This window comes from Bacillus rossius, chromosome 11 (genome assembly GCF_032445375.1).
Source record: "Bacillus rossius redtenbacheri isolate Brsri chromosome 11, Brsri_v3, whole genome shotgun sequence".
Classification (NCBI taxonomy): domain Eukaryota; kingdom Metazoa; phylum Arthropoda; class Insecta; order Phasmatodea; family Bacillidae; genus Bacillus; species Bacillus rossius.
Genome location: NC_086338.1, coordinates 3,735,343 through 3,978,665, shown reverse-complemented (window position 1 = coordinate 3,978,665; position 243,323 = coordinate 3,735,343). Strand labels below are relative to the sequence as shown.

At 40.7% G+C, this 243,323-nt stretch overlaps 5 protein-coding genes and 1 long non-coding RNA gene across 6 annotated transcripts; 2 read left to right on the top strand and 4 right to left on the bottom strand.

Annotated features, from left to right (window-relative positions):
• Positions 1-37,959: 37,959 nt before the first annotated feature.
• LOC134536578 (protein kibra) lies at positions 37,960-148,946 on the bottom strand. The gene is made up of 18 exons (XM_063376333.1): positions 145,903-148,946; positions 99,719-99,828; positions 84,906-85,000; positions 67,240-67,348; positions 66,412-66,571; positions 65,558-65,813; positions 65,021-65,169; positions 64,048-64,212; positions 63,094-63,663; positions 61,930-62,016; positions 61,174-61,357; positions 60,430-60,637; positions 59,909-60,078; positions 58,831-59,034; positions 54,883-55,037; positions 54,547-54,745; positions 50,844-50,977; positions 37,960-39,491 (listed from the first exon to the last, which is right to left on the bottom strand). Exons 1-18 carry the CDS (start codon positions 146,028-146,030, stop codon positions 39,329-39,331), a joined length of 3,246 nt encoding a protein of 1,081 aa, XP_063232403.1. The 5' UTR covers positions 146,031-148,946; the 3' UTR covers positions 37,960-39,328.
• A 3,935-nt stretch (positions 148,947-152,881) lies between these two features.
• LOC134536494 (uncharacterized) lies at positions 152,882-156,771 on the bottom strand. Its single transcript, XR_010075793.1, has 2 exons — positions 156,642-156,771; positions 152,882-153,641 (listed from the first exon to the last, which is right to left on the bottom strand). It is a non-coding gene; the product is annotated as an uncharacterized LOC134536494 (long non-coding RNA).
• Positions 156,772-199,433: 42,662 nt separating this feature from the next.
• On the top strand, positions 199,434-205,885 carry LOC134536577 (small ribosomal subunit protein bS18m). Its single transcript, XM_063376332.1, has 4 exons — positions 199,434-199,554; positions 200,534-200,670; positions 202,438-202,648; positions 205,587-205,885. Exons 1-4 carry the CDS (start codon positions 199,524-199,526, stop codon positions 205,676-205,678), a joined length of 471 nt encoding a protein of 156 aa, XP_063232402.1. The 5' UTR covers positions 199,434-199,523; the 3' UTR covers positions 205,679-205,885.
• Positions 205,886-208,321: 2,436 nt separating this feature from the next.
• LOC134536576 (uncharacterized) lies at positions 208,322-213,350 on the bottom strand. Its single transcript, XM_063376331.1, has 2 exons — positions 212,296-213,350; positions 208,322-210,805 (listed from the first exon to the last, which is right to left on the bottom strand). The coding sequence occupies exons 1-2, from the start codon at positions 212,438-212,440 to the stop codon at positions 209,967-209,969; spliced, it is 984 nt and encodes a 327-aa protein (XP_063232401.1). The 5' UTR covers positions 212,441-213,350; the 3' UTR covers positions 208,322-209,966.
• A 6,397-nt stretch (positions 213,351-219,747) lies between these two features.
• LOC134536574 (uncharacterized) lies at positions 219,748-230,163 on the bottom strand. Its single transcript, XM_063376330.1, has 2 exons — positions 229,349-230,163; positions 219,748-223,080 (listed from the first exon to the last, which is right to left on the bottom strand). Exons 1-2 carry the CDS (start codon positions 230,015-230,017, stop codon positions 222,895-222,897), a joined length of 855 nt encoding a protein of 284 aa, XP_063232400.1. The 5' UTR covers positions 230,018-230,163; the 3' UTR covers positions 219,748-222,894.
• A 430-nt stretch (positions 230,164-230,593) lies between these two features.
• Positions 230,594-233,463, top strand: LOC134536573 (uncharacterized). The gene is made up of 2 exons (XM_063376329.1): positions 230,594-230,834; positions 231,150-233,463. The coding sequence occupies exon 2, from the start codon at positions 231,165-231,167 to the stop codon at positions 233,025-233,027; it is 1,863 nt and encodes a 620-aa protein (XP_063232399.1). The 5' UTR covers positions 230,594-230,834; positions 231,150-231,164; the 3' UTR covers positions 233,028-233,463.
• Positions 233,464-243,323: the final 9,860 nt, after the last annotated feature.

Genomic DNA, 243,323 nt, shown 5'->3' with positions numbered 1-243,323 from the left:
AGAATGCGTGGAGACGTGGCGGACGTCGCTCGGCCGTTTTCTAGTGTTGCCCGGCGCCAGCTCTCTCGCGTAGAGCAGCCTCCTGCGGGGAGGCAGGGGTGGACCGTCCGGCCCGTGTAGCTGCCGAGGGACGTCTCGCGCGCTGGAGAAATGTGCGGTGCAGGCTAGTTGTGTTAGTCCACGTGTTTTGGCCCGCGGACACGCCAGATACAAAACAACACTCACGCACACGGTAAAGAAAACGATAAAAAAGAGATTATACACACTATAGAACAGAATCCAAAAGCGATAATAGCGGCGAGTTTATGGAGCGTCTCGCGGCCGCGTCTAGCCTCGAAGGTGGCTCGCACGGGACTGGAGACCAGGACGCCGGCGCACTGCTCTCGCGCGCACGGAGCGGAAGTGACGTCATTCCCAAAGCCGCGGCGCGCTGCGGAGAGGGCTGTGATCCGGGCTTTAACCCAGAGGCACGGAGGTACGACGTCAGATCCCCCCCTGGATAAGCCCGGGTCAATGCCGTCCGTGCTTCCACCCGAAGCAGCAGGATCGGGACGCCCTCTCCCACGGCGGTCGTTGGAGTTAGGGCCGCCTTTCTCGCCCCGTACTCGCCGGGTTGTCGTACACAAACGCGTCCAGCTCCGAGCTTGTGACATAGTCTGCCAAGTAACGTGGGGCTCGCCGACGTCGCTGGTTGCGTCTCGGGGTCGTCTCAGCCGGCTCCTCGACTGTGACTCTGAACTCTGCATCGGCGAGGGAGGCACCATGTCCCCATCCACCTCGGGTGGGGGAGAGTGGCTCAGCTGCCTCCTCCTCGTTCGGTTCGGTCAGCAGAGGTTGTTCGCCCGCCGCATCGGCGCCCGCCTCGGGCATCCCGGTGACGTCATCGATCTGTGTCCGCGTCGTGCGTCTCCGACGGCGTCGCCTCGGACTTGTGGCCGAGCTTCCTGCTGTTTCCAGGGTCGCTGTTTCGGGGCTGGGGGTGGCATGGAACAGGCCCCGCATGCCTCGGGGTGTGATCGAGTCGTCGGAAGTAGGCGTTTCGTCCACTTCTACCAGGGTGACATCTTCAGAGACCAAATTTTCTCCTGGGACTGATGTTCTCCGTATGGTGTCTCGGTGCACTTTTCGCGCCCGCCGTCCATCAAGGCGGACTAGGTAGGTGCTCCTACTTAGCCGTTTAAGGATCGGGTATGGTCCCGACCATCTGGGGCTCAACCCGGCACTGTAGTTCTTCGGCGCGCTGGACAGAGGCTGCGTGCGCACGTATACCAGTTCTCCAGGTTGGAGTTCCGGTGGCATTCGGGTCGTCTGCGGTGTTATCTGGCGAGTATAGGCCCTCTGGTGTTCGAGCGCTGTTGTCATTTCTGCCTCTCGCCGTTGACGGCGCTCCTCTGGATCTTCTTCTTCATCGGCTACCCCGTGGGCTGTCCATTCTCCTGGCAAGGGCAAATTGTGGCCTTGGACCATTTCCGCCGGGGTCATTCCTGTGGCTGCATTGGTTCTGCGACGGATACAAAACAGAGCCTCTGCAAGATGGTTGTCCCACTTAGTATGGTCGCTACCCAGCCTTATGCGCATCTGGACTTTCAACTCTTGGTTTCGCCTTTCCGTCGGGTTGGCTCGGGGGTGGTAGGCAGGTGTGGTCCGGTGTTCGACGTGCCACGAGTTGCACATCTCCCGCCACTGCCTCCCGACGAATTGGCTGGCATTGTCCGTCAGCAGGTCTCTCGGGTAGCCCTAACGTGGGAAGAATTCCGTTTGCAATATTGTCCCAATGGTGTTGGCCCGTACATTGCTGGTGGGGTAAGCTTCTACCCAACGGGTAAAGAGATCGGTCACTACCACCAGGAATCTCTTGCCCCGGGCTGTGCGGGGATATGGCCCCATGACATCCAGCGCGACGGACTGGAAAGGGGTAGTGGGAATGCGAGGCTGTTGTTGCTCCATCCCGTCGCTCCGCCGCGCTTTCCGCTCTTGACACATCTCACAAGTCCTCACGTACTCCCGCACGTCCTGGGCCATGCCGGGCCAGTGGTAGTGCTGACCGACCGCCCGCCGTGTTTGGTCTGCCCCAGGGTGTCCGGCCAGGTCGTGATCATGCATAAAGCGCAGCACCGCTTCACGTGCCTCCGGTGGGACATAGGTGCGCCACTCCTGATCGGGTCCCAGTCCTCGTATGTAGAGCACACCGTCCCTCGTAGTCCAGGTCTCACATGGTTCCGCTATTTGCTTCGCGCGTCTGCGCTCAGCATCCTGAGAGGTGCGTTGGGCATCGTGCACCCGACGTTTCAGCTCGACCATGTCCGCAGGAGGCGGGTCGTCGTCTACACCTAGAGCAAGCAGGCGGCAGGTTGGGTCCCTTGGGTGGTGGTGATCCGTCTCACGGCCAGGTGGCAGTATCTCGTCCCAAGATACCTCGTCCTTCAGGCACGATCCCTCCTCAGGGTCCCGTGACAGGGCATCCGGCAGCTCGTTTTCTACTCCTGGAACGTGCTACATAACGAAGTCGAACGACTGTAGAAACAGCGCCCACCTCACGAGTTTGCTTTTCCGCCCCTGGAGGGTCCGCAACCATGTGAGGCATTGGTTGTCCGTGCGCAATACAAATTGCCTACCCTCGAGGTGGGGACGGTATTTCTTCAGTGCCCATACCACAGCCAGGCACTCCTGTTCATTGCTGTGGTAATTCCGTTCCGCGCGGCCGAACTTGGCACTGGCGTAGTCGATTATGCACCTGTCCCCATTTTCGTCTCGTTGATATAGCACCGCGCCCACCCCCTCGGCGCTCGCATCCGTTTGCACGTACAGCGTCCTCTCGGGGTTTATCCGTGACAGAGTGTGGCATCGGAGAAAAGCCGCCTTCAAGCTGTCCAGCGCCTGCTGTGCAGCCGGTGTCCAGTGGTATCGCTGTCGTGGTGACAAAAGATCTGTCAGAGGGGCAGTGAGCGTGGAGAACTGCGGGATATAGTTCCGCAGCCAGTTGGCGAGGCCCAAGAGCTTCTGCAACTGCTTGCGGGTTCTAGGGGGTTCAGCTTCTGCAATTTTCGCCAGGTGCATTGGGTGCGGACGATTTCCCTCAGCATCCACCACATGCCCCAAAAACTCCACCTCTCTCCGTCCAATGTGACACTTCTGTGTGGCACAGGTCAAGTGGTGCATCTGGAGCCGCTCCAGGACCAGGGACAGGTGCTGCACATGGTCCTCCCAGGTCTTGGAGTACACAATCACGTCGTCGAGGTAGGCTGTCACGAACTGGCCAATGTACCCTTCCAGTACGCGGGCCATCATAGCTTGAAATGTGGCCGGCGCGCACTTGAGCCCGAAGGGCATGGCACAGAACTGAAATCGTCTACCATCGGGCACCGTGAACGCAGTCTTTTCTCTGTCACCTGGGTGTATTGGCACCTGCCAATACCCCGAACGTAAGTCAAGGGTCTTGAACACTCGTGCATTGCCCAGGCCTGCCAAGGCCTCGTCCACACTGATCTGCGGTGGTGGAGAACTAATGGTGACACTATTCAGGGGACGGAAGTCCACACAGAAGCGCATGGTCCCATCCTTCTTGGCAGCAAGGACGATGCGTGAGTTGTATGCGCTGTTGGAGGGTTCAATGACACCATCTCGCAACATTTCGTGCACTTGCTCACGTATCACCCGTTGCTTGCGGAAACCATATCCCCTGGGAGCCTCATACACTGGTTGGTCGTGCATAGTGGGGATTCGGTGTTCTGTCACCGTTGTGCGCCTGAGTGGGTCGGCAGTGGCGAAGATGCTCTGCCTTTCCCTTATGAGCCGCCTGAATGCATCCTGATACTCTGGGGGTACATCATTGTCCACATCTTCTAACTTCGTGGGCTCTCTCGGGGGAGGTGGTGCTCTACCTAGTGCATACACTGCCAGGCGCTCATGTTTGCCAACATTCACTAGCCCAGAGGCCGGCGCTATCACTGTGTCATGCTCTACCAACCAAGGCTGTCCCAGCACTAGGTCCTCCCTGAGTCCCTCTACTACAACTGCTGCCGTCTGGGTAACCAGCTCCCTCACACTCACCGTTATGATGGTGTCCCCGATGGCTGTCCCGACTCCGGTGCTCGTGGCCAGACGCAGTGCACAGCGTCTCGGTGTGACGTCCGCTGGCGGCACCAAGTGTTGGGCCACGAACACGTGGCTCGCACCTGTATCTACGAGAGCAGCCGTCGGTCTCCCGTTCAGAGTGACGGGTACCCGAATCAGCCGGTCGTCAGGGGTGGTGAGCTGTCCCAGTGTTATGTGTGTCTCGGCCTTGGCTTCGGGAAGGAGGTTAGGTGGTGTGGGGGGCAGAACTGTTGGTCCTACACCCCCTGCTGCCCGTTTCCCGCCAGTTGTTGTTGTTGTTGTTGTTGTTGTTGTCTTGGGCAGTCCTGGTGCCAATGGAACGTGTCCTGCGGGCATCCAAGGCGACACTGGGGTGGTCGGCCTCCGTCCCGCCGATTCCCCGCGTTCCGCCACTCTGGTGCGGTGGTCTGTCGTCTGCCACTCGGTGGGCCTTCGATTGCCTGTGCTACCATCTGCCGTGGACGTTCGAGCTGCATGTCTCCCTCTGGGAGAGCGGGCGCTCTGTACTCGTGTCTGGGCTCTCGTCCGGGAGTGGTCATAGTTGTCCGTCGCCCCAGAAGGCGCTGCAGGTTGCCCTCCGTGGCTACGGCCTGTCGCACATATTCTTCAACAGACCCGTTGCAATACGGCCTGAGGAAGGGTTGTAATTCTTCCCGCACTAACGCGGTCACGTCCGGCAACGCTTGCTCCGGCGCTTCCCCTGGGGCTATGCGACGATATAGCTGCAACTTGCCCGCCAGGAATCTCTCCACCGATTCCGTGTCCCTCTGCGCCTCACCGTAGAAACGGGCCTTGCAGCTCAAGACTGCCTGGCGGTCATCAAATCGCTGCATGAGACGCGTGGAGAACTCCCGCCACTGCATATCGTATCGCCCCCATAGAGTCCACCACTCACGAGCTCGACCACGCAACTGTTCGCTTGTGCGCTGAGTCCACTCCTCTACCGGCACACTGCACTGTAACATGCGCCTCTCACACCACCGCACAAACTCCCGTGGGTCTTCGTGCACGAGCCCGCTAAACTCTGGCAGCACTATACGCCCAGCCCCTGTGGCAACCCGCACAGCGTACGCGACTGGCGGCGCTGCCGAGTTCGTAGGTGTGTCCCAGTCAATAAGGTTCGGCGACGGTGGATTCTGGTTCGGTAACATCGACCCGACGCGGTTGCCCGAGCAGCCTCTTCACTCGTCACATCCCCCTTTTTCCCGGTACACGGCACTCGCTGTGTTCGGGGCTACCCTATGCATCTGCTCTGATGATGTATCCCTGTCCCATAACAACACACCCTCAGCAGTTTCTGTCTTCACCTCACTGCGCCTCAGTGGCGCGCACGTACACGTGTTCCGACACTGCCACTCTCCTGTCACAAGGTCCATTCCTTTCGGTAGCTGACACGTCGCGCACGTAACTGTCAACCCGCGCGGCAGCATTGTTTACAAACACGGGGCCCACGTGGCCGCTCCGTCTGCGCAGCCTGCCCGCGCAGGCTATCACCGCGCCCGCCCGAACACCGCCGGCGTGCCCCGAAGATCACCGATGGCAGAACGGCGAAAGGGTGAAAAAGGAGGGGGTACCACGGTGCGTTATCCCGTTGGAGGGGGGTGGTGGTGAATCGACGGGAAATATAATCCGGTTGCGGGACGGGAGACGGCGATGCGTTATCAGCTGAACCGTGAAACTGATAGGTGTTGAAAACGTGGGAAAGGAATGGTTGCGTCCTCGCGTTGATGAGATCAGAAGTACTGTCTAGGTGAATAAGTGAATCCATCCATTGTCCCAGGTGGATTTTCACGCTGTCTGATCACTCACTGTACACTCTTTTCCCGCACTGCACGCGCTCTCCTGTGGACTTGCAGTTCGCCACACATACGGGCGCCAAATGTCGCGTACCCGCCTCCGTAGAATGCATGGAGACGTGGCGGACGTCGCTCGGCCGTTTTCTAGTGTTGCCCGGCGCCAGCTCTCTCGCGTAGAGCAGCCTCCTGCGGGGAGGCAGGGGTGGACCGTCCGGCCCGTGTAGCTGCCGAGGGACGTCTCGCGCGCTGGAGAAATGTGCGGTGCAGGCTAGTTGTGTTAGTCCACGTGTTTTGGCCCGCGGACACGCCAGATACAAAACAACACTCACGCACACGGTAAAGAAAACGATAAAAAAGAGATTATACACACTATAGAACAGAATCCAAAAGCGATAATAGCGGCGAGTTTATGGAGCGTCTCGCGGCCGCGTCTAGCCTCGAAGGTGGCTCGCACGGGACTGGAGACCAGGATGCCGGCGCACTGCTCTCGCGCGCACGGAGCGGAAGTGACGTCATTCCCAAAGCCGCGGCGCGCTGCGGACAGGGCTGTGATCCGGGCTTTAACCCAGAGGCACGGAGGTACGACGTCAGAACGTAAATCAGGGACCCCATTCTTGACGCTGTTGGCATAATTCTGTTTGTGGAATCGTTTAATTCCGACAGAGATTTGCTAAACCCTATTTTTGAACACTCGCTAGCTGAATTAGATATCGGAATAATGTCACAAACTGTCGGAATTCTTCCCCACCTCCTTTGCTAGCGGAATCACAATATTTATACAGAATTGAGAGTTTGTTGTTCTTTGGGAATTCGATTTGTTCAAAATTGAGTCTGTTGTGGAACTAAAATAATTTTAGATTGCGTGTATGATTGGTTAAGTTATGTTAGTTATGCTTAAATATTGTAAAATAGTGCGGATGGCTAGTTTTATTAGGTTAGCTACATTAAAACCAGCAATAACTTATTCAGCTTGTTATAGTATGTGATGTTTGTTCATGATAAAGTAGGTAGGCTTATAGCTCAATTTTAAATAAGATCTCAGGAAAAAACAATTTAATGAAGCACAGTAGGTAACACAGTTGCTATTAAAAGATGTCTATAAACTCCAGACCACTAGTCTTAGTAGGTATTAATGATGAAAACAATATAGTACCTATTAAAATATGTAGAACTCTACTAGCACACACTTATTATTTGAATAGGTTTAACCAGTATGAAATTTCCTATATGCTTTTTTTAACATTTATTAAATTGTAGCTTCAATGTGAATAAATAAATAATGTTCAATGACTATCAAAGCAGTAATAATCTCACTTTGGACATGTATTGTATATAACAAATTATCGATATTATATGTAATAAAATCTATTACTCTTGAATCAGATCACACACCTATATTTTTTTTTTAATATCTCTGGATTCAACAACATATCTTCATAACTTCCTCATTCCAAAGACAAAGCTCTGCTTTTATTTTTTAACAGGCTATAAAACTAACTAAAAGCAATGATCGCTAAAACCAGTTCATAGATATCTGGAATTATACTACCAATTTCACATGCAAAAGCTCAAATTCTCTGTTTCCTTACACTTATTTAGTCACTTATGTGGTTATTAATCCTCCTATGACTTGTATAAGTAGACTTATAATCATGTAGGTAGACCAGAAACATAACATGTATTGCATGAATTCAGGACCGGACTGGTCAGGTCAGCTAGTCGGCGATCGCCAAGGGCCCCCGGGCCAGGGGGGCCCCCAAATAAATTTTTTTTCTACGAAATATTTAATAGATTTACAAAATTGCCTCTGTGTATTTTTCATTTTGGGTCACATATGTTACGTTTTACATTGGTGATACTTTACGTTGTATACACCTAAAACCTCCCCAGCACATATTCAACTAGCGACAGGCGAGGGGCGTCTTAGGCCCGAATTCAGAGTTGACCTTCGAAAGCGCATCCAACTCTCATTCATCTGGCAGACTCTCCACCTCTCATACTTCAAAAACGCCTTTCGAATGACTGCCAGCTGAAAGCTTGTTCCCATCCACTTTCAGTGAAGATCTGGCAACATGGCACAAAAATTTTCTTAGATCAAGTACTTGGAGTGTGTGTGAAAAAGCGCCCTATTTCATTTCGATTGTCTTTTGTTTGCTCTCCCGCTGAAAGTAATATTTTGTTTGGATTGGACACGAGGTTAGGGTTACCAGACACTGATAATAAAAAAGGACGACATTCATCTCGCAAAAGGAGGACATTTCACTAAAAAGGAGGACAATATATATATATATTTTAAAAAAGCCATGAATTAATTACAATGGAGTACGATATTTTACAATGTTTTGGCATTTAATACAGTTTCAAAAAAAAAAACGCTTCTGCATGTGCTGCTACCTGTCAAGCTGTCATAGAACTACTTACTAGTGGGATGACTCTGCGGACAGCGCGTGCTTTGCCCAGAGTGTAACTGCAGGAATTATCTCACTTTATAAAAAAGCCGGAAATTTTGGAGCATTAAGGAAAATCCGGCCGGACGCAAAAAAAATACATAAAAAGGAGGACATGTCCTCCTTTTGCCGGACGTCTGGTAACCCTACACGAGGTTGAGAAATTTTCTTAAGATGGATACGTTGCCTAAAATTATAGTGTTTTCTCCAGATGAAAAAGCGATTATTTTTGATCTCGTGAGAAAGCACAAAACCGTAATCGAAAACAAAACAAAAAAACAGATGCAGTTTCTTACAGAGAAAAAAAATTGTGTTTCGATCTCTTGATCCCGACAAAAATCAAAAACTGGATTTTCATTTTTAAGATCATCAAAAAATTCAAAAACCTCGTCAATGTGATTTGGAAATTCATCCAAATCTTCTGCCATCGCTACAAAACACGTGTCTGATGCACACTTTGCGGGCGAAACGATTTCTTTGAAAACGCATATTTAATTCCAAAACATATTTTACATATCTGCCATTTGACAAAAATGTTTTAAACAATTACAATCATACATGAACACGTTTTTATGTGGGAATTATATATTAAAACCATCAACTGCTCCGCCGATTTTCAACTGAACAGGCATTCGAATGAGCTTCAGACCACATTCACTTTCAAGTGGTTGGCTCTCCTTATCCAGCAGTCAACCAACCACTGAAAAACGTCTCTGCCGAGCAGCTTCAATGGAAAAGCCTTTCGGTCTGTGGATGACCGTCGAAAGAGCTCTCTGAATTACTCTTATCAGTATGACTCATGTCGCTCTTCCCCCTCGCTGCGCGTGCATTTCGTTCCTGGTTGGGGGGGGGGGGGGTATCTGGGGTTAGGGGGAATGACAAGCTGAGTCAATGCTGTATCAGCTCAGTAACTGCGTTGCATTGCATGTCGCAATTGCAGCACGTTTATTCTGTGTGTAATCGGCTAAATTGTGTTAAGTTTTGTGTTTACAATTAACAGCAGCTAATGTGTGCGTGAAAAGTGGTTCGGATTCGAGCAAAACCGCATCATTAAGCTCAGAAAATATGAAACGTGTGTATCCAAGTGGCGCTAGTAAAAGAAAAGGAAAGAAAAATAAAATTTCAGAAAATGTTTAAAGCTCGCAAAGTTTGAACACTTGGTTAGCTAGTTCTACTTCCAGTTCTCAGGTACTTAGTCATCATTTAGGACACAATGAAAATTCAAATACAGGTAAGTTGAATTAATTATCAATCGTAGGGACCTGAAAAAATCACGATCGCGAAAAACTCGAAAAATAATGCGAATTGTGTGTGATGTTTGGATGTTAAAACGTGATTTTCTAATTGTTTAAGTCTTTTTCACGAATTTATACATAAATAAAACTACTTTTAACGTTTTCACGTTTTTTCAGACACGAACGCCTTATCTTCACGTGCCTGGCGGAGGGATGGGATAGCTTAGTTGAAAAACATGCTCTGCCTCGTAACTGCGTTACTTATGCCTGTTTTAACACCATTTGTTTACTGCCTCTCGAATGACATCTAGAATTGACAGAAGACACGTTGATAACACTACGGGAATTTCCGTGGGAAGCGATAATGCAGCTGTCTCGTTCTCCATTCGTCATCTCTGTTTTAGCTGTGAACCCAGCCCACCCCCCGCCCTTCACTATTCGATCGCGGCACTTTTAATACCCCTTTCCGAAAGTATTTTATGCTACAGCGACAAACTATTTATTTTTGTAACTGCCTGCTTGTGGTTTTAATATAAGTCGTGTCAATAACACTGTTATCAATATTTCCATTTCTTAAATATTAATTGCTTCACATAGGAAATACTAAAAATTGTAGTTACTGCAAGGCACCAAGCTGACATATTGAAGTGTACACTATGATGTCTTTTGATGACTAAATTCAACACTTACAGCAGAAGATTTAATTAATTTCTAAAAAAAAAACTAAACTGTTAACGTCATATTTTAGCTATAATGCGACTAGGTACCTATGTATTTGTTTTCAGAGACTGAAGATCCAGTGTCACCTCCTTCATTTCAGCCTGCGTCTACTAGTACTTCGTCTTGTAGTGTTGAGAAGGAAAAAACTATGCCTGCTTGCGATAATCCTGTTTTAGACAGTCCATCATTAACATCTTTTCATCTCGGCAGCGGTTCATCAAGAAATAGTTCGAGCTCCGACTCAGAAAACACCGATGAAGGAGATGACCAGGAGACACTTGATGCTGATGTGGAACAACTTGGTTGTTTCATCTGCCCAAACGAAAATGACCCGATCGGAGTCAATAAAGCTTTTATGGAGAAGCACCCAATTCAAGTGAAAGAAGGAAAAGGAACTAAATTGCCATTTGAGCCTTCAAAGCTGTATTATCTACTTCTGCCAAATGGTGATAAAGTTCACAGAAAATGGTTATCATACTCAGTTAAGCTTAACAAATACTGCTCTTGTTGTATGGCGTTTGGAGGTAAAGATCATAGAGATTCTACCTTTATTATTGGTCACGACGTTTCTCCCAAACATGTTTACAAAGCTATTGAGATTCATGAAGACTCTCATTACCACGAACTCGCGGTGACAGCAGCTTTTCAAAGCCAAAAAGGTTTTGACATCTCAACTCTTTTAGCTACCAACCAAACAATAAAGCGATAAAAAGAAGTTCAAACCAGGAGATAGGTTGTGCAACGTTTGATTGACATTGTTTTATTTATTGGAAGGCAAGGAATCGCCTATAGAGGTGATAAAGCAGAAGGAGCATATACGCTTGGCTCTGTTTAAAACCATGGAAATTTTCTGGAACTTGTGATGCTTGTCGCAAATTATGATGTTATTTTGCAAAATCACATCACAATGTGTATTGAAGAAAGCAAAAAGCATCGAAAGAAAATAATAAAGAAGAGAATAGCCACAGGAAAGAACACTCAAAGGCCTATGTCTATTGGACGAGGTTCTTTACTGACATTTTTATCGAAAACCTTTATCAACAAGTTGATCAAAGTAATAAGCTCAATAGGTCGTAAAATTATTTTGAACGACCTTCAAAATAGCATAAATTACAGCATCTTGGTAGATAGTACACATGATGTTGCTGTAATAGATCAGTTGGCTATATGTGTTCGCTATGTAATGCAAGGAAAAATATATGAAAAACTTTTAGATATGACAGTAGTTGATGATTCAAGTGGACTTGCTTTGTATGAACTTGTGAAATCTACTCTAGCAAAATGTGGCATAGCTACATCAAATATTATTGCTTGTTCTTTTGACGGAGCTAGTAACATGAAAGGATGCTACAACGGCCTGCAAGCCAATCTCAAGAAGGACAACGGAGATCTTATGTATACCCATTGTATGGCACATGTGCTAAACTTAGTAGTTGCTGATACGACTGTTAAAATACTGCAAGCAGAAAACTTATTTGGTTTGGTTGAAGAGACACCGGTTTTTCTAAATTTGTCGCACAAAAGAATGGCAGTGTGGGAAAAAGAAACAAGGAAAAAACACACACTGCACATGACAAGTTATATACATAGGTTACAAAAAATAGGAGCGACGCGATGGTGGAGCAAACACAAAGTTCTTTCATAAATTGTTAATGAAGAGTTTTTGAATTGTGAAGAAAATTCAAATACTGCAAAATTATTTAATCTTATGTCGGTTTTACAAAAAATATCAGTTGGAAGTTTTGACTGTAAATCAAAATTCACAGCAAGGAATTTGATAAGTCATTGGTCTAAATTTGAGAACCTATTCATGTCTTTTGTATTGCTTGATTTATTTTTAGTTACTTCCCCCGTTTCCAAGTACTTGCAAAGTAAAAATATTGACTACTCTATCACTTGGGACCTGGTTCAAACACTACTCCAGCAAGTGAAAAATAAAAGAAATGATGTACACTTTGAGGCTTTGTACTCAAAAACAAAAACATATGCCAGTGCTCTCAATGAAAAGTTAGAACATAACGAAGTTGACATTGAAATTGAGTTAGACTTTAACAATAAAAGAACGTCAAAGAAGAAGATGATGCCTGGGGAAAAATCTAAAGACGAAGCTTCTGAACTGTCAACTACTCAAAGCTACAGACCAATTTTTTTCACTGTTTTAGACTGTGCAAGGATAAGTATCGAAGAGAGGTTTTGCCCGAACAAAAAAATTTTACAAGATTGTTCCTGGTTGGGTCCAAAGAATTTTAATACTATTTTGAAGCTGGATGAATTTCCTGCAGAAGCCCTTTCAAGCATCTCTAAACTGTGTAAAGTTGACAGAAGCAGGGTACTGATACAGTTGAAACAGTTTGCAGCTCAGTACAGCAATTTCATACAGGAAGATAAAATTGAAGAAAAACAACTTGTGGGTGAAGAAAACACAGACAGTGAAGATCAAGATGACGATTTTGAGTCAGCATCAGAAAAAGAAAAAGCACCAGAAAAACCTATAGGTGTCAACTGCTCCGAAAAGAAACGATGTTGTCGATGTTTGTCATGTGCTTTTTCTGTTCTTTTTGATCTCACACAATCTGGGATCTATATAAATCTGTATGTAGTTTATTAATTTGTGCTAACTATTCCTTGCAGAAAAGTTACATGTGAAAGAGTTTTTTCTAAACTTAAAATTGTTAAGAACCGACTAAGGTCAGCTTTAAGCCAAGAGCTCTTGTCAAGCCTACTTTTTATTAAGAGTCAGTAATACCCCTGGAGAAGAAGTTATGCGAGAGGTGATGTAACTTCCATAATAACAGAAAAACGAAGCTACCTGAAATTGTATACTTTTTTGTGTGTGTGCATGCATGTCCAATAAACGCTTCCATTTTGAAAAAAATATATATTTTTTTAAATTGTGCTTTAAAAAAATTAATAAAGTTCCCTTAAATCGACAATTTTGAGTACAATAATTTTGCACTTCTGCAACTGGTAGATAAATTTAGCTAAACAAAGAGCAAAGTCAGTGAATTTTAAATAATGAATTACTTAACGGGAACTCTTAATTTTTTTTGTTAAGTCGTAATGATGGAAGGAGTAAAGTACAACACCACCACTAGTGTCATGCTTATGTGCGTGGGCTTCTCCCGTCCGCATTCCTGAGCGTTGGTCCGACAGGGTGGTTGGGAGGGTGGGGACCGGGGAAAGAGGAAGAGGGCACAGAGACAGGACAATAATAGCTGTCAGCTTTGAAGCGGAGGGAGGATAGAGGCCTTTCCAGGTAGCAGTAAAGGGCGAAATCATTGGTGTTAGATGTGCCAGTGCCTTGGTACACTTACAAGTTTTCAAGGTGTCGAACTAGCGTAAAGATACTTTCATCATAGTACGCAAAAATACCACTTGTAATAAAAAGCATCACCCCTTTAGTTTCAGATCAGCGTGCTGACCACTTGACTCCGTGATGCGAAAGATTTTGTAAATTCTAATTACTAGGCGGAGTTATAAAGCAAATTTGGGAAAGGGGTGAATTTGGGGAGAGGAGATTTATTAGATCATTGACAAATAATAATTAGCGGAGAAATGTACCACTTTTTATAATACAGTATCTGTACGCTTCATAATAAAAAATAATAATAATAAACAATAAAAAACTAATTCCAATTTCATTTGCAATATTCTCCTCTTAAATCACTATCAGTACTTTTTTTTACATGACTGTAAGTATTCTGAATTATTTATAAAATCATTAACAAATAATAATTAGCGGAGATATGTACCACTTTTTATAATAATAAAAAATAAAAACTAATTCAAATTTCATTTGCAATATTTTCCTCTTAAATGACTATTAGTACTTTGGTTGGGAAAAGACTGCGCATCACGAGATGGCACAAGCTGCCAAGCTAGAAATACAAGAAGCCATCAAAAGAGGACATGTTGATGAAAATGGAATTCCACTGTTGACGGTGGTTGTTGACGGTAGTTGGCCCAAACGTTCATATCGCACTAACTACAACTCTCTTTCAGGAATGGTAAGATATATCAAATTACGTCTTTACATTCTCATTTCAGTATTTTAGTCTCGACTTCAGTGTATTTAAGACGACGCCGCTGATTGGCGTGTTTTCTTGGAGATTTTCGCATACATTTTCCCCCCTTCATTTTGGAGCTGCTTTATTAACACCTCAATTCACCTGACGTCGTACCGACCCCGCAGTACTGGCTCCTGCTGGCGGAACGTACCCCTCGCCAAGTCTTCACCCAAATGAGACGAGCGGCGTAACCTTGGTGCATGGAGGGAGTGTCCCCCCCCCCCTCCGCACGCCAACCCCTGAGGCAGTTCTGATCAGCTCGCGGCCCGGAGCAGACGTGCGCGTACCGTGGGGAGCCTTCAAGTTTTGTCTCTGATCCCTCACGACTGGTAACTATAGTCATCACCGAATACCTTTTTCAACACAACTCCCCACGCGACTCCGGGTCGGTTTTTTTTCTACGGTGCAGGGATTAACCCGGCCGTCGCTACTTTCCAAGTCAAGCCACCGAGTCTAGGGGACACGCTGGGGCCGATCGACCCACTCATGGTTAGACGACAGAGCTAGCCTGGCGCCCTCCCGGAAAACACCCCAATTTTCACGTACAGCTCCTTAGACTCGCCGCAGGAATCGCACCCGAAACCCCGGCTGATGGCAAATGGCGCCCCTGCGTGTGGCAAATAGTGCAAAATAAATTAGCAAGAGAAACACCCGTCAAGCAAAACCGGACAGAAAACAATCCAGGAGAAATTTAAAAACAGAATTCTTCAAGCCATTCCCAACTCAGGCGACAAAGCGGGCACGAAACGGCCATTTTGCGGGCGAGAACGTATCAGGTTCAGACAGACGGCGCGTCGAGGCGAGAGGACATACGAGCTTCTCCCCACCCACCCGCATCATCAAGCTTCGCGTCCTTCGCGACGCGGTAGCGCGACGCCATAGCCCGACATCCCCTCTCCTCAACGACCGTTTTTCACCTCCGCTTTGTGCGGCTGTCCGGGCGCTCTCGGCCGCCGCTGCGCATTGCTATCCGCACTCCCCCTCCTCCACCCCGTCTGTTCGGTCCTCTGCTTTGTGCGGCAGTCCGGGCGCTCTCGGCCCCTACCATCACACGGGTGTCCGCACCACCCCCTTCTCCCGGCCACTGGAGCGGCGCGCGCAACCAACCCGCCCTCCCAATCGCGATCTCCGCTTTGTGCGGCTGTCCGGGCACCTAGCCCGCGGACCCACTAAGGCGCGCGCGGCACGTCAACAATAACAGCTGTCCAAAGCACCACGAGTCGCAACACAACTATGTTTCACCAAACATACAACGGGACATGCGCACACTGCAAGCAACCGAGAACCGCCGACTTGCTGACAGGCTCATTGCCTTGGCAAAGCACGTGCCAATGCGCAGCGCAAACCAATACCATGTCACCAACCAACCAAGCGAACCACGAACAGTGGAACATAGACTGGGAGAAGATTTGGAAGGAAAAATTAGAGACAGGCTATACAATACCACCACAACCCACGCTGACAGTGCCAGTCACCGGGAACAAGCCAAACACATATTACGGCATGCCCCCACACCAAACCACAGCACAACCGATTGGGCACGACATAGCAACGCGACCCACCAACACGCGCATGGAGTCAGTGCGAACCGCCCCATACTCATCGAGGTTACCCGAATTCAGTGGTGCGCCTCACGAGGACCCTCGCGCATACCTCCACCAGTGCGAAATCCGACTCACGCGAAGCGGAACCCCAATCGACGAGTGGCCCGAGCGGACCAGCGAACAGCTGCGGGGAAGCACCCTGACATGGTGGCGCCTATGGGGCCGCTTCGATATGGAGTGGCAGGAGTTCACGGAGGCCTTCAGCCAACGGTTCGATGCAGGCGCGACGATGGTGCAATGCACCGCACAATTCTACGGGAACACACAGCGAGACGGCGAACACGTTGAGAACTTCGTGGCACACAAGCTACAGCTCTTCAAGCGCATAGCACCACTCGCAGAGCCCACCAGAGCACTCCCCACCATCACCCTACTGTTGAGGGACGAGCTCCAGCCATTAATGCGCATCACCCACATAAACACCGTCATGGAATACGTGCAACTCGCGGTGGCGACGGAGCAAAATGTTCAGAGGATGTGGGGAAGGAGCGCACGTGGCCCCGAGCGAGAACGGAGCAGCCCACCCAACCGCCGACACCTGCTAGCAATCCAGGCACCACCACCCCAACCACAACAGAGGGGCCCCAACCTCAGGGAGCCAAGAACGCTACGCACCGACGGCCTGGCGCGGCCAGAAGCCAACGCGAGTTATCAACCGCCGCAGTGCAGGTTAGGATGCTCCCAGGGCACATACCACTGGCACAGCGACTGTCCTAGGGGGGCAAACGCCCGGCGCACGACACAACCCGCCTACCGGCCACTCACCACCTCGCACGACCAAGAGCCGACGGGAAACGAGTAAGGGGGGGACACAGATGGAGCCCCCCACTAGCAATACCGACACGCGAACCAGGTGATGCCACGACCACTGCAAACCCACCCGCGACAAGGGCAGCACGACGTGAACCACCCACCACGACACTCACGACAGGACGCGACGACCCCAGTGCCGCACCATGCTCAACCGCCGAGTGCATCCACCGTGCCGACATAATGCCACATGAGCACCGGTGACAACCACGACGAGCCACAACAAGCGCCGCCCACCACAACACCTCGCTACCGAAGACCACCAGGTATACCAACCATGTCAGAACCCACCACGACACTCCTGACAGGACCAGGCGACCCCAGAACCACACCACGCTCAACCGTAGAGCGCACTCACCCCGCCGACATACACCACGCCCAACAGCCCGGCCACAGCGGACCAATCCAGTTGCAACCACCCAGGATGGGACAACTCGCACAGCCCAGCGACCACCTGCTCCGCGTGCCCGTCGAGGTGAATGGGCGCCCGACCCTCGCCCTCATCGACACGGGGGCGAGCCAGGTGTTCATCCACCCCTCGCTGGTACCTCCCGGCACCTTCCGCCCACACCAGGGCGAGCTCCGGCTGGCAACCACCACCCACAATGGTCGGATGATGGGACATGCGGATGTGAAGGTAAGCCTTCGGGAGCTAACTACACCAGTGACCGCTGTTGTTGTGGGGGACTTGGGGGAAGAGCTTGTGTTAGGGCAACCCTGGCTGGCAGAACACGATGCCGTGTTGGAGATGGGGCCAGCTAAAATCAATGTGGGGCGAACTGAGAGATTCGTTGTGTATGCAGTGGGTCGAACACCTAGTCCATCAGGCCCTACCATAACACTAGACGACCTCCACCACGATGTACCACCGGAGTTCCGTAGCGCCATCAACAAAGTCCTGCACGAACGACGAGGCGTGTTCGCGACCGCCGAGCCCCTACGGCGCACCACTGTAGCCGAGCACTCCATCCCGACCACCACCGACCAACCCATCTATGAATCACCCCGGGGTTATGGGTACAAGGAGCAGAGGATCATACGGGAGCAGGTCACTGAAATGCTGCACAGTGGGGTGATCGAACCCTCCAACAGCCCCTACAATGCGTGTATCGTTCTGGCCCCCAAAAGTGACGGTACCCTGCATTTTTGTACTGATTTTCGCCCCCTCAACGCTGTAACCATCATCGCACCACCCCCGCAGATCAGCGTCGAGACGGCGGTATCCGGCCTCGGGAGGGCCCGAGTGTTCAGCACGCTAGATCTGAAGTCAGGGTACTGGCAAGTACCAATCAAACACCAAGACCGGGAGAAAACCGCCTTCACCGTCCCTGATGGCAGGCGATTCCAGTACAGGGCCATGCCTTTCGGGCTCAAGTGTGCACCAGCGACATTCCAAGCAATGATGACGCGGGTGCTAGAAGGGTACCTCGGCCAGTTCGCCCTCGCGTATCTAGACGACGTTATCGTCTTCTCGGAGACATGGGAGGACCACTGCCGCCACCTAGAACTCGTGCTCGAGAGACTCGCTACCCACCACCTGACTGCGAACCCCGCTAAATGCCACCTGGGTACCGAGGAGGTGGAATTCCTGGGGCACCGCGTCAACGCGGAGGGGAGCCAGCCACAGACTGGCCATCTCCAGAAGATCGCGACCGCGGAGGCTAGGCTCCACGTACGAGGAAGCAGCTCCAAAGGTTTATCGGTCTGATCAATTGGCTGAGGGTATACATACCCGATTTCTCCCGCGTAATCGCACCCCTCACCGACCTGCTGTCACCGCAAAGGCGCTACCACTGGGGCAGCGATGCGCAACGTGCGTTCGAGGAGGTGAAGAGCGCGTTCACTCGCTGCCACACCCTTGCGCGTATTGACCCAGAACTCCCACTCATCCTGCAGACAGATGCCAGCGCCTTAGGGGTAGGCGCTGTCCTGTATCAAGTTGACCCCCTAGGAGACAAGCACGTAGTGGAGTACGCCAGCGCGAAGTTTGGGCCTGCTGAGCGTAGATACCACAGCAATGAGCAGGAGTGTTTGGCGGTGATCTGGGCAGTTAAAAGGTACCGGCCGCACCTCGAGGGCCGGACCTTTACTCTCCGGACCGACAACCGCTGCCTCACCTGGCTCCAGACAATGCAGGGCAGAAAAGGGAAACTCATACGGTGGGTGTTACTCCTCCAGTCCTTCGACTTCGTGGTGGAGCACGTGCCAGGGCGAGAAAACCAGCTGCCAGACGCCCTGTCGCAGCAACTGAGCGACCAACACGAGGTCATCGACGTGGAGGAGTGGGAGGACATGCTGCCGCCCGGTCCCAACACCGAACACCTCTCGCCACTAAACACCTGTTTACGGATCACGACCGACGCCAACCAAACCGACCCATCACCTGACACCGCAACTGACGTCGACCAACGGGTAATGACCGCTCAACGTCAATCAACCGAAATGACCCGACGACGACAACAAGCCGAAGACGAACTACACCTGACGTGGAGAGACCAGGACGGCCGGATCATGCACCGAGCGCTTGGAGTAGCTGGGTCGTGGAAGACCTACGTCCCTCCCGAGGCGCGCGAGGCCGTCTTGAGGTTCTACCATGACCACGACCTGGCAGGACACCCCGGTACGGACCAGACACGACACGCGGTCTCCCAACACTACCATTGGCCTGGCGTGGCGCGGGATGTGAGGGAGTACGTCCGGGAGTGCGAGGTCTGCCAGGTCCGCAAGGCGCGCCGACGCGATGGGGAGCAGCAACAGCACCCACGACAACCGACCCACGCCTTCCAGACCATCGCACTCGACCTGATGGGGCCCTACCCCAGGTCGCCCAGAGGGAAGAGGTTCATACTCGTCGTGACAGATATGTTCACAAGTTGGACAGAGGCATATCCGTGCAGCAATGCCAGGGCGTCCACCATCATCCACCTCATGACGCAGGAATTCCTGCCTCGGTGGGGCTACCCACAGTCAGTCTTGACCGACAATGGCAGCCAGTTCATCGGCAAGCAATGGCAGGACTGGTGCGCGCGGGTGCATATCCAGCACCACACCACCCCAGCTTACCATCCCAGAGCCAACCCCACCGAGCGCAGGAACCAGGACTTGAAGATCCAACTCCGACTCCGAATGACTGACGACCACTCGAAGTGGGACCAACACCTCGCCGACGCCCTGTTCTGCATCCGCCGTCGTGTGAACGCAGCCACAGGCCACACACCCGCCGAGATGGTGCAAGGGAGTAACCTGCACCTCTCAGGCGAATGGGCCACCCATGGGACGCTGCACGATGGAGAAGGGACGGAGGAACGTGACCAGCGCAGGACAGACATGTATGAAGACGCACGGCGACGACAAACGACCTACTCGCAGAATATCACCCCCAAGACCACGCGGGAGCCACCCCTAGTCCAAGCGGGAGACCAAGTCTACGCCCGGGTCCACCCGCTGTCTGCAGTCCCCCGCAACTACTGCGCCGGATTGTCACCGCGCTGGAGCGGGCCTTACAAAATCCAGAGACGCGTGGGCAGGACCGCATATCTGGTCAGACTCGGGGGGCGGCGCATCCGGAAGATCCACCGCGACGATCTACGACTGGCCACGACACCGGGTGAGCTGATGCCGGAAGTACCCGACCACGACGAGACACACAACGACATGCACGACGATGAACAACCGGTAGCAGACGAGCCCGAACCGGCTACTGGAGAGCAAGACCACGACATCCGAACCAGGACACCAGAAAAGACCCTCGATGACCTGGAAACATTAAGTGATGCACAAGATCTCACGCACGAGATGACAACGTCACGCCAACCAGGACAGATGACCCGCCACGGACAGGTGACCATCACCGACGTCTCACTGAGCGATCCGGAGGGCCTATTGGGAGACACCACCACCGTCATCAACGAGCCCGACGACATGGTACTCGGCGCCACCAGACAACTACAACTCTGTGCGGCTGGGCCAGTGATCGCCCACGCATCAGAGGAGGAGGCGGCAACCCTACCTGAGGGCACTACACCTGTCGTGGAGGAACCCGACGACGAGGCAGGAGAAACCCCGGGTATACCCGAACGAAGGAGGCAACCTTACTCTAGCGGGCCATCCAACAACCACGACGCGAGCAACCGCCGTACAACACCGATGGAAGACCACAACAACACCACCACAACCACCACTCGGACGCCTCACGACCCACCAGAAGCGCCCGACGAACCGCCCACACGCCAAGTGATGAGACCCGCCAGGGACAGGCGGCCCCCGGGGTACCTGGCCGAGTACGATCTCGGGAGGGCCGAGAGAGGCCACCGCGGCCCCCGCAATCCTGAGGGCACGACGGAGAAAACTTGACCACCGGTGGACACGCACTACTACCTGCGACTGCCCAGAGCCCCAACCTCCTGGACATGATGTGAAAACTAGGCCACCACACCACACCGCCACACGACCACAACACTGCACACCACCACCTACCTCATCACGCCTCCAAGTGGCCCCACCAGCCGCAACCACCAGGTCCAGAGCGCCGGCCCCACCAGCCGCAGCCACCCCAGGCGCCAGGATGGGGAGTCAACGACATGCTAGGGGTGCAAACCGCCGCAGAGCCTGATCGCGTGCAAGGCCAGGCTTTTTCGGTGGGGGGCGTTTGACGTCGTACCGACCGAAGGCCATTAGCCCGGCCTCAGCCCGCAGTACTGGCTCCTGCTGGCGGAACGTACCCCTCGCCAAGTCTTCACCCAAATGAGACGAGCGGCGTAACCTTGGTGCATGGAGGGAGTGTCCCACCCCCCCTCCGCACGCCAACCCCTGAGGCAGTTCTGATCAGCTCGCGGCCCGGAGCAGACGTGCGCGTACCGTGGGGAGCCTTCAAGTTTTGTCTCTGATCCCTCACGACTGGTAACTATAGTCATCACCGAATACCTTTTTCAACACAACTCCCCACGCGACTCCGGGTCGGTTTTTTTTTTCTACGGTGCAGGGATTAACCCGGCCGTCGCTACTTTCCAAGTCAAGCCACCGAGTCTAGGGGACACGCTGGGGCCGATCGACCCACTCATGGTTAGACGACAGAGATAGCCTGGCGCCCTCCCGGAAAACACCCCAATTTTCACGTACAGCTCCTTAGACTCGCCGCGGGAATCGCACCCGAAACCCCGGCTGATGGCACACCTATATGGGTTTTCAAGACCTTAGATATCAAAACACACCCAAACATCTTCACTTTAGAGTATTATAACAAAACTACGAAGTTCTTATTGTACCTATGTATTAAAGTTATGTAGTATGATTGTTGCGGTACCATCTGTAGACATATTTTTCTGCAAAGTTCATTGTTGAAACTTTACATCGAATAAAAACATAATGTAAGTATTTGGATACCGGTGTGAAATGCACACTGAGAGAAAGGTTTCATTAAGCGTACTAAATATGCGTTTGTATATGATGAAACGAATACATACATTGTTGCTCTAATAAAATATTTAATTGAGCACTACAGTTACCAACTCAATGCTCAGCACTCATATGCTCTTGCCTCAGACTACATGTTAAAATGTTTATGGTCTCGTATCAATGAAATATAATATGCAAATAATATGTTTTGTTTCATTATTCTCATGCATTTGATATTTTTTATTTTAAAAATATATTCGTATTAAAGTTTCCGGCAATTCTTTCACATATATCTATAAATATTCCCATAAGAGTTATATCATGCGTTTTATGATTTTCTTATGTACTTAACAGTCTACAAGTATACATATGGTTTCATTTTTTAAGATACTTTGATTACCATTCGAGATAACATTATGTTTCATAAATCCTAATTATTATCAAGTACACGGCATTCTGCTAAAAATAAACCTAACTATTTTTCTTAGTTTGATTTTTCAGGCAGCTTTCGTGGGTTTTTACACCAAAAAAGTAATACTTATAGATGTCAAAAATAATTATTGCTCATTCTGTCACCGTGCAGAGGTGCGCAGTGAAACACCAAAGGAACATACCTGTTTCAAAAATTGGAATTCTGACCACAGTTCTAGTAGCATGGAGGCAGCAATTATCGCCGAGGGGTTCCTTTCTAGTATGGACATGTACGGATGCATATATGCTAAAGTAATTGCAGATGGAGACTGTAGTATCTACAAGTTGTCAGACAAGTTGTGAGCGTCTAGTGAAACAAATGTTGTATGGCTATTCGCCCAATACACCTCCTATACAGCATGGGAAGGTTAACGAAGAACGTGCACTCAGGGAGGTAGAAAATGAAACCGGGCTGCAAATAAGTCAGAGTGGACTTTTTGTACATGCTGAAATTCCGTTCCTAGGAGCCACACCCGACGGATTTCTGGACAACAGTTCAGGAATAGTAGAAGTGAAGTGTCCGTATGGTATAATGTCTGCGCACCCTACCGATGCCATAATGGCGGGAAAATTTAAACCTGTGAAATTTTTCGAAGGGAATTACAGTATGAACCAATAACATAACTATTATACTATCAAGTTCAAGGACAACTTCAGATCACAAAAAAAAAAAAAGATTATTGTATTTTTTCCATTTGGACTCCTCTCGGGCTGCACACCATTCGCGTAGAACGTGATGACAATTTCTGGGAGAACTAAATGAAAGAAAAACTTTGTACATTTTACATGAAATGCCTTCTCCCCGAGATTGTTGATCCCCGCTTTCCGCGCTCAATGCTAATTAGGAATCCCAAGAGTATCGAGGAAGCACAGAGAAATCGTATGGCCAAAACTGCAAGAAAAAAATAATGAAAATCAAATGTATTTGTAGAAGCAACGTGATTTTGTTTCATTGCATTTTAAATATGAAATTAGCTTACTTTTATTAAAAATAATAATAAATAAAATGTGCTCATCAAACAATACTGTGTTCTGCATATCTTTTTAATGCATTATATGAACGACTTGTGTGTATAGCCACACAAACGCATTTCAGTTTTTTTATGTCAGTTATTGTTAATATGCACTAGGAATAAATAATTATTATTCGTAGTTGTAGTATTGTTGCGGTTAACTGATGTTGAATAGCATTTGTTTTCTCATTGTGTGTTATATTGTACCCCTTTTTTTCGGGGTACCATTTTACAAGGAAATTAAAAGGAAGTTTATATTATAGTTTTCCTTTAGTATAGTTTATTTGAGTATTGGTGTTATCCGTACGGCGGTATTTTTGAAATATTGTTAACGTTTTTCAGCGCTAGTGTCGCCCGAGAGCACCTGGTAACAGTTAGTGAGAATATCATTAAATAATTGTGTTTATTAGTTATATTTATAATGTAGTTATATATTTGCATTTGTATAAAACTATTTTAATTATTAATGCGACATAGCAAAGTTGGACAAGTGGTGATCGGGGTAAAATGAAACAAATCACGAGCACAGCGCGCATGCGCGCGAGGGAGACAGACTTTTTCCCCTCCCTTTTTTTGAAGGAGGGGAGGGGAGGCAGGCGATCGGCTGTTCTGGACGACGGGCCGGTGTGTGAGGTGGTCCGCGCAAGCGGTCTCGCAAAAAAATGACTTTTGCGAGTGTGGGGCCGGCTTGGGCAGCAAAATAACTCGTTGGTATCTGTGTGCGAGAGTAACTGTAAAGCTCGTCAAGAAGATAATCGCGGTACTATCGCGGCGGAACGAGGCTCCTTCCGGCTAGTATAGCCGTCAGCACCGACTGGCCTGAGGACCAGTGGGGTTTAGCGAGGATTCGCTAATCCAACGGAGACGACGAGCCGATACGTGAGTGACTTCCCTTGTGATTCCCCTTGTGCAACGGGGTTTATGCTGCAAGAGATTGGTGGCAGAAATAATTACGTCAAGCCTGAGAGTGTTATTTTACGTCGGAGGTCTGATTTTCCCCAGCTACATTTAACAACTTTATGATATGGACACGTGAAGTAAATAATTGAAACTTATGATGAAATTCAAATGGTAGAACGTTTTAAGGGTACCCGTCCCCCGAACACTTGAGCACGTCGCGTAACAAGGAAGGTGTTAACTAGCTTGAACTTGGTTTATCAGAGATTTTAAATCACTATAAGGTGTCTATTGTAACTGATGTTAAGTTTAGGGTATTTTTATCTTTCCTTATCATGTGCTGGGTATGATTATATATATATATATAGTTTATAGCATCGGGCCCGATTTAGTTAATATGTACCGGCGAATGCTTATATTCTTTTAATGCTTGTAATAGTTTGATTTCAGATATTCAGATTAATAAATAATGTTTTGTCGTACTTGCCGCAAAAGTTGTGCTTTCTCAAGCAAATTCCTTTCTTTCGCTGTTTAATTTAAGCCCTGATTTTTTATACCCGTGTTGAATGCCGAGAGGTTTGGTGAACTGTGTGCCGTAACCTATTTTTCTGATATGTCGGATGGCGATACACTATACCAGGTAATTCCCGGCAGTTGTTTGCGGTTTGCGGCGCCCCCTTGGGGCTTACGGGGGCGTCAAATGCGCCACTCTGCTTCTGGGATTTGCTTGTGGCTAAGCATAGCGGTTGTGGTTGGTATTGGCGTAATTTCAATGATGCCTGTTAGCTGGATCTATAAGCTGACTAAGCCCGATTTACTAAGTAACGTTCAAGCTGCGGGTTTAGCCGTAAACGCCGAGGTGGGTATTGACGAGTTACGAAAAACGTTTTCCGAATTCTTGAAGGAAAGAGAGGTAGGAGTCATTTCCGCGGAAGGGATATCGAGGACTACAGCTGGGATTCACGGGAAAAAAGACCTGTTAGGTCAAATAGAAAAAAAGGTGATTTTGGACAGCATTAAAGGTTTGCCAGTGTTACATGAGGGGGACCCCAGTAAGTTAATACCCTTTTGTAGTGAGGTTGATAAAATGGTTGACGTCGAACTTTTTGAAGACCAAAGCTATTTGATAAAATGCCTAGCAGGGAGGTGTTCGGGAGTGGCCCGAAATGTTTTGAGTCAGTGTGCAGTGGAAAATAGCAGTTGGGAAAGAACGAAGGAATTATTGTGGGAAAATATGTGCCCCCGACGAGTTAAACTGCGTCTTGAAAAACAGCATGTGTACCGGTTCCAAAAAGCTCACGAGAGCATGGTAGAATTTGTGCAGAATGTGAGTAGCATGAGTAAAGTTTTTGGTCTCGGGTTGAGCGAGGGAGATATGGTGCAAACAGTAGTAGAAAACATGCGCCCCGAGGTGAGAAGGGAGTGTGGTTTTGTAGGGAAACCAAAGGGCACTGGGAAATTATTTACGTGGGCAGTTGAAATTGATAATTTATGGTGTGCTAAGACAGACTTTGAACGCATGGGTGGTAGTAGGCTTCCAAACCAATATGTTAAGGGCTTGGAGGAAGGGGGGCAGAAAGGGCCTAGGAGCTGTTTTAGGTGTGGAAAACCAGGTCACTTTAAAGCAGAATGCCCGGAAAAGGGAAGGGGGTTAGTATGCGATTACTGTGGGAGGAGAGGTCATGGAAAAAGGTCTTGTTTCAAAGCCCGTGATGAAGAAGAAAAAAAGGGGCAGGAATGTAAGGCGTAAGGTACATACCATACGTTTTTGTCATTAACAAGTAGTTTTCTAAGTTATTAGGGTTTAGTCTTGTTGGTAATTACGTTTTAGAGATTGTAAAGAGTGCTCATATAGTGGTATGGTTGCATGGTATACGCCGTACGTTTTTGTTATTTATAAGTTTTTGGTAATTTTTTTAGTGCATTAATTTTGGGGTAGGTTTAGTTTAGCTTTCGGAGTGAGGTACCACTCTATTCAGTGTGTGTTCTATCATGTCTCTTGACTCGTGTTTTTGAGAAATTTTCCGCAATCTGTTTCTAAGGCTGTGATTTATTCCCTTCTATATGTGTTTAAATGTTTTATTCTATGTTTTTATTGGTACCTGCCCAAAGAAATTGTTATTACCTTAGTTTTATTTTTAAAAAAAATTTTTTTGGGGGGGGATATTGTACCCCTTTTTTTCGGGGTACCATTTTACAAGGAAATTAAAAGGAAGTTTATATTATAGTTTTCCTTTAGTATAGTTTATTTGAGTATTGGTGTTATCCGTACGGCGGTATTTTTGAAATATTGTTAACGTTTTTCAGCGCTAGTGTCGCCCGAGAGCACCTGGTAACAGTTAGTGAGAATATCATTAAATAATTGTGTTTATTAGTTATATTTATAATGTAGTTATATATTTGCATTTGTATAAAACTATTTTAATTATTAATGCGACATAGCAAAGTTGGACAAGTGGTGATCGGGGTAAAATGAAACAAATCACGAGCACAGCGCGCATGCGCGCGAGGGAGACAGACTTTTTCCCCTCCCTTTTTTTGAAGGAGGGGAGGAGAGGCAGGCGATCGGCTGTTCTGGACGACGGGCCGGTGTGTGAGGTGGTCCGCGCAAGCGGTCTCGCAAAAAAATGACTTTTGCGAGTGTGGGGCCGGCTTGGGCAGCAAAATAACTCGTTGGTATCTGTGTGCGAGAGTAACTGTAAAGCTCGTCAAGAAGATAGTCGCGGTACTATCGCGGCGGAACGAGGCTCCTTCCGGCTAGTATAGCCGTCAGCACCGACTGGCCTGAGGACCAGTGGGGTTTAGCGAGGATTCGCTAATCCAACGGAGACGACGAGCCGATACGTGAGTGACTTCCCTTGTGATTCCCCTTGTGCAACGGGGTTTATGCTGCAAGAGATTGGTGGCAGAAATAATTACGTCAAGCCTGAGAGTGTTATTTTACGTCGGAGGTCTGATTTTCCCCAGCTACATTTAACAACTTTATGATATGGACACGTGAAGTAAATAATTGAAACTTATGATGAAATTCAAATGGTAGAACGTTTTAAGGGTACCCGTCCCCCGAACACTTGAGCACGTCGCGTAACAAGGAAGGTGTTAACTAGCTTGAACTTGGTTTATCAGAGATTTTAAATCACTATAAGGTGTCTATTGTAACTGATGTTAAGTTTAGGGTATTTTTATCTTTCCTTATCATGTGCTGGGTATGATTATATATATATATAGTTTATAGCATCAGGCCCGATTTAGTTAATATGTACCGGCGAATGCTTATATTCTTTTAATGCTTGTAATAGTTTGATTTCAGATATTCAGATTAATAAATAATGTTTTGTCGTACTTACCGCAAAAGTTGTGCTTTCTCAAGCAAATTCCTTTCTTTCGCTGTTTAATTTAAGCCCTGATTTTTTTATACCCGTGTTGAATGCCGAGAGGTTTGTTGAACTGTGTGCCGTAACCTATTTTTCTGATATGTCGGATGGCGATACACTATACCAGGTAATTCCCGGCAGTTGTTGGCGGTTTGCGGCGCCCCCTTGGGGCTTACGGGGGCGTCAAATGCGCCACTCTGCTTCTGGGATTTGCTTGTGGCTAAGCATAGCGGTTGTGGTTGGTATTGGCGTAATTTCAATGATTCCTGTTAGCTGGATCTATAAGCTGACTAAGCCCGAGTTACTAAGTAACGTTCAAGCTGCGGGTTTAGCCGTAAACACCGAGGTGGGTATTGACGAGTTACGAAAAACGTTTTCCGAATTCTTGAAGGAAAGAGAGGTAGGAGTCATTTCCGCGGAAGGGATATCGAGGACTACAGCTGGGATTCACGGGAAAAAAGACCTGTTAGGTCAAATAGAAAAAAAGGTGATTTTGGACAGCATTAAAGGTTTGCCAGTGTTACATGAGGGGGACCCCAGTAAGTTAATACCCTTTTGTAGTGAGGTTGATAAAATGGTTGACGTCGAACTTTTTGAAGACCAAAGCTATTTGATAAAATGCCTAGCAGGGAGGTGTTCGGGAGTGGCCCGAAATGTTTTGAGTCAGTGTGCAGTGGAAAATAGCAGTTGGGAAAGAACGAAGGAATTATTGTGGGAAAATATGTGCCCCCGACGAGTTAAACTGCGTCTTGAAAAACAGCATGTGTACCGGTTCCAAAAAGCTCACGAGAGCATGGTAGAATTTGTGCAGAATGTGAGTAGCATGAGTAAAGTTTTTGGTCTCGGGTTGAGCGAGGGAGATATGGTGCAAACAGTAGTAGAAAACATGCGCCCCGAGGTGAGAAGGGAGTGTGGTTTTGTAGGAAAACCAAAGGGCACTGGGAAATTATTTACGTGGGCAGTTGAAATTGATAATTTATGGTGTGCTAAGACAGACTTTGAACGCATGGGTGGTAGTAGGCTTCCAAACCAATATGTTAAGGGCTTGGAGGAAGGGGGGCAGAAAGGGCCTAGGAGCTGTTTTAGGTGTGGAAAACCAGGTCACTTTAAAGCAGAATGCCCGGAAAAGGGAAGGGGGTTAGTATGCGATTACTGTGGGAGGAGAGGTCATGGAAAAAGGTCTTGTTTCAAAGCCCGTGATGAAGAAGAAAAAAAGGGGCAGGAATGTAAGGCGTAAGGTACATACCATACGTTTTTGTCATTAACAAGTAGTTTTCTAAGTTATTAGGGTTTAGTCTTGTTGATAATTACGTTTTAGAGATTGTAAAGAGTGCTCATATAGTGGTATGGTTGCATGGTATACGCCGTACGTTTTTGTTATTTATAAGTTTTTGGTAATTTTTTTAGTGCATTAATTTTGGGGTAGGTTTAGTTTAGCTTTCGGAGTGAGGTACCACTCTATTCAGTGTGTGTTCTATCATGTCTCTTGACTCGTGTTTTTGAGAAATTTTCCGCAATCTGTTTCTAAGGCTGTGATTTATTCCCTTCTATATGTGTTTAAATGTTTTATTCTATGTTTTTATTGGTACCTGCCCAAAGAAATTGTTATTACCTTAGTTTTATTTTTTAAAAAAATTTTTTTTGGGGGGGGATATTGTACCCCTTTTTTTCGGGGTACCGTTTTACAAGGAAATTAAAAGGAAGTTTATATTATAGTTTTCCTTTAGTATAGTTTATTTGAGTATTGGTGTTATCCGTACGGCGGTATTTTTGAAATATTGGTAACGTTTTTCAGCGCTAGTGTCGCCCGAGAGCACCTGGTAACAGTTAGTGAGAATATCATTAAATAATTGTGTTTATTAGTTATATTTATAATGTAGTTATATATTTGCATTTGTATAAAACTATTTTAATTATTAATGCGACATAGCAAAGTTGGACAAGTGGTGATCGGGGTAAAATGAAACAAATCACGAGCACAGCGCGCATGCGCGCGAGGGAGACAGACTTTTTCCCCTCCCTTTTTTTGAAGGAGGGGAGGGGAGGCAGGCGATCGGCTGTTCTGGACGACGGGCCGGTGTGTGAGGTGGTCCGCGCAAGCGGTCTCGCAAAAAAATGACTTTTGCGAGTGTGGGGCCGGCTTGGGCAGCAAAATAACTCGTTGGTATCTGTGTGCGAGAGTAACTGTAAAGCTCGTCAAGAAGATAGTCGCGGTACTATCGCGGCGGAACGAGGCTCCTTCCGGCTAGTATAGCCGTCAGCACCGACTGGCCTGAGGACCAGTGGGGTTTAGCGAGGATTCGCTAATCCAACGGAGACGACGAGCCGATACGTGAGTGACTTCCCTTGTGATTCCCCTTGTGCAACGGGGTTTATGCTGCAAGAGATTGGTGGCAGAAATAATTACGTCAAGCCTGAGAGTGTTATTTTACGTCGGAGGTCTGATTTTCCCCAGCTACATTTAACAACTTTATGATATGGACACGTGAAGTAAATAATTGAAACTTATGATGAAATTCAAATGGTAGAACGTTTTAAGGGTACCCGTCCCCCGAACACTTGAGCACGTCGCGTAACAAGGAAGGTGTTAACTAGCTTGAACTTGGTTTATCAGAGATTTTAAATCACTATAAGGTGTCTATTGTAACTGATGTTAAGTTTAGGGTATTTTTATCTTTCCTTATCATGTGCTGGGTATGATTATATATATATAGTTTATAGCATCGGGCCCGATTTAGTTAATATGTACCGGCGAATGCTTATATTCTTTTAATGCTTGTAATAGTTTGATTTCAGATATTCAGATTAATAAATAATGTTTTGTCGTACTTGCCGCAAAAGTTGTGCTTTCTCAAGCAAATTCCTTTCTTTCGCTGTTTAATTTAAGCCCTGATTTTTTTATACCCGTGTTGAATGCCGAGAGGTTTGGTGAACTGTGTGCTGTAACCTATTTTTCTGATATGTCGGATGGCGATACACTATACCAGGTAATTCCCGGCAGTTGTTCGCGGTTTGCGACGCTCCCTTGGGGCTTACGGGGGCGTCAATATGCTTGTAAAATTGGCATAGCTTAATACTTTTAATTTATTTAAACTTTTGCCAAGTGCTGGAAGCAAAGCGACCAATTTATTTGTCTATTAAGATATTAATTTCTAGCTGCAGTACCCGGCGTTGCCCGGGCTGAACACAGAGTGAAGGGGACCTTTTTCGAAATCAGATGTAGTTAGTAATTGTCTTCTTAATTTGAATGTCAAGAGTGCAAAATAATTTATATTACTTTCAGATCCCGACAGACGTTGTTCTGCCAGTGTATAATTATTTACCTGTATATAATCTGTATGTAATCTAGACTCTATAAAGCACTATAGAAAAAAGCTGAAAAATAAGAGATTACTAATAGGTATTGAAAAGATTCCATTATCTAGCTAATGCTCGGCATGCAAAGCAATGCCTCAATCAGTTTTGTTTTGTAATATGTTTGAAGTAGTTACACATATACAAATCATCTATCAATCTCTCTAAATATATATTTATCTATATCTCCATCTTTATATATCTATGTATCTCTCTATCGCTATTTATCTCTTTATATATCTACATATATACATATATACCTCACACTATCTCTATCTCTTCTATATATAAATCTCTATATAGCTCTATACATCTATATATCTCTTTATCTAACCCATTTCATTCTCTATAGCTCGCTCTATCTCAACTTATCTCCGTCTCTCTCTATCTAACTATATATATATATATAAATATGTATCACTCTATCTCTGTCTATCTTTTATATTTAAATAAATTGTGTCATGCGTGCGCACTTATACAACAAAAACAGACGAAGTGTTGAACAGGAATTAGCCTATATATGAAGTGGTAATTGAAAAATTATAAAAAATTCAAAATATTTTCAAGGAAAAATATACGAAATGGCACACAACCACTGCGTAGTACTGCGAGTACTCGCGCGGCACTTTATTTAGTGACATTGACTCCCCTCCCGCACCTCAGTGTCGCTTAGGTCAAATGCTCCTGCCTAGCTAGCCGAGTGGGGTGTGGGCGGGGCGCGGGAGCAGGGGCAGGCGGTGGTGGGAACGCGAGCGTCAAGAGAGACACGACGACGACGGACAGTTGCTAGTTACTGAATTACAAAGATATAAAAACTAAAATATGTTGCTTAAATAATGTGGTTAATAAATAACGCGGTAAAAAGTAGCCCATGTTCATCAGGGATAATGTCGGCTTCTAATGGAAAAATAATTTTTCAAATCGGTCCAGTAGTTTCGGAGCCTATTCAATACAATCAAACAAACAAATCTTTTCTCTTTATAATATTAGTATAGATGTGGTTATGGTACTCAAAATTACCTGTTTTATATAACATAAAATTTGCTATTTTCGTCTACGAGAACGTTCATTATGCTGAAAACTAACAGTACTCGTATTGGACATATTTTATTTGTGTTTTGTTTGTGACATTGCTTTTTATAACTCTTACATTTTTAAGATTTTTTCCCGTTTATTTTGGTTGTGCCATACATATTTCTTACTCCTAGTATCTAACTATGTATTACAAAGGATTTAAAGTCCATTGAAAAGTTACATTTGGGGTTGCGTTTTTTAGAGGACGCAATTTTATTTTTTTGATGTGTAGGGGGGGTCAGTGTAAAGCTAAAACCAAGTTTGTGGGGTCGCCACCCTTGTCCCACGGCCGCCATCTTGAAAATAGTGGTTGAAATTGTTTTTACGATATATCTCTTAAAATATTTATTTGATAAAAACAATTTGTTAACATTTTTTTGTTGCAAATTAAATTCTCTACAACTTTGGTCCAGTAACGTTTTGTAGTAGAACTATAAATAAAAAAGTTATAAGCGAAAATCTTCAGAAATTCGAGAAAAACATTTATATTTTTCGATATAACTTTTTTTTTATCATTTTACGAAAAAATGATATCTGACCATTTTTGTAGATCGTTTTTTGAGGAACAACTTTTATTCGCATCATTTTTTCATTAAGTCAATAGCTAAGGTTTTACAGTGCTCCGAAGTGAGTACTATTTTTCAGTACTCTTAAATATACCTATATTATACGTGTGTACTAATAATATGTCATCAGTTATTGTATTATTTTTTATTTTGTTATTATAACTTTTTTAATTACAAATTTTGCAATATTATTAATCATTAATTATTAATTATTGACTCTTTTCCCCACCACCCACGAGGTAGAGTCTAGAGGCGCGTTTTTTTTTTACGTGGTATCCCCAATAGGCATAATCCACGATGATTTTCTAAATTAGAACTACTCCGTCCTCAGTCGTTTCGATGGACCAGGCTGCGGCTCAGCATCTGATCGGCTTTCTGAATGAAATACCAGTGGGAGAGCTGGAGAAGGAAGGGGTGTTAATGTCGGCGGTTCATCATCAAAGTCATTTTCATTTATTAATTCTGAGAGTTCCATTAAGTTGCTGCAAGTCTCTCCAGAACAATGGAAGCACACTGCAGAACATTTCAGCCCTGCTTTTCGACATCCACACATCGCTCCACAGTTTCCTTTGCATTTGCAAAAGATCAATTTTAGAAGCTCAGGGGGTGCTGGAGGTTTAGAGTTCTGCACTGGCATCAATAATTTTCCACATTTTTTTCAGCCCCAGTCTTCAGGATCATTATAATTACCAAGCCACGACTGGACCTGATGGTAGACTCGGAAAGTATGAAAGCGAGCTGTGTCTTGTGTTGGAGGAAGTGAAGATAAGTTAAATGTACTTTTTGTCACTGCCTTGGCGAATTGTTTGTATCTTAGCCTGTCAAGAGAATTATCATCTTTATTACCACCGTATAAAGAGATAAAAAAAGTTCACCAATTAAGTGAGCAAAGCAGGGTCAACTCTCTTGTTGAGAAACAAAGCCGTTCCACTTGCAAACTCTAAATGTTTTTCCAGGTTTTTCACAAATTTCATTTTACCGATATTGTAAGGAGCTGAAGTTGTGTCACATCCGGAAAAAGCATGAAGAAACAGCAAGTTATCCGCAATGACATTTCCGTACATAAAACCTGACGCACAATATAATTGTTCTGCTGTTCATCTTTTTGATGGTTTAAAAAAAAATACATTTGCTTGTTCTCTGCCAAGTGATGTGAGCAATATCAGTATGTCAATATCTTCAGCTACAATAACAATGATATGTCTTTGTTTTACTGTGTACAGTTTAAATATTTGATCTATGAATTAACTATATTATGACTTCAAGATTTGTTTACTGTCAAAATAGGGTACCTATGTAATGTTTGGCAGATTTTTTGGGAATTTATATGAAAATGGATATGCTGACTTGTTTTTTTATTGTTAGGCTAAATTAATTTAAAGTGGTTATTACATTATTTAAAGTACTTTATATCAATACACAAAAGAAAATTTTTGCAAATGTGTTAACATGTTTTTATGTATAGGCTACTTAGATAGTCAATTCGTACCAGTCTTTTTTTAATATGGTATTCTTATTCTGTACTCTTTATCCAAATAATTCATTATAAAATAATTAATGATACAATTAAATGACGATTGTGAACGTAAAAAAAGGCAGTCAATGAAGTAAAGTTTTATGGCGTAAAGCTGGAAATAAACAAAATTAAAAAAATGTTTTCAAGTAAGCTAATGAGGGCTAGAAGTTTTAGAATTCTCCCAGAGATCCTTTTGGTTAGGTAAGGTGCATAAGCTCATGGCGTGAACTGGGTTAAAAGCTGGTTTTCAAAACTATAATAAAGCATTGCTTCTCTAAAAATCAATATAGTCTTACAATCTATCAATGTTTTCTTTTGTACACACTGCTTTATTATTGAAAAACACATACCTCAACGACGAAGTTATTCAGACGTTTATTAATAGCAACACATACCAAACTAAACTCAAAGAACGCTGATTTACATAGCGCCATGTAAGCTACAATGAAAATTATTAAAAATAAAATCAATATCATAAGAAAATAGCATTGCTTATAGAAAAAAATTGTGTACATCACTAATTTTTAGTCTCACATATTATGGAATTTTTTAATAAATAAGAATAACATTCCTTCATAAAATAAAAAAAGGACTAGCAATTTATGAAAATTTTAAGTTCTGTCAGTTTAGATTTAACGTTTAGCAAATCATAAAATAAGAGCAATTTTTATGAGTAGGATTTACGTCGTCTCGTTGACGGTGAGGTGATTATAGATTGTTTAGCACAAATCTAATCAAAAACAGGGTTTGGAGAAATAATCGGCCACGGCTTGTGCTAAGGAATCAACCCAACATTTGTCTAGAGTAATTTCTGGAAACCATGGAAAACCTAAAGCAGGATGGCTAGACTGAGAATCGAACCCGAGTCTCCCTAAATGCGAGTCAAATGTGTTACCGTTGCGACATCTCTCTCGGTATATAAATCCCTTCATCAATGTCTCGCGCTGTGTCCAGCCCCTGCCCCGAGCTCCCGGCAGGACGACAACTGTCATTCATAATGGCCACTCAAGTTTGTAGGGGCAGACAACCGGTTTGAGGATGGCTGGTCAAGGAAGAAGTGGAGAGAAAGAAACAGAAGAAGCAAGTCTGCAAACTAGGTCCCCACCACCCCCTACCCCCCTGTCACATTCCAGTCCGCCACCCAGCCAGCCATACAGCCACGCTTCGGAGTTTACCTGGGTAGTGTTACTGACTCTTAATGTTGAGAGAGACTTATTTTACGGATTAGATAAAGACGAAATTATAGATGGAGTAGCTGCAACCAGTAAAGAACTTACGAAAAAGCTGTTGGGTTAGTTATAATAGTTAGGTACTTTTAAAGATTATTTTATTATTTTATTTGTGTTTATCTTAAAATAATTATTTAGATTTCTCTTTAAAGATTGCTTTCTTATTACAATTCAACAGGGTATCATAGACAAAAAGAGGAACTAAGTAATAATTTTATTTTAATTTGAAAAATATTTTTTTTTGTTTGTTGAATTTTAAAAAAATGCTCATTCTTAAAAATTGTTATTCAAAGTGTAACAAACATAGCCTATTTATATTATTCTATTAATTTAGCTTGCATATAATACAGTATAAAGTAGTAAAATTCGGCTTGGTTTCCTTGTTGATAATTTTCTTATCCTACTATATTTTTATTTTAATAACTTAATGTAAGTTTCACGAATTTATGTTTTATAAAGGCATACTTAAAAAAAATATGAAGTTTTGTTTTAATTAATCAGTGGAATAAATACAATTACTCACTTAAAATATATTTTCTTCAAAAATTTTGATCAAAATTCATTTACTTTTAAAGCCTTAAAATAGAGTAAAATGTTTTTTCTGGGCGCATAATTTCTAAACATTTTCCGAAGGGAACGCCCCTAATTCTTTCCCCCCCCCCCCACCCCTTTTCAGGGTGGTATTCCATAACCCACAAACTTCTCGGTAGGGGCCCCAGGAGCCAGTCCGGGCCTGCATGAATTCTAATCACGTGCATATAACATGTGTTCTGTGGTTTGTTAAAAGAAAGAGTATGAGTATAGTATATAAATATACCTGTTAACTGTTCCAAATAGCATTATTTCACAAACCAAGTTTGTTTATAAAAATTATAGCAATGTCACAGAAAGAGATGGGAGGTTAGTAATATTATCTTTTGGATTTTTTGAGGTAAACCAAGTACATTATTTTTTTCTCAATATATATGTTAACTATTTCCATGCAGTTGTTGAAATAAATTATGTATAATCATACGATCATACGTGCTTTATGCTCATTTTTTTTACCAATCAAAAACATCAAAGGATAAAATATAAATACTGTCCCCTGATTGGTTGCTATGAAAATTAATGCCATGGCCATTAAAAGAAGTGAATGCATAAAATGTATTTGTAATATTGCTACGCTAAAATTCAGTTTACCTGGTCACCGTACACAGGTCAATATTTAAAATTTAAATACGAGCTCATTTTGAGACATTTAACCGATATTGTAGGTAACCTAACTAACATGCCACTTCTGTTATTATTTGAACGCATAATTTCCCTGAAACCACTACTCTACAAATGTACTATTTGCTATTTTTATGTATTTATGTAATGTGATAATTTTTTTATGGGATTTCAATGATTATTTTTAAATTCAATATTTGTATTAGGTATAGAATGTGATATTCCCCTTCATATCCTATTCAAACTAAGCTGATACTTGCACAGGCTTAGAGCTTGTGTGAATGAAACTATTGTATCTGGCAAGATAAGCAAGTGTCTGGTTTGCAGAATTCCAATGCTGTACTTTTGTGGATAAATGTTTTCCACCAGATGTTACAAGTTCCATTTTCTTAGCCACATTTGAAATGAGACTATTCACCCTGCATGCACTACTTACACGAGTCAGCACCGTGTTTCTACTTTCCCAACCATCTCGACTGAGGTGGCCTGAAATCTGTTAACTTTCACTTCCGCAGTGTGTGCTTTTTTAAAGACACATACTAACCCTTATCAGTGTGCTGACAGTTTTAACCTATTTTTAATAACTTGACTAGGCCTGTTCTTAATAACAACCAATTGTGCAGGTGTTAGTTATGTTCTTCAACAACTGGGTTAATTTGAGCTTTCTCTATTCAGCTGTTAATAGAAATCTTAATTTTTTTTTATTATCTTCTCTAAGTCAGTCGAAGAAAACTGATTTTTGGTTTTCCAAAGCTTTGCACTCTCCTGTAAATTTTGAGATTTTTATCTGGCTTTGTTGGTTCATTCTTTTCAGTTCAGAGCTATAAATCTGAACTTCATACTGCAAATGCTTGTAACATCCAAGTCTTATATAAGAATGTTTTACAGTAATTAAGTTTAAAAAAAAGTTAATAATTTTTGTTTAATTTTAATATATGTTCAAAGAAAAATGATGCTATTTCAAGTTTATTTTTCCAACCTTTAAAATCATTATATTTAGCTATATAATGTGTAAATATAAATGTAAACACATAGTTCAAGGAGAGGTGTGGAATGCGATAAGGGTTTAAAACAAAGTCACCAAATATCATAAATAATGTTCTAGTTTACTATGGCAATTGAATATATACAAGACAGTTTCAACAATAAAGGCTTTGTTACATAGAACATAACATAGTATGTTAAAAAGATTTGTTTTAAAAAATACACAAAAAATACTGTACATATTTTACATTTACAACAGACAAATACCGCAATGTCTTCTATGAAAAAAGTTATGATTAAAGTCATACCCATCGCTGTCACCTGTAAAAAATGGCATCAAAATATGCCCAAGATTCACCCAGTGACCAGCAAGCTTATCACATATATATTAAACCTCTCAACATTAAAAAAAAAAGTTAAGGCCGCTCCCAAACCGAAAGAGGTATAATTTAAATAGATGAGCAACATACATTTAAAAAAGATTTAATATAATATTTAAATATTTTACAGTGATGTGAAAGCCAATAAAATGAGCCAAAATAATTACCACAAACAAACAGTATGAGCAAGAATGTAAAAGTTGCAAGTTAATGCAAAAGTTTCAGCAAAATATTATTCACACGAGATTATCACTATGCTCAACTGAGGCATCACTTGACTCTTCAATATGGCTAGTTATTTACTCATTTCCGATAAAAACATATCTGGGCAATTCTTGTAAACTTACAGCAACAAAACTAAATATACAAAAATTTGGCAAACAGAGCAATCAGACAACAACAATTCTGAAACTTACATAGTCGACTAATCAGATCTAGCATTAGAGAATTTACTTATTACTTACTTGACAGAGTCAAAACACATCATTATAAAGAATAATGGTTTCAGGCGTAGAACTTGAAAAATACACATTTCAAAAGTGTTGAATAAATTACAAGTGCTGATTCAACGAGTGAATGTCAATGTGGATGGATTCTGAAAGGCACTAAGAATATGCCAATGATACGTGTGTTTGTAAAGGCACCTTAACTCGAACAAGTTGCACAAGTTATGAATTTGTTACACATATAATTTTCACTTTAAAATAATTCAAAATATAATTTAAGAATTAGTGGCTGCATCAAATTATGTAGAAGTACTTGCAACATTAATTTCTGCAAAAAATAAATTCATCACTGAAACAAAAACAAGTCCTTAATCCTTCGTTATTACGGCTCTAATATCCTGAACATTATTCCAGTTGTAAAAATTTACAAGGAATGTACAGTTTTTGCACACGAATGCCAACACGTAATTTAGACTACTTGTTTATAATTACGATTCTGAATTAGCCGTGCATCCAACACACATCACACACTGAGTATTCGGAGCTCGACCGGAGACTACGGGCGGGAAGCCCAAACGCAGTCCAGCTGCAGGTTTCCAGGCCATCGGTGGGCAAAAACAAACGCAACGCACGGCGACGACGGATCACACCTCGACGCCCAGCGCCCGGTCCACCACGTAGTGGTACCTCCCCGCCGCACACCCCCTCCCCTCCACCTGCCGGCTGTCCTCGCTGTCCTCGGCCACCTCCTCCGGGGGCAGCACCGGCACCGTCACGTTCACCCGCGTGAAGAACGCCATCTTCTCCCTGCAGCAAGCGCGGGGCGTGACCGCCTGCTTTCAATACACTTCATGACTAGGGACCCCAAAAAATGGCAAACAGTAAAATATGTGTAACACATTGAAATTCTGCTGTTTTTAATGTTTATTGCAAAAATTTTCTAACATTTTTGTATTAAAACAATTTGATGCAAAACATTATTATGTATTTCCATGAGTTAACTGGCTCCATTTCAGAAAACATCGCACGATACGTCAGATTTGTGACACAGGAAACAAATTTCAATAGCAAAAGTGTTCTGATATCTAGAACGTAGTATTCTTTTTTCTACAGTGCCAATCTGTAGTATTTATTTATGGTATTTATATTGTGTATACAACACAAAGAGTTATGTCCATATATTTGGTTATTTATTGAGAAAGAATGGTGGGAAAATTCTTTGTTCCAAAAAAAAATTTCTGAAGAAATGTGAAAAACAATATGAAATTAACTAGAGATGGGAAAATACAGGTTTTTTTTTTCTGGGGGAAAAAAAAATAGGGAATGTCTCTTTCCCAAAACATTGGGCGCGAAATTACTTTTTTCCATTTCTCTATTTTATTCCAGTTGTATACATGTCCATATTCCAAACTTGTTAACAAATATTTTCGAAGAAAGGAGTGCACTCTAACCTGATTCAATACATACACCAGATAGAAAACACACCCTTTTTAGCAGTTCAAACTCAAAACTATTAATGGTGATGTAAAAAATATTCACAGCCATGATCTAAAGAAGCAATTTATGCCAAATAGTTAAAGTTGTTTCACTACTGTCACGAACGGTAATGTAACGTATCTAGTCCACAATTGAAAATACACATTCTAAGACATATTACATGCGTAATAGCATAATTAACAGTTGTTTGTTTTGTATAAAGTATAGGGGTGTGCAAATATTCGTAAACACGAATAGTTGCGAATAGTAACTGATGAACTATTCGCATAAGTCGAATAGCAAAATTTAAAATTACGAATACCGTATTGGCCCGAATAGGGCCAAATAGAAGGCCAAACAAATGTAAAAATTCATTAGACATACATTTTGTGTTGATAAATCCTTTTTTGCATTTATGTATACCGCATTTAACTTTCCGTTTCACTTAAGCTACGTATTACTATTTAGTAACGTGTTAAACGTAACGAAGCAAACAAAAACAAAGAAATGAAAGAATGCAGCTTGCCGGAACAAAACAAGAGGATAGCTGCCATGGTGAAGCATACGGCCATGAATAACTTCGGTGACGTGACCGCGAATATTTGTCCATATTACTTTATGACAAGAGTGTCTCTGTCCTATGAATTTTAAAGAATAATCTATGGTAATTATGTTGTTTGAAAGGTTTTTTATAAATAGAGTGGATAACTGTGAAATTATTAAAATAGCTTTTGAAGCAACGTACCAAATTCCTGTAAAAATGGCGTCTTCGTACGTGTTCGGCAATGTTCGTTTTACAAAAAAGAAATATTGTGGAAAGACAGTTGGCAGCCGTAAATTTCCAAACATTACATCCGAAATGTTCTTAACATTTTCTGTTTGTAAACGTAAACAATCGTTCTGAAAATAGCTGTGATATTTTAGTACAAATATTTCCGTTAAAAATCTGAAATTCAATTACCGTAAATTAGGGCTGATCGGTTCCCACATTTTCAGTTCGGTTCGGCTCGGCTCGGTTTTTTGTTAAAAATGTCGGTTTTCGGTTCGGTTCGGTCACTACTTCAAAATTTTTCTTTGAGCTGTCATACCAAAAAAAATTCCACTATAGTATTTAATTACTTGCAATATCTTGCAAAAGTTTAATTTCTTAGGGGAGTCACTTTCTCAGCAATATAAAAGTTATTTTCAACTACTATTTGTATTTATAAATAAGTTTATATGCTACTGAAACAACCATATGTGTAAAAAGGAACAGAACAAAACAGTTTAGAACATTAATAATTAGTATTACATTAACCTTGTTGCCAGCTTCACTTTCATTTGAGTTTAACACCTAAATCTATTTAAGACATAAGTATAAAATCAGTGAAACTTACAAGTATCACATGTAAAAAAATAATTTATAACATTCATAAAGAGAAAACCTTGGAATCACCTTCACTATCATTTCAGTCAGACCCCTAAATAAATTTAACAGAGAAGTATAAAAACAATGTATCTTCCAAATGTTACTTAATTGTGTGTAAAAGTAACAATAAAAAATCACAGCATTTATGAACATAACCCTGAATACAAATTCAGTTTTATAGCAGGCACATTCACTTTCATATCAGTCAAATCCAGAGAATCACTCAAGTATTGTATCATAGAGTATTGTCACTTTTTGTTTTTGTTGATTGTCAGACAACGTCTGGCTGTATGGGCTATTAAACCATGAATATTAATTATCGTCATGAAAAAAAAAAACTAGCAAAGCTCTTGGAAATGAGACCACTACTGGAAAACTCAATGTACAATACTGTGTACGTGTGTACGTGCGCAGACGTGGTAGACATGACTGCATGGCGCCATATTCACTAATAAAAAATTCTCATTACCTACTTGCTATTTTTTCGTGACCTTTTAACCTCTTTTACTACTTTTCGTAACTGAGGATATTTGTGGCAAACATAATTTGAATTTATGAAATGTACTGGAATAAAATTCAATAGCAATAATGTGATTAAAAGCAATATACAAATAAAAACTTCCTACTGTAGCCTCTATGCCGGGAGTTAATGGACAAGCCAACATAAACAAACGTCTTAACCAAGAAAACGTCTTAACCTACCAGTGCATTAAAGGCAGAATGAATGATAATGACCATATTTTCAAAATACACAAGTAAAGTATTCATATTTAGTATGCGGTATTTACTAGGATTTTTTTTCCGTCACGTGCGTAACATCATCATCTTTGCGGAACACGGGCGGTATTATTTTTAATTCCTTCGTCACAGATGTTCATAGTTGCCTCCAATTACCAAGACGTAGTGGCAAAAAAGAATTTTTATTTTACGAGAAATCAAATACTCTAGACTATAACGACGCAAAGTCGCAATAATCACGCGCGAATAGTAAACAAACTACATCTAAAGGGTCTGACGACATGCACATTCATTCTCCAACTGCCATTTGGAACGGAACTTGGAAGGCAACTAATCGATCCTAGCGCACGTATAGCGCATTCTGTGATGTGAAAATAGAACTGAGTGACGCCATGCGTCGTGAGCGCCCTGCAGAATACGAACGGAACTAAGCAATGCTACGAAACTTCTACCGTTTTAGCTTACGAACCGGAATTAAATAAATATTATTTTAGTAACGGAAGTGATATATCCTTTAAATAAGAAAAAACCATATATTTAAGAGAAAATAGTAGTACAGTGAAACCTCATTAATACAAACCTGAAGGGGAGTAAAATATTTCAGTTTGTAATAACGAGGTTCATATTAATGAGGTTCTTGAGCCAATAGGTAGAATAAGAACTCGATAAGAAATATTGAATTCCTACATGTCAGAGCACTAAAAATGTGGAATATTATTATTGTAATAGAAGCCAGATATTGACATGCACACTAACAAAATACACTTAGAAGCAATTTTAATAGTTTTAATAAAATATACTATAACAGACTGATAATTAGTATACATATACGTATGTATGTATTCTTATTTAATTTGCTTCCAAAGTTTTGACAAAAATGATTAACATTTACCGTACAGTTAATTGCTGTTGAGTGTATAGCAATTCTTATGCAAAGTATGCAAGATATATTTACATAGGTTTAAAAAAATCATTAATTTTTTTCTGGACACACTTATCTCTGTAAATATCATTTACAGCAGAACATATCTTCTCAAATCCTGCAATCAAGTCAATTGGCACATCACTTGCAGCAAGTACATTTTCCAGTGTACGCAAAGCACTGATTGTATCACTTTTGCTTGGAAGTTTATGCACTACCTCACCATTGTCGTCATCACCATCATTATCCTGACTTGTACCACCCTCACAAAGTGACTGTACAGCGTCAGCCGTTGGTGTTTCCTGTAATCCTCGTGAACCAACAAGATCTTCTGCAGTTAATCTTGCACTGGTGTACACACTGTCATCAATATGAACAAACTCATTGAAGTCATTATCAACTTGCACATGTTCTTTTAACTCTTGCCAATCCTCTAAAGGTTGATCACAGTCAGGTTCTTCAACAGTTTGCTGGCCAAAACCACTTTTTGCAAAGCAATGCACAATTGTCTTTTGGCTGATGCTGTCCCACGACATGGCTATACTGCGGATAGCATCCAAAACTGACCATCTAGGAAGCTCAGTCTTTCCTTTTTCACACTGCCTGATAAGGTATTTCACCAAGCGCTGTCTGTAGTTTCTTTTCAAGCACTGTATTATACCTTGGTCGAGTGGTTGTGTCACACTTGTTGTATTTGGTAGCAAGAAGAGTAAGGTAATGTTTTCCAACTTCATACCATGAGCAGTATGTGCAGCACAGTTGTCCAACAATAACAAAATTTTGCGATTTAGAGTCGCCATTTTCCTGTCCAATTTTAACAACCACAACTGGAAAATTTTTGTGGTGACCCAAGCCTTACTGTTTGCCTCGTAATCTACTGGCAGGTTTTTTGCTGCAACATCTTTGAAACATCTTGGCTTGGCAGACTTGCCAATAACCAAGGGTCGAAGTTTAGTACTGCCATCTTGATTACAACATAGTAAAACTGTAAGACGAACTTTACTGTGTTTACCGCCATGGCAGTTTTCACCTTTTACGGTTAGAGTTTTATTGGGCAACAGATTGTAAAAAAGCCCTGTTTCATCCATATTAAACACATCTTGTGGTGCAAATTTACTTACGATGGACTGTACTGACTGAAGCCAGTCACTCGTTGCTGTTTGGTCGACAGCTGCAGATTCGCCACAAATGGATTTTGTGGCCAAATTATGCCTATCTTTGAAGCGTTGAAGCCATCCGTTGCTGCAATGGAAATCGTCAATTCTGAGTTGCAGTGCCAGCTGATCAGCCTTTTCTTGGATAATAGGCCCGGAAATTGGAACTCTGGCGGCGCGCATTTGATGAAACCACTCCAGCAGTTTGGCCTCTAATTCGGAATGTTTACCGACGCGCATCCTTTTCTTAGTTTGATTACTACCTTTCCTGACCGCTTCTTCTATTTTATCTGCTTGCTTTAGAATTGTACTTAAGGTTGATTTTGATATACCAAACTCTTCAGAAAGTTCTGTTTTCGTTTTTTCACCCTGACGAACTGAATTTATTATCTTAATTTTCGTCTTCAATGCAATTTCCTTGCGTTTACGTTTTGCCTCCATTTTTATGTGTGTACGTACAAATTCTAAAGTTTAATAAAATTCTCACGAGATAATTCACTTAAACTTTCATTACAACGTACACAAATATTAAACACGTTAGGCGTAACATATATTTTGTTTTTATTGGTCCGGCACAGATTCATGTATACAAAGGAAGTACAAAATCGAACGTAAATACCATCCCACGTGAAGTTCGATATATCGAATATTGTACAAACGCGAGTGATTTCTGAACATATCGAACACACGAACGAGTGATTTTGAAAACATAGAGTTAAAAACACACTTCGGACACTCAGGCGGGGCCGTATCTTTGTGGTAATCTTTGGTTCGTATTAAACGGTAAACATGACTGTTTGTTTATACGGACGGGAATTGTTATTGTTCGCTATACATAATAACGAGAATTTCGTATTAACCAAACAAATCTTCATTGTGTTTAATGGGCATATTTCACGGGGAAATAGTAATAGGTAATATTAACGAGTCATTCGTAATAAGCGGGATAATATTAACGAGGTTTCACTGTATTCCGACAGAAACTTCCGACGTTAAACATAGGAAATAGTGAACTGTAAGAAACGCTTAGAATTTACTATCCCATGGTTAAAATGGCGAACATTAAGAGAATAGATGATTTAAACGTTTTATAGTGAAAAACTTAGCATGCGTCTTAAATGTGTTTTGATGTATTATGCAAGCGGTAAGTTTCTTATCCAATATGAATGTTAAATACATTATTTGGTAGATACTTGAAGTTAGTTTTTAATGCCCTAATAAAAACCGAATCATCGGTTTTTTCTGGGAATTCGGTTCGGCTTCGGTTTTTACTAAAATGACCGAACCGAACCGAAAATTCGGTCAACCGATCAGCCCTACCGTAAATGTTAACACGCGATTGTACACAAAGTACAAATATGAATTATGTAATAAAATGTTGCCATTTTGAGATGCTTCAACATTCACATTTTTACTCAAGAACAAACATTTTAATTTTCAACTTTAAACAATTGTGAATTACTGCAATATTGGGTGGATTTATCTTTTCCCTGTGTGAGGTAACAAAGTTTTAGTTAATATAAAAAATTGTGAACATTTTAACATCTTTTCTACTGTAGCTTTCAGCTTGGAACTAATGTTTGTGGTGCTGACGTCTTGGGTGCGAAAATAAGGCGACTTCCAATTTTCTCATCTCGCTTATGTAAAAATGGTCGCCTTATATTCGGGCCAATACAGTATTTATATTGGCTGTGTTTTATTTCTCGTGGTGGTTCCAAGAGCTTCGGTTTTCACCAGCTTCTAATGTAATTTCCAAAGTATTTATACATTCTTACTAACATAACCGCAATGTATTTTTAAAAGGTTCATTTCAAGGAAAAAAACAAACCAAAATCATCCTATATTAAACCAACTTGGTTTGAAAAGCCAGACGGTAAACTTAAACACGAGGCCATTTCCAAACAAATGCCAACAACTACCGTATTTTTGATGGATGGTTGCAATCGTTTACAAAACCATTAAAATTAACTTTTTCAAATGTTTTATTCAATGATAACCTCTTTATATACTCGTTTTGAGTATTGAAGTTAATCACAGATTTTTTCCGGTCATATATGTTTGAAGTACAATGAAATTAATTTCCCAAGCTACACAATTTTTTTATCCAAATTTTTCCATTGTGGTAACCGAAAGGAAAAACAATAGATAACAATTATTAAATATTATTATATATGAAATAAAAATTCATGTCCTCAATAACTCTTAAAAGTACTGTGAACTTTTTTTTGTGGTTTCATTCACAGAAAATATCTTGTATAAACTAAATATATGAAAACCCGTCATTGTTCAGTGTGGTAACACACACACACACACACACACACACACACACACACACACACACACACACACACACACACACACACATATATATATATATATATATATATATATATATATATATATATATATATATATATATATATATATATATATATATATATATTACAAATATTCGACTTTGAAACTATTCGCATTCTATTCAAAAATTTTACTATTCGATTCGAAAATATTCGAACATCAAATTCCACTATTCGCACACCCCTAATAAAGTACCAATGGCAGAAAAAAATAAAATTGGTTTGAGCAAGAAATACATCAACAAAAACACAGGAACTGTTGTGCTATGAAAAAATTGTGAACACGTTAGATGCAACTAGTTACAAATTGTGAATAGATGATTTAAACGTTTTATAGTGAAAAACTTAGCATGCGTCTTAAATGTGTTTTGATGTATTATGCAAGCGGTAAGTTTCTTATCCAATATGAATGTTAAATACATTATTTGGTAGATACTTGAAGTTAGTTTTTAATGCCCTAATAAAAACCGAATCATCGGTTTTTTCTGGGAATTCGGTTCGGCTTCGGTTTTTACTAAAATGACCGAACCGAACCGAAAATTCGGTCAACCGATCAGCCCTACCGTAAATGTTAACACGCGATTGTACACAAAGTACAAATATGAATTATGTAATAAAATGTTGCCATTTTGAGATGCTTCAACATTCACATTTTTACTCAAGAACAAACATTTTAATTTTCAACTTTAAACAATTGTGAATTACTGCACTATTGGGTGGATTTATCTTTTCCCTGTGTGAGGTAACAAAGTTTTAGTTAATATAAAAAATTGTGAACATTTTAACATCTTTTCTACTGTAGCTTTCAGCTTGGAACTAATGTTTGTGGTTCTGACGTCTTGGGTGCGAAAATAAGGCGACTTCCAATTTTCTCATCTCGCTTATGTAAAAATGGTCGCCTTATATTCGGGCCAATACAGTATTTATATTGGCTGTGTTTTATTTCTCGTGGTGGTTCCAAGAGCTTCGGTTTTCACCAGCTTCTAATGTAATTTCCAAAGTATTTATACATTCTTACTAACATAACCGCAATGTATTTTTAAAAGGTTCATTTCAAGGAAAAAAACAAACCAAAATCATCCTATATTAAACCAACTTGGTTTGAAAAGCCAGACGGTAAACTTAAACACGAGGCCATTTCCAAACAAATGCCAACAACTACCGTATTTTTGATGGACGGTTGCAATCGTTTACAAAACCATTAAAATTAACTTTTTCAAATGTTTTATTCAATGATAACCTCTTTATATACTCGTTTTGAGTATTGAAGTTAATCACAGATTTTTTCCGGTCATATATGTTTGAAGTACAATGAAATTAATTTCCCAAGCTACACAATTTTTTTATCCAAATTTTTCCATTGTGGTAACCGAAAGGAAAAACAATAGATAACAATTATTAAATATTATTATATATGAAATAAAAATTCATGTCCTCAATAACTCTTAAAAGTACTGTGAACTTTTTTTTGTGGTTTCATTCACAGAAAATATCTTGTATAAACTAAATATATGAAAACCCGTCATTGTTCAGTGTGGTAACACACACACACACACACACACACACACACACACACATATATATATATATATATATATATATATATATTACAAATATTCGACTTTGAAACTATTCGCATTCTATTCAAAAATTTTACTATTCGATTCGAAAATATTCGAACATCAAATTCCACTATTCGCACACCCCTAATAAAGTACCAATGGCAGAAAAAAATAAAATTGGTTTGAGCAAGAAATACATCAACAAAAACACAGGAACTGTTGTGCTATGAAAAAATTGTGAACACGTTAGATGCAACTAGTTACAAATTGTGAATAGATGATTTAAACGTTTTATAGTGAAAAACTTAGCATGCGTCTTAAATGTGTTTTGATGTATTATGCAAGCGGTAAGTTTCTTATCCAATATGAATGTTAAATACATTATTTGGTAGATACTTGAAGTTAGTTTTTAATGCCCTAATAAAAACCGAATCATCGGTTTTTTCTGGGAATTCGGTTCGGCTTCGGTTTTTACTAAAATGACCGAACCGAACCGAAAATTCGGTCAACCGATCAGCCCTACCGTAAATGTTAACACGCGATTGTACACAAAGTACAAATATGAATTATGTAATAAAATGTTGCCATTTTGAGATGCTTCAACATTCACATTTTTACTCAAGAACAAACATTTTAATTTTCAACTTTAAACAATTGTGAATTACTGCACTATTGGGTGGATTTATCTTTTCCCTGTGTGAGGTAACAAAGTTTTAGTTAATATAAAAAATTGTGAACATTTTAACATCTTTTCTACTGTAGCTTTCAGCTTGGAACTAATGTTTGTGGTTCTGACGTCTTGGGTGCGAAAATAAGGCGACTTCCAATTTTCTCATCTCGCTTATGTAAAAATGGTCGCCTTATATTCGGGCCAATACAGTATTTATATTGGCTGTGTTTTATTTCTCGTGGTGGTTCCAAGAGCTTCGGTTTTCACCAGCTTCTAATGTAATTTCCAAAGTATTTATACATTCTTACTAACATAACCGCAATGTATTTTTAAAAGGTTCATTTCAAGGAAAAAAACAAACCAAAATCATCCTATATTAAACCAACTTGGTTTGAAAAGCCAGACGGTAAACTTAAACACGAGGCCATTTCCAAACAAATGCCAACAACTACCGTATTTTTGATGGACGGTTGCAATCGTTTACAAAACCATTAAAATTAACTTTTTCAAATGTTTTATTCAATGATAACCTCTTTATATACTCGTTTTGAGTATTGAAGTTAATCACAGATTTTTTCCGGTCATATATGTTTGAAGTACAATGAAATTAATTTCCCAAGCTACACAATTTTTTTATCCAAATTTTTCCATTGTGGTAACCGAAAGGAAAAACAATAGATAACAATTATTAAATATTATTATATATGAAATAAAAATTCATGTCCTCAATAACTCTTAAAAGTACTGTGAACTTTTTTTTGTGGTTTCATTCACAGAAAATATCTTGTATAAACTAAATATATGAAAACCCGTCATTGTTCAGTGTGGTAAAACACACACACACACACACACACACACACACACACACACACACACACACACACACACACACACACACATATATATATTACAAATATTCGACTTTGAAACTATTCGCATTCTATTCAAAAATTTTACTATTCGATTCGAAAATATTCGAACATCAAATTCCACTATTCGCACACCCCTAATAAAGTACCAATGGCAGAAAAAAATAAAATTGGTTTGAGCAAGAAATACATCAACAAAAACACAGGAACTGTTGTGCTATGAAAAAATTGTGAACACGTTAGATGCAACTAGTTACAAATTGTGAACACGTTAGATGCAACTAGTTACAAATTGTGAACACGTTAGATGCAACTAGTTACAAATTGTGAACACGTTAGATGCAACTAGTTACAATCAATCTACCCCCATATTCATACTGTAGTAGCTTACTTGCTGCATTTATTTATGAATAGCATCTATGAATATATCTATGAATTTGCACCTCGAAAGCAACATAACCATAAACATGCTGAAATTAAGAGGAAATTCATTGTAAATATGTTTTTGTAAATTTTGAATTGGTGCATGGTGTTCGTAAATAACTTAAGGAGTGAACAATTTGACTTAAAAGTGTAAATATGAGCTAATTTCGTCACTATTTTGCCAATTAAGATTTTTGTTTTGATTTTGCAGGCATCATAAATTTAAATAAGTTTAGTGTACTTAAAACCTATTAGGTACATCAATCATGAAACATGAATTGTGTAATTGTACACATTTACATCAAAATAGATGGTTTTAACCCTTGTCTTTCATCAACATCCAATGCTTGTATCTAAAAGAATTTTTTTATAACTAATATTGACTTATGTTCAGACAAATCAATTTTTTTTTCTTTATAAATAATTAAATGCAGTAATTTTCTTACTGCAGTTTAGTTTTATCTAAGAAGCATGTTGCATGTCAGTACATACCTGTACATGAATTTAAAAAAAGTCAGTACTAAATTTGGGGAAAAATAGGATAAGGCAGAGACAGAATTGAAGAAACAACAAAACTCACTTAAAAGAGATGATGTCCGGCTTTCCTTTCCCCGCTTTGCTTTTCCGCAGTTTATATATTTCTTTAGACGTTTTCTTCAACATCTTCTCAACCCTTCGCTCTTCTTCATTCTTCCCAGCCTTCCCGGTCTCAACCTGAATCCACAAACAAACACAGTTGTGATTACACTGGAACTAACTTACTTATGAACACAACCTACACGTGCTTGGTCAATCAACCTGCAAATATTTGAATTTTTCAATAATAATAGTTTATTATTCTTATTCGATTTGACTTTAAATATTGACATTTCGAATTCCAAATATTCAATTGGTTACGAATAATTTACATGGCGTATACCATGAGAATTTGTCTTATACCAATATTCGATGTTGAGTTAAACTCATTTGTGTGAATGCGATATAAAGACTCAGTTTAGAAGTTTTAATGGGACCACATAATCAAAAACATATACATACTCTGTCTTTTAAACACACACCTAGTATTCAAATTTACTGTATTGCAAAACAGTAGTGGAAAAAATTGCATGAACGATTCAAAACATGGACTACAGTGAAACCCCATATTTACGTTAACGGTATTTACGTTTTCCCGTTATTTACCTCCTTTGTTTTTGGCCCAATTTATTTTCCATAAGGCGGTATATGTCGTTTTCACGCTTGTTACGTCGGAAAAGTTGCTTCATTCCCGTTATTAACGTCTTGTTCAGTGTTTACAAACACCGAAACATGGCCGCCATAGAAGAAAGATACATCAAAAGCTGCGTATGTGAATGCATTCGCGTCGTGAACAGTGCAAGTAACCTTGCACTATTCACAGTACTTCTATTTCCACAGCTTTCCGCTACGAGCGCTGGTAGTATCATTGGCTTTAGCGGTAAATGTATTTGACACATCTTTAACTCTTTGTCGTTATTAATATCTGTGAGAAAATGGAGAAAGTGAAACAACTAAAAACTATTACCGTTGCCGATAAAATTAAAATAATTGCCAAATTCGACGAATATGTTGGATCACGTGTGGACCTTGCGAAAGAACTTTCAATCCCTGTGAGTACTCTTAACACCATCATCAAAAGCCGAGAAACCATCACTGCAAATGCCGCGCAATGTGGGCCAAGTGCTAAAAAACGTAAATATGTGAAGGACTCGAAATTCAAACAGCTGGATGATATTCTTCTTGAGTGGTTTTCTGGTGCACGTGCCGCAAATTTACCAATAAATGGTACAATACTGAGAGAAAAAGCACGTGTTATTGCCTCTAGGCTGGGAATTCAAGATTTCTCAGCTTCCAATGGATGGATTGATCGGTTTAAGCAGCGTCACAATATTGTTTACAAGGTGGTTTGTGGCGAAAGCAAAAGTGTGGATGTGGAGACTGTGGAACATTGGAAGGAAAAGCTACAGGAAAAAATTGCTGGGTTCGACCCGAAAAATGTTTTCAATGCCGACGAAACAGGGTTGTTTTTCAATGTTCTACCAGACAAAACCTTTAGTTTTAAAGGGGAAACGTGTCGCGGAGGTAAGCTCAGCAAGCAACGGATTACTGTGTTATTGTTTACCAATGCAGATGGAAGTGAAAAATTCCCCCTTTATGTCATTGGCAAAGTGAGGAAACCTCGATCTTTTAAAAACATCAAGTCACTCCCAACAAAGTACGAAGCAAACACCAAAGCCTGGATGACCAATGCTTTGTTTCAGAGCCAGTTGCATGCATTTGATTCAAAAATGGCTTTGCAAAATAGGAAAGTTCTTCTTTTCATAGATCAGTGCTCTGCTCACAAAGCAACCATCCAGCTTCGCAACACTGATATTGTCTTCTTCCCAGCAAACTGCACGAGTGAGCTACAGCCCCTTGACTTGGGTATCATTCAGGCATTCAAGTTTTTTTTACCGCAGATACCTAGTTTCAAGGGCAGTAACAATGCTTGATGTTGGAAAAGACCCTTCTTTGATGAAGATAAATCTGCTGACTGCATTGCATTTTAGTGCAAGAGCCTGGAAAGAAGTGAAAACATCAACAATTCAAAACTGCTTTGCAAAAGCTGGATTTGTGTTCCCAGAAAAGCCTTACACTCTCAGTGAAGAAGATTACAGTGACATTGAAGATGTTGAAGGACATGAGAGGGTGTTGCAGGAGAAAATATTTCAAGATTACGTGGATGTGGACAGTCAGGTGATCACTTCGGAAGTGCAATGTATAGAAGATATTGTAGAAAGCCATGTCAGTACTTCTCAACAGGATACTGACGAAGATGATGATGATGATGAAGAAGTGACAACACCCACGAGTAAAGATGCTCTTGCTGCTCTTCAAACTCTGCGAGACTACATTGGAGTATCTGCTGGTGAAAACTGTGATGGTGTTTTTGATAATTTTTATACTTTAGAGAAGCAGATCATGTGCATGAACACTCATAGATGCAAGCAAACCAAGATTTATGATTATTTTACAAAGAAATAGACCTAAGTTAGGCATGAAAGTTTTTGCACATAAGCCTACAAAACTTTTTTATGGTAACATTTTATCATGGCACACATTGCTTCAGTGTTGTATTCACACAATTTTATAAGTTATATGTTGTAAATTTATTTTGGTTTACATAGGCCTAATGAAGGATTTTTTTTAAAGATATTTCGTTCACTGTGTCTTTTTTTGGTGTCTCTGACTACTGAAGTAAAAGGAGTGCATTAAACCAGGTATGTTATATTTTAAAAATATGTTTCCCTCAATTTACACTTTCCTGGTATTTACACTTTTTGTCTCTGTTCCCCTGAAAAGTGTAAATAAGGGGTTTCACTGTATTTGCAACATATCAAACTTGAAAATAAACTATTATTTGTATTCCTTTCGTCACTCATAGCATGGATTGTGACAAAAAACAAGACCTCTCTGTGATAGTCATTAAAAGAAGTGAACGTGATTGTTGCAATAGTGTATAAATATGTATTCACAATCAATCTACCCCCATGTGACACACAGTAGCTCACCTGCTGTATACATCAATGACTAAACATACATTAGAACTCCAAACAAAAATTAACATATGTCAATAATGGTTCCAGATTCCCCACGAAACTAGCAGAAAACAGGTTGCAAATATTGGTGAACTAAGATAGTTTACCTAGGTGCCTGAATAATTAGTGTTTAATAGGCCTGTGCAAATATTCAATCTTTCAAATACAATATGAATAATAAACTATTGGTATTCAATTTGACCTTGAATGCTAACACTTTGAAATAACAAATATTAAATTTTCTTACTTACATTTGACATAGCATATCGCACGAGTTTGTCGTATACCAACATTCACAGTTGAGGTTAAGGTCATTTGTGACAAACTCATGAGGTATACTATGTCAAGTATTCGTAAGCAAACGAATATTCATTGTTTCAAAGAGTTTTCTTCGAGGTTGAATCTCATACAAATAGTTTATTACACGTATTTGTGTCCAAAATTCAAATATTAGCACAGGCCTAATTGGTCAATTATGATACGATGCAATGTATTGATGTTAATAATTTATTTTGATCATGCAAAAAAAAAAAAACTAATGCTAGCCAAACTTTGAGTAAAATAAAGCCAATAATAATGAGAGTAAAAATATTTTTGTTGGTAAATAATCACAAATACAAACTTTAGTACACATTTTTTTAAAAGTGTTAGAGAAGAACACGGGAAAAGTGCACCGGAGATCGGCACCTGGGCGAGCAGGTTGTGGAACTGCTGGTCCTCCAGCACCCACGAGGCCAGCTCCTGGTCGCCCTGGGCCCGCCCCGTCTCCAGCCGCGCCTTCAGCTCTCGCAGCCGCCCCAGCTCGTCCTGCAGCGTGTGCAGGCGCGTGTGCTGCGCCCGCAGGTCCAGCTCCAGGTCCAGCGAGGTGCGCGCCGTCTGGTGCCCGCTGCAACCACGCATCGACGCGACTGTTCAATCATCACAAACAGTGCTTTTATTCTGCAGATGTGCTTGTTGCACTATGTTCAAACATTTGCGCTAATCTTGGAAATAGCTATTCAACCGGCCAGGCAGGAGGGTTACCTGGGATGCGCAGTGCTGGCACCGCGGTGCTTGGACACGATGACGGTGCCAGGAGGCCGCCTCCACCTGAGGGACCGCCTCTCCACCGAGTTGCGCTGGAACGGCCCGCCTTTCCGGTACAGCGGCACCGAGCTGTCGCTGTCGCTGCGATTCAGCTGCAAGCCGCAAACATCGGTCAGCCCCGTGCTGGTACTTGGCAGAACATCCTGTGCCAAAACTGGTAAGAGAAACTTTAGTACAAAATGAAACCAACATAAAAGGACCAGCATTATAGGCTTGTGTGAATACATATAATTTTTTTTTATTTTTAATCTAATTTAAATACAAGTATCAAATATTCTTGAGAATAAACAATTAATTCAATAGCAAGAGTAGAAACTTTTCTTAGCACGTTGTTTATACTCGTTTAAAGATCATAATTTCTTAAAGAAATACTTGAGATGCTTTCATGTAATTGAAATAGACATTTCATTTTATTGGTTGTATACTCTGTAACCCAAATAAAAACGTATGCTCTTAAATTTTAAAATATTTTTTCAGCATTGCAACCTGCTAATTGTTCTCTTGTTTTCAACTTATCAAAAAATATATAAAATGCAGACTGTGCCGTCATCTGAGCAGGAGCATGCACATATTAAGTTCATTTGGGCCCATTAATATATTTAAACTGAGTATTTTTACATTTATATTATACAAAACTGACTCTTAACCGTAATGTCCATAGTTACACGATGTTTAATTCAACAGCATCACAATACTTTGAATAAAATATGATTGCATATTCTTTATTATTAAATGTATGAATTTCAAATCAAATTTAACATGAAAAATAAATAATTATTTGGTTTAGTGCTTCAAATTCACAATATTCGCACAAGCCTACAAAAAAAATCACGTACACTATCATCTTTGAACGCAACGATACTAAAAGATTTTCAGAAGACACTATTCACTTGTCTTTCTGTAAAAGAACCTCATCCTTATATACAGTAAAACCCCTTATTTGCACTTTTCAAGGAACCCCAAGGAAAAAGTGTAAATTGCGGGAAAGTGTAAATTGTGGGAAAGCACTTTTATTGGCAGTTAATGCTAAATTTTAGCTTAAAAAAATGTATCAGCATTTACTGGTGCTACAAGACAAACAATAGTTGTTTACAACACATTAAAGTACTAAAAGGAATATTCAGTTCCTTGGCCAAAGCCACTCGGGTACCCACATGCTTGTCAAACTTCTCAATAATTTTAATTTTATCTTCAATAGATAAAGTATTTCGTGGAACTTTATACCTATCCATCTTCAATCAAAATCTTGCCATAAATAATATTGTGAACAATAAAAAAACACGTGCTAACCAAAACGGACGTTGACTAATGTAAACAATAAAAGCCATCATAGATATGTACTGTACATAATGCAGCACTACTAAATATACGTACTGTGTATGAGCGCTTTCCGGTAGTATCGATAGCTCAGCGCTTCGGACTATGCTCTGCTACGAGAGTGCTCTATGACACCATAAATAAAACAGTTTGTGGTTCTGCTACGAAAGTTCTCTATGGCAGCAAAGATTAAAACGTTAGTAGAGGAGAGGCACCATAGAACTTGTCGATACATCAAAACGAAAGGTTACAGACAATAGGCGAACTACTTCAAACTTTTCACATCTATGACTAACGTGACGAGTATTTACATTTTTACCGTGTTTTGAAACGTACATTCCGGGTTTTTTGGTTACGTAGCGGTGTAATTTCAGGGAAAATGCAACACGAAAGTTAATGTACAATAAAACAGACCTACATAAAATGACGTTATTTGCGGGAAAACGTAAATAACGAGAACGTAAATACGAGGTTTTACTGTACATCCTGCAACTTTACGTTTACCTGCATTTTGCACCATTATTTTTGGCCTCTATAAACTTGTAGATAAGGGGTTCCACTATGCTACACCAATGAGAATAAAGAACACCTCATTTGAGAAAACATCTTAGCTCTTCGTATACGGCATTTGGTAGGAATAATTTTGTAAACATAACGAAAATGTGTCCCGAAACACTGTGCTGCCATCTGTGCAAGTCTCAGAAATCTTGAAAATATAGCGGACCAGCGTGTTTCATCTGTTTGTATAAACTTTCGTGAACCTCAGGGGATGTATTAAGCGTATTGGTGGGCCAAACTAACCTTTATAATAGTACAACACTCCTTTAATACTTAATGTTATAATTTCTACTCATAAAAAGAAATGACAACTAAAAAAAATATGCATACAATTATGATAATCCTTATTTAACATTGAAATGTGAAGACAGCACAGCATTCATGATACTGTAGACACACAAGAAATTGTTAGCCTACACAAAATTCATCGGCATGTTTAATAAAATAATTTCATAATGATATTTTTACTGTTAAATCTTAAATTTTGCTTATTTCATTGCATTAATGGTTCTTACTAAAATTTCACCCCCAACACACCTAGAACGCCGGCAATCATAATTCCGGTCTAGGGGAAATGTCACATGTTCAGGATTGAGGCATTTACATGCGACATGTTCGGTACTCCTGTTTTTGGCTAGCCCTGAGAAATAAATGATACCATCTTGTTAAACAGAATTATAGCTAGGTTTTAAAAAGGAGAAAATTTTTTACTGTTTTTCCTTAAATGAAAATATTTTGTATATTTATCTCATACTGCTTTTTTTTTAAGAATTCTACAAAAAATTTTGTACCCGATCACCATACTATAAATTTATTTGAAATATTAGAACATATAAATTTTACAGCAAACTAATTCTAAAAACATCTGTGCTGAAGGAAGAGGAACACGCCTACATCTTCAATGCCAGTAAACACCAATACAGCAAACAACTTGAGAAATTATGTCATGTCAGCAGTAATCAAAGATGTACATGTATAAACCACATACAGACCATTCATACAATAAAATTTTTTTAACGATTTAAGTTTAGGTGTTTAATAATTTAAGATAATTTTTCCAATAAACCATACACTAATGATTTGATAGGCCCCACAGGTGGTTAAATGAAATAATAGATTATTTACTAACGGAACATTTGAAAACTTGAAGCACTTTTTATGTTTTCGCATTTGAATGCTTTTTGGAATGTATTAATAATTCATTTAACTATGTACTGCATTTAAATACTACTTCAGATTTAACAGTTTAACTGAATTGTATGCCTGTGTAAGTGTTATCTGCAACCAACCACACATCATTATTCACACAATTCTTTTTTTTCAGGTCTGCTGACAAATCAAAAGACAATGTTAGAACCATGCCCTGCAAACAAGAATTAGCCTAAGTCCATCATTAGTATTCCTACAAATATTATAAATGAAAAATTGTGAGTCATGTTTGTCTTCCTTTCACGCAGCAACAGAGCAATGGATTGATATGATTTTTTGCACATAGATAGTTCATGGGCCAGAGAATGACATAAACTACATATAATTATTATGAAATTCCATCCTTAAGGGAGTAAGAAAAGGGTAAATTCAGTTTTATAACAGAAAATCATAGAAGGTAGGTCACACATGCACGAACAGTGAGTTTGTGTCATTTCTCTATGTCATATTGTCTGGCAACTTCCTGTCTTTCTCCTTGGTGAAACCCATCCGCTTAGTGAAGCTCGCGGCTGCTAGCGGACTAAAGGCGCTAATAACAGTTTAATAAATGACTTTGTTAATAGATGGCGTTGCCTAGTATTAGTAACGCGCTATCATTTGGTGCGCCCCGTCACGTCTTGCCTAGCGGTTACCTGCCTTCTCCACAAAATGAAGCTGAAGACTGGCGTCTCGGTTTTGCTAATGCATAGCCTTGATGCACCGATATTGTGAAATCAATAAGACTTTAAAATCAACATTCCCAGTTTGTACAGACTTGAAAGTAGGCGGCGATGTGTTCAGACCAGCCCGCGCGAGACTCACCCGGCAGATGTACTGTGAGCGGCACACGGCCGCGCTGGGGCTGAAGGTCTGGGAGCGCTTGATGAGGATGGCGTGCAGCTCGTCGCTGCCGTGCTTGCGCAGCCCCTTCGCCGGGATGAACACGCACTCCGTGTTGGTCTCCTTGTCCAGCATGTCCGTGCTCGGCTCCGGCCCCAGCCCGTCCGACACGCCCCCCTCCTCCTCCTGCAACGCGCGCACTTCTCCCGTCTCTCGCCTCCTCACCTCCTCACCTCCTCACACTTCCAACTGTCACACACAACATGTTCGGTAGCGGTCTGCAACCATCAACATTTTTTTACTGGAATGGATTTATCTGATATTGGATTCAACATTTAAAATCTAATAATATTTTTTCTATTATTCGTTGTATCATGTTACCAGTTTAACCAACAAAAAAAAAAAATACAAATTAAAAATTTTAATGGTTTAAGAAAACAGATTGCCATGTTCTTCATTTTTCCTTATTTAGTTATTTTACACTATTCTATTATGGTTCCACATAATGTTTCTCCTGTACAATTCCACCTTTCAAATTATATTGCACTTTGCATAAAATTTTCATGAACTACTGTAAATTTGAATTTTAACTATAAAAAAAGGCTTTCAGTGAACCCTAATTATTTGGTTCAGTAAAACATTATGTACAACATTCTTTTACAACTCACATGAAGTATAAGATGAATTAAGATTACATGTACAGGCATTGTAAAGTTGACTTTTACAACAGAGAAAAAGATGCCTAAATATATACTGCTTACCTATTTATTTTTTCGCATTTGCATTTAGGTGTGCGCGTGGGTGTTCACAATGATATCTCATAAGGGTGCAGAACAATTTAAAAAAATGTCATGCATATAGCTGCAAGGGTAGATTTTTAGTACACACAATTCAGCAAGGCTATTTTACAGGGTGGCAATTTTGTGGCACAACAAAATTCCAGGTTTTTTCGATATTGTTTCATGAAAAATACATGCCCTTATGTACACCACATTATTAAAGAAAAAAAATACATACACAAAAGGTGTGAACTCGCCAGATCTAACTACGCCTCACTCACCACATGTTCCAAGACGTCTTCGAGCATGCCGCTCTGACAGAACTCCACGATGTAGCCCTCTTCGTCATCGTCGTCATCCTCGTCATCATCATCGTCGTCCTCCTCTTCCTCTTCTTCCTCGCGGCTGTTCACCTCCACCAGCTTCACCGCACTTATGCCCGGCTGCAGGCCTGCGCAACACACACCGTCCTCACACCACCTCACAACCAGCAACAGGGCAGAGTCACTTATGGTTAAAGTTACATGATGACTGAAAAATGAGGTAGGTATTCATATTATACATTAAAAAAATGTATTATTGATACATATTAAAAATTATAAAATATTTAACTTACTGCAAATGATGGATTCATGCACAAGTTGTCTAACATGCCATGTTCATTTTTTTTTAGATTTTTTTCATCATTAGTTTTTATGGCCTTTTCTAAACTTCTAACTTGATACCTTTTTTTTTTTTTTAATTTTTTTTACCACTACAAACATTTGAAGGACAGGTATTCACACAGTGAAACTGAACGCACCTTGGTTGCGGGTGAGGGTGGACGTCTGGGAGGAGATGATGCTGGAGTCGTCGGAGCTCTCCTCCTTGGCCGGCCGGCCCGCCCCCTCCGCCCCCTCCGCCTCGCCCGGCTCCGAGGGGGCCTGCATGAAGCGGAAGCTGAGGATGTTGTACCACTTGACGGACGTGCTCTCAGGGCTGAAGTCTGCCAGGCTGACCTGCGCGCAGCCCTGCGACACACGCACCGCCGCCGTTCACCGCCGTGCCTTCTACCACCACACCGGCGCGATTACCAACACCAGCAATCTCCATATTAATAATTACCTAAAAAAACTGTGCAGCTTATGCCTCATTATTTCAATTATATAAAGCACAAGTAAAATAATGCCAATAAGTACAGTTATTTAATTACTATAGAAAATAAATAACAATCTCTTGATCATAACTTTTCTATTTGATCTTTAAACCTCCCAAGTAATCACTATCAACAGCTCAACACTAAGTACCAGTTTCTGAGTTTCAGTTTCATTTCAGGATGGGGAAAACCAGTTAGAAATTTTATTCTTCTATCTTACATCCTTTTAAGAGAGGTACAGTAGAAAAACATGTTTGAGCCACACGTGAAGGCATCCTAAAATCTTAAAATCGTATTTTATAAATCCCTATAAAAAGTGTGTTTTGTTTTGATGTGAAATTGTATGCATTTTTTAATATATTTAACTATATTTATAAATGCCATGTGGTTGAGGGTGCAGGGCGGACTGACCAGGCACTCCTCGCGCTGCGCGGCGTCGCTGCACCACACCCTCACTTGCAGGGTCTTGGTGTACAGCTTGCCGAGCGGCACGGGCAGCGGGAAGCTCTCCCCGAAGGCGGGCTTGCGCAGCTCCGACACCAGCCTGGTGCAGCACGCGGGGTACGGGCCGGGCAGCAGCGCCGCCCTGATGCACCTGCGCCCACCACTCCCGCTGCTCGTCACTACGCTCCCCAGCCTTCATTCACATCCAACTAGTGGTTTACTTAGTTGTCTTCTTTTATCATTTTAAATATTTAGTGCTTCGGTCAAGTACGTACTTCATGGCTTTACTTCCCATTTGAAGTCAGTATAAATAAACTATGAACACCCATTAAAATGAAACACCTTCAAAGGCAAACAATCAATTAATCAGTAACAATCCCAGGATAAGTTCCATGTCTGGACCAACCCCTGCCTGCGCATGCAGGAGAAATTAAGTCTGCTACACAGTTCAAAAATTTAAAAAAAAATCTTTCATTAGACACATAAACATGCCTTGGTTTCATCACATCACGCCTCATGCTTCCCATGCATGTTCTTTAATCAAGTTAGATGTAACACTCTTAACAGTTTGTTTCTTGGTTCAAAAAAAAACATTCTCTACCTCAAAAACAAGTAAACTTTAGAAGAATGAATTTTTCAAAATAAAGTATTTTGAGCATGGTTCATTAATTTAAAAACATGTTAAATGCACTGAAAACTGGGATGGGAGGGACAGTTACTCACACTCTGCAGTTGTCTGCGATGGACAAGGCAGCGAGGTTCCGTGCCCTCTCAATGCCCACGTGCAGCAGACTGTCGCACATCGAGTACCTGCGACAAGAGAAAACATTCCTGCATCACAATGTGTTTCTTTCTATACAATCATAGGCAAGCAGTTGAAAACATTTTAACGCCACTCCACTGCACAAATTTTTATTTGCTGTGCAACTTAAACATTATGATTCATCATGATAAATTCTACAAAATATATTAATTTATTACAAAATTCCTATCACCCACATACGGGTAAACATATATAATTACGTATCATTGTAAGCATAATGAAAAGTTAGAAGAATTATTCACTAATTTAACGAAAGTTAAAAGCTAAAAGTTAAAATAAATAAAATGTATGACAGGTCATTGTTTGAATAGTGGGGGCAGATTACAACATTTTACTTGAAAACGAACAATTATTTAGGTTTGTATTTTTATTTGTTTAGTAACATGCACCTGAAGTACGAAAAATACTAAACATCTATAACCATGAACTACAACAGAAAAAAATGGCACTCTTTTCCAATGGACATTAAAAGAAGAGAATGTGATAGCTGCAATGATGTATAAATGAACAGTCACAATCAATAATATGGCAGGTAGGTCTCTGCTAATATTCTAATTATCGGATACAAATACGAATATGAATAATAAACTATTTCTATTTGTATTTGATTCGACCTAGAATACTTATACTTCAAAATAACGAATATTTGTTTGCTTACGAATCCTTGACATAGTTTACCTCAAGTTCACTGGTTAGATTAAGTCAATTATGCAATATAAATACCCTTTTTTGATGTTTTATAGGACTTCAAAATTAAAAACATGAACAATGACTCACTGAGCTACGTTTTAAACATGCAAAAGATTAAAAAATTTTTTTCCGCTACTTTCTCACTAAAAAGTAATGGAATAAATCATGAAAACAATTCAAACTACGGCATATTTGTCATTTAAAACTTGAAAACATATATTATTTGTATTCCTTACATCACACGCACAATAAGTGCGAGAAAAAATTCAACAACCATAAACTATAACATCACAAAAAAAAAAAAATGAAAAGTGAAATGTTAGTTATAAACAGTAACTTGAGCTGCTAGATACTAGGCTAGATATTAGGCTTACCGCAGCTTGATCTGCACCTGGGCGGCCTCCAGGTTCAGCTCGTCCAGGCCCGCGCCCAGCAGGGGCCGCCGCTTGTCGGACGCCTCGAACACGCCCGAGTCCCCGGCCACGGACTCGTCGCTGACGGCGGCCGACACGGAGCGGGTGTCGGTGCCGGAGGAGGGGGCGGACAGCGGCGGCGGGGTCTCCGAGATGGGCGAGAGCGGGGGGTCGGGCCGGCCCAGGCCGGAGCCCTGGGACATGTTGGCGCCGCCGGGCAGGTCGGCGAGGCAGCGGTAGGCGGGCGGGGGCGTGGCGGGCCCCAGCAGGCGCTCCACTCGACGGTGCAGGTCCACCATGTCCACGGGGCGGGCGTCCGGGACGGGCCCGCCGTAGATGTCGGTGAAGCTGAGCGCCGAGCTGAGCGAGCCCTTGGAGGAGGTGGTGGACAGGGAGCCCAGGCTGGAGCTGGAGCTCACGCTCAGCGTGCTGGCCGACAGCGTCTTCAGCTGCGACTCCAGCTGCGTCATGGAGCGCAGCGCGTCGCGCAGCTGCTGCAGCAGCAGCTGCTTCTCCTCGTGCAGCCGCAACCTGCAGCACCAGCCCTTCCTCTACTTCTGTCCTTGCAAGCTCCAGACACATGCCCTTCCCATACTCCTGTCCTTGCAAGCTCCAGACACATGCCCTTCCCATACTCCTGTCCTTGCATGCTCCAGACACATGCCCTTCCTATACTTCTGCCCAGTATTATGTAGATCTATATGATTGTATAGAATTTAGTGGCTAGATATTTTTGACATTCAAAGAATACATTTTACCTTTTTGTGTATCTATTCTTTTATAAGGACTTCACAACCATTTTCCTGTAGGCAGTAGTGAGTACTATATTGCGTATCTCCAAAATATTGTAATTTAACTACGAGCTGATATGAATGATGAATGAATGGCAGTTACTGTTCTGAGATGGGAACTGACCGGTCGGTGATGGCCCGGTTGGACATCTCCAGGGCGTTGTTGAGGTCCTGCTCCAGTCGGCGGATCTCCAGCTGGATGCCGTTCATCTCCTGCTGGCTGCGCGACCGCGGCGTGATGCTGCGCAGCTCTCTCAGCAGCTGTTCCTTCTCTTGGAACAGGAGCAGCCTGCGGCAACCAGCCCTTTCTGCTCCACGCACCAACCTTACTTTAAACTACCCGGTCCCTGGGGTACCAATTACACTGCAATACTTTAAATACACTTTTTTGCAACAAAAAAAAAAACAAATTTTGCAAGGTATTACTATATGAAAAGAAAATCAATTTCAGATCACTATAAAAGAAAACTTTTAAGATACTTCAAAACTATATTAAAATAATCAAACTAAGCTAAAATATGCATTTTTTACTCGTTCAACTAAATTCAAAAAGTGAGCTACGGGATCACCACAAACTGTAAATGAGAAAATTTAAGAAATTTCACCACTCCACATGTAATGAAGCAATCTTCCACTTTGAAGAGGAATGATAAAACAAAGTACTTAGGACAGTAATGAGGAGGATAATAATCTTAGCACACAAAGGATGAGCCAGACAAAATTGGTGACCACAGTCAGCTTCATTAACTACACATTCCAAAGAATTTAAAGCAATTTTACAGCTCTGTGTAACATAAGTAAAGTTTTTTTAGAGCTATTGATATGGAGTTCGTATTTTACTTGCATATTCAAATTCACTTATGCACTAGTAAAATAAACAGTTACTCATCGTATAAAAACAGTAAAAAAATTTTCTCTTGAAGGAATACTAACCATCTTTTGCAGAAAAGACTAACTACTTAGTATGTAAAGACAAAAAATTTGTGTAAACAAAAAAATTTAAAAGTTATTACACTCTTGCAGTATCTGCACACCCAATTTCACTTCTTTTTTCGCAGAACACCTTACCGAGATTTTCACGAGGTGACTTGTCCTACCTGTCTTTGTCGGACTCTGCCTGTCCTGGAGTGACCTTCTCTTCCAGGTCCGCCAACTGCTGCTGGATGTGCTGGATTCGCTTTCTAGCCTCGTCGTACTGCAGCCTCATTCGCGCCATCTCTGCGAGACGGGTTCCAATCGGAACCAACTGCGACACACGAGCCCCCGATTGAAACTCCACACAACTGAGCTCTTTAGTACAATTTGTTTAACATATTTAACAATAAAAATTATTAACCAAACAGCTATTTCGTAGCAAAAAGAACGTTAAATTTAACGAAATAAATCAAAGGAAAGAACTGAAATGTGTGGAAATGTTTCCTAACTGTACATATAAATGTGAAATAACCGAAATAATCTGAAACGATACAATTGGAAATGAAATACATCCACTATATACCGAAATGAGTCGAAAACCTAATATAACAAACAAAATCACTTGATACAATACAAAACCCAAATGTAATTAAATAAATAAGAAGAAGTAAGCATGAAAAGAAGCAGTAAACAGTAAGGAAGCAGGTGTATCCACCCACCTCCCCAGAGAGGTCGGTCTGGGACGCGGTGCTGAGCTTCTCCTGGGCTATGCTCAGCGTGGACACGTCGGGCGAGCTCTCCCCGAACTGCAGCCGCGTGAAGTCGTCCTTCAGCCGGGCCAGGGACTGCATCAGCTCCGCCTTCTCCTTCTCGCCCGACGACAGCGACTTCTGGATGTTGTGCAGCTCTGCGACGATGGCCTGCGCCTCGCTGATGTTGTAGCCCCCCTGGTGCGCGCTCAGCTTCTGCTCCACGCTGCGCAGGGCACAGTACCTCCGCGTCACTTGCCGGTCCCTTCATCACTTCCACACGTACTGCACTGGTCAACTGTTCGGTATTAGAATTATTTACCAAAAGCTTTCAAACAGCACAAAACCTTCCTTCACTAATTATCGAATCTAACAGATGAAAAAAGGTTTACAAAATGAAGTTGATAATGGTTCTTAAGCAGGATACTGATGGGTACCACCTCTACAAACCATACCTAAATGATTTAATAGGTCTGTAAAGGTTACTAATATTTGTTCCACAAGACCTGACATCATTTATAACAGCATGCATCATGCATCACAGGATCAATAATACAGGATGCCATCAGGACCAGGGGATAAACTTGGATACGTGATACGGAACTTTTACCATCATATCTACGCGATGTAAATTATTGTAATAAAAATACTTATCGAAACATGTTCAGACCGCATCCACATGCCAAATTTAAATAAAGTCTTTTCACCGTAAAAAATTTGCAGCATCATCATTTCCATCGAGGCTATGCAACAAACGCCGCTAGCCTGCGATATAAAACCACTGAACCAATGCACGGGAATGAACAGCGGGAGGGGTAACTCACGAGGTGAGCGTCTCGACTCCCCGCTCGGTGCAGTGCATCTCGGCGCGGATCTGCTCCAGCTCGCGCTTGAGACGCGACACGCGGCTCCTGGCGAGCGCCACGTCGGCCTTCAGCAGGTCGGGGTCGTACTTGGTGCTGACGGAGCTGGAGCTGGAGCACACTGCCACCGCGCGCCTCGCGTCACAACTCACTCCTGTGTCTAGACTGTCACACTCAAACACAAGCTTTCACAATCACTTTCAGGCATGACATGACCAATAAAGATTATCAAAAGAACTCGAGGGACTTCCGATTACCCCGTCTTCATTAAGGTACCTGCCTTAGCTAAGGTTACTTGAAGCAAAATGAATAAGGTAGACAATTATAGCATATCAAATCTTCCTTATGATTCAACAATAAAGCCATTTAGCAAATATAATTTTTTCTTAGAAATTAAAATTGTGACATTTCTTTACAAATGATAAATTCTTATAACTGTTAAAAATAGGTTTATATCAATTATTTTTTGCTGCTAGTAACATGCATGTCAAAAAATTTAATTTTGTCATATTATATAATTCTGATAAATATTTTTACATTGCATGTAGGAATAAAAAATAGAATATTCCTAAAAACTATTATCACCAAAGTTCTGCATATGCAACAAATCTTGATTTTTATTTAACCATTTATACTTTTACAAGCACCAGGTGTTTCAATAGTATTGTCCCCTACACGCTGTCACATAAATGAGGACTTATTCCCACCCTATTTGCAAAGCTTGTTCCAAGTTACGCTACTCCGGTGTATACGTCATCACCAGTAACTGATGAAGAAGAGTGCACTCACAGCTGGTGCGCGAGGTGTTGAGGGTGGTGAGCGCGCTGTGCAGGTGGTTGTACTCGTCTTGCGCCAAGTACAGCCTCTGCTGCTTCACATCGTAGATCTCCTTCTTGGCCTGAAGCAGACACACACAGCACACACTTTAAAAAATAAAATACCAGTTCGGGTCCTTGCCGTAAATTTTTCGTGAAAACATCAGGATAACACAATAACAAGTGTTTAGCATTAACATGTAATTTTATTATCAATCTATTTAACACAACAATGGTTACACAGAGAAGTCACAGGTAAAACAAATACTGGCGACAAACATCTACAGACATGATATATCCTATGTGGGCTCAACCATTGTTGACGCATTATAAGACTTGTAGTTATTAGCTGTCCAAACTTGGCGATATTTAGTCACACAAGAAAGTTCGACCAACTAGCTCTGTAATGAGCGAATAGACATTTTCATGTCAAAACACACTAAGCCTCCTTTTTTCTTTGTGTCCACGTTATAAATATTTTCTCTAATGTTTTTGTGTATTAGTATCGTAAAAAAAAGCCAGTATTAGTACCTGTGTCTAATGTGAATTGTTGCTACTGTCCTATTGTAACACAGGAGAGGGCTTCGTAATGTGGCACAGGTAGTTCATCGCTCCCGCGAGCCTTACGAGACCCACCCCGCCACGTTGAGGCCTGTCGCTGTTATCATCAGCACAAGTGATGTGCTAGCCAGTATTTCATTTTCATCTTTCACTTTTTAGCATAAAATATTTGTGGTGGTTTTAAACAACAAAGAATACATTTACTCTTCGACAATTACGAATGATCAAAAGAGAAGTTACCAAAGCACACCGTAGAGAATAATGTCGGACAGCTAAAATATTTCTGTGGTGAAAACCTAATAGATGTACAGACGGAAGAATGTGTATATTATTAACATTGTACACATTATTTGTCTAAAATTTACAATTACAAATTACAGAATTTGCCGTAATTCAACGTCAAGCTAAGAATTGTTGATAAGCCAGTAATTCATGGTTTTGAATCAAAAAACCAAAATTTAGAAAATTGTGAAGTTTTCGATTTATAGGCACCCTGCCCCAAATCTAGACCCTGTGATTAAAATTTTTTGCTACGCAATAATAAATAACCCTGATATTTATAATTTAAAAAAAAAAATCAAACATGCTGTAGTTTATTTGGGAGGTGAAATTCTTTGCACAACTTATACAGAAAAAACTTTTCATGGGCTCAATTTGAGTAATCACTGAAAAAAAAATTATTTGCTAACTTAGTATGTTATTTGATTTTAAATCATACATATTTTCAAATAACTTGCAAATGGAAAACTACAATTGTGTTCATCTTGTCTGGTATGTTATCCAGAAAGAAGCTAAGGAATGTTCTCGCGCCAGGCGCCTCGCTCCAGCCGCGCGGCGCTGCGATACAAACACGGCTCCAAATATCGAAATTGGACAGAAAGCAGCCCGTTGGAGGCGGTAGTCGCGGTGACCTCACCGCTATTTTTAGCCGCCATTGTTGCGCCGCGCGTGCCTGGCGCAGCCAGTTCCGTCGCTAATCTCGCCGCTTTTTAAATCAAATTTTCCGAGAGAGGGAAAAACTCCCGTACCCGCCCCCACCCCCCTACCGCAGTGAATTTGGCGGCCAATCGCGTGTCCGCGGGGGGACGGGCTGGTGTGCCGAGCGCTAAGGGCGAGAAATGAACGCACACTCGACGCCGCTTCGCCCCTACGCACAAAGAGAATAATTTCATGGCGTGATAACTAGGGACACCTGTATTTCGCGAATACATTTCGTGTCAAGGTATTTCACAAAATACTGTATATTTTCTCCTGTGGTTATTGGCTGAGGTCGGTGAGAGGTGTCGTCCCGCTCTTGACGGGGCCAATGAGAATGTGGTCACCGTACTGCTGCTGTGCTGCACCCTCACAATTTGCCATGACTCTTAGAAAAAGCTACGGTGTTTTGTGAAATACCTTGACATGAAATGAAATCGCGAAATACAGGTCCCTAGTGATAACACAATAAACATGATCTGCATTTTCTTGGAGACAGTTTTAAAAATGCTCTGTCTGGGTTTCCACAAGCTTGCTCCAGACCATTTCCCCGAATTTTCCCTGACCAAACAAACATTTTACCCGCCTGTCTGGTCAATCGATTCAACTTAAATATATTAAACTAAAAATACTCATCGAAACACATTACAACAACGCCTAACGTGTAAAATGGCCATAAAATCTTTTCCCGCATAATACATAATTTGCACTGAAATCATTTCTATAGATGTTCTGCAACAAACGCCGCCAATCTGTAAATAAAACCACTATATTAATCAAACTTCAAAACAATACATTACTGACGGTTACCAGGTGAATGAAAACCGCCATATGATTGATCTTCAAATCATTAAATTAAAGCATAGTTAATCATCTAACGTAACAGATACACATGAATTTGTGATTAAAATACAGTTTTGTTTAAATTAATAACACAGTTTGGTAACTAACATTTGGTCAATTTAGCTGTGCTTTACAAACTCTGGCGACACCTTTTAAACTACCCGAGATTCCCTGTTTTTCAGATTTCCTCTGTCTGAAAGAACCCGGTCTGTATCAAAAATTGTAATATATCTGTGTGTATTTGTTTTGTGGTGTGTGTGGTGTGGTGTAGTGTGGTGTGGTGTTGTGTGGTGTGGTGTGTGTGTTTGTGATGTTTTGGGTGTTTTGTGGTGTGTGATTTTTGTGGTGTGCGTGAGTGTGTGTGTGTAAAAAGGCTCGTTTCAACCAATATTCCTTCACAAATGAGCGCTCCTTCATGAGGTATGTTCAAGTCGCGGGCGGGCTATTGCTATTCCAGGCGCGCCGCGAGCGCTGACGTCACGGAGGGTCGATTGTCGCGGGGTCGGCCCGCGCCGGGCTCCAAGCACTGCCGGGGTCGGCACGTCCCGCTCACGTCCCGCTCACACCCGCAGTGTGCTCTTCACTGGAAACCTTACAAGTTGTGCTATATTGTAAGATCACGTACGCACTTGTTAAATGTGGGGTTCGGGAAATTGTACTCCAGTAACGGCGAAAACCTGATAGATATACAGCCGGAAAAAAAAAAACATGGGCCCGGTATTACCACAGCACACATTATTTGTTAAAAATGTACAATTCCAACAATACAACAATACAACAATGAAAACAGTTTGTTTTCACTGGCAAAACGTTTATCCGTGGTAAATTCAAACATCCAAACAGTAGCGGAAAATGTTTCAACAGACAGCAGAATGCATCACTGGTCACGCCGAGAACCGTCGATAGGCCAGTAAATCACGGCGGTTCTGAATTGGTGGGCACTGACGCCCGTGCTTCTACACATGTTCACAGGTTGTTGTGATCAGCGCTGCACCAAGATGCCGGGCGGAGTTGGGCCGCTGTTGCGCGAGGACCGCCCGTCCTTGAGGGAACGACCTTGCTGGAATTCGGCGGCGCGGGTCTAGGGTCGACCCGCCCTCCCGCCAGAGGGTCGCACCCTGGAGCCGCATTCCGTTACCTCGACTCCACAGTGGCGGGGCTTGTTCAGGCACTTCACTATATACTGCACCTATTTTATCATCGTGACGCCTGAAGGTCCATTTCCACTCGTCGAGTGTACATCCGAATATATTTAGCAATGGCGGATGCAGGGGAAATTGGGGTTACGAAAAAAATTTCATAAGTATCGATGAAGGGTATGTTACTGTGTGAGAAGCCACGTCGGTAAGGGCTACTACAGTAGGCCTTTATGCCAGTGTTAATTGTTAATAGTAGTGATAGTTTTTTCATTACACATGTTCGAATTCATTTTTTTTCCAACTCCCCACCACCACCCAAAAAAATATCTGTACCCGCCAGTGACTTCAGTCGTTCCCGCCAAATGTTCGCGGCTCATGACGTCAATGCACGTCTTGCTCCTGCATGTTCCGGAGATGCACGAGGTTGGCCGGAAGGCGAATGGCGTATCACTCGCTACACAACTCCTAACTATGCGCGAAGCACGCGCGTATTCCGAAACGGAGTACAGTCAAAGAATGCCTCGAAGCTACTGGCAGTCTCGGCACAGACAAGACGACACGACGTGATGAAAGGGCGAGAACAGGAAGACGGTGTCACACTAAGCGTTATTTCCGCAGCGTTCTTTTTTTTATGAATATTCTTTCAACGGCTCTTCTTAAGAGTGCACAATATCAGTCTCTTAAGAATTCCCTTGATAAATTTATCGAAATCGAACACGTAAACAACTGATCAGAAGAAACTAGCAAGTGCTCCGGTTCGACCGCATAGTGCGACACCGGCCTACGTCTCAGCATGTAGCAGTCCAATTGCTACCAAATGTGGTGTGTGTGTGTGTGTGTGTTTCAGCCAACATTCAGCTGACGTGAACTAGTGTCAGTACAATCAATGACCCTAGGCGTAAACAAACCGGTTCGCCTGCCAGAGCAGACGGCCACTGCTGAGGAATAGGCCGCCGACTGGCTGGTAGTAGAAGCATCACGTTACTCTACGGTTCTACTCTACACACGTGAGTCAGTGGCTTCGCCGGGAATGCAACACCAACTGGTAGCAACTAATCAATCGCCTCTTGTAACAAGTTGAAAAGGCGAGAGACATTTCGATTACATCAAAACACGATGAAAACATTCTCTCGTAGAGTTGCAATTACTGACGGTTAAAATAAAGAGCTTATTTTCAACTAAATTACCATCTTTCTCGAGCTCAGAGTTTCCGGAAATATTCTCAGCTTTTCCAAGTCAAGTATTGTGTTTATTTTACCCTCTAATCGTTTTAAGCCAGAAACGACTGAAATTTTGTTTAGTGTTGCGTTCTGTTTACTTAATTTACTTACGACATGCGTTCCTAGAGCAAATTAACGAGCCTCTTTATGAAATGAACAGAAACGAACCACAGGCAACTGGAAAACAAGGGCCGTTAGTAAAATGAACTTCTAGTTACGCTGTTTCATGCGTGCTAGGAGGCCAGGCCGCGACGTGTGCAGCCATCCAGTGGTGCTGTGGTGCTGTGGTGCTGTGGTGCTCTGGCCTGGCGACCCGCATGCCGCGCGTGCCGGGCCGGATTACAAGCTACAAGGGTCTGGCTACCCCATAACCCCCCCCCCCCCCTCCAGACAACCCAACCCGGCGCGTAGCTCAACCTCCCACCACTCGCTGTTGTAACTGACACTTCAAGCGGCCTACAGAGTCGACCCGGGACGACGCGACTCGTCCCTTCCAGAAGAACGCCAGGGCATATAAGCAGCGACGCCGGCCTCCACCACGGGAGTTCCGAGAGTTCCGCGAGTGAAGGGAAGTACGCCCTTCGAGAGCGACGTGACCGCGTGTGAGGAGACACGCGGGGTGAGGGGCGAGTCACTGTCGAGCCTAGCTCCAGTGAGGAGTGCGAACTGCGGAACTTGACAGACTTTTATTAGTGACTTCAGGATAAACATTTTTAAGTGTAAGTGATTGGTGATCAGGCATTGTTAAGTATAATTATTTATTAGCAATGTAAGTATTAGTAATTAATAAAACTTAATTGGGCTATCCCTTATAAACCCAGTTCTCCACACATAAGTTCGTAACTATATATATAAAATCACGATTTATGCTGTGTGTGTTGCATTATAATAAATACATTTTGCAATAGTTTTTTAAAACTCTAAATTTTATTCAGCTCTTAAAACGGCCCTTTTCTTCTACAATCAACATTTTATATGAGTTTAATATTCAACGTTAAATATGAATTGGGCCACGAAAAATACACGCATAAGTTGTTTTTCGTAAAAATGTTAATAATTTGTTCTGAATAAAAGTTAGTCTTCTTAAAACATTTTTTTTTTTTTATATTTCATGGAACAAAAATAACAAATTATCCTCAAAAGATGAAATAATAGTGATACAATAATAATAACAGTGATTTTTATCCCCAAAATATAATCCCTCAAATTTCTATAAGTTTATGAACTTTACTTAGCGTAGTTTTTATTACTATTAGTATAAATAACAAGTGACACTGCAACTAAAAATAAAAAAATTAACTGAAAACACATTACTTCAAGAAACTTTTTTTTTCAAATGTCACTTATGAGAATACGATACGAAACAATACAAACCGTTAAAAAAAATGTAATGTTAGCAAAAAGTTGTTTCATCTAGAATTTAAGTTTTCTTCATGGGAGTATAAATATATATATATATATATGCCAACTCATCGGTATGCACGTCAAACACACTAGATTATTTGTTAATGCAACTCGATGCATGGTCGTTTCAACCAGCAACCTAATTATATTACCACTAGCAGAGTCCTACAGTTTAACCCGCGGTTAATTAGAATTATATTATATCTACATATTTCCCTACAACCTTCCACAACAAACGGTCTATTAAACAATTTAATGTTTATTTTTATTACAAAGTAACTATTGGTTTAGAGCTCCTCTGTACATAATGTTAGCCGTCGTTTTATGTTCTGGTAGCAAAATATATTGGTTTTATGGAGTTCCAACACATGATAAACCAACATGTAGTTGCCCATGGGAGAAACAAATATTCTTTTCGAAAATCAATGCCAACCAGAGATATTTTTTTGTCCCCGAGACTTATTGTACTCCCAGGTTGGGGTTTTCTTGGGTTTAACATATTCTGAATACATAAATATTATATTCCATTATACAAATACACATTTAAAATTTTATATTCCTTAATCGTTTTCCAGGGGGATAGCATTGTCGTCATAATTATGATCCTAACTCCGCCTGTTCGATTACTCCGAACAGGCAAGAAACTTGAGTGGGTCATCGTACACACTTTCTTTCCATTAACAATTAATCTTCCTGTACTTTATTTTGTCCGTCCTTTATGTTGTACTTATCTTCTTTATACTGGGTTTTTGTGGGTAGGGCACTTCCCCGTTGACTGCCGGTTTTGTTCAGGCATTTTTAGCTTTGATCTTCTACAGCTTATCAATGGTCAGCGCAAATGAAGTTTTGACGGGAAACACATGGGCCAGTCAGAGAGGTCACTGCAATCCTCGGGATGTGTGCTAATTGGCTGGCTGCTGGCCTCAAGTCAGTTGTCTTTCAGTAGCCTCGTTTGTGCCATTGCGCATATTAGGTGAGCTTGAACTTCTCAAGAGCATGATAGGCATGCCGATTAAATTAGTTCGTGAGGTGACATGGATCCAGTGAATTTATAAATTATTGATAAAAGTGGACTACATCCTCGACATTGCAAACTGTGTCAACCGACATGTAGTTTACGATTTGGCCGGGAAAGTTTTGTAGAATTAGTTTCACTTCTTTGACAGCGTCATTCCTGGGCGACAGTACTGCCCTTGAACACAGCCAATAAAAGTCCATCGAGTAATTTTTCAAGGTCAGGATATACTGCATCTATGATGCTGCAGGCTCTGAACTATTCGACCTTGTGCTCATTCAGTACGATTTCGGCGTTCAGGTTTGGAGAAGAAAATGCTCCTTCTCCAAGGTTGAGTAATTGTGGGAAATCATTATCAGCATTTCCGCTACGACGGGCTCTCGTGTTTGTTCGCAGATTAAGTCTTTGCATGGAACTCCATAAGCGAGATGATTGAAAGCATGCTTTAATTATTTCTGCACGGTTATTCACTGTATGATGTCGGCGTGACCTTGCTGGTTTCGTCTCAGATGGCATTCGTGAGAGCTGCAATTTTCTTTTGGGCATGTTGTCGTTATTATACAGTTACAGTAACTATAACTTTACTCAAACATAACACTTTACGAATAACTTAACACAAAACTTCAATAAGATAAAAGTTAGAACCTAAATTAATGAGTTTTCAAATTAAAACAATGTCTATGTCATAGATGTACTCGCCCAAGCACTACCTGCTGATTAAATAAACTTTTCATATAAATATATTTGAAAAACTAGCTGGTTTAATTTCTTTGACTTTTAACACGAAAACAGTCTCTGTGGCTGGAATATTAAACATAGAGATATGGCATCGCGGACTTTTTTTTTTAAAGATAATAGAAGTTCAATATTTTTACAATACGTTTTATTTCTTAAAATTGCTATATATTTTATTTATTTCAAAACGTTTAAGTAGCATACACCGATAAATTAACCAAACGGTTAGTTATTTTGTTTTGGCTTCAATTACAGTTATTGTGATTTTATACCGAAAAAAACATTTATCAGAATAAAAAAATAGCCTATAGCTCAGGGATAAAGTAGCTTCCTATTAGTGAAAGTCAGTCAGAATTGGATAAGTAGTTTCAGAGATTACCCCTAAATCAAAACTAACAAACAAAATTTACTGGTATCAACTCGGATTGAAGACGTAGTGTAGCAGAAAAAAAAATTCAAGAATAGTAAAACGTAAAGTGGTAGCGTGAATCACGTAATGATCTCGCAATTCCAAAGGGTTTAGTTTAACCAACCTTGTCAACATGATTGGAGCTGTTAAATATGGTTCGTTCAATATGGTTATTGCTTCATCCTAAACGTTTTATTCCAATAAAAGCATGAGGAATTCTGTACCAGAGTCGTGTTTAGATTCACAGTCGCTGCTGGTTACGGAAAGGTCACCGCAAGTTGGAATCACCCGGTTATCACTGCGACATGCGACCGCGCCCCGCAGGCACCAGGAAGGTGTCACGTGATGGGAAACTATGTCCAGGAGCGATAAGGACGAAACCGACACGCACATCGCTGGGCTGGTAACCTCTATGCTCAACTGGCACGCAAGTTTTCGTCGCATGTGCTGTACCATGAAACCTTGAGCGGTCACGAGACAAAACTGAAACCCTTGGTCTACGTACCTACGTTCTGCATTCTTCATTAATAGAACATACCACCCGTGCACTACCTGCCATTCGACCACAGAGCCTGCAGTGGCTTCCCATCGACGAAGCCCCGCCCTCGTCTGTAAACTGCGATTTTCTGAAGTGAAACTTCTTCGCTGAGGGGCTATAATTGTAGAGTTGCTAAGATTCCGGTCGCATGACGGGAACATAGTCAGGTACGTGGTAGAGGAGAGTGCGTCAGGCATGCACTGGCGGTCGAATGAGAAGTAGGCAAGGCTTTGAAGGAGGGGGGGGGGGGGATGAAATAGGTACATAGTGTAGCAGGGGCGACTGAAATACTGCCCCTTGGATGGGCAGCCCTTCAGGATTTTTCTGACAGTGGTTAGTTTGTAAAGTGACCTAACCCAACCTAACTTAACCTAAACTAACCACTGTCAGAAAAATCCTGAAGGGCTGTCCATCCAAGGGGCAACAATTCCGACAACCTTTCAAAAACACTACTGCCAGAAAAATCCTGAAGGACTGCCCTTCCAAGGGGCAACAATTCAGCTCCCCCGTGTAGCATGCTGTATGCCAGTTGTAACAGCCGGAATGAGAGGTAGAAATGACGCAGCAGTGATACTACGGAACTCCCGTAACGCTGCTTGTGTTTGTCTAATCCTCAGCTTTCGTTACGGCTAACGATTGATGCTAACATTTATTTTCTATTATCTAAAGTATCTACAATCTATTTATTGTGGAACGAAGTTATTTATTTGTGCAATTAACTTAAGTATCGTTTGAAAATGTCAAAAGGACTTATAGACTTGTGAGATGGAATTTATAAGTTTAATTTATGTTCGACTGGAGTATTTTTTGTTGTTTTATTTTATTCAGCTGAGATTGTAATTTAACATCATGCCTAAAAATAATAAAAAGGTAGTAGCAGATAATAAATCATCAGAGGCAACGTGGGAATAAACCGCCCAAAGAGAAGACAAAAAGTGCCAGTGAACAGATGCGAGTACAGGACGCGAAAAAGGGCATTATTTTTTTTTTAATTTTAGATCATACCCGTAACCTTACTATTCTCAATTATTATCACTTGTTAAAAAAAATACAATTAATTTATCTCTATCTGACCTTAGAAGCAAGAAGAAGTTTCACTTACGTCGCGCATGAACTCCACGAACAATTTTTTTTAAATCATAAAACATCTCTTCCAGAGTTCGTGAAAATCATTGCCCCTTGTTGCACCCATTAAAATCCCGTGCAATGGTTTCTTATGTTAAAAACATGTCAAGAAACCTTCCCACTGATATATGAAACTAAGAATAACTGGTACTGGGAGCGTCCTTGCGTAAACATCATCACGTCGCGATAAATCGATTTGACTGACTCTCCCGTGCTATAAAAAAAAGTGTTTCTGTTTCACAGGCAGCGCGAAACCAGCGCCGCAATTCAGTTATTTTTTCAACGGCCATGCTTATGCTTCGTACAACTTGCACTTACTTTCACTTCTGCTGTACCCACTGCACATCTGCGTGGAGCCATGTTCACGTAGTTCCGCACCTGCCGCCAGATGCCACTACTGCCCTCGGCGCAAGAGAGAGGCACGCGTCAGCTCGATTCAACAGATGTTTCAATAAACGCAAGTGATAGCATCATCGGAAATCAATATAAATACATATTTCTCACATTATGTTGCGCACCGCGAAAAAGAATCACACTAAAACCATTAACAATCTTTAAAACAAATACCACAATTTTAAATATCAATGGTTTCACGGGTACACATTTCTTTGACGAGATTGGTTATACTGTGACGAAACGAACGCAAAGATGATCTGGCCTACATAATTTACAAACTGAACAGTTTACATTTTTTAAACCATATTTTGTATATTTGATTATAAACAGTATTTCGGCCAAATAAAAAACTTTATATCTACATTAAGTCGCCCTATTTTTGATACTCGACAACTGACTATAAATTTATCCGCTCGCTAGAACTTACAGAGCAATTCTCTCTTTAAACGTGATTAGCAGTTAATTTATTCAATATAAAATTAATTGTTAAAAATACATTCTAGGTAGTGAACGATTACATTTAACAAGAAACGTTATAAAACCAGAAATGGCTTCATATGCGTACGTAATTGCAGTCTAGGTACTGCGCGCTTATGGAACGATGAAAGAAGGCTAAAGCATTTTTTAACGTGTTTAGATGCGACTGATGCGAACATTTATTAACCTTTTCGCAGATATCTGAAAACGTTTACAGCGACCCATGCACGAAATCACTGCTAGTAACTGCGGCGCACACATTGTTTCATGTCCTCACGTCACAATGGGTTGATGGGAGGGATGCATCGGGAGTCTCTGATGCCGAATTCTTTCCTTATTTGGATTCTCGTCATATCAGAGCTGCGCGCGACTGATAAGTAATCAGATCAGTGAGCCGAAGATACATTAGACAGAAAAAAAATAGCCAGGCGGGTCTTGGACACACGAGGATGTGGGTTGGAAACTTCGAAATTTTGGATAAAAATTACAAAGATAGAAGTAGTGATATCACTACATTAACCGTGCAGAATGGGAAACACGTGTCCAGTTTGTTCGGGAGCGGAGCTACGCGCGGGCGCCAGTTGCGCGGCGCGCCGACTGTACGCGGGCCTGCGGAGCGGTTTAGCCTTCAGCATTCCTGAGCGCGGCAACGCCGCCATCTGGCCGGGCGCATTCCCCGCTCCCCCCGCCCTGCCCCGCCGGGGGGGGGGGGTTAGGGTAGAGGGGGGCCCGCGCCGCGCGCTACGACACGCAGCCAGGCAGCGCGCCGCGCCACTGTTTACTTATTCCTGTTTTACTCGCGCCTCCGGGCCCTCTACGTCTAGTAGCACACACCTGCCAGCTTTGCGTTATTGTTGCACACAACACCAAAAGTAACTTTTTTTTATTTTTAATAATTTATCGTAAAAAATTACCCCAACGAGTCTGCAACCCACTGTAACCTCTTCTTATTCTTTTGAAAGATTTTTTTTTAACGTGACGTAGTTATTTAACGGATAATTGTGTATGTTCTATATTGCAATAATGTCTTCTCATTGGCTGATCTAAATGCGAGACGAGCTTCTTTAACACCCGATAAAAAAAACAGGGTCGGTTGCAAAAGTGGGCAATATTCTTTGAAGCTTATCGTAGAGGCCAATTTTCCTATGATAAATCAGTGGGGTAATGTATTTTTCGCGAAAAAAAAAAACATGATCGCAAATATATACCTGCGCTAGCGATTGTTCTTTTTAATTGGCGGCGGGCCAATCAGAACGCGTTGCTTCCGCACTGGATAGCTATGATAGACTTGCAGTATACGTGTTCCTGAAATAAATCCAGCCAACCACGTAACACAGACAATGGTCCAATATTTTAACTCGCAGTTGGTCTGGAAATCATTTCGCGAAAAATACATGGCCCTAAAATCATCATCACTACCATTAAAAGTTTGAATGGCATTTTCACTGGGTCACTGATAGTTGCAACGAATAATGAGATCCCCAAATCACCAATCACTGATCACCACGCCAGACCACGTGCAATCCCGGCAGAAGGTGAAACGAGGCGGTAGCCATCGAACAGGAACAGTGTACGAGCGTGTGGGGTGTACCCTGTACCAGTCAAAAAAAAAAATTAGAATTTTTCAAGTTTCTACTAAACAGCAAAAAAAATTAAATACGCCTTCAGCAATAATCAATAATAAAACGTCTTTACTAGTTACTCGGTGCGTGTGAGCGCCGTGTCACTCGCTCAGCGAGTTTCGATTGACCATCACACAAGAAGAGTGAAACTCGTTTCTCGGACCACGTTGCTTTCTACGTGTTTTTATTAATTTCCAACCTTATCATTAATACTTTGAAATCATACAAGTTAACTTCCACTTGCGTCACAATATCACAAAAATGACAGAAGTCATTTGTACTGCACAATAAATAATTTAATTTTTATTCTTGACTTTTTCCGAACGACGTTATGGAACTTTTTTCGAGTGGTGTGAGCCAGAGTGGCATTGCGAGTTCTTCCGCACTCATGTATACAAGTCTTAATTCGAAAGTCACTTTCAATGTACCTGGCAGGTAATCTACTGGCGAAGAAAATAATTAACTCACGTAACAAAAAAAAAAAAAGTCCGCAATAATGGTCTCTGAACAGTGTACGAAAATAAATGTTACAATTTGAGCGGAGCCAATCTATTCCAAGACTGAATTCGGTTAGCAAAACATAATTAGTTCCGCCGTAAGCGTCTACACCTCCGTAAACTTTAAACGTTAGGCAATTAATTAGCGATTCAAAACTGCAACACTGAAGCACACATGCTGACAGTGACAATGAAGTGTAACAACTTGACCACTTCACCAAGGTGAACTAGCAATCCTAGACCATGACCGCCATCGTGAAATGTTCGTGGCTCCGAACCGAATACAAATTCAGGCAATTTTGGGACTCTTGGTCCCACTGTTCATTACAATATGTGTAAAAAAAACGCTATATTAGTACCATGACTGTTTTTGTTGTATTTAAAAAACCTTTTGAAATTCCTGTCCAAGAAAAATAAACGTTTTCAGCGTGCAGTTATAATATTAACCCCCACCCAACCCCCACCCCTTTTTCATATCACAAGGTAACGCATGCACAATGGGTCGCTCATGAAGACGGTCGGAACGAGACATTATTCCGATTCAATTGTTTTTTCTGCGGTCGCCACATCTAGAAATATATTATGTTTATTTATGTCTGACTACAATTAGTTCGGTGCAGTACTCTTATAAAGCCGAAACTGAAAAGCAAATTGTAGTTTAAATTTTTAGTTTTATTCGTTTCCCTCTGCCTCGCGAGACCAGCCCATGTTTGCAAAGTACAGAGCAGAGAGTGAGTAGGACTATGCATTACGGAATACACCACCATTAAACTAACGATAAAAAATGGCTAATCGTTAGTTATACGTTGAGAATTGTTCTTAATACAGCTCAATTATACTATCAAAAAGATTTTTATAAATATAAAAACTAAGTGTGAATTATCGTCACAAAACAATAAATCCTCCATGTCTTCTTCAGGTTCCACCAACAAAAAATATAGTATTTTTTTTTTAAATATAATATCTGCAATTCAACGTAATGTGAATATCAAAATTCCAAATGGTTGTAATGATTTTTTTTTTTTTAACTCTTCAATGGTAAGTATTTCATCTAATAGTATTTCAAATGAAAATGTCCTGTTCCTGGCCTTTCAAGTTTTCCCTAGCAAGTTCAGGTTTAACTAGACCACTTCTGCGCTCAGAACGTTTACCAGAGGTGCACAGCGACTTGTCGAACATCGACAGTACTCAAAAAGTGGTGTAAATGGCTCCGAATCATTCTGCCACTGTTCTGTCGGCAGTGTCGCGTGGTTATGAACAAACCTCATGCGATTCCTTTTTGCAAGTGACAGAAAATGTGTCGGATTCGAGACACGAACTATGTGGATAACACCAGATATAAGGGAAATATACAGATGGAGCATAAGGTCCGATTATAGACGAGGGCGGATTTAAGTGTATTACACGTACCAATATGGCGGCCGTTTGTACCTGTATTGGAGATTAAATTGAAGATGTCAACATTTGGACTATGAAAATTCGTTTTAGACTTATAAGAACATATTAAACCAGTAATATTTTGATCTCATTTTCTTCCAAACAGCTTATCTACAGTCGTTAATAAGAGCAGACCATAACGGCTGATACAAATATAAACAAACGTCCGCCACATTGGTACAGTGAAAATCAGAAGAAAGAAATGGGGGGAAGACAACTTCACGTCTGGCGGCTAACGCTCCAACTACTCTCTGGATGATACTTGTGTGGCGTGAAGTGAAAGGGTCGCCTGGGAAACTGGACCAGCTGACGACGCATCGTGCGCACTGTGCGCACAGAGCCGTTCCCTTCCTCGCAGCCACGCGCATCAGCGCACCACTTCACGTCGGGTCCTCGGTCGCCCGATGGATCACGCGTCGAGAGTTCGATCTACTGACATCGCGGCTTGACTCGTTCAAGAGTCGAGTCAGTGGCCACTGGAAGAACCGTGGAGCTTCAGTCCCTTACACGTGTCTTCGTGGTTCAACTTTATAGTCAAATTGTTATAATCTGGCTTCATTGGCACACGTAATATTGAGACAATTCTTGTACAGATCACGTCGCGATGCTAGCTCGAATGACTGCTGGTGTTGAGAGTTCTACGATTGTTCAGCGCAACTTTCAAGTTTTGGTTAGCGGTAGTCTTTCTGAGAACGTTCCGTACCACGTTGAAATGTCAGCCTATCAGACAGTGTGGTATAGAGCTCATAGTGATGAAAAATAAACAGCGTGATTAATATGCTATCTAACATTGCGACGTGAAAAAATTGTGGTACACACACCCATGCAGATACAGCACAGTAATCTCAAAATACGAACTATCATAAAAATAGCCCGGCATCTTGTATTAGCTTACAATACAAATGTTCTCAGCGAAGAACCCAACAACATGACTGGTTGCAGAACTCGTGACAGTTTTTACTCGAGCATATGCAAGAAAACTTGTCCATCGAACGAAAATAAAAAATAAAAAAAATCCATGACAGTAAACACTAGTACACTGAAATCGCACAACCTCAACACAATACTTAACATAGCTATAAACTTGCGAAAAAAAGGGAAAACGTAACACAGTACACGCAGTGAAAGAAACACAAAGTTTTGTTAGTTTACGTGTTATTTGTAAACCAAAACCCGGGCTTTAGAATTCTTCAGTTTTACATCTGATATCCTCGTGTCTCTTTGCTTTTTTTTTAAAAAAAAAAGGGGGGGGGGTTGTCTGTAAAGTCGGTTTACGGACGATAATTTTACGTGATAACGTCGTAAGAAAACATTGATGGAAAATTGCATACTTTTTAACGGTGGTTGGCCGGTTCTTGCACGCTCGGCTCAGGCGGAACGTGACAACGAGTCATGCTTTTGCGTGCCTGCAGCCGGCGTTCATCGATTTCTAAGACGTTATCACGTAAAAAAAAAAATACGCACCGTATATCTGTAGATATAGTTCAAGCACAGGACTAGACGAGAGAAAGTTTCAGCTCGGGAAACCACTGCTGCCAACGTGCGTTCGATTAGCGTGGGAACAGTTGGTTTCCCTGCGAATCGAGAATGCGGAAACGGGAGCCGCGGCGGAAGGAGTTGAGATACGACCAACTCCGGCTCTGCGTCCTCGCATTCCTCGGGCGGTCCCAGCTGGCGCTAACTGTCGCGTCACGCGGCCGACCCACGCATGCGCGCGATCACTACAGCGCGGTATTGTCAACACCGACATTACACGTTTATTCCCGTTACAGTCGAACCACATATAAGTAGAGACTGGAAAAATTCGCGCTTTCGATGACCTCTAGGATAGACTCCTTCAACCCCCTACACACTCAGGCAAATGCCACTTGCTCATTGGCTATTGACTCGTGACACCCGTCAACTGAGACGCTTGAGATTCGATACTTTTTTGGTTGAAGGTTTTCCATTGGCTCAAAGTCCTTCAGATAAACTGTAAGCCAATCACAGAAGCAATATAAAGGTACATTTGTTTGGATTCTAGCATATCGTGAAATGAATCCGCGAATTTTTTCCGGTCTCTACATATAGGTCAGCCGTTTGTGTTCGCAAGTTTCATTTAACGGACTTGTTAGAAAAAAAATTAGTTTAGTCAAAATTTAATATTTGTTTGGAAAAATCAAAAGCGAACTTAGTGAAATTAGTACGCAAGACCTCAAAAAGACACCAACAATGATTACTGCAATGCATTAGTTTTAACTATCACATGGAGGAAATATAGGAATCTCGCATTTCAGTAGCATCGCCCCCGCGACGCGTCTGCGGATTCTGTCGCGCTGACGTCACGTGCGTGTCGCGGGTATCATTTTATTCCCGTCGCGTTCATCGGGATTGTCAACACTGCGTGTGATGGCGGACGCAACGCACGCAGTATTGGGCTTATAACTCTGATTGCACTTTCCGAGGTTTAGGTGTAGCGCGTGAGCATTATTACATTACTGTACTTTATAGTCTGTGCCATGTAACTTGTTTTCAAAGTAGTACCGATGATCCACGTATCCTTCTGCAATTTTTGTTCCGTACACGATGTTTTTAAACAACTGAATGAGGTTTTCAGCAGTGGCTGGTGCGGAGGAGACACATAACCCTCTTCCTTTCAGAAGTTGTGAAACAATTGGTAAAATATCAGTGAAGGCAGTGTGTTATTTATACTGGGCGATTCACGGTACAGCCTTTTTTTTTTGTTAATATAATTTTCCTCTATAACTGAGTTTTAAAAGAAACTTTACTGTCACGTGTTTTTTTTTTTAAATAAAAAAAACTCAGAGAATAGCAAAATTTTAGAACTCCAACCTTTACAAGTAGAAATTTAAGTACTAATTTTGCTTGAAGAAACTGCACATATCATATTTTGTTTCACAATAAGTAATAAGTAATAAGTAGACATATCGTAAGATTTGTGCAATGGGAGTGCATGACTTGGTGTAAGCTTTTGGACATACGCCATTGCTAAGCACATGTATGCCTGTAGAAGAAAACTACAAAAAAACCCAAAAAAAAAAAAACCCAAATCAAGCAAAAAAGGATATAAAAACCAAAATATTCCATAACAGGAATATGGTCAACAAACAAAGAAAAACAAAGAAAAATGGACTAACAGAACGAAAAAAAAAACAAATGATGACAGCACAATAATAATGAACCCAAAAAAAATTCAGCACAACAGTTGAAACGAGACACAAACACAATAGTGCACACGAGCACTCACCTCGAGCACGTCCTGCGCCGTCTGCAGGTAGTCGCGCAGCATGGCCTCCTGTATGGCCCGCCACTCGTCGCGCGGGTCCTCCAGCTGCGTGCACTCTGCAACACGCACGCCGCGCTCTGTTGGGTGGGCCCATCACCACCACCAACCACCAACTACTCGACTACTCGACTCCGCCGCGCGGAGTGGCGCAACATACACCGCCTTTCTGGACTCTTCGCGCGCCCGGTTGGTCCGAGCCGGTTCCAGAAAGTCTGCCGAGAGTATAAAAGCAGCGACGCCGGCCTGCGCGAGAGTTCCGAGAGAAGAGCTGAGCAGGGGAAAGTCTCCCCCTCGAGACTGACGATACCCGTGCGATCAGCGAGAGGTGAAGAGGGCAAGTGGCCCTTGCTGAGCGAACCGGACCTATCGGGAGGCGATACCTACGAGTGAAGGTCTAGCGAGCCAGTACTGTACTGCGGCCTCGGTGTGGGTGTGGGTGAGCGTGGGAAGGAAGCTGACAGAGGCGGACAGAAGAGCGAGCCACTGTCGAGCCTAGCTCCAGTGGAAAGTGTTTCAATGACCAGTGTAAAACAAGTTGTTGTGGACAAAGATCTTGAGTGCATTAATTAAATTTATGGAGTAGATTAGTAATAAATTGGGCTATACCTTACGAACCCAGTTTTCTACCCACATGATACTCGTAACAATATTTTGTTATTGTAAGGGCTGAATACTTCATTCAGCAGCGTTCATTTTTGCAAGTTTTTCTATTTTTTTTTTTTTTTGCTTATTTTCAGAACTAATTGTGAGGTTTTTTTAATAGTAACGTTATCTACAATGTCAAACCAGATAATGTGTATCAAAGCGACTAACTTGTAACATTAAAGTTAGTCATTGCTCCTTCCATTGCTAATAGTCAGTGGACTAATACTTCAGCGACTAAATGGATACACACACATAAACACTGGCTATATTCCTTCCACAAAATTCTCTGTACAGTTTAGACATTTAACACTGACATCGGCTAATAGTGAATTGTTCTCGGTGTGTTAGTTTATAACTCCATTGTCCATTGTTGTAACAACCAGTGCAAACCAGCAATGGCTATATTTCCATGAAATGGTATTAAATCAAGCTTGCATTGTCATAACATCAGACAGTTCTAGGGAGTACTAGGGTGCTATTATAAGTACGGAGAAGTGTGATATGAGACCGAGTCACCGAGGGGACTGCAAGTCTAATCGTCATCTGAGCACAAGAGCTCGTGGTCACTTACCATCCCGACACAACTGCCGCGCGTTTCTGCTCGATCTTCCGATGTTTCACTTGTTACGTGACATTTCAAATAATTGCTAGTATTTAATGTTTATTGGCAGACAAGATGTCCTAAGATAGTTTTATTTTCATGTGATACAAATGTCACTTACCTAAAATTAAAAGAATAATAATTATTCATATAGCACTTACATTTTATACTTGTTAACCAATTATTAATCAAAATCACAGTTATTAAACTTACTTGCCAATTGCTAACCACAGTCACAATCAGTGTCTTTTATTATATGTTGCTGTGTGTTCCTCGAGTTATAGCAAAATAGATACATGAGACTTGCTTGTGACACAGCAGCGGGGACCCGGGAGACAAGGGCGGTGTTTCCCGGCGCCGGCTGACTCACCGTCTGCGGGGGTCATCAAGTTGTGTCACGACCACAGCCCCCCGCTAATTGCGTATGAGAGGAGGGTGAGTCGTGAGTCCTCCTGCGGCCATTGTCCCCGGTTAGGCCTTCGACGGTGTCATTACTCGGCGGAATTACATTTCCAAACTATATTGCTAATATTTAAATATTGATTTATTCCATATTTACTGGCACGGCGGAGTATAACTGCCGGGAAGGGAGTGGGGAGCGACTCAGTGCTCTCGTCTGACTGATCAGGGGATAACATCATCGCCAGTGAGGGCCGCGGGGCCCGAATGCCGCAACTTGGCATCGAACCCCGCGACCCTTTAGGAGTACCAGGTGGCTTCCTGCCGACCCATAACCTCCTGTTTTGCCTACTGTGAATTCGGTTTTGACTTTTTGTAAATGACTTTCTAAATAAGCTGCGAAGCTGTGTTACTTTGTAAATGGCCTGTAATAATCTACTTTAATTTCGTGTGGTGACTCTACTTTAAACTCGTGTGTTGTCCAGCCCTCCCTTTAAGTTTAAAATTTAAATTCAAAGGGGGGGGGAAGGGGGGTGAATATTAATTTAAGCGGGGAGCGACTGCACTAGGTCACTATGGTTCCCGTGCTCAGCCAATGAGCGGCCTCGTGACGTCACTGGCAGCGCTACAGCAGGGAAACAGGAGGGCAGGTTGCCGGCTGCCTTCCACACTAGATGGAGTACAGAGTAGAGATAGAGTAGTGATAGTAGTTAGAGTAGAGAGAGGGGATAGGACTAAGAGTAGAGAGCAAGGAGAGATTAAAGAGAGTAGTAGTGTGTAGAGTACAGACACGAAAGAGGTGACAGTTGAGAGTACAGATTGTAGAGTGTAAAGCATAGAGAGAGAGAGAGAGAGAGAGAGAGAGAGTAGAGAGAGGAACCACATGACCACAAGGGCTCCGCGCTGGAGCTACGGTACGTCACGCGCCTGAGTGACTTGAGTGACTGGAGTGACTGGTGACTGGAGTGATACAAGGCATCTGCGGTAACACGAGCCCCTTCTCGGAGTGGAAACCTCTCTAGCCACGGCGCACGAGTTCGCACACACTCACATTGGAGTATATCCCTCAAAGTTATGTCATATCCCCTATGGAATAACCTCGCATTTCAGCCAGTAAAATTAATAAAATATTTTTAAGAAACATACAACGTGTTCAATATTAATAACACGATAAATTTCGCTAACAAAATACGCACCAATTATAACAATTGTTTGAACGTCTTTAGTGGTGGTGACGTTAAGGCTAAATATATTTCCTGAAATGGGACGTATAAAACACTACGATTAGGCGGATCAATAGTACACAGTCATTCAATGAAAACATAATAAACTATAATGAAAAAAAAAAACATTCTCCTGAAATACGTTAATGGGAATGTTAAGAAGTAAATCTCGAGTGGTTTTGCTATCACAAGTCGCATTCCTAAGCGATGACGCTCTAACGAAGGCCTTAAGATGTATGTATTTTTGAAGGGCATTGTGCAACCGTTGTAGAGGCGAAGGTGCTACCGATCTTAATGCGTGTGTCAACCTTATCGAGGAAGACAGCTAAACAATGATAAGATTTGTCTTCAATCCTCTAGGTTTACAAGTGATCCATGTGATAAGACTCGGCGAGATAGATATGACTCACCCATGTCAGAAGCCGAGATCGATTTACATGTTTTACCCTTCCTTAGATAACAAGACTACAAAAATGTATCATTGCTACTGTAAGAAAGCGTACTGCAGGACATAAGGATTAACATAAATTCGCAGAGCGAAAAAAAAAACAGACGTAGTTATTTATTAGATAATCTAGCAGTCAGTAACAAAACCCAAGGAAAAATCAAAAACCAAATCACAGAATAACACCAAGTATATTCACTTATACCATTGAATATATATAACTTATAGAAGTCGCGAGGGGATAGGATTTATTATTCCAATTTTCGGATCCAAAACTGAGGTAGTTGTTAGCTCCGCCGCTAGACAGCTCTTCTTTCCACAAGAGGGTACTCGTAGTTACCAGCTTCCACGCCAGAGCGCTGTAGCGTCGCTTTTTTCAAGGTCGTGCGCGTAATTCTCTGTTTCACTCTATCGAGAGGCGGTGCCTTTTGTTGAAATCCGAGCGCTTAGATACGGGCGGGCGCAACTGAATTGGAGGAGTACGGTCACCGAAAAAAAATGTGCGGTTAAAAGATGCCAACATCAAAAATTAAGTTTAATTATAAGAAAACTACAGAAATTTCTTAAACGTAATAACGTAAAAAAAAACAACTGACATTCGTAGTTCAGAATTTATAAAATGTTGTGTTAACGGAGTGGTGCATTGAGTAAAATGGCAAAACATAATTTGGAATAATTCTTGACATCGTTGAATGATTTTGGTAGCTATGAAACAACTATGGCTGCGATGACTGTTCAAACGCGTGCACGTGTTGTTATTAGTAACAGAAACTAATGGTATGATGTCATACTTTGTGGCTATGCAGTTTATAATTTTTTTAACATAAGATGAAGCATTTTTACATAATGTTTTGGTTGTTTCGTTATTCAAAATAAATAATCTTAAACGTTATATGGTGAATATTCCCAGTAGCGAATGACCACAAAAAAAATCAATTTTGCCAACATAGATCTGAAAAGTTAACGATTTACTATGTTAAGTTGCTTATAAATAACGCACATTTCCCGGATCGCCAAAGAAAATAAGAGTGTTTGTTATAGCATTGAGTTCCCACTCTTTATATTCCTTGCTTTGAGGTTAGATACACAAGTTAAGCCCGGGCTACATTCGCAATAGCAAGCAAACAGCACAGACGCACAGAAGTTCAACATACACTATTAGATATGAGCTGCCACATTGGCAAATAGCACGCGCACAGAAAAATAGCACAGGATCGGCGCACAGAAAGTTCATTAACTTTTAACTTTTAGGTTATTTTCTGTGCGCGACCATGGTGGTAGCCAATCAGCAAACAGTTTAAGTACTACTCGAGTGGGCTTATAAAAGAACAATTGTCACGAAAGTATTGGTGCTCTTGACTTGAGTAGTTTGTTATTGTTTTCAAACACGCGATAACATAAAAATGGAAGGCACATTTGATAGCTTTTTGATAGCTGTAATAGAAAGTAAAAATATTTTGTATGACAGGGGATCCGCAGGATACAAAAATGAAGAAGCTAAATTAAATGCTTGGAAGTCTGTGTCTGAATGTGTTAAAGAAGCCGGATTTGAAATAAACAGTGATATATATTTTTGAATGCTCATTGTGTTTTGTACGTAAACTTTGAAATATTTAAAATATTTCTGGGTTTAACGAAAACCGTACCACAATAACAACACACGAATCTAAACGAACGTCACGTATGCCAACTTCAGTGACCAAAATTGTGAACGGGAGTTTTACATTTAAAAAACTTTTTTGAATGCTTCCGGTATTATTTTGTGTTGTGTTGTGCGTGAATGTAGCATCAAGCTCTGTGCGTGTGTGCTATCTGTGTGCTGTTTGCGTGCTATTGCGAATGTATCCCGGCCTTTATGCTCGTAAAAACGATGCGCAAGTATTTTGAATACAAATATATTTTCTTTTAATAACCGAAAGGTAAATATTATTTCCATGAAATATAATACAATTCTTTAAACACAGACAACATATAAGAGCTATTTTTTGTTTATTATTCCATCTGGCGTGATAAATATTATATTTTAAAAACTGTTTGTGGATTTTTAATATAAAATAAATATTTATTTATGACATCAATTTAAGTTGTTCAAAAAATTCACTTTGGTATGAATTAAACCAAATTCATGTTATCCAGGGCACAAAATTAGAAACTACCAAAAAAGATTATTTACATTGCTGTTTTGTGTAAATCTGTGCACGGACTTAGTAAGTGACATATTTATAATTCCTCATTTTAGCAACCCATTTTAACACAAGAGAAAAATGATTTTATATTAAAAAATTATTATTTTAAACCATTAATTAGCAGGAAACATGTATGAATAATCTATTTAAATTAGCATTTGAACAGTGAATATTATTTTGCAATAATAAATATTTTTATCATCGTATATTAATGATGAAAAGTTTGTATTTCCATCTAATCAGAAGTATTATGACACAGTTAATTAAATTGCTTTACAAGTTTTTATTCACATGAAAATCATTAAAAATTGGTTGGAAAGTTATATAAATATACAAAAACAAATCATTATACATACAATTTTATTATCTTAGTGGATTTAAATTAATGGTGTCCCAGTGACTACTGCGAAGAAAAAAGTCTTGCGAAAGGTTTCCTCGTAATTGAAATTCGTCAAAAAAAAAACTATCTCTCATTTTTGGTGACATTTCTGACAAGTGGTACAATGAAATTTGAGACTGGCAAATGAATGTTGTGAAGCAATAAACAAAATATCACATTCGTGAACTACAAATGCATAATTGTTTTTTATTTTATAATAAAAGTGTATCTAATAACCCGTGGATTTGCTCACGTAATTTCCGGGTATTGCTGATATTCTACCATTTTAAGAAAATATGTATTAAATTTCAAAGATTTTTGAAGAATTATACATAAAGAACTGTCAAGTATAGAACATATTTAATAAATAAAAATATTTTTACGACTTATTTTTAATTGGTTTAGCGTAAGTCTATTTTAACTTTTATTTAAAATTAAGTACCTACCTTATTTTCTATCTCCCGGTTTAGTGACTTTGAGAATATATTTTTCCTTGATGAAATCTTAACTCTTTTCCATCTGACGAAGAAGCCAATTAAAAAATAAACTAAGACTCGCGCACTTATTGTATGTTAAGACTGCCATCGTTTTAAATTACTGTAATTTTTTTAGTTATAGTCATGCTTAGTATAATAACATAATATGCCTTATTACGCATACATTTCAGTATTCATGAAACCAGTGCATTTTTATTTGAAATGTAGAGCAGTTACCAAATTTCTTATCTCGCATATTGATCTTTTGGTATGGCTAGTATTACTTAAACTAAATTTTTGAATTTTCACTGATGCACTGTTTTCCCTTTTCTATGTGATTTAGAAAATATAGCAATATACGTAAACCAATTAAACCAAAATCATCCTGAATTTTTATTACCGAAAAAAGTTAATTACAAAAAATTTTAATGTGCGTATTTTTATATTGAATTTATATATATCTTGCCAATACTGATTTAGTGGGTTACATTTTTATTTTTTATTTTTAAAAATAATATCTACCCCTTTTACTACTTAATAGATAACGTTGAATAAGAGAAGGTTGTTTAAGGTATGTTGATTTTCCTTGCCAATATCTAAAAGTAAATTTGTAAAAACGCGAAATATAGTATAAATAAGTATTTTACTTTTAAAATAAAACCATATTTTGAACGGAACACTGACTATTGGCCCAATACAAAGTTTTAATAGCTAATTTTCACTTCACTCGGGTACAGAATCCCATCATTCAGTGATTTCCGTGGCTAGCTTCTTTTGGGATTTCATCATTCTCAAACGACGGTAAGGGAAGCTCCTCTTCAAGGTCGCCTAACGATGTTGATAAGACCTGCCGGGTAATTTGAATCGTTGGTCTGGGATTTTCGAGGGGGGGGAGGTGAAGGATGATGTCACGACTGGGCTGGTTAACCTAGTTCTGCCAAATACCGCCAGGGGCGTATACAGCCGATACCCAGCGATGAAAGCGATCGCAGCGGCGGAGCTTGGAACTACAACAATTCGTCTGCGAAACCGGACAGAAAATTTAACCTGGGCTCGCGACTTCTATACATTATATATATTCAATGCTTATACCACCCATTATAACGATGAATCCTTATCAACAAAAGGCAATGCAAGAAAATATGTACAGACCTCGAAAAATGGTTATCGAGGTCAAAAAGCTTCAACCAACCAATAAATATAAATGTAAAAAATAAACTTTTCCGTCGTCTTGCTGGAAATTCAGAAAATTAGTGTTTTGATGCCTCTAGTGGTGAAATATTAATCACAGTGATCAGTGTGCTATAAAACACCGTGTAAAGTTATCATGATTCATGCACAGAAACTTAACAGCCAATAAACTACAGCATTCCACGCACTTCGCTCTAGACGTATATTTAAACAATTATTTACCGTTCCATTTACAACGCACTCGCAAACTAGTTTTGTTCGTTTTCAGAGAGCGGAAAATGTCATCGGGATACAACTTATTCTATTCCGGTTTTCAGCTACGAGGCCATCATCATGTTTCCGATCTGGGAGAGATCCCCAGGTTAGTGAGGAAAGACGACAAGTGCGACGTTCGCTAGTACTTATGGCGCCAAATCGCCCCTAAGCGCAAGGCTCTGAACTGGCACGCAATCTTCTTGTCGTGCATAGGGCAACTATGATATTTGAGTATTAACCATAACATTGTACGGCAGAGAAATTATATAAAGGTGTAATTCAAGGCCCTTGAGTGGTTTCAAGAATCTGTACCAGGTTGTTTTATGCCTAAAAATGATTCTGAAAACAGGCGTTTTAGCCATTTTCATGATTCTAAAAATACATTTTATAAATTAAATACGAAAACAGAACTTCTCATTCATGAATGCACTAGGGTATCCCGGTTCTTTCGGAACTTTCGGTCCGGGAATTCTCGGTTCCGTTGAAGACTAGTACCGAAATTCCCGGGTTCTGAATGTCGGCTCCGGTTCCGAACACCCTGCCCCCAACACTGTTCGCCAATCAGCAGTCAGTGAGCAGGAGAGCTCAGCCGGCCAGATGCCGCGGAGCTGCTGCGTGCCAGCGGCTTCGCGCTGCGGGGCTTCGAGCCCGACATTTACAATTACATTACCTCACATCTTGAAAAGTCATCAAAACAATGGTTTTACCTGGATTATTTTAGTACTAAAGTGTTGGAAAAAAAAACTACACGCCGTATAATAGCACTATTAATTACCTACATAGTTACCATAGCCATGACACGCGATCCACACGCAACCCAATGCTATCTATCCCAGTGCACTCATCCAAATGTCTGTCGGGATTGTTTGCAACCGTGAGTAGCAGGCTCTGGAATAAACTAGACCAAGCGACAAGGCAAACAAAAAATTTAGCTTCCTTTAAGTACAGGCTGAAAAAACAACTGCTTACCATGACCACTTCGCTGCTACCCTACTGCTTGATTCTGTGTGTGAATGTGCGAGTGACTGGTTTTAATGTAGTATCACCTAATGTTTTTTTTTTCCGGTTTTGATACTATTTGCTGTATGTTTAATTACTTTCCTTTTTATGTATGTCCATGCCTAGTTATTAATTACTTTATAATTAGTTATGGTTGAATCTTTTGTAATAGTTAATATTTGAACATTAAGTTAAAATTTTAATTTGTTCTCTTAATCTTTAGTCTATATCATGCTTAGTTTTTAATATTCAAATCTTTGATGTAATTGCAGAAAAGTGGTTAAGTGTAAGAGAAGGCCTTAACTTCGCCACCAATAAAGACGATAGATAAATAAATAAATTCTAAAAAAAAAATACATATTTGCAAAAATGAACCGACGGGGCGGTCTATAAAAGATTTATTTTAGTACCTTTGTGGAGATCATCCCCTCCCATAAGCCCTCGCGACACAACTGGACGCTCCACGAGGCAAAGAGTGTAATAAGAGAGAGGCTAGACACCGGCGTGACTGGAGCCAGTTCACCGCGCGGCCAGACCAGCTGTGTGTTGGCTGGCACATGTCTACTGTCAGCGCACCGATCACAGCCATCCAGTGCGGGAGCAAAACACGTCCCGAACAGCCCGGCAAAACAGGGCAATGCTTCTATCGCAGGTCGTCAATGACAAGAAAACAATCTCCAACGCGAACACACATTATTGCAGTCTAATCAGCGATCGGATTATTGAACAAAAAAAATTACACGCCCTTAATATAATTAATAATAATTAGCACGTTATGGAAAACTCGCATAACATGGTACGACGAGTAAAATTGCTTCTGTCTGTGGTGGAGTCAATTTTCGACATTAACTCTTTCTCACAGACTTTTTGTTTAAATTTATTGGTGAATCAAATATTTAAAAAAATCCGAAGGCTTAACAGACTGCAAGGAAGTATGCCCTCGCCAGCAGTTTGTTTGTTGTAACTGGCGGCCGTCCACAAGAGAACACAGCTGGTCTGGAGACCTTGGCGCAGTACACGCGTCCCTTGCAGCGGAGGGCGTAGAGCGGCCCGGGACTAAGTCCTGTATTGCAACTAACATAGCTATTAACTAAGTTACATTATTTAATATTACATAGTACTATAGGCACTTATTAGTACTTAGAGGATACACAATTATGTAATTATTATCAAGAACTTAATATAATACATCGATAATAAATTAATATTAATTAGGATTTTATTAAATGTTATTAAATTAAAAAAATTACTAAATTATTATATATAAATATAATTAACTATATTGTAAGATGTTAATAATATATGAATAACCTCTTCGCAATGAAAGGTTAGAGTGATGATAGTTGCTGGTATTGCTGGTATTGCTGGTACAAGGTCCCTCGCTGACCAATCACCCTCGAGCAGGATGTGCAACGCAAGATGGCGGGCCGACGCACGCGGCCATCAGCCAGTGTCAGAGCGCCCCGCTCCCTAATGTTCCTGGCGCAAGGCGTAGCGCGGTAACCACTCATCGCATAAAGATAAAGGTGTGTGCAAATCCCGTGAGTGCTATCAAGAATCTGCACACCATCTTTCATGCCTGAAAATGATTCTGAAAATACCCGTTTGAACAATTCTCACACATCTAAAAATACAGTTCACCAACGAATTACGTAAACAGAACTTCTCATCCACCTTCGGCGTATTGTTGAATATCCCACTCGGGATATCTAGGGCAGTTTTAGAATCCCGTGTTTTTATTTTCTGAAGCTCTGCGCTCCGCGTGTGTCCGTGGGCGTCGCGACATTCGACATCAGGATCGCTAGAGGGGCGCGGGGAGGAAATGTGAGCTGAAGAAGTGACGGAAGTCAACGGGAGCACCTCGAGATAACACTCCGGCTCCGGCAACCACTTGGGGGGGAGATCCTGAATTGAGCCCCCCCCCCCCCCCCCCCCCCCAACCATCGATTCAAACCCCGATCGCTTTGGTGGGATGCCGCTGAAAAACACGTGTATTCGATAAGCGCATTCCCAGTGCGTCAACGCGCTTCTGCTCTCAGGGCGGTGTCACAACATGCCGCTGCCAGTTTCTACTCGGTGATTTCATCTCGAGCGATTACTCAAGTGATCGATTTTCATAAATGTTATTGGTGCAGTCCTGAGAAGCCTGCATTTGCACTGTACGAACGCGGTCGAAAGAATATCCAGCCATAAACGCTGTACATAGTTTTAGCCGCAGCCGTGTTCATGCCCTAGTGCGGTCAGCCCAGTGAGTCGAGCATGGTTCTTTTCCTCGCCACCGTCATAGCGACGACGCGTCGCCGGTATGACGGCGGAGTTATGACGGCCGCGTGAAAATGCGAGCACGGATCCCATCGTCATATCTCTCCCGTCATCGCTAAGGCGCCTTACCTACGACGGCTTGGCAATCGAGAATATGCAGAGGTTGGCAGTGAATTTACAGAAAGGATGTGTTTTATTTGGCAGTTGGTGTATCTGCTAGCAATTTACAGCCAATAGAAAACTACCTACACGAAAACAAGATTGTGGACATTCGTAAAACTTAGGCATGATGTGTCTATCGAATTATATATTTTACACAACTATATTCAATATTTATATAATTTTTCATGTACGCCTGTTGGTTTTCCGTAAATATAAGTTTTACAGACTATTTTTTTCTCAGTAAAACACCCGTCACGTCTCAGTCCCAAAATATAATAAAATCATTTTACATAGCAAAGTCGTTTATGATTATTAAAAAGTATATAAGAAGGTTAAGGAGTGCATTAGAAACTGTGAAAGTTTGTAGTTTTTAATATGAAATTATTATTTAGCGATCTTGTGAAACGTGTTGCCCGTTATTATTAATATTGTTTTCAATTGTCAGTTGTTAAGTTGTTATTACTTTAAATCATATGATGAAAAAATTTAAAAACACTTTTGTGACTCGACGTGAAATATTACAATACTAGACCTGATTTAATCATGATTTGGTAATTTTCGTCACCGTTCAAGTTAATTTGCCGATTTGAAGGTACCGAAACAACTCGGTGTGCTATACGTCCCTTAAAGACTGTTCAAAAAATACTACTGTTATATATTTAATTACATTATCCTTAGATTTGTTTATAGCATATTTTCTAGTACACTGCAAGTTTTATTCACACTATTTTGTACCGTAGCATATGTATACTGGATGAATACGCTGATAATATTATTTATTTAGCATCTTTCAAGCTTGAAACAATATAACACGAAGTCGGTGTTGTTAATTAAATGCCTGAATATAATTTATTAAGTAAATTGTAGTTGACAGTATTGTGTGTGCATTTTATAACAACCAGAAGAGTAGAGGAACTAAAAATACCCTTTAACGGAATTATTTATTTTTCAAACAAGCCGCTCCTCTCACAAATTACGATTTTCGTATTAGCTATAAACACGAAACCCCTCAATTCTACATGAGACACTATTATTCCTACATTGTTACCATTTTATCATACTGAAAGTACTTGAGCGAATCTTAGGTGAATAAAATACGTTTCAATATGCGATACAGCGGGAGCAAACCTAGCCACCAACGAGGGTGGGGAGTAGGCCTAACCTAAAAGTCACTAAATCATGTGAGGAAATGCTTTCTGTTTAAAATGTGATAAAACAAAGGTTTAAAATAACCATCAGACTACTATGTATAAGTATTTATCAGCGGCATTCTTGTGTATTTTCAACCTTATCAATGCATGTATTTTATTTTTACAAGTGATTTTTTTTTTATTACACATAAGGAAGCTGAAGGGAAAATTAGTGGTTTTTAGAAGTTTAATAAGCCACACGCTTATAGGTGTTTTACACTTAACTTTTATACAGAATAATTATCTAATGTGATGTTTTCTTCTATCTTGTTGAAATATTACGTTATTTTGTCTTGACCTTTATTTTTTTTACTATGTGATATGACAAAAGTAGGCAGATTGGCAGTTTTTTTAGTATGATATATTTTGGTAAACTGAGTATTGTGCAGTTAAAAATATCGAGAAAAAAAGAATCAATGTGTCTTATTCACACGAAACATATAAACTATTTATTTATGCGGCGTGATTATTATCGGAAACAAGTTGTTTCGAAGTTTGTTCAGAGAAAAACATAACCTTTTTTGAGATACGTCGTATATCTCACATAGGCCTACGTAATTTATGAGTAAATAGAATTGAGACAAAACCTTAAGTTTCACGAAAATATATTATTTAACTCATTTGAAAGAATTATTTCCCAGTATTAAATGAAAGTTACGCATGTAGTCGGCATTATGACGGGGTTATGACGGCTATGACGGCCTTACGACGGGCAAACCATCCCGCCTTACCTATGACAGGCATGTCGTAGCTAAGGCGTCTTACAGAAGGCGAAAAAAGATCCATGCTCGCTTTTAGTAGCGAAGCGTCATACCGATGACGCGTCATCCCTATGACGGGCGAAAAAGAGAACCATGCTCGCCCGGCAGGAGGGCTCGCGAATGACTTCCCAGGTCTGACCGTGTTCCCTCTCCCCGAGGGCGACCAAAAGCTGCTGTCATACTGTGTCGAAGTCATTCGGTAGCACCAACGGTTTACTAACATTGTGGAACATTATGGAAAACTAATTTGGGGGGGGGGGGGGGGGGGGGGGGGGGGGGGTTTACCAAGTGAGGAATTTTTCCTCAACCAAACGAACATACAAAACATTGCAACAATTAACAAAACAAACAAAGTATTGAACAACAAAAACGCACATTATACTTCATAATTTACATAATAGTAACGTTTATAGCAAAAACTCAACACGGGTAACAATTCAAAACATAACAATTGAAGTGGGTACTAATTCATTTGAATTTATTCCGTACATTTACAACTCTCGCGCAGGGGCCGAATCACGCAGGGCAGGCAACGGTTATTTTATACTTGAAACTATGCCATTCGTCAGCGAATTCTTTCTGCACTTGTGGTACCTCCGACTCGAAGGAACTGCAAGAGCCCGCCGACACAATGCATTCTAGGAGGTGAAAGTCTGGTCGCATTTGGACTGGTTAGCAGTTTGTAGTGGTTTGCAAACACGGGGAAAGATTCCAGCACCAATATTAAGAGAAAGCACTTTCTTTTTTTGTAATTTTGTGATCTGTAGACGTGTTGGTTGTAAATCACATCTAACAAATCTATTAGCCTAAGCCATTAACCACTCCGTGTTTCTATGAAGTATGAATAGTTTGACTCCTCATCAGTGTCCAACTGACGTATGTATATATTTTGTTTGTATGCACTTCGGGCAGATAATAGGCCTACATACATTAAACGTTTCATAACTTAAAAATTTTACATTAAACTTTAACATAAAGTAAGAATTACATATCGTGTAAGATGTCCCTTCCAAGTAATTTGAGGAATTTTTATTTTCTTTATGTGTTATATCATGACTTGTTCTGCTACAGATTGGCAAAATCAGGGGCGTAATTTGAGTGCAATTTTTCGTAGCCCTACATAGAGAAACCCTCCAGAAATTAGCTCGTGTCCAGACAAACTGCAGCGCCCTACGGCCAAGGCCCAGGCCGCAATTCGCCCGGAGTACACGCACTTGTCCGAGCTACAGTGAAGTATGCAGGTGTGCAAGAAAACGAATCTGAGTATTCCTCGTGTACTTCGAGGTTAAAAAAAGTCGCCATTACTTGTGATTTTATTTTAATTTTAGGCTTGTCATTAGTTGAAAATTAACACAAAACTAGGTATTATTTTAGTATTATTTAAAAAAAGTATTTTACTATGTTGGAGTAATTCACAAGGGTTTTAAAAAATTGCAAACAAGAAAACTTATATCTGAGAGTTCGGACAAACCTTTTAACTTCATATTTGATGGCCAGTATAAGCACTTAAAAGAAGAATAATGTAATGAATATATAACATATAATGGATATAGAATCAAGTTGTAGAGCACTTGTAGACAGCTGGAATGTCGGTACTCACGGTTGACGTGGTTGATGAAGTAGGCGCCGATCTGCGGGTCGTAGGCCTCCTCCCAGCCGAGGGGCAGCTCGTTGCCGATGCAGTCCGCGAAGCTCTGGGGCTTGGTGAACCTGCACAGCCACACGCGCCCGTCAGCCACACAGCCACACTGCATACACGGAGGGAGGTCCAAGTGCCCAACCCCCGCAAGGTAGACTCTTTCTACTCATCCAGACCATCCTCTGTCTCCTGTACTTCCCTACATTTATTGCATCGCATGAAAGTGCCCAGGGTTTTCCCTGTGTCTATGCAGGTTTTACCTGGGCCCAACTTAACTATAGTCGCCGCACGATAAGTTCATACTTTTAGGAAGCCCTGCTTCAAGCTGGGATCTATTTTCAAGGTGACTATGTATCCTTCCGCCAAATATCAACAATAACATTGCCATGTGGAAAACCATGTGACTACCACATGGCAATGTTTTGGTTGGGTAACTGTCAAATAGGGATGTAATTAATGGATAATAAAATTACACTGCAATTTTTATAATTGGTTAAATGTCAGTAGAAAATGTCATAACACCATGTTTAATAATTCAAATATTAAATATAAAAAAATCTAAGCAAATTTTTATAGTTTAGAGTTTAAACCCAGCGTGGTGCTGTGTCTTCACATAATATCTATAAAAATTGATGTTAAGTTTTACAAAAGAAATTTTGCTGCTTCCAGATTACTATATCACAAAGTGCTATGGTTGAAAGCATGAAAATTATGTCAGTATCATTTATGAAGAATTTAACTTTAAGAAATTATTCAGTATGAGGTAGCTATGTAAACTGTTAGTTTCCTAAAGCCATGAGTGCCAGGCACATCACTGCCATTACATCGAGAGGTCATTTGTGAATAGAAAATAACAAGTTAGGGTAAATATGTAGTTGGGCGGTATTTGCGAAAAAAAAATGTTAAAAATCCGAAAATACCTTTATTGTATGCTCTTCAACTTCCTCTTTTCATTAAAAGCGGCGGAGGTAAGAAATTCCAAATACTTTAGAAGATATCGAATTTTTAAATTTCATCACAATACCAGTGCATTAATGTGGCGATTATAATTGTTTCTTGTTTACGTACGAGTATCTACTTTTTTTTATTGGATAATGATGTCACGTGATTGTTCGTGATAGGCCAGAATTCAAACGAACCAATACGTGATTATTTAGTTCATTTATTGTTTAAAACGGTGTTTAATTACCGCCTCCAACTTAGGTGAGTTTTTAACGTTTCTAATTTTAAAGTCTTATTTGTTATTTTGATATTGTTGCGCAAGTAATAAGTAACAAAAAAAATACGTGAGTTATTACTGTGCATCCTTTGTTACGAGTTGTTATGTAAGGTCAGTTACATTATAAATAATTTAAAACTAAAGAATAATTAAAATTAATTCACATTATTTTTAATGTCGGCTTAGTTTGAAAGTATTAATAATGTAACTGACCTGACCTAATCAACCATTTTATTAATTACGCATTGACGATTCGCGTATTCACGAACACACAGCAAAATAACAAAAATGGCGTCGCTCGAATGGTTCCACAGGTCTTGTATTGCAAAATTAAAAAATTCTATATCTCCTAAAGTATTTGGAATTTCTTATCTCCGCCGCTTTTAATGAAAAGAGGAGGTTGAAGAGCATAAAATAAAAGTATTTTCGGATTTTTAACATTTTTTTTCGCAAATACCGCCCAACTACATATTTACCCAAGTTAGTAACACTTTTCTGGCACTACGAACCGAGTCAAGTATCGGTTAAAGGTTATGGCTAACCAACATGTGTTTTGTAATTAGAGGCATTATTTTCTATCAAGCAGAATAAATTTTAAATTCAAATTCTAAGTTATACATTAAACATTTCTGTAAGTGTGTATTTTTATGTGTATGTGGTTTGTCTCATATAAAAACTATATCACTTAAGTATGTACAATGCAGAAAAGAAATTGTTGCCATAAAAAACTTAACTTAAGAATCTGTAATAAAATAAATATATTAAATAAATCGAAACTGAGCAATAAATTATCACTACCATCAATATTATGTTATATCCTGTAATGAAACTAATGTTTAAGAATCACATATAAACACAGCAGAGAAATTACATATCACTAAACACGTTATCCAGAACACCTGTAATTAAAAAGCATACATTAGCACATTTACCCTGAGCATATATTCAAATGCTGTATTTTTTTATGGTTACAGGTGTTAACAAAAAGTCATGACAACAACCTACGTAGAGTTGAATTTCTACTTAAGTTTTTTAAAATGCATTCTAATTATTGACAATTATGTTTCCTAACCTAATCAAAATTTACCAAACCTAATTTCATGTAAATAAACCTCATTTGGGTTGGGTTAGGTTACATTATGTTGGTTGAGGATAGGTTATGTTAGGTTAGTATCTGTGTACATGCCCTTACATTTAATATGTTTTGCTTGTGGGACATTACCTAATATATAAACGAAAATATAAGAACGTGTCTGTTTGTAATATGCCCGACATTCGAAACAAGAAAGCTGCGAGGAAGGTACTTTTACACTATTTTACAAACACACCCCAACCTAACGGAACGTTTTCACGCACATACTTTCATAACGTGTTAATTAGTCACTCACTTTTTCACGGTCGTGACGCCCAGATCTAGAAGAAATGCTGTCATTTCTGCGACATCACCCTGTTCCAGTTGACCTGTATTTATTAACATCGTAACTCTTCGTGCCACGTCGATAACATCGTGCTGTCTCCTTTACATTCATTTTAATAACCTAACAAACCGTAATAACTAACACAAAGTTACACTGTAAAAGCAATAGTTCACTACAAACAACAATTAAGACAACCCTTTAAAATTAGAAAATTAATTAGTACACAAATACACTGGATGTTTTCGGAAAATCAGAAGTCGTTTTGAGCAAACAAAAACAAGCGTTCAACATGGCTCGGGCCGACACACAGTTACGTAGGTGATTCATCCGCAACAGCTTGCAACGTCATCTGTAAACAAAATAACTTAACTTTCGTATATATTAAACAATATTACTCCAGGATCTGGAAGTAAACATATGTGAAACATTTTCAGCAATATTTATCGTTATTTCAGCTGTTCAAAATTACATACTAAGGAACTATTTCTTCAAGTGTGTAGCCAACATACCGATAAATATCGTTGCCACGCGTGTTTAAAAACTTACATATAAAATTAACAAATACAAATTATTTCAGTATTCATAGACACGTACGGAAACGTAATAGCTTGTTTATTTATTTGTCAAACAAATTGCACAATAGTAAACCAAATATTCTTAGTTCCATTTTTCAACAGTTCTTCCCAAAAGTACGAACTTACCGTGCGGCGACTATAGTAGCTTAGACTAGAGATAAGAGTGAGAGGAGTTTGTCATGGCAACAATCGCTGCCATGGCTGGCCAATCCCCTCCTAGCACATGATGCATGCGACCCTCTCCTTGCATGGCTAATCCCAGCATGACTAGGCGTATAGGCTTCGGTCTGAGACGCACCTAGGTCCCTCCCCTAACCCGGACCCCTCCCAAACACTTAGTTTTTAGTTAAGTTATGAAAAAATCGAATTGGGGATTACCGTCTCGAAGACGGTAATGGGTGGCGGTGAAGGGGTTGCGAACACACACCGTGCATCGTCCACCACGCCTCCTTCCCACTTGCGAAAAATGCAGACCTACCTTCCTGATCTGATCCAGTCAATGTTAAACTTTTATACTTTAACTGAATATTTATATATATTTTTCCAGGCTTACCCAAGGAGCGATACACGAAACCAACTTGGTGTAATCCTGCCAGCTCGCAATGACTCAGTTCGGAGGAAGAGGCCACTCCTCCGCCCACTGCACAACTGTCAGGCTCGCGCATTGTGTCTGTGCGCATGTCACGGACACTGCCCATCTCTTCTCAAGACGAACAAGACCCGAACTCAACCTCCTCCATATCACCATATATTTCACATTACTGTTAGGTAGAGTTGTTGTAGAAACCTACTCAAAGATAAGAATTGTATTTCTTCATTCTATTGCACGGCAGAGCACGCCTACGTGCAGGGCCGGCTAGGAGGGGTAAGGGTATAGGGGGAGGCTGGACCAAGCTAGAAGCACCAGCGAGCATCGCACTTATCAGCCCGCCTCGCTAACGCACATACACCTCCACCAGACGGCGCCCGCAAGTGCATGTGTGACTGACCTTCGGTAAACTGACTCGTCCTGAGGATTTCGAGCGTGTGCGAGAATCGTGATAGTGGTCTGTACTGCATATTTAGGGACAGGAAAAATTCGCGGGTTCATAGACCTGTAAGATAAACTCCATAGTTCTACGTACACTCGGTCAAATGCCACCCACTGATTGGCTGCTGTCTTGTGAGACGTTCCAGCGTAGCAGCCTGTGATTCGATAAAGCTTTGGTCGGGTGTTTCTCATTGGCCCAGAGTCATCCAGGTGAATTGTGAGCCAATAGCAGAGGCAGCACTGAGGTATAACGATTTGTATTTTAGCCTATCGCGAAATGAATTCGCGAATTTTTCCGGTCTCTATGTATATGACGTCGCGTCAGTGAGGCATCATGTAACGCAGTTTAATAAATGACCGCACACAAAACGCGCCTGGTGGCGTCAAAGGGTTTGGGCAGCAAGAGAAGAGATGGCAAGCAGACAATGTCTCAAGCTGTACAGGTTTGAGGAGTCTAGCCGGTTGGGTAGCAAAATATACTGCAAGATGGTAGGGTCTCCACCTTGAGATATAAATATTAGGTACTTATCGATTGAGAATTTTTTTTTGCGAATTATATTCGGTTCAAAAAACATAACTGAAAACTTTAACAAATATTACTAGTTACGTTTTAAGGAAATTCACCTGGCGCTTCATAGTTTTATGCGAATCACAATGGAGTAACAGCATTCTCATTGGTCTGTCCAAGGGCGGAACAGAGTTCACTCGGCGCGGCGGTTAGGTAATACATTTTGCAGGCATGAGCTAAACGCACCGATTGAAAGCATAACTGTCAAATTTTCCGGCGTATCCACCCAGCCCAGTACGAATTAAAAGTTGAGGATATAATGAGTTATTTCATTCCCTTGACGTAACTTAATTCAAGGTACACACCTCGTTACTAACGTGACATAAAAATTTGGTGACATCATTTGTGGCCAAACGTAATGGATAGAGACCTGTAAAATTCGCGGATTCATTTCGCGATAGGATAGAGTCCAAATACTTTTGACATTATTTTGCTTCAGTGATTGGGCCACAGTTTATCTGAAGGACTCTGGGCCAATGAAAAATCTTTAACAGAAGAATTAGCGAATCACGATCATTCCATTCAACAGGTGTTACGAGTCGGTAACCTATCAGCAGATGTAATTTGCATGAATGCGTACAGGATCATGGAGTCTATCCTTTAGGGATTTGAAATCGCGAATTTTACAGGTTTCTAGTAATGGATTTATGTCCCTTAAGAGCCCCGCCTATCTGGACACATACGGTGTTCAGAGCTTCAAACAAAAAAAAAAACGAGATTTTAAATATGTTTAACACATCCCGAGTGGTTTCATTTTACGTAAAAGATTTAAAAATACGCTGCGAGCTGATGAGTGGTTCTGTTTCCGTATTTCGTTCATAAACTGTATCTTTAGAAGAGTGGAAATGGTTATAACGGGTGTTTTCAAAGTAAGTTTTGGGCAAGAAACACCCGGAACAGATTCTTGAAACCACTCAAGGGACTTGCATTACGCATTCAGCTACATTTCTCCGCCATATAATGTTACGGTCACGGCTCAATGCATGACGAGAGCATTGCGGTCCCGTTCAGAGCCTCGCGCTTGGAGGCGACACCAGCGCCAGGATGATGAAGCAACCGGCGAGAAGTAGAGTACATACTGACTGAGTCAGTGTAAAACGCGCGGGCGAGGAATTTCCTGCAAAACACTTGTTTGGAAAGTGGCGTGATGCGCGCCGCTGGAGGGGGAAAGGAATGCGTCGGTGCGGCGGAGGAGAGAAGGAGTGGAGGGGAGGGGGGCTTCCTTCCGGCTGCAGGAAGGGGTGGGGGTGGGGGAGGACCCCGCCCCCCCCCCCCCCAGACAGCTGCACACGGGGGGTGTGGGGGCATTCCCTGGCGGTGCGGCGCTCAACAACAAACGCACACGAGGTGCAGATGTTCCACAGCCGCCAGGGTTGCGCCCCTCCCTGCTCCCCCCTCCTAGGGCCGGAAATACCGCTCGCTTCCAGAGGTAGAGCAGGCAGGGGAGGCCCTGCGTCATAAAAAGAAAAGGTAGTTCTTTATAGCTTCAAAGCTAACCTAACGTTAAGAATATTGTTCGCACAGCTGGCGCGTATGGCTGCAGCTCGCGTTAAACACTGCTTTTTAACTTGCGCGTGCTTGTGTAGTCCAAAACCTCAACTGGTTCAAAGCATTTATTTATTTATTTATTTATCGTCTTTATTGGTGGCGAAGTTAAGGGCCTCGCCTACCTGGGCACACACACGGTGTGCAGAGCTTCAGGAAAAACAACGCGATTTCAAAACTACTGAAGATATCCGAGTGGGGCATATTTACGAATAGCATTTAAGAGTTCGCTGAGGGCCGAAAAGTACTTTTAATTTCGGATTAAGTTTTTAAACTGTATTTTTAGAAGCGTTAAAATGCCTAAAACGCGTGTTTTCAGAGTAATTTTTAGGCATAAAACAATCAGTACAGATTCTTGAAAGCACTTAAGGGGCCCGCCTCGTCAGGGGTGTATGTGTGTTAGTGAGGCGGGATGATAAGCGCGACGCTCGCTGGTGCTTCCAGTGCGGTATAGCCTCTAAGCGCAAGTCTCTGAACTGGCGCGCATTCGTCTCGTCGTCACAGGATAACTGTGAAATTTGAGCGGTGACCGTAACATTACATGGCGGAGAAATGAAGATAAAGGTGTTATGCAAGCCCCTTAAGTGCTTTCAAGAATCTGTACTGATTGTTTTATGCCTAAAAATTACTCTGAAAACACGCGTTTAAGCCATTTTAACTCTTCTAGGAATACAGTTTAAAAACTTAATCCGAAATTAAAAGTACTTTTCGGTCCTCAGCGAACTCTTAAATGCTATTCGTAAATAGGCCCCACTCGGATATCTTGAGTAGTTTTGAAATCGCGTTGTTTTTCCTGAAGCTCTGCACACCGTATGTGTGCCCAGGTAGGCGGGCCCCTTAAGGGGCTTGCATAACACCTTTATCTTCATTTCTCCGCCATATGTTACGGTCACCGCTCAAATTTCACAGTTATCCTGTGACGACGAGAAGACTGCACGCCAGTTCAGAGCCTTGCGCTTAGAGGCTATACCGCGCTGGAAGCACCAGCGAGCGTCGCGCTTATCATCCCGCCTCACTAACACACATACACCCCTGACGAGGCGGGCCCCTTAAGGCGGTACGCCTTTTCTTACACTTAACCACTTTTCTGCAATTACATCAAATAGTGGAATATTATGAGAACAAATTAAAATTTTAACTTGATGTTCAAATATTAACTATTACAAAAGATTCAACCATAACTAATTTAAAGCATGACCTCCCGCCGCAGCCAAGTCGTGTCCGCTGTGACGCAGATCACGTCTTCACCATACGTACTGTCGCGACAGACAAATTGCGGGGAATGTTGCTTGGCCACGCATGATGGTTATTAAATGAGAATCGTAATCGCCATCGTTAAAGTCACTCCCACATCTTACCGTCATTTAAAACTGTTTCCACCTGAGCCAATGTCATGCGCAGGTCATGCAATGCCACCTCCTGGTGTTACAGCCGCGGGCCAGATGTGGACTGTGCCCAAGTTGCGGAGGGGGGGGGGGGGGGGGCTATGCTTGTACGCATGCAAAAGCGAAAAACTGTATAAAACTAGCTGCAGTAACTAGCGTTGCCGGGACTGAACACATCACAATATAAGGAACATCACTGCCGAGTTTCAAATCTGTGGGACATAAAAATGAAAAACGGAAAACTGATTTTTTTTAGGTCGCATTGATTGCATAATCTCGTGCCACGGCTACGCATCAAAGGCAAAAGGCAGATAACCCCAGGCAAGACGTGACGGACGCACCAGACGATAGCGCGATCTATTGACGAAGTTCTGAACTAAGCTATTATTAGCACCTTTAGTTCGCTAAGCAGGGACGGATAGCAAGTAGATAAACCATACTATATGACCGTGTGGCGAACATAAAGAAATTAAACAAACTCGCTGTTTGAGTGTCTATAACCTACATCCTATGATTTTCTATTATAAAACTGAATTTACCCCTTTTTCACCCCCTTAGAGGTTTAATTTCATAATTATATGTAGTCTATGAGACTCTTCGGCCCATCAATTATATATATGTAAAACAAAACCATGTCGATCAGTTGCTGCGTTGCTGCATGAAAGGACAAACAGGAAAAGAAAAAAACACACTTTCGCATTCAGAGTACAAGAAGGAATACATAAAGTTTTTTTTAGACAAATCTTGGGTTATCATTTCGTTTTGACGCCCCCGTCTCAAAACGGAGTTCCGGCGCCTCCTGGCGTCCAGACACTTGGCAACACTGGACAGACAGGTTATTCGAACAAACTGTCAAGAACTCGTGTAGAGGTTGTCACATCTCAAAGCAGCTTGCATGGTCGAGTTGCGATGAAGTTAGTTTTAAATATTTTTTTACTCACTACTTAAATCTACTCTGCGTCAAATTACTCAGTTGCATGCAGTGGCGTATTCCGGACACAAATTATTGTGCTATTAAATGTAATTTAATAAAATTACGTATCCATTTGAAATCCTAATTATTTTTTGTCGTTTGCTTTAAAATCTACTTATTTACCTAGTAGCGTGTTCGTCTATTTTGTTTTCCATATTAATTTTTTTTTAAACTTTCAGCAGATAAAAACGTTATAAGTTTTTTTTCGTTGCATTTGTTTCATGAGAAACTAACTGAATAAAATTTTAATATAGAATAGAAAGGAATAGGTCACGAGTTGATTTTTTCGTTAATTTTATTGAAGAGCTATTTCTAAAATTTTAATTAGAAACTATTTTCAAAAGACATATTCACTTAGTGTAATATCATTGGTGTAAAAAGGCGCGCAAGCGAATTTAAGGGAAGTATCGAGTTAAAAATTTTTAAATAGCTCTTAAATAAAAGCAACTGCGAAAAAACAAAAATATAACTGGCGTGTTAAGACCGAGCCTAAGTGTGCTCACTAGCTTAGCGAGTATGTAACTCGCCGCACGACAGCGATGCTAGTGGCTAGGTGTGTCCGCCACCAGGACTGGTCGCGGCTAGTAGCTGGTGACGTCATCGCGGGGGAATGCGTCCCACGCGACGTCAATCCCATTATCCCATTTCCTGTGGAACTGCGTGCCGCCACTTCTGGTGGACATACTTCATCCACTCATCGCTCCCGTCACTTGCACGACACGGCATTTCCGTGAGCGGGCGTAACTTTCCCGACATCACACCGAAACTCATTTCATGTTTCTTGGCTGTCGAAATCGTAACCAATTTTAGAATTTTGAAATGTCAGGTAAAATTAATTAATATTTTCTGAAAGAAATTCAAACTATTTCTTGAGACAGCCAGTGGCATTGCAGTTAAACCTAAAAAGTTTCAGTTCTGAAATAAGTTAAATTCTCCTTATTTGTACAACCCAAAAACGTTAAAAATGTAACTTTGGCAGCTAATCAAGCAAAAAAAAAGTACGCACTGTATATATATATTTTTTAATTTCGTGAAAGTTAACAATTGGAAAAGTCTACAAGTTTATCTGTAATCACTGTAAACATAAAATCTGTACCTGAAATGGGAGGCACCCCCTAACACTGGCTGGCAGATGTGATCCCCGGCTGCAGTGCTTCGCAAGCAACAAGGACACGCTGTTATCTCGCGCTCACTGGCCAAGTAAGCGCGCTAACGAACTTCGTTTGCGTATCAGAGAAAGTAACGAATGAAATAATGAAGGCAGGCAGGGAAAAAAGTGTATTCGAGTTCGAGTTAAATTGCCGTATATAATGTTTGGGCGCATGTATTTTTCGCGAAAAAGTCTGATCGCTCATCAGACTGCAGTAAGGCATGCCTATATAGCGACTGTTCCCTTGTGATTGGCGGCCGTCTTCGAGAGGAGATATCCCTGTTTGTACGGGCCATTAAAGACGTGTTTGCTAGGAGCGCATTGGAGGCTGTATTGGTATGCCGACAGTAGATATAAACAGAAATAAACTTAGCCAACCACAAAAAAGACCATACAACAAAGTTTCAAAACACAGCTGCTCTGTAAATATTTTCGTGAAAAATACATGGCTTCAAAAATGTTTCACTATTGCTAACCTGTTAAGAATTGCAGCCAACGAACAGCTTATTGTACGACTATAAAAGTGGAAGTAACAAAATACAGGGTCTACAGTAGTAACTCGATGCAATGTTAAGTTCTAAGAATAGTTTGAGCCAGCAAGATACACCGCATTCTCACGTCACCGTGCGTGTCATTCTCACTAGGCAAGAACAGCGGCTAGCAAGGGAGTTCGCACTGCTGCCAAACTCGCTCAACTAAACACTCGCTTTCCTCCAGTGTGTGGAGTAAACTGCGCTACTTCTCTCGCTACTCGTTAGAAAGTTAACCCTCTGGCGAGTCAAATCGCCTTGCACACGTTGGCATTCATGTATAGACACGTTTAAGCCTAAAACAAAGAGTTTTGAAAACGCATTTTTTTTTGTTTCCCAACAGGGAGTGTGCCGTTTAATTTTAAATAAAATAAAAGGACGTACGAAAAGTGATTTGCTACAGAACCTACACTAGGCGAGTTTTACTGATCTGTGCATCCAACACACGCTGAGCTCTAGGCACCTTTCTCGCCGGTGCATAGCCAGTAATCTCGCCTGGTGTAACCTAGCGAGTGAAAGTGCTCTACTGCAACGTGATTTGTAACATCCCGAGTCAGTAGCTGCCGCACAGACGAGTGCTTCCAAGGCACTGGGTGGTCAACATCTAGCACCACTTACAGCAAACACTCAAAACTGCAGCGTTAGCAGCTACGAGATGTTTCCAAACGGTCCGCCTTCTATATTCCATTGTTTTCTCAAAAAAAAAAAAAAAAAAAAACCTTTTCATTACGTCTTGTCTACAGACAGGTCATCAGAGAGAATAAATAGGATATGGCCTGTTGACCTGGTGGAGTTATCGACAGAAAGTACGGAAGAGGATTAAGAATGTCTCAACAGGATTCAAATCTGAGTCCCTTGTCAAAACACATCAGGCTGACAACTCCTGCCCGATAAACATCACCAGCACAGCCAAGAAGTGCAGAAGAAAGTAACGGTAAAGCATTTCCGCGACATTTTTTTTTACTTTGTTGCAGTTCCTCAGGATAATTTCACTATATAAACATTGTAAATTGTTATTTGTAGTTACTTTATCCGTCAGATAATATCTACGCTTTATTTGGTTTTTGTAAATAGACACGTAGATATCCATAGTTAAAATTTTTGCCCAACAAGTACCATGATCACTCACTAGAAGTACATTTTCAGCGCTTCCAAAGCTGAGTAATAGATACACGTTATTTATTCTATAGTCACATTTTCGAAACTTCTCTGCACAAATGTTGGGAGTAGCACACCCGACGACGCCAATGGTTCCATGAGAACGAAGGGGACTCCCCCATGGGGACTACTCCAGACCTCGACATGGCCTGACTACCAGCACTGTCTCGTAACACTGAGATCTCGCATTACAGGATGTTCACACAAACCTCTTGATCATACCTGGCATTCCATGACCAAAATCACATGTTCCCTGACTATATATATTTCTTTTTCTTCCAATTTTCAGGGGGAAAAAATACAGAAAATCCAAACTAGTTCAAACAGAACCTCCTTACACACGCCAATTTATAGTGTGTATGACAATGAACTAAAACCTCATTCTGAGTGATGGCAGACTGGATCATGTAATTTCCTCCTCAAATTACTATCACTGGGGAATATCCATGGTTTTCCCAGGATTTCAAGTAAATTCCCTGACTTTCCCCGACCAATATCAACTTCCCTGACTTTCCAAAATGAGTTCACCTCGCGCAAGTCCCGTAACACAATTATATGAGAGTAACCGCGGCAGCAAACGAGCTGTAGACGTTTTACGCTGCCCTAACTAGTTATACACAGCATCACGTGCAGTTCGCATTTTAGAGCTATTAATCTACGATTCTTTTTGACGTGACGTCTAATAAATCGATGAACACCGGCTGCACGCACGAAAAAGCGTCCCGTTACGCACATTGTCCCGTTACGCTCATTGTACGCTTGCGCCGCATCTATCTCTCTTCCACTCGATTGGAACAACCACCGATTTGACTTTTTCGAGGCACATTAAACTTGAAACACTCCCATTCGTTTCCTACTTTTCCTATCATCGTCCTATCCTTAACAGAATAACACAGATTGGAAGAAGTTAAATAGCTAACATGTATAAAAGTTATAGTTAAAATAATCTCTTCGTTAAAGCAATAAACATATTTGAATTAATGAGTGCAAATAAAAGTAAATTTATCAATTAAATTGTAGATTACATTTCACTCCTTTGTATCCATACAAAATAGTGATAATTCAATAAGAATGATTCAATTTTATTCATAAAAGTATGCAATCATTTCATCAATGTTTAGTTATGACGTTGTCACGTTAAACTATCGTCCGTAAACCGACTTTACAGACAACCAATTTTTTTTTTAATTTTAATTTCCTTCGCTGATGTAATTTTGTCAGTAAGGCACTGGTTCCGGCGCGGAGCGAAGAGACCCCGGCTCCAGCTCCCGTCCACGCATCTTGATCTCTGCTTTGTGTTCCTCACAAATACTCCCAACAGCTCTGGCCACGCCCACCCGACCTGCTTTCCCTGGTGTTTCCGGCCTCGGTGGCTTCACTGCTTGCTCCCTGCAGTAGTTACACCAATCATTCATCAGACAGAGATGCGGAAGCCAAAACATACCAGGTCAAATATTTTAAAATAGGTTATCTTCACGCTATCAGACACTGAGTCTCTTCTATTTGTAGCCACGTCACAACTGTCCTTCGTGATTAAAGAAGTATTTGACCATGAGAAAGGTGACTCAAGATAAGGAATACTGCGAGAGTCCATCGACACATTGCTTTGCATGTAAACAAATAAAAAATAATATTATTAAATACAATATGATATATTATATTAAGACCTGAAAATTTTCCCATCAAGAATTACAGAAAAATCCTTATCTGTATATTTGTAATGTGATATGACCATGACGCAAATTCGTTTTCATTAAAAAAAACTCAGAAATTAAGAATAAAAAAGACATCTATTTAATTGGTAAGGCTGGATTTCGAGGTCGCAAATTACAGTCAACATGAATAAATATCACATACAATTAATTAAGTTCAATGTACATGGTATGTGCAAAATAACGTTTTTTTTTCTTCAAAATCACACAACTATATTACTAAAGCAAGGTTAGAAAAACTGAAACTGTCAAGTCCACTTTCAGCATGGTGATAATTATGTGAATGTAAATAAGAATAACATTTAAAGTGGTCCATACGAGAAAATAAAATTTATTACTACTCTCCTTGAGTTGGTAACTAATTAAGTTTAAATCCCTTACTATAAATCATACTTAATTTTCTTTGATAAAAGCTCGTCCGACATTTCACATATCTTATTTAAACGCTGTAGGGTATGTCGCTTGACTCACTCATCAGTATAACAGTATTAATAAACGAAACAGCCAATCACATTCTATTTTCTTATTAGCCTGCTTACCTGCAAATTTGTATGAACCTCGATAACAACACTCAATTATTCATAAAAAAAACGACAGTGCATGGCATATAAATAATGTACCAAGAATGAAAATACGACCAACTCTTACAACGAGAACAGATAGGCTACATAGTTTATAAATATAAAACATGCAGTAACCAGTTTCTACAAGTACAGACACAATGCATGCAAATACAAGACCAGTCAGGTCGTGGGATGGCATTGCACAAGTCCTAGGAAGCGATCTCGCTCCAACTTCGCGCATTCCAGCCATTGCTAACGGGGAAAAGCACGCTTGCTCGGCCGAGAGAAAATATCTTACCGTTACAGGCATAACTTCCCGACAGCAAACACTCAACATTCGGACGTTTGACACGTTGCGACACTTTCTCTAGCTGGGAAACGCTGTTGGACCAACTCGCAGCTGCCAGTGTACAATCTTGTTTCAGAACCACGAAATGAACCCAAACGTGGATGGCAAAACTAGCAAATATTTGTTTGCAGATTATTACCAACCCAACTGTGAAATATCATATTCAACAAAATATTTTGAGCTTTTTAATCAGATGCCTCAAAACAGGTTTAAATTATCTACCAAAATAAAACCTTCGTTGAAGTCAAAACACGATTTTCGTGAAGTTACTTTACAGTTCAGAATTAAAACGTGATTAAAGCCTATATTTTCAGTGCTATATTTGACTGTTCGTCAAGAATCCAAGGATCTACAAAAACCTCAAATTAAACTGTTCATTAACTGCCTCTAGACAGAAATGCTAAATGACTAGCTACCACTGCCTCTAGACAGAAATGCTAAGTGACTAGCTACCGATAACACAATCGCTAGATAATGAGCACACGCAAGTGTGATCGAGGCCAGGCTAGTGGTAGACTATGCAAGTAGAAGCCAGTAACACTGCGCGACACCGAGTGATGGCAGACAGGATCATGACATTTCCCCCTGACATTACCATCACTGGGGAATTTATATGACTTTTCCAGGATTTAGAAGATATTCCCTGGTTCTCTGATTTTTCCTGACTTTCCAAGATGTGGACATCTTGTTAAACATTGAGGGGGTTTAAAATCGCCCAACCGTCATCGATATTCGCTGAACCACTGACATCAAGCCCAACTACTGACATCAAGCCCAAACGCAGAAGAGATTTTATTCACCGACGAGTAGCTGCCAAGCTCGCAGAGCCCACTTGCCAATGATGTGATTGGGTGGGTGAGTGAGTGAGTGAGAGAGATTGTATGTGTGTTGATTCTTATTTCCACGCATGAGAGCAGTATTGGCGCACGATTTTTCCTAACTAATTGTAAAATCCAGCTCATACAAACATGTCCATGTGTCTTGTTTACAAATAGCAGGTAGATCAAATATTCCGTGGGACATCATGGGCCCCGCCTAACTGTACATGTTCGGAGTGCAGAGCTGCAAAAAGAAAAAAAAAACCTATTTGAAACCTGCTAAAGATGTTCTAGTGGTGTCAGTTTACGAAAAGCGTTTAAGAATACGTTGAGGATGGATGAATGGTTATAATTCCGTATTAATTTTTAAACTGTAGTTTTAGATGCGTGTAAATGACTCAAAGAAGAGTTTTCAGAGTAATGTTTAGGCATGAACACCAGGGACAGATCACTGAGAGCACTCAAAGGTACTGGCATTACGCCTTTTGCTACCTTTGACCGCCATATAATCTCAAAGATGCCCTAGCACGAGGAGAAGTGTTGCGTTTAGGGGCGCGACCACGCCAGACCGCTGACGGGACGGGCCTAGTGACCTGAGGGCACGAGGAAGGGGGAGCTGAATTGTTGCCCCTTGGAAGGGCAGCCCTTCGGGGGTTTTCTGGCATTGGTTTGTTTGTACAGCTACTGGAAGGGCAGCCCATCCAATTTTTGAAAACATTTTTCTTTAAGTGTTTAAATAATCCTGAAAACTTACCCCTTGGAAGGGAAGTCCATCAGGATTTTTCTGACAGTAGTGTTTTTGAAAGGTTGTCTGAATTGTTGCCCCTTGGATGCGCAGCCCTTCAGGATTTTTCTGACAGTGGTTAGTTTGTAAAGTGACCTAACCTAACCTAACAACCTAAACTAACCACTGTCGGAAAAATCCCGAAGGGCAGCATTTCAGTCGCCCCACGAGGCACGGGGTGAAGGCAGGCGCTTGTCGCGCGGACCGCAGTGTGTCAGGCGCGCGCTCGGCCTTGGGCGGGAGCACGGGCCATCCTCGGCCGCATTCCTGCCCCTCAGGGCCGCTCGCTGCTCCCGCATGCAGGTCCTCCCTGCACCCTGCTGGGCACGGTGGGATCCGTGCTCGGGCTTTTTATCATTTAATGGGGAGAAACAGCCTTCTGAAAATGTACGCATGAGTCTTCTACCATTCCTAAAATACGTGTTCATGGCGCACGGTTCCAGTCACTGACCTTGTCATCCCTTAAATCTCGCTCAAAACTACATATTGCAGTCTGTTTCAAGTAAACAATATAATGTCATTAATGATATTACTTAGTATGCTGCTGTTTTTTTTGTTACGATTAAGATAATGGTTTCTTTCGGGATTTCTGTTGAGCAAAATCTTCTATAGACAATGTCAACGTCTATTTTATGCCTCGTTTAGACTGTGCAGCTTGACTTTGGAATTGGAGTGGTTTACATGTTTGATCGCTAGATGGTGTACTTAGTAAATTAGGATGCGTTCTGAAATATTAATAATTAGTGCAACCCGACAAACAAAACTGTTGACGGTGGCGCTGTTAGGTACTGTGCTCGACAAAAATGTTTTGAGAATAAATGTTTTGAGAAATTGTCGGTCCTTCGGGGCCCTGGGCTCGGGCCCCGTGTGCCCTCGTGGTAAAGACGGTATTGCCTGCTTGTGTGGACAACTCTACACTCCGAGATCACGGCAACGTCCGCCAAGTTTCCAGAACAATCCAAGTGAAGGATACTGACGAACATAACTAGCCTATAGCACTGCTCGCCAATTAGGCAGCATTTGACTTTGGAAACCCGGGAAAACCCTAATCAAGATGGTCCTTGTGGAATTCGAAATTACATACCGCAAATACTACGAGGGTTTAGAAATAAAACTACCTAAGCCCATTTCCCCCCCTCACTATATTAGATATTGCACCCAAAGTTTATATATTCCATACATATTTGTTACTTACCATGCACATACATAGTAAATGTACAAATATTTATTATTTCAGGTTAGTCATTTTTTTTTAAATTTAGCTAAGGCATGCAAATTTTCTTTTTAAGTTTAACGAAGTTTATTGAAAGTGGACTTGGGTAGTTTTACTTCTAAAACCTTGACTTCTTTAGTGTTTACCCACTTCTCCGCCTCACTATTTTTTTCCCAACTGGTTTGCACCGAATATTATATATAAATGTATAGCATATATTACATATGAACACATACACACATGCAGATACACATACAAAAGTCTTGTAATTTAAAGGTTTAAACTGGCGGCCACTAAAATCGTTTTTGCCTTTAACGGGAGGAAACAGCCTTGTGAAAATGTACGCATTAGTCTACTACCATTCCTAAAATACGTGTTCATGGGGCATAGTTCCAGTCACTGACCTTTTAATACCTGAAATATCTCTCAAAACTACATATTACAGTCTGTTTCAAGTAACACTGATAACCAAGTGAAGAACAGAACAACAGTGGCAGAAGGCTACACAGATCATTGGTACAACTTTTGAAAAAAAGTCAAATATGATACAAGTTACACATGACACTAACTGTAACAATATTATTTTTTAAAAGAAACACGCCCAATCAATGAACTATTCCCCCCCCCCCCCCCAGTTACTTTTGTAGTAACAACTTTGCAAAATAAAGGTGTAAGTCCCGATTCGTTGGTTTATTAAGCCAAAACACGCGACAGGAGTCGTTTAAAGATAGCCGTCTTGAATTTAGAAACGGTCTAACTCACATTGATACCGTTAATAATAGGTGTTAAACCACTGCGCCTGGCCGCCAGTTTGCACATTAGTTGCGCCTAGTTGTTAAGTAGTGTGTAAATGCGCGATACGTTGACGGGCAAAGACAGGGTTGCTACACATTTTTGAGTATAAAATCCCCAGACTTTTCGAGGTTTTTTTTTCTTTTTTTGGAAAGTTCTTAAACGGCAATTTTGTTCCAGCATATTGCCAGCCCAACTATCTGATAATTTGTACAAGAGATGTCCTTTCAGATAGTTAATCTCTTAGCATTAGATAGCTTAAGTACTCTGTTTAAATGTGCAGTTAACTAAATGTATTTATACTTCAAATATAATTAATTAACTAACTGTTAAAAATGACCAAAACATGAATTATTACTAATTATATGTGTAGACCCACAATTAATGAAAGTCATAAAAATATAATTTAAAAGTAATTACGCAATTCGAAGGAGTAATTGTAAATTTAAAAAGATAAAATATTGACAGAATTAATGTCCACTTGCGACTATGGACTGAGGAACAGTCAAGAAACGAAACGATAGTTAGCTAAAGGCTGCTGAAAATTATAATGCCGTGGCTTCCAGCAGCGTTGCTGGTGTTCGGAAGACTTATTCGTGACTGCGTGTCCTGCGGGCACGAACACGCCTGAGACCTGAACCCAACCCCGGTAGTGTGGTGATAACAGCCCAGCTATCTAGACTGTGGACGTCGTCAGAGTTCAGATCAACCTTTCAAGGGTTGTGTTACTAACAATTCTTAGAAATTGTACATATGTATTGTATTAGTTCAGTAACTATCCACAGTGGACCGAAATCGATTACAGCAATCGCAGTGCGAATTTATTTAAAAATCAGAATTGGTTAATATTTGAATATTCGGATGAATGGTTGCCGTTTAAAATTTGCTGCGGGGCGGGGGAAAAGTAACATACTGGAAAACTACCATAAATGAAAAGGACGAGGGGGAATCCTGCCATAATTTCTTATACACTCCATGGCATGAGTACGACATCGCTCTCAGAGTAGTGTATAGAATACGTCGGTAGGTAGCGCTGTCAAACCAAGCAGTTTCTTCGGTTAACTTAAAAGACTACATACAGATAGCAGTTCCGACGGGGATTTTCCGTAGTTAAGAGTCACATATTAATTCAACAAATCGCGCTCGAGAAAAAACAAATGTAGAGAGCAGCAATGTATTCTTATAAACAAGATATGTAAAAAAAAACTATGGCAGAAAACCCCTGGTAGTTTTCCATTGCACAGTGTTCCAAACAGTGCTTCATTACGACTGAGAGGAGAGCTTGCTGGAGGTCACGACGGGGTCACGGGCTGATTGCGACACTGCCTGCAGCAACCAACAACTATGTAATGCAAACCGCGCAGTAACAACAGCGATACTAACACTGGAAACCTTGTTGTTGTTGTCAGAAGAACTGCAAGAAACGAGTGTCATGGAGGCAGCCGGGGCGCTGCTGAGGTCATGTGCGATATCCGACTATCGCAATCTACACTCTAATTCTCATTCGTCCGCGGAAAAAAAACACTACGGGTCATCGAAGATAGACACATCTGCCGCGCTAGTTCTCGACATTAGGCTACGCGGTTCAATTTGTCTCGGAAATATAGGACATCGTGCCAATTCGATACGGAGTATTCAAATCAGTCGTGTAACTAAAATTTTGCGAAGTTGTGCGATTGCATTTTGCGACTCTTGTAGCCCTCAAACCCCCCCCCCCCCCCAAAAAAAACTTTTCTTTGCCGTTTTTAGACAAACTAGCTGCTGTAATCCTATTTTATTTTTTTATAAGAGCGCTGCTGGTTTCACGCGCAGCTCTTGTTGTTGAGGGAATTAATTTATGCGTAACTAGTGAGTGCAACAGCTATTATGGTACTATTATTTGTCTTATTAGCAGAGAACAATTTAATTTTCTTGGATAATAAAATAATATACACTTAGCTCACTTATTTCGGATATTCAATTTAAATAAAATCCGTTGCATCGAATGGGCTACAATAATCAAATAAACCTCTCAACATGCATAATTGCGGCAATAGGCGCATACATTAAATAACAAGTACACAAATCTTTTGACGCAACATTTAAACGTTCGTTTGTTTTAACTATCAATTTCTAATGTATGAAAAAATATATGTTTTAATTTTGTTAAAGAACGGTTTCAATAAAATAAACAATGTAAAGCTATTATAAGTACAAAAGATTTTTAATTGAATGCATCCTGATTGATAACATAAAACTTATCGATAGCAACAAGTAAAAGTAGCTATTGTTGTAAGGTTGTAAGCTGTATGTGCGACAGAAACGCGCCATGCTAGCGAATAGCTTCCAGACAGCGTGTACTGACGTCACTGCAAGGCCGCCAAGACCCTCGGGGGCATGCGCGGTAGGCCCGGGGCTTCGCCCTCCCCCCCCCTTAACCATTTCACGTGTTGCCAAGTCGTGCACGGGTGAAGGGAGGCCGACACTCGCCATATCACATCAATACAGCCACACGACCTCTGCTTTACGTCATCGACGTGATCACACAAGGCATCGGCCTGAAGTTGACTCAGCCGGAGATGTGGCTGTTTCTAAATGACAGTGCTGACCTGTAGCTGCGTAATGGAGCAAAACAGAGGCGATATTGACAAGGAACATGATTCGGCATCCCTGCGTCACTAGAGTACATGCGTGCAGTGACGTGAGTTAGGGGATGTAGCATTCGCCAGCAGACTGGTTCAGTCACAACGGCCAGGTGCTCCACCCAGCTCCATCACGGCGTCGTCCGCCACGTTCCGCACTCACATGCGGATACAAACACAATAATACGGTATTCCTCATTCATGGGGTTACGTGTAATCAAATGGCAAAGAAAAATTGTATCTAAAATTTGAATGTTTTCACTTGGAATGGCCATTAAATAAAAAAAATCCGACCCGCAAACAAGGGAGAAATAAAACATGTTAATACAAGTACAGTACATCTTAAAGTTTGGCAGATTATGAAACCACTCCAGGATATTAAAAAAAAAAAAAAAAAGTGTGTGCTTGGAGTCCACACGCGACAGAAGTGAAGCGTCTTGCTTGTTATATTATGAGGTATAGGAAACGTATTTCTCTTTGGCTGATATCGCAGATACAAAAAATAGATGCAAGTATGCGAGAGCTAAATTATGCTACTGAGTAAGCAAGTATGCAAGTGTAAAGTATGCTTAGTGCAATGTGCAGGGACCTCTCCCCGCCCGTCTGCTACTCTACCGGTTACCCCACCACGTACCAAACTATTCCTTCGTGCGATTGGAATTTTCGTTAACGCTTGAAAATTGTAGCTCCCTCAGCAAAGAAGTTTCAGTTCAAAAAGAGCGTTGCATTTTCGATTAGGTCTCTTTATTTTTTAAAATGCTTAAAGTTTCATAGCTATTATGCGAAAGAAAAATCCAACTGTCGCCAGGTTTTGTAATCGGTAACATCCAACAAGTGGCAAGGACTGCAGAGGCTGATGGCGACGGGAGCTCATGTCGGGATGCTGGGGCCGAACACTCGCTCGACATGACGCCGACTCGTGTTGACTCGTGTTCACTCGTGTTCAGGTTGGCAACCACCCACCAAATGAAGTTCTGTATTTTGAAACCGTTTTTTTTTTATTTAATAGGGCACCACCTGCGTTGGCCATGGAAATTTCTTGTTATTAGGCCGGGTTCATAAACAACGCAAGAAAAGCAAGACGTAAAGCGTTAAAATGACGGCGTTTTAAAGTACATGTTTATAAACAACTAACTGAAGTACTCGACACTGCCCAAACACGTCATAATATAAGGAACATCACTACGAGCTTCAAGTCTGTAGGACATATACTTGAATAACTGGAAATTTTGGGTTTAAAGTCCAATTAATTGCACAATCTCGGTGCATCAAGGCTTCGCATCAGCAAAACCGGGACGCCAATATTCCGGTTCATTTTGTGGGAAGGCAGGTAACAATAGCGAGTTACAAATTCAAGGTAACAGCATATATTGACGAAATTCTAAACTAAACTGTTATTAGCACCTTTAGTTCACTAGCAATCGGGAGCTTCACCTAGGCGAATGGGTTTCGCCAAGGAGAATAGGAAGTTGCCAACCTTACTACATAACCGTGTGGCGAACATAGCGAAATGACAAAAACTCTCTGTGTGCCTATGACCTACCTCCTAAGATTTTCTATTATAAAACTTAATTTGCCCCTTTTTCATTCCCTTAGAGTGGAATTTCATAATTATATGTAGTCGATGTCACTCTTCGGTCCATGAACTATCTATATGCAAAAAAAGATAATTTTGATTCGTTGCTCCGTTGCTGCGTGAAAGAATGATAAACAGACGAACACACTTTCGCATTTATAATACTAGTAGGGATGCAATGAGCAAAAATTCAACAGAAGTATCCACCAACTTTCAACGCCTTGCTTTTTTCTTCGAAGTGAGGTGTTCCGAAAACCTCTTAAAGACGCAGACGTGATCCGCACACATCAATCACGTTGTTTTTATTATATAATTCACGTTTTCGACTGTTAAACTTGTACTTAGTGAAGGAAAAAAAACACCACTTTTAAATCAACTTATAACAATTTAATATATTTTCATGATATGCATGAATTATCACAAGAGTCCATGGGAAATAATTTCTACTGTTTTGTAATTTTTTTAAGTTGTAGAGTTGGTGCTAAACGATGCGATGGCTGCGTGTTGCGACACGCTGGCACGAGTCACGTGTTCCAGACATCAGTCCGCGCCGATGATGAGTGTCCGGCTCAACAGGGGAGGGGGGAGGGGGGAGGCGGGTTTACGCCCGTGGGAACGGAAAGCGAGCGCCGCAGTGCGTGCCCTCCCCCCCTTCCCCTCCCACCCCACCCAGAGACTCCACTGCACGTCCCACGCCCGTGGTACCTCTACATCTCACTCAGCATTTCATAGCCTGTTTCTTATGCCACCTATCTCCTAACACATTACTTTTTATTTTATTTTGCGCCAAATACTGTCTACAAGTCATTTGATATTTGTATATAACCGGTAAAATACTCATAACTAAAATATGTGCCCGGCCGATCCTTCTGCTGTGGTCATTTTCTATGTCACATACGCAGTCCCATTTTCGAGACATTCTTCGTAAATGCCCGGAATTGTAAAAAATAAATTCTAGCATGGCAGCAAAGCCGAGCTATTCGCAAGCGTTGCCCTGAGAGAACAATAGGCGAGCGACCATGACTCAGGGCAGGTTAACTTGTTACTAGAGACCCGTGAATTTCGCGGATTCATTTCGTGTTATGCTAAAATTCAAATAATTATACCTTAGTGCTGCTTCTGCCATTGGTTCTCTGTTAATCTGGAGGACTGAGGGCCAATTAGAGACCCTCACTTCTAGAAATGTCGAATCACAGGCCACCCAGTCGAGACGACTCACAAGTCAACAGCCAATGAACAGTTGGCATTTGCCCGAGTGTGTAGAGGATATTGGAGTCTATACTGGAGGTCATTGAACCCGCGAAATTCACGGGTCTCTACTTATTACTTATCCGCGACGAACATTCGCAAAATAAAACATATTTATGCAATGCTTAGCAGTGGAACATTAGTGTACACGCCTAAAACAAAATTAGCATAACTATCCACAGTGACTTTTTTTAAATATTTGAAATGATATTAACAGAAATGGAACTACGGAGCGCCTCCTGTGGCAAGCCGTGAATGGTATTGCGAGACCTCTCGCGCCGGAGTCGGGTTTCCTTAACAGACATGTCGCCAGCCGAGACGGGTCTCCTCTACGACTGCATTTATTAATGTTATATCCGTGTCCTTTTGAAGACGACGGGAAAACACTTTCTTAAACTTATGGTTTGATTACCCTTACCTTCCCGCGAATGTATGACTCTACTATAACAACTCCATCCAAGATGATCACGAAGAACAGACAACAACTATGGCACAATACTGCTAGAGTGTACACATGTAACAGTGTACATATCAAACATTATTCCAGGCGGCTAAATTCAACCAAGCGGAGTATTTTAGAGCACATCGATAGTTTTCAATTCAACATCAAATTATGTAAGGCATAATGTCATCAATTTACGAAACTCTAGAAAATGGTGTATTCAAAACTGCAATAAAATAATTTTCATTTTAGAAACACTATACAAATGATACATGCATAAATTATTCTAAATACTGTCTAAATAGCGACACAGTAGTATTGATTATACGAAAAACAGCTTCACCGCAGTAAATTGGAGTACCTACGAACACACTGCACGAAATTTAGAAAAATGACATTGGTTGAAAGGTTTCAATTCAATAGATGGTCATACAAACAAAACGTTCGAACAGCTCCACACGATGTAGTGCCCTGCATCGCCCGAAGTAACAATAGCGCATCCAGTTGTGGTTGACTTAGCTTTATCAATTTTCGCTCTATTAGTAGCTGTCTCGACACACACAAAAAAGCATACAGTTGTGGTTTATTAACTTTGTGCTCTGATTTCTAGTCAAGGTTATTTATTTCAATTTTCATAATAATGGGACCCGCATAAAAAATTTAGCACTCAGTAACAGTATTTAAAAATTGGCATTGGGATATTTATAATTGAAATGTTCCTTGTGGTGTTCGGAAGAACATAAAACACTGTCGTTTAAAAGTTGCATTCGTTTTCGGTTATTCTCGTCACAGAAAGTTGGCACGAAGAAGTGTCCCTTAGCTTTTCCCTGTAGAATATTTAAAATGTAATACAAAATATGCATTTCAATATAAACTGCCGGGTTTTTAATATGTATGTTTATAGTCTATATGTTAAATTAAGACTTGATAAAAAAAAGACTAAGTAATTTTAGGCCAATTTGGGTATTTAACAAGTCAATCTTGGAGAAAATGACACGCATTTAACTAATATACACACCGTTAGATAAATATGAAATTAAGTTGTCAGTACGCCAAGAAAAATTGTTCAGTTTTAAAATGCCTTTTTAAAAGTGGCCACTGAAAGGCTTTTTTTAGACAACTCTGTAATTCAGAGCCAAACGAGCCTGAGTATAAATTTGGCGATTGTTGTTTTAATGGAGATTATGTCTAACAGTTCGTCTTCAATCAAACCATAACATCGCAATTAAATTTAAAATAAATGTTTCTAAAAGCATTTACCACGATAAGTCGTAGGAATCGCATTTTAAACCTAGGCAACCTCAAGGTTTTGTGGATGAGCAACTCAACGCGGAAAAATTCTGACTGGACATCTCGACAATGCAATGCTCCGCTATTGTCATAACAACTTCCATCTGGCAGGGGGAAAAAAAAAGGGGGGGGGGGGGAAGAAGCAAGTTTCACCCGCTACCGACCTTGGGGACATAAATAAACCTTTACAAGCCACTGTGTCACTTACATTTTGACATCGGGTATTTTATTTTACTTACTTTCAACTTGATGAAACTCACGAGTTGATAATCGTTTAAATGTGAAGGGTTGAAACTTGCACGGTCTGAAGCTCGGCAAAACTAAGCAGACTTTCTGCACCTTCACTCATTCACTTCGCTACTCGGCACTTCGGTGAGACACGCGTTAACTGTGCGCATGCTATGTGTGATGCGTCAGGACATAACCAATCAACATCATTGCGCTATTGTCAGATCTCTTACTGTGATACCTGCTGACAAAAACATCCCTAGTTTTCCACCGCACATTTTAACTGTTTAATGCATACCACATAAAAGGCTAACACTTAGACTAATAATTTAATTTTAAAAAATACACCTCATTTATATAATTACACAATCATGTTCGTTTAGTTGGCGATTTTTTTAAAGCGAACTAAGGAGGGAAAACATCCGAAAGTTCAATAGCATCGAGTGTCTACCCTGTAGTAGAAATTTATTTCCAATAAAACCGAACTAAAACAGTTAATCACCTCCGTTCGTGTCATTCATCCGTCAATGACATCACCTACGCTTACAGCCAATAAGATTGACCAAAAAATCACATCCGTCTTTCCGTCAAAATCTTGGTAGCTTCAGACTTTTGTCGGACGGTGGAAATTATAGACTCCAAATGTCCGCATTGAATTTGGGTATTCACTATTATATTAGAAAGCTGTGGCGTTAGTTAAGTTGTTTAGCTGATTCCACAATTATTGATTATTTTTTAAATTACGTTCGAACCAATAATTTAAAACTTTGTTTTTGAAATAAAAATCATCCGAGCCACATAAATGTAATCAATCACGCATGCAAACTCTAAAATGTTTAAATAATTAGCAGTATTTAAAAAATTTGATTTTAAAGTTACAAATGGATAGCGTACATGATCGTCAAACTAATCTAATTAAATCATAAACATTTGCTCGAAAAATATAGTTCTCTCAGCAGTTGGCAGCGTTGAAATGGAGTATTGTAAATCAGAGATTAGGGAAATACACCGATGAAGCATAAAGTCCGATTATAGACGAGGGGGATGAAGGAAAAAGGGAAGGGAAATTTCAGTGTGATCCACGTAGCAATGTGGCGACCGTTTGTTTACAAACGTATCAGCTGTACCTGTATTGAAGGTAAAAATTGGAGAACGTCAACTCATATTGCATTTGTATTATGAAGATTCGTTTTGGACTTTATATATATATATATATATATATATATATATATATATATATATATATATATATATATATATATATATACATACATACATACATACATGCACGCACACACATACATACACATATTAACCAGTAATATTTCGATCTATTTTCTTCCAAACTACTGTCGTTAATAATAGCAGACTAGAACATCTAATACAAATATAAACAAACTTTCGCCATATGGCATGTGAAAATCAGAAGGCAAAAAAAAAGGTTCACGTCTGTATCCTCTCCTAATCACTATTATCTTTGAAAGATTTGTGCAATGGGAGTGCATGACTTGATGTAAGCTTTTGGACATACGTCATTGATAAGCACAGTATGTCTGTAGAAGAAAACTACAAAAACACAAATTAAGCAAAAAATTGCTGTTGTCAACAGGATATAAACACCACATAATATTCCATAACAGGAATATGGTCAACAAACAAAGAAAAACGAAGGAAAAAATGGACTAAGAGAATGAAAAAAAACCCACAAATGATGACAGCACAAAAATATTACACCCGAAAAAAATTCAGCACAACAGTTGAAACGAGACAAAAACACAACAAAACGAAAAAACAGCAATTTTTTGCTTAATTTGTGTTTTTTGTAGTTTTCTTCTACAGACATACATGTAATCACTGATGTATTGTAATCGTTGGGCGATTGGCAGGCTATAATAATTCCGCGGAGGATGGGGGGAGGGGTGGAGGGGATTCGCGCGCGGCTACGAGCAAGCGACAGCTCGCGCGTACAGGAGGGGAAGTAGGGGCGGGAGGGGGCCCGGGCTATCAGCCGCATTCCTCAGATAACCCGCCCCCCATACGTGTCCGCTGGCGGCGGCGTTGCCAGATGCGGCGCGCCGGGGAAGGTCGCCCGGCCCGCGACTGCCGCGCGGTGTTGCCGCGTGTGCGAGCGACAGCCAGGCTTCCGTTCGCAACTGTACGGATATTCAGAACATACGTATCCTTTATTAAAAGAATCAATTAAACGCTTGGCACGTACACAGAACACAATATAAGTAATCGTATAAAGCAAAACAATTAAGTCAGTCATGGGGACTGTCGACAGAAGTTGAAACTTAAAATTTTGTTTTTAAATGTGTAATATCAATTCATTTATACGTCAAATGTACGCAAGAAAATGATTTTGGTATTATATCACTAGCATGTCGGTGACGCGAACCCATAAGTTTTGCCCCTACCAATAATAACATTAAAACTAGAAGAAATGAAGTTTTTTTTCATTGAAATAAAAAAAATTAATAATGTAAATCTACAAATAATCAACATTATCTTTAATAAATCAATAACCAGACATTTGAATAAATTCACATCGTAAATAAATCAACAAAAGAAATAACATAAACTCAACTTAACTACCTACTAAAAAATATCCAATATTCGCAATATGTACCACACAATAAAGTTAAAATTTCCTTGGGAAATAAAGATAAAATTAAAAATCTGTATCTTTAAAAATTAAATAGAATAAATTAAGTTTTATCCTTGAAATAAAAAAATTAACACGTCACGTGACCATGTCGATGACGACTTCCATGAATTTACTCCCTATCCAAACCTTCCTATAGAAGTTTTCACTTCAAAAATCTAATACTTAGTTTTTTATACATATTATATATACATCAATATACCTCGTGTTTGAGGTTAGAGTTATAGTCATAATCTCATAAATGTAGGTATACGAAATGATATATTGATTTTAGATTATACACGCCATTATTTCTTACTTAATAGCAATAAAAAAATTGAAAATAGTACGGAAATCCAAACTAAGGTATCTGGCAACGCTGGGAACATCTACACACGTTGTGCTTGATCGTTATAATAACATCACGTCAGTGGGTTTTGCGGTCATACAGCCCACAAATTCTAGTTGTACACACCGTGTTGAAGGTTCAAAACCTGAAATTAGACACTATACAAGCGGCTGGAAAGTGACGTCACAATGGCAGGACTGAACACGATAAGAGTGACGAATGGACTTTTGGAGTGGAATACCTGTGAAAGCAGTTTCACTCCTGCCTGGCTGATGCGTCTTATTGCTAATGTTTCCAACTCAATACACACTTTAAATTTCTCACTATAACGCGTCTCAGGCAATGCGAACACTTTGCATCCACTCTGAAGTGTTTCCTGTCAGTCAAAAAATCATTAAAATACGAAAAGAATTCTCTTGAAAAGTGGGTGGTTGGAATATGGTATAAGTGCAGACTACGTTTAAGTTGTATGTTGTGCATGTACGGTCAGGAATTACTGTAATAAGTGGCTCTAATTTTACTTTAGATTGATTGGCCAAAGCTATAAACATTTATGGATGACTGACAGAAGTTGATAACAAAACTTTGGATTGGCTGGAATGCAATATTTATGCGTCGCTTCATACTAATAGGTCAAATAAACACTTTGGCTTTGAAAGCGTAAAATAATTTCCACTTATTCAAGTATTAAAATAGGTTACTACTAGAGAACCACACTGACAAAACAGTTTTCCAACCAATAAGTTCGACACCTCTTCAAGTTACTGCGGCATAATTCGATGGTGCGTTTTGCTCGACCGTTGTGATGAATACTATTGCGAGTAATAATACAATTATTCCAGTATTTTTTAGTCATGATGTGTGAAAACCTGAGCGAAATATTTCAGCTTTACACGTGCTTGGTGAATTTTTCTACGAAATTTAGATTTTGTCTACGATTATTCTCTCTCAAAGAGGACAGAGTTCTATGTTGGTTATTTAATTTTATTGTGATATTATTTAAGGACTATCCGTGTGAATTTATCACAATAGCTATTTTGAATATCATTTTTCCTGAAAAATGTTATCACCAGATATTTGCTAGCTGTAAAATGTCACGCAATCGTCAACACTCAGTCACGATGAAGGGCGATGGAATAGAGGACGGAGCACTACCTGGGGAAACACCCACCCAAGGTCACGTCCGCCACGTTTCCACTTGCCAAACACCTCAGGTCTGACTTGACCGCGGCTCGCCTGGCCGGGATACGAAGGTCCGTTCACTCCACACTAATCGCTCGCCGCGTTGTCAATATTTGTTGTCCTTTTGTTTGTCGATACTGCTGTTCTTCGTTCTGATGCGGTTCATTTTGTTTGATTTTTTTTCCTTCTGTTTTCTGACTACATTTCTGGGGGAATGAAGAACTCACTCTTAGACGGACGTCACGCTGTGCGGTTTGAAGTAACATGATCGGAAGTGCGTGTCGATAGAAGGTATCGAAAAAATATATATATTGTCCACGGTTTTTTTTTTTTTTTTAGATCGAACGGAGGCACAAGATAACTATCAGTTATATAGTCGAGCATTAATAATAATAATAATGTGTTTAGTGCCAAGATGATCGTTACAATTCCAGAACGTTGAAAGGTTTTTCCCCGCTATGAAAACAGTTGTTGACGTAATGGACGTGGTGAGCCTCGAGTGCTCGCCGCCAGGCAGCAGTGACTCACCGACCTGACCCGGGCAGCTGTCCGCGAGCAGCGAGCCCTGTAGCCGTGCTCCAGTTGCCCCGTCCCCGTCACATCACCGCGTGTTGCGTGGGGGACGCACCACAACGCCGACAGCTAGAAAACTGCTGTGCACCACATCGCCGAAATACACTAACGCCGAAAAATGTATGTCATTGCAGAACTGCCACAAAGGTTAGGCTATGTTAGACTAGGTTAGTTTAGTCTAGGTTAGGTTAGGCTAAGTTAGGTTAGGTAAGGTAAGGTTAGGTTTGATTGTGGTATTTCAGCGTTAAGGTACATTTAAGAAACACACACAAATTCATTCAGTTGTTATTTCGGCGTTGTGGCACACAGCAGTTTTCTAGCTGTCGGCGTTGTGGTCAATTTTGACATTCGGCGTTATGGTATTTCGGCGTTGTGGTAACGACCCATTCGAATCCTACCTGAGCGGTCGTTACTAGCGTGTCCAGGGCTCCCAGCAACTGCGGGTGTCATTCAAGGATCGATTTTTGGGCCCACTTTCATTGGCTATGTTCATTAAGGTTTTACCTAAATGCTTCTAGAGAATTACCAGTATCATACGTATGCTGACGACGTACAGATATATATTCATACCAAAGCAACTGATATAAATCTGTTATTTAGTTATGTTACTGAAGATCACGCTTCCATTTCGAGATGGACAATTGTTAATAAATAATAAACACACGCTATAGTAATTGGTTCTGCTATTTTTATATCAAAAGCAATTGCTTACAAACGTAATGGCTTATTGCTTAAGAGTTCATATTAAGTTCTTAAACGTTGTGAGAAAACTGGTCGAGTTCTGATAAACTCTACCTTAACTTTGAAGGAGCAGGTAATGCAAATTAGCAAGGAAGTCCAGTTCTCCATTCATTGCTTTCGACGCTTAAAATTCTTTCTCCCAATATTAAAACCATCCTTGTTCAGGTCTTAATTATGCCTCATTTTGATTACTGCGATGTATGGTGTCCTGATACGACAGGTAAACTGGCAAAGCTCCAAAACTGATGTGTAAGATTTCTATTTTAACCTTAAATCACGACATACCTAGTACTATCAGCAGTTTAAATGGTTAAAACACACACAAAGACGTAATATGCACACACTTGGTTCTTATAATGAATGCACTGCAGCCGTGATCTCGCTGCCAGCCAATGTAAACTACCCACAGCTACCACAGCCACGCAACACGATCCACGTGCAACTGTGTGCTAGCAATCCCCGAACAACCGTCAACATATGTATCAGGATTTTTTTGCTGCCACGAGTGAACAAGCATAACGATATATTTATTTATTTTTGGCGAAGTTAAGGCGATACACCTTCTCTATTAAACTAAAATTTCTCTACATTAACATTGCTTATTAAAAAAATAAATCATAACAAAAAATACTTGCCCGAATATTACATGTAAGCTAATAGAAAAAAAAACTAATTCATATACAACTCGAAATTGGCATACCTATCTGCCAAGTCATTACCAGGATAGGGACAAACTGGCCAGGCGACAAGGCCAAATAATGACCCAGCTACTTTTAAGCACACGATTGAAGCATCACATCTCTGGACACCTGCTAGTCATTACCACCCGCCTACTGTGAGAATGGGTGTGAATGTCATCCTGGTAATGACTTTTAACTTTAATTACATTTCAGCTGGTAGTATGCCAATTTCGATTTAATATGAATTACTTTCCTGCTTATCTTCTAGTTAACGTTAAAGTTTTTTTTTCTATTAGCATATATTTAATATTCTATCAAGCATTTTTTTTCTATTAGACTATATGTAATATTATATCACGTATTATTGTTATGCTTTAATTTTATTTTTTAATAAGCAAAGTTAATGTAGCGAAATGTAAATGTTTAATGTTGTTAAGTGTCAGAACAAGTATCACCTTATCTTCTTATCTTCGCCAAAAATAAAAATGAAAAAATAAATTAATATATCGTTATGCTTGTCCTTGTCATAACTTTTATTACAAATACGTGAGTGTTGATTATGTTGTACTTATCAAGTGGGCGAGGCGAGACTTGTTCTGCGATGTCAGCTTTTATTTTTCCTTCACGAGCACCAGAGTGGTATCTAGAGGTTCGTTGTCTACTATGATACTGGAGGTCAACCCAGGAACTCCCCCTGCGTTTCTGCGCGCCAACAGGCGGGTCTCCGCAGGTTCCGCCAGTCAACAAAGATTCAGCGGGCGGCAGTCCCGACTGCTGTGACTCTGACGACACGCTTCAAGGATTTACTCAAACAAATACCAACGTTAAATGTTCTCTCGCTTTTTGTGATTAACTTGAAATAACACTCGTAAAGTCATAAACTCGCATGTACGTCAATTTTTTTTTACATAACGCCCGTTCTGCCGTAACACACAAGCGGAGACGGCTTACACGTAACGGAGCATCTACAACTGCACGCATGCGTCACCGACCCGCACGGATCAGCTAGGCAACGTTTACGATTTAAATAATTGTTTCAAGTACAGGATTATCTACTGTTCTATCAGTACTTTGTGGTTTATTATTTTTATATATATGCGTAAATCCTGACCGTGTTTTATTCTCGGATCTCAATTTTTTTTCATATTAATATTAATATTTTGTAACCGTCAGTAAGTTACGTTCCCGTGCATTGTATACGTGACAGCCGGTTAGTGAAACTTCAAATGCACTGCGATGACCGGATCACGTCTCCGTGTCCCAGCGGTCGAGCGGCGAGCTGTCGGGCGCGCGGAGTCACGATTCACTCAGGCGGAGTCAGAGCCGACCACGTCTCAAGTTCGTCCGTCGTTCCAGCAAATTATTCGTCTTCAAGATTTTTAAGTATTTGAAATGTCGCTCACCTACCATAACTACCTTTCATTTCGGCTAAACTTCCTAGGCATTCAAAAACCTCCCCTCCCGGAAAAAAAAAATATTACTCACGAATTTTTGCGAGAGAAGTTCTATAATTTAACAACCATTTTTCGTATTATTTACGAAGATGAAATGATTTATCCAATCTTTGTTTTTAATCACGACAATCTACCATCCTGTAAAAATAATTAATTTTTGCTGAGAATTATATTAATGAAACACAAATAAATATCCGAAAATGGCTGAACGCAGATTATTCAGGCATCTGACTCCATGTCAGTGAATCTTTTGATTTTCCGCTGACTCGCGGGAGCTTCCGGTTGGCGGCGCCAGTGCTGCCATCTTGGTTGTCAAACAACTAAAACTGGTGGTTCCGAGCAACGTTTCAGACTGGGATATAAACACTCAGCGCGAAAATTATTATTTTAAATGTCATTCAATAAAAAACAATAGAATACATCTGGCCTTTATGACTTTATATTTTGGTTGAAGGGCTTAGGGCGGGATAGAGAAAGAGGGATAGAGAGAGACACGCACCAAGGGGGTAAAACTTAATAGGCGAAATATGGCCACTAAAAAAAACTGTGCGGTTGAGAAATGGCACCATCAAAAATTAAGTTTTAAATATACAGAAAACAGAAATTTCTTAAACATAATGACTTAAAAAAAGTTATTTTATAAAAAATATTAGATCAGAATTTATGAAATGGTTTATTAACGGAGTGGCGTATAGAGTATAATTGCAAACTATTATACTTTGGACAGTGTTTGTGACAATGTAGCAATGAAATAAGTATGTCTGCCATGTGCACATGTGCAGGCGTGTATTCGTATGTATTTTTTTTTTAATTCAAACTGAAGTTATGATTTTCAACACTCATACTTTGCGGCTATGCAGTTTTTAAGTTTTGAAACAAAAGATAAAGCACTTTAACATGGAGTTTTGGTTGTTACATATTGGAAAATAGATAATCTGAGACATTTATAGTGAATATCCCCAGCAACGAACGACCAATAAATAAATAAAATCAAGGTAGCCAACATTTTCTTTCGAAAAAGTTAACGACTTTTAGGCTGTCAATTTGCCGATGAATGCCGCACAATTCCTGGTTTCCAAAGTAAATAAGAGCGTTAATTATAGCTAGAGACCGGAAAAAATCGCGGGTTCAATGACCTTCAGGATAGACTCCAATATCCTCTACACACTCGAGCAAATGCCAACTGTCCATTGGCTGCTGACTTGTGAGTCGTCTCGACTGGGTGGCCTGTAATTCGACACTTCTATGAGTGAGTCTCTAATTGGCCCTCAGTCCTCCAGATTAACAGTGAACCAATGGCAGAAGCAGCACTAAGGTATAATTATTTGAATTTTAGCATAACACGAAATGAATCCGCGAATTTTTCAGGTCTCTAGTTATAGCTCTCTATCTTCCTTGCTTCGTGACACACCCACGTGCATATATATCTAGATTCAACTCCTTCCCCGGCAGCGGGAGAATAACTGGCACGAAGTGTGAACCAAAATGACGTATCTGCAATAAACGAGCTCGATTGCAGAAGTGGAGCACCAGCGCTGATAAGCGCGCCCGGACCTGGAGACAGCGAGCTTGGCAGAACGACCACATCTTCTATTTTGAAATTTTATGAAAGAAGATTTAAGCGTCCAATCGTATGAGCAGTTCGTTTTCGCTTTGCTGGATTAGTTCAGATTTTTAAACAGCCTATAATTGTGTAATATACGACACAACACGTTGGCGCGTGCGTTAATTTAACTTGTGTTTCCGTGCGAATCTGATATCACCATGACATGGATGTGACTATGGCGACGTAGAGCTACAACTGTTCCACAGGTCGGAAACACCGACGCTGTTCTCACAGAGTGCCGCGCCATGCCAGCGAGCTTGACACGGCGCGCATTAGCATAGTCCCGAGTATCGTCAGCAGGAAGACGAGCGCTGACAACTGCTTACACTACCACTCAGTTCCAACTCGAATAAGTCATTTCCACGGGTACATTCATCGTGTACCTATCTCATGTTCTTCTGGTACAAAATAACGTAAACCTGAATTATTAACGAAATTCTACCCATCAAATTTTTAAGTCACTCGCATGTCTCAACCCGTGTAAACACTACTCGCAAATCTGATGTTTGAGCTGAAGAAACTCACGGGTACTTATTTTGAAATAAAAAAATGTTGAACCTCGATAAAAACTGCACAAAGCTCGCTAATTTGGTATTTACGTTACGTCATAATCAAGACCCGCCACTGAGGTGGAGCCTGCCTGCACTTGCAAAAGCGTGACTGTGAAACGGGTTTGATGTCAAACAAAACTATGTTTTAAGGAAAACTTACTATATTTATTTTAGTTTCATGATTATTGTACGCATATAGGCCAAAATATGGGTAGCATATCACATAAAAGCACCGTATCCAGAGATTTTGTGGGAGGAGGGGGGGGGGGGCTACCCTTGCGAATCCTACAGCTTTGCCATACCATATTTCTCGAACATGATTTTGCGTGAGGAATCGCCACAGTGCGTATTCACCTGGAGTTCAGAATCCACCTGGTACATGTTAATTCCAAACTTATACACTGGCGGGCTTTACAGGAGACTGTTTGCGCACTAACCAGAAGGAAGCCAGTCATAAAGGTTTCCTGCTACTGCAGACTCCACCCCACGGCCTCACGTCACCAGCCTGCACTCAGTGCGCGTTTTGCAGGCACCAGGTGTTTGGCCAGTTTACACCCTACTTAATGTTCTGTTTCAACTAAACAATTTCTTTGTTACACAATCATTTATGAAGAATCTGTGATGGAAAATGTAATATAAATCCATAAGTACATTTAAAAGATAAATTTAAATCCATTTAAGTACATCGATGACGTAATTAGTCACCACGCAAACGTAAGCCCGTGTGTTTAAGCATATGAGAGATGTAACAAGTGGGATTACGAAGAGTATTTTGATGTATAAAGCCTAACCAAGTACCTACTAAATTAGCTGAGGTGACAGCGAACAGTCTCGCGACACTTCGGGGCGCGCCGGGGCCGCTCGCGCATTCCTGCTCATCTGAACACTTTCCAAACTTAGCTTTGATAACTATTCGCCACCTGTAACTACACGTAATTCAAAGTAACATATAGCCAGGTTTGCAAAACATTTTATCATTTAAAGTGATACGTTAAAAATTGCTAGTTTCTGAATAATTTTTTTTATTTAGTTTATAAACCTCAGTTAAGAAATATACATTCAAGTGAATTATTTATATACACCTGCGTAAATCACGTTTGTTTTCTGTTAAGTGCCAGTCTAAACTTCGCACAATTATAACAAACGAGTAAATGCCTCTTGTTCACTGGCTGCATTCTGTCCTGATTGCAGACCTGCCAACATTCAAATTTAAAAAATCATGAGGTCCTCGATAAACATTTTCAGGCCCATAAATACAGGTTAGATTTAAAAAACAACAAATGAGAATCTTTAAATTTAAGTGACATACCTGTACATATGTGGTCTCTGCTTCAAAATTTATTTCAACAAATTATAGGTTGCAGATTTAATTTAGTTGTAATTTAGCGCTGTCGTGTAGTGATCATGCAGGGCCGGAACTAAAAAAAGATGTAAAATTACGTTTCTGCTCGTGTAACACTATTATCACTGTTCACAGCAAAATTAATTTTTTTTGTTGGAAGCAATACACTTCACGTGTTAGTTATGTTTTTTTGTAGCGACATGTTTCATAATGTCTCCTCTTCCACTATGCGAGATAGAAAAATCAGCACGGCACACGCTACAAAACGCAAAATTGCTTCCTTTACGTGACTCGAGTATTGATGGAAACTCGTTTCTGTAAGCTTTCGTAAAACTTGTTTTGTAACTTTTACAAACAAAATCTTGGGGCCCCGAAAAAACGTGAGGAAACACTATTTTGGCGTGAGGGCGTGAGATGGACCTTAAAATCGTGAGCCTCACACCAAAATCGTGAGAGTTGGCAGGTCTGTGATTGCATATGTTGGCGTATCAAAGAAAATGCCACTCCAGCCTGGCGAAGAGAATGTCCATAAGCGCTCCAGCGTGCACTGGTGAGCATGCCAGCCTGGCGAAGGGAATGTTCAAGCAGCGCTCCAGCGTGCACTGGTGAGCATGCGAGCCTGGCGAAGGGAATGGTCAAGCAGCGCTCCAGCGTGCACTGGTGAGCATGCCAGCCTGGCGAAGGGAATGTTCAAGCAGCGCTCCAGCGTGCACTGGTGAGCACGCCAGCCTGGCGAAGGGAATGTTCAGGCAGCGCTCCAGCGTGCACCGGTGAGCACGCCAGTCTGGCGAAGGGAATGTTCAGGCAGCGCTCCAGCGTGCACCGGTGAGCATGCCAGCCTGGCGAAGGGAATGTTCAGGCAGCGCTCCAGCGTGCACCGGTGAGCATGCCAGCCTGGCGAAGGGAATGTTCAGGCAGCGCTCCAGCGTGCACCGGTGAGCATGCCAGCCTGGCGAAGGGAATGTTCAGGCAGCGCTCCAGCGTGCACCGGTGAGCATGCCAGTCTGGCGAAGGGAATGTTCAGGCAGCGCTCCAGCGTGCACCGGTGAGCATGCCAGCCTGGCGAAGGGAATGTTCAGGCAGCGCTCCAGCGTGCACCGGTGAGCACGCCAGCCTGGCGAAGGGAATGGTCAAGCAGCGCTCCAGCGTGCACCGGTGAGCACGCCAGCCTGGCGAAGGGAATGGTCAAGCAGCGCTCCAGCGTGCACTGGTGAGCATGCCAGCCTGGCGAAGGGAATGGTCAAGCAGCGCTCCAGCGTGCACTGGTGTGCATGCCAGCCTGGCGAAGGGAATGGTCAAGCAGCGCTCCAGCGTGCACCGGTGAGCACGCCAGCCTGGCGAAGGGAATGGTCAAGCAGCGCTCCAGCGTGCACCGGTGAGCACGCCAGCCTGGCGAAGGGAATGGTCAAGCAGCGCTCCAGCGTGCACTGGTGAGCATGCCAGCCTGGCGAAGGGAATGGTCAAGCAGCGCTCCAGCGTGCACCGGTGAGCATGCCAGCCTGGCGAAGGGAATGGTCAAGCAGCGCTCCAGCGTGCACCGGTGAGCACGCCAGCCTGGCGAAGGGAATGGTCAAGCAGCGCTCCAGCGTGCACCGGTGAGCACGCCAGCCTGGCGAAGGGAATGTTCAAGCAGCGCTCCAGCGTGCACCGGTGAGCACGCCAGCCTGGCGAAGGGAATGGTCAAGCAGCGCTCCAGCGTGCACCGGTGTGCATGCCAGCCTGGCGAAGGGAATGGTCAAGCAGCACTCCAGCGTGCACTGGTGTGCATGCCAGCCTGGCGAAGGGAATGGTCAAGCAGCGCTCCAGCGTGCACTGGTGTGCATGCCAGCCTGGCGAAGGGAATGGTCAAGCAGCGCTCCAGCGTGCACTGGTGAGCATGCCAGCCTGGCGAAGGGAATGGTCAAGCAGCGCTCCAGCGTGCACTGGTGTGCATGCCAGCCTGGCGAAGGGAATGGTCAAGCAGCGCTCCAGCGTGCACCGGTGAGCACGCCAGCCTGGCGAAGGGAATGGTCAAGCAGCGCTCCAGCGTGCACCGGTGAGCACGCCAGCCTGGCGAAGGGAATGTTCAAGCAGCGCTCCAGCGTGCACCGGTGAGCACGCCAGCCTGGCGAAGGGAATGGTCAAGCAGCGCTCCAGCGTGCACTGGTGAGCATGCCAGCCTGGCGAAGGGAATGGTCAAGCAGCGCTCCAGCGTGCACTGGTGTGCATGCCAGCCTGGCGAAGGGAATGGTCAAGCAGCGCTCCAGCGTGCACTGGTGTGCATGCCAGCCTGGCGAAGGGAATGGTCAAGCAGCGCTCCAGCGTGCACTGGTGAGCATGCCAGCCTGGCGAAGGGAATGGTCAAGCAGCGCTCCAGCGTGCACCGGTGAGCACGCCAGCCTGGCGAAGGGAATGGTCAAGCAGCGCTCCAGCGTGCACCGGTGAGCACGCCAGCCTGGCGAAGGGAATGTTCAAGCAGCGCTCCAGCGTGCACCGGTGAGCACGCCAGCCTGGCGAAGGGAATGGTCAAGCAGCGCTCCAGCGTGCACCGGTGTGCACGCCAGCCTGGCGAAGGGAATGGTCAAGCAGCGCTCCAGCGTGCACTGGTGTGCATGCCAGCCTGGCGAAGGGAATGGTCAAGCAGCGCTCCAGCGTGCACTGGTGTGCATGCCAGCCTGGCGAAGGGAATGGTCAAGCAGCGCTCCAGCGTGCACTGGTGAGCATGCCAGCCTGGCGAAGGGAATGGTCAAGCAGCGCTCCAGCGTGCACTGGTGTGCATGCCAGCCTGGCGAAGGGAATGGTCAAGCAGCGCTCCAGCGTGCACCGGTGAGCACGCCAGCCTGGCGAAGGGAATGGTCAAGCAGCGCTCCAGCGTGCACCGGTGAGCACGCCAGCCTGGCGAAGGGAATGGTCAAGCAGCGCTCCAGCGTGCACCGGTGTGCATGCCAGCCTGGCGAAGGGAATGGTCAAGCAGCGCTCCAGCGTGCACTGGTGTGCATGCCAGCCTGGCGAAGGGAATGGTCAAGCAGCGCTCCAGCGTGCACTGGTGTGCATGCCAGCCTGGCGAAGGGAATGGTCAAGCAGCGCTCCAGCGTGCACTGGTGTGCATGCCAGCCTGGCGAAGGGAATGGTCAAGCAGCGCTCCAGCGTGCACTGGTGAGCATGCCAGCCTGGCGAAGGGAATGGTCAAGCAGCGCTCCAGCGTGCACTGGTGAGCATGCCAGCCTGGCGAAGGGAATGGTCAAGCAGCGCTCCAGCGTGCACTGGTGAGCATGCCAGCCTGGCGAAGGGAATGGTCAAGCAGCGCTCCAGCGTGCACTGGTGTGCATGCCAGCCTGGCGAAGGGAATGGTCAAGCAGCGCTCCAGCGTGCACTGGTGTGCATGCCAGCCTGGCGAAGGGAATGGTCAAGCAGCGCTCCAGCGTGCACTGGTGAGCATGCCAGCCTGGCGAAGGGAATGGTCAAGCAGCGCTCCAGCGTGCACTGGTGAGCATGCCAGCCTGGCGAAGGGAATGGTCAAGCAGCGCTCCAGCGTGCACTGGTGAGCATGCCAGCCTGGCGAAGGGAATGTTCAAGCAGCGCTCCAGCGTGCACTGGTGAGCATGCCAGCCTGGCGAAGGGAATGGTCAAGCAGCGCTCCAGCGTGCACTGGTGTGCATGCCAGCCTGGCGAAGGGAATGGTCAAGCAGCGCTCCAGCGTGCACTGGTGAGCATGCCAGCCTGGCGAAGGGAATGGTCAAGCAGCGCTCCAGCGTGCACTGGTGTGCATGCCAGCCTGGCGAAGGGAATGGTCAAGCAGCGCTCCAGCGTGCACCGGTGAGCACGCCAGCCTGGCGAAGGGAATGGTCAAGCAGCGCTCCAGCGTGCACCGGTGAGCACGCCAGCCTGGCGAAGGGAATGGTCAAGCAGCGCTCCAGCGTGCACTGTTGAGCATGCCAGCCTGGCGAAGGGAATGTTCAGGCAGCGCGCGGAGTACCGCTAGATGCGACACGGCAACACAGTCGCCGGGGAAACGCATCGCGCCCGCCGCGCTGGAATGCCACGAATGCGACGTTGCCACGCTGCAGTGAAAGTGGGGTCACACCCCTTCCCCACTGCCGCAACCCGCCCGTGCGACCGGGACATGAATGAGACGACGCTGCAACTCGCCGGAGAACATTTCCACAGCCCATTACGCAGGGGGGGAGGTGTTTCCTGCGCGCTGGGGTGTTGACCCGGGCTTCCGCGAGGCCAGCCGGACCGTCAGTCAGTGTGAGCCGTGTTGGAGTCCATCAACTGTGTGGCGCGGCAGACAACTCTGCTTATACTCTGCGGTAGATTCATTTCGTGAAATGCTACAGTGCTGCTTCTGCTGTTGGTTCACTGTTAATCTGGAGTGTTAAGGGCCAATTAGAGACCCTCACTCAGAGAAGTGTTGAATCACAGGCTACCCAGTCGAGACGACTCACAAGTCAACAGCCAATGAACAGTTGGCATTTGCCCGAGTGTGTAGAGGATAGTTGAGACTATCCTGGATGCCATTGAACCCGCGAATTTTTCCGGTCTCTACTCTTTGGTTACTTCGCTATTTCTTTTTCTTACTAAAATACAAATGCAATTGTAGAGTCCGAAATTTCATCCATATTCAACGATGAAACAATACATCCAACAGCAACCCCACGAAGGCTTAAATTCAGTGCAAACTTTCAGTTCTGGGAGCTGGATTGATAATGTGTGGGGGCCTTGACATATGTTCCAACCTCTCACGGTGCATTTCAGTTCATCTGAGCACTTCCAGATTCTTCTTTTGTAGTTTCTTTAGTCAAGCAGCGTCCAAATATGAAACTACACGTGTGCTTTCTTGTACTCGCAACGGTACAACGTGGGAACATTATCAAGGTCCCCACATTCTTACGCTGGACAATCTCCCAGAGTTTTCCTTGTTTCCCTTCCAAGCAACAGGGGAACCACATTCCGCAATATTAGGGAATTTACATGAAATCCTTGAAAAGTCATGGAAATTCCCCAGTGGTAGTAACTTGAGGGGTAAATTTCATGCTCCAATCTGCTATCACCCGGACCGTGAAATAACTTTTTTCATATAGTGCACAGTAATACAAACTATAAAATTGTATATACAATGTTCTGTTTGAATTTTCATTTTGGTTATATAATACTAGGCCAGCTATGAGAACAATTATTGAGGCTAAATTTTCGTTACTTTTTTCAGGAACTAGTAATATATGCAAATTATTTTTTTAAAAATAGTCATGGAGATTTCAAGTTTTATTTCTACCTCCAATAACATGTCAAATCTTTTCCAGCACAATACACAGTTTGCGTTGTTGCATCCATCAATGCAATGCAACCAGTCTTTGATTAAGATCGTCACAATGCTTTTTGCAAAAAATAATTAAACCCAAGCTAACGGAAACGTGTCATGAGACAATGCGTAAGCTTCATTGAGCCAGAGTTTCCTGTATAGTGTTACACGACAATGCCGCAGTACACTGCTTAACGTTAGAATAAAAAAAAGCGCAATACACACAAATAGTAGCTTTGAATAAGTCACATTTCACCCCAGTAAATTGAAGGGATGATTCTATTACTTACATTTTGTTCCAAATTTGGCTGCGCTATCAAAAACACGTCTCAAGCACGCGATTTGATTACGAGCCGAATATTTCCTCCCATACCGTTAAAAATTATAACATGGTAATACAACGAAAACTGGCTGTGAAACACGCATGTTTTATGGGCTTAGTTTAGTTGTCACTTTGATGGCTACGATTAAGATAATGTTCAGTTGTTTTTAAATGCACTGCAATGTTAACCACACTATGAAGTAACGTAAAATTAAAACAAAGAAAAAAACTTCCAACGACGTACTATAAAATTATATGTAAAATGAATAATTAACAACAGAATAATAACCAGTGATTTGGAGGTGAATAACTGTGAAAGAAAAATTATTTAGGAATGTTTATAAAAAAAAAGTAACCTTATTTCTGCCCTCACGTTAAAAAAAATATTTTTGATACTGCGTAGTTTTTCTTTCCTTCGGGCGACTAAGGGCGTTCTGTAAGCTGAGTTATCATTCTAGAGCTGAAAGAGCGTTTTACGCCAATCAAAGCTAACGGTAAACAAAATGACAGGAGAGAGTCAAATTTCTCTCTACTGATCAGATAGTATTTGGCTTCAGTCCTATTGGAGAGCTCACGTTTACACAAGATAAATCAACGTACAGACTTCTGAATTCAGACTACTCTTGAGACCACACACGAGTCCCCGTGCACTGAATTAGAACGAATATTATTTTACGAATTTCAGTAGTTCCCATTTAAGTATGTTATTGTTCGATTTTCTCACTTTGATTCTCGACTACGTTCTGTCTTAAATACTTGTCTTAACTAATCTTTTAAAAATAAATCCAACACAATCAAGCACAAATTAACGTATTTACACCACAAATAAGGATTCCGAAAATTTTCACGTGTGCTTAGAGGGGAGGGGGTCGAGCCATCTCACATCTCACCAAGGGAGGAGGGGGTATAAAAATCGCCTCACGTAATTAATGGACGTCCCCTTTTCCAGATTTCCACACGGCGAAATAATGAGGATCTGAAGCGAAATACAACGGAGAAAATAAGTGGAAAAGTGACAAGCTGGTTAGCAGATGATAGCTAGCGATCCTGGCGCGGCGTGTAATCGGTCTTAGCGGTTATTTACTTCTCGCAGCTCGACACCCTGTTTACGGCGGACAGTAACCAGACAGCTTGTAGATAGTTATAGTTGCAATACGTAACACAAACCCCCGACGTGCCACGAAGTGCTGCTCTAACTTCCTCTACACTTGCAACCACTTGGGCTTGCCACAAACAACTTATTGGTAGGGCCGTGCATATTTCGCGAAAAGATTCAGAGACTAGTTATATGTTAAAACACTTTAGCACCGTCTGTTTCGTGATTGGGTGAATTTCTTTCAGGTACATGCAGATTGATACAACACCAATCAGAGTAATTCTGTGCGAAAGCAAACGCGTCCTGAGTGGCTTAGTCAAAAAAGGCAACGACTTCTTTCGCAGACGGCCGCCAATCACAAGGAAGAAACCACTGGTGTGGGTACACCTTGTTGCAGTCTAGTAGGCGTTCCGATTTATTCGCGAAAAATGCCTGCCCCTACTTATTGGTATTATCTCCACACAACACTGCACGGAATAATGATACACCAAGTCACTACAGATTTTTTTTTGTCTGAAGCCAAGCAATGAAAGTATACTAACATGTTAAAAAAAGCGACACAAATATTTTTTTTATTTAAAAAGAATTCCTTTAAAAAAACGTTAAGAGAAAAAACTCCCTTCTCTCCCTAACCAAATTTAATCGCTTCAGAAGAAACAGCCTCCTATCTTAAAAGCATAATCGAATTAGATTTTAAGCTATCTGTTGCGTGAACCGATTATAAGACTTACATACAAACTTGTATCACTGACTTATTTATAAGCTGATAAATTAAGCGTATTGATTTAAGTGAACGTAATTTGCATTTGACCGCGATACTTACTTAGCTTTATTTTTAATGAAAAGTATTAGTAGTCAAACAAAATAATTTTGTATAAAAATTTAGTTACGTTTATGCTATACATTGCGCTTAAAAGACATATATGATAGAAATGACGTTATATTTTACCTTTGAAACAAGTGAACCCTGAATGCATCTAAATTTAAATCCATTAAATCGCAGATTAATAAAATTTAGATTTAACCTACTTCAATACGGCCTTCTAGCTGTGACAATCCACCTCCAAATATTAAAAAAAAATTAATATCGGATACATAGTAAACACCTGGGACACTAATGATCGCAACCAATTGTATGTTTTCCTTCGCCCAGAACAATATCCAGCTGCTTATCAACACATAAAACGACAAATTAACAATGGCAAATACACTTTACATCAACAATAGACAAAAAAATAGTAATAGATAGTTTAATATTCACAGCCTTATTGTATTGCTCATAAGTCACTTTCTAGAGGTATACAACTACTGTGAGAAGCCTAGTTGTGTGTACCATGTTTACTTCCTGCCGTGTGTGTGTATATATATCATATTCTATAACTACATAAATACATAACTACATAAATACATAACTACATAAATACATAACTACATAAATACATAACTACATAAATACCAATAAAAAACGAGTCAATACAATAATGATTTTACTAGCTCAATTGATATCGTACGACTTCCCTTTTCTGTGGAACTTTAGAGACAAAATTGTAACATTTTGTAAAATATAGCACTATTATTATGAAGAGATTATTATTCAAACAGAATGTTATAGGCGTTTGCGACGATATAATTAACAAGTTTATAATGCTCAACTTAGCTATCAGCGCTAGTAGAACCTACCCCTGTAATATATTACCATTTAGCAACATCGCACGTCCAAACCATTATCTTGCTACAAAAATGTGGAAATTACACGATAATACCTGTCAAAATTTACGCGTGTACGTTTTGTATCATACGCAATGACGGTCTTCACCCAAAGTATTAGAAATTGTCTCATTCCTATTATGAAACCGAGGTATCTAATTATGACGATACAAGACACGAATAAATAGGGCTTTCACAGGTACAACGATATATTTAAAAATTAAATACTATTTAAATGTGACGACGCAGCACTGATTTTTTTTAGTACATTATTCATTTATTTTCTTAGCACCCAATAGATGCAGTTGATGAGCAGTGGCTCTCTGAATATAGGGCTTGTCAACATGGTTACAATTTTTATGAAATACATGTATATGATTACATACACTATTTCTAATATATGTACAATATATACATTAACTAGTATAATAGTTATATTACAACTTTCTAATAATGGATATTACGTTAAGCATTTGAATAAATAACGACACCAAAGTGGATCTAAAGTTTTTAATTGGGCGCGGGCAACTTCGGATCTGAAGTGGATGAAAAACAAAACGCACGCCGCATAGGTCCTATCGCTACGTGCCAAAACAAAACAAGAAGTTGACGCCTGAAATAGCGCAGAAGACACGACGCCAAGCAGTCTCGGCTACTACATTTAAAATGTGATTCTCGCACATATTCAAACATCGGCGACTGCATCGGCAGAAGTACTGAGCAAACAAACATATCTGTTTCCATTTTAGAACCAACGTTGTACTGACCCAACACTGCAATACCTTGTTTGACGTAAATCACGATAGTAAACATAAAATATGACCTATAAATACGTAAAACACATTAATTTGTTAACGGAGAAACAGTTAACTTAATCCAGTAACTGTCTGATACGCACATGTTTTTAAAATTTTAATATCGCACTTCACTGGATTACCTTTCAACTGAAAGTAAGTAATACTATAAAATAGCTTTTAAAAAAAATTCCACTTCATGAATGCAGTCCAAAATAATTGAATTCACATAACTGAAAGTTGAGTAAAAGTAAACAACTAAATAACTTACGCGGTAAATTAATATTCGCACTTGTTGATCAATAATATATTTTTACAACCATGTTGCATATCTTATTGAACTAAATGTCATATTTTTAATAATAACCAGACGATTATCATCAAATCGCGTGCTTTCTGGAAGATGGCAGCACATGCATTCCTAGCACACGGAATAACTTCAAAAATTATTTTCAAAATGATCCACTAAATACGAATTCTGCAATGTCGCTCCTTTGTAAATAAATAATATTCATAATATGCGCACTGCACCACAAAATAACACTCTCAAACACAGTCTTCGCAAGGGTCAGCACTAAAACATCTCAGGAATTCAGAGATTTGACATGGGGCTCCGTAGGGGGAAGTGGTACATACCTGTCTCGTGGGTCAATCCATGTCGTTTTCTTGCTATTGTGGTCGATGAAATAAATCTTCCCATCGTAATCCCTCGCGAAATCCCATCCATCGGGCAATGGTATCTCTCCATTTCGTCTCCTTGGCATATTTCACCATTCACTTCCATCCAAAACTATAGCAACTGGTACACACAAACCATCTACTCCGCCATGTTGAATACCTCATTATCGTGGGCTCTGTGACGTCACCTTCAACTCATGTTCTCTGGCCAATCAACTGCCACATGCCTCGAGAAAGGAATGCGCGTATTAACATAACCATGAAGCAACTTGTATCCGATTCTACGCGCCGCACTTTTTGGTAAAAGTATTTCGAAGAACACGAGAACATGTTATGTTACAGGATATAAATGTGGCTGTCCTGGACACTACGTTTGAAGCCACGAACTTGCAACTTTTAAAATCAAGCGTTTAAACTTCAAAACCTCAAATATTACATTTTGTCTGCTGTGCAATTATTGCTAGTGCCAGGAATAATATGACAAACTCTAGTTCTGAAGATTTCTATTGATTTTAAAAAAGAATGAAGCTAAAGACTAATTTACAAATGAAATATATGAACTTATAAAATATAGAATTTTATGTCAACCTGTTTGAAATGTGTTACTAACTACAAAATTTAGAATTGTGGGGAGGGTAACATTTTTACTGCAGTTAGGCCTAAGTTAGCCAGGCCACAAATTAATAAATCAACCTCTAGTAATATATTTTATAATGTTTTTCTTCAAAAAGCTGTCAACAGTGATAACCCAGATGTGTTATACTCCAACCCACAACAATGCTCTGCAAAAACCAACAATACATGTCCAGCCAAAAAAAAAAATGTAAATAAAAGGTGCTTGATCTTCCCAAAACATTTAAATACCAGATTTTTGCATAATTGCTTAACATATTATGACATATTTATTAGATAATGAAATGCAAAGTGTTTATGTAAACATAGTACAGAAAAAACTCATTTTCACTATTTGACTAGGTACCTTCGTAATATGTACTAATTGAATTTGATAAACTTTTTTTGGCACTCTGAAATCTGATTCCACATTTTTGATGTACCCTTCACCACAATGGCACAACCAAAATATAATTTTTTACAGAACCTCAAATCTTAAAAAGGACTAAATTTGTCATGAATTTTGCACCAATAAATACAATATAAAAAAAATAAAACATATTCCAGCACATGGTCTTTATAGTTTTTCCTTGAGATAAAATACAACCAAAATTTGAGCATTTTAAAAAATAACTGGAAATACTGATACGTCAAAATACGCACAACCAGTCAGTGGATTCCAACACATGAAGTTTAATCCTTTTTAATGATATTTCAGTTAAAAGAAGATTAACCTTCTGATTAACATCATAACCTGCAAATATATAGATTGCTGCACCAAACAATATGTCCCCTGCCTGTATTTTTTCCACTGGCAAATAAGGTGCATAATATTTAACAAACCATAAGATTTTAACAGGTACCTGGTTTATTTATTTTAAATTTTACAAAATCAGTGCAGATTCATACATAATAAAATAAATTTTAAATGTCGGTGCAAAAATGTTTTAAACTGTGGTAAGCTCCCGCTGGCTTAGAACACAATATGATGAACAACAGGTCCTTGTTATCATCATTAGTTTCTTTATTTTCACAGTGCATGCATGAATACATATCAGTGAATGGATCCTTAATTTGTTTTGCATCTCTGTGCTTTTTTAGACTGTAAATGACACAGTGGCCAAAACTGTATATAATATGTGCGTATCACATAGGTATACTTATAAGGTTTACTGTGAATTCTATTAACAACAGAATTGTAATTTTCATCATAATACAGAAAACCCAAGCAGGAAAAATAATCTTCAAACTCAACCAGTGAAAGGGGGGGGGGGGAAGGGGGGGGGGCTGATGCCCAGACCCCAGGGATTTTGAGGGTGAAGGGGGCCCCCCTGACAACCCAGCCACACAATAAGAAAGGCAGGAAGGTCATGAAGCTTGAGGTACCTTTATCCTGTCTGTGGAGTCCATGGTTGCCTGGGAGTGCTTCCATAAGCGAGACAAGAGCAGAGTTGTATTTACCACAAAAAAAAATAAAACATACACATCTGAACCAAAGTTGAAGTGGCTCTTCATAACAATTTGATGAATAAATGACATTCACAGATTCCTACAAAATTATGAATTCATTTAACCTAGAAATCAACCAGTACCTGCTTGCATCTTTCAAACTAATTTATAGTCATTCCATTTTCTTGTCATTACAATCTAGTAATACCTATTCCTATAAATTTATCACAATTTCTAATTATAATAAACCTAATATGAAATTTAATAATTTATAAACTCAGGTACAATTTCTAATTGGAATATCTTATATGTTTAACTAATTTCTTTCAAGTTTACTTCTATTATTAAATATCTTTAGTTTAATTTGTATTTATTATTGGTACTTTGACATTATTGTGTTATGTTAATTCATTAATTGTTTTCATGTTATTGTTACTATATTTGATTATTTCCTTTATAATATTCCTAGAATTGCAACAGTTAACACTTTATTATATATCTCAAGGTTTTCATGTAGCTTTTTATGTTTTTATTTGACATTTAATATAGTCTTAATTGTTTTATAACCTGTCAGTGTTTGCTAATGTCTGCCATGCCACTGCAGGTATGTGGTACATTCTACTTGTGTGTGTTGGCCAATTGCAGAAGCGCCTACTTGTAGTGGTTCTTCCTTCAGGCGGAGCTGCCTGCTCTTGTGCCTACGTACCTGCAGTGACCTCATTTGTCCTATTTGTCTTTGTTGTATGTATTGTGCCCACCAAAAAGCCCTTGACTGTTGGTGGGCATGTAACAAATATAAATAAATAGAATACCTTTCTTGAATTTCATTTTTGGTAACCCCAACATTAAATTTTGTCCAATAGCAGTAAACATCTGATAACAAAAGTTGTGATTAAACAATGAATACTATGGTATCTACAGGAAATCAACTTAAAACAAAGTAATTCAAAAAAAAATTAACTAACCAACAAAGCAAGCAAGACCAAACCCCTTAACATCACACAATGCACCCTTATAAACCAAGATGCTGTAGATTTGTCAAATTAATCCATGGTTTTTGCTGTAAATACTCCTACAAAATATTTGTGGCACTGCTATGGCTAACACTTATCTTTCATTCTTTAAAGCTTCCCATCACACCAGTACGACAATCAACCCACCAGGCGCATGTTCTCTTTTCCACGTCACCTGCGTTCCATGATGCTTCAGTCTGCTGACGCGGCTGTCTTACAAACAGCAGGCAATCCTTCACAACTGCCTTCACACTGTAATCAAACTTCTATGGAGGCTTTGTGAATGTAGTGATCAATCTCTCCCCAAAGCAACCAGGAGTTCGACCCCATGACTGGAAATACTGGCACTTGAGGCACTGTTGTTATCTTAGGGTAATTAACATCAACAATGTGTTCAAACAAATATGTAACAAAATTTTCCCTGACTAAATTTTGGTATAATTTAAATATTTTACAATTTTATGAATGAAAAAAAAAGAAAACCCAATCTCCACCATCCCCACAGATGGCCTAGTCCTATTTCAACTTTATTTCTTTTTATATAAAAAATAAAATTAGAACAGAACCTTGCCATCTTACAGTGTATATGACTATGCACTAAATCACCAAATAAAAATCATATTACGGCCTGGGTGATAGCAGAATGAACCATGACATTTTACCCTCCAATTACTGTAATTGCCTGGCTTTCCAGAACACGAGCAGCCACGAGACTCATTCAGGTGCCACCTCAGGGCGAACGTGTCCTTCTCCACGGTCAGTCTCACCTGCCACGTCGGTTACTTCCCCTTTCTTGTTACTACTACTTGAAGGCTTTCTCCTGGGAACCAGCACTATAGCTTTGTTTCAATCTGTCTCGCAAGTTTCCGTAGTCATGCTTACTTGCACGACGTTTTACAGCTCGGAAAAACTTTTAATAAATTACTGGCAAGAAAATTTGTGACCAAACAAGAAATGCAAGAGAGCCATGAGAATAAATTTATGAAAATAATTCTTTAGTAAATAAAACGAATCAAATCAACTGCATGTGAACCTGAGCCTTACCTCGTGAGAGACTGATTCAGCGCATGCAGTTTTAAAGCCACGAGGTCAAAATCACAACAATAAAATTCTTGTGCACATGACCAATGGTTCTTTCTATGCTCACTGTTATGTTGAGAATTGTGAATTTAAAGTTATGTTTGCAAATATTTGTATCCCAATGTAAAAAAAAATTATAGTCTTGTTTTCACTTGTGCAAAATGTGTAGCCAATCTCAATCCGAGAGATTTAAAAATTTCTTGAAAATCTCTTATAATGATGGCAAAAAAATTATTGTTATTAACCTTGACAGTAAAATCATAATATCTTAAAGAAGGTTCACGTTTAGAAACACCTGAAAAGTTAAAATAATGCTTTTTCACCATTAAATAGTTGTCTCCCTCAGGGCAGGTGATATTGTCTCCTCACTGCTGCCAACATCTGCCACGCTGGGACTTCTGTGCATCAGTTCACAGTCAAGCTCCACTCCGGGTGCTCCTCTAGTTGTCGATGGCTGGAGCTCTGCGATTGGCTGCAGAGGAGACTATCGCCCATTATGGCACTGCTGTCTGGCTGGGATACTACTATAACTAGCCGAAAGTAGCATCTTTTGTCTTTTGAAATTAGTGTTTGTATTGCAAATTTAAGACTTGACATAGCAAGTGCCACAGAAAAATAATACTTAATAAATTAAAGCCAAGTTGGTTATACGAAGAACATGTTTACAGTTGAAATTAACTATTAATGTTCATATTCCAGGATTTTGGTGCAAGACGTAAATAATAATAATAATAATTTATTTCTTACAAGGAAACAGGAGTGCAGTAGTCGGTAAAAAGGAAAAGAAGGATTTTTTCACAAAGTAATTTTATATCAAATTAAAAAAAATACTTTTGCAAAATGTACCAATAAAATAAAGCTAAACAATTTTTTGCTAACCAAATGAGAAATGAGAATAAAATTTGATATGGAGGCAAAAGATTGTCATAATTTAAAGACACTGAGGTTCATCAAAATAAAAGATAGGGCAGGGACTTTCTATGTTTTGATACTAATGTTATAAAGAGGTAAAGTTTGTTTGTAAGTTTGGGTGTAGAGGGTAATCTCTGAAACTAATGATACAATTCTGACAATTATTCCTCTAATAGGAGGCTACTTTATCCCTGATTGCTATAGGCTATTTTTTATTCTGAAAAAGATGTGTTTTCACTAATAAATCACAATAACTGTAATTGAAGTCTGAAAAAACTAGCCGTCTGGTTGATTTAGCGATATGCACTGCCTAAAATTTTGAAATTAAGAATTAAAATGTATTGCAAAAATATTTATCCTTATTATCTTTACAAAACAGTCTGTGATACAAATATTTAAGTTTAATATTCCAACCACAGATAATTCTCTATGAATATATCTATGAATAATTTAATCAGTATGGAGTGTTTGGATGAGTAAATCTATGGCATACACATTTTTAAAATTTGAAAACTCATTTAGGTTAGGTCCTAACTTTTATCTCATTGAAGTTGTGTGTCAAGTGTTGTGTCAAGTTTTGTGAAAAGTTATAGTTACTGTAACTGTATAATGACAACATGCCTAAAATAAAATCGCAACTCTTGCGAATGCCATCGCAGATGAGAGCAGCAAGGTTACACTGAACGGAAGTTTTCTTCAGAAACTACGCAGTCTCTGATGTAAAGATGCAACTTAATTAAATATCTTAAAATAATTGAGTTATTTGTAACACGGTGAAAACATGTCATTATTCTAAGCATACCTTTAACCAAAAAAAAATTTAATATTTAGAGAAATGATGGCATAAACTTATTTAAAAGAAATAATTGTGTGTTTAACAATTATTTTTAATTGTCTACCTCATGAAGTAAAAAAAAAAAGTTTGATTTCATCAAGGTAAAACACACTACAACAGAAATTTAAAAATCAGTTAAGCTATAATAAAAAAAAGGCCTCAGCATAACCACTTAAATTATTTTCATTCTCAAACTGTTTTGTAACTAATTAAATCTTTTATGCACCTGTCAATTTATTGTGCCTGTATCTTTAATAAAAATACGATGGTAAGATGATCAGCAATACACATCCTGAAATTGCATGAGCAAGCTACGGGTTATTCACTAGTGTTGTGATAAAGTTGAAAGCAATGCAGTATTGGAGGGAAAACAGTTCATTTCCACACACATGAGATTTAAGACAGGCTTCTTTTTGAGTTACGGTAGGTAGGCAAAAGCAACTAGAGAAGAGAATAATATATTTTGTGCTTTGTTTCCTGCATCTACCAACAAACCTACAATAGAAAAAATTCAAAAACCAGACAAATTATACTTTGAAGTTATTGACAATGTAGTTTCCTACTAAAAAAGAAATTGAGCATCAGAAGACAATGTAGAGTGTTAGTGAATCAAATGCAAAGAAAAAGATCAAAGCTCACACAAAGTAGTTAACTTCACAAGCATAGAATATCATAAATTAAATGGACTAACAGTGAGGACATGACTAATGTGTGTGTGCATGCATATGTGTATGCACACAGGCAAAATGAATGAGGCATATTGTGTAGAACATGTAATGAGTGATGTGAATAACCAGCTGAGTGATTGCTGACCAAAAAAAATATTTGTATTTCATAAAACACTTGAGCCAAAATTAATAAAAAATTTACAAACAAATTAAGTTTTTAATGCTAGAATATTCTAACAATGCCAATATTACTTTATACGTCTGTTAAGTTAAAAACCGAATTATTTTTAACATTTATTAAAAAAAACTCTAGAGATTTGGCAATAAAACATTAATTAAAATTATTAATTTTAAATTTAAATCAGATGTACTAGTCATGATCTTTATTAATAGTGTTTGATAGTTTATAATCATTAATAACACTTTTTAACAAACTCATTCTCTAAGCTCGTAAACTTACTAAGAGACATCTTACGAGCTAACCGCAATCAAGTCTAACACCACAAACACCAACACCTAATGTTGCACTCGATTTCACAACATTTGAGTTGATGAGTACACACTGAACCTCACAACAAATATATAGAAGTAATATGTTTGGGCCTTTAGTGATTAAAGTAAAATAAATATTTAAAACAATTATAATATGATTAAGTTTCAATACTCCATTACGAACCAGCCTGGCCAATGGGAACATTCCTGCCACTGTAGCCATCAAGAGTCACCCAGCCGTGGTCAAGATGACACACCAAGCACACACTAGCTGTGCAGATAACAATACTCTTCAGATCCACAACGAACTGAGGCACACTTTATTACTGCAACTCATATTCAGCATACAATTATTTGATACACAAAGCAACATGAGTAATTTAATATGTATATATTTCTTTTAAATAGCTGCTGTCATGAACAATATTGATAGAAATAATTTTAAATAACTGTATAACATTGAAACAAGAAATTAATATCAGGAAAATGCGTAGTAGATTCTCATTCACTACAACCAGCGATGATGAGCAGAAACGTGCTCCAAGTCCTTGTAGGTGTCTCACGTCCCGGGGGGCTGCCATGTCCCTGGGCGACCAGGTTCGCCCTGGAGGGACGCTGGGCCGACAGCTGCCCCGTCTGCAAGAGGCCTTACTCTGGTCACACGTGGTAATAATGTGTGCAGCCCTTTACACTTTCACATGCCAAGTGGCATGTTGGGATGTTACGCAACACAAATCTATTCCCACACCTCACAAATGTGTACCAATATTTGTATAACTCACAGGGCCCATCTGCGAAACTTCATACATCAGTTCTACCTGTTATGCGAAATTGGCTGAACTAATTTCCAAATTGTTTTGTGCAGACATAGTACCTAGCCCCAAATTATGTAACACCACAATAGTAGAATGCCTGAGTGCTAATTTAGCACTGTATTAAAGATGTGTGAGTAGGGAGGAAATCATGATCACCACATCCTCTTACCAGGCATGTGAAAGCGTGAATGCACCACTGGGCACAAAAAACCCAGGCTGTAATCAGTCGAGAACTTACGAGACGGTAACAACCTTTTAGAGTAAGTTTAGGTAGATAACAACACTCACTTCAAAGTACGCATGAAGCTTTCTTTAAATAAAATATTGGTAAATAACATTACTGTTAATCAACCAGATGAACTATTATTTACGGTAACTCAAATATGTATTAAGAAGAATTTGGCACATAAATTAATATTAAAGTATTACCAGAATAAGTGTGCCATAACTTTTTAATTTTTTATGTAAAATCTATTCAATATTTTTGCATTAATGTACGCACACAAAAGTTAAGCTACTATCCCACATGCACATTTCACAAGGAGAGAATGGCAGCATGGAATACCAGTGTTCTTACTTATACGGTTATACGTGATGTCAACCACCCTTCGGTGCCCTCATACCCAGGTGAGGCCATTATGAAGCCATCATGCTACGAGTGCTGATGTATGCGTTAACTGCCTTGAACAGCATCAAGTACGAAAAATCCTTTCCCTTTTGGACTATGAGAAACCAATCTATATTGTAGTTACAGTAGAACACTGTTACAATGATCCTGCCTATACATAATGTTTAAGCATGAAACATTATTGAACCATTATTGCAGGAAATAAACACATTGTCCTTGTAGGGAAAATGTCAGGACTTAAAAAATATGATGTTATAAGAAGGAAAACATTATACGCAGGAACCGTATAACAGCATTCTACTGTATTATTTTATTGATTTCAATACCAGCAATCCTGTCACTCTTCACATATTCTTATTCTGTATTTTTACATGCTCGCAACACTCTTTCCACTTGTCCACTAAATAGCTTCTCAACAACCCCTCACACAAAATTTTTTTTATCATCTAGCATTGAAGAGATTTATTCCCAGATTTTGTTATTGCTGTCTGTCCACAATAAGGCCCAGCTCATCATGTAAAGGGGCCCGCCTCGTCAGGGTTGTACGTGTGTTGGTGAGGTGGGTTGATAAGCGCAACTGATACCCAACTTTACAACTTTGAGACATCCTATAATAATTACACAAGTTAGCAACGACATGCCTGACTTTCTTTAAATTATTAGTAACTTTTTTAAGAACATCCTCTTGAGAGAGAGCGTCAAATTTGAGTCCAGGGGCAGGAATTGTCCCCATTAATTTAGGAGAAAGTAAGTTATCTCATGCCCCAGGAAGGGTACAGAAGGAAGAAATCCTGAGAATAATGGACAACTGAGATAAGACCTATGTTTATGAAATCTGATTCTGTGTCCCAGACTGCTTGGTCTTCCCGAACCTTATTAACCATTTCACTTAATTTCCTTGCAAAAAGAAAGACGAGCTATAAACGAGCCGATGGCCCTTATAAGGCATATTTCCATCCAAAAGATGGACTAAAAGTATCTAGCATTGTCACTTATTATTGCAGATGTGCCAAATATTTTTTATATAGGATCCCGAAGGGCTTTAACAAGGGTGGGAGCCTTCATATTTCTCAGCGGAAGTAAGATTACAATTTAGGTGAAAATGTCCATTATAACTAAAAGACAGTTATTTATCCTATTGGAACAGGTGAGCGGTTCAAAAATGTCAACATGTAATGTTTGCCAAGGTACGATGGAAGGACCAGCATTATACATACCTACTTTCGAACATTGTGGAAGTTCAGAGAACTGACAGTCAGCACATGTACAAACAAATTTACGGGCATCATCTCGTAGTTCAGGCCATGCCAAGTGTGCACAAATTCTACGTATAGTTTTTTTGATGCCTAAGTGACCGCCTATCAATAATCCGTTAAAAAAAAAAAATATTTCAAAACCATTGGCCTCAAAACGGCTGGCACAACGACCTTGCACATCCGTCCGGTTTTACCAGTGAAATAAACTGTGTCTGCTTCCTCGACATATGGAACAGGTTTAATCGCACGTAAATTCCGCCTAATATTTTGACAAAATGCAACATCCTTTTGACAATATCTTCAGTTAAAAAAGGATTCCGGGAAAAGCTTACAAACAGCAATAAATCAGACTGTAAAAATTCAGACATTTTAAGTTACAAATTCTTCCAGCAAAAACATTCTAGATAACGCAGTTGCAACTACATTATCGGTACCCTTAACATGATTTTTAAATCAAAATTGAGACAGACTAAATATTTACCGACCAAGGTTTCCCAACTGGTGCGGGTAATTATACAACCAGCTAAGGGTCTGATTATCTGTGTACTAGTCTACCCGAGCAGAATTCCGCAGTGCGCACCAAATCTTTTTGTGTGGCATTTCATTCTTTAAATATTTGGGAGATCATTTTGAATACAAAAAAGTAAACGGGTGTTGGTACAAAAGAAAACATGTAGTTGAACACAGCAGTACAAATAGCTGTTACATTTTTTTTTTTTTTTTTTACATAAGTGTAATATTCAAACATACGAATAATATACGCGCTTACAAAACCCATTTAGATACATTAAATGGAAGTTGAAAGTTCCTCAATTTTAATGAACGTGCAATATGAACGAAGAATTTATTCATTATTGAGTATTGGGACACTGTAAGAGGTTATGTTTGTAGGTTATGTTTGTGATACAATATCAACAGTAATTTCAAAAGTACTTACTAATAAGAAAAGTCTGACGTGCCAGAAGTTTTGGTTAAGTAGTTTTTTGGTGGAATTTTTGGTTAATTTGAAGAATCCTCTGAGATTTCGTTATAAGTTCTGTTTATTATCACAGACTTGCAATTTTAAAAATAAATAGGTAAACCTAGATGTAACAAGTGGATATCCGATTCCATATTCATCGAATCCGATTCGATATCTATCGAACATTCGTCGCATCCATTAAAGGAACTCTTCTTAAGATAACATTAATTCTCAAATTTAAGAGAAACGGTACATTTTTAGACCATGGGTCTATTTTTCGTCATTAGCCGGCACGAAAAACTTTAAAATGAGAGGTAAATCATGAAGTTTAAAAAAGGAATAAGGAAGATCTCGCGGATCGATAGAAAAACCGGCTAGAAAAATAATATATAAGAAGGTATATAGTCGTTGATATGAGATATATCAAATTCACGCCAGCCTAAATACGAAGTTAAATTCTCAACCCCAAAAAAACACACGAAAGCCTCCTCCTCATAACTACTTGGTAATTTTTTTGACTCAAGTAATGCCCTGCTCGTGACCATGATGGGGTATAGTGAACCATTTTTTAAATGACCAAGGCCAGCACTGAAAGCAATACTCGACGTGTCTATGTGCAAAAAAAAAAGTTTATCGAAATTAGGTGTATCAACAGAGGTGGATATGTAGTAAATATTGACGCCAACCGCCGGTGCTCCCTCTGGTCCGCACAGGCCGTTATGTCACGTTACTCTTAAGTGCATCGAACACGCCCGAGCGTGATGTCCGCCGAGTGAGTGAAAGTGCACCGCGAAGAACACCAAGTCGATTACAGCGCCTGGCCGGGTGAAGAAATGCGCTAAACTAAATCAGTAATTATTTTTTAAATCAAAAACAACCAAATTAATAACAATTAAAAGATAATTAATTCAAGGGAAATTATGTCCAATTGTTAAATAATCATATATTGTGGAATATGTCATTTAAGTTCAAAACTGGTCGGAGCTGTTTTCCCACGCTTAACGTCGGGAGCTCACAGGGATCGGTCGCTCCGCGAACGCAGAGCCTTCAGATTTCGTGCCACATCCAAGTCTCAGCAATAGTGTAAGTTCTTCAAATCCTTTTTCCAGCTCTGCGCCGACCCCACTCAGTCGTACGTCATATCGTGCGACTCGTTACTTAATCATTTAATCCCAACAGGGAGATTTTCCATTTTTTACGTAATTTAATGTCCAGAGTTTAAGGACAGCGTAAATGAGTCTTACGCAGTTTTCAGGCTTCGAAGCCAAGTAATCATTATCGTCAAAGGCTCCTAGCCAGTCTCGTGTGTCGAGTTCTAACTTTTTAATCTAAGTATTTAATTTTCATCTTATTTAAATGTGTAACATCTAACGTGCATTCTAACCACGTAATAACTTTTTCAAGCTGTAATTAGTGACTGTAACTTTTGTGTTTTCATCTAACCAGGCCTACGTACTTTTCGGGACTTTAATGTTTTGTAACAGGTTAGGTTGCAAATAACTTTAGAACATTCATTTGTATGTGCAGTTTTCCATGCTAAAGTCAATGCCTGCATTAGCTGTTGCAGCATAGTAGCTCCGCGACTATCCACCGCATACTTAACATCGTTAACGGCCGCAGTGTAAGTCCGCACATACCGTTTTGCCATCTATCCTGGTTGCGCGCATCATCTACGTATAGAGACTCGCGTGCCACGACGGTCAGAAAACAGACGCGGCCAGTACTTGGCCCCTTGTGTGTAACGGTTCTTAATAAACTGCAGTGTCATGTCAATCAGTTTACCATTTATTTATAAGGTGTCCTGGGTGGCCTGAACAGCCCGGATAGATTTCGAACCGCGACGTGCTCCTGCCTGCAGCCACGAGGCCGAATCCCCGTTATTGCCCCTGAGATCACTTTTCCGATCAATAATTACGCAAAACTTAAACAGGCAGCAGGAGTGGCGTAAATATCTTTAATTCATCAGAAGCTTTCTGTTGATCCTCGCACCACTCAAACTGTGTTATTTTTAAACAGCTTAAGAAAGCATAAACTCAGGTAGAGTATGGAGATAGACCATTGTGGTGATATTGGTTTTAACCTCTTAGCAACCTCTTAGCAACCTCTTTGCATGTACATTGTTTAACCTTCAATATTACCTCTTATTCAAATCTATGTATTAATTCATGTAACAATCTAAGTCATGTTTTGTGCTTAATAAAGCCTTAGTTTCTGAAGATAAGGTTTATTATGTCAACCCTATGTGCAGCATCGCCTTCTCAAATCCATTTCACGCAAAGCCCTCATATACCTTACCAATACCATCAACAGCATCCTCATTACAGGTCACTATCCACTCCAATGGCACAAATACATGGTGGTACACATTTTAAAGGGGGAGGGCACGCCCAGCCGGCCAGCATCGTAACGTCCCATATCTCTGCTCTCTGTTATCTCCAAAGTGGTGGAGCACGTAGTCCTGGCCAAGTTGGAGGCGGAAGTAACTCAACCGCAGCTGGAAATTCAGTGTGTCTTCAGGCGGTTACTTTCTATACAGCATGCAGTCACTTACACAACCTAAATCAGTGTCTTTGTAACTTAAATGTCTTTGTAGGGTAATTGTTCCGTGTCGTGTATTTCATCTAATGTTTACTTATGCCACATACTGAATTCTAAAGTGTTTCCTTATCAGCAATCGCGCTTCGCCATCGTGGACTTACTTTTCGCTATACAGTCAAACTTGCATAGTATCCACGGTTGTAACTAGAACTGTCTTGTTCAACCAGCTCGCAGGGCCATGCTCCAACATCGCAATATAATGGGCTGGGTGCTAGGGTAGCACCATATATTGACGCCGCCGTCAGTGCTCCCTCTGAGAGCACAGGCCGTTATGTGTCCTCAACACCTGATCAGTGCCGTGCCTCGAACGCGCCCATGCGTGCAACGTAGTGCAGTGCCTCGAACGGCGTGACGTCCGTCACGGCCTCCTACGTGTGCAAAGCGCCCGGCCGGGTGTGGCACTGCGCAACTAAATAATTTGTTCATGCCTTCGATAAAACAAACAAAAACTAATACTTGTAAAATAACTAATAATTAATGTTAATTCAATAATCATTTTGTAAACTAGTATCATTCACAAAACTGGCCGAAATCATCTTCCCGCGCTCCGCTGTTTCCGGCGGAATTTCCCCCCTCCCTGGCCCTGGTGGCCAGGGAGGCTAGTCAGTCGTCATAGGTGACTCGCCAAGGCTGGCAGCCCCGCGCACGGGAAGCACTCATCTTTCGCGCCAATTCATCATTAACTACAATAGGTAATTATAGTCAACCCGTTTCAACAGCTTCCCGGTCGGCCCTAACCGGCCGTATGATATTTCGTACGGTCTTTAAATATGTGTGGCTCGCCACCGAGCCTTTCTTGTGATACGTAAGTTAAATAGGCGACCCGCCGTGGCGCCTGCGCCTCACGCTATCAAAATCCCCACGGGGAATTAGTTCATCGCCCACGCGGGGCGGCACTGCGCCAAACGCGAGAATAAGTTTACGGACGATTCATTAACTGGGACGTGCGACAGTCACGGACGTTATATCCTGCCGGATTCCGCCGTGCCCGTACCCAGCATAACGTGGCCCTCGCCACCATGCGGAGTAGCCGCCATTGTGTGACCACCTGTGTGGGACACCCGGACCTGTCCGAACCCGGGACTAGCCCTAGTGACTTTAGTGTATTGTTTCTGTGTTTAGTAACTTTGTGTAACCCGCCGTAAGCGTACTTCATATCACGCCCTGCCCAGACTCTCTCGGGCGCAGAACCAGGCTTGCAGCTCACTGGAGCATTCATCTCGTCACTCGCCGGGTATCTACCCATCTTAATGTACTAGCCGCTGGGCTACTGGGCGACCGTAACGAGTACCACCAAGAGAGGGTGGTGTAGGTTGAGCTAGGTCGACGATGAAGCGGCCAGTGGCGTGAGAGTGTCAAGTGTAACGTGTGCGGCGTAATAAACCAGTTAAAAGAACGTGTGTGTTTTCTTAATACGGCGTCCTGGGAGGCCATAACAGCCCGGGGAGCCCTTTGCCGACACGTCCCTGCCTGCAGCCACGAGGCCAGGAACCCCGCCCTTGACATCAAAATTAATCAAAACATTTCTAATTCATGTAAATTCAAAACAGGCAGCGGGGACGGCGTCAATATGAGTGACTGTCCTGCAATAAATTCACAGTCTTGCTATCTAACTGATTTCATTTAATTGCTGTCTCAGCTACTTGACCAAGATCCCTACCTGAGAACTCGCCGGATATATAATTCATCCATCCTTATTTTGAAACAGCCCAGAGTACATCAAATGATGCCCAACTGGTATGGGTATCGAACCCGCAAATCACAAATTTAAAATTCAAAGCCAAAAATTTGCAAAATTTTATTATGCCTGGAAAACTGTGCAGGGACATTGCGGCAAATAGCGAAAGTCGGCACACCAGGTCAGCACGTGATTATCTTGTCGCATGAGGTAAGAGCGTGTATGGTTACAAGCCATCGCACACTTGTCAGCTTACATCTCAGCGAAATGGAACAGCATATTTCCCTCACATCTTCATGATGTGTGCAGCAGCACGAACGAAGACAGCATCGGCCGAGCCGAGCCGAACTTAGCCAAGCAACTTGACTTCACAACACGCACGTCTGCTTAACTTCCGCGGGGCAAGAGGCGAGCGGGCATGGGCACTTCAGCCATGAAGAGAGGGTAGGCGGCCATCCCTATGTGTCCGTGCCTTCCCGTCGAGGCCCCGACCAGTCGCTTCGGTCGGCCAACCATTAGGGACTATGCAGAATTCCCTAGCCATAGCAATCGACATGGAAGGTCTATGCAGGGACTGCAGGTGACCGTGCATGTCCAGCAGCATGCTGGAGCGAGGTGCTGCGTCGATATGCACATGCACGAACAGAATGAAACTTGAACGAGACACAAACAAGGCATAGTAGGAAGTGGGTGTGACATGCTTGGCAAGGGACTGCTCTGGAAAGCCTGGCGAAATGATGTGATGCTATTGGCGCGAAAAAAAACAAAGCATAGGGTGACGTAGTACCGACCATGGCCACTAAGCCCGTGCTCCGCAACGCTAGTACCCGATCCCATTTTCGGAGCGCACCCCCAGGCCAGCGGGAATGAGTCAGGCGAGCGGCTCAGGTGTGACCCCAATAGACGTAAAAAAACTTACGGGCACAGAACCCTGGGGGCTCGAACCCATAAAAAAATTAAGGGAAATGACATTAGGACCAAATTACTAATTAACAGACATTAAACAAGTGCGTCGTAGCCACTCCATGCACCACATGCACGGAGCAGACTACGAACCTCATTAACATTCACCGCGGCTACTGGCCTTAATTAAAGTGCCCGTGACAATGATCAAGTCGGATTAGGAGAAATCCCACTAATACAGTTCACAGGGAGACAATATGTTAATAAATTTACAGTCACCAACTTGATGGCACAATTCAAATAATTAAATACTCTAAATTAATTGTTAAGTCTTAAGCACCCAATTACCAGGTGATGTGTCCCAGCAACAGCGTCCAGTGCTAGAGTGGCTTGAAGTTGGGTGAACACCCTCCTGGGGTGTGATGTTTCAGTCGTCACTGTCGAACAGCCCCTGTAAGCGGACAGTCTGCCAGGCAAAGCAAGGCTGCAGCTTTCCCTCGCGCTGGGCAACAAGGAGGATGGAACGAAAGGCCCTAGAGCGTAATCCTCGAAAGGTCGCTCCAGGAGAAAGGTCCTACAGCGTAATCCCCGAGGGGCTGCTCCAGGGAGAGGAGGGAGCCTAGAATGTAATCACCGAGGGCCGCTTCAGGAAGGAAAGGAAGCTAGAGCAAAATCCTCGAAAGACCACAATAATGACGAGGGAAGGAGGGAGAGAGGAAGAACAGTGAAGGAAAAAGAAATGTAGAACTCAGATACCACTTGTACTTAGAGGTGGGTCGAAAAGTATAAACCTGATACTTTGTCACTGATACGCGCCTGTATCAGGTACGGCAAACGAGTACACTTGAAAAGTATCAAGTACTTTAATATCAGTTCAGAATTCGCCTGGAACAACACCACGGCCAATGTGCGCAGAACCCGTCCGCAGATGACGGTCACTTGGATGGAGCTTGTGAAAGGGGAAGGAGCAGGAACGACGAATAAGGGATAAAGAAGGGAAATAATGTAGGGGAGGAAGCGTAGAGGAAGGCGTTGAAGGAGAGGCGCAAAGCGAAATTGTTACGAGTCGTTTGGTTATTGTCCCACATCAATTAAGCTCAGTGCGCAGTGCGTGCACAGTCTCGTTCAATAATAAAACTAATGAAATTTTAATATTAAAAAGTACATTAATACAAGATATAATATTTATATTTGTGCACCTAACAGCTATGAAACTGCAAATAAATTCTCAGTTGACACTAATAACAGATGTAATCAACATATGGACTTATTTTTTTCGAAAACAATTAGTAATTAGTGTTTTCATACTATTACGAATGCTGGGCTGCAGGTAAACACTCAAAGTGAATAATTAAATTAAGGCCTTGGAAGCGTCAGCCCAGAAAGCAAAACAATAACAACAATAATCACAGAGGTGCCCAGACGTCGTATAAAAGAATTTTGTTTATAACCTCCTAGCAACTCTAGTAGGCTATGTGGATCGGGGATGAATACTAATGAAATGACAAGACTGGTGGTTTGATTTATATAAGTGCCCTTTTACTTAACTAATTTACTTTTGATTTTATCTTTTAATTACATTGGTATTAAAACATCTTGATTACAAAATGGAGGGAGCCCCGGGGCAACAAAATACATATATAAGTAACACCATAATACCTCTTGGATTTAATACTGGTTTTAAGTTAACTTGCAGGCTCAAAAAAAAATTACATTGAAATTTAATTATGTCCTGTGTCCTGGCACCGGAGGTTTCAGCAGATTAACGTCCAGAAGAAATAATTTTTATTAGAAACTCGGAGTTAAACTTGGAGTGGAGCTTGCAGCTAATTTTGGAACTTGGAGCTCATTATGGAGGCTGAATTTGGAGCTAAACTTGGAGGCTGAATTTGGACCTCAAATTTGGACCTCAACTTGGACCTCAACTTGGGCCTCAACTTGGACCCCGCCCAAAACAGCGGGGTGAAGTCATGTAGGCTGGCTGCAGGAGCAGAGAAGGCAGCTCGCGGCACGGATGGTCGCAGTAGACATGTTGAGAGAGAGATAAATAATTTAGATTAGCAAATAACTATTGCGGGCAGCAAAATTTAAAACTAAGAAAATTGAGGCCTCTATGCTTTGACGTTGGCGACTACATGACGTAGTGTTGAGTCTTGGAGAGAAACTTCGGAGATTAACTCTCGCGGATCGCGACGCGTGGTCCGCACAGACCAGATGCTGCCCGCCGAATCTTCTAAAAATGGCGTCGGGGCGCCTAATTGAAGTAAGCAACTGCCCCCAGCCAAAGAAGGGGGGGGTGGTGATTGCCCGAAGGTGTCCGGAGATGCCCGAAGGGGCGAAGCAGACTGCAACCTGTTCGCTGCGCTCTCACGCGAGTCGTAGGCGAACTAAAATCGCAATCGCACTGCGACTGCTGCCAAGGTCGATTGTGACAAGCGGTCTCTTATGGGAGGGATGAGTATTGCGCTCTGGTGGCCAAGACGAGAACCTGTCTGGAGGGTCACAGAAACGTCCGCTAGAGTGCAGTGGGCGCGCTCGCGACCAGCGCTCAGAGCAAGGTTAGGGATTTTTCCCGCCGCTAGACTTCGCTGAGGGCTCTGTTTGACAAGTGGGACTGTCCTTGGGGAGACCAGGTCTCCACCCGGGGTTCACTGGGGGTCGTTACTCCGGGTTTGAGTTCTCGTGAAGCCACAGGTGGGTGTTGAGGGGAGGGGGGTTTAAATTTGCTAAGGCCCGAATTCAGAGTTGACCTTCGAAAGCGCATCCAACTCTCATTCATCTGGCAGACTCTCCACCTCTCATACTTCAAAAACGTCTTTCGAATGACTGCCAGCTGAAAGCTTGTTCCCATCCACTTTCAGTGAAGATCTGGCAACATGGCACAAAAATTTTCTTAGATCAAGTACTTGGAGTGTGTGTGGAAAAGCACCCTATTTCATTTCGATTGTATTTTGTTTGCTCTCCCACTGAAAATAATATTTTGTTTGGATTGGGTTAGGGTTACCAGACACTGATAATAAGAAAGGATGACATTCATCTCGCAAAAGGAGGACATTTCACTAAAAAAAAGGACAATATATATATATTTTTTTTTAAAAAGCCATGAATTAATTACAATGGAGTACGATATTTTACAATGTTTTGGCATTTAATACAGTTTCAGTATAAAGAATCAAACAAACTGCGCATATACAGCATATTGAAAACACGTGCTTCTGCATGTGCTGCTACCTGTCAAGCTGTCGTAGTACTAAGTACTTCTAGTGGGATGACTCTGCGGACAGCGCGCGCTTTGCCCAGAGTGTAACTGCAGGAATTATCTCACTTTATAAAAAATCCGGACATTTTGGAGCATTAAGGAAAATCCGGCCGGACGCAAAAAAATACATAAAAAGGAGGACATGTCCTCCTTTTGCCAGACGTCTGGTAACCCTACACGAGGTTGAGAATTTTTCTTAAGATGGATACGTTGCCTAAAATTATAGTGTTTTCTCCAAATGAAAAAGCGATTATTTTTTATCCCGTGAGAAAGCACAAAACCGTAATCGAAAACAAAACAATAAAAACAGATGCAGTTTCTTACAGAGAAAAAAAAATTGTGTTTCGAACTCTTGATCCCGACAAAAATCAAACGGGTCTGCTAAATTTATTATATACCTTCGCGGAACTGGATTTTCATTTTTAAGATCATCAAAAAATTCAAAAACCTCGTCAATGTGATTTGGAAATTCATCCATATCTTCTGCCATCGCTACAAAACACGTGTCTGATGCACACTTTGCGGGCGAAACGATTTCTTTAAAAACGCATATTTAATTCCAAAACATATTTTACATATCTGCCATATGACAAACAATTACAAACAATATTTACATTATTTACATTAATTAATATTCACATATTAATATTTACATTAATTAATATTTACATTATTTAAACAATTACAAACATACATGAACACGTTTTTATGTGGGAATTATATATTAAAACCATCATTTGCTCCGCCAATTTTCAACTGAACAGGCATTCGAATGAGCTTCAGACCACATTCACTTTCAAGTGGTTGGCTCTCCTTATCCAGCAGTCAACCAACCACTGAAAAACGTCTCTGCCGAGCAGCTTCAATGGAAAAGCCTTTCGGTGTGTGGATAACCGTCGAAAGAGCTCTCTGAATTCGGCCCTAAGTCGCCTGGGAAAGGCGTCATGTGGACCGTCCCGAGGCTTCGCCGCTGGCTGTAACTTGGTCCAGAGGCGTGCTTGCAAAACCCTTACCTATGCTTGCCTCCGAGAAATGAAAGTTGCTAGCAGTGGGGTTGGGGTAGCGTTCGCTAACACGAACGTCATTTTGTTACATGGAGCAAACGTGACGCGAACCGCGGCCGAGATGCTGCGATCACAAATTGTCAGCAACCAGTATCTAATTGAAGCCTGCGAACAAGAACAGGTGCACTGGGTAGCACAAGCTTATGCCGGAGTGTGTACAGTAATGGAAACAAAATTAAATAAAATAAAAAATACAAATTTATTATTTGGTTTCCTTCTTTAAAAATTAAAAATTAAATTTAAATTCGTACATTTGTGCCTGAAAGTGGCACTGAAACGGCACATACTTCCCCCCTGAAAGACGGAGTCAGGGTGGCCAACTTGAGCCACCAAAAACCTAAGTGACTTACCCTGTACCAGGATCTACTGTAGTAAACTACTTACAACCGATAAAAATTCTTACACGTTTAAATAGAGCTAAAACTTACAGATAAATTATTGAATAAGTGGCGCCACTTAAAACTAGACATCTTAATATAACAATTCTTAACTTAAATATCTTATGAACTAGTACCATGGTTTTTTTTGTTTACTTATAATTAGGACCTAGGAATTTTTCTTGAAATACAAACTGTGTGTTGAGTATGGCATGCCGGAATATTAGCGCTGTTCCTTGTGTAAGGAAAGTAGTGAAGAGTGCCCCCTACTTCATGTCAGGGTGCACCTTCTTCACTTGGGAGATGTGGGCGCGCGTGCGAAATTCGCCAGAACTCGGGTCGGCTAGAGCGACGGTTACTGGCGTGAGGAATCGTTGTATCTGCCAGGGGCCATTCCAACGATACGAAAGCTTGGCTGATCGCTTGTCGATAGCCTTGCTTAAGGTGTGTGCCTTGCACAGCACAAAATCACCTAGTCTGTAGGGATTGGGAGAACGTTTTCTGTTATATTTCTGTCTACTTGCCTCATGGGCTAAGTGCAGGTTTCTACGAGCTCTACTCCAGACTTCCTTAATGTTCCTCGGGTCGTCTGGTAGTAACTCTTTCAAAGACCATTGATTAGAGAGTGGGGTGTTGGGCTGGTAGGTAAACATGAGTTCAAACGGTGTTGTTTTGTGACCTTCATGTCTGGCCGAATTGAAAGCCAACTGTAACCACACGAGGTTAGAGTCCCATTTATCCTGCGAGTTCGCATGAAATGCTATGAGAGCAGATCGGAGGTTTCTGTTGAAACGCTCCGCATGCGAAGGCTGGGGATAGTATGGTGTAGTGGTTACAGGCTGTATTCCGTGTGAAAAACACATGTTTTTGAAAAGGGTCGATTTAAAGTTTGTGGCGTTATCGGAAACAATGATGGAAGGTACCCCGGAAATTTTGAAAATATAATTTTGAAGGGCTCGAATGGTGATTTCGGCCGTGGTTCTTCTAACAGGGATTAGCCACACAAATTTTGAAAATGCATCTACGCATACTAGAAGCATCGAATTTCCGTCTTTTGACCTTGGGAAGGGTCCCACAAAATCAATGAAAAGTTTTTGCATGGGCCTTTCGGCCACATCGGAACTCAAAAATCCGAATTGTGTTTTCTGGGCAGGTTTGCTCAAATTGCACAACTTGCATAATTTGACCCTCTGGGTTATGTCTTTATGCATTCCGTCCCAGATGAAATGATTGCGGATGTTTTCAATCGTTTTGAAAATTCCTAAATGTGCGCCTAAAGGTGACGAGTGGTGATACTGAAAAACCATGTCCCTGAGATTTTGAGGTAGGGCTATTCTGAATCTTTTTCCTTGTTGTGTCCTTCGGTAAAGTATGCCTTTTGAAAATTTGTAATATTTTGGAGGTGAGCCTGATTTTATTTGGTTAATTATGTTTGACAATTGTGGATCAGAATTTTGATTTGATTGTATGTCGGAAAATGCTAGTGGAAAATCTGTTAACAATGCGTGGCAGGCAATGGGATTGTTTTCCTGAATATCGGAGTTGGAAGGGTTCTCGAACATTCGAGAAAGAGTGTCTGCCACGATGTTTTGTGAACCACGAATATGTTGGATGTTGAATTTGAGAGAAGCAATTTTTACAATCCAGCGACCTAATTTACCTAGTTGCTTCGGATGTGCTGAAAGCCAAGCAAGGGCCTGGTTGTCTGTTTCTAGTAGAAATTCTTTATGTTCTAGATATGGCCGAAACTTATCTATGCCGAAAACTACGGCAAGGCACTCAAGTTCGTATACCGAGGAGGCTTTTCTCTCCTGGTGTGTTAGGGTGCGGGAGGCAAAAGCTATAGGTTGCCTGCAGCCATCGAACTCTTGGGATAACACGGCACCAATGGCCACAGTAGGGAGAGGAAGGAGGTTCTGGGACAGATGTAAACATAGAAATGTAAACACCGGCCCCAGTACCCCCATGGGCGCCGCCATCTTGTTTCATGGGGGCCGCCATCTTGTCACGTGGGGACCGCCATTGTTGTTGACATTGGTTACCAGGGCGCGCCACCGTCTGCTGGAGGCCGCCATATTAGTTCAGCCTTTAGTTACCGGAGCGCGCCACCGTCGCTCCGAAGGCGGGAATTGTATACAAAAAAACCTGGGCACTGGGTGGATTCGATCCCGGGGACGCACCAACTTCGTGGTTACGAGGCAGGCGCCTTGACCACTAGACCACGGGACCATATGAAGTATGGAGAATTAAATAACGAACATATGCCTTAAATAAGCTATGCTTAAAAGAAGCTATGTCTTTAAAAGCAATACTAGCTATGCTTAAAATGCGAAAAGCACCCGCCATGTCTTAAAAATAAAACATGCTTAAAGACCCCACCATACTAGCTATGCCTATAGACCCCACCACTCCACAATCGCCGCCATGTCTAAATTTCGAAATATAAATATGTATATAAACCCACACCCACCCCCACCCCCAAGTATGTCTAAAAGAAACCCCCGCCATACTAGCTATGCCTAAACCGCTATGCTTAAAATACCTGCCATATTGTATGCTTAAACCGCCATGTTTAAATGTCAAAAGCCCCGCCACTCCACAACCGCCGCCATGTTGTATGCTTAAAACAATTGACGCCATGATGTATGCTTAAAGCAAACCCCACACCAATATGCTTAACCACCATGTCTTTAAATAAAAAAAAATATGTCTATAAACCCCCACCACTCCACAACCGCCATATTTAAATATGCTTAACCAGCCATGTTGTATTCGAAAAGAAACGTCTACAACCCCACACCCCGAGTATGCTTAATTGCCATATTTAAATTCGAAAAGAAATAAAATACCGCTATATTAAAATTAAAAAAAATACAGTCATACTAGCTATGCCTAAACAGTTAACTTTCGAAAAGCAAACCGCAATGTTTCAGTATGTTTAAAAGCCCCGCAATACCAGCTATGACTAAAACAAACATAACCTCAAAATCCCGCGCAGAGAGAGCGAGATGTTGCCTGCTGGAGCGTCACTCGTAAACTGCGCAATTATAACCCCACACATCATAATATAAGCATAATAATGTCTTTAAAAACAACACTGTGTGTGTGCAACACGCCAAGTAATAAGCATAGTTACTACTACTTTACGTCGAGTAAAATAAATAATAAAAATAAAGAAAATAAGCATAGTTAAAAGTTTCAATAATATTAAGCATATTTAAATGTAATAAAATTATTACAAACACTTTGTAGTAATTGGCTCTCGGCCAATGTGTTAAGCAGTACTTTACGTCGAGTTACAAACGCCGTGTTGGAAGCCCCGCTCGTGCGCCGGCGACCAGGAATGTGTTTACCTGTTGGGTGACAGTGGAAGTGTTTTCCACAGAGAAACAAGGTCAGGCCATCGCTGCGTACAGGAAAGGAGCAAGCACAAGGAATATACAGAGGTGGAAAAAGAAATAATGTAGACAACACACGGGTAAAAAAGAATGCTGGTTTTATTTAACTTTATGTATAAAACATGTGTGGCGGACAACTCCAACCCAGAAGGCCCCGCCAACTCTTCAACTCCCTCGGCGCGCGGTCGAGCCATCGCTGCGGCCAACTTCAGGCTCACGTTCCCGCGGTGGCTGTGACCCTCCCTCCTCCGTAAAAGAACAGCTCAGCTAGCTCTCCCGGTATAAGGGCTGACATATCAGCACAAGTTGTTACAGCCATCTCGTGTTGGGGAGATCTGCAGAAAAATACATACGCAGTAGCCACAGCATAACCCAAGTGTGTAAAACATTTACGTTAACATTTCTTTTTTTTTTAATATATTAGTCGTGTAAAAGAGAGTACGTCAAGATATGTAAATAGAGAAAATAAATATGGGGTGAAATGAATCACGTTAAGACTTGTAAAGAAAATACGTTAACGTTTGTATAAATTACGTTAAAAAAAATTGTTAACATTTATTTTTGTAAAATAAATTATGTTAAAACTTGTAAAGAAAAAAATAAATTACATTAGCCTTTGTAAAAGAGGAAAATAAAGTATATAAACATGTTTAGATAATAAATTCCATTTTTAAAATAGATTACGTTAAGACCTGTAAAGAAAAAAATTAAATACATTAGCCTTTGTAAAAAATAATTATATAAATTATATTAACATTTATTTTTGTTAAATAAATTACTTGTGTAAAAGAGATTACGTAAAGACCATTCTAGCTTTAAATGAAAATGAAGTATGTGTGTATAAAGTACGTTAAAGACATTCTAACTTTAAAATTAAATTATATAAACAGATAAAAAATTCAATTTTTAAAATAGATTACGTTAAGACTTGTAAAGAAAAAAATTACATTAGCCTTTGTAAAAGAGGAAAATTAAATTACATGTTTAAAACAAATTACGTTAAGATCATTCTAACTTTAAATGTGTTTATAAAATACGTTAAAATCATTCTAGCTTTTAAACAATTATGTTAACATTTCTTTTTCGTACTATGACATACCAATAGGTTATTCTCCACGTGCAATGGTGGGAGGATCGGAGCGCTAGGCCACCCCATCACTCGGGACGACAGCATAGCTGAACGTAACAATAGGAAAGGGCTAATCATGGTCCGGGGAAAGGCGTAGGTCCTTATCTCCCCAAGGTAGAGTGCTGACACCGTCTTCAGAAAGCCAATGCTTATCATCTCCTGAAGACAATGCTACCTTGGTCACACGCTCCGTAAACACAGTGTGGCCTCGCAATTGGAAATGGTGTTGGGTTGCGAGAACCCGTGAATTTTGAAGCAAGCATTCCAGGTATTGAGGAAACAGGAGTGAACGCAGTGCGCTGGCCTTGATTCCCTTCGCCTTACGCGTTAAAGAACCGTCCTCCATCTTAAACGCGTAAAGCTTCGGGCGAAGACCAACAAACTCCGTGATGACATTGCCAGCGGCCTCATCCTTCATCACCCCCGTTACACCCTTATTAACCAAGGGGAAGCGTTGCTCATTACCTGGAGCATAATTTGATGTATCGAAACGTGAAGCTAAATCGGGGCGAATCGAATCGTAAATGTCGTCACACACAACATGGTAAATTAAAGAATCCGTGTCCGTGTACAGGAGATGCAGTGACTGTGGAGGGAATTTCTTTTGCATGTAATTATAGTGAAAATCGTAGAGGACTAATTTTGATAAATCTAAAATGGCGACACCTGTGTACAACGGTCTATCAAAGGTAATCGTCCCTTTAAGCATCTCTATGAGGACTAAACTCTCATCGATGATTCGCCGAGCCTTGAATGTCGGACGACCAATCAGCTCAGCCGCCCCATAAATGGAATCGTATCGTGAAACAATGCGTATATCCTTATGCTTTCGCGTATTTTCCAAACTTTTTCCGTAAACCGAGTTCGACAGTAATTTAAAAAACGATTTCTCAAAGGGGTTCGCAGCCTGGGCACGATGCTCAGCATTAAAGGCTATATAGTCCCTCATCCAGGCCGCCTGCGCAAACTGCAGCACGCGGTGAACCTGGCCGATGACCGCCCCATACTGAACGTAGTGCCACAGTGTGTTGGCATGAACAATATATTTAGTACGCGGCGCGAGAGTTAACAGTAATTTACTCATACGCCCGTTTGGCGGTACGCCATTCATAGGGGCCAGAGGCAGATCTGATAGGCGATCGTGACAATCATCGGGAAAGGTCAAATCTACTTCCGCGAAAAATGATGTATCACCATCGATGTCAATGGTGTTGAAATCCCAACTCGTATACTCATCCCTGGGAACCCATTGGAAATTACCCACAGGAAGCTTATCCAACATTGTGTGAGCATACAGTGCGTTTACATCGAAATAACAGATGTACGAAGACGGAACGCTCGGGTCGTGACTGGACATGTACACATTGTTAGCTTTCGCGTGACGTCGACTTACGTTTGTAATACCTCCACGAACGGCAGACTCTAGGAAGAGGTATATGTCCGGGTCGGTCACAAGTTCAAGACGCACACCAGTTTTAATTAATAGTGCATCCCATGCGAGCGAGGGAGCGGTAATGTAATGAGCGGGATCAAGCGAATAATGCTGTAGGCAAACGAAACGGAAAGACTCGAATATATCGGCCAGCAAACAAGTATCCACCTTAAGGTAACTAAGTGCGTACTCTTTCAATGTGGCACAATGGAATACGTCCCAAGCCCTTTCAGCGTGAGTATAGTCCAGAATACTCACGTCCGTGCCACTCATTACGTTATGGAACGCATCCTTTGGTGGTAGCGAGGCAGTCTGCAAATGTTCACTTGACTTAACAAAGTCATAGGGAAACACACCTTTACGCGTAGCTAACTGAAACTGTGCGTCATCCGGAAACATTGAACGGGTGAGTTTCAACTGATCCGGCGTGAGATTGCCAGCGATAGTTTCCAGAGATGAATTTAAAAAGTTAAGTGAATCAATAAATCGAAGACGCACAGCGCGCACGCCTCCTTGCGCATTACCTGAGACAGGTATGTATTTAGTAATACATTTGTAACTCTCTAGAGTTACGCCTAATACTTTGACCTCGCCGGGATTCTCCACAACAAAGGAGCCGTCCGGCTGTGCAATCCGCCGCGAAACTAAATGCTTCATTAAAAAGTGGGAATCATAATTTTGCAAATTATGGAATACCGCGACAAGCTGTTTCTTTTGCATCCTGAAAGCCAGGTTGCATTTCGAATGGGCATAACCACGTATTTCACCAGTCAAATGGCAGTGATCGAGCACCTTCTGCCCAGCCAATACCTTCTTACAGATATGGCAATGTGTTTGACTCGCAAGCCTTGCAGATACGGCTGGAGTCGGCGTCTTAATAGGAACGGTCTTTGAATAAATATCGCATACCCACTTTGTCATTGAAACTAATTCGGCGACCATTTCAGCAATACAATTATCACCCTCGAATTGCACATACCTGGTCAAAGAGCTATCGTATCCACACACTAACAGAATGCTGCATGCGTATGGTACATGTTCGTTTACCCGTGCGGTATTAGATGTCTCATCACCGGGTAAACAGGTGGATATCGGCTTAAGGTATGACTCGGTGTCACAGTACGCAATAAAGCCGAGGCGATCCTGTTTTGCAATATTTGTAAACTGTAAATATTTGTTCTCCTCTGTAGGGAAACAGGAACGCACTGCTTGATGCTGGCTGCAGAGAATAGTGTGTGAAGTTAACCTGTCTTCACTTGAAAAGTATTGAAGACAGCGCTCGCAAATCCATTTCTTACGAGTAGACCTTGACAGTTGGGAATACAATAATCTGGACAGACTCTTAATTGTTACAAAGTGTAGGTGCTCTGCCGCGCCACTAGAACGAATCGCTAAAATATTTACATGTCTCGCTCTTCGCTCAGAGGATACGCGAAGAGGCTGGATAGAGGATACAGACTTGTCACTAAAACATTCATCAACAATACTACCCTTACTGTCTACGCAAGCATAAACGTTAACGGAAATATTATTGTTCCTCTCGAATGTCTTAATCTGATGGAGAGTAGACGGGAAACTCAAACCAGACGTATTGAAAGCCACAAGTGGATCCGGATACGAACTGGCTCGGCTAACATTGCCTTCCGCAGTCATCACACCTGCCATAACGGCATACAGAAAGCAATGCTGCTCGGGACATTCAATATTGACACAAGCTTTCCTATTGAATAAAAACGTCGGTAATTTCGTGTGCGGCGCGCCAACGGTGAAAGCCCTATAGCTTGAAACATGTACATCCATGTTAATCAATCGCTGTAGAGCCCACCCACTGCCTCGAGCAGCGAATTCGCTAACGTTCCTATTGACTTCCGGAATGAATACTGAATCATAGATTTCCCCTACCTCATCAGAGAGCAGTACCGCGGCTGAGTGGGTTGTAAAATGAAATGTCTCACTCTCGCCTCCCTCCACAGATTCCTTAACAAATGAAGCCGAGAGTGAAATGTAGACTTTAAAAGGGCGTACCAAGACGGAAGTTAAGGCCAGAAAGGAACCCTACATCTCTGTAGAAACCGGTCCAAATCGGGATCAATAGACTCAACATCATTTCCGATCCGAAAGTCCACTATCCGGTTAGCAAAAGCAGAGTCCAAGATAACACTCTCCAGGGGAGGCAAGTCGCCAGCTTCACGCAGCTCCACCCCGGACGCCCGCGCGCTGTCGCGAGTGCCCGACGTGGAAGCCTCACTGGGACGGGGTCGCTTCGCCTCGGGGGGAGTAGACATGGCGAGGAGGGGATAGACGGGAAGTTACGTTCAGCGGTACAAATAATGTTCTGGAAACATAAAACAAACATTTGTTAATATTAAAGGAAAGGGTCTTGAGTGAAGCCCAAGCTACGTGAGCGCAAACTATGTGCCGCCGTAAACATGACTGAGCGAATATGTGAACATGTTACTCTGCGCGCGCCATAAACGCGACTGAACGCACACCCCTCCGCTCCGTGTTGTCATGGCAACGAGCCTTTCCCCGCCCCGCAGTTGGGGAGGGGAGCCCGCCCCGCGGTCGGGGAGGGGAGCCTGCCCAGCCCAGCCTGCGGGAGGGATCGTGTAGAGACGTAGAATTAACACTAGCGGATGAGACTTACCTCACGTAGCATGCGCCGACATCAAATGCAAGCAATCACCTCCCGACGGCGGTATTTATACATGCCCAGATAGGTCAGTCCGGGTTGGACACACTTTCACCACACGTCCGTAAATATTTACGTCACACGGACGTTTTCCGTCTTAAGACAAAATTTAGTGTGAACACATTTTCAAAACATATTTATGTGGTTTGCAAGGTCAAGTGTGAACACATTAGTTATTTATGTGGTTTGCAAGGTCACGAGTAAACACATTAGTGTTGTTTGCAAGGTCAAGTGTGAACTCATTAGTGTTGTTGTCAGGGTCAAGTAGACAGAAAAATACATCGAGACATCTTTTTTATGTTTTTAATAGCCCACAACCGTTGGAATAGAGTTACAAACTTATTACGTATAAAAGTTACATTACATTGAAATTAATAAAAGTTACACTGAAGACAATGTTGACGTATAAAATAAAAGTTACATTGAAAACAATAATACGTATAAACAATTTTACATATAAAAGTTACATTGAAAATAATTTACGTATAAATGATATTACACTGAAGACAATGTTGACGTATAAAATAAAAGTTACACTGAAAACAATTTACGTATATAAATGATGTTACATTGAAAACAATTTACGTATAAAGATATTAAATTGAATTTTAAAAGTTACACTGAATTTATGTTTTTACGCATAAATGATATTACACTAAAGATAATAATACGTATAAATGATATTACGCATAAATGATATTACATATAAAATAAAAGTTACTTTTTACGTGTAAAATAAATTATATTTTCTTTAAAAGGTTTGTAAGCAATTTGCGCAGTGCGGTTCTGGCAATGTCTAACACTCTTTCGTCCAATGCTTGGTCACTTCTCACTGCTGGACCCAGGTCGCCCTCATCGAGGCCCCGCGCTCTGCGGGCGGAAGGGCGGCGTCGGCGTCTCGGCTCTACCGGCGGCGGTGAAGTCTGGCTGCAGGCGGGCAATGGCGGCTGCGTCTCGAAGGCGTGTGCGTAGACCTCTGCACTTGTTGCGGGTAGAGTTGTATCGGTGCGTAGCATACTAACGCAGCACTCGCCGAAGTCGGGGCAGGGAATCACTTCTAGAGGCAGGTCTTCCGGTCTTGGGTTGTGAATATGTTTCGAGTGCACGGTAGAGGCACATTCTTCCGTAACATGTCTCAACGCGCCCTGGCTCCACTCGCTATACTCTACACTGCCTACGCTTGGAGTTACATCTGTATACGTGTTACGGGGATTAAAGCTAGCCATCTTTACACCGTCACTGTTACTGCACGACTGTTCACGCACGGACCTGCGTGTCTATTTAAAACAATATTTACCAGATGAATAATTAAATGTATTATGCAATCACAGCACTCTGAACACTTCATTGCATGATCTGTTACTTGGGTATTTAGGTACGAAGATATTGAGATGTTTTTTTTACTCTGGACCACCGAGCTATATTTATACATACGTCTCGCCGATTGCTGCAGTCTTGTATTCTAGGCGTGACGTCGAATGCGCATCTCCTCATCCTCCTCCTCCTCCTCCTCCTCCTCCTCCTCGTCACTATCATCGATGGGTGCGTTCATGTATAACTGACACACGCTCGAGTGGCAGTCTTCCAACCATGATTGTATACCCTCATCAATATAAGTGAAGTGTTTGAAGCTGTCGCACTCCTCACCCCACCGTGTCACTATGTTATTCGGCCTACGTACCTCGTAGGAAATGGATCCATGGCCCTGCCCGGTGGTGACGATAAGCTCTGCCGCTGCAGCGCTTCGTAGCTCCTCTAGCGAGCATGGTAGCTCGCTGTCGGGGCGTAGTAGCCTGACAGGGCATTCTTGGTTGGTGCATGGTATGTTGAAATAGTCTGGATTACCGTTTGTAAGTTGACCGCTAATCCAATGACTTATATCTGTACATACCTCCATCAACTGACGTCCACCACTATGTGTGATGATGACCCGCCGGTACCCAACCGTTACATCGACGTAAAGTGTGGCCGGGTTGAACTCCATGGTGTATGCCTGAGCCATCGCGGTGTGTTGGTTGCAGGTCTACTAGATATCCTAGACACACATGAGGGTATTTATACCAGCGTCTCAACCTCCTCCTCCTCTGACATTTCCGCTTTCTCATTGCTCTCGGCAATGTTTTCAACCATCCATGCTCTGAGTAGCGCTGAGTTGTGGCGCGACGATACCGGTCTTGTGCCTCTGCTGTTGTTGCTGTACGTTTTATCTAATATCTTTAATGATGGGCAGCCATATTCACTTTGAACGTCCACTATGCGCACATGTTTGCGACAATGTTTAGCTAGCCAACGTTTCTGTTCGGCTCCGGCGACCATTATAGTTCCACTCAGGTGCGCCGTCAATATGTTTGGCAGGCTTGTGTAGGGAAATATCCCGTCTTCCCATTTCAGATTGTGGAAGGTGTTAGTGAGCCATGTGTTTGTTTGTTGATGTTTTCTAATTAAATGTTCCCAAGCAAATGGTGGTTGAAACGAGCGCGTAATCACGTTCCCTTCCGCATCTGCGATGCTAACTTCCTTAACGATAAACCCGTGCTGTGAGAAGAAGCCTTGGAGGTTAACACACTTCGCCATGGCGGCTGAGACACGACTGAACATACATCGCGTTTAGCTCATTATTTTAATACTTTGATCCCTCGGGTTGTACGATACTAATCTATCGTGTAGAATAATTGCGTATGCCTGTGTTAGCGGTGGTATATTGTTTGCTGCGGTAATGTCTATTTTACAATCTATGACGGTTGAGGTCAGTTTTTCGTTTTGACGTGACACATCGAATACAAAGAGAGGGGCCTTATCTCTAAATTCCTCCGGGTCAAGTAGAGGCGTATTTAGTCTACCGTAGTAGCTCGCTTGAAAGTCCGAGTACATATTATATGCAAGTAGGTAGTATCCATTCGTAAAGTTTATTGCTAGGTCCGAATATGGATATGCCTCGGAATTAAGATAGACCTTGATATTTTGTAAATTACAATGGTCGAATTTAGATTTGTTTGCGGCTAGAACATTATGCCTGCCGGTTTGAAATGCTACTATTATATAACGAGGGCGTTCACTGGAGAAACTAGATTTTACAGCCCAACTGACGCTCTGTGATGGTGGTAAACTCGGGTAAACTTCTACTCCCCACGATCTGAAAGCCATATCTATGTCGCGAACTTTTTCAATCATTTTCAACAGCCGTGTGCGCTGGGCGGGGCTTACCGTTACATGCGGAACAAGCCAGTCGATAGATTGCAAACTTAATGTCACTCGCTGTGGCTGATCGCTTGTGTACATTATAGCGTTAATATAACTGTTTGCGGTGATTATAACGAGCGTTTGTTTACAATTTATTAATATTTGTTTATAGTCTTCTGCAAAGCCTAGCAACTGGTTCAACGGAACGCATATTTCAAACTCGCCTTGCGGTGTAAGAGGTAAACTGTAGTCGCCGTCCGGACACCATCCCGCCATCTTATTTACGGATTTTTCATCACGCGTGCGCGATAAATAGTTTTTCACAGTTGTCACAATTCCAACTTCACATACCTCGTCGATTGTCATGCCGTTAAGTTCGAATGATATTCGATTTATCATATGTAGTATACCATTGTTTACGATTTTTGCATTGTCTGGTTTCTGCCCGTTTGGTTTCGTGAATGCACCGCGAATTCGCAGAAACGATTTGGCAATGTGCGTATACACATCAGAGTTTTGTATTGCTATAACTATCTCGGAGCTTGGCTCGTACGGTCCCGCAATGTATGGTTTGTACGTGTGCATTTCACATTTTGAGACTGCATCGTCAAACTGCGGTGATTGTTGCACATCGAGTATACTATATTCCATTTGGAAATACTTTGAAACCTAATTTTTCTAGGAACCTCACGTTGGCAGGTGTTAACCGCTTGATGTTTGCTTTCGTACTGGCTCTATGCTTGCTCACCCCCGCCCCTTTATGCAAACCAAAGTATCTTACGCCCATACTTTTTTCAAATGTAAGCGTAGTGTAATCACCTCGTTTCTAAAGTTGATTAATTTACCGTTCTGGTCTACCACTCTAATAACCAACTCTCGTATTTGTTGCACGGTAACCGGACTGTAAATGAGTGTTTGAGGCGTATCACTGAGCTTATATCCTGGAGGAACGTTCGGGGAAAATTCGTGTATCGTACTGTTTGGTTTTCCATTAAGGAAGCTGTGGCCAATAATATTCGCCGTGATTCTAATCACGTTTACCGGCATCACGTTTACGGGCTGGGTCGACTCGTGAATTTTATTCGCCTCGTAGACTTCCGGTTCGAATCCAAGTATCGGGGCTAGGGAACAGTCGCTGGTGCAGTCGATTTGTGCATTGCTGTGCAATACGCATTGTAGAGTGTTTGGGTTACCTTTCAACGAAAACATTACGTCTGTAGGTAGGTGTTGTTTAATATACGTTTCAATGTCTAAGACTTCGTAGGAACCTATAGGTAATTTAATTTCTCGCGTCATCTCTTCGTTCTTCAGCTTGTACCTAAACATTCGGTTGTTTTCGTCCACGTTCGGGATGGAATTGTATACGGTAAAATCCACGAGAGCGAGCTGCCATAACCCGTCACTTACGTCGATCGGTGGGAAGTGTGTTGAACACAGTTCCGACGTGTTTCCACTTAGTATTAGCGTGATGGACATGTTCTTTCGAAGCAGGTTCTCTTATATACCGAGATGAGAAACTTTATGCACAAGTGTCCGCAGTTGAATGAGTTTAACTTTTGCTGTCTATCGTAATTATATAATGTTTTGCAGCCTCTCAGGTATCGCTGCATTTCTAAAGGGGGCGGCAGGTCTCCAAAACTATCGTAATACCGAGCCGTACGACCAGTCTTGGCATACGCTACCCAATGCGTTCCGGGCCCCTTACTCGTATCTAAATTAATAATACCGCTCTCGTTGTGATATGGTTTTGTGGGTAATTTATCCTTCATAAACACATTTCTAAAATGTGGAATTTTTAATTTCCTAATTGCTGTCTTTATGTCTGTGGTGGTAAGGGCTCGCTTTGGCAGGTTACTCAGTATCCTCATTTCCTTTTCCCGCCCCTCTTCCTTCTTCTTCTCCGCTTGACCCCTCCCCCTGACTTTGGGTAGGGACGCAGGTATAGGCCCGAACCGTTTTTTGCAAGCGCCCGCATTTTACTATTGTGCTGTGCGTTGTTCACGGTCTTGGCTATACCCGCCGCTCCGCCAATCAGACTGCCTAGCGCTGCCAGCGCTGGGAAAATGAAAGGTAGTAGCCCGCCTTTTTTCGCGCGGTTTTTCTTTGTTGAAACACCGCCGCCAATCTTACGTTTTACTCTCATTATCTTATTGACTCCCCACGCTGCAATCTTTTCACCGAATTTCGTTGCGGGATTCTTTGCTATTTGTGCGGCTTGGTTCGCTAGTATACCGTCGGCTATATGTCTGTAACTTAGGTTATTACTTTTAGAATAGCTAATATCGTGGAGACGACACGCCTCATCAAGGGAGTTGACTCCTGTATCTCCGAGTGCTAGCCTCTTGCCGAGTTTCGTTCCCGGACCGCAGTAATTATATCCTGGCAGATGTACTTCTACTGGCAGCTTGTTAATAACAGAGTTTATTATTCCTCCACCTCTTTGTACCTTCTTTCGTGTACAACGCATAACACTATACTGATTCGAGTTGGTATAAGTACGCTGTTTTTATAGTTTTCTGTTTAGTTGCGTAATGGAAGTAGTGCCACAGCGCGAGTCGCTGCCTGTGCGGATTACACAGGCTGATGAAGCCAGTGCTCGCGAGTCGCGGCATGGTTCTTTATTACCTTCGACAATAAGATGTTTAATTGTCGGTCCGTCCGAATGCGGAAAAACGTGTGTCCTACTTAGTTTACTCGAGGAACCGAACGGTCTTCGGTTCGAGAATGTGTATCTATATTCAAAATCGCTGCACCAACCAAAGTATAAACGGCTGGCTACGGTTCTTAGAGCGGTGGAGGGTTTGGAATTTTTCCCGTATACGGAAAATGCTGATGTGGTACCTCCTAGCGAGGCCAGAGCCAATTCAGTGTTTGTGTTTGACGATATAATGTGTGAGAAACAAGGAATCATACAGCAGTATTTTTCTATGGGTCGACACGCACATGTTGATTGTTTTTACCTAGGTCAAACTTATGGCAGAATACCTAAACATTTGCTTCGTGATAATGCGAACGTTATCGTGCTTTTCCGCATGGATATGCTTAATTTGCGACATGCCTACGATGATCATGTAAACAGTGATATGGAGTTTCGCGCGTTTAAGGATATGTGCTTCTTGTGTTGGAAAAATGAACATGGTTTTCTTGTTATCGTAAAGGATTATCCTTTACTTAATGGCAGGTATTGTTGTGGTTTTGATCATTTTATTGTTGCGAGTCATTGAGGGATGTCCTACAGCGTATCAAAGTTTGGAGGTGGTCCTCTGAAACGTCAGCTTGACTCGTGTATATCTCGTGATCTTGATGGGAATTGCGATTTGGGCGGAAAACTTTTAAAGCGTGTGGGTATGCCAAAGGATGCTGGGGATGGCGCGAGTAAACATTATATCGACTCGGTCGCGAGTGTAATCACTCGCACGGTGACGGAGGAGCTGTTGCGTCGGTTTACGGAGCTCAATTCATCGTTAGTCAATGTACGGGATGTGCAGGTTGGTATTATCGAGTTTTTACGTAATATGGAGTTGAAGGAGCAGCGGTCTGTGGACCAAATCAATTCTCGTCTGCCGGTACTGCCAACAAAGTTGGGTGATATGTATGTTACTTTGTTGGAGAATAAACTCGATCTATTTGAGAATGCGATTATAGAAAAGGTAAACGGTATCTTGGCAGAACTGATATTGAAACTTACCGCTAGTGGCGCTGACATTTCGCAACGTGTTTCTCAATTGGCTCGTACTATTGGTGTTGTTAAGAATGGTGTTGATGGATTGGTTTCTGCATCGACTGCGAGGACTGTTGCTAAGCGGCCCACACCTCCGAGACCGCCTCCTAAAACTTAGACATTTTGTATATAAAAAGGCTTTATGCCGTATGGTTATCTTCAGTCATGTCTGCCGAGGCAAACGCTTTAGATCATGTCATACGGAACATACGTGCCAAATATATTTTGGCTAAGCGAGCGCGAATGGAGAGGGATACGATTAATCAGGAAATGTTCAAGTCTGTTAATTCGCGTTTGGATAGTCTTGGACAGTCGTTTGTGCAGTCTATCCCGCAACGTGATATTGTTCCGAAACAAGAGTCTTCAGATGTGAAGCCGGAACCGGTAATGAGTGATGGTTATGATTCTGACACTAGTATACGTCGCAATGTTATGAATGATTCATTGGGTGAATTACAGTCTTACTTACGGAGCTACAACCTTCGCTCGGGTGATGGGACCTATGGTCTCTATAAACGCAACAACCATTGGTTCTTAGGGGATACGGAAGTATTTTTTCACGATAATAATTTAATTCGCGTCAAAGAAGAATTGATACAGCCTGCTCCCGGCTTATTCGAATTATTGTTCCGCCGAGTGCCGCACACCTACTCCGATTCTGCCTTAAAACAATACGGACATTTACTAGATATTACAAATGCCTATTATAAAAGGAATGATCCTACGACAAAACGATATAAAAGCGAAACGCATGCAAAGTTTGATATCATTAAAGGATTGTTTCCGAATATTGACTCATCTCAGCGAGGAAGTGGCTTGTTACAAAAAACATTGGATTTGCAACGCACAAAGCAATTTATCTATTGGGACAACCCGAACCAACTTATTGCTCGCCTCAGATTACTAATGGCCTCGCAAGCTGCTGGCCATACCGGACATAGCAACGAGGTGATATCTATTCTTGAAGAGTTGAAGGAAGCTGGATATATCGTAAAATGAGTGTCGCACAACGTGGGATTTCTAATGAACTGCATCGCGGAGTTCGCAGAAATTTTCCTCGTAGACGTGTGTTGACATATGGGCTTCGCGATTTATTACAGATTGATTTGGTGGAGATGATTCCGTACAGCAGGATAAATAGCGGTTTCAAGTACATCCTTACTGCTATAGATGTTTATAGCAAACGTGCTTATGCGGTTCCAGTTAAACGAAAGATGGGAATATTAGTCACCGCGGCCATGAAGAGTATTTTAAATGAGGCGGGAAGTTTTAAGAATATTCAAAGCGACGCTGGAGCGGAATTTTACAATAAACATTTTCAAGCCTTAATGCAAAAGTACGCAATTAATCACTACTCTAGTTATAGCGAAGTCAAGGCGTCTGTTGTAGAACGTTTTAATAGGACTTTCAAGGATATGCTTTACCGTGAGTTCTCGGCACAAGGAAATTATAAGTGGCTTACACTTTTACCGAAATTACTTTCTGTCTACAATAATAGGTTCCACCGCACTATAGGCATGGCTCCGAATGCTGTGAGGGATAACTCTTTGCTACAAACAGTTTACAGATATGTTAAGAAAATAGATTCTAGACGGTTAAAGGCTCGCGTGGGTTCGTACGTACGTATATCAAAACACAAGACAGTGTTTGAGAAGGCATTCAAACCGAGGTGGTCGCACGAAGTTTTCCAGAGTGGTCAGAGTTATGAATAATTTTCCACGTGTGTTTCATTTGAGTGATTTGGATGGTAATGAAATTAAAGGCGGATTTTATGGTCCTGAGATTCAAGTAACTGCATATCCCGATACTTATTTAGTGAATAAAATTCATAAAAAGTGTGGCGAACGTTTCCTAGTGTCGTGGAAAGGTTTTCCCGTTTTCGTAAAGACTTGGGTTAATTACCGTGATGTTAGCCGGTAGGTTTGTGGGTCTTTCCCTCCGGCTTTTGTTTTTCGGCCTCGCCGCCTGTGTCCGGCATAACAACTTGCCCCCTGGGGCGTTCGCGAGCGCGTCCGGGAGTGGCGCTTTCACTTTCCCCCCTCCGGCCACGCGCCGTATCGGTAAACACTTTCCCTAGCGGCGTTTTGTCAACAAGTCATCTGCAGTCACCTTCCCCCTCCGGGCACGCGCCTCATCGGTCAACACTTTCCCTAGCGGCGTTTTGTCAACAGGTCCCCGCAGACGCATCGCGGCCACCGGTGTGAGAACATGCTTCCCTAAACGACATTTCATTTGTTACATGTCGCCGGGGTGGGTGGGGGTGCGTTCCGGTGAGTTTTTATTTTATGTATGCTTATTTGCTTCGTGCCGCAGCTGAGCGGGTCGGTGTTCTTGTTTTTTCTGGGTCTTCGCCCAATCCTTGCGGTTTTTCTTTAATTTTAAATATGTTTATTACTTAACGCTAAGGCGCACGAGCGAGGTTTCCAGCACGGCGTTTGTAACTCGACGTAAAGTACTGCTTAACACATTGGCCGAGAGCCAATTACTACAAAGTGTTTGTAATAATTTTATTACATTTATATATGCTTAATATTATTGAAACTTTTAACTATGCTTATTTTCTTTATTTTTATTATTTATTTTACTCGACGTAAAGTAGTAGTAACTATGCTTATTACTTGGCGTGTTGCACACACACAGTGTTGTTTATAAAGACATTATTATGCTTATATTATGATGTGTGGGGATATAATTGCGCAGTTTACGAGTGACGCTCCAGCAGGCAACATCTCGCTCTCTCTGCGCGGGATTTTGAGGTTATGTTTGTTTAGTCATAGCTGGTATTGCGGGGCTTTTAAACATACTGAAACATGGCGGGTTATTTTCGAAAGTTAACTGTTTAGGCATAGCTAGTATGACTGTATTTTTTTAAATTTTAATATATCGGTATATAATTTCTTTTCGAATTTAGATATGGCAATTAAGCATACTCGGAGTGGGGGGGTTTTAGACGTTTATTTTCGAATACAACATGGCGGTTGCTTCTTTTAAGCATATTTAAATATGACGGTTGTGGAGTGGTGGGGGTTTATAGACATATTTTTTTTATTTAAAGACATGGCGGTTAAGCATATTGGTGTGGGGTTTGCTTTAAGCATACATCATGGCGTCAATTGTTTTAAGCATACAACATGGCGGCGGTTGTGGAGTGGCGGGGCTTTTGACATTTAAACATGGCGGTTTAAGCATACAATATGGCAGGTATTTTAAGCATGGCGGTTTAGGCATAGCTAGTATGGCGGGGGTTTCTTTTAGACATACTTGGGGGTGGGGGTGGGTGTGGGTTTATATACATATTTATATTTCGAAATTTAGACATGGCGGCGATTGTGGAGTGGTGGGGTCTATAGGCATAGCTAGTATGGTGGGGTCTTTAAGCATGTTTTATTTTTAAGACATGGCGGGTGCTTTTCGCATTTTAAGCATAGCTAGTATTGCTTTTAAAGACATAGCTTCTTTTAAGCATAGCTTCTTTAAGGCATATATTCGTTATTTAATTCTCCATACTTCATATGGTCCCGTGGTCTAGTGGTCAAGGCGCCTGCCTCGTAACCACGACGTTGGTGCGTCCCCGGGATCGAATCCACCCAGTGCCCAGGTTTTTTTGTATACAATTCCCGCCTTCGGAGCGACGGTGGCGCGCTCCGGTAACTAAAGGCTGAACTAAGATGGCGGCCTCCAGCAGACGGTGGCGCGCCCTGGTAACCAATGTCAACAACAATGGCGGTCCCCACGTGACAAGATGGCGGCCCCCATGAAACAAGATGGCGGCGCCCATGGGGGTACTGGGGCCGGTGTTTACATTTCTAAGTTTACATCTGTCCCAGAACCTCCTTCCTCTCCCTACTGGCCACACTGGATGCATCGGTCTGCAGAATGAAAGGCTTACTGAAATCAGCCATTCTGAGCACTGGAGGGCTAGCTATTGCCTGTTTTAGGAAAACAAAGGCTTTGTCCTGTTCTGGACCCCAATTGAAAACTGAATTTTTCTTACGTAGAGCATTCAGTGGTGCTGCATGCTCAGCAAAATTAGGTATGAATTTAGCGTAGAAATTTGCCATGCTGATAAATCTGGAAATGCCTTTAGCATCTTTAGGGGGTTGGAAATCCTTTATCGCTTGTGTGCGACTAGGGTCTATGGTTACTCCTCTACTTAAAATCAAGTGTCCGAGGAAAGAAATTTCCTGCACTGCAAATTTTACCTTCTTTGTATTAACAGTGAGGCCGGATTTACGTAGTCGCTCAAGAACTGCTTGCAAATGAGCAATATGCTCTTCAAAAGTTTCTGAATAAACAACGACGTCATCAAGATAATTAAAAACGAATTTGAATTTCAGGTCGCCGAAAATTTGGTCTAGAAAGCGTGTTAACACTTGCGCGCCTGTGGCTAGACCAAAAGGTACTACTTTGTATTGGTAGAGATTCCACGGAACGCAGAAACCTGTGACGTGTTTTGACTCTGGAGTTAGTGGTATTTGATGATAGGCCGAGTTGAGGTCAAACACACTGAAAAATTTGGCTTTACTGAACCAGTGACATGCCGAATTTAGATCTGGTAATGGCGTCATTTCTACTTAAATTTGACGGTTGACACGGCGAAAATCGACCACCATGCGGTGACCTTGACCTTGATCTTTGGGTACCAAAAATGCCGGGGAGGCGAAACTGGAGGTGGAAGGTTCGATGACATCTTTGTCTAACAAATTCTGTATGTGATCCCGCATTATCTGCATTTTAGGTCCTAATAATTGATAAGGATGACACCTAACTGGGGTTTTGTCCAAAAGCTTAATTTCATATTGTGTGAGATGGGTGCGTCCTAATTTCTCACTCAAAACGTCGGGAAAGTTCCTGCATAACTTTTCTATTTCTTGTCTCTGTTCGGAGTTAAGGTGGGTTAGTGAAATGTTGTTTTCACCTTTAGCATCTGCGTGAATGGCATTTACATTGATCTGACATTTTGCGTCAGGTGACACAAAAGAAACAAAAACTTGGTTGTTAAATTTGAAGTGAAATTTTCGTGCTTTCAAATCAATTATCATGCCTGTTTTAACAATGAAATCTGAACCAAAAATTAAATCTGTGGCTAAATCATCTGCTACTAAGAATGGGAAAGTCCAAGAAAACAAGTCGATTTTTACTTTAACAAGGACAATGCGATTTACTTTCAAAGGCTGTTCAGCAGCTGTAAAACACTGTATTTCTATTGGCTCTACATTTTGAGTCAAACGCTCCTGTTGTAATTTCCTGAACAACTGGCCTGACACGAATGATCGCACGGATCCCGTATCAATTAGACCTGGGACTTCTTGTTTTCCAATTGTTGTGTTTGCGTAGGGCAAAACTGTGGGTAGATTGGCGAAAATGTTATGACATGTTCGTTTGTCAGTCGTGCGAGGACAGTTACATTTCTCACACCTGAGTGTAACAGTTCTGCTATGATCAGTTTGTTTTCTTTTGTTAATTCCGACTATCTTGTTTGTTTTGTGTTTTTGTTTTCGTTGTTTATTTTTCCACCGATTTGGGAAAGCTGTGGTTTGTTTTGATTTGTTGCTGTCAGATTTATTATTTACGTTTGTGTGGAAGCAAATATTTCTTACAGTTGATAGGTGTGCTGGCTCAGAAAGGATTCTTTCTGGCCAGCGATTTACACGTTTTTTTGAATTTTGAGAATAGTGAAAATTTGGCCGATAGTTTTTTGCACGACACTGTTCAATGTAGTGCCCAGTCTTTTTACAGTATCTACAAACCGGTATGCTCTCATCTTTGTACTGGGGCTTAGCAAAGTGTTCAGAGTTGTGCCTTTGTTGGAATTGTTTATTAGAAAATTGCTGTTTATTTTCTGTTCCTGTCCGTGCGTTGTTGTGGGCGTAGGAATTAGCTTCTCGATTTCGCTGGTGGTCAGCGTATTCTACGTTTGTGTTGGAGATACACAGGCGGTCAAGCTCGGCAAAGTTTGTCGGTCGAGACTGGAAAACTGCCCTCGATCTTTCCTGCGGATTAATTCCATCAAGGATGTTTGAAACTATCTCGTTCTCAGACACTCGCAACCGAAGAATTTGTGCAGCTAATTTGATGTCTGCTATGAAATTTGGTAAGGCTTCACTTCTTTGTTGTAGCCTGTTGTACCATTCCAGTCTGATGTTGGTCATCAAACGGGCTGGAATAAAATAATTTAGTATGTCTTCGTGGAATTGGACAAATGAATAATTTTTCTCAATGGCGAGCATCACTCGCTCGCTCAAGGGTGGTTGTGTGAAGGGGAAAATGATTTCCAGCAGTTCCCTGTCTGGAATATTAGCCTTTTGTTTGATTCTGAATAAATGCTTGAGGAACTCGATTAGGCTCCTGGGCTCCAATCCTGTGGTTTCCTTGAAATTGGCTAAGAGCCTCTCCACGGGATGGGGAATCTTAGCATAGAAATTGCATCCAGCTGCTTGATTGGAGGTAGAAAATACAGGTACTGGGTTCGGTGCTAGGGTAGAGGATGGAAGTGGGGTTGGTTGAGGTTGAGGTTGATTTTGAGGTTGATACACCTGCGGAGCCAATGGCAGGTATGTGGTGGCGCGGCTGATGTATGGAAGTTGCGACTCTATCCGGCCACCGCGTGGCACAGATGCTGCTTGCGGCAGCGTAGCTGCCAGGGCGGAAGGAAAGGCTATAAGTGGCGTAGCTGACCTTTCAATGGCCGAGGAGGTGGGGTGGGCTTCCGGGAAGGTTTTATGGGATGAAAAGGCGGACCTGAATTCATGATAGGGGTTGAAAATGGTGGGTGAGGTGGAGGGTAGGTATATGGGTTGGGGCCTGTGAAAAGGGTGAGCTGTGAACGATTGAATGGGATGAGTATATGTAACATTGGTGCTCTGGTGAGTACCAGTCGCCATGACAGTCGCGGAGGGAAACTGCAAGTTAATGGATGTAGGGGTGGTGACAGGGAATGCCTGACGGCGTGGTGTTACGGGGGGTGATGGAGGGGGAGAGGTTAAATGAGGGGGGGGGGGGGGTAGGGAATGAGCTACCTCCGGTTTGCATTTGTTTTGGAGGTGGCTGTACTTGAGTGTCAGTTACTCCTCCTACCGCTGCATCTACGGGTTCAAGTAATGCTTGAGCTATTGCGGCTAGTTTGCTCCGCAATTGGAAGGTTAGACCAGGGATCTGTTGCCTACATTTGTCGATCTCTTTTTGGTAGATCCCATTTAATTTGTTTGCGGCTACTATCTTGAGGTTAGTAAACCTCGTGCCGATATGGCTCAAGCAAGTTAGCGCGCATAGGATGTTGTTTTTATTTGTTTCATCTCCTACAGAATTAGTATAGCTGTAGAGATCTTGAAATTTGTTACAAACACAATTAAATTCATTCAATGGGTCCAAGTTCGCAAGATTAGCTATTTGTGGCTGAATCTCTTCGGCACACGCAGATCGGAGTCTTTTCCGGAGCGTGGCCACGTCACCGAGGTCTGATAAGCCTCGAAACCGTAGTTCATACATAAGCTCGTCACGGAGGAGATACTCCGGCGTGAGCATTGTGTTCATTTCGTCGTTGGACCTTGGTCCAATTTCACAAAGACAAAAAAATACACTAACTTTTGACGTTGGTTGGTAAAAAAAAATACCAACAAAGACTTAAAACTATTATTTAAAAAGTACCTTAAATTCTATACATAAGACACTCTTAACTTAACTTAGTTTAATAATATCATCGTTACTCCAGCAGGTCGGAATTATGTGCCCAAAGTAACAAAAATCTTTGTTTAGAAAACTTTAACTTTATACCTAGGATGGGTCAAACACATGCATCCTAGCCGGTAATAAAAATTATTACTGCTTGGCTCGGGGGACGAACGACGTTCGTCAAGTTGCGTGCCCAGCAGACCGCTGTGGCAGTACAGTCAGTCGTCCTGTGAAGGTCGCCCAGGGCGCTGAACTGAACTCGACGCGACAACGCGCGCCGTGAGAGATAAGGTGTGGAGGAGGGAGGGGGTGTTGTTTACAACGGTTGAGCACGTCCTAGTGATAAGGCCAACAGCTGTATGAAGAGGCCTGGACCCCGACTTGGGCCGCGTGGAGAAAAATACGCGACCGCCGATCAAAGGGAAAACAGAATTTTAACTTAAATGAATTTAAGGATAAAGAAGGGGGTGCCAGTTTTAGGACTTACAATAATATGTCATACTATCTGAATCTAAATAAACTCTAAAAACCCTTTAGTTATATATTTCATTATGTTTAAAATTTAAAATTGAAATTTCAAATTAAAAATTAAAATTATTATTTGGGTATGCATATAAACCAAACCATGTTAAATACTACCAACTTCCAACATGAAGCAGAAAATTGCTCTATGCTACCAACTTGTAGCAAAGATCAAACCATGCTAACTGCTACCATTTTTGTAAGAAACCATAATCTGATTACCATTTTTATTACGAACGCTGGGCTGCAGGTAAACACTCAAAGTGAATAATTAAATTAAGGCCTTGAAAGCGTCAGCCCAGAAAACAAAACAATAACAACAATAATCACAGAGGTGTTTATAACCTCCTAGCAACTCTAGTAGGCTATGTGGATCGGGGATGAATACTAATGAAATAACAAGACTGGTGGTTTGATTTATATAAGTGCCCTTTTACTTAACTAATTTACTTTTGATTTTATCTTTTAATTACATTGGTATTAAAACATCTTGATTACAAAATGGAGGGAGCCCCGGGGAAACAAAATACATATATAAGTAACACCATAATACCTCTTGGATTTAATACTGGTTTTAAGTTAGCTCGCAGGCTCAAAAAAAAATTACATTGAAATTTAATTATGTCCTGTGTCCTGGCACCGGAGGTTTCAGCAGATTAACGTTCAGAAGAAATAATTTTTAGTAGAAACTCGGAGTTAAACTTGGAGTGGAGCTTGCAGCTAATTTTGGAACTTGGAGCTCATTATGGAGGCTGAATTTGGAGCTAAACTTGGAGGCTGAATTTGGACCTCAAATTTGGACCTCAACTTGGACCTCAACTTGGGCCTCAACTTGGACCCCGCCCAAAACAGCGGGGTGAAGTCATGTAGGCTGGCTGCAGGAGCAGAGAAGGCAGCTCGCGGCACGGATGGTCGCAGTAGACATGTTGAGAGAGAGATAAATAATTTAGATTAGCAAATAACTATTGCGGGCAGCAAAATTTAAAACTAAGAAAATTGAGGCCTCTATGCTTTGACGTTGGCGACTACATGACGTAGTGTTGAGTCTTGGAGAGAAACTTCGGAGATTAACTCTCGCGGATCGCGACGCGTGGTCCGCACAGACCAGATGCTGCCCGCCGAATCTTCTAAAAATGGCGTCGGGGCGCCTAATTGAAGTAAGCAACTGCCCCCAGCCAAAGAAGGGGGGGTGGTGATTGCCCGAAGGTGTCCGGAGATGCCCGAAGGGGCGAAGCAGACTGCAACCTGTTCGCTGCGCTCTCACGCGAGTCGTAGGCGAACTAAAATCGCAATCGCACTGCGACTGCTGCCAAGGTCGATTGTGACAAGCGGTCTCTTATGGGAGGGATGAGTATTGCGCTCTGGTGGCCAAGACGAGAACCTGTCTGGAGGGTCACAGAAACGTCCGCTAGAGTGCAGTGGGCGCGCTCGCGACCAGCGCTCAGAGCAAGGTTAGGGATTTTTCCCGCCGCTAGACTTCGCTGAGGGCTCTGTTTGACAAGTGGGACTGTCCTTGGGGAGACCAGGTCTCCACCCGGGGTTCACTGGGGGTCGTTACTCCGGGTTTGAGTTCTCGTGAAGCCACAGGTGGGTGTTGAGGGGAGGGGGGTTTAAATTTGCTAAGGCCCGAATTCAGAGTTGACCTTCGAAAGCGCATCCAACTCTCATTCATCTGGCAGACTCTCCACCTCTCATACTTCAAAAACGTCTTTCGAATGACTGCCAGCTGAAAGCTTGTTCCCATCCACTTTCAGTGAAGATCTGGCAACATGGCACAAAAATTTTCTTAGATCAAGTACTTGGAGTGTGTGTGGAAAAGCGCCCTATTTCATTCCGATTGTATTTTGTTTGCTCTCCCACTGAAAATAATATTTTGTTTGGATTGGGTTAGGGTTACCAGACACTGATAATAAAAAAGGATGACATTCATCTCGCAAAAGGAGGACATTTCACTAAAAAGAAGGACAATATATATTTTTTTAAAAAAGCCATGAATTAATTACAATGGAGTACGATATTTTACAATGTTTTGGCATTTAATACAGTTTCAGTATAAAGAATCAAACAAACTGCGCATATACAGCATATTGAAAACACGTGCTTCTGCATGTGCTGCTACCTGTCAAGCTGTCGTAGTACTAAGTACTTCTAGTGGGATGACTCTGCGGACAGCGCGCGCTTTGCCCAGAGTGTAACTGCAGGAATTATCTCACTTTATAAAAAATCCGGACATTTTGGAGCATTAAGGAAAATCCGGCCGGACGCAAAAAAATACATAAAAAGGAGGACATGTCCTCCTTTTGCCAGACGTCTGGTAACCCTACACGAGGTTGAGAATTTTTCTTAAGATGGATACGTTGCCTAAAATTATAGTGTTTTCTCCAAATGAAAAAGCGATTATTTTTTATCCCGTGAGAAAGCACAAAACCGTAATCGAAAACAAAACAATAAAAACAGATGCAGTTTCTTACAGAGAAAAAAAAATTGTGTTTCGAACTCTTGATCCCGACAAAAATCAAACGGGTCTGCTAAATTTATTATATACCTTCGCGGAACTGGATTTTCATTTTTAAGATCATCAAAAAATTCAAAAACCTCGTCAATGTGATTTGGAAATTCATCCATATCTTCTGCCATCGCTACAAAACACGTGTCTGATGCACACTTTGCGGGCGAAACGATTTCTTTAAAAACGCATATTTAATTCCAAAACATATTTTACATATCTGCCATATGACAAAAATGTTTTAAACAATTACAAACATACATGAACAGGTTTTTTGTGGGAATTATATATTAAAACCATCATCTGCTCCCCCAATTTTCAACTGAACAGGCATTCGAATGAGCTTCAGACCACATTCACTTTCAAGTGGTTGGCTCTCCTTATCCAGCAGTCAACCAACCACTGAAAAACGTCTCTGCCGAGCAGCTTCAATGGAAAAGCCTTTCGGTGTGTGGATAACCGTCGAAAGAGCTCTCTGAATTCGGCCCTAAGTCGCCTGGGAAAGGCGTCATGTGGACCGTCCCGAGGCTTCGCCGCTGGCTGTAACTTGGTCCAGAGGCGTGCTTGCAAAACCCTTACCTATGCTTGCCTCCGAGAAATGAAAGTTGCTAGCAGTGGGGTTGGGGTAGCGATCGCTAACACGAACGTCATTTTGTTACATGGATCAAACGTGACGCGAACCGCGGCCGAGATGCTGCGATCACTAATCGTCAGCAACCAGTATCTAATTGAAGCCTGCGAACAAGCACAGGTGCACTGGGTAGCACAAGCTTATGCCGGAGTGTGTACAGTAATGGAAACAAAATCAAATAAAATAAAAAATACAAATTTATTATTTGGTTTCCTTCTTTAAAAATTAAAAATTAAATTAAAAATTCGTACATTTGTGCCTGAAAGTGGCACTGAAACGGCACAATACATTAAAAGATTACGATTTTATCAAAAATTAAAAATAAAAAAAAAAACAGATACGTACATTAGTGAGCATACTATATCAATGTTTACGTTTCAAATGTTTCTTCAGATTAGTCGATGATGATTTATAACTCAGTTTTTGTTTACACAAATTACAATTAGCAAACCCATTATTTTCCGTAACAAAATTCCACACAAATGAAGTCTTTTTCGTGCACATATCTATTCCTTATTTCACTATAAAGATACTAACTACAAAGCATGACAGCCCGCAACAATGTACGTGGTAATAGACGGCCAGGACGAACTGCAGTGAATGTTGAACTAAATGATACTGGCTGTATCAGGCGTTCATGAGAGTAACATAAGTAGAGAATTACCGGGCGTGATAAATAATGTATCAGAGACACCGATACCTTTTTACGCTGGTGATGACGGCATGGATAATGTGTACCCTGTAACGAGAATGCTGATACATTGTCGCTTCCTGGGACCACTACTGCTCTGATACAAAAGTATCAGATACTTGTAACTAGATACATTACTGTATCAGAATCAGATTCGAACAACCCACCTCTACTTGTACTATTTAATACCCAGATTGCTCAAGGGTAAGAACTCTCTGTCTGGTCACACATATGTCCCCCAGCTTTACAAATTGGTCAGTGAGAAACCATTATAATATACGGTTATACATCATATCACAAAACACTTAATATTATTAACTAAATATTTATAACCCTTATAAAATATATATGTCGAATAATTAGTGCCAGAGTTCCATTGAGGCAAAGGCACAATAATTATTTAGCCTGTTTGTTCATAAATCTGTTGTCTCCATCTAAGGGTGCTTGCTGCACTAACATCCCATAGAGGTGCCAGGTAGGAGATATGTATAATGTCTTTCAGATGGGGGTCTGTTCATAAAAGGGGCGGGTTTACTGGCCGAGGTCAGAATGAGGGATAATACACAGGTGCTACCTTTAATTGGGCACATGGAAAGTGTTTTTAGTTTATAATAGAGCAAATTAAGTTAATATAAGTTTTTGGTGCCGACTCACAAAGGAGGGGAAACTTTCCCTCCCTTGCGAGGCAGCCATGTTCGGCAAACTCCAACCACTCCGCACCAGGTCAAGACATATGTCCGTGAGCAGCCTTTCACTTTATTTCACCGATCGTCCATTCTGCAGTCATTTTAATACCTTGTCAACGTTAGGGCCGTTCCTCTGGTTCGGAGTCGCTGCCCAGCTGCTCCGGCAGAGAAGGTTCGTGCCACGTGGCAAGGGAACTAGCCTAACTCGGGTGAAATAAAAGAGTTTATTACATTAAGTTGTGTTTACTGCACACGTCACACACTGTACATGGGCTGTCACTGCTCCCATCTGTGACAGTCCATCAGGGCGAGGCCCGGCTCCACGCACTTTGAGCATGACACGACACTACCAGTGATCTGACTGGAGGTGACACGACAGTGACGCGACTGACAGTGGCATGAATGATGGTGATGTGACTGTCAGTGACGTGAATGACGATGACACGAAAGACTGTGACGTAACTGCCTACATGAACGACGGTGACGTGACTGACGGTGACATGATTGACAACGCGAAATACGGTGACGTGACTGGCAATGACGTGAATGACGATGACACGAAAGACTGTGAGGTAACTGCCGACACGAACGACGGTGACGTGACTGACGGTGACATGACTGACAACGCGAATGACGGTGACGTGACCGACGAAGACACGAATGACGGGGACGTGACAACGGTGACACGACTTACAGTGTCCGTTCGACTCTTACTCATAACTTTGCGACCGCACTCTCTCATCCCACTCAGGCGACTAACTCGACCCACGCTCCACGACGTCTAAGCCGCCTCCCTCCTTGCCGCGCGCACAAGAATCCCCCCTCTTCCCTTTGTGTGCGAGTGCGGGGTGCCCACATGGTCACAGGCGCGGAGACGCGACTCAGTCGCCCAGGAAACACATCTACAGGTACACAACAACACAAATAGATATTTACACACTCACATAATTAAATAAACAAAAACCTTATGAAAAGACACATCACTGTTATGGTGGCGCCTCTGCAGGGCGTTCCCCTCTTGGCCAAGGCCGTTTGTTACACTTTCGCGCACGGGCGCCGGCGCACACGCAAGCCTGAAGCAGCAACGGGCAATAATGGCCTCAGCGAGCCGGAGGAGCACTTGGGACGAAGTCAACCTTAACCTTTTCTTTTATTTCATCGCTGCGCATCGTTGACTCGGCGTGTATTTTGCGGCCGCGGGCTTATCCCAACCGCCTTCGTTAGTGGTTCCGCACTGTGTCGTGGACCACGTCACGTACGCACTGGCCGACTCCAGCCAACACGCTTTCGATAAACCGCCGCGCATACGCCTGCCGGCTGCAACCACAAGTAAGTGTAATTTAAGGTCACGCTTAGTGAGCCACTCTAAGACTTTCGGTACTGGCCATCCTCAGAACACTTGTAACCATGTCCCGCGAGACTGCCGCGGCGAATCCATTGTGTGATATTAGGGTCGTGTTTTGTTCTGTAAGTAACGTATGTTCATGTAACTGTACAACGGCTCAGACGCCGCATAGCGCATTTGCATAGTGTTTGTAGCGGTTATGCCACTGTGTAGAGTATGCATAGGGAGTACTGCATACCCATTCGTACCACCATAGAAGTCCGTTGTTTTCGTGGTGGTTGGGGGGGGGGGGGGGGGGGAGGGATCAGTTCCGCCATGCGCCAAACCACGAGTGAAGAAAAGAAATTACCATTATTCGGTTTTTAATTTAAAACTTACTTGTTAATTGTACATGACCCTTGTTGGAATATTAATGTTGACTTTAAATGTATTATGAAATATTGATTAAAGCTTTAGTTTAAGAAATTAAACAAATATTATTTTAAAAATATGAGTCAACTTAAAGACTACTGACTAGTTGGTAAAAACCACTGGTTATGTTTATGTTTGTGGGTTTGTCCTGGATATTGCTTCAGCACATTGTTTCTTACTTAAATTAAGGCCCTAGGCCGCGATGAGAATTAAGGGCATTCATTAAACACTGTGCCTGGAGGGGGCTAACACTCGTGCTCTACGATGCACATTTCTTATCACGTGTTAATTTAAGGGTATGGCTTGATGAGCTTACTCCGTGAATTATTATCAGTTGTTTGCATCAGGTGCAGTTCCGTGATAAAATTTATACCCCGGGGGGTACTTGCGTATATAGTCCGTGTTTGACCCGGGTTGAGTTTGCAAGGGGTGCGTTCCACCAGCGGAAGCCAATACTGGCGGGTCGAGGACGGGCTTAATGGCCTCCGGTCGGTACGACGTCACATCCTAGATAGTATTTGCCTTCCGATATGAAAATCTCTGTGGTGGACTTAAAAGCAGGAGAGTCTCCGAGCACTGGCTGAGTCTGAGATGAAGGATGCATGCGAACTGCTTGGGGTGTCCTATTTAAAGTAAGGGCTGTGGGGTATAAAAAAACAGAAGAAAGGGGCAGAGATAGGTGGAGTAGGTGAATATAAGAGACCACCAAAGTTGACGCCAAACGCCGGTGCTCCCTCGGAGTCGCACAGGCCATTACGTCCCAACAACACTTACTCGAAAGTGACACGAACACGCCCGAGCGTGATGTCCGCCGTTTTAGTTAAAGTGTGCCGCGACGAACAGCATGTCGACTACAGCACCCGGCCAGGTGTGGCAATGCGCTAGTGTGTAATTAGATAAGTAATTCTTCTTTTTAAAACCAAAATACTAACAATTAAAAGATACTGAAATAATATGAGAATTATGTGAAATTGTAAAATAATCATGTAATATCAAATTAAACATTTAAGTCCAAAACTGGTCTTAACTGTTTTCCCACCCTACACACGTCATGGCGCGAGGTCGCGCGGTGCTCTAGCGCCAGTTGCCGCCGGGAGCTTACAGGGGTCGGTCGCTCTGCGAACGCAGATCCTACAGTTTTTGGGCCACTTCCAGTTCATCGCCATAGTCGTAAGTTTACCAAGTCTTTTCAATTAACTCTGCGCCCGACCCCACTTAGCTGTATGTTCTTATGTGCGGCTTTTCCCATAATCATTTATAATTCCAACAGGGATATTTCGGCATATTACATAAATTTCACGTTCAAAACATTCGGACAGCGGACTTGAGCCATACACATTTTCCAGGCTTCTACGCCAGTAAATCGTTATTTGTTAAGGGCTTCTAGCAAGTCTTGAGTGTCTTGGTGTACTAATTCTTTAATATACGTGTATTCGATTTAGCTTGTTTTAACTGTGTAATATATGTATTTGCAATCTAACCAAGTAATAACTTTGTTAACCTGTAAGAAGCTACTGTGACTCGTATGTTTTTCATCTAGCCGGGTTTACACACAATTCGAAACATTCGCATTGCAGTGGGTTAGATTGCAATCACTTTAAGAACGTTTGATAATATACTACTGTCATTGTGTGTTTAACTTCATTTACCATATAGACAGTTGCAATCTATCAGCTCTACGATAATTTGCCACAGCCTTCATGTTGTTAGAAACGGTAACAGGATAGAACATTATACACGAGTATGCAGCCTATCCTGTTTGCACGCAATGTCAATGTGTTGAACCAATAATGAAGCGACGGTCTGACAACAGACTCGGCCAGGCATTGTACAAGCAAGTGTATCAGTTTTAACAAAGTGCAGTGTCTTTTCAGTCAGTTTCCCTTTTTATGTCAAGTCATCCTGGGTGGCCTGAACAGCCCAGGTAGTTTAAAATCATGACGCACTCCTGCCTGCAGCCACGAGGTCGAACCCCCCTTTTTGCCCCCTGAGATAATTTTCAATTTAATATTTATTCAAAACTTAATCAGGCAGCGGGAGTGGCGTCAAAGTGAACATTGGTGTTGAGTGGCAGAGATTATATACTATGATCGGCAGCACCAACACATTGTTGATGACAGAGTTAGTATGAATACTCATGGTGGCAAAGCATACCACCGTGGAACAAGGGTTTGGGAGGCAGTGCTCTATGTTGGGAAGTATAGGAGTTAATGCTTAATATTAGTTATACAGGTGGCATTGAGATCGCGCACGAGGTCAGCGTGCTGAAAGTAAGCCTGGGCACGGTTGGTGTACTCAGGAGGGGGAGCTGAGGAGAGATCCGATGATCAGTCGAGCCCTGAGTTCCCAGAAGCACAGTGGAAAAAAATGGCGCGGGTAGGGGTTCAGGGTGAGCACATGCACTGACTGAATTTCTATGCCTAACATGCGCTGTTGCTCTGGAACAGCAGCCGCGCGCCTGACAAAATTTGTATTGCCAGCGCTGATGGGAGCGGGGTGCTCTTGCTGCCAGCACTTTGGATGGGAGTAATTACAATCCAGAATGTGCAGAAGGGCGAGTGAAACTCTAAAATGCTGCTAGCACAGCATGTGGGACTGTGAGGAACGTCCTTTCTGTGCTGTTTTACTGACTGACTATAGTTTAATTGGTGTGAGCCCCTTAAAGTACAGATATAAAAAAAAAATTATGAGTCTCGTCATCTTGGTTCAAAAATTCAAAACAAAAAAAATTTAATGTGCCAAGGTTAAAGTCTTTATAATTACTTAGATCCTGATATAAGTAAAGAGAAAAAATATTTATTTTAATTAATGCTATGTTGTTGGTAGTATTAAAATCATTAGGACCGATTTTAGAGTGAGAAAAAAGTTTAAGCTGGAAGTGAGATCTTTGTTTACTTTTTTATTCTTTGGTGAAACCGAGGTAGATTCAAGTCACAATCATCGTAACATAACCAAAACCGAAACATGTTTTTGTGCAGGACGAGAATACGTGCAGGTAAATTTATTAATTGTGGAATAAATTTAGTTGGTAAAGTATCACAGCTCTCGTAAAATCACACTCATAAAATTAATAATATAGAAAATGTCACATACTAGGTATAAAAAAATACTACTAATATTAGCGCATTGTTATTTAATGTAATGAATTCAAAATACAGTAAATTCAAAGCCATGCTACAATCGAAATAATAGTATGAATTAGAACGCGTGTACTGTGTTATAATGGATCTTGTTACTACACACCACAATGGCATAATAATTTAAGTCATTCGCCACCAGGTGGTTTAAGGGCACGTGGACCCAGCTAGTCGTGACGTAGCCCAAGTGCAACGAGACTCGCAACCCCCTAACTACCCGAATCTGGCCTGACCGGCCGCTCTCAGCCTCTTATCACCCCAAAATACTTCACCAATCCCTCTGCTTTTCTCCTCCTGCGTGGTGCAGACTTGTGATCAATCCCATGAACGCTGCCTCCATTCCTCACTGCCAGGACTTCATCCGCGGCGTCTACCGGTCATGAAAGTCATGATGAAATGCCTAAATAAGCAGCAACGGTGCTGGAAGTACCAAAACTATTTCCAACAGCCTTTTGCTAACTTACATTTTGTTTTTTGACACCTCACCTCAGATAATAGTAGCATGTGGACATTGTTTCTGAAAATGTTTTAACTTTTTTAACTTTAAAATCTACATTCGTACGAATTTGAGAAAATTTCATGTTGAATTTTTTCATGTTTAATTTTGGTTATGTACATACATAGATTGAAAAATCACCCTTTGACAAAAAAATCTTGAAAAAAATTTTGTTGAAAAGGTTCTGATAAAAGTCCAGAAATTGGTCTACTAGATATTTGATAGCCATAAACATCTATATATATTTTTTTCAATCCATTGTCTTTGATGGTGGAAAATAGTATCCTTAAGTGGCACTTTCTCATGAACAAGACCGTAAAGAACTATTAACTGTTGGCCAGGGAAACTCCAACAGGCCACTTCACACTTACTGCAGTTGCGTTGTTCGTCTTCCATCAAAGATGACAACAGTTCTCAAGGCTTTGGAAACTACGAAGAGCTGGACGACAAACTCATTGAAGCCAGAAAGAAAGACATGGTGAGTTATTTGCACGTGCAGGTAAAGTGTTACGCCAGTAAGAAACGTGATATTTAAGAGTTTAAAGAAAAATTTTGTTTGCATTGCATTTTAATTTTTGTTTTAATTTTCTGTATTGTTCTACTTGGTTCTTACTACTTCCATTGAAATTAATGCAGTTTAAGTAGTTAATTTTGTTTGCATCATAAATTGCCTTAGTTGAACTTAAAAGTTTTGAAATGCTGGCTAGTAAACAGAACCAATTTTTTATGAAGTTTTTTGAAGTGAAACTTCTTTGCTGAGGGGGCTACAGTTTTCGAGCATAAAGTAAATTCAAATCGCATGCGGGGAATAGCTAGGTACGTGCTGGGGGAACTGGTAGTGGAGGAGAGTGCGTCAGTGCGACATCACTCCAACGCATGAACTAGCGGTCGAATGGGAAGACGGGGAAAAAAAAGGGGGGGGGGGATAGGTGTGTAGCGTAGTATGCTTTATGCTAGTTGCAATGGCCGGAAGGGGTGATGGCAGGGGAGGGTAACACGCTTCACAGCTGAGTGTATTGAAACACTTGAAAACATTTGAAAGCCAACTCAACATCAACCAGTTCTATAGCTGGTATTTTATTTTTCTTTGATAATTTGATAAATTTGCTTTCCACACAAAATAGCGAAATCTGAAATGCCTTAAAAAAATATTTAGGTTGTTAAAATAATGGAACACTATATGATTTTAAAACTTTTATTGACTCAAAAAGAGAAAGACGTGTTGAATGATAGCTTCTGAAACTTATTGGTATTAAAGTTGTAAAAACCCAGATTACAGCCTTCCCCATGCCATCCAGTAATAATAATTTGTTATAAATGTTTTTGTCAAATTTCAGGTTAGATGTAAAATTGTTTGATAAGAAATTAATATAAATATATATATTCTCACTGCTTCTATAATAATTGATAGGTACATAATATCACCAAATTACTCATGTTATCTCTTTCAACATCAAAAGTTGCTTAGAAACCTTCCTTCATGAATTTAAAAAGGACCCTATGTAATGTCTCTTTAAACTATCTAGTAGTCTTTTATTAAATTGTATAATATATATTTTTTTGTTGTATTATGTATTTTTGTTTTTCCTTATACAGTTTGATTTTGTTTTTTTATTTTGCCACTGTATTAGTACAATTACATTTGTGCAGTAATTCTTAATTATTGGGAAAAAAAATATTTCCATTGAATTAGTAATTAAATAAGTATAAAAATGTAACTGGTGAACCATGTCACTACGTATAATTCAGTACACGTTAAAAGGAAGAAAACTATTCAATAACATACAGCAGCATTCCAAAGAAATGAAAGTTTTTTTTTTTTTTTTTTTTAACAATTTAAAGATGTTTTTAAATTTTTACTGCAAATGTGTTACTTTTACAGCAAATATCTGAATAGGCCAAATCAATTTGTAACTTAAAATCCTTGTTAATTTAAAAAATAATAAAAATAATCCTTTTCCTTTTTCAGCATTATTTAATTGTATGCAAGATTGAGTAATTAGCATATAGGCCTATATTATGCAATATATATCTCATTTGTATTTCTGTTTTGCCTTTATACATGTATGTGTATACTTCAATCTATTTTTGATTGAAAGTATATGTTTGTACCTGAATTACTGTTTTGTTTTTTCTTGTCTGTAATTTTGTAAACTTGACTTTTAACCTATGTTTGGACATGTCCCATACCATTCACGTGGTCAAGTGGACCAACAAGGAAGCATGCGGTGCGTGGTGGTTCCAGCCCGTGTCGGACATGGAGAACCCGTTCACGAAGGAGAAGGTGCAGTGCGTCCTGTGCCGCCTGAGGATCACGCCGGACTACAAGAACGCGAAGCTGCTGTCGCAGTTCGTCTCCCCGTACACGGGGCGCGTGTACGGCCGCCACGTCACGGGCCTCTGCCTGCAGCAGCAGAAGACGGTGGAGGAGGAGATAGTCAAGTCGCAGAACGCAGGTGAGCGGCAAGCGTGTAAGGGAAAATACATACACCAGCACTGTGAAAATACCAAGCTCACAGGTATTCCTTGTATACTCCCTGTCAGGCCACGCTGACCTGAAGGTTGCCCTTGTACTAGCGTAGTTTCCAGTGTCACTTGATCATGAAAGTAGCTCAGCTCTGCTTATCCACACGCAGTCTAAATAATTTTGGGTGGCATTTTATGAGGAGGTTATGCAAGTGTAGAGGAACAACTATAAAAACAAAGGTAGTTTTGTTGGTATTGCCCACTCTTGGACGAGAACAGTTGGACGGACGGGAAGAGAGGACAGAGAATGTTTTCGCCCGCTGCATCAAAGAGACACGAGGGGAGGGTTCTTGCCTGGAACTGATCTTCTCAACCAGAATTTAATGTCGAAGATGGAAGATGGAGATGTTCTGCAGCATCCCCTCGCTTCTCCTCAGGACTTTTTTTTTTTTACATATTAGATGATTTTAATATTTTTCTATGAGCCTTACTTCGTATGTCAGCCTAACTAATAAATATAAAGCTATGAAACAAAACATTTAAGTAACAAAAGCTGACATTGTAGTTACGGAATGTTGGTTTCATTAATTCAGATAACTAGTGAATCACTCTGTGACTTGTTTTGACAAATATTTAGATTAATTTATATTTGTGTATGTTGTGTAATTTGTGCTTGTGTTCTTTGTGTATTGTCATTTGATTTATGTCATTTTTTTGTGTTTATGTTGTGCCTACCCCTTAAGTTTTAAAACTGTTGGTAGCCATATTACAAATAAATATTAAGGAAAAACTTACTACATCTTTCTATGCTCAACCAGAATAATTAATAATAATAATAATAATAATAATAATAATAATAATAATAAATATACTTAGCTACTTGATGGATGAGTTTTGAAGGGTCTCCAACCCTCCAGTCATGACATGACTCCACGGAACAACAGACAAGAACACGTGAAATGACGATAACTCCAACCTCCTCCTGTGAGGCCCCCATCCTCCTCAAACAGTTTGGTCCAATTACCATCCAGAAAAGACTAGCAAATGTCGCCAGATACCTATCTTATCTGTGTTAAGAAAAAAAAATAAAAGTCAAAAGAAATTATTAAAAATCGAAATGTGTAATTTTTGATTTTGAAAACAAAACTAGGTTACAAAGAAAAAACTCATAGTACAAATCATAAGTATCTAAGAAAAAACCAAATCTAAAACATTTTACACAATCACAATATCTGTAAAAATACAGAGTTTATCTAAAGCAACTGAAAAGTATAATTTATAAACATAAATTTTGCAGGAAATTTTTGTCTTGATTGATTTTAATTATTTAGCAATGATGATTTGTGCATTTATTTTGGTGTCGTGGGCTACTGCACAAGCAGGCCAAAGAAGGCCTGCCAGTCATGGGTTAGTCACCATTTGTCTACGCGAATCTTTTATGTTCTCACTTGGCCATGATCACTTACGTCTAGGGCCACACATTTTTAGTGAAAACAGTTTTCAGACCAGCTGTGTGTTAGAACTTTGTAGCATTGTCTGTGTTCCGTGGTTGGCTGGGTTTATTTCAGGTGCATGTCTACTGTCATAGCCATCCAGTGCAGAAGCAAACACGTTCTGATTGGTCGAGCCAAATAGCGCTGTGGCTTCTCTTGCAGATAGCGGCCAATCACAAGGGAACAATCGTTAGTGCAGGCATACCTTACTGCAGTAAAATGATGGATAAATGTGCCCCACTGATACCTCATGCTTAGGGACAAGATTATCTGGTGAATTGCGATAAAACCGAAATAACAGTGAAAAGAATGTAAAATACAGTAAAACACCAAATTGGAAATCATTACACTGTAGAGTACCAACTTACAAATTAAATCGTGATTTAAGTATCATTTGTTCAAAACTTAATTTAAAATCATAAAAAAAATTAATCTTTGTAATGTTTAAAATTCAAGGACTGTAATTATTTCTGGACAAAATTTGTGCCAAAGTGCATAGATCAGAAAAATTAATTTAATGTGTTTTATTGTGCATCTGTTATTGAATCACTTTTAAATCACGAATGCTTGCTATATTTTTTTATTCTGAATGTATCTGTTTAGACCAATTTAACACTAATTGTTTTATTGTAAATTTTACCATGATTTTGGTGTAGTATTACAAAACAGTTTTTATAAAAATAAAAACATCAGCACAGAAATCCTGTATTTTAAAAATGAAATTGGACTAAAAATAAAATCATAAAATCTTATCTTTACTCATGCAGTAAGGGTCTTGAGTAGATCTCCAGGACGTGGCAAACTGGTGTGAAGTGGTTCGCAGGCCACCGTCGTCTTGTGGACCTGGGTTCAAGTTCGGTCCAACCATTCTGACGCTCAAGTCACTCCTGGACGGTTCCTGTGTCAATAGCCCTCATCCTTGTCTTGTGTTTCCATCTATAATGATCTCGTTGACTTGTGAAGCTCCTTCCAGCTTCAAGTTGTGCCACAGCTTCTTTCTGTGTGCCACATCTGTGAGCCGTGTCGCTGTCAAAGTCATGACCATGCCTAGTTGCAAGGGTGCAGAGAAAGTGAAAACAATCTGCTTGGATAGTGGTGACAAATGTCATTCTTCTGGCGCTTAGGCTTGCAGATGTGTGGCACACAGTGTACACTCTGTTCAAGATGATGCGAGAATTTTGACAGCTAATCATTGTGATGTAACTAACCAAACATCGTATATTAGTGTAGCACCAGACTAGCTAATCATGTCAGTGATTATTTTGTGAATTTTATAAATTATATCAGCTGTCAAAGCCTGAATGTTCGCCGAAGTTCCAGTTCAAAGAATTTCTTACCTCGTCTCGAACAGAGTGAATATCTTTGCACCACCCATTAACAATTAGCTTAATGTTATTTATGCAATTGTAACAATTTTTGCATTCCTTCCCTCCAGGTTACATGGCGTATTACCTGAAGCAAGTGGAATTCCTCCACGATCCACATTTGTTCGACCCAGAGAAACCAATCAGGCCGCACAGATTTTAACGCTCACACCACTGTCTCAGTGTTTTGTAAGCCTGTATATGTGTAATGTCATATATTGAATGTTTTGTGAACTTTGATATGAAATTAGAGATGGCAGCATGTGAATCGAGGGAGAGTGGTCTCCGCTCCTGGATTTTTTTTAATATGTAGCACTGTAGCATACAGTGCATTTTTAGTGTGTGTGATTAAAACATGAAAAAGTGCTTAGTTAACATCTCTTTTTGAAATCAACAGTCTTGGACCATGGTAGTTATTACATTTGCAGTAATAACCTGCTTAACATAGTCCATTATCCTTCCCCAACAATTACAAACTAAAATTTTATTTCAAATTACATTTAATTGGCATAACTCCAGAGAGTCTAGAAAGATAATGTGTGTCTCATTGCATGCATAAAATTTGGATGGATATATCAAAAATATAAATTATGGTAAATAATTAAAAAAAAAACTAAGGAAATGTGAAATAATGCTTTTTTCTCAGTCTATTTGAATTGTAGCAGCTGGAATGAACCAGGCCTAAGCCAAGGTGCCTTGCAGGGCCGTCGCAAGGGGGCAAATACTTAGGTCATCGGCACAACGTAGAGTTTCTAGATTTATTATTATTATTTTTTTTGCTTTCTGAGTGGACCCTGATAATGGGAAGAAATTTACAATTTGACGTCTAATGTAATTCATTAGGAACCTTAAAAATGATGTGATATACGCAATTCATGTTTACAGTGATGGTTACTCTTAACGTTTAGTGTCTTAACATAAAAAAAAAAACTGTGTGTTTGAAAACTTTTAGGCACTGTTTAGGTGGCACACAAATGTGCTGCAGTGTGAATAGCCTGTGGTGGTGACATTCTACTTGCCTCCCTCCAGTGTCTAAAGCACTGCTGCCTTGAGATGAGTCCGCTCTTCTGCTGCTTTAGTTCTCCGTAGTTGGCATACCATTTACACACGGAACGTCTTGTGTTGCAATATTGCACAATACATGTTAATATTGAAAGATATTGTATATCGGTTACACAGACAATAGTGACCACGTGCGTAGATATTGTATATCGGTTACACAGACAATAGTGACCACGTGTGTAAAAAATGATTCTTTCGGAATCACCGACTTAGAAACACAGGTCTGGACACACTTACTTTCTTACAAGGGGGAAGATTAATTTAAAACACCGTGGACATACACCATTGCTAGCTTACACTATATGTCATTGAGAAACCTCAAGAACAGACCAAAATAATGAATACACAAAAACAAAAGAAAAATCAAAATCAGCAGATGTGTAATGTAAAGACATAGATATTGCAGTAATTCCCTGGAAGAAATAAGTCAGAAGGATTATCACAGCACAGATGAGCAAATGTGAACAACGTAGCGATGATACTAAACAGATAATCTGGACGACATAGCAACCCATCAGTTCCTTCCACCAAACTCTCTGTGCTGCCTGTGCTGTTTATGTTTGACATCAACTGATTTTGGTTCTTTAGTGGGGGTATTCATGGTTTTTTTGTCAGTGTTTAGTGTTTCTCTGTGACATACAGTAAAAACTAGCAATGACGTACTTTCACAAAAATTATTGCATCAAGTCTGGACACCTCTATGCGTAAATTATTGATTTATATGTGACTGATTTCAGTTGCTTGGTTATCTGCAAAACTACTGAAACACCTCTATGGTGCCACCAGTAGTCATATATTTTTTAATTTACAACCTTAATTCTTCTTTGGATATTTTTAAACTTTTAATATGAGAGTAATAGCACCACTAACAGTTTAATTTAGTCATAAGTTTGTCAAAAATACAACATGGGCAAACAGTAAGTATGCAGCTTTTACATTGTTATGGTGCAACAATGGAATTTTTTTAGGGGTGTGCGGGATCCCGACACTTCGGGAAAAAAGTCGGGAAAATAGGCTTCCCGAAATGCCGGGTGAGAATTTTACTACTCCCGAATTTTTCGGGAAATTGTTTAAAAATTTACAAATGTTTACTAATCATGTGAAAATGTTTTCTATCAATTCAAACTGTTTTTACAACAATATTTTTTATGGATTCGTACATTTTTGAAGGGTTTCCGTACTATTTAAACAAAAAACATCTTTTAAACGTATGCCGATCGTAGCGACAGCTGTGGTGTGCAGTGAATTATGATAATCGTTTACACATACATATCTAATTGGAATATAAAAAACGTACATGTAGTACCTTAAATATTGTATGCGTTCTTAAATATATTTCTTCAAGGGTACAAATTTGCAAGATACGTCAATAGTCAGTTATATAACGTTATTGCCGTCACCATTGAATACTTAACCTAAAACCAGTGTGTGTCCTTAGACAGCGGCGTAGCCAGGGGGGGGGGGGGGGGGTTTAGGAGTTCAACCCCCCCCCCCCCCCCAGCACCAAATCTTTAATTAATTTCTTATTCATCACTCAAACAAATTTCATATTAAAATTAATAAAATTTTTACCATTACAATATTTAAATTTAAGTACAGAAAACTGCTAAAATAGCACTATTTTACACCTTAAAATCCAAATTTTCCCAGGGGAGAACCCCCGGATCCCCCACTTTAATACGGGGCCTGGGGGGGGGGGGGGGGGGGGGGGCATGCTTAACACCCCCATACACAAATTCTGGCTACGCCACTGTCCTTAGACACAAAACAAAACACATGCACAATCCAACCTTTTCACCAAAGATATAAGAAATACTAGACTTGCGTTACATAACGAAGCGTAACCGTTCTCATTACTTGATAGCAGTGGCGATGTAGAGAACTGTATTGGCACTTTGAAAAATATGAAATCACGTAGTTTTACACCACTGCTCACGAGTATCTAAACATATATGATTTTGCTTTGGGAGAAAAAAAATAGTTGTTTACTGTTTAGTTTGGCGGGCTTTGTCGGCTGACGTTACGTTATTAAGGCTTGTGCAAAGTATCTGTTCCTATTTTCAATGCCGTTGTATATTAAAACAAACCAGCAGCCTACAAATAATGGATGTCGCAACCGATCAGCTTGTTACTTGCAAACCTAAAAGTGTTTGGAAGTATTTTGAACGTCCGACAGAAATAATCCCTGGCAAAGTGTGTCCCGTGTGAAAAATTTTTGAGATGCGAGCATGGTAGCACGTCTGGATTATTAAGACATCTCAATAAACATCCCTCTATAAAAAAAGAATTTGAGGATGCTAAAAAATATGAAGTTGCCGCTGAAAAAAGGGCAAGTGAAGCAGACAAAAGAAATAGCAGCAAAAAAACAACTAAGGCCCTCCTCACACGGGGATACTGAAGTTGCCTACAAAACGATCGCTGGTAGCCTGGAGACTAGGCAACTGTGTGACTGGGTGACTCTAGTCGCCCGTTATCTTCACACGACGCTACTAAAATATCAGAGACTGGGAGGAAAAAATGCATCGTGAGTACAGCCCGAGTATCTTGTGGAACCGTGAAGTGCCTATATATTGTATGTAATGTCCAGTGATAACAGCAGTGACGATAGTGATATTGTTATCCAATATTATCAACATTATAGAAAACGAAGTAGGAAAAGATTGTGGGTTCATCCATATATAGAAAGGAACATTTAATTGTAGATTATTTGTCGCGGCCAAAGAATTGCAAGAGACAGACTCAAAATTCATCGCTTTCTACAGAATGACGAAGGAGACTTACCAAATGTTAACGGAAATTGTTACACCTGCGATGTATTATAGGGATACCACTATGAGGGAATGCGTGAGCCCCGGTGAACGATTGCTGATAACTTTGAGGTAAGTAAGTTAAGAAATACAAATTATTACGAATTTTTGTTAAGGCACTTCTAAATGTTTCCCTTCAACACAAATCTATTTCTTTCCAAGTATTTTAACGTATATACTGATGCTTGGCGAATAAAAACAATGTATGCATTTTAACTTGAGGCCGCAATTACTTATTTTATCTGTGGAAAATGGCTGTTGTATGGATCTTAAGAATGTGCACTTTAACGTTAACAGGTTAAATAATCTAAAGTTATTTATACCCAAGTATTCCAGTCAACTGAAAGGTGAAAGTATAAACATATCTTATGCATAAATTCATTCCAATGTTTAATTCAAATATACCTAAGAAATACACATTCAAATAATGTACTGCAAAAGAAAAAATGTATGTATATAAACTATTTAAAGAATACCCATTACACAAACATTCAAATCATGACTGTAAACACAAAAATAAACAACATAATAGAGATAAAAACACGTACACCAAAGTTATATGTTTACACACCCAACAAAACATCACATCACATTATGTTCCTGCTCATATTGTAAAGTCTCTTGGATGACTTCAAAATACTGTTGCGTTTCAGTATCTTGTACTTTCTGTGGAATAGTTTGATTTCCAGGCGACGAACAAATTGAAGCATTATCTGTAGCCAACGATGAATGCGTGGAAACACTGTAGGAGTAAGTTGGGGTCTGTTGGTAAGCTGGTACGTGTTGGTGCATGTCTTTTGGATTCGTGATGTCATCAATAAGCTGCAGAACCCTACGTCGGAATGATTTCATTTGTGCATCTGTCAAAGGTTCGATTTCTGGTAAAAGGCTTAGAAGAAACGACTTTTTTACTTGCCTATCATCGTTTGAATTCGATTCAAGTTTCCTTTTCTTTGCATTCATGTATTCCATAAAGGACTTGTCCACTTCCGTCACTGTTTGCTTTTTACGCTTTGATAAATTATCTTTTGGGTTGGAAAAGGGATCATGAGTCATTTGTTGGGAATGATGAGCATGTTCTTGCGAGAAGTCAGTATTTGGCAGCATAGGTGAAGGAAGGGAAAGTTGTGGTGTTGTAGTTAGTATTGCGTTATCTGAGATATATTCCTCCTCTTCAGCCGCAACGTCTTCCGTATTTTGTGTTGGGTCAGATGAACTGTGTTCCAGGTTTTGTTCATTGATGACTTCTGGCAAATTCCCCGATGGTGTACCAAGCGTTTTTATGAATGGTAGGGTAAATTTCATTGCCTCCGATAGATAATATGGTTTCTTATTTTTGGAACTTGAACCACTTGGAGGTGGCTTTATGTGACGGACAAAAACTGAACGGAGATTTTTCCATTTTTCTTTGCATTCGTTAACTGAAAACAAACAACATTGTTCACATAAATATAAATCGTTGCAATGGATGAATTCCTAACTAATTTACAGTAAACAAAAAACAAATACAAAAGTGAAGTAGTATTAAGTATAATCCAGATATATACAACATATGTTTATTATTTGAAGAAAAAATATATAAATGGTACATGGGGAATGTATTATGAAGTAAAATTTAATTTAACTTTGTTGCAGGTATTTGGCAACAGGAGGTACATTTGTATCGCTGTCGATGTACTTTGCTAGAGGAGAAAGCACAGTTATCAACATCATACGAGAAACTACCAAATTAATTTGGGAATCGTTGAAAGAGTCCTACATGCCTGTCCCAGGAGAAGAAAAGTGGAGAATGATAGCACAGCGTTTCTATTCACTGTGGAATTTACCCAATTGCTTGGGTTCATTGGACGGTAAGCATATTCGAATAGAAAAATTACCTGGAACTGGCTCAAGTAACTTTAATTACAAAATGTATCACTCAATAGTGCTGCTGGCTAGCAGTGATGCAGATGGTTTCTTCACTCTTATTGAAACTGGCTATGCAGGTAGAAACAGCGATGGAGGAGTGTTTCGCGCATCAGCTGTCAAACACTGGATTGCAAATGGAGGACTAGACATACCACCGCCTTCACGATTACCAGATGACGACAATGAGATTGACTTTCCTTTTTACTTTGTTGGAGATGAGGCCTTTCCATTGTCACAATATTTGCTGCATCCTTACCCTCAGAGAACACTTGATGATGTTAAAAGAATATTCAATTACAGATTGAGCAGAGGACGGAAAACAGTGGAGTGCGCTTTCGGAATGATGGCAGAAAAGTTCCAAGTGTTGAACACTGCTATTCGCTGCCGAACTACGGAAAGAGTGGTTGATGTAATAAAATCTGTCTGCATTCTTCACAACTTCATTCGGAAAAGTGAAGGTATTAAATATTTTGCTGGTGAACCATTTGGCAACTCAGAAACGCCCAACATCAATCCACAGCCACTAGAAGACCTAACGTTACATGATCGGTCTACTGCTCATGAAGTGCGGAATTACTTGGCAAACTATTTTCTAACACCCCGGGCTTCTGTTCCATGGCAGTGGAAATACTGTTACAATAACTAATTAGGTATTAAAGTATTTCATGTGTTTTTGTAGGTTACTGTGAGTATGACAACAACTTTGAACATGTGGTAAGTTTTATCGAAGTTCGTAAAAACCATGCGTAATTCCCTTGGGAACCAAGAAAAGATATCAATAGAAAGTAATTTTTATACGTTACAAACGTTTTAGAATAAGGTATTTCTTCGAAGGACGAATAACCATTGTATAAAAACTATATTTCTTTTACTAATAATGTATTTGTGAGATACTAAATATAAAACATGCTGTTTACATATACATTTTGGTTTTTCACAAGTTAGTTTATTATGATAGATATTTTATATCTAATTATTGTTGTTTAAGATATTGTCAACTTACCTGTGAGTTGCACTTCTTTTGCGACATCATTCCATGCTTTGTCAGTCACATCCTTTTTTGAATACCCTTTCAACTTGTAGTTATAGAGTTCTGGGTGTTTCTCAACTTCGTTTACAAATTTGATATTAAACGCCTGCTCGCCCATTGTTCGCTACAATACAGTATCGCGCCGCGTAGGCTACTGGAGTAGCGTGGAGACCAGCATGCTGAGTCGCCGGGATTTACGTTGCTTACGACTTCCAGTCTCCGCCACTCCAGTATCGCCGTCTGAGTGACGCCATGCCTATCTACATGACGAGTCGCTCGGTCGCCGAGTCTCGCGGTATCTAAGCAACTTCAGTATCCCCGTGTGAGGAGGGCCTAACTTTGCAAGAAATGTTAAAATGGCCATCTTCTCATATTAGAATTAAAAATTTGCTTTTTTTTTTTAATTTCCCGATCCCGTTTCCCGCGGAAATAATTTATTTTTCCCGAAAATTTCCCGCAGTACAAAAACCTATTCCCGCACACACCTAAATATTTTACATTTCAGTTTACCAACGTTTGGTACAGTATAAATAGTACCCAGTTTTATCGCATAATTGTCGCACATTTTATACTAAAATAAAGTTTAAAAAGTAGGGGTGCAATTTTTATGAGAAATTTTTTTTTTGTTAGGTAAAGTTATTCATAAAAACAAAACTCATTCATGGAAAGTACATTTATTTAAAAAGTAGAGTATAAATAAGCCAGCCAAACAATTTAAATTAATAAGTCATGCTTTAACTTTAAATAGTAAAACAAAATCAGTGACCCAAATGTGAGCCTGAACTAACGCATAACTATTGTTGTAGTACACACCACGAAAGAGTGCGGGCCATCAAATGTAGTAGCTCGGCACTCGAAGAGAGCACGTGTTGCATGCAATCGGCGAGATATCGATGTTCGACTACCGCTCTATACGGGAAGCAACATAACCAAACATGAATGATGCCAACTAGCGCTGACTACATTTTTATAAGTGGTACACCGCGGCGACGTAAACGAACATATAAAGGTTATAACGTTTAAAAACGTCTTTAAAAGAAATTTTACACATCAGACAACTGAATATGTATTTCCATTAATTAAATAAGTGGTAATGTCGAAATAAATACCTACACATTGCGCTCTGAATCTAATAGCGGGACCAGAAAATTCATGCGACGTTTACGCAAGAGGTTTTTTCATCCAAATTTTGACACCCTAAAATATTGGTACGATTATGCGATACAACAAGGTACTCATGTTTTAAAACCATTTAATTGCAACCAAATAGTCATCTGAAACAAATCTTACAAAATGTTTCAGAATGATGAATCTATAAAGCAGATTACGGATTCAATAATTTTCGAATCTTGAAGTAGCAAAATAAAAGTATACCTAACATAACAACCTTTTTTAAAGACAGCCATAAAATAAATCCATGCATATCATTTAAATTCCTTCATTAGCATTATCCTTAAAAAAATTTCACAGCTTTGTTAGTAGTATGACCAAAAATAAATCCACTAAATAAACGAAGTATGTAGTACCAAAAAAAAAGTAATGCATGGATATTAATACACAATTTTTGTCTTTAAATATATAAATGTGTTATATATACCGTATTTATGCATAGGCCGCACCTTTTTTCCAAAATTATGATCCCAAAAATTAGGGTGCGGCCTATTAGTGAGATAAAAATTAAAAAAACATTTTTTCCCAAAAAAAATTTTAAATTTGTCAATATAAAATTGATTAAACTAATTTTCAATGCATGAAAGTCTAAAGTATAAACAAATAAGTACTTACATGTAATAAAAAATAAAGACACGACTCACCTACAATGTAAACAAAGAATGGGCCGCTGCCGATCGTCCCTAACCTCTCGTGATGCACCATAGCAGCGGGCTGGCAAATGCCGCTCACAAAATAGTTTTCTTGAACATTAGGTAAAGTAGTATTTACAATTGTAAATACCCCACCTTTTTTTTTAACAAAGTTTGGAGCTGAAAATAAAGTAGGTCCGGGTGTTTACATGTAGACGTCATTATTTGCGTGTGTTTTTTTTAATGCAAATATTTTGACTAGAGATGCATTACTACTGTGAGTTTATAAAAGAAACCATTAAACGTTATAAACTTACTTGGAAGTAAAGTAAATAAGCTATAGAAGCAGACCTGCAAGTCCGCTTTGTTTACAAGTGCCGTGCACAGTGCGCTACTGAGTGCCAGGCGAATGTTGTTGCCAGCGTCTGATGCGCGCGCAACTACCTAAGTAGCATCTAGGCTCTAACAGGCGGAGTGTGGGGTAAGGTGGTGATTGCGATGTTGCCAAGTGAGTGTTGCCGTAAATAATTTTTAAAATCTGCAGTTGTTGAATAACTACAATACCTACTATAAAGCACAGTGCACATGCTTTTCTTTCTGTATGTATAACAGTAAATCAAAAAGCTGACACTACAAACACTGATGAAATTTACTTACCGTAAAAAGAACACACTACATATACCATACATCTTAGGGAAAAAAAACACTTTACATATACCGTACGTACATCTCTTTGTTAAAAAAATCCAATTTACGCACTCTCGCTGTCACTTTCCTCATCATTGTCTTCTTCTGGTTCATTTGGGTCGCCTGCTTCGTCTTCTTGCGCATCCCACAATGTGTCATCTTCTGAGCCGTCCATTTCCGACGAGATACTTGTAACCTTGAAACTCTTCTTCACTAAATCTTCAGAAATGGATCGCCAGGCTGCAAGGATCCACCGACACACTTCTGCCAGCGAAGCTCGTTTCGGACGGCCTGATTTTGTTGTCTCGTGATGGGACCGGATCCATTCGTTGTACAAACGACGCATGTGCACTTTGAAGGGGTGGTTAATGACCACGTCGAGCGGCTGCAGCATGCTTGTCATACCGCCTGGTATAACGGCCAAATCGGTTTTTCCTTCCTGGATCTGCTTCTTTACACCCTACGTGAGATGGCCTTTGTAGCTGTCCAGAACAAGCAATGATTTCATACGCAAAAGTCCCCCTGGCCGTCGACACCACACACACGAGAGCCAGTCCTTGACCAAATCTTCAGACATCCACCCTTTTTCCTGGACCAGCACTATAACTCCCGGTAGAAATTTCTCCTTTGGCAAGGTTTTGCGCTTGAATACTACATATGGTGGTAGTTTTCTGCCATCTGCCGTCACACATAACATGACAGTACATCTTTGCTTGTCTGCTCTAGTACCAAGTATCTTCACCGAGCGAGAATCCGAAGGCGTGACTGTCGTGGCTTTCGGCATATCAAAATATACCGGCGTCTGATCAGCGTTTCCAATTTGCCCTAGTTGGTAGTTGTGTTGCTTTCTCAAATTTATAATAAACCTCTGAAAACTAATCAACTTCTCTTCATAGCTTTCTGGAAGTTTCTGAGCAATGGATGTCCGTCTCCTTAAACTGAGTTCTTTTTCTGTCCATAAAACGCCTCGCCCACCCATAACTAACCTTGAATTCGGTGACGGGTATGCCATGTCTTCTTGCGATTCTGCTGCCTTCGAACAGCAACATTTCAGTAGTAACAGCGAAACCATTTTGCCTTGTGCTGAGGACGAACTGGTACAATTCATCTTCCACCTCCGGATATTTCGGCTTCTGTTCTCGTAAGGTACATTTATTTTTTTTATGCCTTGCAACTTCTCTTTCTGTATCACCCATCTTCTCACGTTCTTCTCGTCCACTCCAAATCTCCTTCCCGCCTCTCTCTTACCGTGCTCCTGTGCATACTGTACCACTTTCAGTTTGAACTTAGCCTTGTAACTAGCTTTGTCTTTTCCCATCTCCGACACACTCAAAATATAAATAAATATATGTAAATGAAAATAAATATAAATATTAAACTTTGTAAAAATATGACTGAAATTTCCAGTACACGTTTACGTAGGTAGCTATGCAGCACGACTCTCGTAAACAACGGTGGTAATTACCGGTACGTGGAAACAAGGATGAACAGGGAGGGGAGAAGTGGGCGACACAGATAACGGAACTGAAAGAATGCAAGGGGGGAGGCCGGGGGGGATAACTACAAGGTCAACAAAGTCCACTGCCTGTGTATGGCTACCAAAGCCATGGAGGCGGGGCGAGGGGGCGGGGGAGGAGGAGGATAAACTATACACAGGATGCAGACAAGGTCAAACTCCGCTGTTGCCAGCACGCTCTTATCGATGGCGCACAGTTGCCACGATCGCTCTGTGAATAGGTACGTACTTCGTGATTGCCACTCATCAGCATTTCAGTGCGGCCTCTTTTTGAGATATTAATTTGTTCTAAGACTTTAATCAAAAATTTAGGGTGCGGCCTGTATCCGCACGCGGCCTATATCTGCATAAATACGGTACTCTAAATTATATTCATTGTATCTAAATACAATCAAAATATAATTTACAACAATGTCCACACCCAATGGTGCAACAGGGGGGGGGGGGGGGCAAGGGTATTTTGCCCCCCCTCTGAAACCTTTAAGTGGGGGCAAATGGGGGCAAAGAAAGTGCTGTGTAATCAATTTTTAGATAATAAAACTGCTTAAATAGCACCATTTTCCACCTTGAAATACAAATTTTCCTGGGGGAGGACCCCTGGACCCCCGCTTCAATAGGGGAATTGATGATTCTCTATATAAAGGTATATTGCCCCCCCCCCCCCCCCCCCTTTGGAAATTTAGTTGTTACGCCCCTGTCCACACCTTCACTTGATTAAAGGTTTTATGACTTCAGAAGATCTCACTTTCAAGTATATACCGTATAAACCCACGTACCACCTGCACCATTTAAAAAAAAATCAGGTTCGAAAAAGTAGGGTGCGGGTGTTACATGGGTCTTGGGCCATTTTTGCACGATGACGAAATAACGCCGGCGCGACTGGAGGTTGCTGCGATAGGCAAGAGGGGTAGTGGAAAAGGATGGGAAGGGGGTGGCAGACAGTCAAGGTCACATTCCTCACAGCGTTGTCACACTGCAGCTTCGCTGGTTACAAACGCGCGCTCCCACGCACTGTACTATCCTCATTTGCAAACTACCCAGTGGTTTTACTCGTGTGTTACCTGCAAGTATTGTAATGAATCGTAAAAAGTTCCGTTCTTTCACAGTTGTGGAAAAATTAAAAATAATCAGTGAAGCTGAAGAAATTGGTAACCGTGCTGCTGGGCGAAAATATGATGTCGACGAATCATGTGTGAGGGATTGGAGGAAAAGTAAAGACAAACTGCTTTCGGCCAGTGGCGATAGACGTGCGTTCCGTGGTGCGGTAGAAATGTTTCCGGAGATAAAGGGATAACCTCTACGACTACATACAGGTCAGACGGCAATTCGGGTACGCTGTAAGCACGGAAATGTGTTCGCTAAAGGCGCTGCAAATTGCTCGTGAACTTGGCGTGAGTGAAGGCTTTAAAGCAAGTAGGAACTGGATGCGTAGGTTCTTGGTAAGAAAGGGTTTGTCCATGAGGCGGCGTACTACAATCTGCCAGCGTTTACCGACAAGCTACGATGAGAAATTAATATCATTTCAAAGACATGTGTTAAAGCTGCGGAAGCAACACAATTATTTTTCACAAATTGGAAATGCCGACCAAACACCGGTGTATTTGAAATGCCTGTAGATACGACAGTTGAAACAAATAGTGTAAAAACAGTGCTCATCTTACCTGGAGGCTGTGAAAAAATGTGGTGCACTGAAATGATGACAGTCCTTTCCTACTGAAAAAAACTATCGCGGTATGTGAGTTTTAAAAGGAACTCGGTCCCAAAAAATGAAAAATTCCCTAATGGTATTATTGTGAGGGCTCAAGAGAAGGGATGGATGGACCATGCAATGGTTGTGGACTGGATTAAATGTGTGTGGGAATGAAGACCCGGTGCTTTGTTGAAATTACGAAGCATGCTGGTGTTGGGACAGCTTTCGTGGTCATTTAACCAAAGAAACGAAGAATCGTCTGAAAGATGGGCGAACAGATCAGGTCATAATACCTGGAGGATTAACTTCAGTTTTGCAGCCCCTTGACGTCTGTATCAATAGGCCGTTTAAAACGCATCTGAAGCGGCAATACTCGGAGTGGATGGCGAGCGAAAACCACTAAATGACACCGACCGGGAGAATAAGGTGACCAAGCTTGTATCTTGTGTGTCAGTGGATTCTCAAAGCTCCGATGATGAGTGCTCCGACACTGGCAGCGCTGTGGACAACAGCTGTGAGGAAGTTTAAGTCCGTTCTTGGCCGACGGCTGTGACATCATGTTATTCTTTTGTTAATTTTATTGTCTGTGTGATTTTGTACGTCACTTTTATTTAAGCCTAAATAAATGCCTTATTTGTGTTAACCTAATTAATATATTTTTATGTAGAATATGCCACATATAGGCACAAGGTTTTTTTATTATGCAAGTAATAAAAATAGTTTTTATTATGCGTGGGTAGGACTCACGTGCTTTATTGTTTATTTGTTTGAACGAGGTCATTGCCCAGCGCACGATAATGGACGTGGAAGATTGTAACTGTAAACAGCTGGGAGCTGGGCAAGGTCACGCACACACACGGCGTGTTGTTATCGATCGCGCGCGGCGATGCCACGTTCTACTCGTACGATGTTGCCACATTGCAGTTGCCTGCCTTCTGTACACTTCACAAATGCAGAGGCTGTAATAAGTAGCATATTACTTTTTTGGTAATTCTTTACGATTTGTTACTGTTTGAAAGTAAAAGAAATCACGACTAAATTATTTTTTTTTCCATGCAGATTTACAATAAAAACATTTTTTTCCACCATGGGGACGGGTGGTATGTGGGTTTACTATACTGTATTCTAAAACCACTATAAAACAATTTAGAATGGTAACATACTTTATCTAATTTTTTAAGTACAGTACCAAATTTAAGTGTTTTTCAGGCACTTTTTAGTTATGTATTTTAGTTAGTATTTCATTGTACACCACCTTGGGAAAAACTAGCATTTAGGTTTTAAAAAAAAGTTATACTGTGATTAATGTGAAAATTTTTCCAAATGTATAGCATTTTTTTTTGTTGTTAAACTGCGAATATACATTGTAACACAAATTTTACTCGGCAATTTAATACATGCACTCTCTCAAATATATATATATACACATACACACACGTGCATGGACAAATGTTGCTATTTATATATAGGTATGCACTATTAAATTTAATATATGCAAAGAATTACTTGAATTTTAAGCATTAGAGTTTAAACCCTAAAATCACACAGTGAAATACTTGACAGTGCCTATTTAAATTTATGTGCTCATCTTTCTTAAGGGTTGGTCCAACCTAAATTTTTTTGTGGTTTTAAATTTTTTCCACAAATGTGTTGAAACTGAACTGCGGCTATATTGCTCAAACATTCTTCATTACACAGTGTTGTGGACAGTAGAAAATTATTTTATTACATTTCACAGTAGAGAATCAAATTTTTATTTAGAAAACATTTCAGATATTATACATTTGTTGTAGGTACAATACATAACAAATAGTAAAATTGTTTTCCGAGACAACAAATTGCCCTTAAGCAAAATGAATTACAAGAAAAACATAATGCATAAAGGAGTACAGTTCTACAACTTTCTAAATAATTACACTTTTAAAGAATATTGATAATATGTTTGAAATTTTACGATGTGACGACAGTTATCTTATATTCACACGTTTGTATCTTTACATTTAGCTTTTTTTGAGAGAGACCACTAAATGTCTAACTGAATGTCACTTATAAGCATACAGTTTTAGAGGTGGGTTGCAGAGTATCAATCTGCTACTTTGTAACTGATACATGCCTGTATCAGGAATGGCAAACGAGTACACTTGAAAAGTATCAAGTACTTTAGTATCAGTTCAGAATTCGCCTGGAACAACACCACGGCCAATGTGCGCAGAACCCGATCGCAGATGACGGTCACTTGGGCGGAGCTTGTGAAAGGGGAGGGAGCAGGAACGACGAATAAGGGATAAAGAAGGGAAAAAATGTAGGGGAGGAGGCGCAGGGGAAGGCGTTGAAGGAGAGGCGCAGAGCGAAATCGTTACGAGTCGTTTTGTTTATTGTCTCACATCAAAGTACGCTCAGTGTGAAGTGTGTGCTTCTTGCAAAGACTGAAGATTCTAGCTCGTACGCCAATAGCGATACAAGACCAAGGACACTGGTTCTAGATCCATCATTCTTAGGTGATAGATATGTGGATCTATGATCTAGGCAGCAAAGCTAAAACACCGTCCCGTTCAATGAGAAAACTAATAATTTTAAATTAAAAAGGACATTAATAAAAGATATATTATTTATATTTGTGCACGTTGGAACAGCTATGAAAATGCAAATAAATTCTCAGTTGACCCTAATAACAGATGTAATCAACATATGGACTTTTTTATTTCCAAAACAATTAGTAACTAGTGTTTTCATACATTAAAAGATTACGATTTTATCAAAAATTAAAAATACAGATAGGTACATTAGTGAGCATACTGACTATATCAATAGACATTTGAGTTACTTCAGGCAGATAGCAGTGCCAATATCGATAAAAAAAAAAAAAAACACTTTGCAAGTTCAGTCACTATTTAACAAATAAGTATTGCATTATTTTCTTAACTTACACGTTTGATGAAAATGTGTAAATTGTGATCACACTTTTTTTCTGTCTATATTTTTGTGACTTGTAAAGAAGTGTCGGAAATAATAGGAAATATGGTCTCAACTATCAGGCAGGCATGAGTGTAACAGAGGTATAGAATTACCGGGCGTGATAAATAATGTACTAGATTCTCCTTACAGTCAAGCGGTCTGCGCACGCGGAACTTTTTTTTTTTTACTGTTGGAGAGAAGTAAGAACAGGGAGGGGAGGTTGGAAGAGAGAGAGAAATACTCCTTTAACGTCGGGAAAGGGGGGGAATGAAGTATGAAGAGGGGGGGGGGGGTGCTGTGGACATAATGCTCGTAATTTATCTGATAGCTTTTCTTTGTAGCTCTGCAGATTACGAAAGTCGTGGAAAGAGAACACAGATACCTTTTTTCAACTACGAAGAATGTAGAATGAGAAAACTGATACCTTTTTACGCTGGTGATGACGGCACGGAGGATGTGAAACCGGTAACGAGAATGCTGATACCTTGTTACTTCCTGGGACCGCTACTGCTGTAGCTGATACAGAAGTATCAGCTACTTATAACCAGTACATTACTGTATCAGTAACTGGTTGGAACAGATACAGAAAATTGCTGTAACAACCCACCTCTAGTAGGCTCTTACACATGATGCTGCAATTAGGTAAATACAACCATACAACCATGGACAGAGATCTGAGGTGACTGGACCATCAAGATTATAGTATGCTTCGAACCATCCAACTCCTGTTGGGAGGTCGACGACAGACCCGTGACCCTCGTCACGAGTGTAACTGCCCCGCATTCATGACCTAAGGGCATCCTCAAATATTCTGAGCTGTGAATGTTGTACATTATGTCTTTAAATCTATAGTTAAGTCTCTTAACTAAATACATGAAGATCTTTTGTATACATGCAATGAGTAGTTATCAACAGAATCTTTACACCAATTTAAACTTTTCAGCTGTAGTTTTTCGTAACAGATAGTACATTATTTGAAAGTTCTTACATTTGAAAAAAAAACTACTAACACAAAATACCCTTTTCACATATACTTTAATTCACAAAAGAAAACCAACTCTTGCACATTCCAAATACAATACACAGATGCAGCTTTTGAGTCTTAACACATGAAGATCTTCTGTATACATGCAACGAGTAGTTATCAACAGAATCTTTACACCAATTTAAACTTTTCAGCTGTAGTTTTTCGTAACAGATAGTACATTATTTGAAAGTTCTTACATTTGAAAAAAAAACTACTAACACAAAATACCCTTTTCACATATACTTTAATTCACAAAAGAAAACCAACTCTTGCACATTCCAAATACAATACACAGATGCAGCTTTTGAGTCTTAACACATGAAGATCTTCTGTATACATGCAACGAGTAGTTATCAACAGAATCTTTACACCAATTTAAACTTTTCAGCTGTAGTTTTTCGTAACAGATAGTACATTATTTGAAAGTTCTTACATTTGAAAAAAAAACTACTAACACAAAATACCCTTTTCACATATACTTTAATTCACAAAAGAAAACCAACACTTGCACATGCCAAATACAATACACAGATGCAGCTTTTGAGTCTTAACACATTGGTCAGCACATTGGACACAAATCTACATAAGTATTGAGGAACAAATCCTTGCGAAAAAAAATACACACAGCTCATAAAAAAAGGTTGACTCTTGGAAACCTTTTCTCAAGAAACTAAAAAATAACCTGATAATTGTAATCTCTCACTGACCAATTTTTTAAGCATGACACTTTAAACAAGAGAGTAATGGGTCGTCAGAGCATTTACTTCTAGTGCACTCTGTAACAAAATATAACATGCATGTCACATTTGTTTAAGTTATGAAACGGAGTAGGTTGTGGACTGCAAAGACGATGGTGTGATGAAAGAGCGCACAAGAGTTTGACAGGGGACTGTACTCACTGGAACTCGTCGAGCTCGGGGTCGTAGCGCAGCAGGCGCGGGGGCACGCCCAGCCCGCCCAGCAGCCGTGCCATCGTCACAGAGCCGTCCGCGTCCTTGTGGCGGGCCAGCAGCTCCCCGGCCGCGGCTCGCCCGCCCGCCAGCCAGCGCCCCGTCTCCTCCCTCAGCTCCGCCGTCAGCCACTGCAACCCGCCGATCAAACAAGCATACATGCACAAAACAATCCGAGGAGAGACAGAAAACTGAATAGGTACATAATAAAGTAAGGCTAAACAGGTCTGGTCGACAAGATGATGAAGCAGGGTTGGTTCTCACCTCGTGCAAACTAAATACAACTTGAGTTCAAAACTGATTTTTAACAATTTTAGACACTATCTTCCTAACTTGATGGCAACTAGAACATGTTTATAGTTAGTTCATTTTAAGAAACATCCGACTGTCCCACACACGTAAAATTTTACAAAGTCCATTTGTCCACTCGTGATTTTAATACAAAAGTGTTTGCACAAATATATACCCTTCAAACACTAATAAAAAAAAATTGGTGACAGTACTACAGTGTGTACAACAGAATAAACTCACCAAACCTGGGGAAAAAAGAAAAAAAAACCTCCATTAATCTTGTGGTAAGTAAAAAAAATTATTTAATCCAGGGTACTGTTTTCTCACAACTTTATCAATTATTTTCACTTCAAAACAGGGCAAAGTATGTAGCCTACTAGTGTGTTCTCTATGACAGATGTGATTGACATTTCTATTGGCAAATAAGCCGTTCATTTGTGGTGAGCGATATGGATGAAAACAGATACTTACTGATCCTATTACCAATATTTCTGTATAAGATCCAATAACCAATACAAAACATATTCAGTACTTTAAAAAAAATAAACACAAGTGCAAGTCTCCAGAAATGCAATATTTTTAACTAATAAAATTCATGCATAGAAAAATACAAATTATGCCTTTGATTAAATAAGGAACACAAAATTTAATTGTAGTCCTAAATTACAGGAAAATTGGAGTAAAAGAAACCTAAGGAACTATTAACAGGTAAATAGAAAATAATGTGTAAAATTATTCTACTTTTTAATTTTTTTATAGTATCGTTAGAAACAATTATATTGTAAATTAAGAAAATTGGGAATATAGGCTGATAAAATACAAAAAAGATTACATCAGTTCATCACTACCAATTAGTATGTACCGCAAATTTGAGATATTTGGCACAAATTTATTTTTAATCTAAATTCCCTAATATAAACTTTGTTAGCCCATTATTAATACTGTGTTTTATCGCATAATATTTCACATTTTATACTAAAATCGAGTTTGAAAAGTAGGGGTACGACTTTTATAAGAAAATATATTTTTTTTTGGTTAGGTAAAGTTATTCATAAAAACAAAACCCATTCATAGAAAGTACATTTAATTATAAAGTGAAGTATAAAAGAGCACGCCAAACAATTTAAATTAATAAGTAATGCAACAAAAACCTTTCTTCAACTTTAAATAGAAAAACAAAATCTGTGATCCGAATGCGAGCCTGAACGAACGCATAACTATCGTCGTAGTACACACCACGAAAGAATGCGGGCCATCAATTGTAGTTAACTCGGCACTCGATAGAGAGAGCGCATTACATGCAATTGGCGAGATATCAATATCGATATTCGACTACGTGTGCATGCTCTATACGGGAAGCAACATAACCAAACACGAATGATGCCAACTAACGCTGGCTACATTTATATAAGCGGTACACCGCGGCGACGCAGATGAACAGATAAAGGTTATAACGTTTAAAAACGTCTTTAAAACAAAATTTATACATCAGACAACTCTTTATTTCCATTAACTAATGGTAATGACCGAATAAATATTACATTTTTACTTTAAAATACATTGTTTTATACAGAAAAATACCCACACAAAGTGATCTGAATCTAATAGCGAGACCAAAAACATAATTCAACGTTTACGTGAGAGGTTTTTTTCTCCAAATTTTGACGCCTTAAAATATAGGTACGACGATTATGCGATAAAAGTACTCATCAAATCTTTCCTACTGGAGTCCCACGACGCTTTTCTAGCTCCGCAACCGAGAGCCTGGTGTGATTTCACCAAGCTAGTGTTAGCCATCACCTCGGGACACGAACACAACCAGTAACAGTGTCCTGCTTCATGACCAAGAACACTTTTCTCAGCGTCCTCCCAGGGCAGCCCACTTCCCAGAGCTCAGCTTAGGTTGGCAGCTCCAGTCATGCCCCTTTCTAATGTTCCAGGGCTGTCGAGGACATATTGGCGCCTGGCCTAAGACATTTCTCATGAGTCAGCAGATCCCCCTGCCTCCATCTTTTCCAGGAACTACGCCCAGAGTAACGACCGGGGCCATTAACCTCCCTAGGCCTCGAGGACATCTCGCTGGCCTGCCAAGGCCTGCTTTCGCCATCTCCTGGCACGAGGCCAAGTAATTTACCTTAGTTCGGCGCTGGAGTGCGACCTCTAGTGGCCGCAATTTCACCAGCTCTAGATCCCTTTTAGCCTGACAGAGCGCGAACCAGCTGGGCCAATATGGGCCAGGCTTACGCTAGTCCCCCTCGCGGGAATTTTGTGTGCCCCAACAGAGTGCGCTGCTTTCATAGTGCGAGTGACCTCCGATGCCCCTTAAGTTAGGACAACAGCCAGATTTTTTTTTTGGCCGGCGGCACGAGCCCTCTGCGTGCTACCTCCAGCCAATCAGAGACTAGTTTCCCCACTCCCTAGGTCTCAGGCCTAAGTTCTTAACTATATGCAGCCCGATGCATTGATTGATTCATCTTTCTGTCATCACCGTGGTCTCATCTTATCGCCCGCAACTTTATTTGGAAAGTCTCGCCGCGACTAAATTAAGGGATGTGATCCCATGTAGTCCGGGAGAGGGAGTGATCCCAAGTGTTTTTTCTAGTTAGCTAGTCGCCATTAGTATAGACTACTAGGAAATCTTGCTAGCATGACTCACACGTGGCTACCGTGAGCATTCGTGCAGCTTCCGAGAGAGTGATTTTCTTCATTCCACCTCCAGAATGGTACCTAACCCTTTTGCCTATTGTTGACTTTGTATTTAACTTTTGCCCTAACTTCTCGATTCTTGTTGCTTCACAATTTAATTTCTATTCTTGACCACTGGGTTCCAGTGAGGTCGAAGAGATGGTGCAAGAGTGCAGGGATTTCTCCGGCTCAAGCCCATCCCGGAATTCAACTAAATTTATGCTTTTTCCTCTGGATTGGGTTTTACGAGTATCACCCGCTTCTAGTCACCACCAGTGAACAGTCAACGATGAGATATTGTTAAATATTATTATATATAGTCCCGCACTGGTTGGGCTAACACACTTTTTAAATTTAATAAAATTCTTTATGTTAGTTCTTTTTGTAAAAGATTATGTTAAAGGTGAATGTTAAATGTATATACTAGGTAAAAGCAATTATCCATTTGTAATCTATACGTTTTAATGGCCGGGGCCCCCATTAATTATGATCAGTGTAGTTTTGTAATTTCTGATATCAAAAGAAAATAATAAAAACCATAATTAACAGTAAAAAGGGTAAGCTTTAAGCAAACTTATTTTTTTAATTTATTTCTTCAATAATGATCCATTCTCTACTTCATGTTGTAAGAAGTGAGTTTCCTTTTCTTAATGTTTCTCCCTTGTGTACCTCTGAGTATACTGCAGTGTCTTTCACACACTCACAGCCGCTTCCAGGGCTTTTATAACAAAATTAATATAAAGCATTCTTTAACCACACAAGGGCAGCAAATATTAGAACCACGAACCTGCTCCACGCAGCGTTTGGGAAACCACGGCAAAGCTCATAGGTCAATTCACTGTGAAATATCTAATTTTAACCCAAAGAATAAATAAATAAATTAATTATGGCTCTATGTCTCTCGTAAACATCAATGCACTAGAAATGATGAAAGATGACAATATGATAATGTAGCATTGACAGACTGAATGATTGGGGTAAATGAGAGTATCCCAGATAAAACCCACTGATATATGGCAATGTCTGCAACAGTTATAACTAAAGGTGTGAGTACATACCTAGGAAAAGTTTCCCAGGAATATTTTCCATCATAAAAATTTTCTGGAAAAAAAAACCTATATATTTTCCGAAAATTTTCTTTTTTTCCCATTGCAACATATATTAATGCAAAGTAAGGTAAGTTTGATAATATTTTATTTTCAACAAATTGACAAGTACCATTTAAAAATCAACAAATTTTTGTTCCTATTGATTTATAGAGGGTAGCATGGCTAATAATCAACTCTGAAATGTTAAGTGAGCTATCACATTGTAAAGAAAGTTTGTTTTAATTTGGTAATTTTTGTATGAAATAGCTGATAAAATTTAACTGTTTCAATGGAAGTGTAACTAGAAAAAGTAAATGACCCAAAAATAATCCCAAAAATCATTTTCTCCTGAAAACCACCATATCTAGTTTCAACTTGCAAAAAATTAGGTTTTGACCCCACTGGGAATCAAACCCATATTACCTTTGTGGAGGGCAAGTAATTAGGGGCTTGATTCTGAAGTCGCTGCTTTTTAAAACAGAAAAAAGTAATTGGAAAAATGTTTTTCATACACTACACACATCGGTAAATTTGCCTTGAAATGATGGATTCTTAATTTTTACTAGTTTGTGAAAAATAATAGTTTATAGCTTACATTACTATATACCAGCATCAGACATCGTAGCTTCAGGGAAAGAACAGTAAATAAAAATGGAAAATATGTTTTTCAATGATGTCCCTAAATTTACCCTGAAGGGATGGTTTCTTAATTCCTATTGGTTCATGAAACACAACAGTTTAAAGCTTACATTACAATACTTGTGTTCCCACACACCCGCTGCCAGTCATTGTTTACCAGTGATCAAGTATCTCTTTGTTTAGCACAATTGTATCCAACTATGGAGAATTAAAAATAAGCTAATTTTTCCGTTCCACATATTGAAGTTTATCCTTGGATCTTGAAGGCTTGATCCTGAAGGTATAATCATGTTGGTTTGATCCTATAGTGTATGATGCTTGCTGTTTTAATTTGGTTCGTCAAAAGATCCTGATGGCATTATCCTGTTGGCTTGATCCTGTGGTACATGATGCTTGCTGTTTTAGTTCAGTACGTTGGAAGATCCTCGACATAAAAAAATATTGTTATATAATGAATTATGATCGTAAGTCAAATAAAAACCTACAAGCATAATTCTTTATTTCGAAATTTATTTTAAGGGGCAAGATCTTCCGACGTACTGAACTAAAACAGCAAGCATCATATACAACAGGATCAAGACAACAGGATCATACCTTCAGGATTTAGAGATAAACTTGGATACATGAAACACCAGCCACAACGAACACAGAATATATGACGGCTGTAATCGAAGAATTCCCTGAAAAGACTGCAAAATAAAATGTGTCAGCTACTTCAGTGGACAGTACGTACTCCACATAGAAAATGAACGATATTCACAATTCAATTCAAATTTTAGGTTCCCATTAGACTTGTTCATTATAACATCACTCAAAATAGTACTATGTACTTTAAATGCAATGTAACAAAACAAACATTTTGTAATACAATTACATACTTATACTAATAAAACAACAAACATGAAATACAAGCATTAAAAATTCCTTACAACTGGAATACAGTCATTATTTAAACAAATTTAATGACTACACCACTACCTTAAATGACAATTTAAATGATAATTTCATATTATTTCTAATGTACGCTTAGTTTCAAAGTATTTATAATGTAACTGACCTGACCTAATTGACCATTTTCATTAATTATACATTCACAAACACACTGCAAAATAAAAAAAAATGGTGACGGTCGAATGATAAAACACAGGTCTTGTATGCAAAATAAGAACGGCGATATTTCCTAAAGTGTTTGGAATTTCTTATCTCCGCCGCTTTTAATGAAAAGAGGAAGTTGAAGGGCATCTAATAAAGGTATTTTCGGATTTATAACATTTTTTTTTCGCAAATACCGCTCAACTACATATGATGAAATTAAAAAATTCGATATCTCCTAAAGTATTTGGAATTTATTACCTCCGCCGATTTTATTGAAAAGAGGAAGTTAAAGAGCATAGAATAAAAGTATGTTCGGATTTTTAACATTTTTTTTTCGCAAATACCGCCCAACTACATATTTACCAAAGACTTATCTAAATTTTTTTGGACAAGAGTGCTCAATAAAGTTTTGTTTTACGACTTATTTGCTGTAATTCACAGGAGCCACTTCTTCAACAATTTACAGCCGGAACAACTTTGATGGGAGGCGAGTGATCACACCACTCCACCACTTGCCCCTAGCAGTACCTTGTTGGGAATTGTTCAATAATTGCTAACAAAATTTATACGTACTTAGCTTATATTTAGATTTTTAGGTTACCTGTTTATTTTTATACTTTTGTTCTAAGTCAGAAAGTATGTTTTCTTTCTTCCTAATCATATTCTCAACATCATCCAACTTGTTCTGCATGATATTAATGGTGAATTCCATTGAAATACCTTGCTGTACAAATGTAATATCGTCAAAATATTTATCAGTATTTTGAGGATTTATCAAGAAATTTTCATTGTGCTCTGGTCCTTCACCCTCATTAGTGCCAAATGAGCAGGACTTTACATCTGAGTCACATTCATTATTCACTTTTGGGAAATTCCCGAAAGCAGTAACTGCCAAATTTTTGTAACTGCTTGTCATCAGTTTAAATTTCTTAGAATTTACTGGACAGTCCTTGGGATCTGCTTTTTCTTCCAAATTTCGGCTGTGTTTGCAAGCACTGCTGCCTGTAGTATCAATTTCATCACACTTCTTAACATCATCATCCACAACGGTGTGCAATTCCAAGAAACGGAATGTTTCATCATTACTGGTAAGTGGCACATCATTGAGAGCACAGACTGGCGAAAAAGGAACTGAAAAATCAGACTTCCTTGGCAATCCGACGCGCCGACATGGAGTCAGTATACTGCTGCGTTGAAAATTCGGTGAGCTGGAACTTAAAGTTGACCGTTTTTCTAGTTCCGGAGAGTTGAATATTATTGAATTATCCATTTCTTGATATAACACCTTTTAATTAGTAGTATTGAAGTTACGATAATATTAAATCTAGTATTACAAAACACAATTCACCGCGGTACCAAAAATCGGTAGGATAGAACAAAGACAATGTAACCTCGGTCAAATTCCATATGTATATGCGAAACATCAACAAAATACATACTGTATTCTACCATATTGATTTCCAAGACATAACCTCTAAACAAAAACATCCGCCCTAAACATTTTAAAAGCAGAAATCTTGATTACCATTAAAAAATAAAGTCTTATCACTACGATATTTATAAATACAGATAAATTAAAAAAAAAAATCTGAAATGCATTGTACTGTCCACTTTTTTTAGTAACAACTCCGTGCATGAAAAATGGAGTGAGCCCGCACGAAAAATGCTATGAATTCAACATTTTATAAAAATTAATTGGATTCATTTAGACCAATGAAAAAATAAAAACACTTCAAACTATGTCTGTACTTATCAATACTTATATTAATTTACTTTTTTAGAGCATAGGTCTATGAAAATACTACCGTCAGTTGGGGTAACATTGGCCCTTTGAGGGTACCGTAGAATGGGGTGAATAGAAACAGTGGGGTGAATAGAAACAAAACTTCATAATCATGGTATTGCTTTGAATATTATACATTTATATTGAATTTTAATTGAACTATTATTGCTTTTGTGTTGGCAACACTTTAGACTAACAAGAAAATTATGGTTTGATTGTGTGGCAGCACTGTAGGTTGATGTTTACCCTAGTGTGTCTCTTGAAAGTTTTAAAGATGTTTTCCGACCTACTTTGAACTTCTCTGGTAAGTAAACATATATTCTTTATGCGATATTTATTGGCATTGTAAATACTACCTATAACATCATTATAAAAAAGTAAGGTTTGGTTATTGTTTTACTTTTGACAAAATAATCTCCAAGAATTTTCAAAATTTTCAGGTTAGGTTTTTAAAGTTTGTGGGGTGAATAGAAACATAACAATTCTCTTGTTTCTATTCACCCCACAACAGCAAAATTAAAAAAAAAAATCTAGTAGGCCATATTAATACTATATAAACACCTATTATCCATTCTCTAGTTATTATATACCATCCTAAATAATATATTTCTTGTTTCAGAGTTGCTGTTTAAATATGCCACGGAAGTACAAACCCATTGTCGGAGGCGGTTACAAAAAACACAGCCCTGATCATATAAAAAATGCCCTCTCTGACATTGAATCTGGCATTAGCCTGCGGAAAGCAGCTGAAAAACATGGGATTCATTATAGTGTACTATACAGACACGTAAAAAGAGGCCCCGACATTAAACATCAGGGTGGACAAACTGCCTTGTCTTTTGAAGAAGAGAATTTGTTTGTAGATAGATTGAAAATATGCAGCGAATGGGGCTATCCTATCGACTCTACAACCTTAAGACTACTAGTAAAGGACTTTCTGGATAGTAGGGGGAAGGAAGTAAAAAGATTTAAGAATAATCTTCCCGGTCGTGATTTTGTGGTATCATTTATAAGACGACACAAAGATCAATTGGCAGTGCGAATGTGCCAAAACATTAAACGCTCCAGAGCCGGTGTAACACCAGAAACCATCAACAGTTACTTTGATGAATTGTCAAATGAAATAGAGAATGTGCCACCATCTAACATAATAAATTATGACGAGACGAACCTTACGGACGATCCAGGAAAACGAAAGATAATCACACGGAGGGGAACTAAATATCCTGAAAGGATCATGAACTCATCAAAGGCATCAACTTCTGTGATGTTTGCTGCCGCTGCAGATGGCACTATACTACCCCCTTATGTTGTGTATAAGGCTTTGCATTTATATCAAACCTGGACTGAAGGTGGGCCAAAACATGCAAGATATAATCGGACGAAATCTGGCTGGTTCGATTCGTTCTGCTTCGAGGACTGGGTCCTTACAGTTGCTATCCCATATTTGAAAAAGCTAGACGGGAAGAAATTTCTCATTGGAGACAATTTATCTTCGCATCTGTCATTAGAATCGGTTAAGCTGTGTCAAGATAATGACATAAGATTTATATTTCTACCAGCAAATTCAACACACTTAACACAGCCGCTGGACGTGGCATTTTTTCGGCCTCTTAAAACTACTTGGCGCCAAATATTAGAGGAATGGAAGAAAGGCCCAGGAAGAAATGAGGCAACAGTTCCTAAGGATAAATTTCCTCTGCTTTTGAAAAAGTTGTGTGTCTCCTTGAAGGAAAAAAATGTTATTGCAGGTTTCAGGAAATGCGGGATCGTGCCCTTAAACCGCAATAATGTGTTGTCAATGCTCCCAGGTACTGGAATAGACCAAAACCAGGCTATGATAAACCTTGAAGAATCCACTAATGCTGTTGACAAGATCTTTAAGGAACTCCTTCAAAGTCTTAGGCAAGACCAGACTCCTAAACCAAAGAAAAAAAGGACAAAAGTAAAGGTCCAGCCCGGCAGAAGTGTTACCGTTGATGACTTTGAGGAAGTGGATGGGGAGAATGTAACCCTCCATACTTCACTTCACAGTGACCCAAGCCCTTGTACATCGAAACAGGCCAAGCCAATGAAAATAAATGCCAAGAAAAACAGAAAATTTCTTGATTCATCATCAGAGGATGATTGTGCCTACTCAGTGCAGGACAGCGATGATGACCTAATTTTGATATCTTCAAATTCTTCTGATCAAGATGAAAACACTGGTATCTCCATAAGCCAAGGTGATTACATGGTGGTCAAAATATATGGAAAAACAAAAACATCGTTTAGATATTATGTCTGTAAAGTTAGTTACCTTATGGACAATGGTTTTGTTGGGACATTTTTAAAAAGAGTTCCACAAACCAAAAAGTTCACAATGACTGAAGAAGAATCTTTTGTTTCGAAAAACGATGTTTTCCGAAAACTGTCGTCACCAGTTCTCAATTCAGGTGCTCGTTTTAAAGACATGCTATGTTTTGAGGATGACCTGACTGATTTAACAGTTTATTAATGCTTCAGCCCATTGGTCATGGTAGAGAGTTTTGTTTTGTTTTGTTTGTACATATGTGACAACACCATTTTTGTTAATTTTTCTCACTTTTTACAGTAATAAACCATTATATTGTGAAATAACATTTTATCTACTTATTTCCTAAGAGAAAAATATATATTTAATTGTTTCTATTCACCCCACTTTGGTTTAAAAAGAAACAACCATGGTTTATAACTATTGTTTCTATTCACCCCTTTCTGTGGGGTGATTAGAAACACCATGTTATTATTTTTTTTAATTTTATTGAAACAAAAATATTTACTAATAATATCATACAGTGATAGGGGCACTATAGACCTGAGTTTTGTATATTATTTTTTTGTTTTCAACTAACAAAAAATAAGTAAATTTTTAATCCAAAGTTCAAATTTGTTTCTATTCACCCCGTTTTACGGTAACTTTGGCCCAAGACAAAAAAAATGTTAAATCATGTTACAACTCTTCCAAATATTTATTAGATGTTATGATACATATGTAACATATGTATCATCAAATCTAATAAATATTTTGAAGAGTTGTAACATGGTTTAAATTTTTTTTGTCTTGGGCCAAAGTTACCCTCAGGGCCGATATTATGACCTCCGGCTAAATCTACAGGTTAGCTAGCCGCCAGGTAAGGCTAGCCTCCGGTTAACGAACGAGGGGTGTACTGTCCGCGCCAGGAATGGTGGCACTCGAGCTCCCTAGTCCTCGGGCTAATGGGAGGGCACGACCACCCGCAGCGACGGACGACAGCAGTAACGGCGTGGCCGTATATTCTCTTACATGAAAACATTTGTCCGCGTCAGGAATGGTGGCACTCGGTCACTCTAGTCCTCGGATCAGAGGGGACGATCATCTGTAGCGAGGACGATAGTAGTAACGGCGTGGTCATATATTCCGTTACATGAATATATTTATAAATGTTTCACAGTAAATGTTCATATACACCTGTACCATGTGACCATAATCATTGACTTTACAACAGCTTTCAAGGCAAGGTACTAATTTGTTTCAGTAAAAAAACAACACATCGATAATTAAACATAATTTAATATACTAAACATTTATGTCACATCGAAATGTAAATAAAACATTCTTCACGGTACTGCATTACTGCGCATCTGAAATGTCCCTGCAGTCTTTGTATAGCTATGCAATACAAAGTGTCTTAGGCATTACTGTCGCTTATGCTTCAAATCATATATATATATATATATATATATATATATATATATATGCTGTTAACAATCAAATATCCTAATAAAACATATCTTACAACGCATTAACATTGTTTCAATACTATATAAATAATCTTCTTAAAAAACAATTTAATTGCCATCGCAAATATGGTAGTGCAATTAAAAATGTGATAACATAAATGGTAAAATAATAATAAAAATAATATTAATAAGGCTGAAAGTGTAGCATTACAAATGCTATAAATAAACAATACCAACGAATTAAATACGATTCAGAAATGTATGAGTGAAATACCAAGCTACGCTGTTAGAGATATATTTGAAATATAATGTTGTTTCAAACGTACAAAATGTGTTGCACATGTCAGGAAACTCACAATGGACTTGCCAAAACACTGTCGTTGCTTTCACAGGATGTAGAACAGTAACCATCACTGTTTTCGGCACTGTTTTCACTACCCTCACCGGTATCACTATCTTCACTGTCGTTCCCAATGGTGATGACAAATTCGTCTTGAATATCGTCCATTAAGTGGTCTTTCTTGCAATAATTGTCTTCCGTGTTCTGTACGTGTTGGCAGTAGCCCTCCCAGTCACTGCAGGTAATAGAATTCATAGCTTGTGTGGTTTGAATTTGCAATGATTGGAGAGACAATTCACCGGTGGTGTTATTTTCTCGCACAAGACGTTTAAGTTTTGCCCAAGCGAGCTCTATAGCATTCAATTCGCACATGTAAGGTGGTAATCTGATAGCCCGATGACCATGAGTTGCTAATAGGTGATCAACTCTAAACTTTTTTGTTTGTGGTCGATGTCTGTCCAGCAGATCTAGTAGCTCTGTTTTACTCATAGTCACATTACATTCGACCCCATTTCTATTAAGCCATCCCACTATTTCTCGTTTAACATCGTATTTTGATGGTGGCTTGTCCACTTGTTTGGAGTGGTATGGTGCGTTGTCCATAACTACGATCGATGCAGGTGGTAGATTTGGCAGTACCTTTTCTGAAAGCCATTTTTCGAAATTTACTGAGTTCATTTGTCCGTGGTAATCCCCCACTGTAGCACTAGCTTTGTAAACAACACATGCTCCTGGAAGGAAACCATTTCTCGAACCAATATTCAAAACTATTAGTCTGTGAGCTGCGTTTCCTGTACTCATAACACCATTTATATCGTCCTTTTTCTGCCAACATTTCTTGAATGTTAAATTTGTGTCAACCCAAGTTTCATCAAGGAAAAATATTTCTTTTCCATCTTTTCTTATTTTCTTCATTTCAGTAAGGTATTTTGACCGCCAACGAACAATATCAGCTCGTTCAAGGAGTACTACACGTTTGTCTTGGGTTTTCCTCCACACGAATCCCATTTCCTTCAGAAGTCGGCGCAATGACGATTTGCTCCAAATCCAGCCGATCTTTTCTTTAAGAATTGGTAATAGCTTGTTGACTGTTGGCACAACCTTTTTCACAATATAGAATTCGTGAATTGTATCTCGAATAACTCTTCTATCAAAACTGTCAACGTCAATTTTTACAGTCTTTCTTGGCCTGCAAAAACATGTTAATATAAATTAGAATCAACAAGTTAGCTTTAAGGGGGTAGTTTCCTTACTTTTATGAATTCGTTGAGATATCTCCATTACTATATTTTTATATGCGATATTTTCAAACTAAGTTAAGTATGAGATACATCACGTTTTAACAGTAATTTTAAGTAATATTTTGTTAATATTAAAACCATTTTATGACCTGCATGATCATAATTAGGTATATTCTAATAAGTCAATAATTTCAGTCCCTCAACAAATAATATGGATGATAGGCAACTCAATTCAAATTCAAAAGGTCTGATAAGTACTTTACTGTGTCATGATTACCACCAAATTTCAAGATTAAGCCATAAATATTAATTACTGAGTAATGATTATAAAATTATTAAATCTAGGACTCTACCCCCTTAATAAAACAAACATATTTAAATAGAAACTGGACAGTTTTCACGAATCAATTTCAGCACAAACTACAATTCGGACACATACGAACATAGGCTACACCTGATTTTCCATTGGTTCTTTCTGTTTAATGAACGTATATATTGGGCTTAAGTAGGCGGCCTTTCTATGCCTAAAACCCCCGTTCAAATAGGTGGAGAGGATTTTTGGATTAAATAAAATATAGTTTATTTATTTTTCACATCTTCACTAAAACAAACATCATATTTAATATTTAATTATATTTGGTGTTTACAATATAAAAAGCTAGGCACCCAATACAACTATATTCCCAGACACACATCCTGGCTACACCATTGTTTCTCCGCCCCCCCCCCCCGGGGGGGGGGGGGCAATTCTTTCCGCGCCCCTGCAAATTATCATATTAACATGGAATACAAAAACGCTTTCCCCAAACACCATTATTTATTATAACGATCCCTTACATTACATACCTTTTTTTACCAGGAGTTTTTTGAGGTTCGTGTGGACGTTCTTTGTTTTGTTTCCTTATCCTAAGGACAGACCTACGGCTTACGCCAGTGTAGTGTGCTACTCTGTCCGTAGCTTTGTGGACTGGCACTTCTAAACACTTATTTTTCGCTTCGCGGTCACAACATTCCATAACACATTTCACTATTTCTCTTTCACCACTATGAATGACTTTTTTAAATCGTACCGGACGTTCTCTAGCATCCATCGTAACCGACTACCACTGTTCAACTGCTGTGAGGGAACAATGTTTGTAGGTTGCAGGCTACAGACGCAGGTATACGCGGGGAGTTGCTTCCCCTCTCTCCAGCATTACCCCTCACCCCCGCGGAGAGAAGTGCCACCTTTCCTGGCGCGGACAGTATTATGACCCAAGCCTGCGGTTGGCTAACCGGAACCTGACGAAGCGTGTGGTGTAATAATGGGTGTGTTGGTAATGAAATAAAACAGAATTTGGTAACTTTTGTTGCAAGACAGTTATTTTTTCTGGTAGAATGTTAGTCAGCTGTTTGTTTGTATTGTGATTCGGAATATTTACAGCTGCAGTAAAGAAATATGCCGCGAACTTTATCTTGCAACAGATATAATTAAATTAACCAAAAACTACTTTGACGTCAAACCTGCTTTGTATTAAACCATAAAATTACAATTTACGATTCAAAACCGTGTGTTTTCAACTTTACTCTTGTATTGGAACTCATGATTTTGTTAGGTTATATATTAAGCCAAAACTAACGAAGTAATTCTATACCAACAAATAAATAGGGATGACATTTTTGCTAGAGAACACTTATTTCTTTCATAAATTTCTTTCATAATCAAATAATATAGACCCCGTTTCGGGAAAATACTTGTCGATTTTCATTTCACTGGTGTAGGTTTCATTTTTGTACTAATAGTTTCGTATCACGTATCCAAATGAATCCGATCCTGATGGAATTAGTTTGTGGTATAGGATGCTTGCTGTTTTAATTTAGTAGGTCGAGAGATCCTAGATATATTCACTGGGAAAATAATTATGATTGTAAAATGTATACGAAAGAAATATATTTTTACAAGACCTGACATAATTTGTTTGCATCGTGATATGTTAGGTATTTTGTGTTGTGTACAGGATTTTTCAACATTCTAAATTAAAACAGCAAGTATAATGTAAAACAAGACCAACATATAAAGGGTCATGCCGATAGGATCACTGAGGATAAGTTAGATTCGAATCTAGGATTCGAATCTAAAAAATTCTCGGAAGGCACAGTAATTATCGTACACGGCATAAAAACACAGAAATGTGTTTCTGCAACAACGGCGTAAGTAAATTCCTTTAAAAAATGCCTGTTTAAAGGGGAAAGAAAATATATCTACATGTTTATTCGACTACATTCACCTTTAAGAACGCCTCGCTGTGTTTATACGACATAGCAGATTCGGATTTATATATGTTTGTGTTGAATTTACCGGCCTCTGAACGTAGCATTTTACAACCATCATGGGACGAAAATGCCAAGTTTGAAGGCCTATAACACAGTACTCGAATTCGGTAAAGCATAGCGACTACATTCACCTTAAAGAACACCTTGCTGTGTTAAATACGACGTATCAGATTCGGATTTATATAAGTTTGCGATGAATTTACCTGTCTCTGAACTTAGCATTTTACAACCATCATAGGACGAAAATTCCAAGTTTGAAGGCCTATAACACAGTACTCGAATTCGGTAAAGCATAGCGACTACATTCACCTTAAAGAACACCTTGCTGTGTTAAATACGACGTATCAGATTCGGATTTATATATGTTTGCGATGAATTTACCTGTCTCTGAACTTAGCATTTTACAACCATCATAGGACGAAAATGCCAAGTTTGAAGGCCTATAAAAACGAACTCGAATTTGGTACAGCATAGCGACTACATTCACCTTAAAGAACACCTTGCTGTGTTTAATACGACGTATCAGATTCGGATTTATATATGTTTGTGTTGAATTTACCTGCCTCTGAACTTAGCATTTTACAACCATCATGGGACGAAAATGCCAAGTTTGAAGGCCTATAACAAAGAACTCGAATTTGGTACAGCATAGCGACTACATTCACCTTAAAGAACACCTTGCTGTGTTTAATACGACGTATCAGATTCGGATTTATATATGTTTGCGTTGAATTTACCTGTCTCAGAACTTAGCATTTTTCAACCATCATGGGACGAAAATTCCAAGTTTGAAGGCTTATAACAAAGAACTCGAATTTGGTACAGCATAGCGACTACATTACCCTTAAAGAACACCTTGCTGTGTTTAATACGACGTATCAGATTCGGATTTATATATGTTTGTGTTGAATTTACCTGCCTCTGAACTTAGCATTTTACAACCATCATGGTACGAAAATGCCAAGTTTGAAGGCCTATAACACAGTACTCGAATTTGGTAAAGCATAGCGACTACATTCATCGTAAAAAACATCTTGATGTGTTTAATACGACGTATCAGATTCGGATTTATATATATTTGTATTGAATTTACCTGCCTCTGAACTTAGCATTTTACAACCATCATGGGACGAAAATTCCAAGTTTGAAGGCCTATAATACAGTACTCATATTTGGTACAGCATAGCGACTACATTCACCTTAAAGAACACCTTGCTGTGTTTAATACGACGTATCAGATTCGTATTTACATATGTAAGTGTTGAATTTACCGGCTTCTAAACTTGGCATTTTACAACCATCATGGGACGAAAATGCCAAGTTTGAAGGCCTATAACAAAGAACTCGAATTTGGTACAGCATAGCGACTACATTACCCTTAAAGAACACCTTTCTGTGTTTAATACGACGTATCAGATTCGGATTTATATATGTTTGCGTTGAATTTACCGGCCTCTGAACTTAGCATTTTACAACCATCATGGGACGAAAATGCCAAGTTTGAAGGCCTATAACACAGTACTCGAATTTGGTACAGCATAGCGACTACATTCACCTTAAAGAACACCTTGCTGTGTTTAATACGACGTATCAGATTAGTAGATGTATATAGTGCGTATGAGGGCGGGGAAAGGGGGGAGTGGGATCCGGGGATCCACGGCAGCCACCTTAAGGCTTCGCTTGATCAGCCATGTTCGATTACGGTACTTCCGTCTGCCATGCACGCACGAAAAAGTGTCCCGTTACGTTCATCAGCCATGTACGCACGAAAAAATGTCCCGTTACAGTAGATGGAAATAGCCGATTCAAGGACAGGCGCAGGATCCAGGAGCCGACATTGAACATTGACTATGACCTTGAACATTGACCTTGAACCTTGACCTTTAACTATGACCTTGAACATTGACTTTGACCTTGAACATTGACCTTGAACTTAGACCTTGACCCATGACCTTTAACTATGACCTCTAACATTGACCTTGAACCTTGACCTTGAAATTTGGCCTTGACATTGAAATTATACCCTGACCTTTAGCTTTGCGACCCTCGATGTTGCCAACCTGATGACATAATCTAATCCGTATGCTAATCCATATGCTAATCTATGCTAACCTAACCTAACCCATGCAAATCTATGCTAAATCATGCCAATCTATGCCAAACCATGTCAATCTATGCCAATCCGTTTGCCAAACTATGCCATTCCGTTTGCCAATCTATGCTAATTCGTATACCATACTATGCTAATCTGTTTGCCAATCTATGCTAATCCATATGCTAATCTAAGCTAATCCATATGTTAATCCATGCTAATCCATCCGCCATTTTGTATTTCTAGAAATTTTTACCAACTTTGAATCGTGACGTCACCGTTGCACTTTTCGTCACGGCCGCCATCTTGGATTCGAATTTTTTTTTCGAATTTCAACTTTTCGAAATTTGATGTATACATCAGCCGCCATCTTTTGCCTTCCTTAATGCATACGTAAGGCGCCACATTTGAAATTAAAATTATTATACAGCAGCCATATTTAATTCCAGCACAGATTACCAGATGGCGCTAAATTCAAAAATTAGTTGCCAGAGGCGCCACCATCTTGGTTCTCAAGTTGGCTGTTAGATGTCGCTAGTATCGCGCGCCAAATTCAAAAATTAGTTGTCAGAGGCGCCGCCATCTTGGTTCTCATGTTGGCTGGTAGACGACGCCACCGTCGCCATATTTTAGTTCAAATAATCGATACCAGATGACGCCACCGTCGCCATATTTTAGTTCATATAATCGATACCAGATGATGCCACCGTCGCCATTTTTAGTTCCTAGTGTTGCTACCAGAGTGTGCCACCGCCGCCATCTTTAATTCTTAAAGTTACCGCCGGAGACCACCGCCATCGCCATCTTTAATTCTTAAAGTTACTGCCGGATGGCGCCAAGTGTTATGTAGTCAGTCGAGACAAGTCGGGAACGAGTCAAGACAAGTCTAGACAGTCGAGACAAGTCGGGGGGACAAGACGAGACAAGTCGGTAGCCTGTATTCACCAAGTTCTCCGTTGCCGCCATCTTTAATTCATAAAGTCGCTACCAGATGGCGCCACTGTCGGCCATATTTAATTCAAGGCATTGTCGCCGGATGACGCCAAGTTTGAATTTAAAAACCTACAAGTGTTATGCTATGTGTAACCAGTCGAGGCAAGTCGAGATACATTTGGAACATGAAGCCATATTCTAAACTATGTTTATTATATATGTATGCCTTTATATGTTTAGGTTTGATGATAGAGTAATGCAAGGGAATGGCTTTTCATTTATATTTGCGACAAACAAACCATCCATCCGATTACATTATTCCAAGTGGCCATATTGGATGATGACATCACCGTTGCAATTTCTGTTATGGCCGCCATCTTTAAATATATTATCCGAGTTTAATGAAAAAAATTTAAAATTTATAAAAAAATTAAATTTATAAAATTTTTATAAATTATTTATAAAAAAACAAACTTTTACGACACGAAGCTCGTAGTCCTCGGTTCGAACCTGGTGAGGGCAAAAAAAAAAGGCGACCGATCCTTCCCTCGTGGTGGCTGCAGGCAGACTGACTCCCACCACTTTTTTTTTTCAAAGTATATTTAACGTCATCTAGTATGACGCCATGTCCGCCATCATGTCTTCGATGCTGGAAGCCATCATCATTGTATCGTCGGCGAGAGTACGCTGACGCCATGTTAGTTTAGTTCTTATCCGCTAGAGTGCAGTAATAATTTATTACTGTGACACCAGACATCTTGAAATTATGCCGCCATCTTGAAAATCCGTAATTATTTAGCTAGGAATTCGGGAAAAAGTTCAAAATTCATTAAATAAATCACTCATTAATTTACATATTGATTCTATCCGCTCCTGTCCTCGGTTCGATACCCGATCGATGTAATAATGTTTAATTTTATGTAAAAAATAATAATTTCAATAAACCATGTTCAACATTCGTAAAGAGACTCTAAATCCTCTACGACCATCATCCTATCAGACATCAAGACCACCATATTGGAAATGCGTAATTTTAATGCTAGAGATTCGGGAAAAAGTTTAAAATTCAATAAATAAATTTGTAATCTATATATTGATTGATTAGATCGACTTAGGTCCTTGGTTCGTTCCCTGGCCGATACAAAACAACTTTAATATTTTAAAAAAGTACCACTAAAGTGTCAGGTTTGAGAAAATAAAAAACACCGCAAGTTCTTTTAAAAAAACTTTTATTACATAAATTATACACTACCAAAAGTACAAAAAACGCACATACAAATTACCAAAGTTTCGTGGATCTCTCGATTCAAACAGTCTTCTTACTATACGGACTATGTCCTTTACATGACTTTAAATGTCTATTCAGTTTATCAGCTCGACATATTGGTACACCACAATTTGCACACAAAGTCGAATTATCGACTTCATTAAAAGGACAGTGATATATTTCGTGTCGTTGTGCACTTTGAATATTTGCCAATGTTTTGTTACAAAATATACAGCTTGATTCCGATGAATGTACAGCCAGTATATCACAATTCCTGAGGTGCCATTTTAATCTTCCATATTGTACAAACTTGCTTAAACACCTGTTGCACTGATATTTAATGCGTTCAGAGTTATTACTACAATTGTGTATTACATAATCCCATAATTTCAAGTTTTTGATCTTCTCACAGTACGTACAGTCGGGTGATGGAACACCGCTGGTTGGTCCTTCCTTCATCAATGCCACTGGAACTGTTGACAACCATTGTAACACTGCTGACATGTTAACTTCTGAAGCCGTTGAGGTCTGCTCTGCAGAAGATGTTGCACGCTGTGCTGAGAGAGCAGGTGTAGCTGTAGACTTCGTTGTCATTGTGCTCTGCACTGATGATGGTAGACCTTCGATCCAGGTTGGTGTAGATAGTGGTAATGATGCCATCGAGTTCTCAAGAATAGCTAGATACAGGTCTATTATGTTATACAAGTCTAACTATCCGATCCGTTCATCACAGCAGCCAGAGACGGACTGAAGTCCATATCACAAGGGTCTCACTTATATAGTCTCATCAGCTGGTACAACACATGAGTCAAAACAATAACCAGGTTCATTATACTCGCACTTAACTTTCTCGGATAATTTTTTAT

Coding starts and splice junctions, on each gene's coding strand:
- LOC134536577 (XM_063376332.1), top strand. CDS start 199,524: ATGTTTTTGTGCAGGACGAGAATACGTGCAG. Junction 200,671..202,437: donor AAGCCAGAAAGAAAGACATG/GTGAGTTATTTG, acceptor TGGTGGTTCCAG/CCCGTGTCGGACATGGAGAA. Junction 202,649..205,586: donor AGTCAAGTCGCAGAACGCAG/GTGAGCGGCAAG, acceptor CCTTCCCTCCAG/GTTACATGGCGTATTACCTG.
- LOC134536573 (XM_063376329.1), top strand. CDS start 231,165: ATGCCACGGAAGTACAAACCCATTGTCGGAGGCGGTTACAAAAAACAC.
- LOC134536578 (XM_063376333.1), bottom strand. CDS start 146,030: ATGCCAAGGAGACGAAATGGAGAGATACCATTGCCCGATGGATGGGAT. Junction 64,213..65,020: donor GCAGAGTCCGACAAAGACAG/GTAGGACAAGTC, acceptor TGGTTGCCGCAG/GCTGCTCCTGTTCCAAGAGA. Junction 50,978..54,546: donor TCCACAACCTGCTCGCCCAG/GTGCCGATCTCC, acceptor TTGTGGATTCAG/GTTGAGACCGGGAAGGCTGG.
- LOC134536574 (XM_063376330.1), bottom strand. CDS start 230,017: ATGGATAATTCAATAATATTCAACTCTCCGGAACTAGAAAAACGGTCA. Junction 223,081..229,348: donor AAAAGTATAAAAATAAACAG/GTAACCTAAAAA, acceptor GGCGGGTTGCAG/TGGCTGACGGCGGAGCTGAG.
- LOC134536576 (XM_063376331.1), bottom strand. CDS start 212,440: ATGGGCGAGCAGGCGTTTAATATCAAATTTGTAAACGAAGTTGAGAAA. Junction 210,806..212,295: donor AAAAGAAGTGCAACTCACAG/GTAAGTTGACAA, acceptor GTTTGTTTTCAG/TTAACGAATGCAAAGAAAAA.